Source organism: Miniopterus schreibersii, assembly GCF_964146895.1.
Source record: "Miniopterus schreibersii genome assembly, chromosome: 11".
In the NCBI taxonomy this organism is placed as follows: Eukaryota; Metazoa; Chordata; class Mammalia; order Chiroptera; family Miniopteridae; genus Miniopterus; species Miniopterus schreibersii.
The window spans coordinates 19,320,384-19,608,741 of NC_138111.1; the positions used below are offsets into that span (position 1 = coordinate 19,320,384).

At 43.0% G+C, this 288,358-nt stretch overlaps 2 protein-coding genes across 13 annotated transcripts; one reads left to right on the forward strand and one right to left on the reverse strand.

The window, feature by feature from the left end:
- Nucleotides 1–24,766: 24,766 nt before the first annotated feature.
- On the reverse strand, nt 24,767–156,921 carry ZNF462 (zinc finger protein 462). Of its 12 annotated transcripts, none has more exons than XR_013999838.1 (14): nt 153,661–153,880; nt 101,726–101,975; nt 95,569–101,174; nt 94,661–94,813; nt 92,817–93,103; nt 90,453–90,571; nt 86,437–86,628; nt 56,305–56,572; nt 54,046–54,182; nt 46,379–46,602; nt 33,336–33,468; nt 28,709–28,832; nt 26,556–27,576; nt 24,767–25,464 (listed from the first exon to the last, which is right to left on the reverse strand). XR_013999838.1 is itself a non-coding variant. In XM_081151106.1 (14 exons), the coding sequence occupies exons 3-14, from the start codon at nt 101,943–101,945 to the stop codon at nt 27,375–27,377; spliced, it is 7,665 nt and encodes a 2,554-aa protein (XP_081007232.1). In that variant the 5' UTR covers nt 101,946–101,975; nt 153,661–153,857; nt 156,766–156,921; the 3' UTR covers nt 26,266–27,374. The 12 variants fall into 12 exon arrangements, 10 of the variants coding, with proteins under 10 accessions (XP_081007232.1, XP_081007235.1, XP_081007236.1 ...); XR_013999839.1 differs by lacking the exon at nt 24,767–25,464 and adding an exon at nt 28,247–28,390 and having other exon boundaries at nt 26,266–27,576; XM_081151106.1 differs by lacking the exon at nt 24,767–25,464 and adding an exon at nt 156,766–156,921 and having other exon boundaries at nt 26,266–27,576; nt 153,661–153,857.
- A 44,362-nt stretch (nt 156,922–201,283) lies between these two features.
- Nucleotides 201,284–206,679, forward strand: LOC308564057 (ferritin light chain-like; the record flags this gene model as incomplete). The annotated part of the gene is made up of 2 exons (XM_081151764.1): nt 201,284–201,411; nt 206,244–206,679. 2 exons carry the CDS (start codon nt 201,284–201,286, stop codon nt 206,677–206,679), a joined length of 564 nt encoding a protein of 187 aa, XP_081007890.1.
- Between the last annotated feature and the right edge of the window lie 81,679 nt (nt 206,680–288,358).

The window sequence follows — 288,358 nt, forward strand, 5'->3', positions numbered from 1 at the left end:
GTAGCCCCTCGACTTTGTGATCTCCTGCTCATCCTACGAACCAGCTCAAATCTCATCTCTTCTATCAGGCTTCTTTGACTTCTACGGGATGAGTTCATTGCTCTTTCCTGTGATCTAATTGGCAGCTAGGATTAAGGACCGCAGTTTTAGACCCCTGAATTTACAAGTATTTATTGGCCACATACTACGCGGCAGGCCCTGAGATAGGTCCAGGGCAGGGATAGGAATGTATATGTGAATTCATACGTTCATACACGTATATGCACATGTATATATGAATAAGACAAAGCCCCTGCTCTTGAAAAAGTCACCACCTACTAGGGGAGAAATCACGTGAATGGATACATTTCATGGATGGTCATGTCTGCTATAATAGAGGTAGCTTGGGCCCCAAAGCAGGAGGATGGTAAACTTACTGGGGAAGTCAGACAGGGCTCCAGAAGGAGGAAATATTTGAGCTGGGCCTTAAAGGATGATGAGCCTTTCCTGGGGCATTTCAGACAAAGGGAACAGCATGTGCAAAGGCACTGGGGCATAGGACAGGGCCACATGGAATTGCACAGGCAGGAAGCTGTAAGAAGTTTGATCTGGTTGAGTCATCAGAAAAGGGGCAGTGGGTGTGGAATCTGGATCTGGAAAGGCAGCCCAAGATGCTCCCTGTTGCATGGGAAACGCCCAATCAGTTTAAACAGTGTTGGGCTGCCAAGCCTTTGTGCGGAGGTTGGTGGGCATCTAGGCCCATCTCGGTGCCCAGTGGAGAGTGGCCATGTGTGGGGAAGGTTGGGGGCAAACAAAATGTTCTGGTGGCAGAAGGAGAACCAGATGCTGGAGCTCCCAGGGGGTCCCACAGATGCTTGCAGGTGCCCATGTCTTGGCAGGGAAGGATCTGCACCCACATACATATACCCACAGGCACCCCTGGGCCGAGGGGAGATGGCCCGACTCCCTAGGAGTAACCACGGCTGTCGGGCCCCACGCAGGCTTCCTCCTCGGCCCACGGGAGCCAGGTGAGGCTGGGGGCCGCCCTCGGCTTGCAGCCCGGCGCCGACGTGCCAACACACAGCTGCCACCTTTCCTCCCCCCTCACGTTAAGCTGGAACATTTTGCACTTTTCTCCTCCAGCCCTTTCAAAGCAAGTCATTTTCCTCCTCTGGAAGGGTGCCCATTGTTCGGCTGACATTAAAGATAGGTCTTCACTGTTTTCTCTTAAGGCGGCAATTGGGGAAGTTAAGCTGCATTATGCGGACTTGTCAGAAGGCTACAACATTATACAAAGGAGTGATGTGAAGCAGAAATTGCTCTCCAGCCGTCCCGGCCGCTCCCGCTCGCAGACTTCGAGCCATTTTCTGCCCTCGCGTGTTCCTGGCGTCTTGGAGTTGGGGGGCCACCGGGGAAGCGGCGGGGTTTGTGGGTCTCTGCCCGCAGCCCTTCGGCTGCCAGGGAAGCAGCGAGGTGCTGGGAACCGCTCCGCAGGCAGCAAAGTGACCGGGACCGAGGGCAGGCAGGGGACAGGTGGCTGGTGGGGTAAAATTTTCTCTCCTTTTTTTTCTCGGGAATATGGTGGCTTCAGGGCCTCAGAGTTACGGGGTGGCTGGTTAGCTCTACAGAGCTAACGGTCTTCTCTTTCCCGTGTGCACTCGGGGCTCATGTCCCGGTGACTTTTCCTCCGGACCACATGGTCAACACTATGACCCGAACGTGGCCCTGCCGACACTCTGAGCGAAGCTCTAGTCACTGCGCCGCCTAAAGTCACAATGTCCTCATTCATTCGACTGGGCTGTGAGTTCTGGCCTCCACTTTGTCACTGACTAAGCGTGTGACCTTGGGCAGCTTACTTAACAGCCCCATGCCTCAGTTTCCTCATCTGTAAAACAGGAATAAGAATTAGTTACCTTCTAGGGTGGTTGGATGGGTTAACCGATACAACGCATGTACTTAGCATGGTGCCTGGCTGAGTCCTCGCCAAATGTTTGGAGCTTGTTATTTTTATTGTTATTAGTCCAGAGATATTTATTAAATGCCTCTGCTATCGTCCCGGGCCCTGGAGAGAGGAGGGTGAAGGTGATTGGAGGTTCCTTGTGACTGGTGGGAAAGGCTGCGATAGTTCAGGGCTGGTGGCAAGGGCTTGGAAAGAGGTAGCTGTGGGGTTCCATGCAGGCGAGGGGGGACACCCACCCAAAGCAGGAGGTAAGGGAGGGCTTCTGGAGGGGGCGCCTCCCTAGGGAGACTTGAAGGATATGCCAGAGGGAACAGCATGTGCAGAGATATCAAAACACCCACAGTTTCCCAGAAGTGTGCACAGGCCTAAGTGTCCGAGCCCAGCAGGGCTGTTTGGTGAGGAGCTGCAGGGACGTGCCTGGAAAGGAAACTCTGGCCCCTTGGGAAGCGCTTTGGGCAGGAGATAAAAGGCTTGGATCTTATGCTGGGAGGCAATAGGGAAATGCCTAATGGTTTTCAGTAAGGAAGTAGCATGGCCTGATTGATTGGCTTCTGGGCGGAGAGGGGCTTGGGTGGATGAAAGCCTGGCCAGGAAGGCACAAGAATAATGCGGCGGGGCCCAGAGGGAGGAAGAACCAGGACAGTGGGCACGGGGATGGAGAGCCGGGTGCTCTGAGAGGGTTGGAAGCTGAAATCCCTACAGCTTGGTAATAACAGGACACAGGAGGAGCTGAGGACACACCCTGCCCCACACACCCCGTTTTCTGCCTTCAGTGACCATGATGGTTCTTTGCAGAGATGAGGTGCCAGGGGAGCAGGTGGAGATGTTGTGCTCCATCGAGGCCATGCTGCCATGTTTGAGGTGCCCAAGGGACAGTTAGGTGCACGTGGTGAAGAGGCACAGCAACGGGGGCCGTAGGGGAGCCCTGGGCAGGTGATGTGAGTCATCAACACAGAGGTGGTAACGGGCAATGCGGTGGATGAGCTCAGCCAGGGCGAGGAACACGGTGAAAGCAGATGACTGAGCAGAGGCCTGAGAACAGCCAGGTAGAGGGACAGAAGTCAATTCGATGCCAGGAAGCAGAGGCCAGCGTGGTGGAAGGAAAACCGTGAGAGAGGGGATATTTCGTGAAGGAAAAGGGTTCACCAGCACTGGTCGCCACTGGGGGGGCGATCTAAAAGGGGCCCCGAGTTTACAGTGAAGGGAGCTGTCGGTGACAGAGCAAGGACAGCGCCAGTGGTGGTGAGGGCAGAAGCTGAGGATGAAGGATGGAGACCAGCAAGGTCCCGCCGCTTAGAGACCTTGACAGTTACGGAGGCAGAAGTGGGAAGCACGTAGTGTGCTATAAACACAGCCATGCAGGCCCTGCCCAGATCTGCTGCAGCAGAACCTTCAGGGGTGGAGGCTGAGAACCCAACTGGAAAAATCCCCTGGGTGGTGCCGTGGGGAGAACTCCCCCTGCGAGGTGCTGGGATTGGCACCAGGAGCCTAAATCAGTCGCAGCCAGGCAGCCTGTGTGAGCGGAGACAACACATAGGCTCTGGGTTTGACTCTAGAGCTACCACCAGTTATCTGTGGGACTGCCCCGGGCATTTATTGCTTCCATGCCAGCCTTCTCATCTGCAGGATGGGAGGGTAATAACCACCCAGGGTTACTGTGAGGTCCTGGTGAGCATAGGCACATAAAACGTTTGGCTTATTAAAAGCACTCACTGTTGTCTGGCAGGCGTGGCTCAGTGGTTGAGTGTTGACCTATGAACCAGGAGGTCACAGTTGGATTCTGGTCAGGGCACATGCCCAGGTTGCGGGATCAATCCCCTGCAGGAGGCAGCCAATCAATGACTCTTTCATCATTGATGTCTCCCTCTCTCTCTCTCCCTCTCCCTTCCTCTCTCTGAAATCAATAAGAACATATTTTCAAAAAATAAAATAAAGGCACTCATTGTCACTGTTATTAATGCTGCTGTTGGCTGCATGACCTTGGGCAAATTTCACGACCTTTTTGGACTCTGGTTTCCTCAATTATAAAACAGGAACAATTATTTCTCACTCAGCAGGTATTGGAGGACCAGTCTATTGTGAGTGGGGAAGTCCCTAACACACAGTAGGTGCTCAGTGAATATTAATTTTGTGCTTAGTGCTGGTCACTGGTTAGGAAGGCTATCTGGGGCCATCCCAGTCTGGGGCCCTCCAGGGTGGCTTGGGTCGCTGTTACTCCTTCCAGAATCCAGGGTAAGTTCTCATTTTGGGGAGAGAGGTAGCCTAAGACAGGGTCTTCTGTATGTTCTAACCCCCTTGGAAAGGCTGAGTCAAGATGTTCACTCTGGCTGGAAAAAGCTGGTCAGATGCCCAGGATCTGCTTAGAGCTGAAGTCAGAAGCTTGGGCTCATTTGGGGCCTGAGCCATAAATGAGCAAATATGACAGAAAGCAGTATTCAGTCAGCACTTTACAGTTTACAAAGCACTTTCCCTCAGGCTCGATCATTTGATCCTCATAACAGCACAATGCAGGGGGCCCAGCAGGCGTGATCGTGCCCTTTACAGAGGAAACGGCGGCCTGGAGAGATGTGCCCAAGCCTGTGGCAGGGTCTAGATTCAAATCTAAGAATAGCTGGCTCCAGGGCCAGCGCTCCTTCCACTGGCCCAGGAGTTGCTTTAAAAATGGTAGCCCTGGACCAAGACGCAGAGAGCTGGCTCCTTTTCAGGACGTGGCTACTGCCTCGCTCTGTGGCCCGAGACAAGTCGCTTAACTGCTCTGGGCTTGAGCAAGCAACTCTGACAAACACAGAGGTTGGAATAGAAAACCTGGAAGATCCCTTTCAATTGGACCAACATGCTGTCTTCATGCTGGAGGGACTCTAAGCCACCAGACGTGCCAGGGTTAACTCAGGAGGGCTCAGTTATAGCCCCGGACCCTCGACTCCACCCAGAACCCCAGGGGACTACACCTGGCCAGAGACCCCCTTACACTTACCTGATGAACCTTCCGTGAAGAAAGGAGTCTGATTTAGAGAGGGGGAAGCCCACAGACATCACTGGTTACCAGCAGGGCGGCGCCACCCCTCACCAGTTCTCTGCCTCCAGGCCCACACTCCTTCCAGGCATTATTCCCCGGGCCCTTCTTCTGTAGTATTTACAGAAGGTTTTCGATTGAATAGATCTCCCTTCTGCCTCTGATTTGCTGTATGTCCCCAGGGACTGCACCAAAGTGGGCACTCGGCAGGAGCGTGGCTCTGTTTGCCGGCTGAACCAGAAACAGAATTACTCATCTCTCCGTGGCTTTTATGTCCACCGGGGCTCTGCTGAGTGGGGTCATCACTTCCCAGAGGGACCCATTCTTTTGCTCCCAGGCATCCTTTTTCCCTTGGAAAGCTAACTTTGGTTTCTGCAGTTTATAATCACAAAATACTCAAAAGAACTTTTTTTTTTTTAAGAAAAGAAAAAAAGCCCTCTTGTCTTAGAGGTCACCCCTGTATGTCAGGCTCTTGGCTGGGTGGAAGGACAGAGGGAGGCTCGGGCTAACACTTTGCCCTCAGGGAGCGCATGTCTGACTTTCGGGGGGCCTGGTGGTTTTCCCAGCTCTGCTGAGCAGGAGGCTGGACTCCCCCGGGCTTCATACCTTGACCTAGAGGTCACGTGCTTTAGTTTCTTTGGGTTCCTTTGACCTTTTGCCTCAATAGGCAGATAAGGAGAGGGGCCTCTGGAACACAGTGTCTTCAGCTGCCACATGGATTATTCTAGAATTAGGCCGCTACTGTCAATTTTATTTGGTGATCCCAGTTGGATCTCCAAGTTATACCTGTAATTTGGTGCACTCCATGTACTATAGCCTGTCAGAGAAATCCTATAATTATTTTTTAAGTGACAAATTTTAAGGAATAGCTAAATAAATGCAGCTAATTTTAGAGCACTGCTTCTTTACAATGAAATGTGGCAGGAGGTAGAGATATGAGCAGTGGCTGGTAGAAAGAGAATTTTGTTACTATCCAAAAGGTGGCAGCAAAAATTACCTCAATTAACTTAACAAGAAGCCCGTTCTCCGCTGCCAGGCGGCCCAGGAGCCCTGGCACACACCTCTTCCCTCTCCTGCCAGAATTCCCGGCCTTCCTCTCCGCGCTGTCCCCAGTCCATCTGCTGCGCCCGTCTGAGGCCGCTGCGGAGCTGCTGCGACGTCCTGCCTCCCCCGAGAGCCTGCGGCTCAGCATTCCAGAAGGAGCCGGGTCAGGAGTTCACCCCTCAGAGGAACCTCAGCGCAGATCCCTGCCCCACAGGGACGCCAGCGAGAAAAGCAAGGGCCTGCTCTGCCCTGTACAGAGCCCCGGGAACGTGGGGGAGGCTTCCTACAAGGCCCTGAACGTAAGACCTGGAGAGACACTCGAGACGTACCCCACCTCTGTCCATCCAAGCTCTTTCTGTGGGAGAATCTCCTCTGTGCTGGGTGTCTGTGAATGACTTAGATGCATGAATGGGTTGACTATTTGTCTGGCCCTACAAACAAATTTATTCGTGCGCTACATACCCTCCTAGGTTCTGGGTTTACAGCAGTGAGCAAAGCAGAAGTCCCTGTCTGCATGTAGATAAATGGGGACAGAGATGTGCTGGGTTAGTGGTGATGCGTGCTAAGGGGAAAGACAAGCGGAGTAAGGGGGACAGGGGTGACAGAGGCGGCGATGCTGTTTGCTGCCGTGGGGAGTGGGAGAGGTTGCGGGGCCAGGGGAGTGAGGGTGCAGCGGGGATCGGGAATTCGGCGTTGCTGACGTTGACTTGGAGCTGCTGCGTGAAAAGCCAGGCGGGGTGGAGGCTGTCTTGGAGCAGTTGCTTCTCTCATTCTGAAGTTCATGAGAGAGACGGGGCCGGAGTGAGAAATCGGGGAGTCATTAATAAGTGGATGGCGACTGAGGGGCGCCTTGCCATGCTGAGATCCCGGGGGGGGCGTCTGTCCGCGTGCTGCCCCCCATCTGGTGGAATCGCACCCAGCCTGGGGATTAAACACCGTGTAATATGCTGCCTTTTGAAAACAAACACACACACAAACAAACAAACAAACACTTGAGTTGCTGATGACTCAAGTGGCATGTGTCTGGCCCTGATTGTGCAGACAGTTTTACAGGAAGTTGCCAGCACAATGAACCATCTGAAGCCTCTAATGAAGCAATTATAGGATGGAGAATGAACAGTCAGTCAACCGGAAACCCGGCGGTGAGGATTTTACAGAGATCCAGGGCGGGAAAGGGGCTCGCTGCGGTTGCCTTATGGGAGGTAATGTGGGAACCTCCCCCCGCCCCCCAACACACAGGAAGGAAGAAGTTCCTGTGGAAAGACTCCCACCCCCCCACCAATCAGTGCTGCTCTCAAAAGTGCTGTCCTGGCCTCCCCAAGAAAATTGTTCGCATTTTGGGGAGTTGCGGTTAAAAAAGATCTTTTACCCCAGTGGGACCTCTCCAGGTAGCAGCACATTTCCCATTTGGTTCTTGAATGTGTGAGAGCCATGCTAAGGGAGAAGACACGCTATGGCAATGATTGTGGTATTAGTTTTCCCGTGGCTCTGTGGCGGTTCTGAACATGGATGACCTCTAATTCTTATCCTAAGCCTGCAGAATAGGTTTTATCAGGCTTAATTTGTAATGAGGAAAGAGAGACTCGAAGTTGAAGTCGTCTGTCCTGTGTCTCAGGACTCAGAGCCGGCACAGCCGGATCCACCCAGGTCTGTCCGAGACCGGAGTGCCTCCGCTCCCCCAGGCCACCGCCTCCCACCTGTGTCTGAACACCTTGAGTGATCACCATTCTCCTGAGTGTGGGGTTAGAAGATTCTCACGGAAATCTCCACCGTTGTCCAAGGTTGACTTTCGAAAGCCGCTCATATGAGAGACTTAGGCTGTTTGGAGAAAGGAACCATGCCCTCTTTTTATTAGTCTCCCTTCTGGAGGAATGGCTCCCAGTTTCTGCAACTTTGTCCCACATGACACAGAGGGGCAGCTGCCGCTGGCCACCTTCCTTACAGCCATCCCCTCCGTTCCCCGATGTCTTTGCTGAAAGCTCACCTCCCAGTGGGGAAGCTGAAAGGGTCAGAGACTCGCTCCCCTAGAAGTGAGCACTGAGAGTGGATTTGGGAGCAGGGGAACAAGGGAATTGGAGAGGCGGAGATGTAAGGGTGGTGGATAGGGATCCAGCTCTTTCTTCCACTAGCTGCAGGCAAATTATTTAGTCTCTGGGGCCTCAGTTTCTTCTTCTCTAAAATGGGGATGACCATACTTATCACAGGGGTGTTCTGCAAACAAAACTGGATCGAGCATACAAGCACCCAGCATAGAGCTGGACACAGAGAAGTCACATAATAAGTGGATGTTCTTATTTTCATTACTACTACTGAAACAGGGTTGCTATTCCTCACTGAGTTTTATTTACTTTTAAGGCGTGAGGTTCATGCATGGTGTAGGCAAAAGGGCATTCTTCATCATCATCATCATCATCATCATGAAAGTATATAATGCCACCCTCAAAAAACAAACCCAAGCAGTAATACTGGTGTATGCAGATTTATTATTCACCAACTTCATTTGTTGGGGTTGGGGAAAAAACATCATCCTAACCACAGATGCCAGCATTTGTCTCAGGAAAGGAAGTCCCTTAACTTAGTGACAATTATTAGATACATTAATTGTTTAGCTCTTCTTTCAAGAAGCTTACAGTCACTGTGAAAGCCAAATATTTAGGGTTACATTCTTAAATAGAACAGGGTCAGTGTGATGGGTAATAGGCATGAAGGTTTTGCAATGTCTGCTTTAATGAAGGAACAAAGTTGGGAGACTCTTGTGATGTGACTACTTGGGTATATTTAAATTTTTTTTAAATTTATTTTTCAATTACAGTTGCCATACAATATTATATTAGTTTCAGGTTTACAAATTAATGATTAGACATTTCTATACCTTATGAAGTGATCCCCCCATAAGTCTGGAATCCATCTGACAAGTCCGGTGTTCTTCAAAGCAGAAGATCTCAGACTTGGGCGTGTTTAGAACCATCTGGACTATGTGATAAAAAGGCAGTTGTATCAAACATCTCAACACTTCCAAGGCAGGCCTGTTCTTTCACCCTGTTGCATGTGCCATTTTCGGTCTGCAGCACCCAGCCCTCCTTTAGGTGAGAAACCGAAACTCAGATGTGGCTCCATCTGAATGACCTTGTGTGACTCCTGGAGGGACTCAGGGAGTCGTATATGCCTGAAACCAAAAGCAAAACTAGCTTAGACCAAAGCGAACTGCTGGACCTGGACGATGGGGGAGAGAAACATTACAGAGTGAAGGAAGAAGGGACAGAAAACACAACAGACAGGGGCTGCGATCCCTGGGCATAGCCGCAGGGTCTCTCCCCACCCTCTAATTTCTCCAGAATCCCTTGTATATCCTACTGTATTTTCGGTACATTACGCTGCACTTTGTTTCCATGTTCCCCTCCCAACCTCCCATCGAAGGCCTTGGATTTCCTGAGCTCGGAAACAATGTCATATCTTCCTTGGTGTCCCCAGGACGCAGTTGGCCCCTTCGTGGGAACTCAGTCATTGCAGCACGAATGAACAAACAAAAGAGGGTGTTTAGGACAAGACAGGGCCAGAACAAAGAAGTACGTTTCATTTCTCTGCCACTGGAGATCAAACATCAAATAGCGTGGAGTGTATCGACATAAAACCTTCCAGGATAGGGGGGAAAAAAAGAAAAAGGTTTACCTCTCATTCTCCCCAGAATTCCCTTCAACAAATGCAACCAAACACCTGGGAGCTGGAGACCTGCCGCTGTGTCATCCATTTGATTTCAAACTGGAAACCCTCGACCGATTCCCTCACCTGCAATTATCCAGGCGGAGCACAGGCAAGCTAATATCAACAGCTCATCTGGATGCCGACGCTGTCCCCAGAACCCAGGGAGAGGTGTTCCTCCCTTTAATCCTCGGTGGCAGGACAGATGGCACTTACAACCCAGCCTAGCGCCTGGGAGATGTTTTTCATGCTACCAATTAAGACGCGTTTCCTCCACTGTGTCCGTCACTCGCACCTGCAGGACAGCCAGGAGCCTGGCCAGGGGCGTGTTCCACCTGATGGCTCCCTCGTCCTCTGGGGCATCTTGCCACAGCTCAAGAAGGGCTGCACAGGCCGAGAGGGGCCTTACGCCTGAGCTGGAGACCCCCTGCTCCACTCATGGGGGTCCCAGCAAATTTTTTATTTTTATTGTTTCATGCAATTGACAATTATGTGAACCTACTAAGTACCATCAGAGGGAAAATAAAAGATCAATCAGACTCTACCCTGGAGGAACTCATCGTCGAGTGGGATCGACAGATTAGTAAACACCTAATTAAAATTCATTGTGGAAGTGCTTGAAGTAGAGACATGCTGAGGCACTGATGAGCGGAGAGAAGGAAAGGCTCGCTAAGTTTTGGAAAAGGGCCTCAGTTATAGAGAAGCCCCGTGTCCGTCCACATTTATATAAAAATAGAAACTCACAATTGTATAGGGCGATGTGGTTTTCAAAGCATTTTCACAGAGTTATCTGATTTTATTCCCCCACTAGCTTTATGTAGAAATGATTCTTCTTTTTCCCTTTTACAGTTTAAGGAATTAAGGCTCAGGCAGGCTAAGAGATTTGCTCAAAATGACCCGAAAATGGAAGAGCAGAACTCCAAACTAGGTTTTTGGATTTCAGAGTTTATTTTGAACTTATTCTCAATTGACCAGGGTTCTTAGCCGTGAGCAAAACTTAATAAAATAACAAAAACAAAAAACTGAAAACACCCGTCTGGCACCAGACTTGGAGGCAGAAATACCCCCGCCCGCCCAGGCCCAGCGCCGGCCGTGAAGGCACCGTGCAGCCTTCCCGGGCGTCACGTACCAGAGCTTGCGCACCTGCGACCACCAACGTGCCTGGTGATGTCCCTTGGACTGCTGTCCCGGATGCTTCCAGAAACTCAGTGGAATTGCCCCACCATGACCCTTAGGTCCTGACCTTCTGGTGGAGTCTGAAGCTACTGCACTGATGGATGGAGTCTCCATCAGGTCCCCTAAATACAGGGAAGGCCGGGAGAGGCAAGTGCCCGGCATTTTTAGTTTCTTTCAAGGCAATTGGACTCCACAAGTTTGGTAATTACCAAGTAGGAGAAGGAGGTTTGGGAGCCAGGCGGCAACACTTTACATTCCCTCTACCCTTACCTGTCAGTAGGGCTGATGTCCCTGCTTTAAAAATAATACTTATTCTGATTGCTTCTGTTTCTAGCTCCCCAAAGCCCTTTTGAATGCAGCCTGAACAAGAAAACCGCTCCTAACCGCCTCCTATATTGAATAGCAGAACCATGGCTTCATGATCACAGTCATTCCAGAAACAGCCCCCGTGATTATTGATCCTCCCCGTCCACTTAGGTGTGTGGTCAAACCTTCTTCCCTGGACAACCGGCCAGGCCATCGCTCGGGTCTAATCACTGAGGGCCAGTGACTGTCACTTCTGACCACTGACTAGGAAAGAAGGCACGGGGTCCTTACTCATCTGTGAAATGAAGTGTCTTCCTCGCCCACAGGAAGTAGAGCTGACTCCTCTGTGACGAGGGGCCACGCGAGGAGCAGGGTGCTGGTCAGGCCTGAAGTTCTTCTAGGTCAGTGACTCTCAAAGGGTGGGCTCCTGGGCAGCGGCAGGACCCAGGACTTGCTAGACGTGGAAATACTTGCGCTCCACCCTGAACTGCTGATTCAGAAACTCTGGGTTTGGACTGCAGCCACTGATGCTCAAACAAGCCTTCTGGGTGATTCTGGGGCTTGGAACCAGAAGCTGTTCTAGACCCAGGAGCTGCTTCTGACATGGGTACCCAGCTTTTGTCCCTTCCTGGACTCAAGCGTCTTTCTGTTTTCCTCATAGATCTGGATGGGAACGGAAGGAACCTCATTTGAAGCAGTAGGCCTATCCCAGATCGCCCTTTTAGGCAAGTCTGCTCTTAAAAAGATCAACCTCAAAGAAACCTATGATAGCTGGGCCCCTCAACAGTAATTATGACTCACCCTCACACTACTTCATATCCATGATCTCATTCTGCCCACACCGTAGTCCTGGAAGGAAAGTTGTTTTCAAGGTGAGGAAAAAGATTCAGGAAAGTTAACTCACTTGCCCAAGGTCACATTTCTAGGAGTGGCAGCGCTGGTGGCCTCAAAACCATGCCAGGGATGTGGGCACGATTGGGAACATCTAGGAAGACTCCTCCCACCACTGGCCTGTAATTATTACATCACGAACACCTCAGCTTATCACTTCTCTCTGCTAAAGAAATGTGTCTCTTGGACTTGGTGAAATTCTTAAGAATTGCTCTTCCTTAAGGAGCCTCTCTTTATAAATATGATTTCATACAAATCTCCCATTAGCTGTATGGCTTTGTAACAGAAACGATGCAAGGGATGAGTACATGAGCCAAGGAGTCCACACCCCAGGGGAGAAAAGGCACAAAGCATAAAAGCAGAATCCCTGAATTAGCTACCAAAGCAGCCTCATCAGGTTCAGACAAATGAGTTAACCTTCACGAGTTCTTGTGAAATGAGCAGCTCTTTTTAAGGCACTCCTAAGCCCTCTCTTTACTTTTATTCCAATACTTCTGATCCCATCTCAATTTCCCCTCCCATGAAATCCCATCTCATTTTTGCTCTCTCGCTAACCTCGCTTGGATCCATGGACTGTATTTCAACTACATTCAACCCCCTCATCCGCTCCCCTCCCCAACACACACACACACACACACACACACACACACACACACACACACACGCACCCCTCTCCTACCTGGGATAAATTTACTGCTCTTTTGTTTGTTCCTGCTCCTGAACTATTGATGGCTCCTGAACCACTGATGGCTCCCACATTAAAGTGCTAAACGATGCTCTGGAGTAGCTTCATTCAGCTCTGTGCATTCTCCTGCAAACGGCTCTCTAGCCCTCCCGTGAAGGCTTCCACTGCCTCCTCCGTCCCTTGCTCTGTTCCAATACTTTGCTCTTTTCTTCTGGCCTCCACCTCTCCAGATGCCACTCTGATCATCCATAGATGGTCTTGCATCCCAGGTCACAGAAAATAATGGCCATAAAACAGGAACTTCCTCATCTTCCTCCCCCTCTCCTACCTAAGGGGTCTAAATCTCTACCATCGTTACGGACTGAATGGATCTCCCCAGCACTCGTATGTCGAAGCCCTAGCCCCGGTGTGGTTGTATTTAGAGATAGGCATACAAGGAAGTGATTGAAGTTAAATGAGGTCGTGGGGTAGGGCACGGATCCATCAGGATTTGCACACCCTTGGCCTGCCTCTGGGCTGGACACACTGAGAAAAGGGCATGTGAGGACAGTGAGAGATGAGCCTCTGCCAGCCAGGAAGAAAGCTCTCCACAGTCTTCTACTAGTGCCTTCTTTCTTAAATCGGGACTGGATGGATGGCAGGCTGGGGCTGGGGAATTGGGATGGGTTGGAAGGATGAGGTGAGCCTGGAATTAGCATAGAGGGAGTAAGGTGAATCGAATATTTAAGGGCATTAAGATGTCTGATGAATTCATTTAATAATTCAGAGGGCCTGCCCTGAAGACTGTAAGCTACAACTTCCTTTTAGTTAACTACAGTTGTGTGGCAAACTACCACCAAACTTAGCGGGTTAAAACAGGAAAGATATTGATTCATATAATTCTTCATAATGGTCTGGGCTCGGCTGGGCAGTTCTACTGGTCTCACTGGAGGCCACTCAGGTGTTTGTGTCGGTGGGCCAGAGGAGCTGGGCTCAGGTGGGATTCTGAGATGGCTGTGCCCCCTCTTTTCCATATAATCTCAGGACCTCTCTTTCCACATGGCTTGCACCTATGGCATTTCCAGGAATGTTGCCAGACTTCTAACATGGGACTCGGGGCTCCTAAAAGTTGAAGCTGATAAGTCTTCTCAAGGCTTATGCCCAGAACTGGCCCAGCACCACTTCCTCTATCATCTGTTGGTTAAGGCATGTCACAGGACCAGCCCACATTGAAAGGAAGGGACTAACCAGAGTGTGGTTCCCTGAGGGCTACCACAGGCACAGAATACTACAGATGTTGGGCATCTGTCAACCGACACAGTGGGGAAGGACTTTCCAATAGAACTGTCTGTCTGCTTCTGACATTCTCCCTCTTGCTATTGCTTAACATCTCTAACTCCATCTTCTGGACCAAATATCTACTGAGATATAATAGGGTCTGGGCACCTCCTGTTTGTCAGGCCCCAGCTGGGACAATCCTAGCTCAATGCCTCAAGGAAGGCAGGCCACAGCCAGACAAAAGAGAACATGGGCATCCATTCTCAATCTTAAATTTCAAAAGAGCCTCTTCAAAGTCCTGGCAAAAAAAACCCAGGTTGATAGAAAAGGTTTTTGAGTTTCAAAAGCATGATTTTGTGTGTGTTGGAAGTCAGGTGCCATGCTATTTACAATAAATTTGAGGAGATTGCGTGATGATATATTAAAAATATATCAAGTACAAAGAAATATATAAAAATTTAAAAATATATTAAGAGAGTTTAAAAGTGAATGGTCTAGTTCTGTTGGGCCTGTGGAGATTCCAGCAGCTGAGCTGAGGGACTGGCGGGAGAGGTTCAAGGGGAAGCAAGAGTTGCACCAAGTGTTGCTCCGAAGGGACCCTGAGCATGGCTCAGCTTCACAAACATTGCAGGCTGGGTGCTCTGCTAGTAAACTATGAGATAAAGTTCGGGTGCTAAATGCTGATGAGGAATGAACACCAAAGAAAGGAAGGGAAAGAAAGCAGAATTGGGCAGAGGGAGGAGTTGGGTTGGGATGCAAGCCTGACAAAACCTTGGCCAGGAGGAAACGCCAGAGCAAATATCACTCAACAGAGTTGTTCTGTGGTGGGCAGGATGGCTGGCCCTTTATACCCACCGAACTCAGTCACCAGACACACGCTGCCCGGGGAAGGGCAAGGTGGCTTCCTGCACCTGGGAGGAGCAGGCAGCTGGAGACCGTCTGCTGGCTGCACTCCCCCTGGCAGCTGGGCGGCGAGGCCCTCTGTGCAGAGGGGTCTGCGCGGCTCCGAGGCTCTGTGTCCGCCCCACTAACCCTCTCCTCCCGGATGAGCTTAATCCCAGGCCTGGAGCGGAAACAGACTTGGGTAGGTTTGGAAAGCCTGCAGATAGGCCTGTGCAGAACTTCCCAAGGGCAACCCAAGAGAGGCAGCACAGTGGACTAGAGGGAGAGAGGAAAAGGCAGCCGGGTCCACAGAGACCAAGATAGACCTTTCCGTCTTGTGTGGCTCCAGGCTGTCATGGAGGAGTGTCTGGAACCTTCCCGTGGCCCCCGCAGAGGGTCCAGCAATGGTTAACAGAGGGTCAGACCTGGATCACTTGGACCAATTGACACCTGGAACTGATGGTGGGCAGGGTCCACCTCACCTAATAAAAGTAGGATTAACCAAAGACTAGAAAAAAACAAAGTTCTTTTTAGTAGATTTTAGCAAGGACAGACAACAGCTGTAAACCGGATCCTATAGAGCACTTCCCCACCCAACTGTCTCCAGCGGTTTAGATAAATCCCAGGTCACGAGCAGAAGGAAGGCACAGAGAAATTCCACATTGGCTGAGTTTAAACTTGAGGAGACAGAAAAAACCCCTAAATGACTGAGTATATCAAGAATTTAATAGATTGAATTTTCTGCCACCAGACAACATGGGGGTTCCAGAAAAATACAAAGTTTAATTATGGGAAAAATTATTCTAAAAGTTATATTTTTGATTCACTTGCATCATAGATTGAATCACACTGCTATATAGATATAAAATGATCAAAGAAGTAATCATTGCTTCATTCAGTAGCAAAGACGGAAGGTAAATGAAGAGATCCAAGCTTGCTCTTGATCAAGTACACGGTCCAGACGGGGTGCTATCTTAAAACCCTACACTCAGACACTGCTGGTTTAGTCAATAATAGCAGCTGATTTCTGAAATTCTACTTGAATATATATACATAGATAATCAATGCTGGAAATTATGTTTTTGCAATCCTACTTTCAGGTATAAATCCTAAGAAAACAACTAGATATCATTCTGACTCCCGTACAAAGAACAGAGAAAGCAGGGACGTGAGCTAAGGGACTGGTCTTGCAAAATTCCAGGCAACGAATACTGGCCTCTTGCACTTGGGTGATGGCGATAGAGAGGGAAGACGTGTAGGAAATTGGGATGTCTTTTGAGGGTAGAGTTAAGATTTGCTGATGAACAAAGTGTGTGTGAAGGTTAGGGAATGACTTCTAGTTTCTGGCTTAAGCGACTGGGTGTTGTGGTGACATTTAATAAAAAGGGGAAGATCAGAGGAGAAAACAGTTTTGCGCGGAGAGGGTGGAAAGCAAGAGATTTATTGTGGCCAAATTGAGTTTCTGATGCTATTAAGTATCCACAAGGCTCTGTCTCTTGACATCTAGTCTGGAGCCTGGTGGAGAGGATGGGACTGGAGATATTAATGTGAGAATCATGAGCATAAAGACAGCATTTAAAGCCACGGGTCTGGGTGAGGTCATCTAGCCAGTGAGTTACTGAATGCAGGAGGAGTGAACCCAATGGGCGGCAGGACCAAGTGTATGATAAGATTATTACAGATTCTTCTTTTCTTCTATGTTTTCCAAGGTGTTCACAATGAAAATATATTAGTGTTATCATCAGAAAACAAGTCAAATCATCCTAAATCTGCCGCTGCCACTCAGAAACACATCTACACAATTTCCCTGCTCCTTTCCTGAGAAAAAGCATTTCGCCTTGGTTGGGCCTTAAAGATATTAACATGTTTATTTAATCGGGGATCTTCGAGACAACATTTGCATGGAAATCAACATCCCTCTTCCGCAGTGCAAATGAGCCACTCGTACGTGGCGCTCCAGCCCAGCCTGCCTCTCTCTCCTGATTGAACCTGTGCCTAATTACGTGCTGCTCCTTGAGGCCTGGAGTGGGTAATAGTGATGTTTATTTGCCCAAGTCGACAGTGATGACTAAGTCATTTTTTTCTTCTTTTACTTTCTTTTTTTTTCCTTTTTAAAGTGCAGGAGAGAGTCCCTCTGCTGTCAGCCGCCGGCCGGCGAGCGGATGGGGTTGTCTCTGGTTAGTGAGAGCTGGGCCAGAAATCCACACATCTCGGGCTATTTTGTCAGAAGTCCTAGTGAGGGAGAGTTGCCGGAAGCCATGTGGAGTGACTTTCGGGCAGTGGTACATGGGCCCCTTGGCCTGAACATTTAGTCACTCAACTACCATTCGCTCTGTCCTAGTCTGAGCGGAGACAGAGGTGAACGGGACCCTGTAGGCTCTCCCGGGATGCAAAGTCTAGTGACTCTGCTTGAGGTCAGCCTGCCAAGTGTCAGGGTGGGGGGTGTGGGGCAATGTGAGGAGTATGGTTCGGGGTGAAGGCTCCCTGGAAGGGGTAATAATAGCTAACATTGATCAAACTGCCAGGCACAGTTCATGCTTTACATGGATGACCTGGTTTAGTCCTTCCAACAACCTATGAGGTGAGTACCATGATGGTGCTCATTTCACGGGGTAAAAAAACCGGGGCACAGAGTGGTGAAATCTGAGCTGAGTATTTAAGGGCACAGAGGAGCTGGCCAGGTTGGGGGTGGGGGGAAAGGTTCCCAGCACTTGGAGCAGCCTGTGGAAAGGCATGGGGACTCGATGGAGCAAGAAGAGTCATCGGGGGGCTGCAGGGTGTGTGTGCTTTATGGCGGGAGGGAATTTGGGGCAGGAGCTGGGACGACGGAGCTAGAGGGCCTGAGAGGTTTTAAGAGAGGGAGCGACAGAATCAGATCTGCCGCCATCCTGGCTGCCTCGTGCAGCCTGGTTGGACGGGAGGAAACCAGACAGGAGGTGGTTGTAGGGGTCTTGATAAGTAATGAAAGCTGAGCTACAGCCCTGGGTGAGGTGGAGTCATGGGTTGCCGTGAAGTGGCTAAGGGGACCCGGGGGCCTGTTGAAGGTGAGGGGCTGGCGTGAGGAAGGAGTCCGGGCAGTGCCCAGGTGTCCCCTTGCTGACTGGGGAAGAGGCAGGGTTTCCCCGAGGCAGGGAGCCCCAGGGGAGGGGCAGGCCTGGCACAGACAGATGGTGTATGGGGCTTGTTCTTTGAGGTGCCTAGAGCCTGGGTCTCCGGGGAACAGGAGAAAACAGTGCCCAAGCAAACCAACAGAGAGACAGTGACAGTGTGGATGGAGGCCTGAACCTGGGAGCAAACCAGCCCCCCCACAAACTCCTCTGCGTCTCGCTCTTCCCGACAGTCTGGATTTTCAGCATCTTCCTCTGAACTGAAGAGGAGAGAGATGTTGAAACGCTCTTATGAGCCAGGGATGGCAAATAGAAATTAGTTGGATAGCACTTGTTATTAGTGTTTTAATATGTGTTAAATGGCACTGACATTTTGTGTCTTTTTTTTTTTTTTTACTCTATTTTAGGAAAAATTGAAAATATATATTCATGAGACCTTTCATAGGGTTACTACTGACGTTGCCTCTTCTTTCTCCCCAGTTCTCTGCAAGGTCTTAATTTCCCCCAATTCTCCTGCTCTGGCCTTTTCCAAAGCCCATTCTTTGAGGTGGGGAAGGCAGTGCTGTATGTATGAACAGCCTGTTCCACAGATAAAGAAAACTCAGAGGGTAAGCGGCTTTCCCACGGTCCTCCTGAGGGTCAGCAGAGGAGCTGGTGTGTAAGGCAGATGCACCAGATCCCGAAGGCCCACATTACCACCTGCCCTCACCACCTCCCCGGGAAGTGAGCTGGCTTCATTAGAGGACACAGGCTTGGGAATAAGGGCTGTCATTCTCTAACTGTCTCCAAGGAGAGACTCCGGTTCTTGAAAATGAACGGGCACTGAAGGGACAGGGTCATAAGGCAGACAAGAGAAGTGGCATGTCTCTAGAGGCAAGGAAACGGTCTGAGATGGGGAGACACCGACACTGCCTGCAAAACTCTTGACACACTTGCACATGGCTGGAGAAGTTTACTAGAGGACTGCTGAGGAGGAGAAGCATTATATTGGGAAGGATCCCGTTGTGCCTGGATCCGTGAGAGGTTCCTGAAGCTGAGGACCTTCCAGTGCCAGGAGAGCCACCACGAGAGCCCCAGCCCTCCTACTTTATTGGTGGACTTCCCCACTGGGAACAACTCCTCGGAGCGCTAGGCCACACACTCATTTTTATGATATCACTCACCAAATAAATACATTCAGCACCTACGTCAGGGGCACTGCTGGCTGTGGAGCCAACATCTAGCCTCCATTTCCTCCTTCCTAATTGGACCCAGATTTCTCCCCATCTTATTCCTATTCCAGATGGAAATCATGATTAGCCTGAGACAATCAGATGACGGTGGTGATCAGCTGGCAGAGGCCCAGGGCCGTATGTGTGGGCCAACGCAAGCTGACCCAATCAGATCACAAGGCAGGTTTTACAGACTGTGCTTAGGGCAGAGTTTCTTGTGCTTCTCTTCTAGATGCGAGCAATAAAGCTTGGAGCGCCGAGGCGCCAGAACAAGAGAGCATCTACCCAGTGCCTCTCCCGTGGTCTGTGCCCAACTGACAATAACTGGCATCAGCATCACTGCACTTTTTTAATTCTTTAAATCACTGTTGTAGTTTCTTTAATGCCTTGCCAACTTGGTTTCAAGGGTTCTCAAAGTGTGATGTAGAAGCCGATTAGGATCTTCCAGCATCTTTGCCAATCATAAGCAAGAGTCCTGTGGCGCTTATGTTTAAACCAGGGCAGCGACTATATTTCTGTTTCTGGCCAGATTTAAGTTAATAGAATGATCAATGGAAACCAGGTATCTACCCATGCTGCTTCCCCCAAAGCGTGGCTGTCTACTACGTGGGGAAGCCTCTTTCCTGGCAGTCACAATTAGGAGGGGGGCGGGATGCAGGGTGGCTGGCTGGCACTGAGAGTGCCCCCTGAACACCCGCAGAGAAGCCTTTTGCAGAGCAGTATGTTTGTATCTAACAAAATAAAGACTCACCTACCAGTGATACCTGCTCACCTGATACTGAAGGCTTTGAAGATGTGCACCAGCTGGACCCAGCTGAGCTACTGATGAAATCGTGAGATCCCCTTGGGCCAGGCCTCCTTTCAGAAACTGATGACGCCGTGCTCCTGGCTCACCTCTCAGTCCTGCCCACTGAGTATCCTACAGTGGGCCAGGTGTGCTCATAGGTGTAGAATATCACTGGGAGCCCCTGTCCTCAAGAGGCATGCATTTCACACTCTGCAGCTGTCCTCTGGTCCAGATTCTGCCTTATCTTGTTTCGTTTTCACAGTAGATACTACTATTCTCCATTTTAATAAGAGACCAAGGCAGAGAAAGAATAGCCTGTCCAAGGTTTTAAAGCAAATAGGAAGGGGACTGGACACTCAAACTGAGTTCTCTTTGAGCCCAGAGCCCGTACAGTGAGCTAAATATCTTCTGTTGCTACATATTTTGTCTGAAGAAATCAAGCACTTTATGTTTTTGCAGGGCCCAGCAGAGAAAAATCAGTAGGTGTAGATTCAGGGGCCACATATCAAGTGCCTACCATAGGCCAAACTTGTCCCATCCTCTCTAAACTATTTTTATCTGAAGACTCCACTGTCCCTTCTCTACACATGGAGAAACAAAGGTTCCAGGTCCTCAAAGAGTTAACTGCAGTGAGAGGACTAGGATGGACTGCATCAGTCGAGCTCGGACTATGGACAGCACTGTGCTGAGTGCTTTACATATTTAATCCTCACGACATGCATGGCCAGGGACTTCTATCCTCAATTACACAGGTGGGGAAACTGAGATGTAGGGAGGTCATGTTAATTGCCCAAGGAGGAGTCAGGATTGGAACTGAGGCAGCCTGGCTGCAGGCTCTATCGTCACCAGCTGTGCTATATCTTTGCACCATCTACGCTCACAAAATGGAATGAAAATGCAGTCCTGCTATTCAAGTTCCAAGTTCCTTGACCTTCCTCCCGCCTCAAACATTTTGGCATCAGAAAGCCCATTGGGATAGTCTCTTCCCTGACCCAAATCTGAGAAGGCAGTGGGTGACCATAGACTGGGACCCACATGATCTCCATAAGGTTTTCCTCTATTCCCCCTTTCATGCCCCCTCCTCCCTTCTTTGGTCTCCAGGACCATTCCTTAAGAAGTATCTATCTCCCCTTCCAAAATGCCCAGCAGCCTTTAGGCTGGTGCCCCGTCAAGGACAGAAAGACACACAGAGGCAGGCTTCAGGGGATGGGCCTCCCAGTGCCACAGTCCTGGGGAGCCATCCCGGGGAATCGTGGATGCGCCCAGGCCTGTAGCCGAGGTCTTCCAAACGGCCCCCCGGAGCAAGCTCTTTCAGCTGCAGGGAAAGGTCAGCATCGCAATCTGATGTTTTCACACATCTTAAATGGATTTCAGAGGCACTGGGCCGCCCTGCTCCTCTGTTTAAACAATGCGGTTAGCTGCTGCAGCGTAGCTAGAGGCTGCGTTCTGGCCGCATTGTGCTGTGGTTTCTGGAAGCCACGCATGCAGTTAGCTAAACCGAACTAAGCTGCTTCATTAATGGAGCAAGCTCCGGAGAGAAATGGGAATAGAAACTGGGAAGTTTGCTTTCCACCCCTAATTCAGAAAGCCAGATAATTAAGTGGGCGGAGAAAGGAAGTGTCCCTTCTGATTCCAAGAGCTGTCTCTCTCTTTCCATTTTTTTTTCTTTATTGGGTGGTGGAGCGTGTGTGGAGGGTGGGGGGAGTGTTGTGAGGGAAGTCCTAGCAAAAGATTATTGCCCCGAGCCCTTTGAATAAGCTACTCGTGTCATATGGAGACCACAGTGATAACTAATTGTTTTCAGTTGTGCTGCTCAGTCCCAGGCCCCTCCACCGAGCTCCCTTCTCCAGGGCCCTGGCGGCGGCTGCAGACCTTACCCTCTGCTGACTCACCCCCCCCTCTCACTTTGGATCCCACCTCCCGGGCAAAGTTCATCAGCATGGACTCCACAGTGACCCCAGGCATCTGCCACCTGCCAGTACACACGGGGAGCAGGTCCCTTTCCTCTTGCCCCCTGGGGGTGGGGCGGAGGGGAAGGGGCCCTCCAGCTGCACGGCCACTGCTCAGTGGCGCCCTGGATCCAGTGTGAGTTCGCCCGGCAGTCACCCTGCCGCTGCCAGGGCTCCTTCCCTCCCGTGTAACCAGCGTGTCCAAATGGCTGGCACTCTGCAAGTCTTCCCTCCACCTGCCCTCGGGCTGCCATCCCCCAACCCTGGCCTCCTTGTTTCCGCATCTTGACACAGTCATCTTACCCCACTTGTCACAGCCACACATCTCCAGTGTCATCAGGGCCAATTCTGGCTCCTGCGCCCCCTGCCCTGCAGCTGGTCACCACCGATGTCCGGTCTACTCCCTACTCACCGCCAGGCAAGAGAGAGGAGGGTGGCCAACGTGAGCTCCTGAGGGAGAGCGGTGACATCCCGTTCTCTCTGACATTTCTTCAGAGAGAGAGAGCCTAGAGTTTCAAAGACACCTTTCATCTACCAAACTGCATATTTTTACTTAGATATTTAAAAAAGCAATCTCAAGCTCCGAAAGAAAATGCAGCATCGATGCCAAATCAGATCACTAACACTCGGTATCAACAGGAATATATTTGAATTTAAAAGGCTGGCTGGCTGCATCTGACAGCGCTGTGTCTCGGCTGCTTGAAGTCTGAGTAGGAGCAGGGCTGGGGAGAGGAGTCTTCAATAAACGTTTATGAAGACGGGACGGGTGGTAAGTAGGGTGACCATCCCCATCATGTGAGATGTAGGAAGTCAGGGAAGGCACCACATCAAAAGTTATATTTAGGCTGAGTCTTAAAGGGCAGGGCGTCTGGAAAGGAACAGACATTTGCAGGAAACGATAAGCCCGACACTTCGAAGCGTCTCTGTGATTGAGTGCTGTCCCCATTCCATTACACCCCTGGCCCTGAAGTATGTACAGCTGCAAGGAAAGGAGCATATCGTAATTTTTGTTAAGCTCAGGGCTAAAAGCTCACCCTGTGTATGAGGAACCGGTTTCTCAAATGCCTCCCAAAATCAAATGTGTGCTTTTAGACAGAGAAAATGCATTCGCAGTCAAGGTCATCTTTCCCCAGGGTTGTCAGCATCGGCACGGAGGTGGGGCAAAGCCTCACGATGGGAAGCTAAGGGCCCAGCAAGCCCCAGCATCTTCACTGGTAGTCGTTTTTCCCCGATGCATCTCTGTCCTCACTGTCCGTCAGCCGTCGGAAGACAGGTGCCATCTCGTTTGTCGTTATACCAAATACTTGCTCAAAAATATTGGTTAAGTACACAGGTAATGAGACCAGCATCCTGTGCTTTCTAAAGAAGAAGGGTTTCTACCTCCCCTACTGTTTGCAGAGGAAAACTGCTCTAAGTTCCTGACCATGGTAGAGGTTGCCAGTTCATGTCCTTCCTGGGCACGTGGCTAGACGAGACCACACTTTCCAGCCCTCTCGTGGGTGGGTGGGGCTGTGTGACCAGGTCTAGCCCATGACCAAGACATGAAGGGTTGGGTGCTACTTCCCAGATGAGGCATTTGAGCGGGTTAGACCACCTCCAAGCTCTTGCCATGACCCTGGGGTTCATTTGTTGAGAAGGTAGCATCTTTGGATAGATGGAGGAGCTTGGATCCCTGAAACACCAGTGAAAGGGCACCCCGCCCCCACAACTGACCCTCACTGGGAATTAGTAAGAATTAAACCTCTCTTGTGCTTTGTGGTAGCCCTACCATGACTAATGTATCAGTAAATTCCACTTCCTCTCCAGAAGACAGAGAGGGAGTATGGATTAGACATGAACTCAATAAAACATTGCTCATTAACTATCTGATGGAGGTAATGAGAACAGCTATGCTTTACAACAGACAAGTCCATCATGTTACTTTCTCTTCAGAAAAATACACTTCTCAACCTACAGTTCCAGAAAAGGGAGTATCTTGTGAGCATTTAATAATATTGTTACTAAGATTGTGATTCTTGATTGATCTTTCCCCCCCCTTGCTAACCAGGAAGCTCCGAGCCCAATATTTGGCTTACAGATGGCCTCACTGTGCCAGTTCCCTACTATTATCAATCACTTCGCTACTCAGTCCTTTGTCCCTTGGGTTCCGATTTATCTAACTTTGTTTTCTCTCATTGTGTTTTATGTACTCTTGTAAAACTTTCCTTTGTGAAGGGAATAAAGACAACGAGGAAGGCTGAGAACCAAATATTCAGAATGAGCTCAGAACAAACGATCCATGAGCCTTTGGTCTCCTGACAGCGAGGGCCGGCAGTGTTCATCAGCTCCGAGTCTAACAACCAGTGCTGTTGATTCCGATCAACTCTTCTTCTAGGTTTCAGGGCTATTAATTTTCCTTTGCTTTATAACAGGGTAGCTCACAGAGTAAGTTGATGATAATTACTGGTGCGGGATGCACAGCAAGATAGTTTGTGGCAGTGGTTGTAACTTACAGTTAGTTTAAAATAGCTCATGGATTCCGGGTCCCCAGATGACATTAATCACGGCACTTTCTCCTTCTGAACCACTTTGATTCACATTTTTGATGGAAAACATTCCCTCCATAAAATTCCCCAGTGGGTGATAAATACTGTACCTGAAGCAGAAATATGAACATTTAAAAATCCTCACCTTAGTTTTACCTTTGCTTTCCATACCTGTGTAGATTCAGCAGCGTGGGGTCTCTCTCAGGTCCATGCTTCGAAAGGCAATGCTCCCTCATTTCTACATTTATCTGTAGTTATAGCTATTATTGATCTACAACAGACGCACATAGACGCATGTGAAAAAAATTCTTTATTAATTTCTCACATTTTATTACAAAATGTATGTTGCAAACAACTTGAATAACCTACTTGTGTGTTTTTTTTGTTTTTTTTTTTAAACCCTTGGCTTCAAGAACTCAGGATCTCCCTATCTTTTATCAAGTATTGGGAAACACCGATTATTGCAGTCAATAGGTTATCATTTTGCTATTTATTTTCTTCTCTCAAGCTCTGAAAAAAAAATGTCCTCTGTATAAATTAAACAAAAAAATGTTGTAAATTCTATGTCATTACAGTCAACAGAATTATAATAATGCATCCAAAATGTGCGGCCACAAAATATCAGGTATATGTCTGAAAAAAGAAAAAAATGACATTCTAGCCTTGTTAAAAGGATAGTGGTCCCATACTTTTTATTAACAGGTTAGCAAAACAAAATCCAATGGATTACAATATTTACATGTCATTTGAAAAATAAAGTAGTGATAAAAGCATGTCACAATTATTTTCTTTTTCTTTCTTTCCTCTTTTTCTTTTTTTTCCTCTTTTTTGTTTGTTTTTTGGTAACCATTACAAACACCCAATCCAGGTATGGAACTGTTTAATACATTTGAAATGAGGCCAATTAAAAACAAATATGGACACGAAATGAATCTCTGTTTAGATAGTTCACACTTTCCCCATTTTCTGGTTTCCACATGATGGCCCTTATCCCTAAAAGAAAAAAAATTAAATTAAAATAAATGCCCTACAAATAAAAATTCTTAACAGCAAGAAAATAAAAGAAGAACATGCTTTTCAAGTAAGCACTTATTCCACAAATGCAATATCTTTCCATGGATTTTATTTGAAGCTATGTGGGACACTGTCATCTCAGCAATTCCCTTCCCTTTCTTCCCTCCCCCTCCCCCAACCCTTCCAAGTAAAAAAACAACAAAACAAAACAAAACATGAAAACCAAAGGATTCACACACACACACGCACACACGCACACATGCACGCACGCCCACACACGCCCACAAGAATGCACACATCCAAGCGCGCAAGCACACCGGCTTCTAAAACCTAGGCTTCAAGGAAAACTCTTTTCTACTTTTTTGGAACGAAAACTCTCTGTTCACAATCAGAACATATTATAAATGTAGACTCAGATTTAGCCTAAGCTGCTCCCTCCTGAAAAAACTAAGATGGGGAAACAGAGCAGCTGGCAGCTAGATTTAAACAAACAAACAAAAAAGTAGTTCTCCAGGCTCCTTGTAGGATATAAGTATTTCTTGTCCATTCTCACCAAAGGGGTGGGATCCCTTTATCCCTCAAATTAAATGAGAACCCCTCCCAAACACAATGCAAACAAGAACAAAACACAGATTTTAAATCACACACAAAAGCCAGCCCATCCTAACACAAAGTATTTGTGTGAGACGGATAATGTGTTCATCTGACAAGCAATGAAAGGTGAAGAGGACTTCCTCGTCTGGCCCACAAGCTGCATAGCTGTGCCGAAAAGTTTGGTTCTTTAGTTAAATTAAAAAAAAAAAAAAGTTAACGTCTTTGTTATTTCCATGTTTGAAATAAAAAACGTTCCTATTCACAAAAAACTAAATCTCCCTTGCCCCAAATTAAAACAGTAACAACACACCCACAAAAAAACAATTTATATGAAAAACTGAATTGTGCTGTGTTTGTAACACTCGAACTGATAGAAAATGAACATGTGGGAAACAAAACTCCACAGTCACCTTAAAATTAGCTCATATGAATCTACCAAATTCTAAATTATAGTTGAACACTAATAAACAGCTTACCTGGAATACAGGATGACAATTCACAAACAGTTATCTAATCATTAAAGTCTGTTTCTTTTTTTTTGTTTTGTTTTTTACTAAAATAATTAAAAAAATCACAGTATTTTAAGAAATAAAACCCACGAGGGGATTTTAAGCACAATTTGTGTTCCTTTCTTTAAAACTCTTTTTTTTTTTTTTCTCCATTCACCATCTTGCCCAGCAGTTCTCTCTACATTTAACCACGACGACGACAGGTAGTACTGACAAATGCAGAGAATTCCCTTGGTTAAGTTTGAGGTACTAGGAAACAGGTGACTGTTTTATGCAAAGCAGTTTGTTTTCTGTTTTTGTTTTTTTGTTTTTTGTGGTTTTTTTTGTTTTGTTTTTTCCCAAAGCGGCTGCAGTTAGGTCTTGAAAAAGCTTAAGGTATTAAAACTAGAAAAACGCACTGAAAGCTGTGCGTCAAAAAAGTTGTTCCCCTAAGAAGTCTTCTACCGTCGCGGCGCTTCCGTTGCCGCACACTGTCCGAGGCCGCCACAGGCCACGCCGTGCCTGGGGGGCGCCTCCGAATTCGCGAGCAGCGAAACTTCCACGGTGAAGGTCCGGAAGAAAAGGTGTAGTGATGGAAAAGGAGCCACATATTCCAACCATTTAAATAACTTTAATTTACATACTCACTCACACAGGTACCAGTGCTTTGAAAATAGATTGTTCAGTCCTAAAAAGCAGCTTTGTTCTATCTTCTCTTTTTCTGTCCCCCACGTCTCAGCCCAAGCTGGCCCTCCCACTTTTTCATCACGGTTCAAGTAAGGTGTGATTCAGAGTTTCACCCAACGCTTATTCCTTTTTGGCCTCTGCATTCTCCAGGAGAGATCTGTCCGCAGCTACTACACAGATGGCTACTGTCTCGTTCTTTAGGGAAAAGTCTATCCCGATTGAGTCTTCCTTTTCCTCTATAGAGGGCATCTTAAGACTGTCCTGCACGCTCTCTTTTAGGTGGATTTCTTCTCTGCTCACCTGCTTGGTGTCATTCAACGCCCTGGAAAGACATGGATGGTAGAGACAGATGAGTGGGTATTTTTTTCCTAACTGAATGAAAAATAAACAAGACTCACATCCTTATTTCCCTGGTCCTAAAGAGGCCTTGGGGTTTCCTTGGAAAATATGCCTCGAACAGAGAGTAATTTGTGACTTATCCTTGCTACATGCTGTGCTTAGGTCAAATAATTCTGGTATTTGAACCTACAAAAATATCCATTATTATACTATGTTTTGAGTATATTGTGCTTTGTTCTGGATTGACCCGACTGTTTTACGTTCCCTCCTCTACTGGGAACAGTGTGAAGTCGTAAGTGTGTAATAGCAAGTACTGTCTTATGCTCAAACTCATCAGTGGAACCTGGAAGCTAGGAGGATTGGCTCTGTTTATTAAGACTAAAAGAGCAGCTCAGGTATTGAAGATTTAATGGACAGGTTCAGAAACAAATCATAGAGATAAACAAAAAGCAAAGACCTGAGATGGAACCCCATGCCTTGGGAAGCTGAGCTATAGTCTCTCTGAAGTTTAGATGCTTCAGGTCTCAGGGGTATTTTGTGCTAAAAGGACCAACTTGTAGGTTCTGCGTCTGATGGACTAAGCGTGTCTTGCGCTGAGGACAATTTTAAGTTCAAGGATCTTACAAGTGTTTTGCAGGTACGCTCCCACCTACCTGGGAGGCAGGCAGAAGCTGGCCCTGGCCCCGAGGCAGAGCACTGAAGGCACCGAGAGGTGCGTGGGAATGTTCAAGGCCACTCAGGGAGTGAGTCATCAGAGGCAGGAACAGAAGCCAGATCTTTTGACCCCGGTCCGAGCTCTATCAGAGAATGTCATGCTAATGAATGCGGAAGGGACGCTGGCTGGAGAAAGCTCGAAACTTGTACGTGAGGGCCTGAGTGGGATTTGCCATTCGTATCAAGGGTGATTTTTCAATTGACTTGTGTCTGGGTGACCATTTTAAAAACCAACAGAAAAGGAGAAACCTAGTTCCTGACTCTGTCTCTCCTCCCACGCCCGGAAATGTGACACAGAGGGATCTGGGTGTCAGCAGGGGAACAACAGAAAACCCCGAAGAACCTGGCCTAGCCGCCACCTCACACTAGGGCAAAGGCGTTCTGGGGATGGCTTCACTTACATGCCGTGTCTCAGCACGTGCCTCTCCCACTCAGAGCCCTGGGAAAACGCCCGTCCGCAAAATTCACACGGAAAACGCTTCTGAGTGTTCATAGCAGCCCCTCGGTCAGAAAACCGCATCAGATCTGTAAGGAGAAAGGGGAACAAGTGTGACCTGGGAGCCGTGGGAGGCAGCAGAAGACACAAGCAACGTCTATGAGGAATCCTCCTCTCCTTCCTTCTTTCCTTCCCTTGCAAAACCATTCGTGAGAGCAAGTTCCAGATTCCCTGTTCTTTCTCCCACCTGGCTCTTCACCTGAGGACACTTCTGGAATGAATGGCTCTCAAGGACTGTTCCTGGTCCCCAGGCCCTGCGTGCCCCTGCCTCATCCCTCCAGCGGCTCTGTCACAGGCAACCTGGGTCATTCCAGTGGCGTCTCAGCACTTTTCTCTGTGGAACCCCCCGTCTGTGATGGTCTGGCAGCGCCTCACCGTTTAGCACCTATTCATTTTCTATCCGACACAAGTTTATCTTTGCTCACTAAATAGGCTCCTGAAAGCACCGGACCAAGGTACGGGGAACCTCAGGGTTCCGACCCCTTCCGGTGAGAACGCCTTCCCGACTCTCGACCTGCGGTCACCTGTCATGGATGTCATAATCAACACCTCACAGGTGGCTCCGAGCACTGAGCAAACGGCAAGCTAAGAACCTAGCGTCACACGAGTGCTGGACAACGGGAGCCAGCGTGAGGAAGCGCGTCGTTGGCTAACGAGGGATCCTGGCCAGCTGCCCGGCACCCACTCCTCAATCGCTGAAACCCGGGAAGGTGGGGACACACAGGCGTTTCAGGACAGGCCTGTCACAGACATCAAGCACTGTCATCGTTTTTGTCTCCTCCGTGGCGCCGGGCACATTAGAGGTCTGATAAACATAGGCTGGGTGGCTAATTGTTTACGGGCCGTTCCTCCTGGCAAACTCATAGACCGGAGCTTATGCCCGGAGTCCCAGGCCCGTCTTTCATTACGCCGCAGCGGGCCAAACCTTCCCCCCGCTCATACGCCGCAGGCCCAGGACAGTTCTGCAGCCACGTGGCAGGGAGACGGCAGTGCGCAGGGCGAGGGTGGTCGTCCTCACCGATTTGACCACTCAGCCCCTGTACATACAAGACGTTACTGGAAGATGTCTTCTGCTTGCAATACCCCAGCTCATAAACTCCACAGGATGACGCTAACAGGGTAGGTATCTCCGTCCTGCCTTCATCTTCAGCACAAAAAAGCTATGTGAATGGCGCCAGTTTTAACAAAAGATGAAACATTTTCTCACAAATTAAGATGATCACCACACCAGCCATTAAAAATAATTGCACAGACTATCTTCCTTGATTCTTTCCATTGGAAATGAGACAGCACCATCTGCTCAGCGCATTAATTTCTTAGCAGGGATTATCTTGGGCAAGAAATCAACAGAATGCCTTCCTGACTCCTCCCCACTGCATAATGAGAGGGGGCGGGGAGGAGCCCGCTCGGGTTAATTCTGCTTTCTTCACGCCTGGTTTCCTCTCTTTCAAATTCCCTCCGAGCTTTCTAGGCGGCACCTGCAGGGTGGCCAGCCAGTCCTCTCTCCAGTGCTGGCGTTGGAAAAGGTTGCCGGGAATGGGGTACCGACAAGGATGCGAGCCCCCTGAACTGAGTGCCCGATGACTCTGCCCTGCCAACGAGGGGCATGCTCCTGGCACACGTGGGCCTTTACCCTTAGGAAACATGAAACTACTCATCTATTCTTCCCAACGGCTCATGCTGGTTCAGCCTCAGAGGCGGTGGCCAATCATTACCTGTCACACACCAAATAGCTCCCCATCAGCCCCAAGCAGCTAGAGCCCTGCCCACTCTCTACTCCGGGAAGACGGGGCTGCTGGCAGGAACACCCCCAGGCTATTGTGTGTCCTTTCTTCTTGCTGGCAAGGATCTACATCCTTGGTGGAAAACTGATTCAAAGGAGACGAGACAAAGGGGGCTGTGCTTTCAAGGATCAGGAGGGGACAGAAAGGTTTAGGCTCATGATTTCCATGAACATTACTAGAAGTTACTCATGTAAATCCCCCACCTGGTGAGAGAGAAATACAAGCTCCTCCACCCTAAGACATTTCCCCCTCCATGTGGTTAAGGCTCATGAATGTGAGGCTACCCTCCAGTGAGACGCAATCAGACGCGATGAAGCTCTTTCTAGTTCAACCAAGCTGGTCCGAGGCCACAGTGTTCATGTGAGGGGGCAGCCAGGCCGGGCAAGCAGGGAAAAATCTGCCTGGTGCCCCACGCATCTAACTGCCATCTTTTTTCTTCCAATTTTCTGTGCTTTTATTTTGGAGGAGTCACAGGGGACGAAAAGGGGTTCTTGCCTCTGCAGTGCTTATCCCCTCTAAAATCGTGTGTGCTCAGCTGGAAAGACTCAAAAGTCACAGGACCTGATGAGGAGCGATTTATTTCTGGGAGAGGAAGGGCAGGGCGCGGGCATCAGGAAGCAAAAGGAGCCTCTCTACTCGCCTCTTTACCCTCTGCCCAAAGGACCCCTTTCCAGAGAAGTCTGGTAGCAGTGCACAGATGCTAAAGAATCCCTCACCAAGAACATATTTGTGCAATGTTAAAAAAGAGAGAGAAAACGAAAAACCATGCTCCTCCGATCACAGCCACTGTCCCTGTAAGAAATGGATGAGAACAGCAGATGCTGTACTAACAGATGCTGAAACTTGACAAGGGCAACCAACCTACACGGTGAGGACGTTTCCCTTGTCCATTTATTTTTCAGGTTAGCAGGGGCACCCTGGCACACCTTGGCTGGCAGTCCCTGCTCTCGTCTTAGCTGGGGGTTCAGGGGTCAAAGTGGACCCCCACTTTGCAAACCTGTGGTCTCCTGCCACACATCATGGAGGGCGATGGGGTGGGGGTGGGAGCTGCTTAGGAAAAAAACAGGGAGAACCTCGGAGGGAAATGGCCACCAAATACTCTTAGGCTTGCGGACTGATCGAGGAGGAAAAACAAAGCTATTTTGTGAAAGTTTACCTTAGAGCGAGACCCTAAGAGCACAGAATTGACAGAATTCAGGGTCAAGTTCCCTTCAAGGAGCAGTCCACTGTCCACAGGGCAGGGGACACGGTGCGTAGTGTGAAAGGGATCTTGATTTTGGAGCCAAAAAGACCAAATTCAACCTCTAGTGTTTTTTGTCTTTTGTTTTTTAAACACTCTGAATGAGCTCTTAAATTTTCTGAACCTTTATTTCCCTATTTGTAAAAAGACAGTAATACCACCTACACTGCAGGGTTATCATGTACGAGGTGGTTACTGTGTTTTGGGAACTGGTTATGTCTTGTGTGATATCTCAATGAAACTTTACACAACCCTAGGAGGTAAGCGATATATTATTATTGATGGTGAATGCACAGGGAGCTAAAATAATTTACCCAGTCATATAGCTAGCAGCAGAACCGAGAGCCAAATCCAGGCAGGTCAACTGCAGAAACCTCTCTGCTGCTAGAGTTAAAGAAGAAGAGCTTATCTGGAGACCAACACTGGGCCTGGCCCATGATGATGCTCAACAATGGCAACTACGCCCGGTTGGGCGTGGCCCAATGGTTGAGCGTCGACCTAGGATCCCGGCGATCGGGGTTCGATTCCCGGTCAGGGCACATGCCCGGGTTGCGGGCTTGGTACCCAAACGTCATTGATGTTTCTATCTCTCTCTCTCCCTTCCTGTCTCTGAAATCAATAAAGATATATTTAAAAAAAACACAAAACAAAAAACAATGGCAACTAACACCATTCCTCTCATCACTGCAATGACATCTATAGTGTTTATTTCTTATACCTACGTTATCCGTGTGCTTTTGATAAGTCTGCAGTAACTACAGTAACATATTTCAACCCATATGCTCACATGCACCATCTTGGGATTTCCACAATATTCTATGTTGAACAATCTAGAAAAACCACTCTAGGTCACATTAATGTGTATCTGTAACTACATATACATTTGAAAAACTTCATTTTGAAGATAATTATAGACTAAGAGGAAGTTGAAAAAAATAGTACAAAAATCCCATGAGACCTTCCCCTGTGTACCCTGTAAACACACGACTAAATGAAAACTACTGTTTTAGTCAAAACCAGCAACAAGGAGGTTAAAGGAGGGACACGCTGAGGACAGAGGGAGGGCTCAGGACTCCAGTCTTGGCGCCTCCCCCACAACCTCAGCAGCGTAAGCCAAGCAGCAGCAATTTCAAATAGGCGTCCACTGGAAGTTCATTTACATTCCTTGACAGCTCCACAGTGTCATCCCTCTTGCCTCCTGCCAGTCCTGGTTGTTAAGATTCCCAAGACACCCGTTTTCCTTATTAAAAACAAGTTCACCACTATATATTTTTAATAAACAAATACACTATAGTGAGAGAGAAAATGCCTGTTTCCCTTGGAGTTTCTATAGCTGGGAGGTTTTACAAGACATGGCCCCTGACATGTTTTCTCGAGTCAGTCGGTTCTGCTACTTAACTAAGAAGGATGCTTCCTTCTGTTATTCCTACAACAACCCCTGCCTCCCTCTGTCTCCCCGCGGACGTGCTGGCTGCCATCTGGGACTCGAGGGCAGGGATGAGACTAACCTCTGTCATCAGCCTTGCTGTTCATCTCTTCCTCCTTGTCTTCGTCATCGCTGCTGGAGCTCTCCAGCTTTTCCTTCATCTGTTCCAGCTGGTCCAAGTTAACCCGTCCAACCAGCTCAAAGTTACGGCTCACCTGAAAGAGGCCCAGACAGACAATGGGAGAATGAAACGCAGACTGAACGGGGCCTGCTTGCCTGGGGGAGAGAGCTCTCCTGAGTCATCTTGCTGGGACTGTTTTTGGAACCAAGACCAACAATCCCAATGCCTAAGAGGCCCTCTTCTTCACTGGGACACTGTTTCAGAGATGGATGCTCTCACATCCCACCATTTTCAATGGGACTGTCAACACTGGACCTTTCTTACCGAACTTAGTGAGACGTGGGAGCTACCGTTAGCCAGAAATCAAAAGTACCATGGAGCTTGGGAAGGAGAGGAGGTTGGCTGGTCAACAGGTTTTGAGTTAAATTCAAAGAAGTAACTTTTGTAAACTACCCAAGTTTCAGATACTTCTGGAGGTGAAGAGGCTCTATAATAAGAATCCCGACAACCAGCAGTGAGAGTCGCAACCTTTTCACCACGGGCTGCGGGCTGTCCCAGAGCAGGCCAGACGACAGCCATTTGATTCCTAGCTCCAGTTCAAACGGAAGACAGTGTTGTCACTGTTAGGCTGGAATTAACATGAGAAAAATCTAGGCTAATCAACCCTAACAACCTTTTAAAAGTGCTGACTGGGGCTCTTTGTTTATATAAAATGTGGTTAGAATAATGTGGAAATCCAAAGTTTCTTCAAAGTATCATCCCAAGGGAGATAAAAGTCCACATTAAGAAAGCTCTGTAATGATGTTCTGTTTGGGGTTCTCCTATCAAACGGAAGCACAAAGTTTACCTTCTTCGTGAATCTATTTTCAGAACCTCACCAGTGGCACGCATACAATCACATCAGGAATGACAGGTTAGCGCAGGACTCAAGTCAACAAAGTGACTTGAGCCAACACACTGCCCTGGGCTCCCCCTCTGTGGCAGGCACTCTGCTCCCCCCGTTGGAGGGAGGGACAGGGGAGGGAGCCACAAGGATGAAGGAGACCCAGGCCTGGCCTCCACAGGCTCACAGCCTAGTTGGGGAGGAAAGACAGACATCCTTCATTAGAGTCCACGGCAGACTCCCATAGCTGCTACACAGAGAGCAGGGAATGAGGGCACAGGAGAGGAGAGGGAGAATTTACAAGACAATGACAAAACATTTCCCGGGACCAGACTGGGACAAAGATTTGCTGAGCACCGCCAGCTCCATATGCCTGGCAGATGGGAACATCACCATCAACGGTGACAAACGTGAGAGAGACTCGGAGTATCAGGGCCAACACAGTCCTCTGAAAGGCTTCATATTGTCCCGACCACGTCATGTAAGAGGTAGGTAGCATTTAAAAGGAGGAAGAACACCCAGGATAAAAGCCCTTTTAAAACCAGAGAAACAATCCATTGATCTAACTATAATGATGGAATCCAGGAAACCAGTTACTTTGAAAACAATTCAACACGAAGGAGGAAGAACATGTCCGTCGGCTGTCGATCTCAATGCTAAACACTCGGGGACAGCAAGTTCTTCTTTTGCACGTTAAAAAAAAGTTGTAAAAATTAACAGACTAAAGTGAGGAAGAGGAGGGGGAGGAAAGCGGGTTCAGAATCTTTATTTCTCCTTTCTCCCTGCTCAGAGTTCACAGTCAGTCTCCAGAGCACTTTTGCTCGTAGCACCTTCCTAACTAGGGGTTTATTGACTAGGCCTCACTCCCACAGACCTATATAAATTTTCACTAATTCATTTTTATAACATTAAAAGGGAACAGAGCACAAGGAGAGAGCTCCGAAGGCAGACAGACTTCAATTCAAGAGCAGGGTCTGCTGTTCTTCAGACTCTGGGCAAGTTATTCATCATAAATGTCCTCACTTATAAAGGGGGGGGGGGCGGTCAGCAAGGTACCCGAGATGCAATAGTTCCCCCTAATGCTGTTTCCTTCCCCTTCCTGGGAATGTGGCTTTTTTTCCAGTTTTGGTTTTTGGAAAGGCGTATAAAAATCACTGTAAATGCATATTTATGAAGTTATATTTAGCCACAAAGTCTATATTTTAACCCAATAGCACTTATGACAAATATTTGAATAAAAGTTTTCTGGGTTGCCAGTTTTTAAGGAAAAGGGGGCAAGATCCCAATTTGCCTGATTTTGAACTATGTGTCAAGAAACATCTTTTAAAGGACCAGTACTTAAAAGGCAGCCTTTTCTGGCCACCTGCTCCCACATCCTACCTTCAGCCAGGCCACCTGCAGGTATGTTTAAGGGGCATGAGGGACGGGCAGATGCCAGGAAACAAAAATAATGAAACGGAAAATGGCCAAAAGGAATTCCCCGTATTCTTTAATCCAAGGTTAAGTTTTTGTTGATTCATTCATTCACTGGACAAGGACTTCCTGAAGGCCTGCTGTGTGCCAGGCTCCACACCAGGAATCAGAGCCCCTGCTTCTCCAGGATCTCGCGGTGACAGAAGACCTGTCACCAAACTGAGTGTTATTTTTTTCTTTCCCTCCTCCCTCTTTTCCTCTCACTGGAAAAATTACCGTCTTGGATTCTGTACAATTTTAAGAATACATTTGTATGGTCTGATATTCACCTGAGGCTGACCCCAGGATTCAGTTGTCCTGAATCTTTGTTTTAAAATCTTTGCTAGGCAATTAAAAGGTTTAAAAGGAAAAACTAACATTTTTGCTATGTAATTAGAAGATTTTCAAATAAAAACTCTTTATGGTGTTGGGTTCTTACTCTACTTTAAATCCCCCGATCAGCAATCCAGTATTAACCTTAACAGGAGACTTCTCGCTGCATTTCTGAGCTACCATCTCTCACCTGGATTACTGCCAGGTCCCCTCCCTCCCTCCGCGCTGGTTTCCCACCATCCATTCTTACTCCTCTTGCATCTATCTGGTGCCGTCTGAGTGATTTTTAAAAATTTAAATCTGTTCATGTCAGTCTCTGCTTGCCCTGAGGATAAAGCCCTCATTTTTCACTGAGATTTACACAGCCGGTGATCATCGTATGTATCCTGGCCCACTTCTCCAGGCTGACTCCCCTTTGCTCCCACCGCCCTGAACTTGCTGAGCTTCCTGGGATCTGCCAGGCTCTTGACTTTGTGCCTCTCTCTCTGAGCACATGCCATTTCCTCTGTGTGAAATTCTCTCCAGCCTGCCTCCTTCATGTGGAGACTTCTGTCTTCCAGCCTCGCTTCTATGTAAACTCCTCCTCGGTTAAACATCCTTGCTCAGTAATTAATTGTTTATGGCCTGTACACACACCCCGTCTGCCCTCCACCCAAGCTGCAAACTCCCCGAGGAACCTTCACATCCGACTCCCAGCTGGAACTCACTGGCCAGTGTGGAGTCTAGATCAGCGTGGGAGCTGTTTTCACCTCCTGGCTACTGGATGTCTTCATTTTAACTTAATATATTTCCCTTTCCTAAAAATTTTCACATGGAAAATAGAAAAAACTCATTTAAAATCCAACTATTTATACATAGTAACTGTTAACAAGTTACTGTATTTCTGTGTGCCTGTTTTCTATGCATAAATTACTTACATTACTGTAATTATATTAAGACATATGTGAGTGTATCCTGGTTTTATACGCCTGGCATGGCAAAATTTTCTCTGTATCAGTGGCATTTTTAATCACTATATAATGTTTCATTAAGGGGATGTATTATAGTCTACTGTTCCCATGTGAGTTTACCTTTGGCTATTTCTGGCTTTTCGCTATTAGCAATGCAATAATATACCTTATTGTATATACTCCTTTCCTACATGCTTAGTTTTAATTTTATATGCTAACTTTGCAGGTGTGAAATTACAGGGTCAAAATCAAAGAGTTTGGACTTCATTGAAATTCAAACATATTCCTAAGTTGGCTTCTGGAATTCATACAAGGCACTTTCTGGACCTATAGATTGGTGGGTATCTGACCAACGTTTTAATGGTACCGAGGATAAATTGAGGAGAAGTCACCTTTTCCTCTGGATATGAGAAGTAATTTATTACCTTGTTTCCCAAAAGGCCCACAACAGAAGGAGAAAAAAATGAGCGTAAGAGTTTGGAGGCAATCGATCGATATCTCTTTCTCTCATCAATGAAAGGCATATCCTCGAGTGAGGGTTAAAAAAAAACAAACTATGTGCAGATACTTATAGCCAGTGACAGTTATGAATGCCCCAAAGCCCAAGGTCCCCTGTGAAGACCACTAACCCAGAGGTGTGGTGAAGTCTGCTGTCCAACAGGAATGAGATAAAGCGCCGGGGCCCAGCAAATGCTTCACCCTACAAGCCAACCGCGAATCGCCAACCCTGCAGAGCCTTCCATGCCCGTGCTTAACGCTCAGGCTTCACAACTACATTTGTGTCTGTCTGTCGGTTTTTAACCATCAGCAGATGGTTCACATCTGTCCCTAGCATAGGAAAGAAGTTCTGTCCTTGAGGCTCACGTCTTAGGGAGAAGCGCTGTATGATTTACAGATGTTCCCAAGTTGAACATGCATTTTCATATTGTCCTGGGCTGGCAAACCCAGTCTTACAGCAACGTTGCTTGTTAATGACAAAACACAATTGGACACCCCCATATTCAGATTACTCAGCAGACATGAAATGGGGGAGACAGGGATAACGAAAAAGCCACCTAACATTTTCAGAGTCCCCTCCTACTGACGTAACCTTTGTACCTTCAGAAAGGGACACCGGCCAGGATGTCCACATTACACCTAACACTCCATGTCCATGTTAAGAAGAAAGGCCAAAGTGAACTTTTTATTTCCAGAGAAAGTGACACCGGAGAACACGGAAAAACTGCCTCTGACATCTGAAATGCCATCTCAGTCACAGGCTGAGAGTGGGTCGTGCGGCGCAGATTTTGAAGGTTTCACAGAACAGGCTGGCCAAGTTTCCAGGAGGGGGCCAGGGGAGCCCAGATTTTAGGCCGCCAGGACCCGCCGTCTCTGTCACAGAGAAACTGCTGCGAGAAATCCTGAAATTCACATTTTATGGAACTTCACATGTCATGAAAATTATTTTTTTTTTTTCCAGCCATTTAAAATGTCAAAACCACTCTCAGTTGGCAGGCCACATAAAAACAGGTGGTGGGAAAGATTTGGTCCAGGGGCCGGAGTTTGCGACCCCTGACTTGTAACACCCAGTGGTGGTTTGCCCAGCAGATGTCTGCTCATCCTTGGAAGTCAGAATGGGAACGAGAGAGAGAAAGCAGGGGAGGAAGCTTCAGCAAGGCCGTGTCTCTACAGTTTCGTACAAGAAGGCGGCCAAAGGTGCAGGTCCAAATCTTAAATTCTCACCTGAGAGCATTTCCATCAGCGCTCTCGTGAAAGCCTCTAGAAAGGATATTCAGCTCTGCGTGTTAAAGTTCTATGGAAGGGGGGCCGGGACGCCGTATATGCTCCGTTCTGTTCTGCCCCCATTCTGCGGATGCCTTTATCAAGCACCTACCATGCTGGGCTGTGATGCTTTAGTTAGCTGCTCATGCTCAGCGCAGGGCAGAAGGTCAGGCGTGTGGCTGACACTCCATAAATGTTACTTCAATTTACCAGTAACACAAACACTCATGGTAGATCATAAAATATAAAGAAATTCATAATATTGCCTTAAGATGTACATCCCATAATGTAATTGTGCTTGCTAATGAGAGAATAAAATTGGACAGTTTCTAAAAGATTTTGATTCAGTTCCTACCCAGTATCTATTATGTGCTAAAAATTAATCCAGTTATTTTTCTATGTATCATTTAACTCTTATAACCACTCTGCAAGATATGTGTTATCTTCCAGAAACAAGTGAGCACTAAGCCAGGTTAGAACCTACATCTTCAGGAGATTATAATGCCAATCATCTGTAGAAATATAAAATTATTCACCAAACAGTAAACACAACCCATGCTACTAGCTGAATACAAGGAAGAAGTACAGTGACCATGATGTTCTGCTGCAAAACTGGACCGGATGGAGAAGAATTATCTTTGGGGAATTTTTCTTCAGAAGAAAAAACTTTCTAAGAACAGTAATAGTAAAAGATAGTAAAGTACCCAGAAGGGTATGGAATACAGAAGTCAGGAAGGGCAACTGCTTTCTTTTGCAATCTCACTTGGTCAGAATCAGAAAACATGTTTTTCTGCCAGACCTATCTTAGCAAAACAGACCACATCAACTCACTTTCCGAGGGGAAGGATCATTCAGAAAGTCAGAGCTTTGCTGGTGGCCAACTGAGCTGTCGCCAGTCTCCCAGACTAGACATCAGAGGCAAAGATGCTGTTGCTATGTTTTGCTTATTTGAACAAACAGGATACTTAAAATTTCCTACTTGAAGAGTGATTTCACTGACTGATTTATTTAACAAACAGGCACTGGAGGCTTTATTGAATGCGGGGCACTAGGTCAGATTTTGGAAGGAAAGAGAGGTAAGTAACGTCGTTTCCGATTTAAGAATGTGCATCCAATGGCAAGACAGGGCCTTGCTAAGAGTGAAGTACAAGTTCAGGCGGCGTGAACTAAAAGCCTTTATGGAGGAAGACGGAAAGTCCTACGCAAGCCTGGAAGCAGGAGAAATTCATTTTGAGGGGAGAGTTTAGTGGAGAGTTTCAAAGGTTACAGGCACCCGAGCACTTTCAGAGGTCATACTAGAGAAATATCATCTCAGGGTCTGCCAGGCAGGTCCCTCTGAAACATGGTCACACCTCTCGCTCATCTACTTCTGATTTCTGTCTTCCAGAATACATGAAGAAATGGGTCTACGGTTGCTAAGTCAAGAAGCAAGACTAACATGCGGGAAAACAGAGGTGAAATGACACAGTCTTCTAGGGAAACCTTTGGTTTACAGAAATCCTTGGGGTTGATAAAGCTAAAGATGTTAGTCATCCAAAAAAGGTGGCCACACATGCTCTGGCATGGGGGAAGGTTCTTCTTGTTTCGTTTCTTCTCATTTCCTTTGCTGGACACAAATACTCTCTGTGACTGTTTGCGGGGTTTTTAGCCACTGTGGATTTCACTGGTCCAGAAAGCTGAACAATTGTATTGGAATAACTAAAATGCTGGTGATTCCTCCTGAACTTAATGTTCTGCTGCTTTTTCCCCAAACTGGCGAAAAGAAAGAGATACAAGTTCCTTAGAGTTCAGCCGCCTGAGGCTCCATTTGTATAAAAAAATTAAAAACATTTCAAAGTAAATTAAATTAGCGAATGTGTATTGCCTGAATAGACTATCCTTCTAAATTTAATATACCGAACATGACAATTTTACGAGCAAACTAAGTTAGAGATAATATATTTTTATGTTCCTTAAACTAGCAAAGAGACTTCAGAGCCATAAAGAATACTAACAAGGTATTGAATATACTTAACTTTCTTTTAAAAATGTGTACTTTTTGCCGGGCCAGTGTGGCTCAGTAGTTGAGCATTAACCCATGAACCTGGAGGTCATGGTTCGATTCCTGGTCAGGACACATGCCTGGGTTGTGGGCTCGATCCCCAGTCGGGGGAGGGCAGGAGGCAGCCATCAATGACTCTCTCATCATTGATATTTCTCTCTCTCTCTCTTCCTCTCCCTTCCTCTCTCTCTGAAAGCAATTATATATATATATCTTTTTTTTTAAAGTGTTCTTTTTTAATGTGAGTGCAAGATTTTTTTTTTTTAATGACTTCAAGGTTCCCTAGAAATGTTAAGTCTTAACTTTCACCAGCATTGTTAATAAATGGCACTATGGACATATGATTTCACTGGTATGCGTGACTGTGCCTATATGTGTGTGTGTGTGGTAGGGGCGGGGGGAGAGTGGAAGGAGGGACTGAAATAAAATGGTCTGTCTTTTAGAAAAGTCTAGTGAGATAAAAAAATGACAGGAAGTTGAAAGATGGAAAAACAAATTTAAAGAAGCTGCACTGTTTACTTTAGATTCCAAGACATTACAAGTGCTTCCTTGTTCACCAGCACAAAGACCAAGGTCTAGGACAACAAGGTTTTACATCACCTGAAAAATGAGAGCCCTGGTTGCCATCCCTTTGCTACCTCACCCGGCTTCTGGGATAAACATGGCAGCGTAAGTCTAGCCCACTCGAGAACTGTGCTCTTAAAAGGAACGCTGTATTTGACGACCCCCTTCCTGCTGCCACCAGAATTTGGTCCCATGAATGATACAGTCTTGACATCTTTAGAGACATTCCTGAGGTTTATCAGCGTTCCAGGCAGAATTGAGAACTCGTTTTCAGTGTCCAGTTCTGTTTAACAAAACCCTTTAACTGAAAATGCATCCTATAGTGTCTTTTACTTTCTTCTTTAGATTCTTTCCATCACACAAAAATCACCTAAAGCTATTTGTGGAAGAATGCAATGAGCAGTGCACTCAACAGAGTCTTAACTGGAGGGCAGGGGGGAAGAAGTAAACCTTAGCTTAGAACCTATTGCTAAGTCCACTGCACATTCTACTTTTGGCAGTTCACGTTAATCTGGATCTTGGGCATCTCGTAGACCAGTGTGTCTCGGGATCAACTTTGCAAAAGCCTGCAGGGAATTAACATTTACTGAGGGCCTATTATGTGTCAGGTCCCGGGAAACATGCATCTTTTAGGTACTGAGGTCTAGTTTCTTCACTATAAAATTCATCTATTTTATTTTTATTTTTTAAAAAATTCACCTATTTTAAATGAACAGTTCAATGAGTTTTAATAAGTCTATGCATTGGTGCAACCTCCATCACAATCCAGTTTAAGACCTTCTTTCACTCATCCCTCCAATGCTCTGCAATCAATCTCTGCTCCCAATTCTCCAGCCCCAGCCAATCTCTGATCCGCTTCATCTCCACAGTTTTGCCTTTTCTAGGAATTTCATATAAATGGAACCATACAATCTGTAGTCTTTTGTGTCTGGCTTCTGTCCACTTAACATGACGTTTTAAAGATTTATCCATGTTGTTACATGTATCAGTCACTCATTTCTTTTTATTGATAATCAGTATAATTCCACTGCATGGATACATATAGCACATTTTGTTTATCGGTCAACTTTATGTGGGAGGAGACTTGCTGGTTCAGATGGTAAGTGTATGCTTAACTTTTAAACAAATGACCAAAAGGCTCCAAAGTGGATGTGCTATTTTATATTCCAACCAGTACTGTGAGAGGTTACCTTTGCCATCTGTATAGGCATGAGTAAAGAGTAAAGTGTCCATTCAAGTCTTTTTTATCATTTTTAATTGAATTGTTTATCTTATTATTGACTTGTAAAGGTTCTTTATATATTTTAGTTAAAGCCCTTTGTTCAGTAATTACTTTGGAAATATTTGCTTTCCATCTGTTGCCTGCCTTTTCATTTTCTTAATGTTGTCTTCTGAAGAGCAAAAATTTGATTTTGATGACGTCTAATTTATTCATTTTTTTTTCTCCTACTGTCCATAATAGCTCTTGTATTGTATCTAAGAAAATGTTCCCTAACCCAAGGGAAATTTTCTAGCATTTTTTCAGAAGTTTTATACTTGCAGCTCATTTTTTAATATTTACGATCTATTTTTTATTTAATGTTTGTGTTGGAACTGAGGTTGGGGGTCGTTGCTCAGTATTTTGCATATGGAAGTCCAATTGTTCCAGCACTTTTTGTTGAAAAGTTATCCTTCCCTTATCGCCTTAGCACCTGGGATGCGAATCAACTGACCACAAACCTGAGGGTTTACTCCTGGACTTTTTCTTCTGCACCACCGATGCAGGCATTTCTCCTTATGCCAATACCACACACTCTTGATTGCTGTAGCTTTATGCTAAGTTTTGACATCAGGAAGAGTGAGCCCTCCAATTTTTTTCATTTCTCACACTGTTTAGGCTGTGCCAGGTCCTCTGCATTTCCATATACATTTTATTATCAGTTTGTCCATTTCTACCAAAGGACAAAGCCTACTGGGATTTTGACAGATTACACTGAACATGGGAAGAATTACTAATAGTGAGTCTAATCCACAAATATGATATATATTGCATTAACTTAGTTCTTTATTTCTCTCCACAATATCTTGTAGTTTTCAGTGTACAGCTTTCACAGTTCTTGTGTTAAAATTTATTCGTATTTTATTCTTTTTGATGTATTATAAATGAAACTGACTCGTTTAAAGTTTTATTTTCAGATTTTACATTAGCATATAGAAATATCAGAGTTTTTTTATATTGATTTTTATATCTTGCAACTTTGCTAAATTCAGTAATATTCTAGTAACTTTTTTAGTAGATTACTTAGGATTTTCTACCTACAAAGATCATGCTGTCAACAAAAATTGTTTTACTTTCCTTTCCAATTTCTTAGCCTTTAATTTTTTATTCTTGTCTTATGGTCCTTGACATTTGTATTTGAATTATTAGCAAACTTCTCTTCAGTACATTGTGTGTTGAGACTCCTCCACCCGTCATGAATGCTTAAGTCAGGTTTTTGTATATGCTTCACCCTAATCAATGTCCATTTTTAACAGTGCATAATAATGTCCCTACCTATCAGTAAAAAATTCAGTTTCGGTAGCCCTGCTAACTTTGTTTATAAAATAGGGTTTGGGTAATTGTTTCGAAAATTTGAACTGCATTTTGCAGTCATCATTTAGAACAAAAAGGAACAGAAATGGGGAAAAGATAGCGCTGCCTTAGTAATAAGCATGAGTCTCATAAACTTAACAGCGATTGAGACAAAGATGAAAATCATTAGCCGGGTGAAAGCAGCAATTCTGTCACCTCAATTAGGTGCTCATTGGACTTAATAAGCTGGTCAACCACAAGAAAGAATAAAACTAAAGCACACAACTTGGCATGGTGAAAATATAACATCAAAGACATGTCTGAAACACAAGGTATAATTAGTGATTTTATAATATGTGTTAGGTCTTCAGGAACACAACTACCTCTATGATAAGTTCAACCGTTGCCATACTTGAGCACAAATCAATTCACAAATAGACTGAAGAACACAGTGAACTCAAAATGTGGGAAATACCAAGACTTCATTTAATCTCACAAAACTTCTGAGAAATGTATGACGATTCCCATTTAGAGATCAGAAAACAGACACAGAAGTTTAAGTCCTCTGCTGAAGTTGTACAGTCAATAGTGGAGACAAAATTCAACCCCAAGTCTGTTTGGCTCCAAAAGCTCTAAATTGGGCTTCGTTTTCTGAGCAACCCAGTTCCCTGATGCGGACCCTCAAGCCCTGGCCTTGTGCCTGCTCAGGAAGCCTCTGGTTCCACACCTGCATGGCTCTAACCTCTGGACTTCCCCAGTGCCTCACAAGCTACCCTGCAACAGCTGGGGAAGAAGGTCTTCCTGGTTTACAATGTCCCAAAAATACCAGCCTCAAGGTGATTTTCCTTTAAGTTTGGGGGCAGAAATGCTCAGGAAGTTGGAATAAATATTAATGTTTTTAAGTGAGGTAATTCAGGTTTTTCTTCTCTGCTTCCATTTTGGGGCAGATGCATTAGAAAATGAATGCAGAAAAGTTACTCTAAGATCATTACATTGTGGACGGGTGATAAAATTCAGCCTTCTCTTTCAACACCCTGTCAGAAAAATTCTAACCCTTGGGTGCAGATGACTCAAACAAAAATCTTTATTATAATATGGTTTTGTAGGGGCTGGAGAGAGGGCCTGGGCTGTATTTCCATTGTGAGGACACAGACCAGAGGAAAGGAAGCAATACCCAAGCACTTCTCATTGTGCCCTAAGTAAACACTCACTCGATCACTAGAGGTGGTGTATTTCTAGGTTAATTAGAAAGCCTTTCAACAGGCTCTTTTCATGAAACAAATACAAATCTTAGCGCCCCCTGCACTTGGCAACACACAAAAGCCAGAAACAATCGTCTCAGTTCCTGATGTGACAAAAATAAGCCCTATGAGAAATGAGGAAGCCGACTTGCATAATTTTACCCTCTGATCAGCAGCCCTTTTGAAAGAGATTTTTACCCCCACAAACCTTTTATTTTACTTTCTGTACGAATCTGGTCATCAATCTCACTCCCCAAATAAAACACATATTTTACAGTCCGTCTACTGTTTATACATGAACAGCGATGGCTTGGAAAAGCATCGTAGTTGGCACAGTATTAGAAACAGCCTACACAACCAATGGACACAGTGGCATGGCCACCAGGCAGAACAGGAGCCAGGAACTACAGGTCCACAACCTGTTGCCTGTTTGTAAATAAAGTTTTATTAGAATACAACCATGCCCATTTATTGATGTCTATGGTCGCTTTCTTGCCATAAGGCAGGGGTGAGGAGCTGCCATTGCCACTGAGACTATCTGGCCCACAAAGTCCAAACTAACTGCTATCTGGCCCTTTACAGAAAATGCTGGTCAACCTTTGGGATAATACATTTAAAATAATATAAAAAAATACCCTTGGTAAAATGTTAATTAAAAAAAGAGAGGAGATACACTATGTCATGTATAGTGTCATCACAATTACGTAAATCAGCAATTTTCAAAGAATGTGCCGCAAGAATTTTTAAAACATGCAATATCTGACTATTTAGCCAGGGGCACTGACCTCTTTTTCCCTTTGATTGTCAAATAAAAAATGACAACAGCCAACACAATAGCCACCCAGTGTGAATGAATCAAAATCATACCTATTTTTTTTGGTCAGATCAGCAAAAGAACATATTTTTGGGTGTGTCACAGAACTTTAGTAATTAGGTTTATATGTTCCATGAGATGAAGATGGTTGAAAACCACTGATGAAGATTCAAAGGAAAGTGGGCATAAAAGGGACCAAACGTGTTAAACAGTTGGATTATGGGTGGTTTTTCTTACCCCATCTGTAATGGCCTTACATTTCCTTTATCATAGAAAAAACTGAGCCTTAACGTAAACGCTCTTTTAGTTCATGCCTGCCTTGCACGCGTGGGTGTGACTAAATCCGCCGGCCGGCTCGGCCGGGGCCCCGTGCGCGGGCACGCCGAGGGCGGGAGGGGGCAGCCAGGCCGGTACCTTATGCTCGTCTCGAAGGTGGCTGTCCAGCTCCTCCGTGTGCTTGGCCTCGTAGTAGCAGAGCTGGCATTTGTAAGGTTTCAGTTCATTGTGCTTTTCTATGTGTTGCTGGAGGCTCTCGTCACTGGAGCAGGTGAAGGTACACTTATCACAGCGGAACACCACTCCCTGCAAGTACTTGGACAGCTTGGAACGGCACACTTCAATGGGGACCACGCGCTCCTCTGCGGAGACAAAGTGAGCGGGAAGAGGGGGCTGTTACTGATGGCGAGCAGACACTCTTCCTCCGGAATATGAGGGGAAACTCACCCAATTTGGCTACTTCTTATGATTTTGGGTCCGTGAACTGCACACACAGACAACACCCTCCTCCCCTCCAGCCTCCAACATAACATACTCCTGGATACAAGTAGGTGTTTTTACATCCAAAAGCTCTTTGTGTACTTAATACCCAGCATGACCTATAAATAGGGGTCGGCAGGCTGGAAGGTGCTTGTTAGCTTCTGAAACCTAACAAACTATTTTTGTTAGGTGATGAAAGGAGGGGCAAGGAACGGGCCTTTCTTACCAACATTAATGATGACCGACAGCAACCGATTCCTACTTTCTGGTCAAGTGTTACTTAGGTGGACTTACCGATGTCTTTAAGGGGGCAGGAAACTGACATTCCCCAAGCACCTATATGCCACACTGTGTGCCTTTCCTTGTCACTCTACTAGGCTGGAGTTATTCCCATGTTTTACAAATGAGTAAAAGTTTTTTTTTTAAAATGTTTTTTATTGATTTTAAGAGGGAGAGAGGGAGAAATAGAGAGAAACATCAATTAGCTGCCTCCTGCATGCCCCCTACTGGGGATCGAGCCAGAAACCTAGGCATGTGCCCTGACCGGGATTGAATCTGTGCCACATCAGCCAGGCAGGAACAGAACTCTTAAGTAACTCTTTGAAACTCATAGACATTGACATTGGCCAAGCTGAGATCTGTATCCCCACATCCGCCAAACTGCAAATCCGGGATATCCCATCATTTCCAAACTCCATACCTGTCCCCTTCCAAGATGTTCTCAAGGGGACAGTTTTCCATTCTTGAAACCCAGGGAATCTCTTGTCAAACATCAAATCTGGAAACAAAGAAACCCGTACACTTTCATTCACTAAAACTCCAACTCTAGCTGTGAGGAGCTCGCAAATGAAAAGGCTGCGGGCAACCTTCGGGGGTGATGGGGGGGTGTGGGAGATGTGGAGGACTGGTGCCTTTTCAATCCCTAATCTGATTGTTACGAGGGGAAAAAGAGCAGAGGAGGATTTGGGCGCTTTCCCTGCGAACATACCCAGCGCCGCAGGGCTGGAAGTGAGTGCATGCCTGTTTACGTTGCACTCTCTCGCCCTCATGTTTAACTGCTCAAATTAAATTTCACACCAGTCTGCCCAGAGTATCGGCGCACGCGCCAGATACCCATAACTGGGATAAAATTAAAATCTGTGCTATTTCTGCAAGGATCAAATATAGTGAGTGTTTTCACGCTGTCTGGATTTCAGAAGACGCCTGTAAGTTTACAAATGGACTCACACAACATGTACTTATATTATTTAGGAACAGCGATGTATTATTAAGTCAAGAAAGCGTGATTTATGCTCAGAGCCACTGAACAGTGAGGCTTCCCGGGCATCGGTACTTTGTGCGCGGGCGGGACTCACCAGGCCAGCCCTCCCTTTGTCGTTGGCCTGTGTCGGGCCCCTGGGGGATTTTCCCCATCCAGTGCCATGCTTTAGTCTCAACCACCACACTCTCCCTGCAGGGCAGTCACTGCCTTGGGAGCCTGTGAATGCAGCGACTAATTGGCCAGCAAAAGAGCTGGGCAGAGGGAGCGTGGAAGGAGGTGTCTGCAACCTACTCCCTGGAGCTCTAATGCATATGTTATTTCCCTATACAAAGAGCCAGTTGCTTATTTAGAAATATAAATATTTTTAAACCAAAGGATAGCAGACAGTTAAGAAACACATGATTCAAATGTAATCCACACATTTTCTTAGAACAGCAAATGTTTAACAGTCTTCTAACCATTCAGTTCCATGGTTGGTGTAGACAAAGGAGAAAATGCTTTGGTGTAAACCAGTGAGCCTTAAGAGAGAGCACATTGCACAATGCTTTGCTCTTCTAACCCGAGGTTTCGCAAGAGTAGCACAACAGGCATGTTGGGGCCAGGTAATTCTTTCTTTATTGTAGGGGGCTGTCCTACGCATCATAGGATGCTGATCAGCATCTGCTCTTTCCCAGTTGTAACAACCAAAAATGCCTCCAGGCAAATGCTCCCCAAAGAGGCAAGATGGACCCTGGTTGAGAACCACCACTCTATGCACCGTGCCAACAAATAGCTCTAGCTGCTCTGGGCAGGACACGTGTGGCCACGCACCATGAACAAGCTGACGCCAACAGCAGGAGACAGGGTGCAGGCTGAACCAGGGGGACACCACACACTCGGGTCCTGGGAAGTATTGACATGGACTTTTCTGGCACTTCCCTCTAGACTGCATCCACCTTGCTCTCTCTGTGTTTGTCCCTAACTTGTATTTTGTCATCTCTTCCACTTTCATGCTTTGGCTCTGGCCTGTGCCGTGTGTCCTGGGTCTGTCCACCTCAGTGGACAGTTACATTTTCCATATGACGATGTCTCAGACACCTTGAAGACACCCTCCCGTCTTCACTTCTCCTCTGTAAATAATCAGTTCTTTCAAACTTGTTTTTCATAGGTCTCCTTTTCAACTCGTCTACCACTCTGGTTAGTTTCCTTTACAGTTGCTAGTTTCTCTACATGTCTAAATGAATTTTACACAGTCCTGAGCACTCAGAATAATGCCTTGGAGTTTAAATGAGTGATTAACGTGAGCAGCTGCTACGATTTATTAAGTGCTCACCACGTTTCGAACGCCGTTAGGTGCTCTACCCTCACAGCTATGTCTTATTCTCCTAACACTCTGCAAACTCAGTTTTATCATCTTCAGTGTATTGACGTGGAACCTGAGAACCGATCTGTTCAGCTACTTCCTCAAAGTCCCTTCTCTAGTTTGGTACAAAGCTGTAACCTGGGAGCACTTGTCTCCTGACCTTGGCCAGCACCCCCCCCTTCACCCCTGAAAAGAACAGGGAACATCCTATCTGCATGTAGCAAACTGATAAGCCTCTCATTCATAATCATTTACAAAGGCAAAAGCACCCTGGCCAGTGTGGCTCCATGGTTAGAGCATCCACACATGCACCTAAAGGTCAAGGGTTCGATTCCTGGTCAAGGGCGTGTGCCTGGGTTGCAAGCTCGTACCTTGGCCCCAGTTGGGGCTGGTATAGGCGAGGCAACCAATTAATGTGTCTCTCTCACATCAATGTTTCTCTCTCTCTCTCTCCCCCCTTACCTTCCACTCTAAAAATCAATGGGGGGAAAATCCTCGGGTGAAGATTAACAACAACAAAAAAAGGCAAAAGCTATATATGTCTAAGGCAATCAAATCTATCTGAATTTCTTTCAGTATCTTCTGGATTTGATAGAAGGTGATTTCCCTGCTTACTTACTCTGAAATGTAGGACTTCCTATTTCCAAACTAAGACATTACCAATATCCCAGGTTTCTTAGTTATATGGATTTTCACCAACATTAATTTTAGGAAAATGTTAACTTTTTCTTTCTAAAAACATAGCTAACATGACCAAGATTAAAAATAAGAAACAAGACAGATTTGAAAGGTGGGCAAATGACGGACAGCGTTTTCTGAATGAGGTTATTCATGACTGAGGAAAGTGAAGGACATAAAGTTAGAGACTGGACCATTTCCAGGTATGGATGGAGCCTGGTCTTGGCAGCAGAAGCTCAGCACTCAGGACTTGTTTCTGTGGGGGCAGCGACAACTGTGGGTCTTTCTTGACTTCACACCTCTCCAAATTACCTTGGGTAAGAAATCAGGGCCTGAATCACACTCATTGTGACTCAGCTTCCAGAGCTGGCTGCAAAAATATTATGACTTCAGCGGTCCAACTACAAGACAGATTGTGTCTCGCATCTCCTACTCAAAGATGCTGGGTGCTGCAGCTGGACACAGAGCCCAAGAGGCTGGACCTCCGAGCGATGTACAAGGAAGCACGTGGGTGCTGAGGTGCCACAAGGGCTGAGAAGTGTGTGCTGTCAGGCTCCCAGGGTGCTCCATGGAAAAACCTGCAGAATTGCAGCTACAAAGTGGGGTCACTTCTGCTCAACACAGCGAAAACCACATCCCTGTGGAGTCCGGCATCACCAAGTAAAAATTCTTCCTGAAAGGCAGACCGCAACGTGCCTGGGTTTCCTCCCACAATGTGCCAAGACCAAGTGAAGCAGAGAGAGACTTGGAAGTCATTCGCTCCAACAAACTTCATATGCAAACGATCCCATCAGAGCACCCAGACCCTCTCTGTGCCAAACCAAAGACGCACCCATTACTGCCTCTCAACCAAACAAGCAAGGGTGAGTGCTAGAAAGCCGTTCAAAATATAACAACAGTTTCTTTTAAAAAAAATCACCCCTAACATAACTATAACAAGACACATAAACATAAGCACAACTACTCCTGGTGAGAAGTTATTAAGTTTTGATGTGAGCCAGGTCATCCTCCTCAAGCCAGAGACCTGGGAACCGCACCTCTAATCCGAACAGGCAAACGTATTTGATGGGGATGGAAGGGAACATGTAATTCCGCTGAATAAAATGAAAGACTGGCATTCTCACTGTAGACTTTTTTCTCAAGAAAAGTGACACTAATTGGGTAAGTGAAGGGAGATTAGTTCTGGTCCAAAAAGACACCCACCTGCAAGTTTCAGTTACATTTGGTATTTATCTGAGTATTGGGGTTACAGGTTGGGAAACAGAAACTTTATGTTCATATGCCAACTGGAGAGCAGTGTCAGTGAATTACGCAGCTCCATGATTATAATGTAAATATTTGGCAAAACTGTTTCATCCTGTAACTCGACCTGTGCCCAAGTTTTCAGGTTCACTGCAGGTGCCCAAGGTACATACAGGCAAAGCTACCCGTGAGACATCCTGCTTCCAATGGCAATAAGTTCAATGGAAATCAACTTGGGAAACTATGCCTTTGTTCACCGTCACTCTTCTTGCTGAAGTTCAGGTTCCTCCAGCGCACAGGCCTTGCCTCTCTTCATGGCTGTATCCCAACCAATGTTTGCTGCGTGGATAAAACCCACCTAAAGTCCTACCACCAACTTTCTCCTTGAAACAGAAGCCTCAGGGCTTGATGTTTCCCTCAGGGCTGACCTCACCAAGTGTTGATCGACCCAAGTTCTAGTGCTTCGAAGAGATGGGTTTACCAATCCTTGGTTCCAATCTTTGCTAAATTAGCATTCATCAGGGGTCTCATCAGCCCCCTGGCTTCCCATCTGTCTGCTGAGCGAAGCTCACTCCCACACTGGTAGCCAAACCCTCCATCACTTGGCTGGAACATCCTTTTTCCAGTCTTGCCTCCTAGTCCCTCCAGGAACCCCTCAGAGCAGCTGAATACCCCTCCTCTTCTGTAAACCCAGCCTGCTGTCACTCACCTGAGTGGTTTGTTAAATTTTTCCTTCCCCCTGTGTAGTAAGTTGTGTCTCACAAAAATGTGTGCCCACCAGGAACCTACAGTTCTGTAAGAATTATCTTTAAGGTACCTTGAATCCTTTGTGAAATGACCACAAATAACTACACGGAATTCAAGAACGAGTCATTTTCCTCAGCCTCAGGTTTCCCGTATGTGAAACAGGACTGTAATTAACAGGATTATCCTTCACGTGCTGTTGGAGATGAAGCGACGCTGTGCGTGTCAGGCAGTTTGCCAAGTGCGATGCTGTAAGGGTGAGTTTGTGGCCACTGGTCTTTCATCTCACTCTGCCTCCCCCTTCCTTGAGTTCTCAGCTCAGGGAAGGAAAGTCATGGAGCTCATTAGGCATCAAGGCTCTGATCCTGCCAGGCGGCAATATGGGATAAGAGAAGGAATCAACCACAGACGTGAGGTCTCACTGTTTCTGTTTGCTCGGCAGCAACACTGCTCATGGCCCCTCCCCCAAGCTTGAGGGGGCACAGAGCCACTGCGACACATGGGCCTGGGGACCTGAAGCCAGGTGACTGAGGCGGAACACCAGGCGGGACCACTCGGGCCAAGAATTTCTGCCTAATTGTTCCTGCGCTGCTTTTCCTAGCCTGCAGGTGGGCGTCCTGACCTCAACGATCTCACGTCCCATTCGAGTGCCATGGAGAGGAGGGAAGTCTGAGGATGCTAATGGTGAGCCTTCTCTGGGGTTTGCTGCAGGGATGGGTGAAACGTCACAAAAAGCATGGGCCAGAGGCAGTGGCTCTGGGGAAATGTTGGAAACGTTGAAGGTACCCTGAAATACCTAGTGTTTCAGAGTGAGGAGCATCTCGGCAGGAGAGCGGGACATCACCATTGCTTTTGAGGCGCATGTGGCAAAGACTGAGAGGCTTCCCAAGGTTAGAGACAAAGGAAGGAAGATGGGAAAGAAGAGGAAGAAAAAGGCAGGAGAGAAGGAACAAAGGACAGACGGAAAGATCAGTAGATGGCAAGAGAGATTGGCAATGCGTGTTCTAGTCACCTCCAGCCTGCATCTGCTCAGGACAGAGTCGTTTCATATAAACATATTTGTCCTTCCCATGCAGAAGCAGCCTGTTACTACACAGTGTTTAAACTGGCCGAGAGTAAACTCGACTCAAAGGAAAACCCAAGAGAACTTAAAAGAAGGATCCCTGTTTATAAACAGGAACCGACATTCAGGGACACCCCGTGATGCCTCCCTTAGGGAGCACGCTTACATTTCACACGTGATCTCACAGGCATGACCGTCATCTCCTTTTGCAGATGAGAGGTTCAACGCAGGAGGCTTTAAAACCGGAATTTAAATCCAAAGCTTATGGGTTTTCTAGTATATAGTGGCCCACTTGGATTCTTAAGATTTGTCTCTAGCCATTTCAAGGGAAATTCCACGGTCTGCCTTGGAAATCATTTTGGTCTTCCTCCAAAGAACTGCTTACAACATGCCGCTCTTCCCGTTTCAGACCGAGTCCTCAGCCGCCCATGCTCTTCCGCACTCACTCCTTCCTGAGCAAGGCTGTGAGAGCTGAGGACTGGGAATATAAAACTCCCGGATGCGCCCGGCAGGCATGGCTCAGTGGGTAGCGTTGACCCATGAACCAAGAGGTCAAGGTTCAACTCTCAGTCAGGGCACATGCCCGGGTTGGAGGCTCGATCCCCAGCAGGGGGCGTGCAGGAGGCAGCCAATCAGTGACCCTCTCTCCTTATCGCTGTTTCTCTCTCTCTCTCTCTCTGAAATCAATAAAAGCATATTTAAAAACAACAACAAACAAAACAAACTCCCGCATGCTGGGGAGCCCTGCAGAAGGGGTCACTACAGAGTCCATCACCTCCACCGCCCTCCAGGTAGAGGAAATCCTCTGGGCAGGCAGGTTTCTCTCTATCCTGTTGACTGTCACTGTGGTTATCACCGTGGTTTCTTGCCCGGGGATAAGGTGGGGAACAAGAGACCAGGGCCAAGGTGCCCCTGCCACCTTGAGAGCACATCTTAGAATGGCACCTGTGCCACCCTCCCCCTGCACCCCAAGAAAGCCGAGTTAGGCAGGTTACCTCGGTGCAGCACGATGTGGTCAATCATGTTGCGTTTGTATTTGGTGTGATAGAGACAGAGGGGACAGCGAAGGTCTTTGGGGCCCTCCTCCGGAACAGCCGAATGCCCAGCTTCCACGTGCATAGTAAAAGCAGATCTGGCAGAGAGGCGGGGAGACGGGTGATGAGCGTGACAGGGATCACTTCACTTACACCCCGCTGCTGGCAACCTCACTACAGGGCTTCCCGGTGTGACGCCCTCGCTCAAGGGGCCAAAGCCGCAGACGTTAATCATGTTTGCTGACCACGAGTCCCCGGGTCACTCATCCAGTAACTGAACATGATCCTACGGTAGTCACTCCTTTTTGGAAATTTTGCCACGTGGCTGGGTTCAGACTTAGTATAAAAAGAAATAAGATTCCCCCGCATACTTTATTCTTTTCTTTAAAAAGTATAGTTAGCATAACATACAGTAGTCTTAAGTCTACAATATAGTGATTCAACACTTTAATCCCTTACAGTGTGATCGCCCCACTACCTCCAGTAATCATCTGCCCCGTGCACTTACCACAATATTGACTATACTCCCCTTCCCCTTGTCACCCATCCCCCCACCCCTCTGGTTTCTGTTTCGATGAGTCTACCTAACACTTTATTCTTGAAAATGAGAAATTGCCTACTGAAAATATGACAACAAAATCCCCATGAGAACGTATTTCTCATCATGCTTGGAAGGAGAGGCACCACTTTAAAGCCGGATGATCTGCCACCTGCCTCGTGACTTCACAGGTAAGGGGGGGCAGGCGAGTCGGTTAGGAAGCCATGACCTCGACAACCAGGTAAACTAAACTCAGAGCCTGGTACAGTTCGAAGGCGAAAGAGTACGCTGCCTCCTACCTTCATTCTTTTCAAAAGTTCACAATTTACAAAGCCTTAACTGTCTCTAAAAATGGATGAAACCAAAAGCTGAGGGCGAGGTCCTCTTCGTACTAACCCAGGTGCTTCTAGCGGGGGAAACTTGTACGCCTGTCATGGGCCCTTGTTACCTGGGCCCTCGTGACCTTCTCTCAGTCCTAAGGTCACATACATATTTATTTGGAAAACAACTGAACCGAGTGAAGAGTCAGAGATACAAACGTTTTCCATCAAGTCTAAGCAACTACGAGTTACTGGGGAAGGGACTTGATGTTCTCACAGTTCACGCTTTTCTTTGGGCATGAAGCCTACTTTCCCCAGCCTCTCTGTGTGAAGTCTGTGGTCAAGGACCGGAGTGGCCTAAGGCTTAGTCCTGACTGCAACAGATGCAGATAATAATAGCTTTATATCTGTGAAAGGGCATCTAATGTGGTTATTTTTAGCATTTTATCTATGATAGAACATTTATTAGCATTTACTTTGTGCCAGGCACTATTCTAAGCACCTCAGGTACACTGGTTCATTTACTCCTCACAAGAGCTCTGTGAGGTAGGTACTATTAAATTGTTATCATCTTTATTTTATAGGTAAGGAATCAGAGACACAGAGAGGCTTAGTGACTTGTCCAAAGTCACACAGCCAAGTAAGGAGCAAAGCTAGGATTCAAACCCAGGCACTCAGGCTCCATTCTACATTTGTAACTATTCACCTAAACGGTATCTCTGTTTAGGGTGAGATTAAATCACAGGAGTTTAGATTAAGCAATAGGAAGCACTCCATTCTTTGAGCTCACCGATGTTGTCACACACAGGAACAGAGGTGGCTTTGATGATCTTTTTCTGGACTGAAACTATCTCCCTGTGACACTTAAGTTTAGACATCATAGTGCTGGAGTCTTGATTCTCTGCATTTTCTAAATAACATGGTCATAAGAAATAAGACTTTTCTACAAGGGTAGCAGGGAAGCCACTACTGCCAAACGTTCTCCCTTGACTTCGACTTTCAAGAACATATTTTTTCCCAAAGACAAACAAAAGGAAAGAGGGACAGTGATAGTGCCACAAAGGGGAAACACTCATTGCTTCAGGCATTGGGTCAGGGAAATCTTTTGCGGCCATCTCACAATGCTTGGGTGCCTATTTGCTTTGACTTTTAACCTCACTTGGTTTCTGATACAGCTCTTCATTCCTCCCACAAACCCCAAAGCTGTCTTCTGGAACTAGCCTTTTCTGGTAAAGACTGGAACCAACCCCTATGGGAGGAGCCTTCCTTGAGCTCCAGGTAGAAGAGTGTAGGAAGGATGTGGTGAGGGGTGGAGCAGCTGCAGCCACCTTGTTTTTCGAGGCTATTCTTCATGCCACTTACTTAAAGCCTGTGTAAAAAGAGCAGTCTTTGCACTTGAAGAGCTTCTTCCCACCATGCTTGTCCCTGTAATGGCGCCGGATGCTCTGGATGTAGCCAGAGGAGAATTCACAGAATTCGCAGTGAAGAACGGCTTCGGTTTTCTGCTCGGCGCCCCCGGCAGCTCCGGAGAGAGGCACAGGGCTGACACGGCTGTTGTTTCTCGCCAGAGCAGCGGATTGATAGTGGTTCAACTGCTGTTGCACATCTGGAGGCTCTGAGTAGGACGAGTCTGTGGACAGACGGGGAAATGACACCAGACACAAAGAACACAGTGGAGGTGACGCTTGAAACCCCTGACATTTGTTTGAAGTACTTTTTTAAGGGGGTGGCTATGAGCCCACCTTTCATCTTCACTTACACTCTGCGACACTTCTCTGGGAAAAGGCAGGTAGGGAGGAAGCGCCACTTCCTTTAATCTGACTTGGAAGGCTCAGGTCATTTAAAAATAAAATTTTGAGGTTAAAGGTTTCAAAGTGAAGGAAGAAAGTAAACTTTTTTCCAAAGGAAATTGCAACGTGGCCGCAGGCTGCCACAAAACACCCATCCTTTAGGTGAGATAAATAAACCCACCTAATGTGCACAGGACCGTTCATGAGAAAGGCAGGTTAGGATATGATGCAACATCTCCCCCTCTGCAGCCTGGAATTATTCAAGCCCCCACCCCCAAAAAAGTCTTTAGCAGAGGTGCTCTGGCGCACGGCACTCACAAATATAAAAATGTCTTATGCCTGCACAGTCAAGCGATTTAAATTTTAAAATATAAAAATCCAATCGTGTTCCCCTGGAATGGATGTTTAGAGCTTAGTCAGCATTAAGATGGAGATTTATTCATAAATCCCATTAAAATGAAATTCCAAACAAGTTTCCCTGAAAGGCATTTTAAAGTTTGCCATTTTGGGCAAAAATGTCGGAAATGACAGGCACAAACCTCAGCCCTGAGGAACCTCAGCAGCAAGGGGTGGAGATGGGATCTAAATGCTAGGGAAAATCGGAGTTTCCTCATTACATTTAAAAATAAATAAATATTTTTATTTTTTTTTTTAAAAAAGAAAGGAAAGGAAAGGCCTTGAACTTTCTGCAGCACGCTGCTCTGCGCGGAGGCCGGCATCGGGCAGCTCGGTCCTGTGTAGCCTTCGGCTGCCCCTGAAGGGCAGGGAGAAGCCCGACTACACTCAGGTGCATTTCAGCGGACTCTCCCTGCAAAGGGCTTTTTTCTTAAGCCTTTCAAGAAGCGGGGGGACCGGGAAAAGGAACTGTACCAGCCTCCTCCCCATTGGATGGACACTTTGTTTTCCAAAGCGTGATCCCCGCAGGCAGACACGAATAATTCTGTAAAACCTGCCTCTGATGAAACCGGCACCATCCATCCCATTGGCCTCTTCGTTTCGAGAAATAAAATCAGAGCAGCCTCCCGTACTGGGAGGGCACCTCCAGCCTTCAAAATACTAAACTACCTCCCTTCTAGCCCTCCTCTCCCCTCCTCCATTCGTATTCCTCACGATGGAGGAAAAACCCCTTTGGAAGTTGTAAACAAACCTGCCAGACACGCAAAAATAAAACAAAAGGAAACTTGAACAATGCCTCAGAGCCTCCTGGGTTCATTACCAGGTGTAAAGGGAAGACAAAGGAAGGACTGAACTCATCCTACCCTACTCTTTTCTCTCCCTTTCCTTTATCCCTCGACCTCCCCGATGCACCCACTCAGGATCACAACAATGCAATTGTCAACTTCCCATTCTCTCTCTCAATAGCAGGTTTGTTTACCACTTCATGGATTGTTCGAGATATTTTCTATTTCAACCCTCAAGACTAGTTTCTGCTTAAAACACACACACAATGAAACACAAAATGCACCCGGCCTTTCCCGTTAACACGGCTCGAGCTGCGGGCTCGGGCACTGTCGCACCAGCATCCCCCAGAAGCCCGCGTCCTCTCTCAGCTGTGCTTGTCCTGGTTCCCTCTTAGCTCTTCAGAAGAGAAATTCTGTGACCAGCGAGGCCAAAGCCAGGTCCCACTGCCTGTGAGCTGTCCACTATCCATAAACCTACCCAGGAGATCCCTCCGAGGGAAGGAGTCTCCTTTGACTTAACCTGTTACTCCTTCCTCTAGGGTCAGTGGCATATTATTCCATTCATCTCAAAAACATGAATTCTACGTTTTAACTCCGGTATTTATATATGATAGGAAACCTGAAGGAATTAAACTGCATGAAGTGGTGGGGAAAGCATTCCAAGAAAGGGAGGCCCCTCACCCTTCTGAACTGGCAACAGTCTGAAATGGTCACAGTGCCCGCAGGCGTGGCTCTGGAACTTACTGCACAGCCAGTAATGAATTTGCACAACTGTGATGTGGCAGTGGAGGCTCCCACCACAGTTTTACCAATGGGGGAGCCTGGGCTGAGAATGATGGGTCACAAAGCTACTAAGAGGCAGGGGTAGGATTTGAACAAAGATCTGTCCAATTCTAAAGTTTGAGTCTTGTCTGTTAAGCATCTGTACCCAGTGGTGACCCTGGGGTCCCATGATGCAGGTCAGAAGAACGTGAAAGAACATCCAAGTGCTCCACCATCAATAAACACGCCGCGGAGAGGAGAGAGAGGTGGCAGAAAGGCTGCAATAGCTGAGCAAATAACATCAGAATAGATAGAAATGATAACAGATAAAAAATAACATTAAGCTGAACATGAAAGAAAATACTAAAAAAGCATTTCGTAGCACATGGGAAAAAATACAGTAAGATTCGTGGGAGAGAAAAACATTCCCAATTTCAAGAAAGGTGTTGTTGGTAGTGGGGAGCACACAGGAGGCATTTCTACCAGCATGCATCCTAGGTGAGCGCCAGAAGTACCCAGAATTGGAACTCTGCCTGTCCAGCTGGCATGCTGTAGTGAGATGCTGGATAAACTTTCCTAGAAAAACAATGCTCTAAAATCCCTCAGGTGGGCCCAGCCAGTGTGGCTCAGTGGCTGAGTGTCAACCCATGAACCAGGAGGTCGTGGTTCGATTCTAGGTCAGGGCACATGCCCAGGTTGCAGGGGGCATGCAAGAGGCAGCCAATCAACGATTCTCTCTCATCACTGATGTTTCTATCCCTCTCTCCCTCTCCCTTCCACTCTCTGAAACCATAAAAACATTTAAAACATTAAAATTCCTCAGGTGGGATCTGGCTGGGAAAAGAAAGGTACACGAATGCAGATGGGCTATGGGTGCCTTTAGGTGGCTCTTGGACAACCCAGGACTTCAAACCAGGGAAAGGGCGGGGTTCCAGACGAGGCCTCCTACCTCTCACTTAGTCATGCTCCTGGAGAAATGGGAAAACTCTTGCTCTAATTCCAGCTCCCCAGAATATCAGCCAAACCCAGTTTGAAGGTTTTATTTTTTTAATTTTTTTCCAGAAATTAGCCAGCACAAAGACAATCATAGGAAATTAGATTTTATAAAGGCAAGTGACAAACAAGGGAACACTGGAAGAAAAGAAGTGTGACAGAATGAAGCTTTCTTCAGTATTCTGATTCTACAAACATTTAGTCAGCACCCTCTGGAGCCAGGCCATGTGCTGGCTCTACGAGTTCAAAGTCAGAGGAGACATGAGGGGCGCCTTCTAGGAACTCAGATCTACCAGGGGAGAGCGCGGAGTGGTCGGATATTACGCAAATACAGGCCCACTCCACGTCTAGCAAACTTACTTCACTGACCGAAGGAATGCAAGAGGCACAGAGAACAAATGAGCCATAGTAACAAGACAGTCTAACTACTCCAAGACTAAGGGAGACCCGAGGAAGAGTAAAAATCAACCGGGCAGTAACTGTGGGAGTGCAGAGGACGGCCTCCTTATGCACAGAGTGATCCAGAAAGAGAGCCATACAGGAGAATCGATTCTCAATTTTCTGCAGCCGCAGGGAGGGTGACATGAAGGTGGAAGAGTAGCAGAGGGGCCCCGGTGCCAGCAACCACACTGAATTATATCCTGTGCAGACCTGGGGGAGAGGCTCTTTGGTCAGTGTGAATCAAGTATCAGGGGAAAAAGAAAAGACAAAGGATTTTAGGCAGCACATTTTAGAGGTGGCCAGGGGGCGAATGATTGACTTAAATCACACGCATTTGCTCACCAAAAATTTACTGAGCATCGAAGTCAATGGGAGACCCTGTTCTGGGACAGTTAGACTTGGTCCCTGACTTCAAGTAACTCCATGTGTCTCCACGGATGTGTTAAGTCTTAATAGAGACAACTGTAAAGAGCTACCAGAGGAGAAAGAGCAGCGGCACCTGGTGACCTGATGGACTGTGGGCACGAGGGAGATAGATGGAGGGGCGAGGTCAGGGGAGCCCTGACGGTCCAGTAATAAATTAACTAGTATCAGTCAGTGTGCTAATTAATGAATCAACACTAGACATGATACCTAAAAGTGCAACTCTCCATATAGACCAGAGAATGAACAAAAAATGTGTACATGAGAGGGTGCAAACAGATGGCAGAAGGGAGAATCTGAAGTCTTCAAGTTCTACAATAGCGCGGGAAGTTCCAAATAATGCACAGATTTTATGATTTTCTTCAGAAAAGCTGGTGATTTGGCGACTAAAGGTTGGCGGTATAAGGAATCAGAAATAGAATATTACCTGTGGATAATTTAACCACAAATGCTGTGTAGAGCCAAAATATGGCAGGGGGTGGTGGTAGTAGAAAGATGCAAATACAGCCCACTGTTTCTAGTTGAGAAATTACAGAAAACCTGAGAACAGCACACTAACAATGGCAAGAACAACTAAAGACCCACTTCAGCTATTAGCCACGAGAATTTTGGAGTGCCACGTAACTTCCGTCCTACAGCTGCTAATGAACTTAGGCAGAGGACAGAGATTTGTGTCCTCTGCCTAAGCATTTTCATGTGTGTGACAGTGACCCAGGTGTCTGCAGTGACAAGACAGAGAATCCTTCTGCAGTGGGAAACCCAGTGGACGATCCGAGTCTGCACCTGAAGCTGAAGCTCTTTCCAGCTTTATGTCTGTGGGCTCCTTAAACTCGACATGCTGAAAACTGACATCGTCTTTGCCCACACACTGCCTTGTGCCTTCTGAATGCCAGCGAATGGCTCATCGCTTCATTTAGGCTCCAATTGTGTGATTCCTCCTTCAGTTGTCACACATTTCCTGCAGCAGCATACTTAACCAGGTACCTCGTTCCAAAGACATATGTCATGGTCCATCTCCAATCATTTCTTCTCCAGTCCCCTGCCTTCCCTGCCCATGGCTCATTCAGGTCGTCACATCCTGGGCAACTCTAACAGCTTCCTATCTGGCCTTCCTTCCTCTGAGATCTATTCTAGTTTGGCCCACATACACATCATAGACATCTAACTCATATCACTTATATGATTAGGATATGATTATGTCCCAAAAGATTAAAGTATCTTTTCCTGGTCTCCGTACGTACGTAACAGCTCTTCAGGCTGGTCCCAGGCCACCTTTCCAGCCTCACACTTCTACATATGTCACCACTGGGAATCCTTGATCAGGGCTACCTGGTGCTCTTCCTCTTCTTTTTTTCTGGCAAATTCCTACCCACCCTTCGAAACTCAGCTGAAATGACACCTATTCTCTGAAGACTTTCTCCAACAATCCAGATGGAACTCTGCTCCCCTATGTGCTGGCCAACACACACACCTCGTGATTCTTGCCCTGATCTCACTGAACCTCACAGGACACTGGCATGTTCTCTTAAGCAACGCCCACCACCATGGCCAGATCAATGTCTTTCACCCTCAAACGTCCTGACCAAAGAAGACCATGGCGACAGTGTCCAGGCTAGCTTGTGGGTCACTCTGCAGCAGGTCCATACACTTCTGCTTCCAGCTGTTAACGCTATCAAGAATCAGTTTTATTTGCTCCCAAACCTCTTTGTACCAGTTATATCTATTACCAAGCATCTTCAACTTAATATCATCTACAGTGATGAAATGTAGGTAGAAAAAGTGTCTATGAGAACTACGTTGAAAAGTCAAGTTGCTAAAAAAAATTACTGTCAAACGATGTTTTGGCAAGACCAACTCTAAGAGACTGAGAACATGAAAGTCTAGAAGGATTCTGCTTTAGGACTGTTTCACAAATATCTAGATTATCAGTCCACTTTTAAAAAAAGGAGACTGGAAGCAGCATACAAAGCAATGTGGACGACTGGTATATGCAAGAGAGTAAAGGGGAAATCAACCCAAGGACCCGGACTCCAGTACACAGACGTGGCCCTAGGTCACAATATTACCCAATAAACATATTTACATTTTCAATGAAAATAAAATGCTTAAAGGCATTTTAAAAAGGATTCCCTGAATTGAGAGACTTTCAAATATAACTGAGAAACTCTAGGTTTCTTCAAATAAGACAAGTTTCTACTGTATCTATCTGTATGTTTGTCTCCCATTTTATAGTAATTCAAAATGTTTATTGCTAGCCTTCTATATGCCAGACACTTGATATATCAGTGAAAAAAAAACAACACTCCAGCAAAGGTCCTTACCCTTGTGGAGCTTACATTTGAGACCAACAGAAGGGTACCTTATGTGCTTCTATAGCCACAGAGACTCATGGTGCTTTCATGAAGAATGTTTTCTGGATTGAATTTGTGGACAACTTTCTCACCTCCAGGCCCATCTGTCTGTCTGTCTGTCTGTCTGTCTATCTACCTACCTACCTACCTACCTACCTAGGTTATGAAAACAGCATGTAGCACAGAGCTGTCAAGATGATTCAAACTCAAGCAGTTTAAAGAGATTTCTTAGGTTCTATCTGAATTCCTTTCAAATGACTGAACTTCCCTTCTTAAGATACCCGTTGTTCACATTGTACTATTAACACAGAGCAGAGTTTGGCATGCAGAAGAAAACCACCAAGTCCAAATCACCAATACAACTTTCCAAGTATTTCCTCCAAAGAGTCTCAAAATGTTCTCTATCTATGGGACATTCCAAAAGAAAATTTATATTAGAAACGAAGCTGTGGAACACAAGCCTTTTCAACTCCTTCTGGACAGCGTCTAAAGGGAACATAAATCTCTAGAGGCAGCCACGTTATTTTATTTCCTTCTTTTGATTATGCCTTGAAATTCTCCAGGCCAAAGACTCCGGCACCTCGCCTTCTATCATCAGTGGAGTTCTCTGGCCTGGATGCACAAGATTATGATACAATGGCCAGGGGGACAATGGACACTGGATGACTATATATAGGAATTCTGGGCTTGGTTGTCATGGAAGCAAATGGGAAAACAAACGCCTAATCCTGAAAATAAGGCTGAGGCCAAGCTTGAAGGAAACACACACTAAAAACTTCCTGTCATTATGATGAGTAAAAACAAAACCTTGAAATATGATCAGGGAATATGAGGAAAAAACCAAAACTAAGCAAAAAATTAGTCTTCAAAATGACGAAAACACAGCAAAAAAAGGGCAAGCTTCTCTTTTTGAGATTAGTGTCCTATCATATTTTAAGTTCATTGAAGGGGTCTCTCAAAGGTCTGTGTCGTGAAGCTTCATGTCCTCACTCTCTCTGTATTTTAGGGGCATCCAGGCAAGTCTGACCTAAGACAAGGAGGATTCCTGGACCTGCAATTCATTAGGTCCTGTATTTGGGGACAAGCCCCTTTGTCTCTCTCTCTATTTTTCCAATAGCATCACCATTCACCAGTTAACGGAATCAGAACAAATCCTTCTCTTTTCTCATTTTGCAAGGTCGATGGGTGAAAAAGCCGGGTTGGTTAAACATCCTGAAAAGCTCAGTCTAATCTATACACTGTTCTGTGGCCACTGCTTTTGCTCAGGCCCTTGTGGTTGCTTCCATGAACTTCCACTGCACAACGTTCCTGGCTTTCTATTTTGACATTCCTTCTCCCCTGAGATTCCTTTCTTTTCTAAAAGCGACTGTGATTGTGGTACCTACCCATTCTTACAGGAGAGAGTCCAAGCTGAACCCTGGTGCTCTGGCTCTCCATCTTCCCAGAGCCATCCCCACTCCACATCCACTCTTCCCATGCCGGGCTGACTGCCAGCCACACAGAAAGTTCCCCACAGTCACTCTGGATGCTGCTTTTCATGGCATCTTTGCATATTCTTGCGATGGCTTTCTTCTACGTCTCAGCCGGGCAAACTCTTACCATCTTTCAAAAGTGAAGTCAGTTCAAATTTACCACCACTATGAAGATCTTCCTTGATCTTTCCAGATACACATTCAGTCCCAGCTCTGATCTCTCCCACTAGTTCTCACTGTGTTGCACTGGGGCTCATTTGGTTTACCTCCACCAGACTATGATCTCTTTGCAAGCAGGATATCCATCCATCCATCCAATCCATCCATCCATCCATCCATCCATCCATCCATCCATCCAATTTCACTTTTTAAGTTCATACCCCCAGAACTTAGCTCAGGGCCTAGGCCCAAACATGGGCTCAATAAACATGATCCACAGGTCCAAAAAGAGTTCAACTTGATTAAAGTGCTCTGGAAAATCCAGATTTCAAAGGAAAACCCAACTAATCAAGCGTCCCTCTCTTTGGACTCTGAGGTTGTGATGGAGTCTTCCGACTGAAACAATGACCCACTTTTAAAATTACCCAGAGAATGGCGTCTGGAACATTTGAGAATCTGAATGGAACAAAAGTCATAATTCCTGGCCATCCACATAAGCCAAAAGCATAACTTCTGGTTTTGACTCTAAATCAGCGGTAAGTATAAACTCTGAAACAAATGGCCTTAGGTGTCTGGGAACGACGTTAGATTTTCTACATGCAACTGTGTCTCCCTCCTTCTTGTACCAATTGCCAGGCACAGGTGCTATGGTACGCACAGGTTTAACAGGTACCATGCATCTGAATGCACCGTCACTGCCTACGGTCAACAGCTCCCAAGGCCATGAACAGAGCCCTCCGCAATCCATGAACAGGTCCTTGTGGACTCCTTTCAGATATTCGGCACTACATTCTCACCGTATAAAATGTTTTACCAACTTCCCTCCATCAGGAATGCGCTCTCATCCCAGATATGGAGTGTATGGACCATCCAATCTGCAGAACGACATGTGGTGGCGCAGGAAAGCAGAGGTGGCTTCACGTCACCCAGCCAGTCAACGGAGAAACAGGAACAGAACCCGGCGCCTGCGTGCCCCAGTTTCAAAAACACGTACTTTTTCTGCCATAGTCATTAGCAAACACTGTAGGTATTCCTTTAGCACTGAACAGTGTTTGGACCTCAAAGTGCATGTTCTTAAAAATCCTCCGTGATACAGGCTAGAGGTTTGTAGGGAAACCAATGTGTGGGGAAGGAGCATTTTCTAACGCTTTTCGGTGGAAGCTCTGGGTGGCACCTGCCATTGTTAATTGAGACGCTCTTACAATCCCAAATGCTTGATTCACTTGTGGCTCCTTTGAACTGTGTGATGAGGAAGTAAGGTTTCCTGCTGTTCGTTTAGATCGTATAGATGCCTTTACCACACTGAAAATCCAGTGAAAAAGTACAAAATCCAGTACAAAAGTCTCTTTATATCAGTGACTTGACCTCAACCATAGAGAGCGTGCTAGCAACTTCGGGTGATATTTGGAGCTCAGAGGCCATGGGCAAGGCCAGTGATTCCTCCTCAAGACCCGACAGGAGGGGGGAGATGCCTACGGATTTCAAGGTGTTGGTCACTGCTCGCTATGAACAGTGTGGTGAGGGCCCAGATAGGGAGCCACGGTAGAGATTTCTTAAAGGAATCAGGAGGAAAGAACACATATGAACGTAAGCACATACATTTAGATCCATGGAGAGCTCTGAGTGACAGCATAAAAATCAGGTGTGAAAGGTGATGGCCCATCAGGAACGGGAATGGACAGCCACACTTCAAAGCAGAGTTATTCTAAAACTTGCCCAGCAGCAGGAGCTGTGAACCAATAAAGTGGGTTTGGGACCCTCTTTCCTTTTTACCTGTTCCCATGCAGTATAAGAAAATCCTGTCTTTGGTTTAGGCTATATTTTTAATCACTATTAAAGTACTAAGTCTACGACTTTCAACCTTTTTCATCTTATGGCACACATAAACTAATTACTAAAATTCTGTGGAACACCAAAAAATACATTATACTTTTTGCCAATCTGACAAAAAACAAAAACGTATAATTCATTCATACTGGATGGCTATTGTGTTGTCTGTTGTCATTTTTTATTTGACAATCTAAGGGAAAAGAGGTCAGTGCCCCTGACTAAATGGTATCGCATGTTTTAAAAATTCTTGCGGTGCACTGGTGGAAAATTGCTGCACTAGGTTCTTCCTTGCGGGCAGCTCTTACTTCAAACACTCACAGGAATACTGCCCAGCGGTGCGGGACTCAGGTGTAGGGTGTGAGCCTCCACGAAGCCAGAGGGATGCAGAGCGAGATCCAGGTTCACCTTCTAGTGTCTCAGCCAGGTCTATGCCTAGCAATTGTCAGGTGCTTTTGCAAGGTCATTCACTGATCCTCACCATGACCTTATGAAAAGGGAAGTATTAACTGTACAGATGGGGAAACAGGCAATTGCTCAGCGACAGGAGCAGGCACACGAGCCTCCTCCTGACCCCGTGGAGACTCTCAGTGAAGCAGACCTCTGGTTCCTCATCTGTAGAATGGAGATGATAACACTAGCAACTTCATGGTGCTATGGCAAGTCCAGGAGACCAGGCTGTGAAGTACAGTGTCTGGCACATGGGCAGTGCTTTAAGGGTCTCAGTTCCACAGCTGCTAAAGCTACGTCGTATAATTTTGCACTGAGTTGTCAATTGCCTTTTAGTGTCTGCATTTCCTATAGGTGAAAGAATTTGGTCCCTTAGCTGGGCAGCAGGGTAGAGAGGCTTGGGCATCTCTTATGCTGCTCTGAACAGATGTAGCAAACGTTCCTCCTGCTCCAGGCACGCGGCAGGTGCTCGGCAGCTAGCGTTTGACTGACTGATTCTGGGCAAAGCCAACTGCACTGCTACTTCTGGCAACAACTCATCAGCTTATTCCATGAGTGGAGGTGGCTACAAAGGGGAGGGGACTGACTGCGGGACCTGGATTCAGCTCAAAGGCAGGGTCGACCTGAATGACACCATGGATTCAGTGATTCACCCACCCCATTTTGTCGGGTAACAATGCACACAGAATGGTCACAAGTCAACCTGCTACAAAAGAGCTGGTCAGAGCAAATTCAATTCCCAAACTTTATAGGCTTTCTTGGCAACCATTCTGAGGTCTACAGTATTTCCCTTTACATTTTTTTCAAGATCACCTCCAGCTCTGGGCAAGGTCCTTGGGTATCCAACTGGTAGGTGTGTCAGTCATCCCATCGCCAATGATCCTCTCCCACCCTACCTGACACTGCAGCCCTGTTCTTTCCACCCCCTTCCCCCTTTTCTTTCTGTTGATAGCACGTCTTGCCCCCTGATCTGATTGGCCGACTGTCTCAAACTTCGCAGCCTGCATGGATTTTTGGATTTTAGTTCATGACTCATGAGGGCATTTAAACTCAGTTGAGCATGAAGCATTTTCCCAACACTCAGTATGAGAAACCTAAGGGTATATGCTTCAGACCCACCACTGTTAAGTCTATATGTATGTCGGCCTTTTGAGTGTCACGGCCAGTGTGTGACAACATAAACATCAACATTTAAAAGACTAGATTCATTCACTCAAATAATTTGTTTGACCACCTGTGATGTGCAAGGTAACTCAAAAGCTAAATGATGGCCTCTGCTTTCAACACTGATGGTCTTGGGGAGATGGAAAGACAGCCAGTTAAAACAGAGTATAATCGGTGCTTTGATCCTAAAAGGAGCTCAAAGACCTATAGGAGCAAAAGGGGGGTCCCCTTAGCAAGCAGGAAGATCAGGTGGAGAAGGGTGATCCAAGAAGAAGGAATAGCAGGCCTGGAGTGTGAGACAGCAGAGACAGGGCATTGGCCTGGCTGCTACATGGTACATAGGAGGAAAGGAGGGTGTGATCCCAGAGAGAAACGTGGGGCCAAGATACCAGCTTTCCACGCTGAGCTCGGAATTTATTCTGACAGAAAGTAGACAGCCACTGGAGGTATGACAGAGGCCTCACATTTCTACCTTTTCTATGTCTATAAACTGCACCCATAGCCTTGACCAGCTCTCTCAGGTGGGGAAGGCAGCTCAGTGTAAATGAATTTCGACCATGAAAAAACCAACCAGCAGCACATCCCCATTGATGATGGAATGTCAGCAGACCATGATTCTATACTTTGTTTTGTTAAGTAGAAAACACCAATGTAGTATATTTTTCCTCTAGATTTTACTAGCAGGTTAGGACTGTCCATTTGAAATTCAGTTCTTACAGTTTCTACTGAACGCACTACTCTTACATCTGGAATAGATTCTGGCCACACCTAGGGGAAGGAAAGACGGAAACTCAGTAGGTTACCTTGTCTGCTCCCTACCAACCCTCCATGTGCAAAAAGAATTACAAGGAAGCACAGGAAATCAAGTAGTATGTCCGAGTGTGGCAAACACCAAAACCATGTAGGCACCAGCCAAGATCTTGTGGTCTGTTTTCCAAATACAGGGCCTCAGCAACATCCAAAATGTTTCTAGATCTGTATTTTACTCCTTAGCTTTTAAAACCATGTGTCAACCTAAGGACACTTAATATTATTTCTTGGGCTCATTTAGACTCAACTCAATAATCAAAATTTTATTTTGTCAAGCGATTCAATATCCCTCTGGATTCATTAGCTTTTTTATGAAGGATTTGTTTAATCATCACCAATGTTCTATCGTCTGTGTGTTAGGTAGCTGACAGATACAAAGATCACCAGATCCTGTATTTCAAGAGCTCTCAGGTTGTCAGGGGACAGGACTATAACACACACTAAAATGAGCGATCCAAGAAAAGAGCAAGAACCCACAGGCATCTCTATCTGTTGTTAGTAGAGTGGCCACAAGACAATGGGGCTCTGGAGCTAGAAGAGAAAAATTAAAATCTTGATTTACTGCTTTAAACTGCTGTAATGACTATTTACAAGGCACAACTAACTTTCATTTACATTTATAGAAACATCTACTCTAGGAAGGAAGGGGCCCTGTGCCAGATGTTTAGAACAGAGAGATGAGCAGGACAAAAACCTTAAACCCAACGAGCTTCCTTTCTGGTAACAATATGGAGTTGGCAGAATGGACCACATGTCCCCAGGAGAGGAAGGGCACAGCACTGTGGCATTTCAGAGGGAGAGCACAGAGGGAGAGCTGACTCACATTGGGACATTATAAGAAACATCGTGGACGTGAAGGAATCTGCACACGGCTTTAAGGACCAGTAGGGTCTGGACAGTGGGAACAGAGGAAAGGAGGGGAAGCTGGGGGATGGGCATGGGGAATACTGAGTGGGAATTTTCTTAACAGGCATGGAGAGCTGTTAAAGGTTCTTGAACCTTGCTTAGAGAATGAAGGGAGGCACCTGCAGGTGGTGATATGGTAATGGCTCAGGTAAGATATGGGAATGGGAACGAGGGGGGCAAATCTGAGAGGAAATGAGATGGGAACAACACGGCTGAGTAGGCAACCGACTGGCTGATGGAAGGGGGGTCCAAGGACACTCGAAGACACAGAGGATTCCAGCTGGGCACCATGAGCCCTGGCACAGGCTATCTGGGAGGAAGTCAATGAGTGAGACCTCCAGGTGGAGAAAGTGCGAAGCAGATGGAACAAAGGGTCTGGGGGTTAAGCTGAGATGAGGGCTGGAGGGTGAGATTCTGGCATCGTTAGGCGAGAATGGATTCCTGGTCTATGTGAAGGGGAGAGCAGAGGAGAGGACTGAGGCTCTCACTATAGTCTACATGACAGCAGCTGAAAACAAGGTAAAGAGAAGGTATTACCAGAGGCCAGAGGAGAGCCCGAAACACACAGCAGGCCCCAAACCAAGCGAGGAGAATTTCCCTGGGAGGAAGGTCAGCAGTTTTAAATGCCATGGACAAAAAAAGATGAGGCAGGAGCAAAGGCCATGGATTTGTTTGTCTGAAGTTGCTGTCAACCCTCGTGAAAGTCATTTAATTAAAGTGGTGGGGCCAGAGTCACACTGAAAGGATTCCAGAGAAGGAGAGGGAGCAAAAGGAGGTGGCAGCCGGTGTCAACAGGCAAAGAGTGACTCCCTTCCAGAGAAAATGCCCCTAGGATCCGCCGATGGGAGGCCACTTCATCTGAGTGGCTTCAGCCCAATGCTGAAGGCAGGACACAGATTCTAGCAGTCTAAGAAAAGAATGAATGGCAAGGGAATATAAGCAGGGATTCTGGTCCCTTTCAAGAGATTTGGAGGCTAAGGCTGCAACTGCAGGAATAAAACTACAGAAGGTCGTATCCAAGAATGGTTCTAATACTTAAAACACAGATCATCTTTCCTGCAACGCAGACAGCTTCTTTTTTAAGACTTTCCAAGCAGAAAATAACACCTCTAAGAACTAAGGTTTAGGGAAACTGCGATGTAGGACACAGAGCTTTGGAGTCAGGTTATGTGCGTCTTAACCCAACTTGGCCAGGTGGTAATTTACCCTTCTTAAGCCCATTTTCCTCTTGCTCCTTGCAGAACATTTGGTCCTGTCCAAAACATCCACTGAGACACTGGTCCATGCCAAAAGGTCCTTGGTATTTGAGCCTGCCCAAAATGTCCATGGACACATTTGGTCCACGTCAAAATGTTCTTGACATGTAAATCCTTGTCTTCTGTAAGGTTCAAACCCTGACCCATCTACCCAACCCCATGGGCCATGGCCAGCGAGGCTGCCAAAGCAAGAAGGGTTCTTGGTAATACAATACAACACAATTACTGGACCAATAAAACATGACTGTATATTTTACTTATTAACCCTATAAATCAAAAGCAGAAATAAACTTTATGGGCTATTTGAACCCAGAGATGTTTTCTAAGCATGGACATCTTGGACAGGACTGGATTTCAGAGAATTTTTGGCAGGCACCAAATGAATCAGTGGATGTTCTGGACAGAACCAAATGTCCACAAATCATTTCTCCACTTCTGAAATAGTAGGAAGCTAGTTATAGCAGTCCCTGTCTCATAGGATTTTTTTATCATTAGAGATTTTTACTTAACTCAATTAATGAGGGAGCCAGTAAGATGTCACAACTGGTTAAAGGAGATTTAAAACAACCACATGTTGATATGAGGTAGAAGAAGGCTTAAATGTATTTATATACAAATAGATACAAAAATATATCTACCCACAGGCAATAATTGCAGTCTAACGAACACAACGAATTTGTAAGAATCACTTGCATTACTATCAGTTTCACATAAGTTAAAGAGCTGTCAAATAGCTAGAAGAGAATGACAGGGAAAGACAATCTTGATGGGTGAGCAAGTTAAATATCCATTTAAAAGTTGTTGTTTTTTACAACTTTTCCTAACAGGACTGTTAAAAACAAGACAACAGGCTGAAAAATGGAGCCACTTATTCTAAGCCCACATCACCAAACTGAGACTTAATTTCATTACAGTTTTAATTCCCAGAAATGGAATCTTCAACCAGTCAATCAGGAATGTCCTCATCAGCACTAGTTAGGAAATCTGCCTAAGAGACCCCTGCCACCTCTCAAAGGAAGTAACTTTGCAACGATCAACCCATTTTTTGGCCTAGTATATAGTGGTAAGGTTCCTTGTTCCTGCTCCTTCTGCCTACAAGTCTTTCATTTTGTACAGCTCCTCAGAGCTCCTTCTGATAGATCGAATGCTGCCTAATTCATCAATCACTGAATAAAGCCAGTAAGATCTTTAAAATTAGTGAGTTGGATTTTGTTTTTCTTAACTAGGTTAAGCCAATAACTAATTAGTTACTAGATCAATGCTAAGTACATTCTATGTGTTTACAGGACAGACTGGGATAGGAAAAGCGGAGGATACCACTTACACATCTGAACAAGGGTATAGAGCTATGCAAAGTGAACAAGTAACAAAATTCTGCCTTCCCTTTCCCCTACCTTCAATCATTTCCCCCCCGCCCTAAGAATGCTCTCGTCCACCAATTCAGACCTACTTAATGCCCTTACTTAAGGAAGGCTGTCTGTAGTAATCAAACAGGAATAGCAAGCAGCCTGCAGGAGTCCTGGCAATTTCCAAAGAGAGTTTTTGAAGCTCCTCTGAAAGAATCTCTGTGAATGGCCCTGTAGTTGTTTGTAAGGCGTTTCAATGCCATGGGAGGTCACAACAACAGACCAGGAACACAGGATCCCCTTGAGCAGCTCAAAGACAGAGGTTTTGTACGAACAGGAGAGTGGCAGGGAGGGAAGAGGTTATTAGCCCTTAGTTTTCAATGAGAAAAAAAATCTGGATCATCACCACCATCATCATCACCAGCAGCAAATTCGCAGACTGAAAACCTGTACAAAGCCCGACGCAACTATAAAATCAGTGGGATAGTTTTGAATAGATCTGCTTACTTCAGACATTATATGGGGAGTAAAAGAAATCAGCCAAAACATTTAAAAATGTATTTTGCTGGACCGTCTCCAGTCATCTTCAGAGAAGTTTTTAAAGTTCTAATAAAGTAAACAAAATGACCATACACTTTATAAAAATGTGAGTCTCTGTAGCGTTATTTTGAATCCATTTAGTAAGATTAAAAACATACCTTGGCTGTTTCCAATGATTTTACTCATTTGTTGTTATTGTATGATGTCTTATAATACATGTGGTCAATCATTAGCTCTGATCTAAAGCCCAGTATTGGGTCAGGAATGTAATCTCCTAAATTACAACATTGTTCCAAGAGAAAACAGGGACATGCTTTACATTACTGCATTTTATTACAAGATGTCCCAGAAGGCGCTGTGTAAAAAGTGGAGTATTCATACAAAATCCCTAATTCTTAGATCAGGAAATAATTAGGTGACTTTTGAGGTTGAAAAGTCACTTTTCAAGATTATAAAATATTCATTATGTTATTCTGCCAGCATTGGGTTTTATACAAGTTGTCGACTGGCTGCAAGGGATTGCTGTATTAAATGAAATGAGACAATGTTTGTAATTCAGCCAGAAGATAAGCAATAAATGACAGTTAATTTAAAATGCATATTGATTAATGCCAATAATAACACCACCAATGACGTCTGACACTGGGACCTATCCATGCCTTACACCCACCAGGACATCAAGTGCTAAGGAGTTTCTTATGTGGGTGGTTTCAAATTAGCTCCAAAGATCAAAATAATTTAGATGACCAGGGCTCCAGGTAAAGTAACACTTTCCAAATACTAAATTATTTTAGACTCCTAAGAAACAGCTCATGATGTAAAGAGATTTCATCCAGCTTCCAACACAAGATTGAAATTGTCCTCCTTTTTCATTAAAAAAAAAAAATTTAAAAATCTTCACCAACCTCTGGTTGATGACAAATTATCATTAACAAGAAATTTGCTTCTACTAAACTTCTTTAATATCTAGTATTTCTGCAGTCATTTAGAGCATGAAAGCATTTCTGTGTCATTTCATCTGATCCTGCAAACAACCCCATAAAGTAGGCATTATTTTACACGTTAGAAATTGAGGCTCAGAGACGGTAAGTGATTTATCTCAGCACACTCACATGCCATACCTCGTCAGGACCTCTGCCCAAGCCTGCACAGGCCGGCGGTTCATCGCCTGCAACGTGGGTGGTATTTCCTGGACTTGGGCCTGCAGCGCGCTCAAGCCAAACCTCAAACTCAGGGGTCCAACATCCCCTGTGCGGACTATTCAGGAAAGATGATCTATACAGAGACTGGTTTTGAAAAGATCACTTGCCCCTAATTTTCATAGCCTCACTTGGATGAAACGGTTCTTCCTGGCGTCTGCTCAATCAAAATGAACCCAACGGTACACAGGAAGCCACGCTCGGTGCCAGTACTACAGGGCGACTCCAAAATTCCACTGGGGGAAAAAAGGGTTCGAGCTGAGGAAGTGGTTCCATGGAACTCTTGGATGCTTCCCGAGTGGGAGTGCCCGAGGGAAGCCACAGCCTCCAGAATCCCTGCAGCAAAACCCGGAGGGCTCGCTGTGCCATCAGATGCGGCAGCCCTGCCGCTGCTGTCAGTTACCCGCACTCCCCACCTCCCCTCCGGCTACGGGAGCCCAGGGGCGCAGGAGCTTCACCTGCGAGGAGGCTGGTGCTGCGGCGCTGGGGGGGTCCCAGCACTTAGCTCCCTACACCTGGACGGCCAGCTCAAGTAGGGTCACCTCCTTTCACCGGGATGAACCACCACCAATCTGCTCAGTACATTACAGTCTGCAAACTTCTTATATATTGTTTGTGCCATCCCTCAATGTTGGAAATGGTAAATAAATAATGTCCATACAGAAACACACCTTAAACCTGCACTGGACTTACACAGGACTACCCATCACTCCACCCTCCAGTTCTCAAACTCTTTCCTTCTCTGGCAACACACGATGGGTGATCATCTGTGTACTCAAAATTCTTCCCTCAGTGTGCTATGATTCAGATTATAGCCCAGAAGGTTAGGCGAGAAATATACTGAAAAGTACTATAAACTTTTTTTATTTAAAAAAGCTACAGGGAGAGCCTTGGCCGGGTGGCTCAGTGGGTTGGCGTGCCATCCTGTACACAAAAAGGCTGCAGGTTTGATCCCTGGTCAGGGCCTGTACAGGTGTCAACCAATTGATGTTTCTCTCTTTATGTCTAAAAAAAAAATAAAAATCAATAAACATATCCTCAGGTGAGGATAGAAATATTTTTTAAAAGCTAGAGGCACATAATAATGAAACCATTGGGAAAAATATAACTTAAAGAGAAAAAAATAAACATCTTTAAGCATTGGACTTTATTTTTAAAGAGTTCTCTTTTTTCCAGTTTTCCAACATGCAGATAACATAACCAAGATGCAACAGTATACTGTGGATATATTAGCGGAAATGATCTTATTTTATTGCTAACATAATACACAGAATTTACCAATTTTAATGCGTTAGCTGGGAATTTTACTTACACTTTACTATCTGCCTTCGACTTAGTTTTAGCGATTGTTTTTTCTGACAGACATGTTGGTGGCTTATTCCTGCTTGCCTGCAAGGTGGATGTGGATTTCTTCATCTTTCCTTCCCTATCACCTTAATTAAAAACTTACCCATGGGCAAAATTTTAAAATACTGTCAAACTGGAGTAACGGTGAAATCACAGCTCACAAGTACAGTAATTTGAGACCGCCACGGCCCTTACCCATCTGGCTCCTCACTCCACGTCTTCACGACCAGCTCTGGGGCCGGCAGGACAGGCTGAAGCAACCTGCCAATTCCAGCACATCCACGGCGACTCCATTTCTGTCTCCTTCACTCAACAAGGTACCTTGGAATACTTACAAGGAAACTGACATTCTAGGGGGGCACATCTGAATAAGCTCAAATTTATTTTTAAATCAGATTCGTGGTCAACAAAGATAACCCTGAAAACAGATCAGAAAAGCTTAACACTGAGCCAGGGAGATGGCTAAAATCAGGAGTGCGGAGTGAGGGCTGTTCAGGGGTCTGGCAAGTTGGAGAGCAGAGCACAGGGAGTTAGAGACAAAGTTTGCTGGAGAAAGCTCCTATGACCTGCTGCCTCCAGGGTCGGGCTGGAAGAGGAGGGTTGGGTAGAGGTTAGAGAGAACTGAAGAGTCTTGAGAGGTAAGAGGTGGAGTGGTTATGGAGAATTTGGCCACAGATGAATGCCAGTTGGTGCAGGGTTATGAAGGAGGTAAATGAAGGAAGAGACCAAGTACAGTCATCCCTCAGTATCTGCAGGCATTTGTTCCAGGGCTGTGGCAGATGCCAAAATCCACGGATGCTCAAGTCCCTTATATACAGTGGCATAGAACAATGTTTATGGCCAACCCTCTGCATTCACAGATTCCCAACTATGGGTGAAAATATGGTTTTCGAGCCCTCGCCAACTAGCCCAGTTGGTTAGAGAACATTCTGATACCCCAAAGCTGTGGATTCAAGTCCTAGTCAAGGCACAAACAAGAATCAACCAGTGAATACATAAGTGGAACAACAAATCAATGTTTCTCTCTAAAATCAATGAATAAAATTTATTTTTAAAAACAGAAAGAAAATAGGGTTTTCTATCCACAGTTGGTTGAATCCATGGGTGCGACATCTGGGGTACAGAGAGCCAACTGTACATTTATTGAAAAAAATAAAATCCACATAAAAATGGACCCACCCAGTCCAAACCTGTATTGCTCAAGGGTCAACTGTATTTGCTGGGTCACTATCACTGATTCTAGTACTGGAATTCCAGAGCATGATGATCACAGTTGGAGTAAAAAGGCCGGCTAGGAGCCTGGCACTGAGTTCACTGAGAAAAGTAAAAGAACATTCCAGAAGGTAAGAAGGAAATAAGCAGAGAATAAGTCTCTGAAAAGGGACTGCTCAATGAAAGAAGCGGAAATATTCTCACAAGGTGACAGAAAGTAAGCAATGTGCACCCTCCTCTTGGCTCCTTGGAAGAAAGGGATTAGTAGTCACTTTGTTTACAGAAAGTTGAAAGGGATATGGTGTTGCCTTTGGGGGGGGGGGGGGGTGAGGGTCAAAGATAACTGGAGAAGGTTGGTGTGCTCAAGGAAATATGCTATAGTGATGGACAGCAGGTCGTGGTATCCACGCAGCCCCATTCCACTGGCTTTCTCCAAACATTGTGCGACACACCTGAGCTCACAGTCACTGAAATTTCCAGGCTTTTTCACCCATAAACTATTGTTTTGTAGGTTCTCCTTGGTTGTGGTTCATTTTGCTGCCCTAATTCAGATCAAGGAATATTTATTAAATGGCCTGCCAAGTACTAGGGCTCTGAGACAGCCCTTGACCTCAGAGAGCACACAGTTTAGCTGGGGAGACAGATATGAGAACTGCCAATTATAAGACTATTTGGCAAGTCCAGTAATGGAAGTGAATGCAAGGGTCAGAAGCCACCCAACCTATTTCATATTTATCCCCTTGCAAAACCTCATTTTCAGCTCATTACTCTGAACAGTCTAGACAGTCGGTAATCTTGATTTTGTCATTTAACTTATGGAACATTTGCCAATATTTCAAATGTATTAAGTCTGAAGCAGTAGGAAAAGACATTTTACTTAAGTAATTTTTAAGGAGATCAATGAGCCTTAAAATGAAATAAATTAGTGAATTTTCACCTTAAAGACACATATCACATACACAAAAATACTCAAGGCTTTTAAGGAGTCAATATTTATTATTCGAAGGGGAATTGTTTTTTGTTTTGAGATGTGAACCCTCATGTGTTTCAATCTACAGTGAGTCAAATAGTGAGAGAACTTTTCAAGTGAGAGCAAAAGCAGGAAAAAATTAGTCTGTATAGTATAGTCCTACTTTCAGAAAAAAATAAAACAACAAAACAGAACCTGTTTGTATATGCATAAAATCTCCATCTAGGTGACTCTAGAGCACATTGTTAATAGAGATTATTTTGGGTGCTCAGAGAGCAGCTGGCATTATGGGTGACCCTCACACTTTATTATGTATTGCTGTACAGCTATTCTTTAATCATGAGCAGTGTTACTTTTCTAATCAGAAGGAAAATCTAAGCAGGCATCTTAAAAGGGGCAACTACCACCCATGACTATTTTTAACACACATTCATTCTTGAAGACCTATGGATACTAGCTCCATGTACCTATAGCTCAAAAGCACCCCCCAGTTTCATAAAGGGATAGGGACATTGCTGCTGGTCTTCCTGTTCGGCCTGCTTCCTAACAAATCTAAAGACCTCTCCCTAGTACCAAGTACCCCTTTAGTCTGGCTTGACCTCTCCTCACCTCCCACTGCCCTTCCACTAACTTCCCTACATACCCACCACTCTAGCCACACTGGTCTCCTTGCTGTCCCAAGATCCCTTCTTCTGTAAGTGTGTTCACTTCTGATACTCCTTCCACCTGAAATGGACTTCCTTCTACCCCCTGTAAAAATCCTACTCACCCACCAAGGCCCAGCCTGAGTTATACCTCTTCTAAGAAGCTCTCCAGGACTCATCAATTCCTTCTCCTCGCCAAGGTTATAGCTATTAAAATCCAAACATGCACAATTTCTCACTTCATTCTATTCTGCTCTTTCAACTTAACATCATCTGTACATCTATTAACTTAAGCTCTAAATATCAATCCATAATAAAAACTTGGCTTTAGTTTCTTATGGAAAAGTCCAGGATCCCCAAACACAAAAGATGAGGTTGTGCCTTAGTCACTGTGGATCATTTATGGGTGTGTATTTCTGCTGAGAGTCTTCAATGAGATGGCACAAAAATTAACAACAAGGGCTTTGGATTCAGACTGGCTCCACCACATACACATTTTGTGACTTTCGGACTCATCATTTCATTCCTCAGTTTCCTTCTCTGTTAAATGAAACTAATAATTTGTACCTCCGACTTATAAAACATACTGATTCAGATGACAAATTTAAGGCAGTCCACAGAATTAAAAAAAAAAAAGTGATTAATTTTATCACTTAAGAATTCAAGACATGCAGCATCCTTATAATAAACCAGAATGGATGAGTTTCACACTGGTCAAGGGGGAAAAAATAGCTAGCAATGCCAAAAATATCAAGGGCTAGATTAAGGGTTTAGAAGGTTCTGCATTGCTTGATGTGGCCAACACTGCAGCTCTGGAGGGCTCACAGCACATGAAAATAAAGATGACATAAGGAGCATGGCTTGCACAAGTCATCTAAGAATATTCTGTGTTCCTGAGGAAGCTGAGGAACCTAGCCCTAGATGACTTCTCAAAGAGCAATGTACTGGTAAATAAAACCTTAGCTGTGCCCTGCACTCCCAGCCAAACATGCCCTCTGGGTTGAGCCCGATGATTCTGAAACTGCTTGCAAAGTAGAAAAGCAGGAACATCTCTCTTCCTGGGCATAAACAGCAAGAGACTGAATCCAGCAAAATGCAAGCAGATCCTCCTACCTGAACTTTGGCCATTCTTTTATCTCACTGTTTTTATTTAGCCACCACCAGTGGGGTTTTTCCACAGGTTATCATTATGAATGAGTTAACAAGAATAGGTGTACATCATTTGGACATGCTTTCCTGAGCCAAACCATCAACTCTCATGTAACTTATTTAAAAAAGAAATAATTGATATTTCTAAAAGGTTATTTCTGGCATCACCTTCTCATCTCAGCACTTTAAAAAAAAAAAAAATTCTTTTTCACAGAGTCATCTTACCCAAGACATGGCCTCTCTGTAGCAAAGCTGTCCCAGGATCTGTGCCTCTCAATTACAGCTCACTCATGCTAGCTCTCCAGAATCCAACACTCTCCTTTCTGCCAGGTAAAACCCCCTAATGAAGAAACAGTATTTGAAAGCGTGGAGAGGACCAGGGAGTCATAAGGAGTCTCAAGAGTTTAAGGAATTTTATAGCAAGTATAACCGGGCTAAAATATCTAGTTCCAGTTCCAGAGAAAGACAATTCAAGGGGAGCAATGAGAAGACAAGGGAATACTCTTGCTTTCAAAAAAGAACCGAGATTAGGCATTATAGATGATGTGACTAACAAGTGAATATATTTTCTGCTAAATAGATTTCCTCTCCCTTTTAGCTACTTCCTATAACTGAGGTTCCGGAGGACTTAAAGGTAACCTCCAACCGTGAGATGCAAAAAGTCAGACATGGAATTAGGACGCAAACTCTGGTATTGCTAGAAACTAGCTCTGAATGAGTTGGGTAGTATATGTTTCTTTTTCTGATGAACAAATGTTTTTCTTGGCACGGGAGAGGGAGATGGTTAGTTGACGAATTTCCCAGGACATGGAAAGCTTACACTTGAAATGTTTTTTAATCCTTGGCACACAAAACTGTGGCTAATTCAAAAAGCCCCAGAAATCTCAGGCAGGTGGGTTTCTTGGGAAGGAGAGACAACGTGATATTCAACTTCAGGATGGTTACCATTTTGGAGGCTTCCTACTTGCCATTGAGGACAAGTTCTAATATTTAACCTCTGAAGGTGTCTGGGTGTCCGATAGAGGGTGCAGAACCACCTGTACAACTCTGCGTTCCCTGGAGTCACAGACCTCTAAGTCTTTTATAGTAGAAATGTCATTCTTCACAGCAAGCATTAAAATAAACTCCAGATCACATTTTAATGTCCAAATTCTGGTATCAAAAAGGGAAGGTTAGTATCCTCCAGTCAGATAATTTTGAGACCAGGAGAACCTATTAAATGTTATGGTCAAGCCATTAAAATTATGCCTTGTATGCCAGGTGCTATAAACGATGTACACCTTTGTACTTTACACAACTATCCACCTGAGAGTTTCCATTTCATTATTGTCATTTTTAAAGAAACTACCTCTTCTTTCTTTCACCCCAAGAGAAATCTGTGATGGGAACCTGTGTGGAAGGTCTGGTGCCCTAGCAACTAATTGGATCCCCTTCAAGGCGGAATTTTATGTCTGACCTATTTAGAAATCTGCAAAGCTTCTCTGTGAAAAGCAGGCATCTCAGATCTTAATTTTTAAGTGTCAAGTATTGCTGTCGTCAAGGTTAAATGAGCTGATAGTTTGGCACTAGACGCAACATAATTCTTAGAGAACATTTTCTCTTAAGTTTAAATGCAATTCACATGCTAGTGCTTTTAAAGCTCTATCAATACCCTAAAATAAAGAATATATTAGGTCGAGTTTCATTTTAAGTGACATCTAGGAGTATCCACATGTTAAATGTAAAGGTCTACAATGACAGATATTAAAGACGGGACTAATTTCATTTATTGTAACTTTTCCCCTCCAATCATCTATGGCAAAGGTCAGTGACACATTGCTCATGGGCCAAATCTGGCCTTCCCTCTGTTTCCGTAAAGTTTCAATGGGACGCCGCCATACCCATTTGTTTACATGTTGTTTACAGCAGCTTTCACATTTCAGTCCCGGCTGAGTTGTCGTAACACAGACTGTAATGGCTCAGAGCTGAAAATATTTTCTATCTGACCCTTTACAGAAAAAGGTTTCCAATCTCTGATTCATGGTTTGCAGAAATGACCAGTACAAATCTCATAAACAGGTCTCTTCTAACCAATATAATTATGTTAAAAGGGGCACTGCTACCTGGTGACCACTGGCAATGCCTACTCTCTCGCCTCACTACACCTTTTGTCTCCTTTTGAGAGCTGGAAAGACTGACGCCCGTCTCCACCTTCAGTTTCCCACCTCCACAGAAGGCTTTGGTTATGCAGGAAACAATGACAATGTCTAAAATGTTCTTTGTCAAGAAAGATCTCCTTCCTGGCAGAATAACACGTCAGAAGACGTCTGTTCAAACAGTCTATGAGGTTTCATCGTCAGATTGGTTATCTCAGAACCTGCCTCTTAAATGGAAATGAAAATAAGCTTACTCTTTGCAGTTGGGTTCTGTGGATTCAGAAATGTGAGGCTCCTAAAATGAACTGCATTAAAAACTGTGACGTCTCCAAGAAGTCACTGGCCAGTCAAAACAAGTCAGTATTGAGTAAGTACCTACCTAACCGACCCCATCGGGAAATGAGGGGACAGAAACAATAGCATATCCACAAGCACAAAGAGGGCCCAGAGATCAGCGATAAAAAGTAATCAGAGGAGGCAGTAAACGTTTTTCAGAGAAAGTGAAAGTCAGAGTCTCAGAGAGAGAAGCAGACAGGGAGGAAATTCTTCCACACTCTCAGCAGGGCTCTTTCAAAAGTACAGGAATACAAACCAAGAAGTTGATGCTGGCGGTAGCAAGTAGAGGGACGGCTGGGGACATGGGTATTTGTTAGCGAGGCCACTCTGAAACAGGGGAAGCCTGAGCAAACGGTAACCTCAAATGCAATGAAGAGGACTTTGACTTTGATACAATGATTAGAAGTCCCCGTGGTTCTTTGATGAGAGGTGTCTTGATAAAAATCGTGTTTGTAGCAAATATTATGCTAGAGTTTAGAATAGAAAAGCCAACTGAGAAGTAGTAACAGAAAATCACACAGATACACAAAATCACAAAGCTCTTTAGAACATTTTTCTATTAATTCGTAGTAGCAAAGACTTCCCTGCTAGGTGGACAATACTGAGACCAATAACATAAAGGGAACAGCATCACAGCCAAGAGTTCTGTGTCTTCCCTGGGTTGCTAACCAGAATATGGCTGAAAATACTATGTTGTCCTCATTTACATTACTTATTTTGCATCTGGTCTTGAGGTCTCATTTTTGTTTTAAACACATCACGGCTGCTATTTCCTAAAGCAGACAATTCCATACAGCATAGCTGGGTAGAATAAAATAAAATAATCTGTTCTTTGGGGGGAAATTTGAGGGAGTAAAAAGATGGCACGTCACCACGGGCCTGACTTCTTATAAATGATATAGGTGGATATTCAATTATTTATCTATTGCCCATGCTTTGTGCAGCTTCTCAGACCTCAACAAATCTCCTAAGCTATGCTGTTCTGGTTTCTTTGATATTTTATAGATGTGTGTGTGTGTGTGTTTCTGTACTGAAAGTAGAGGCGTGGAAAAACCTGATAGAACCCAGTCCTGATTTATATGGCAGGAGGAGGAACCCCGTAAACACAAACAGAGCAGAGCACTTCCTTTTGCTGACAACCTTATGGTTTCCCCTGAACGCACTGTTTAGAATAGCAATTGCGTGTCACTTCCCATTATCCTATACACAGAACCAACACCGCACAGCTGAGGCTTTTCCTCCCAACAGCCCATCAGGAAGAATCTATAGGACATTCACGTGCTGCTGAAACCTGTCAAGACTGACAGCCCAGAGCCCAAGAGCTCGGTTTACGCACAGAACAGGTGTGTGGCCAGGCAGCTGGGCCGAAACCTCCCCTCCACCTCCGCGGCCCTTCTCGGCGGCCGCCCTTGCAGGCCTCCCTCTGGACTGGGAGGGAGAGCAGCTTCAGAGAACCTTCTTTCTCAGGCTGTTTCCTTCTGCCAGAGAAGACTGGCTCGCTCTCAAGACTGCAAGCATTTGACAACTGCAAATAGCAGCGAGCATGTCAACTCGTTTTATTCACATCCCTCACCGAGGAATCAGAAAGCCAAGGACTCACTGGTGATTTCCCTGGTTTTATGGATCTCCGCTCCCCCCAGGCCTGCAACACATTTTTGGTTCTTGTGTTCAACAGTGTCCTGGCATCTGCAGTGTGGGAAACCTTAACTGAGAGCCAATAGCCCCACGGCTTCTCCCTATTAAAATGTGCAAGTGGATTTCACATGCGTGTTTCAAACACCGTTCAAGGCGTGATTTACAGGCTACTGTCTAGCCCCACAGCTGTTTATTCATCCCCCAGACTTAGCCACTTAAAGGAATCCACTATTCAGCGCCCTAGTACACGGTCATCTCATTTTCGACATCCTCCATCACTCTTGAGAATCCAGGACTATGAAAGACCAATAGTAAGGGTTCGAGAAAATATTTATCGAATGAATAAACTATCAATTATTCTTTCCACGAAATTATTCATTCACGAGAAGAGCCCATTCAATGCCTTCTCTCTGTTTACCCCACCCTCTAATCAAGTTTTTTTGATTAAGTTAAATGAATCACTTCTGGCCCATTGACATTGGCTATTTATATGTTAAAAACAGCACAGGCCTCACTACATAGTTGCCATCCAGGGCTTTCACACTCACTGTGTTCTTTCTTTAGAAAGAAAAAAAAAACCCACTTCTATATATTGCAAATTATCTTCCTGTGGCTGAATAAAGACAGACTGTGTTATGCAGAGAGTTGCTCAATATCGTATCATCATGACTCTGTGACCACCTTCCCCAAGGTCCCAACCTAGTCTCGCTTCCAAGAACCTGAAATCCACCCCCACCCGCCAAGGTTAGGTCTCTGGCTTAGGGTTGTGATTACTTCAGCTACAGGTACTGATACATCTTCTAAATATCTGATTTTAAGTTGTTGGGGGAACAGAATGGTTCTGGTACTCTACCCATGTCTTATTCTTCTATGTACAGTATAGCTCTTGGTACAGAGTATGGACTCAGGGTTGACTGAACTTAACGCTTCCTAGCCTACTCGGAGAAAGATAACCCACGCAGTGAAAGGTCTGTGGGATTCCCTTGTCCTGTGACTGAGACCCACCTTTCAAGTGAGAAAGACAAAGGAAAAGGAAAGTATGACATTGAGAGAAATGTCCCAGGTAAGGTCTTTGCTGGAAATGGTGTTTGGATAGATCAGTTTCACCCAAATGGCTCCAGAGGCTTAGCTTCCTTTTCAGATGAAAGCAATTCATTAAAAATCATATTAGTGAAGATCTTAAATTCACATGAAACTGTATTTTGCCTTTTGCTGCAACATACCAATCTTTTCCAACACACAGGACCTCAAGATGCACAGGGAACATTTTCTGTACCTTTTCACATGTACTCTCCCCCACTTCAGCTATGGAACCGGAAAACAACCACACAGACTTCCTTCTATATTTTCAACTACTACACAACAGTTGAGGAGATAGTATGCTAACCTCATCACAAGCCACAGCCACCATAACAAACCTCCTTTGTTAAACAGAAATCCTTTAAGACAGGAATACCAGGTAGAAGCCATTGAGTGTAATATAGTGTTTAATGACTTGAAAAGAAAGGAAAGGCCACCAAGTTCTACGCCTCAATACAGGTAGCTGTTAGTCTCAGGACTTACCGTTCCTCTCCCTCCTACAGTTGTCTTCTTATAGACTTCATGAATAAAAACCACTCATTTACTCCCTCGATAATCTGATAATTAGACCATGTTGACATGTTGGGCTGTCAGATCTTCAGGTTACTTGAAAAGTCAATATTTTTAAAACCCTTACATTAAAAATAACCCAAAATTCATGCTTCTTATCAAAGGTCCCAAAGGCCAGAATTTCAATCAAAGGGTGAGAATCACAGGAACAAAATGACCACTTGTGACACACCACGTGTCAGATGTCGTATTAGGCATTTCACCTAATTCGCATTAGTGCACCTTTTCTCATTTATCTTTCAAGATAAACAGTTATCTGTACCCAATTTTATATGTGGGTATAGAAAGCTAAGATTGCCCAGGAAAACATAATTGGCATTGAGAGAAGTAAGATTCAAAGCCAAGCCTTTGTTCCCAAGAGCCCATGAACTTTCTTTGAGTCCACTGAGCTCCTCCCAAGAACGTAACAGCAGACCTTGGGAAAGAGCCTGTTCCCTGACCTGGGACGTATTCAAGCTAGTGGGAAATAACTGGTTATTAGAGATGCTGGGGAAGGGACTGGGCATTAGAGGGACAAGGGAGAGAACAGCTCTAAGGTCTTCTGCACCTCTCAGAATCTGCAGACTTCCTCCTCTCCGACATACCTGATTCTGTACTCACCTGAGGTGAGCTGAGTAACCAAAACACCTCAGTTTCTTGGTCTGATCAAAACCATAAATGACCCCTTTCCTCTCTATGCCACACCTATAATGATCTCTCTTCCTCCCCCCTCCAGCTTTGGTTACCCTGCCAGTGAGGAGCCTCCCTCCATGGCTTCCTGTATTTCTTCTGAGCCTCCAAAACTGGGCAGTTAAACCTTCCTCCCAACTGATGCTTTCTCAACATCCTTTAGCTATGGAAAAACTCACGGCATTACCCCTAAATCACCTTGTGACCCAATCAGACACATTTGCCCCACCCATTCACCCTTTCCATTCCCACTCTGAATTCTGTGTAGTTAACTTACGTATCTCACACCCCAGTGTGTGTGTGTGTGTGTGTATACACACACACATATATATGTAGAACAAGACAGGCTATAAATAAGTAAACAAAGAAACAAATCTGTCTGGTATCCCACCCTCTTTCTTGCTCACAACCACAGTGGAAGAACCCAACACTAGCCCATCCCTCACCTCCTGCTCTTTCCCCAGGCAATGCTCACGTGTGCTGGCACCCACCCCGCACCCCGAGTTCCCAACACCTTCCAACTCCAACTCCTATACCATTTCAACCCTTTCATGATTCTTCCTTCACTTGAACCGTCATGTTTTTGGGTCAGATACGCTTCTAGAAAGAATGATTGGCAATTAGTCCCAGCCCACCTCAACCCGAAGTGGTTAGCTCTGGCTGGCAGCCCATTTTACCATTGGAGTCTTCCACTTCTTCGGCCGGGGCAGCTTTTTGGGAGGAGTGGTGGTTGTGTGAGGAGAGGAGACTGACAATTCGTGGCCTGGGGAGGGTCAGGGCTTTTCCGTGGACCTTGAGGGAGTGTTCCTTCAACTGGCTGATTGTCATGGTGGAAAACGAGCACCAGGAACATTTGTAGGCATGTTCACCTGGAGGATGGGGGGGACAGACAAGAGGAAAAGAGGAAAGGAGGGCATCAGGCGGGGCGGGAAACAGAACAGCATGGTTAATTCACTCGATGGAAGAGCTTCGCCAGCTTCAGGGCCTAAGAGCCCGCACGGACCACCCCCCGCCCATTCCCGCAGCCGCAGCACTCCTTCGGGATGGAAACTCTTCGAGGAGCTCCATAATCAGGTGACCTGGTTCCTTTTCCTTCCACGCTCTACTTACGTGGAGGAGCCGATGGGCTGTTCCTCCACTGGGATGGAAACCAGGTGTCTGTACTACGTCCTCTGCGGTACCTCCCATCAGAAGGCCTCCCAATCCGCCTCCTCCCTCTCCATACTAGAGACGGCCGGGTCGGTGTTCACCCACGGCTGCCCTAACATCATCATCAGGAAATAACGCGCCGAATTCTTCTTCCAGGGCCTATCGGTGGCCTTCCAGGACAGTCACTCGGTGCGAGCCTACTGTGCTAAGTCTCCTCCACGTCCCTGCTGACTACACACCACCTCCTCGATTCTACACATCCTACAGTGGGGTTTGTTTTTTCTGGAACAGTTCATAAACCTCAGCATAAAACTCCATTTTCCTATATAATCAATAATAAAGAAATGAGTAAAGATGAGTCATTTTTTTAAAATAAGAGAGGTGTATATGTATAGATGTGTGTGTACGTGTGTGTGTATCTCCACTTTCTTCAATAAACAGGATATTTCAGTTAGAATAAGTATTTTTCTTTTAAGTATTTTTATACCACTGAAACACAGCACAAATCACTATGACTAAATTGAATTAGAGCATGATTTAACTTTGCCCTAAGTCAGTTTTTCAATTAGTTGCATTTTCAGAAGTGAGGGTGTGAAATGGGCATGCTTATGTTGTTATGTTACCCTGGCACAATCGACTCAGAAAGTAATTTTACTTTTTCTAACAATAGGCTTCGGATAGTCATGCCTGTAGTGCGTAACTCCACTTCTGAGAGTTTATATTAAGGAAATATCCTTTATTATGTACAAAGCTTTATTTGGAAATAAACATTTATTTATGCTTGAAAAGATATGAAACAACCTAAATTTCCAACAATAGGGAAATGATTAAGTAAGTATGGGTCTATGTTCTTGATGAATTATCATTTTCTTAAAGAGTTTATAATAACCCAGAAAAATAAAATACACAGAAAAATACACAGGAACACATAATATATTTTAGATTAAATTATAATCACAATTGTTAAAAATAATTATAGAGGAAATGGTTGAAAGGAAAGACTATCAAATGTTAACAACAGTGGTCTTATCTAAATAAGATTCTGGACGACTGCTTATATTTCTTTCCTTTTCAAATTTTCTCTAATCAACATGTACTTTTAAAATACATTTATTTATTTTTTAAATATGTTTTTATTGATTTTAGAGAGAGAGGAAAGGAGAAGGGAAGACAGAGAGAAACATCGACTGGCTGCCTCCTGCACGCCCCCTACTGGGGATCGAGCCCTCAACCCAGGCATGTGCCCGGAGGAGCAGGAACCGAACCAGTGACCTCTCCACACACAGGACAATGCTCGACCAACTGAACCATACCGGCCAGGGTTTTAAAATTTATTTTGAAGGTGAAATTTAAAAGCCAGAAGAGATGAAAGAGGAGGAAGTAGAGGAATAAGAGAAGAAGAAAGGCTCTATGGTTATGAAAGTTCTCTGGGCCAGTGAACACCTGAGGGCGGTGCTGAGGGCAGAGCTGACGTCTCCAGTTTACTAAGTGAAGCAGGAACTGGAAGGTAAACCTCTGCCCTTGCTTCACCCAGCTGAGAGGGCTACCCCCCTGCCACTCAATGGTTTCACATGTGAGGTGACGCCAGCATCCCAAGTTCTGCATTAAGCTTCCTTTTCACTACTGATGACCCCCAGAGCTTGCATTTCCAAGAAAGTCTTGAAACAAACCTTGATTTATGCAACATGCTACAGCCCAAGGCAGAACAGACATTCAAAGAAGTCAGAGGATCCAAAAAGGACACCCATCAGTTGCCCACCCAACAATTACCTAGGAGTTACAGGACAATGCTGGGCCACGAACAATGGGATTTAATAATATTATATATGAGTACTATGTATATACACATTATGTACATATTCTACATATCTAGGGTGGGCCAAAAGTAGGTTTACAGTTGTGAGTATGCAAAATAGAGTTTATTCTAGTATTATTTATTGGCTATTGTATTACTTTCCATACAAACAACTGTAAACCTACTTTTGTCCAACCTTGTATAATATATAATATTATATATAATACCGCTACTCTCCTGATTCCATTTTTCAATTTTTTTAATCCAAACCTGGCTATATGAACTTTGTTCAGTGGTTCTAAGTAGCGCAACTTGAGAGAGAATCTATATCCAGGTTATGTGGTTCGTCTACATGATTCTTTATCCTTTAAAATAAAACAGAATAATCCATCTACAACAGGCAAGATGAGTCAAGAGTCCTTTGCAAAATGCATTGGCTTTCTTTAAGCCACGGTCAGTGGCTAAGGGCCATTCGTGGATCTCAGGGTTCCCAGGTGCATAGAAAGCTGAATTACGTTGCCCCCACTCCCTCTCTCTGGATGCTTCCTTCTCTCCAACCAGGGAGCACAGAAGGCCAGTCTGCTCGGCCAGCTCCAAGAACATACACTTCAGCTCTGCCCTGGAGCCAGTGTGCAGCCTCTGGCACTCCTTCAAAGCCCTTCCTACAGGCCGAATCATTTACCCAGCTCTCACTGCGAAAGTGCTTCTGACAAGGCTGAGGCCTATGGGAAAAACACCAGGACGGTGTCCCAGCTGAGTAATTTACAATATACAGTTAGCAAAGAATGGCTTGAACCCCAAAGCCTCTCACTCCATGAACTTTAGTGGAATTTTCCTGGAGATATAAAAATACTAACAGATAGAGAAAAAGCCCATTTGGCTAATCTCCCTGTCCCATCCCTCCAACCCCCGTGGGGCCCAGGGCATCTGGAAGACTTCAGTAGTTTTACTGCATTAAGCCAGTTCAACAGGACCCAACACTCGGGAGACAGCAGAGAGACAAGACCTTATTTCCACAGGAAATGAGGAGATGGCCAAAGTGAAGGAAGGACTCAGGTTCTGGGTGGGTTTTATAACCACACAAGGGAAGCTAATAAATGAGGATTCTAGCTGCAAATTTTCAAACTAGGATCTAAATACCTCAGCTGAGGAAACTCAGGGAGGAGATTCGACTTTTAAAAGAATCAGAGTATCACCTACCCTTTAAGTGTCATGAGGATTAAATCAGATGATGAACGTTAGCAGGTAAGGGGTGCCTGAGAGAAGCACAATGAGATGGAACGATAGAGGGATGGAGACCAGTGTAGCTCCAGGACACTCATGACCCAAAGTCACTTATCTTTTATCTAAGGCATCTCATAAAAATCTAACTACACATCTTGAGTTCTCTTTGTTCCCTTTGAACTTCCTCAAGATTACGACATTATTTTAGTTGGGGATTATCTTTAGTGGGTGTAACAATTCTTGCATTTCCATTAGAAAGGCTCGGGAATTTAGAAATTTCTCTTAACAAACAGAAGCTGTTAGTAGCATGAATCAACCATGACATGGGTGATGTGGGCTTGGCATTATTTTGACTTCGGGAGATTCTTTCATTTTTTTTTATTCAATTAAAACAAAACTAAACATGCAACCTTCTCAAGAATAACTTATTCTCATGTGTAGGACAACAGACTTTTAAAATTTCACTCAGTGAAGACCACTGGATTTCAAACTCAGAAGACTCGTGCATCACGAATGCAAACTCACCAGCATGAGCTTTGAGTATGTGTGTTTTCAGCCGGCTGTTGTAGGAGGACTTGAAAGAGCAGAGTTTGCATCGGAATGGTTTATGGTGTCCGTGGTGGGTTTGCATATGGCGATCCAAACTTGATGAAGAAAAACAAACAAACAAAAAGAAAAGAACAGGATTAAAAACTTTGTGTAACATTTTCTCATTGCCCTAATTTGTATCACTACCCCAGAGAACTAGAGTCCACTGTAAAGGACTCATTGGGAGTGGTGCTGCTTACCAACTAAACAAACAGTTCTCCTGCGCTCCAAGGCAGCCCTTTCAATGGCCTCTGGACATCTCCCTCCGGGTGTCCTTTAGCTATCTTAAACTCAACCCGCCCCAACCAAAACCACCTGTTTTCTTTTCTCCAAAACAAATTCTCTTTTTCATTTCCTAGTTTCAATAAAGGGCACTACCATTCTCTCAGCCAACCAGACTGACAATCTGTGTGCTATCTATACTCTACTCTGCCCCTCATCCTTTACATTAAGTCCATTTTTGCAAGTCAGGCAGATCCCAGTTCCCTCAACCATTCCTCAAATTCAGTCCTCACTCCCTGGATCAGCTACTATCACTGCCTCCTCATTGGTCTCCCCTATCATTTTTTTCCCAACTCAAGAGGATGCGCTAAGAAGTCAGACTGCGTGGGATCAAATCCCAGCTATGGCTGATAAGCGGTGTGGCCTTGGGCAAGTTATGTAAACTCTCTATACTAAAAGGCCTTGACTTTTCTTATATAAAATGGAGATAATAATAGGACCATACCTCATAGGGCTGTTCTGAGAATGAAACGAGATCACACATCAAAGTTCTTAGTACATAGTGAGGCTCCATAAATGTTAGCCCTTACGGGGACTGCACTCCTCTGAGTCTTCCTTTACTAGTCATGTAAATTATAAAGTACTAATCGAGCAAAGACTCCAAATATGGTCTCTGCTCCTAGCCTTTACCTTCTAGTTTTCCTTTCTTATATAACTTACAGATTAGTCAAAATGGACAACCAACTGGGTCCCCGGGGGCTTCACTCTCATCCCCAGGCTTGTGTTCTTGTCTTTTCCTCCATATCACGTGTCCTTTCCAAAGGATTCAAGTCTTATCTTCCTGCTTTAAGACTTGACTCAAATGCTCCTCACTCCATAAAACCTTCCTGATTCTTCCAAAGTGATGTAACATTTCCCCTCTTTGAAACTTCATAGCATTTTATTGACATACATTTTTTTAAAGACATGTGCCTTCTCATGCAGAGTCTGCTCGCTCACCTGGCTAGACCCTACCTTCCCTTAGAACACTGACCACGTCCTACTCATCTTTACTTTCCCCCAAAGCCTCCCGCACCCTGCCTAGCATGAGGCCATATTCACTTATTCACAATGATTTACTGAGGTGCTGCTGTGTGCCAGAGAATGTGATAGATGCTGCTAAAAAAATACTTATGGAATTGATGAGAACTACACAAGTTTCATGCCAGTGCCTGGATCTGATGACAAAGATTAGATATTCGGCTCAGAATAATAATAATGGTTTATAACCCGTCCTAACCTCTGCAGAAGCACTGCCTCCCCTTGCCTTTCCACATCCACTAACTAGCACTTTGTCTTTTTAGAGAAGCAAACAGCCCATCATTTATTTCCAATTATCATAAAAATAAACAGCATGTCAGTCTCACAATTAGTCACCTTCATCCAAGACTGCAGAACACGGGATAGAACATTTCTCTCTCTTGTACACACTCGGCAGAGAAAGGCAACAAAAAGTTGTTTCTTCTTAGAACTATCCCTCTTCTCATCCCCCTGAAAAGCCTTACACAAAACGCCCAAATTTACAATTTCCAAGCCGTGGCGAGCAACGGGAAGCTCCCCCTCCTCAACCACCCTGAACTTCAAGCATCTCTTTGGCACCCATCAACTTACCTACCTTTCAAGGTCTTTTTAAAAATATCAAGGACTGTTAGGTTAATGGTCCTAATTTTACCTCCTAGTCACTCAATTTCCCAAACGGAACTTACCCCTCAAATGATGACTTAGGTTCTGGGTGAATTCTGACAGATGTACCAGTAAACTTATCTACTCTCTGATCTTTCTTTGTGTAAATCATAGCCATACCTCCAAAACTATCATAAAAAAAAAGCCTGCATTAGTCAAATCTAATATCAACCAAGCCATCTCCTGTTCTTAGCCCCATTTAACAGATGAAGTTCAAGGTAACAGCCAACTAGACAGCAGCCGTGAACCATAAGCAGCACCTGCTTACTCCTCCAAGCTTCTCCCACCCTCACTTAGCTGTCTTCCGCTAGGACACCTCCTCCCAGGTACCACTTGCGACCCCTCGATAGCACTTACTTGTGCCTGAAAGCAGAGACAAAGGAGCAATACTGGCAGCTGTACTTGTCCTCGCGGGTAAACATGGCCAGGGCCAGATGGCTCCTCTCATGAGAACGCAGCCCCTGCATGGACATCAGGACTCGGTCACATTGACTACAATGGTATCCCCCCGGCCGGGTCTCATCCTCCAACATTCCATCAAGCAAGCAGTGTTCACCATCCACCCGGTCCACCAGGCCGCCACTTGCATCTTTGGCTGCTTCCAATCCATCCAGGAATAAGTGGGAAGGATCTTCAGCCTCCTGCTAAGAGAACCACACACACACACATGCCCCACCAACAAAATAAATATCCATCATCATCTGCCCCAGCATTCCTCCTCTCCCTTCACTCTCCCACACTCATCAGCTGCCTTCCCTGCCTCTCCGGCGCCCCCCAGAGGCATGGCAAAACCGACGGCCGTTCGTCATGCAGTGGTGGCGGTTTTGGGGCATCATATCCGGACACAGGGTGCTACTGCCTGGGAAATATGGAGAGAAGGGTTCTCCCACTTGGAAGACGGTTCGCTCACTTATCTCCCATCTTAAAAAAAAATTCAAATTGCGATCTCACCTGAACTGACATAAAGCAGGGTTAGGGTTCAGCTCAGAGAAAGAAAAAGGAAAGGAGGAAGGGACCCAAGCTGGGTAGTTTGGGCATCCTTGGGAAATAAAGGAAAGTGAAAGATCCTGCCCTCTGGCCCTCATGCTCATCCCTACCCCACAGACGGCGACTTCAGCCCTTGCCTGAAGGTTGCTATGCAATCAATTCAAAAAATTACACTGCAGCCTGGTTTTAAGTCACTCCTGCTTTGAGGTGGCTCCTTGGATTACTGATTAGAGGAAGAGCCACTCTGTCTCCCCTGAATGAGTCCAAGGCTGGGACACAGCACAGTGGCAGGGAAAACGCCGACCACTGCTGCCCCCGGGTGCCACTGCTCTGCCAACGGCCAGGTGGCTTCAGTCTTCAGAGGAGAAAAGCAGAAGCTTTGCCTCCACACCATGTTGGAGAACAGGACACAAACAGGGCTGGATGGCGAAAATATATTCACATATCCAGAGAGGACGAGCAGAGCCCTGAACTAACTTTTCCGCTCAGAAATGACAAGCGCTTTGACATGTCCTGGAAGGCAGGGGAGGCAGCGTGCTTATCGGAACAGTGGCCGCTACTAGGCTTAAGGTGTTCAAAACAGGCGGCCTATGAAAATGAAAGGTCGGGGGAGAGGGACAGCACTTGTCAGTAACAGCAGGGAGAGGAGATGGGAGACAAGTCAGGTCAACAGGTTCTCAGGGCCAACTGTGACTTAAGGCTTTTAGTTTTAGGTTTAGTGTCTCTCCCGCTCCTCAGAGGACCCAGGATAAGTAAAAGACGGATGGATTCTCCTGGACTCTGCATCGCCAGGCTGATGAGAAAGAACAGTAAGAAGTCAGGCAGTGGGAGGAGCCGAAGATGATGGGAACAGAACCCACTTGATTCCTCTCAAGAGCTTGGGCCGCTCGGAAGAGCAAACACCTAACGGCACTAAATGCAGAAGAGAAGGGCGACCCAAAGCCTCCTCCTGCACCAAGAGGCCCAGATCTTCTGTTTCCACCAAACTATCCACGTGGAAGGGAACCAGATCGTAACGCGACCGGGTTGAGACACGCGAGATGAGGGAGATCCAACCTGCAAAGAAATCAAAACAAGCCAGACCGATCTGAGCATAACTCAGGAATGCGCACACTCCGGACGCCCTCTCCTGAGCTGCTCTGAGCAACGGGATTAATGAGTAACTCGAATGGCTCACGCACAGGAATGCTCATCCAGACCTTCCCAGTTCTCACCTTCACGGCGGGGACGCTGCCGTACTGGACGTGCTTTCGCAGGTGATTGCAGATGGCTCGGAGCGTCGGGTGCACTTCCACACAGAATTTACACTTGTAGCCCACCACCTTCCTCTCCTTGATCTTTGGCACCTCTTCTAAGTGACCAAAAGGCTGGTAAAATACAGTGGTAGCCATCAGTAGTACTCCGAGCCCTCCCTCAACGGCTGGCATTCATTCTTGTAGCTTACTAGCAGGTTTTATTTTAAAGCAGGTTAAAAACCAAGGGAGACAATACGTGAGTTATTTTTTACATAACACATTCGTCAGAGTCGTGGCACACTGCCTACTATGCAAAGTCTCTGGAACCCGAGTACGTTACGACTTGTGAGAAGATTTCTGTGCAGAAGCCTCGGCGTCACGGCCACCAAGTGATCTGGCTTGCAACCCATTTCAACTACGCAGGCGAGACGTTGCATAGCTACGCCATTAGTGAGCTTCTTGACACGCACACAAAACTCTACTCCTTGAGATGTTAGGTTCGCGTGGCAACGCTGCAGACCGAGACATGGCTGAGAAGCGCTAATGAGACCAAGAGACAGCCCACAACTGCCTTAGGAAAGAGAGCGAGCGTCGTCCTGGACCTAGGCTTCGGATAAGGCTACTGGCAGAGAGAGATACGGAGAAACCAACCCAACCCTCCCCGGGGGAGCCTCGGGAGGAGTGAGTGGGAGGGGCACAGGACCGTGGAGAAGAGTGAGCATAGAATGGGGATAATCAAGCTCGAAATGTTTAATTGACTTATGGAGCTCTCTGGCAAGCTAAGTCGCTAGGAAGCCTGTAGCAGTTTGGCTGGCAGCGAAGAAGTGCATGTGGGCACCAGTGCTGAGAGGCCTCCTGGGGGAAGGGAAATCAAAACATATCCTTACCCTCTCTTGTTTGAAATCTGCAAAAGCACCATCTGCATATTTCTGCTTGCTCAAAAGCTGTTTCCTCCTCTCCTGACGTTTGGCACGCTTCTGGAATTCCTCATTGTGAACGTTCAAGTGTGAGGTCAGCTCCGCCGTGCTCTGCAGTTTGCTATCACAGTGCTTACACTGGTAGGTGGAGTTCTGCAGGCGGGGGCCATTGCTCAGGATGACGAAGTCCCTCTTCAGGTCCCGGCTGTGGTGGTCAGTATAATGCATGCACAGCAGCTCGGCCGTGCTGAAGGAGAGCTTGAAGCACTTGATGCAGCGGAACGGGAGCCACTCCATCTCCTGGGCTTCACCTCCCTCCACCTCGGCTTTCTCGAAGCTGCCTCTCTCCTCCTCCTCCAGCAGCACCGGCTTCTCGTGCTCGTCGGCGTAGACGGCGGTGAAGTAGCCCCCCAGCTTGCTGGCGTGCTGCTTCTTGGGGAACACCCCTGGGTGGCGCTTCATGTAATGGGACACGATGCCCTTCTTGCTGAAGGACTGGAAGGAGCACAGGGAGCACTTTTTCTTCTCCACCGCCCGCCTGAGCTCCTCGCTGAGCTGCGGGGAGTCGTCCTTGGGCGGGGACGGGATGATGACCTTGTTGGGCTTGTCGCTGATGGTCCTGGAGGCCGCCAGGCAGTGGGTGTAATAGGCATCAATGTCGTGGCGCTTCTGGTAGTGGGCCGCCAGCCCTTTGCGGATGGGGTTGGTGTAGGAACACAGGGCACACTTGAAGAGGTTGTTCTTGCCCTCGGGCTGGGCGCGGACATTGTTGTGCTTGATGCGGTAGTGCCTGGCGATGCCCTTCCTGGTGGAGCAGAAGTACTTGCAGAGCTGGCACCGGAATACCGTGTGGGAGACCAAGTGCGAGGTAGAGAAGTGAGAAGTGGACATGGGCTCCTCTCCCACCTCCTCCTCGGTGACGGAGACTTGGGAGGGGCTCACTTCAGTGGTTATCTCGGGCTCGAGGGACACTGGCAGCTTCGGGGGCGACTGGGAAAAGACATCAAATTCAGGCTGATTGTGATACTTCTCGTAGTGGATTCGGAGCTTTTCTAACGTGCCGTGCGTGTACGGGCACAGTTTGCAGCGGTAGGCGCCAAACCCTTGCTTGAAGATCCTGCTCGTCTCTTCCACGTCGTTCTGGGCGATGTCGGCGGACTGTTCCACATCGTGCACAAAGTCCTCGGCGGTCACCTTGACAGACGGGTGTCGCTTCTGGTAGTGGGTCAGGACGCCGTGGATGCGGGTGTTGATGTAGGGGCAGTGCCTGCACTTGTAGACGGCGCCGGGGTTGATGTCGATGTCCTGGGCAAAGTCGGCAGCCTTCACCTTCATGCCAGGGTGCTTCTTCCCATAGTGGGTAAGGAGGCCGTGCAGGTTGTTGTACTCGGACTGGCACACCGTGCACTGGTACGGGGTGGAGGAGATGGCAGGGTTGGCTGACGAGAGCTGGATGCTTTTTTCTGGGGAAAGCCTGGCGTCCTCCGGGCACTCAGCTTCCTGCTCGGGGAGTGGCACGGGCATACTGCTTTCACAATTCACAGGGCCCACTAACTCTTCGGATGAAGGGAGAGGGTCCTCGAGAACATCTTTCTCCTTGATGATGTCCAGCAGCACCGACTCATCACCATTCATGGCCCAGGGGTGGAACGCTTGGTAGTGATTGGTGATGTCCCAGATGGAGACAGCTTCAAAAACACAGTCTCGGCATCGGTAGGTTTTGGCTTCAGCTGGCATCATGAGAGAGGGAGGGGATGGGTCTGGCCCGGCCCAGAGTTTGGTGGCCATGTAGGTGTAGTCCACGTAGTGCTCGGGGTGCCTCCTCTGGTAATGCAGGAGCAAACCACTGGGCTCCCTGTGGGAATAGATGCACCACTCACAGTGGTAGCCAGCTTCTATCGAGCCATCTAGAAATGCCCACCGCATGATGGACGTGACTGTGGCCTTCAGGGCGGGGTGGTCTTTCTTGGTATGCTTCCTCAGTGCATAGAAGTAGGGGGAGGTGTACGAGCACTGCCTGCATTTGAGCGCTCGCAGCTTCGTTCTGTCCCGCTCCACACTGGATGGGGCAACGAGCACACAACTGGCGGACTTCTGGTTCCGGTCACAGAGGCTTCGGATGGTGGCCGTGTGCTGCCGGATCACATCCGCGTTGGCCTTGAAATCTCGGTGCTTCTTTTGATAATGAATGAGTACCCCTTTGACCGTCCGGTTCCCATAATCACAGTGCTGGCAAAAGAACATCTCATTCTCCACAGGGGGCACATCCCTCTCGGAGCTGCTGCGGCTCAGCTGTTGCATGGGGGCTGGCGGCCGAGGGGAGCCTTGGGGCCCCTCGGCCCCTCTCATCACAGCAGCTGTGGGAGGAGCCTGTCTGATATATTTGGCAGTGACCTTTATTTCTGGGTGTCTTTTCTGGTAGTGGACAAGCACTCCCACAACTGACCGATTGCTGTAGGAACAGTGTTTGCAGTAGTAAAGCTCAGTACTGAGGTCTGGTGGTGGGGGTGGTGGGGGGGGTGGGGAACCCATGTTGGACATTTTGGGAGACATTGGAGCACCCACCTCAAATGATAATTGAGAAAGGGCAGAGCCCCTGTCCACAGACACCATTCGCATGGTTTTCTGGATCCTAAAGTAGGAAGCCTTTTCTTCTGGGTGTTTCTTCTGATAATGCACCAAGACAGAGTGCATGTTGGGGCTCGCGAACGAGCAAACGTCACAGTCGTAAACGACCACGGTGTTAACGGAGGGGTCCTTCTGGTTTTCACATTCTGGAGGAAAGGTCTTTGAAGGAGTGTTCTTATTAAACGCAGCTGGCATGCCGCCACCACGAGCCACGGGCGTGGACGTCGCCAAGTTCTTGGGCGCTGAATTCAGAATCTCCCTCAGCGTCTGGGACTCCGCGTTCAGCCCTTCCTGCTGCTCCACGACGTAGCTCGAGAATATCATCGCGTTGTTAATCTTCACCGTGGGATGCATTCTTTGGTAGTGTGGCATCAGGCTTCTAACATTCGGGCTTGTGTAGGAACAAAACCGACACCGGTAGATCAGGTCCGAATGGTCAAAGTTGAGGACGTTCATGGCTTCGGGGTGGTGCTCGCCGTAGTGCTGCTGAAGATCTTCGAAGTTGGTGTAGTCGATGTAGCACTCCAGGCACCTGTACACCGCGCTGTGGTCGTTGGGGTCCAAGATGTACCTGAAGCTGAATTTAATGTAGGGGTGCATTCGCTGATAGTGGGTGCTGACACTCCGGGCAGATTTGTTGTTAAAGTCACAGTGTTTGCAATAGTAAAGCCTTCCAGAGTCACTAAAGTCTGTACTTTCATTATTGTGCTCGGCTCCATACATAGGAGCCTGGGCGTTCAGCAGAGCGGTATTGGAAACCTGGTGATCTTTCAAATTTGCTGAGGAGCCGTAATAATCCTCTTCATCTTCAGAAAGCGTGAGCTCGATCTCAGCCCCATTGGTGGCATTGTAATCGTGGGTGACGTTTCTGAAGTTGGGCTCCTTCGGGGGCTCACCGGCATCTCTCATCCAAATCTGTTGGGCTGAAAAGGGAGTGGGCACCTCCATGACTGGCTCTGTTGGCTCTTCTTCCCGGTCCAACTCCACCTCGATCTCCACTTCATTGTCTTCCTCCTCCTCTTCGTCATCCTCGACATTGATCACGGCGTCTTCCTGCTGTTTGGTCTGGTTGATTTTGCTCTGCAGGTTGCTTGCGATCTCGTCAATCCGAGTCCTCTTCTTCACGGGGGATAAATCTAGAGGAAAGTCATTAGCGAGCTTCCTAGAGGCCTTAGCTACAAAATTGTTCTTGGAGGACAACCCAAGAATTGAGGTCTGACTTTTCTTCACAGTGTTGCTGGAAGAGGGGTGGCTGTCTGTCTCACTTTCCAATGGGAGGTTGGAGGGCTGCCCCTCGAATTTTGGCAAGTTGTCGCAGAACGAGTGTTTGTGCTGCTGATGGACTCTTAGCCCTTTCAGGGTGGTGGTGGAGTAACTACACATCGTGCATTTGTAAGGGTGCAGAGGTGGGGCTTGCACGGGGGGCGGTGGCTGCTGCGTCGGTGGGGGCTGGGGCTGGGGTGGCAACTGATGTGGCGGCTGTAGCTGGGGTGGCTGAGGCTGTGACGGAGGTGGTGGTGGTGGTGGTGGTGGCGGTGGCGGCTGTTGCTGCTGCAAGGGATCCAACATGACCCCTGACTTCCTACCATTGATGCTTGAACTCTCGTAAGACACTACACCTTCATTCAGTGAGGAAGAAATGCTTTCACTCTGCGAATTCACAGCATCCCAATCTGACGTTGTACCCGTGTGACACTGTTTGTGAGCCCCCAGTTTTAACGAGCTCTTACAAGTAAACGGACATTCGTCACATTTGTAGACAGCTGTCTTTCCAGATAAGTGAATGTTTTCTATGTGGCGGGAGATGCTGCGCCGATGCATGGTGAGGAAAGGACAAAAGGGGCACTGGAACCTATTCATAAATCTTCTAAACGGAATCCCCTTGGTCTCCAATAGTTTGTTGCCATCCGAGCCCATCAGCTGCTCTGCAGACATGCCCGATGTCTGGTGATCCATAGCATTTAAACCATTCTCGCTGTCTATCTCATTGAGTTCTTCATCGGAACTAGAGTCATTCAGCATGCTGTTCGTTTCCAGGTCAGCAGGAGAATTGGTCATGTCGGCCATCCCGTAACGAGATCTCTCTGCCAAGTTAACAAGGCCAGAATTGTGAGGTGACTTGGGCTTCATCTGAGGGTAAGACATGGGCGAATACTTGGAAGTAGAAGAAGAATTGGGTCTCATGATGGAGTTGCTGATGGAGCCCCTAAAGCTGGAGACATTGGCGTTGGGTATCTCTCGGCTTGAAGCATTCATGGACAGATAGGTGGAGTTGGAAGGGGGACTGGGGTCGCTCTTGTTCTGCACGTCGGGTAGATTTGTCCCTTCCTGCTGCTGTCTGAGGCTGGAAAGGATCTTGACCATACTACGGTGTTTCTTCATCATGTGGTCACACCAGCGTTCTCGGCGCGGGGTCTGGTAGCTGCACCACTCACAGCAAAAGTTGCCTCGAGACTTGGTCAAAGGCTTGACCATAGATTCTAAGATGCTGCGCTCCACAACCTCTGCAGGCAGTTCCTTGCAGGGATCCTGCAGGGACACAGGCGGGACCACAGGGTCTGGCATGGGAGCAGGGGCGGGAGGGGGAGCAGTGATCTCCTTCAAATTGTTTTTGTGATACATTTTCTGATGCTTCATTATTCTCGCCCTCCTTGGTGACTTGTATGTGCAAAACTGGCAAGAGAAGACCTTTCCAAATCCCTCATGCATCATGATATTATAATTTAAGGATCCTGGAACAGGGGGTCCCACTGAACTCCCTTCAGCTTGAGCCCCATGGACCTTTCTGGTGTGTTCAATGAGGAGGTTTTTTGACCTGAAGTAGCGTACGCAGAACTTGCATTGAAAAAACTTGTTTGTTGGCTTGGGATTAGGGGCAACATGCTGACCGTAATATCCTGTACTGTGGCCATAGTAACTTCCGGTCCCCAATGCAGTAGCACTTTGACCTAAAGAGAAAACATAAGGTTAAGTGGGACAAGCAAAGCAAAGCAAAAAAGATTTAAGAAATGCAATCATGTAAATCAATTTTTCTTTTCAATTATTCTTCATTAATAAACATCATACTAAAAAGGCCTAACAGCTCAAGATGAGGCCCTGAAGAATATTAATGAAGCATTAATGAACATACACATATTGCTTCTCACGGACTTAAGATGCAGGTGTTCAACTCTAGGTACAATTCTCATCTCATCTCTATTAATGTGCCATACAGCTATGAAAGCATGAGTTTCACCAACTGCCATCTCCATTCTAGAACTTTCAGAGAAGATACCTTGTTTTCCAAATGGAAAGAAAACTAAGAGGCACAAGGAAGCTGACAGGACAATAACCTAGGAACTTAAGAAGAGAAACATGATGCCCAAACCACAAAAATGGCTCAAAAGAGCGAGAAACTCTGTAGAATAGAAGCCATGTATATTAAGAAGCAAGGCCACCGACACAAAATAGATGAGAACACTAAAATATATCAGATACGCTGAGCTGAGTCTAGATTTACCTGATAAATCCTCTGCAATCGCAAATTCATCCTTTATAGAAGAAAACTCCACCTCGGTCTGATTACTGGCATTCATGGACCCGGATCGTGGCTCATTCGCATTGTCTTCGGCAACATCAGTTGGCTGCAGAAATGCCGTGTGGACATCCTGAATGTGTGCCTTGAGATCTTCATAGGACGGGGCTCTGAAGTCACAGCCATCACACTGAAGCACCTCCATGATCGAGGTCTACCCTCTCACATCAGGGACCTGTGGCACAAGTCACAACGAAACATCTTAAGAAAGGCAGGGAATGCAACCCCCAAGTTGATGGGGCTGGAAGTCATTAATGGAATAACTTCAAATATCGGCAGATTTTGCTTACTAAAGTCTACCAGTTGGAACGCTGGCCAAAGGAAGGCAATCAGACATAACAGGGATGTTGTCCTTGACTTCATAACTTCAAAGAAGGGGAAAAAAAAACAGATAAGCTTTTAATGGCTTGATATAAATGTATCTTCAAATGCCATTTGTCAAGGAAACTTCCAAAGTTTTAGGAGTTTCTGAATTTCTTGACCGAATTCAAATTCCTTGGTAAGTTAATTCTGACTCTGGTTCTGGCCTGGACCCATTTTCTTTTTTGAACTAGAACCTTCTCAGAAGTACAGAGGGTGTCCATCCAGAAGAAAGAAGAAGTTTCAAACTTTATTTGCTACTTAAATATTTTAACACTGATGCTTCACCACTAAATCGTGAAACAGTATTGAATCTCAGAGTGGTGGTAGAGAGAGCTTTTATTGTACCTTTTATTATTTTAATCTTAATCATTTGAAAAAATAAAAATTTAAAAAGTAATTTTATTATTTAAATTTAACATCTTAACCAATATCGGGATACACCTCTTTCCTCCCTTCCCCAAACACTTTAGTTGGCACTTTTTCTTTTATGAGCTAAATGGTTATTTGCTTTTTACTACCCACCAATTATAACCTAACAGCTTCTCCAATCTAATTAGGTCATAAAATATTTCTCATGAGGTTCTCAAACAACCAACTTTCAGATGGCAATCCAGTTTCTTGTTTAAAGTTGCACCTCGGTGCCTCAATTTATATGAAGGCAACAGACAGAAACTTGGGGCTTCTAAGTCATGACTATCTTTTCCGATCTCTCACCTTTATAAATGTGAAGTGTATACTTGGACACAGAAAAAAAAAAAAAAAGAAGCTGCGAACCTGATGTAGAATAAAAAAAATAATTTGCCCAGCTACCTTAACTCTGCTATTTATTATGGGACAGAAATATATAGATAGCTTCACACTAGCTCAGTGGAGAGTCCCACCATTAAGAAGTTTAAAAGGTAGAAGGTATAGGCCGCCTTACTATTTTAACATATATTCTGAGTCGAGATATCCAGTTGTTATCTTTATGAGTGAGCTACTTCATGGAGCTCAGTCTTGCAAACTCTACTCAGTCACTGCAATCTAGAACCAGATGCCCAAGAGCTAATAAATCTTCCCATACTTCCATTGTGCGACAATTTTCTCAGCTTTCATTGGAAAAGATACATTATTTCTGCAGGAGAGCAAAGTATAGTGAGATGTCCATGGAGTAAAAGAAGCCATTGCAGGAGGATTTTCTATGCAAGAACGCTCCTGCTGATCGCCTTCTAAAATAACTTCTGGCAAGTCCAGCTCTGGACAGACGGAGCTTGCAGAGTGAGACGCAGATATTCACCTCCTCTTCTTTCCCTGGGCAATTTCTCCTTTTTCAATAAACACTGAACTGTGCACCAGGGCCTTTCCAGCTATCTAAGTCTCAATATTCCAGATACACAAGCTTTTACGTCTAAGCACCAACCCAAATTGTGTGGAAGAGGGTTGCTATCAGCTCTGGATCAAATTACAGCAGTCACCCAGGCCCCACCCCACTTCTTTCGCACAGTCCATTAGACCTGAAAACAAATTTTTCCATGGTGCAGACGACTCCTGCATTTAGAACACTTCACAGGGAAGAAAAAAAAAAAAAAAGAGCAGATCATCCAGTGTGCACTCCCCATCCCCCAAGCTTAGTCCTTTCATCTCAGCCAAACAAGCCACAGCTCTGCTGAATGTGTTTATCACACTTTCAAGAGATAGGAGCTCCTGCGTCACTGGAGCTCTAAGACTCGCTGAGCTGCCCTCGTCCTGAGCTTCGGAGGAGCCATTTTAGCTCCAAGCACGACATGGCTTCTCTGGATTCGGCTGGGCTCACAATCCGCAAGGAGCCTCCAAGAGCAGCCTGGGCTCCTCCTAGGCTCTTCTCCTCCCAACAAAGAACGGACTGTTTTCATTCCTTTCCGAAAAAGCTGCACCTCTCTCTTCCTCAAATGTCATGCACCAAGATCTCCAAAGGTTCTATTATCCATCCCATGATTGATATGCTTGTCCCTTAGTCCCAGCAGAGCTCTGGTTATTACAGGACGACCCTGGACCAGACCCTGCTCTCCGGCAGGATTTGGGGGTGGGGTGGGGGAACCTCCAGAATGCTTTGGCTTCTTGGGAGTCGTCCTTCCACACACGCAGAAGACATACCATCCGACGCTGCTTGCCAGATTCCAAAGTCTAATGACCTTTGTTAATCACCAGCCAGTCTGTCTGCATCAGCAGACCCTGCCAACAGACACACCCTTCCACACAAAGGCTGTAGCTATTCCTTTTAAAAGAGGTTCTCTGAAAGCTCCATTGTATAGCCGGGAGGAAAACAAAATCTCTTCCCTTCGAAACTTCAAGCCTTTAGAAATAATGCAACAAAAGCCTTTCTGCTGTGTCTCTTGGAAAAGTTGGAGCCTGGTTTGCACAACATCAACACAAATGACGGTTCTGCACAAGGAAAGCAGGGCACCTTCAGCATTAAGTCATCCACCCAGAGATGAAATTCATCTCTCTGTGCAGTGCTCCGACACCTTGGTGTCTTTGGAAGCTGTTAAGGATTCTAACTTCGCTGGATGCAAACAAACCAACAGTCTCCTTGTTATGCTACAAAGGAGATTAAAGGGTTATGAGATCAGAAAAAGAAGAGAAAAAAAAGCCGCTGATTTGGAAAAAGAAGAGATGATGACAGTGATTTCCTAATGGGTTCTAGCTTTAATGTTGTTGCAGCCTCTACCTCAAAAATAGCTCAGAGCCTTAGAAGAGGTTAATCTCCAAGCTGCAGAGAGAACCAGCGTCGGGTACAGCTGAGTGGCCTTCAATTTGATGTCTGCACCAAGTACAGAAATAAGAATGTCGCCTCCTTTGAAAGCCATTTTGTCTTTGTGTACACATTTCTCCTGAAGACGCCGACGGGAGAAGAAAACAGAAATTGCCAGCGTGGCCCAAACAATCAAAGAAACAGAAACATGGTGTGCCTGAGACTGAGGAGGTGCCCATGTGCAAGAAGGCAGAGGCAGAGGAGGGGACGGGAAGAGGGGTGGCGAGAGACAAGGAAAACTGGACCCGAGGACGACCCATCCATCAACCGGAGGATGTTTCTGCAGCAGATGGTAATCCTCTGAGAAACCAACAACGAGGAAAAAGATGAGAAATATGCTCTGCGTAATTGACTGCTCCATCTACCCAGGAGGAGCAGCAACCCTAAGAGGCTAAACTAGACCGATCCGCTACAAAACGAGCACTTAAAATCAAAAGCCTTCATCTCATATCTACTTACTTCACTTAAAAATACTGATAATGAGGTTAGCAACAGTTTTTTTTCCCCCCTCACTGACCAAATCAGCAAAATCAAAGGCAGAAGAAGCTTCTACATTAACTAAAAAGAAACGCTACCTCAAAAGGTCACGAGGTGAATCTACACATCAAACAAGCACCCCCCCATCTCCCCATCCCCAATACAATATTTCCATCGGGCGACTAGACTCTGACTGCCACCCATGATGACCCCGGCTAGGTGACTATGAAGTCATTGTCAAATAACCTCACCCCTAATGTGCCCAGTCCTCCTAACGTGAAACCACTAGACCACCTGATTACTCACTACTCTTCAGTTCTACTTATTATCTGCTGTTGATTAATTCAATTTACATTTATAGTTTTGGGATTTCAAAATGTGAGGTTTTGATGGGAAACCCCAAATCCAAATTTCCGTATCTGACAAACTCTTGAAGTCATATTTAAAGAAAATCCAAAGGTTTTGTTAAAGGTTTAGAATACACGCATGAGAATGGGGAAAGGGAAGTTATGGAAACAGGTAGCTCTTTCTCCACCTTAAGAAGACCAATTTGAATATGTACCATCTGCCCACACACTTTCTGTACTCAGGATTCCTGGGGTCCATTAGGCCTTTGTTTTCCTCCTGGGAAGGTGAAAAGAGACAATCCACAGCTCCTCGGTGACTCTTTCCAACTCACTGTCTAGAAGTAACTGGAGATGGGGGAGGCACCCTTGATGTTTTACAGCTATCCAAGCTCGCCCCGGTCAGCTTGGTGGGCACTGTTCTTTACGTCTGCATGGCCCAGGAGCAGAAACCTGGTCTTCAAGTCAAAATCCCAACTGTCTCCAGGAAGAGCCCAAATTAAACACACAGGCCTTGCCTGGATCTAACCTGTCCTCTGACTTCCAGACTGCAGACCAGAAATAAAGCTGTGAAGCACCCCAGCCACAGGGACTCAGCAGCAACTAATTATAACCTTCAAAGCCTTTGAGAAACAACCAGAAACACCATCAGGTGCTTTTCCTCTGTCCACTCCAGAAACCTAGTTTGGTTTATACGACACTGAACTCCCCAGTTCTCCTGAATCACAATTCTAATAAAGGGCTTTATTTAACACCTGTTGTTTGTGCCTATTACTTTCCTACCAGTAGAAAAAACAATTAGCCAAGGACAGGTAGTGGAATGCATAAACTTTGAAATAGTTCATCTAGAAAAACAAAAATCAGGAGCTTCAAGATCACTCTACAAATGTATTTGCAGATGGGAAACTGTTGATGTGATGAAGTCAACAAGCTGTGGGGTGTGTAGGGAGGTTAACATTTCTATTTGTAAGCCCCAAGACCATGGTTTAGGAGGAATTTTCATGCTTAGGATGAAAAACGTGGGAGGGGGAGAATCATTAATTAATCCACTCTTGAATGTTAGGTTGCTACTCTTAGCAACAAGGGATGTTCTATACCACTACTTATCATTTCGTCTCATCATGGTCAAAGTGGGAGTCCTAATAATTTAAAATGCAAATATAGTATGTCACTATGTCTGTCTGTCTCTCTATATATAAAGTCTCCCCCAAAAATGTACACACATACATTGTGTGTACAACTGATAGCTCAATTGATGTTTCTTCTTTTCAGATTTAGCTCACTGGAATTAATAATTATTCAAAGTGCGTATACATTTTTTGGGACACCCTCATTTGTTAATATATATGTTATATAATTTTAAAAATTTACTCTGAACTCAGATATGAGCATGTGCACTCCAAATTAATAGGAGATCTGTTGGCAAAATAAACCAACAAAGAACATCCGAAAACAAGCTACCTCTATCGATCCCACAGCATTTGGTACAACTATAGATCCTGGCTCGCCATGTGGTGTCTTCAGACGTTCTATCAAATGTTTGCACTGTTTGCTACATGATCTAAGCAGTTCTGTGTACTCTTGGCAATCACCACACTAATGAAAGGTTTAACCTATCGGGGGGATAAATAATTAAGAAATTCAGAAGGGAGGCACAGCTGTTCTTCAAAACCAAATTTTCAGAAGAGAAAGAATTAATTTGCAATCACATACGTAACCCCCAATATGAGACTGAATTTAAACAGTAGCAGAGAAATACCATGAGACCTTGCATCCTGCCAATGCACGTGGCCTCGGTTCTACGTGGTTGGCCTGGCCCATCTGTGGAACCATGTACGTAAGTGCTGAGTCTGAAGCAGGCAATCTGCAGATTAATAACCCAGTCACCTTCTGGCCAAGAATGCTTGCTAGTCTTCAGGTTATCTGTTTTAGCTTTGTTTTCCTGCCTAAAGTTTTCAAGTATTACAGAGCATGTTGGAGGAATATTTCATAACAGATACCTTTGGGATCATCATTAAAATGAGATGAGCATCTAGGGATGTAATCCAAGTGACTACAAAAATGCCAGGTATGTAAATAAGCAGCGATTTGGGCTGAGTGACCTGTTATGAAAGCAGGTAGTGAGTGTCTAATACAGAAAGAGATAGTACATACCTTCTGGAGAATTCATGCATTCCTTTGCAATGATATAACGCTAACTGAGGCCAACAAGCCAACAGGCAGTCTGCCAGCTCCCCTGTCCTTAGAAAAGGAAGCTTGTGATTTGAACAAGGAGATAAAAGAGGAGAGAAGGGACTAGAAAAGAAAGGGAGGAAGCAGGGTGGTATCTCAGTAGCTTCAGACTTCATTGTCTACAAAGGGGAACCTTCAGTTGAGTAGATAACTCTAATTCTGAGAAATGTCCCGACAATATTCTCCTTGAGAAACAAAACAAAACAAAACAAAACTCCTCCTTACACTAAAATTCTCAAAATATGACCATGACAAATGAGATCCCAGCTCATCCTGTTCTTTCAAATGACAGAAAACCATTCTTCGTGTTGACCGAATTCTCTGAAATGTCATGGTCCCATCAGGAAGTTCCTTGGAAACACTGGAACCATTCTTGCCCTAGCATTTAGAAAGAGAGATAACTGATATCTTTCCTCCTGAGCCAACCTTCACCCAAACAGCAGAGACAGAAAATCACGGTGTTCCTTTAGAGACTCTTCAGCATGCTGGCTGGGTTTCTACAGACACTTTTCACACTACGAGAACTCTCATTATAAAAATTGTAAAATTAAAGGGAACTTGCAGATATGCTGCTGGGTCTTCATTACAGAACTGATTGAGACGCAGACTAAGCAGAAGCCGCAGTACAAGTCATTTTCCACATCATGAAAGACCAAATGGCGCACAGGTCCCTCCTCTGTGGGTTTGAAAGCTTGACTGACCTCAAGCCTTGGCCATAGCTGTTCCTGGCACAGAAAGTGCCACCCAAGTAAATTCTACATTTTCACTGAATGAATCCAGGGACCAGTTTCACAACATACCTTGCTCTCAGTTACTATTCAGTGGGGGGAAAAAGACCCCAACATGATGTATAAGAAAGTTTTGTTACGTCTTTTATTTGGGGAAAAGCCCCCAAGTATCCCAGTTTGATTCCTCTGAGACTTCCTCATCACCTTGTAAGCTCTTGGTTTGCTCAGGAAATTCACACAAGTCACTCCCTTTAGATGAGAACTGTCCCACATCTGCCTGTATCAGTGACACACAAGGCACTGACACAAGTAATGTAATGACCTTTCCAGACTGAATTTTTATATCTGATAAAAGTGATTATACAAGCCTGGCACCTGGGTCTGTCAGTCCCTCTCCAAACCATGGTTCCTGATCTAACTACCCTGTCAGGATAAAGCCCTAAGCAGAATGGAATGGCTGGGATTGTGCAGACCACGACCACTTTCAATTCTCCCTACTCAAGGAGATCAGGATTTTCTTCCCCCCTCCTCTTAGCCTCCACCTATAGCAGAAGCCATTAGGCTATCCTTCCTCCTAATTAAGCAACTGGCCCATTCAGATCCAATAGTTTTCCCACCTGTTCCAACAAATTAATAAGAATCTTACAACACAAAAAACACAGTATGTGTTTATGTATGGGACTGGCAGATACCCAAGAATTAAGATTTTTTTTCTAAAGATAGCTAAGGAATTTCTTTCCCCTTCACAATCCCCAATCTACTCTCAGCAAGTAAGTTCACTCCTAAAAACCATTGCACCCCAAAAACTTCTAAGCAGAAAGTTAAGACATTTGTGTGTCAACACAACAGTAGAATTTATTACAAAGTGAAAACACTACAGTGTTCAGATGCTTGGTCAAGCCCACATTCCACAAATCCGTAATGATAAATCTCACTTTTGCCCAACAAACTTCGGTTTTTCAGTTTACTCACTATTCGCCAGTTCTAAAAATGAATGACAAGCCTGGCCGGTGTGGCTCAGTGGTTACATGTAGGCCCATGAACCTGGAGGTGCCCTGACCCGGTTGTGGGCTCGATCCCCAGTAGGGGGTGTGCAGGAGGCAGCTGACTGATGATTCTCTTTCATCGTTGATGTTTCTATCTCTCCCTCTCCCTTCTTCTGAAATCAGTAATAAAAAAGAAAAATAACAAAACTAAATGACAAGGCCCTGGCCTGGTTGGCTAAGTGGTTAGAGTGTCCGCCCACAGACTGAAGGGCTGCAGGTTCGATTCTGGTCAAGGGCACATACCTCAGTTGCAGGCTCGATCCCCAGCCCGGGTTGGGGTACGTGTGGGAGGCAGCCAATTGGTGTGTCTCTCGCATGGATGTTTCTCTCTGTCTCTCCCCCTCCCTTCCACTCTCTCTAAAAAAATAAAAATAAATTTAAAAATAAATAAATAAATAAACGGGAAAAGTATCCTCGGGTAAGGATTAACAAAAAATTTTTAAAATGAATGACAAGGATACAGCAATGCCTATCTAGAAAGTAAAAGAATTTGTTCCCTGCAGGTGTGATGACACTGCCTGCCCCCTTCACCTGGGGCAAGGTCTTTTGAAGCCTTTACTTGGATCATTTTGTTAAATGAAGAGATTAGATTATGATGTCCAACTTTTTTGTACAAAGAGTGTGCTTTAGAAGATTTCCTCAGATTCTGAAAGATTTCTTTCCCCTGACTTAATTCATTCCTTTACTTTTTATTATTATTCAGAGAAAAATGCCCAGTTTTACACAGCTGATTCCTCAGCATTCTAGTTTGGGCTAGAAGGTTCTGTCTACGGAGCTTTCCCTGAGGATTGCTTATCACCTTGTAGGCTCTTGGTTTGCTCAGAAAATTCACACAAGTCACTCCCTTTAGATGAGAATTGTCCCACATCTGCCTGTACCAGTGGCACACAAGGCCCTGACCCAAGCATTGTAATGACAACTCCCTGCCCGCATGAAATCCAGTCCGTCCCTCTGCCATCCACAACCCTGACCACACTTGCTTTTTATCACCTTATGCTGCTTCACTGTTGACATGTGTTGATGTGATACCTGTCTTCCTCCCCTTGAACATAAGCACTCTGAGAGCAGGTCCATGTCTGTCTATTTACATTGGCATCTTTAGCACTGGGGACACTTCACACCAATAGATACTCAACAAATGTGTGGAATGGATGAACAAATGAATGAATGAATGAATCAGAGCTTCTGAATTATAGGAGTCTAATCAAACACAAAAAGATTTATCATGAGAATTAGGTTCTTCTACTAACCTTATGTTAACATAGAGCAGTCATCCCAACCAGTGGCGATTTTGCATCCTGTCTGTCATCATCCCCCTCCCCGCCCCCGCCACACACACACACACACACACACACACACACACACACACGGATATCTGGCAATATCTGGAGACATTTTTGGTTCTCACAACTGAAGGAGGGTGCTACTGGCATCTAGTCGGTGGAGGCCAGGGATTCTGCTAAATATTCTACAATGCACAGGACAGCCCCATTCTAGTGCAGAGGTTGGAAACCCTGTCACAAGCAGTCTCTAGGTATTTTCAGTCTCTGCATATAACCCACCTGGCCCTTACAAGCCTTTCATGGGGTCCTGGCTGGGGAATCTCTGGACTAGACAGTCCACAAGCTCTCTCCTAAGTCAAAGGTTTTAGGATTCTATGTTTCTAAATAATCTTAGTGGCCTTCATGTCATATGATACCACCAGCTTTTAGTTTATTTTTCTGATTTGGATCTTTTACTTAAAATTTTTCAAGAAGATTTTTCTAGCGATAAGGCCCTTGCACTGTTAATGATCCTGTGGGCTTTGTGGGTAAAAGGGGTCAATGTCATTAAAAATGGTCAAGTTCCACACTTGGCATGTGGCTTTCAACTACAATTTCTGTGAAAAACACAGCGCACATTTTTTTCCTGTTGAACACGTAAAATTACCTTCTCTCAAACCGATGGGGCCCCAGGCTACTCAGGATCACTCTTGGTTCTTATATCCCCAGGGGCCAGCACAGGTCTGGCCCTGATGAGATCTGCGGTGTGAACCAGTGTCCGCATGCCTGCTTTCCAGGAGAAAATTAACCAAAAGTACCAACTCAAAGTAAACCTTTAGGAACCTAAGTAATTCCAGAGAGCCTCCATGACCAGAAAAACAAAGCGGAAACTTCGTGCTAGGCGACACTTTCCTCACCGCACCTAATGAAGCCACATCACAATGATAAATGAGCTGACTACTGGGATCCTAAGAATTCTAATTCTAAGTCCCCACTTGTCCTTGATATTTGAGTAAGTGGCCATCTTCCTTTTCCTAGTCATCATCCATGGGGAAGGTGCTCTGGCCGCTTCATCCCGTTCACATATTTATAACTCTGCTAAGCTCCCTGAACTGATGTGCCACTTGGAATCATCACCTGCGGCCACACTGGATACCATTTGGTTGCCTTCCCTACACAAAAACCTTTCGATTCTTGTCTGCGAGGGTTCCGGAAAGCCTGAGGAACAATTCTCCCTTACAGCTCAACATTCTTCACACATTCTCAGTGAGGGAACTATAATGAAATTAGGCAGGAGCAGAGTTTCTCTCCTTTGCTTCCCTGAAAAGTACTGAAAAAATATGTGACTTGTGCTTTCCTTAAACCAAATACAAGAATTTATTCTAAAAGTTAATTGTCTTATAGACTCACAATGTCCATTTGAGAGGAGATATTCAAGACCATGTGGTCCAACCTGATCCAGTCTCTTCGTGTTTCAGATCATGAAACTGAGGTCTTAGGAAAAATAACCTGCCCAAGGCTTCTAGAACACAAACTCTCTGAGGCCAGAAGCAAACAAACCCTTTTGAATTTCATAACTTGAGAATGGAAATCAGCAGTAGAGCAGTGACTCTATAAATGTTATTCAGTTCATTAGTAACTCTTCCCACTTAATGCTCATGACCATATATTCTCACTAACACTAGTCTTTCTTCCCTGGGGAGGAAAGTTCCAGAATAACCCCCAATGTCCCCTCTGCTCTGAAATCTACACTCAGGAGAGTCACTGAAAAGGTGCAAAACCCATCATCTGCCGTTTGACTGTTCAGAGAGCTCCTTAGGCATGCAAGCAGTGTGCTTATACTTTGGAAAGACATTTGGAAGACTGAAAGTTGCTGACAAAGGTATCCACAGAACAAGAGCTATAACACTGAATTATCTCTTTTCAGAATACAGCCTCACGGAATCAGAGCAAGGTTACGTGGTAGCTTTATGTCTGCCAAATCTACCCCATGAGGAACATCGCCTTGTTGCTTATGGAAAATGTGTTCTGCCAACAAAGTCACTGAAGGGGCTGGCTCAATGAGCCTTAGGGGTCTCTGGAAATATAGGGTCAGTTCATTTAAAACAGAAAAGAGAAGAGCAGTCAGTCCCTCAAATGCCTGGCAAGGAAGTCAGTCTCCTCGTGGGCATAACGAGTGAGCGGCTCAGACCAGTAATTCGAGAGTATTGTTGATACTAGATTCCACCTCAAGTTATATACTGTGTTCTGAAACGAACCACAAGTTGGAGTATTTTACCACATTTACGAATATATGTATTTATTTATCCTTTATTTTTCTACATTTCTAATAGATATCTATATCTTGTTGAATATAGAAAAGCGAAATGTATCAGAAATACTTTCCATAAGAGTCTCTTACAAAGGAGTCCCTTATCGTAATGAAGAGAATGGCTTACAAATCGAGAAGGTGCTGAGATCTGCATGTTTGGTCATGTTTTTCCTCCCTGTAGAAAGAATACTTTTGCTTACATTTTAAAGGTCCAAGGAATTCCCATACTTTAAGACGATGGCTCTCAAAGAGGGGTCCCTAAACCAGCAGCATCAGCGTGGCCCAAGAACTCATTACAAATGTAAATTCTCACTTCCACTCTAGACTTAATGAATCAGACTCGGTGTAGGGCCCAGCAATCCACAGTTTAACAAACCCTCAGAGTGGTTCTGATGCCCAATCAAGTTTTAAGATCAAGTTCAAACGTTCTTCCTGTATGAAACGGTCCTTGCGACCACCAGCAAGAAAGGTAAGTCCCTTTCTCCATCAAATTAGGTATACCCTACTTACACCAAGTTGCAGAATCTAGCCTCAGAAGCTAGTAAGAGCACACTCACCAAAGACAGAGTACAGACTGAAAAGTGTGCACGATGCAATGCTGCTACTGACACTCATCTCCCTTAAAAACTTCAGGACAGCTCATGACATGGTGTCCTTGACATTTCTAGTGTGGGATGTGGCAATCCACAAGGAAAGAATCAGGATATTTTATCCAGAAAATACTGAGTTTGGGTAAATCCTCAGCACCCTAGACTCTCCTGTGCCTAGAGGCTCTCATGATAAACAAAATCCTATTAGAAAACACCTCTGACCTTGGAGTGGTTATCTGATTATCGCACTGAAGGTACAGAGCAGAGCAGAATCCACAGGGGGAATCAACATCTGAAAATAGAGATGTGTTTGGAAATCCCTAAAAAAAGAAGGACACGTGCTTTAAGCTTACCCAGGGACTTCTGGGGGGAAATGGTGGCTAAGAGTCTCAAAATGCAAACAAAGGCTTGGCTGAAGGAAAAGAAAGAGGCAAACAGAAACAAAGGAAAAAGTCTGGCCACTCCAAACCAACAGACCGATGGGCCCCTCAAATCAAAAGCAGGACTTAAAACTTAGAATCACAGAGTTCAGAGATAAAATTCATCAGCTGTATCCTGCCCAGGAGCCTAACCATGACTTTATAGACTACTGAAGGGGCTACAGAAGAAACACAAACTATCAAGACCCAAACTCAGGCTCTGAAAGCAGAATTAAGCAGGGGTTAAGGAGGAAATTTAGAGATATTACCCTCATTGTCTGGGGGCCAAGAGAAAGTTCTGGTAATTTTGTCCCAATCGAAGATAAATAACTTAGGAAAAAAAGTGAACCGAGGGAGGAAAAAAGGGTGACAGAAAGAAACAGGGCAAAAAGGAGACCAATGAATTATCTGTTTTGAAAGAACAGGACACAGAAGAAAATTATATACAACAATTAACAGAGGTACTAGGAAAGAATAGATCAGAGATACGAAGATAAGACATTAGAATGAGATGAAAGGGGAGCTGGCAGTTGAAGAAAGAAACTGACAACAAAAATAATACCGCAGAACCAATAAATATATTAAAGTAATAAGAGGCAAAATCCACAAAACAAAAGCAAAGTTGATGATGTGGAAAACAGTCTTCAGAAAACTGACAAAATGCAGAGAAGGACAAGTAAATGAAAGCAAGTAGAGACGATGACAGAGAAGGTTTGAAAATAGAGATCCAACATACAGATAAAAGGTAGTCTAGAAGGACACAGCAAAACAAAAGACGCCCAAACCCATGAGAGAAAATAAGTTCGTTGAAATAAAGGAATATCTGATGTTCCAGGAAAGTTACAGAGAATCATCAGAATTGCGACATCTCGGTAAAGCAATAGAATTTTAAGGATAAACACTGAATTCTATAAAATCAAGATATTTAAAAATTAGTCAATGACAGGGGAAAAGGTCAGGCAGCCTCTGACTTTTTCACAGTAACAGTCAGTGACAGAAAGCAGTGAAGGCTTGAGAAACAGAGCAAGAGATCCGAATATTCAGTGCCTGGCTAAGTTGGTAGCCATGTATAAAAGTAATAATAACGCATTTTCCATTAGTCAGGGAATGCAGCACTTACTAACTCTCCTTCCAAATCTACTCAGTGATGTAATACCATCCAACCAACAGAAGATTCCGAATCAATCAGGATCTCAAGAACAGGAAATTTAGAGGAAAGCAGAGGATGTGAGCACTGACTCCACTCACAGTTAGAAATGAGATCGAATAATTGATAATAACTGCAAAACAAAATTATAATCCCTTAAATGTAATAAATACAATACCAATAAAGTATCTCATATAGTAACAACAATAAAATTATGTAGAACTGGGGAAAATCCTCAAGTATAGTAACGGAAATAAAGAGGTGGGGTAAAGAGGCCTCAGAGGATAAACATAAGTTGAAACATTGTCTCAACTTTCACAGCAGGACATAAATAAATACTTGGTGTTATTTCTTTCTGAAGTACACAACAACAACAGAACCACCCCAAAGAGAGGTATAGAGCACATAAATTAAAGTAAAATTTAATTAGTAATCAAAATAAAAACAGACTATATAGCTTCTAATATTTTTAATCAAAGAAAATAGACCATGTAGTAAAAGACAGAGGACAAAGGAAATTGCACAGAAATATGCGGGTGCAAAAAATTAATTAGAATCAAGTATATATAGTATCTGGATAAATGTGAATTAGAAAACTCCTCCTGCGGAAGACATCTCCAGAGTAGATTAAAAAATAAACTCTAATTGCATTTGTCTGCAAAAGAGCCATATATACAAAATGACACAAAAAAGTTTGAAAGTAATAATTTGATCAAAGATATATCAAGAAAACATAAATCGGGATTATGATAAATATCATTCATGGTTAAATTCAAGATAAAAATGCTTTTAAGTTTATCCTTAACTTATACAAAAACCTTAAGGATACGCAGCAGAAAATATCCACAGATGTAAAGCAAGCCATCATTCTAAAAGTTCAAAGACAAATACTTAATAATGTAAAAACGTACAATCCACGATGAAGATTTATCATGATATTCTGGCCCCCCTACCAATAAAGGGAAAAAAAAGGCAACAGATACAAGAAGAAACAGACATAAGTACTTAATAGATTAAATGGAGAAAGACGGCTAAGGATAGAATTAATAGAATTGGCTTAAGAGACACATTTCAAATTTCATATCCTGGAAATAGAAAACACATTTTCATTTCAAGCAACTGTGGGACATTTACAAAGGTTTTCAAGTGCCCACGCAGGTTTACAAGAGTCTGTAATGCCAGAATTAAGAGATAATAAACTACAAACAGAAAAAACAGTCCATCATTTCTACTTATAAGTCAACAAAACTTTGGGGGAAAAGGAAACAAAACATTCCAAACACTTAGAAAATTCTTTAAACATTTTCCTAAACAATTTATTGGATAACTGGAAATAAAACCTCACCGGCAGAGTGTGACTTTTAAAATGTTATGTATATAAAGTGTGAAATTTGCTAAAAACTGTACTTAGAGGAAATTTCGCAGCTTTATAAAAATTGCAAATCAAAAAATAATAATAGTAATTGAACTAAACATCTTACTCAAGAAAAAGAGAAATAAAAAGGAAGGTGGAAGAAAAGATTTAATTAAGATAAACACAGAAAACCAGAAGTCAAAAAATCAAGAAGCAATAAAACTAACCAAGTGACCACTTACTTTCTCAAAAAACATAATACTGTATAAAATTAAACAAAATCCTTGCCCGGCCAGCGTGGCTCAGCGGTTGAGCGTCACCCACAACCCTGGAGCTCACCAGTTCGACTGCAGGTCAGGGCACATGCCCAAGTTGCAGGCTCTGTCCCCAGGAGGGGGCGTGCCGGAGGCGGCTGAGCAATGACTCTCTCATCATTGATGTTTCTCTCTCTCCCCCTCCCTTCCTCTCTCTGAAATATCAAGAAAACCCTTTTTTTTTTTTTTTTTTAATTAAACAAAAACTATTATCTAGCCTAATAAGGGAAATGGGGGGAGGTCAAAACACAAATAGAGAAAATTAAGGATAAGAGGCAGACAATATTCACAAATGTACAGGAAAATAAGGTGTAACTTTAAAATGACTACGTACAACTCATAGTAATATTTGCAAACCTAAATACAATAGGCGAATGTCTAGAAATCATCTAGAAAAATCTCAGCCTTCTATCTGTCTAATCAGCGTGTCTTCCCACCTTCCCTCGGCCTTCCCTTGGAGTGCTGCTTCTGCAAACTCACCGCTCCAAGTCCAATGTCCCCCGGCCTGCCGCCTCCCCGCCTCTGGCTCTTCTGCGCCTGGGCAGGGCAGAGGCTTCCCCCTTCGGCCTGCCTCCCCCTTCCCCTTCCCCGCTCCCTCCGGCCCCGTTACCCGGTGCCTCAGCTTGGGCTCCTGCCTCACTCGGGAGCCCACCTGCTCTGCATTTTCAGTTCTCTCTCTGACTACCAGCTAAGCCCTTCCCATTGTAAACTCTCACCCATCCAGGAGGCGCCTTCCCCCTCTCCCCACCACACACACACACACACACACACACACACACACACACACACACACACACGCACCTACTCACCCCAGGGCCCTCTGGCCTATTCCCTGGGGAACTGGGGAAACTGAAGATACAGTTAAAGCCTCCTGGGGTTGAATCCCAACTCCATGAATCCTTAACAAACTCAATTCCCCAAACCTCTACTTCCTCATCCGTGCAAAAGAATCCTTACTTCCCAGGGCTGCTGTGTGCAATAACCTGATAACGAACACTAAGCATTTGGCAGAGTGTCCGGCAGAGGAAGACTTCATCATAATTGCCATTATTGCCATGAATCTCTTCCCAGACAAACTGCCTTCACGCTCCTTACTTCAATCCTCTACATCTGGCTTTTGCAACCACCATGCTGCCGGAACAGGTCCCCCGGGGTCAGGAACGACCTTCTTGGGGCCAATGGAAGGCTACCTCCACTAACTTACTTCGGCACCATTCCCCCCACAGCCCACACTCCCTGAACACCTATGACCCTCTCCAACTTGACCCCCTCCCCAACACCGCCAATTTCCATCCATCCTTCAGTCTCAGTTTAGACCAGCTTTCCCAACCTTAGCACCACCAACATTAGGGTCCCGATCATTGTTCGTTGTGGGGGAAGCTGTTCTAGACACGGTAGGGCGCTTAGCAGTACCCCAGGCTGTACCCACTAGATTCCAGTAGCATCTCTCCCACTCCCACTCACCCCAGCAGTGACAACCAAAGTGTTTCCATTGGTCTCACTGAAGACCCTGGGGGGGCTGGTGAGGGGTAGGGGGGAATCATTCCCCAGTGGAGAAACACTTCCTCTAGAAAGCCCTGCCTGGCACCCCAGGGCTGGGCTGAGGCCCTTCCTAGGTGTTCCTGAATCTCCCAAGCACTTTTCACACAGCACCATCGGCCTGACTGTCCATCTCCCCACACTGGCCAGTGTCTGGAACCTACTCACTCTTCTTCTACCACTTGGAAACATATTTACATAAGACATACCTTAACACAGATTTTCAAGGGAAGAAAACTAAAAGTAAATTTTAATTTTATATATATATATATAAAATATATATATATGTCTTAGTATCCAGGAAATAAGGAAGCAGGTTAATGAACGGGCTGTGTGTGGGGGGGGGGGAAGTGGGGGGAAGAGGGGTGTTAGAAGAGCTGAGGATGGGAATTAGAGGAAGGGGACTGGCTTGTGGCTGGAGGCTATTCCAAGGTAGAGAGATCAGCAGGACCCTGCTGCTGGCCTCTTCCCCACTGTATTCTCAAGCATAAGTCATCTCCTTCCCTAATGTCAACACTGCCCTTGTCCTAACACTCCCTACCTGATTTGAGATTTTTCAATTTAATGATACACTTCTACCTTCATTTCCCTTTCTCATATCCTTGTACATATTACTATGCTCCATACACTTCCTGCCTCTGGCGATGAAATTTCAGACAGGGAAGACTGTCCTTACAAAAGGCCGCCTTCACTCCTAAAGCAGTACCGCATTCCAGAAGGCTGGTGTATTGGGGAGATGAGAAATGTCAAGATTGAAAAGAACTAACTGGTCTCCGAGTGGAATTACTCGAGAAAAGTAAGTCTTTAAAGATCCACGTCCTGAAGCAGGATGAGGTCACTGATAGCCAAGGTTCAGCACAGCATAGGCACAAAGCTCTGCTCACCAAAGCTAAGGGGTCCACACATTCAGGTCCTCTGCCTGAGAATTCCTTAATATTTACAGATAGTGAAAAAATAAGCTGTAAAACAGAATGCATAGTCTGTTGCTATCTAAATAATGATGGCAATAATAGTGTTAGTATAGAGGTATAGGAAAACAATCAGAAGGTAATTCCCCAAACCCTTAACAGTGAAGTTTTCTCTGGGAGTGGAGTTAAAAAGGACTTTCACTTTTACTGAATTCCAACTTCTATCATGTTTGTATATTTTTTTTATTAGTATGTTGGTTTCACAAGCTGGAAATTATTTTTAAAGTTGAAGTGTTTTTAAAGAAATAAGTAAACAAGCAAAACAGTTTCCCCTTTTGAAAAAAATCCCCAGGTCCAACAAGTCAGCCCGCATTTTAGGGAATGTGTGGGTGTGTGATCACTTTGGTATTTAAATATTTAATATGTGTCCACACAATACTGCGGCCACGTGAACAAAACAGGCACGGCCAAGACTGACCATGACTGGAAGCTGCCTATTAGCAAATGGATGAACTGTCAGTGTTTTGCGGACTCTCTTCATAAACTTCAGACAGGAGCAGGTGTGGCCCATACCACTGGAGAAAGCAAGGTTTAGCAGGAAAACATATTGGAACAAATTAACTAATCAGTAGACCCCACTGACTGACCATTCAATCCAATGATCAGTTTTGTTCCATGAAGCCCTATGGAAGACAAAGCTCTGACCTCAAGGGACTGTCCACTTTACCTTATACACCCAAACACGTAAAAACATCTTAAATGTCTCTCCAGGAAATATTAGAAGCAATATAATCCATGACCCCCTAGAGATACATGGACGCCAGTCATGACCACCTCCACCCCGCAACTGAGATAAGGTAGGAAATCTGAGACTCAATGAGGTAAAGTCTGGCTTAGAAGTGTCTTGTCATTGCCAAGGTCCATTTCATCACACATCTAGACGGGTAAAGAGGGAGTCATTGACCCAGCGCTCTCTGCCTTCATTTAAAAGAAAAATCATTTTCAACTGAGCCAAAAGCACATACTTATTGATCCGCTACCATGTGCCAACACCATCCATTTATTGAACATCTGAGTGCCCACTAGGTAACTGGTATGGTTCTGGACATGGGAGAGAAACAAGAAACACAAGATGGCAAAAGGCATATTCTTTCTCATGAAAGTTAAAATGAGAGTTGGGACAAAACTAACATAAAAAATTAGAGAATGAAGAATTCTAAATACTCTGTAATGAAGTGTGGATTGTTATGGTACAGTTTTCAAGTACCAAGATAATTGGACAGCTGGGAAAGCAAAGGACATGGTAGGTTCCTGGGTCTGATAATGAATGATCTTGAAAGCTAGGCGGCCAGCCTGGGTCAATAGAGCTAGCAGAGGTGTTTAGCAAAGAAAGGTACTAGGATCTTACCCTAGAGGTGAAAATGTAGCTTTATCACCTACCACCTGACCTCAGGAAACATGCAAAACTGCTTTCTGATCTGTATAATGGGACTAAAAATATCCACTTCACTGGGATTAAATAAGATAACATCTCCGGAGCCTCAAATGGCAGATCCTTCCCTCCCTCCCTCCCTTGGAAACTCTCACCATCCTTAATCAGAGGAATGAGGCAGAATGACAGCAGTGTCCTTTCAAGATTATTTTGACATCACTATGAAGAACTTATGGGGGCTGGGGGGGAGGGGTAGCATTGAGACACAACTGCTAAATGGCTCAGTTGGTTGTGTCGTCTTATGCATCAAAAGGTTGCCAACTCAATTCCCAGTCAGGGCACATGCCCAGGTTTCGGGCTTGATCCCCAGTAGTGGGCATGCAGGAGGCAGCCAATCAATGTCTCACATGGATGTTTCTTTCCCTGTCTCTCTCTCTCTCTCTAAAAAAATAAATAAATAAAAATAAAAAATCAATTAAAAACCTTTTTAAGAAATTACTAAAGCAGCTGCTGAGATGGTCCAGGGCACAGGACGATGCACTGGGGGTGAAGAGAAGGTAGGTAAACCTAAACAATACTGAGAAGAAACAACAAAGGCTAACTGCTTCTGTGAGCTCCACCTAATAGCCAGGTCACCACTTTCTGACCCATCAAGAGTAACTAATGAGATGTTACTCTCCGAGCTCAGGTTTGTTTTTTAAAACATATGTAAAGAACAGTTCTTTCGTGATAGATAAAAATAATTACACATTTAACTGCATTTTTACAAGATCAGCACCAGTGAAGGTGTAGAATATCACCCAAGAACTTTCAGAAGCAACAGTCCTTAGGTTTGGATACTTGAACCAGATGGCTCCCCAGAGACAGTGCATCCGCCCATGATAATGGCATTCTTATATATTTTCTATCGAACTAGATAGCAAGGAAATTACCTGGAGCAGCACTGTCAGGAAGAAATATAATGCAAGCTATGTATGTATTTTTAAATTTTCTAGCAGCCAGAATCAGGTGTAATTAATTTTAATAAAAATAGTCCATTTTAACCTAATTTACCCAAAATATTATTTCAACATGTAATCAATATAAACACATATTAATGAGATATTTTACATTTTCCCCCTTACTAAGTCTCAAAATTCAGTATATTTCAGACTACAGCAACATCTCCATTCTGACTAGGCATATTTCAAAGGCCCAACAGCCACACGTGGCTCAGGGCTACTGTCTTGGACCCTGTAGACACAGGCAACCTTCAAGGATCCCCTTGAACAAAGTCCTCACTCAATAGAGTTTTTCATTGGGACTCACCTTGAGGTAGTCACCTACTGTAGCTGAACATCTGGAGTGAGAGATAAAATGCTAAATCACATCTGTTCCCAGGCTTACAGCCCTGCAATATCTTTCCTTTTCCTTAAGATAAAGACTAACCAGTTAGAGATCCCTCCCACTCAAAAACAAGAGTCTGTCACACAAAGTTTAATGGAATCTTGAAATAATATATTGATATCTTATCTCTGTAATAATAGAGATACGAAGACCTTCCTCAAAGCGTACACTACCTACACTGTCAAGCTTGTCGTTTCTGTAATGCACCAACCCTAGAGCTGATCCAGCTGAAAAACACCTTTGACCAACAAGGGCTTTTTGAACTTGGCAGTTGGCCTACTTAGCAGCGCCCAGCATGATAGTTAAGATCATGGGCTTGGAGCCCACTTGCCTGAGTTTGAATCCAGTTACTAATTAATTGAGCTTGGTAAATTGTATGGCCTCTCTGTGCCTCTATTTCCTCACTTGTAAAAAAGTGGTTAAAAAAAATGGCGGTACTAGTTCACAGGATTATAGTAAGAATTAAATGAAGTGATACATAAAAATTATTTGGGCACATCGTCTGTCACCAATAATTCTCAGCCATGATTTTCATGGACTTCCCTAGTCCTCCAGAAACACAAGTATCATGTTTCTCAACAACCTCAGAGAAGTTTGCAGGCAGTATTGCACAATAGAAAGAGCACAGCTGACCTATATTCACGTCACCTCTTTGACACCTAACACTGATGTGACCGCATGCAAGTTACTTAGCCTGTCTGAGCCTGTTTTTATATGCTAAATAGGAATAACAATAAAATTGCATCCATTGTACAGTAACACAGTGAAGATTAAGTTAGAAAACTAGTACATAATCTGGCCTTAGAAAATATAGTGCCTGCCTTCTCTTGAGTACCACTGGCATCTCCCCCTTCCCTTCTCCATCACAGCCTTGTTGCTCTGAACACATGAGTTGGGGTATTTATCTTCTACTATTATGAAAGGACCGTTTACTATTTCAGTGGGCATGTTACCTTACCAAATCTTTACCATGTCCTTAATTACCACTAAAATCCACCCTACATAACAAGCCCTCTTGGCCACTGGCTCTGAGGACTACTCTATAAAGAGCATGGTGATTTCCTTCCATGATGATACATCCTCACAAGGTTAGAGGATGTCTCCTGAATATCCTCAACTTCCTTTAAAAGGCTACAAAGCATTTGTCATTCATGGGTGAGTCATCTATGGAGTACTGGAAAGGGCTGGTCAGAAGACAAGTTTTTGGGACTTAGTCCTGGCTTTCAACCAACTGTGACTTGGGGAAGTCACTTGACCTCTAAGAGTTGCAGAGAGCAAATCTGCTTCAAGAAGTTATGGAGAACTCATTTACCCAATGTACACTGAAGGAACTTGGCCTAATTTATAAAGAGCTTTGCACATCAATGTAAGGCAGGGATTAGTTGCCTAAACCTGACTTCCACACTTTTGTGTGTTAGTAGTATATTTGGGGAATTTGCTCTGAAATATAGAAGGGAACTCTCACTTTATATAACCTGTGACATCTCCTACCTTCTTTCGCTGTTCCAAAGTCAGAACTGGAGATCCAGACCTCTGACTTTGAGAGCAAGAATAGAATGAGGCAACAGCGAGGAGCCTGGGGCCAGGGCGACTCATGGCTGTGGAATTCATTAACCGATGAAATGCTCTCTGCGTTTCTCTTCCACGTCAAGTCTCTGGGTTAGCAAGGCACACAGGACAGATGGAAGAAAAAGTGGTATTTCTTTGCAGACCAAATATTATTTTTATATGCATACATACATACATACATATGTCTGTGTATGCCTCCATATACAAATGCAAAGATCTAAGCAAATCATTCCTCTCTTAGGTTGTATAAAAACCAGGAACCAGCTTAATGTTTCGAGAAAAAGGTGTTTTAGACAGTGTGGCATCTCTTCCAGTTGTCTTTTTCTCCACTGCCTCAAAGTTTGGCAAAATAAACCCCATAAATTCTTTGGTATGATTAAAATTTTTCATAGAAAAACCTAAGTGAAGACCAAGAGAACTCCTTAGATAAACCATCAAAATTCTCTAACATTGTAAGACTCTGAAGTTGTGATGTTATTGAGTGAGACATGGAGTTATGCGGGTTGTATGAGAAGCTTAATGATTTCAGAATTTTGAAAAAATTAAAAAGATGGTAAAAAAGAAAACCTGAAACAAATAAAGCCTGTATTACATGCTCATGTATAGAGCTACCTAATCTTCTAAGTTGCACATTTGTTAAATGGGTGCCAGGATTATTCTAGAACAACAAAGGACCTCAAAGGGAACGTTCCAAATACTGTGTGCTTGGATTTTCTCACACAGCTATAGTTATACAACTCCATTACACCAGCTGCTAATAATTTTCAAGTGGTCTGTTCGTTCTACCAATGACCTTGGGCCACCACCAATTTCACACCTCATCTTCATGTCTTAATCAACAGCCTCAAATGGAATCCCTTCTTCTTTCAATAGAGAAATGCTTTCAAGAAAGATTGTTGATCATGTAACTTCTTTGTCATTAGGGAATTTGTATAACGTGGAATTTAACCTACAAACCCCAATCTTCCTGAAAGGCAAATGATCCCTCTGAGACTTCCTTCTCGAAAGCAAGGTGAAAAAATAAATTTTTCATTTTTTTTTTTATCTTGTTGAACAGAACAGAATGCATGGATGGGTCTCTCTGGAAAACTCTCTCGAATGTGCTTGATCAACAATGGGAACTCATCCAGGGCAAAAAATGCCAGAAAAATATATCCTAAGCTACTTCAGATAAATCTAAGAAGACGTCACTTTCTCTACAATCAAGGGTGTGGAGGGGAAAAGAGCTTATAAAAGTGATTTCATTTTCAGATGTGATTTGTTAATGGAACTGAAGATGATTCTGAGAGAAATCAGAACCACCAAAATGAGAGTGCCGGGACTGAAAGGAATGTCCTTTTCTTAGGCTTGGAACTGAAAATATTTTTCTCTCTCGTGACCATCTTAACTTCAAAAGCAGAAGCCAGGAATGTCAATCCGTATGGAGCTGCGCTGGCTGCTTACTAAGTTTCCATTCTTTCCACAGAGAAGGGGAAGGCAGCCCATTGTGCGTCTCCGCCAACAGAGATGAGAAAAAAAAAATCGCTTGTTTTTAAACTTTTGGAGGACACAGATAACTGAGGGAGAATGAAAACACAGACTGGAATAAAGACTATTCTGGAAATATATGTTAGATTTTTAAAACCAAAAAAGTTGGAGATTCCACAAATGTCAGAACTTCCAGTAACAAAAAGCCCAGCTTCATCTGTGTGCTAGGGAAATGTACAATGTTTTTTGTTTGGGGTTTGGTTTTGGGTTGTTGGGTTTTTTTTGCCTCTTTTTGTTATTTCTTCAGTACTTTTTTTTTCCAGGAAGACCTTTTCTCCATTACTGTAAAAATATCCAACAGTCCCCCATTTCCTAGAAATTGATCATCTCCTTTTCCAGGAGGTGTAGTCTCTGGGCTACGTTTGACTTTTCACTAATTCTCATCAAATTAGCTCAAAACCTTGATTTCCTGTACAAGCTGAATTCTTTGTCCAAAAAAAAAAAAGCTCACCTTATCCTTTACTCCCCAGAAGATGTGAAGAATGCCATTTAGTTTTCAAGAATAAAGGTGAGAAAGTAGCTTGGGGCAGCATCTCTTTGTTCACGGTTGCTGGCAAGTTTCCAAGCAAAGATATTTGGTAATCTCATGATAATTGGACAACACACTCCATTATGCACTCCTCATGATGCAATATGTTTCATGTCACAGCATGATGCAAGTGACATGAGCTTTGGAGGATTACAGACAGGGAATGACCTCTGGAATTCCATATCAAAGCATATGCCCTCTGACCTAGACGTATTTGGCTAACCTGAGCCATTCACCCATACTGGTGAGTGGGGACAGCTCTCAAATGTTTCTCATCACAAATGGTATAGCCATGCTTACAGACTTAGAGAAAGAACTACAGAAGGTAATGACGGTATCTGGTTGACTGGTTTCATGTGCCATTTAGTGTGGTAGCTTTTTTATGTTTGAAAAGGGACTAGAAATGGATGAAAGTCACCCTGGATGGTGTTGCTCAGTGGTTAGAGTGTCTGCCTGCACAACAAAGGGTTTGATTCCTGGTTGAGGGCATGTGCCTGGGTTGCAGGTTTGATCCCCTGCCCTGGTAGGGGCTCGTGTAGGAGGCAACCAATAGATGTGTCTCTCTCACATCAATGTTTCTCTCTCTCTTCCCCTCCCCCTCCTTCCCTCCCTTCCACTGTCTCTAAAAAAAAAAAAAAAAAAAATCAATGGAAAAAATATCCTTCGGTGAGGATTAACAAAACAAAAAAAAAGAAATGGATGAGAGGATTTCCCTAAAGATGTTTGGGAAACTTCCAAACCACAAGACTAGAAGATTAGTATTCCTGGAAGAGGTACTTTCGTTGCTGCCGAGTTGATAACTGGAATTGCTAAAGAACATACATGCAAATGATGTTGACAACAGATTTGAAGAGTTAGGACATCCATAGCCTGGTCAAAGCCAGCAAAGCCTTGTAGTATATAGTTATTGCCTAAAGAGCCAAATGTATCACCAGATTTTATTAACTTTTAGCAGAATAACATCCAATGACTCAAAGGTCGACCAGTGCAGAAAAAGCCTAATCTAAGAATCTTGAAGGCATTTTGGAAGGATGGCAGCTGGAATGAGATCAGTGTGCAATCTGGTCTAGAGCATAAGGCCTTCAAAGAGACAGTCATGACCATTTGTCGGTCTGGAGATACATATACATGAATGGTACTTGCAGCTTCTTAAGGGAGTAATCCTGCATCCTGGTCACCTGGGTACCCCAACATGTCGGAAAGAATGGATGACCAGCTTTATTTGGGGGAGCTGATCTTTGGCAATTAGCTGATCCTTGGCACAGAAGCCAAGGAAAATGCATTACAGTACACCACTGAAGTGTGGCAATGGGTAAGTGAACACTACATTATGAGCTTCTAGAAGGTAGGGTCTGAGTCTCTCATTTCTGAAATCTCCAACATTTAGCACAAAGCCTACCAAGTAGTCAAATGCTCAATAAATGAATGAATGATCAAATGAAGGAAGAAGAGCGAAAGGCCAGTAAGGCCAGTGTTCAGCACTCAAAGTCAGGGAAACGGGCAGTCTCTTCTCAACTTACCAAGGAGCGTCTGAGCAGCGAAGGGCTGTGCCGCAGCACCGACAGCAGCAAATCAAAGAGAAGGGCAGGGGACGCACAGTCTGACAGAGAGTTCGCCAGCCCCGGTCCCTTTTAACCACACTCCCCCCGACATATACCACATCCCATCAGTGGCAAGGCTTTCAAATCCAAAAGACAGCAGCGGCGACAGCAACAACCTGAGCTCGTTAACGATCACAACAGGGGAGCAAAGAGACAGGAAAGTTTTACAAGATAAATGGAGAGGCAGCAATTTCTGAGGCCTCCCTTTTAAAAGGGGTGGGGAGGAAGGGTGTGTTCACCGGGAGTGGAAGTACTGACTTCCACCTAGGTGCCCCATTAGGCCAATATTTTGCAAAACCAGGTGTGTGCAATTTGCTTATTAAAGTTCTCACCCTGGGGCAACTGACAAGACTCATCAGTCCTGGAAGACATGTGCTATGACCCCAAGGCAAGTTAAAGCATATCCGGAATATTTTAAGCGAGAAAGAGAATCTTTGTGTTAAAGTGAAAGGGGATCATTTTGCTGAAACGACTGGGAGGAAAAGGAATTGAGAGTGGTCTGTTCCCAGTTTTATGCAAAAATTATACCATTATCTTCCGAAAACAAAGGCTCAAGGTTAGAGTGAGTTTCCAAGAACAAGGGAGATATTTTTATTGATGTTTCTATTCTATGTGATGGCACTTCAAAGGAAATGGTCTAGCAAAGGGCAAAAGCTCCAAGGTGGGCTGCCTTGCCTTCTTGCTAAGAGGTCCAAGTCAACACTCTTGAACACCAAGATCTCTTAGAAATCTAGACAACTTTCTCTCATGGGCTAATGTGGTGGGGACAGGAATGGATGTGGGGTGGCCAATGGGAACAGATGGCAGTGACATTGCTTAAGAAGGGCTGTCTGCTGCTGAAGATGCTAAAAAAACAGGAGAGCCTCCATTCTGTTTTCCAGACCAGCCAAGGGGGGCAAGTGAATGCACCTGCATGGGAAATGACAGGGCCTTCTCTATGTAGATATTGATGACATTCATCTCAAATTAGATGTTAGCAGATTGCTCTTCCTGTGAAACATATCTCCCTCCCAGCCAAACACTGACTTTATTCAGGGCAAAGTATGATCATACATTCTTTGTTAATAACCATGGTAGAGTTTTAGGGGTAGATGCCCCATATCCTGCAGGTAAAGTCACATTTATGTAACAACCCTCAAGTGCCTTGCACCATGCGAGACAATCACAAATCTGTGGTAGGCAGTTAGATAGACGTGAACAGAGCAAGGACAGTGGGCCAGGTACAGAAGGTCACCAGATGCTTAGCAAAGCCTCGGATGCTTAGCAAACAGACAGCTGTAAGGTAGGGTGGGGTGGGACCTCACCCCCAGGGTGGTGATGTGTTTTGGACTCCCTGACCTTTCCTCCCTAGAGATAACGTTTAGGCCTCAGTAGTACTTCAGCTCCAGGCCCAGAAAAGCCTCAGGACCAGCTGCCTTTGATAATGTCACTCCTCCCTGATGACAGATCAATCAATCAGTGGAGACCACAACCCTAAAAGGATATTATAATAAGATCTTTCCCTGGGACCTCCCCTAAGACCTCCATACTTAAAACCACTAGGATGGACGACCCAATCTGGAGCACTCCCAGGCCTTTCCCTCTCCCTTTTCCCTCCTCCCCTCCCCCAAGGCACATTAGCATTAGCTTTCTCACTCCCAAGCTCCAAGGGCCCTTCCTTTGCCTTTATAACTCATTTCCCAAGCCCATTTCTTCTAGAACTTACTTTTTCTACCTCTGTGGTTAATGAAATAAATGTTCTCTTATGGTTTGGGTCTTGGCTCTGAATTCTTTCCTAGCCAGAACCCAAGTACCGAGTTTGCTGAACCCAAGTCCCCTCTGACCCCACCAGGCTAACACCCAGTGAGGTTCCCACCTCCTACAAACAAATCCACAGCACTGTTCAGACTGCCAGGCACATCTATACTACACATGGGTCCTCACAACCCTTTGGAACCAGAAAGGGTTCCAAAATTATTCTTATAACCTGTGAGGACCATGTTATAAGAAAACTTATAACCTACATAAGTTTTTCCTTCTAAATGTACTACATAAACTTCATAAGAATATTCCAAAAAGTCCTTTTTAATCAGTTTCAAACTATACAGTGTCTATAGATCCTAATAGGTTACTAGGCAATCATGCCCCCTGTTCATTTTTCTCATTAAAAAAGAAAAGGTACGGGGGGGGGGGGGGAGTACACTGTGGGTTTGGCTTTGTTTCTCAAGACGTAGAGGGTTTTTGTGCTACTTAACAACATAGTTACCTTGAGCAAGTCCTTTAAATGTTCTTGGATTCCATTTCTCCGGCCATAAAATGAGATTAAATAACCTCCAAGGTTCCTTCCTTATAGTTTCAAAGTCACATGTATTGTAACATGCAGGAAATCTTTAAGGAAATATCTTGGAGCAGTGATGGTCAGAGTGCCAGGGGACTAGCGTGGCTCTCTTCTACAACTTATTTGTGTCACCCTGGGCAAACATTAGGACCTTTTTGAACCATCTACAAAAGGAAGGGATTTAGTAGATAGATGCTAACCCAGGAGGTCACACAAAGCATGCAGACAACGAACGGAAAACTGTGGACAACACGTAGAACAGGTAAGAAAGTGATAGAGAGCTGAGTGACCCCTTACCAACATCATGGTTAGACTACATGAACAACGCAGAAAGAGCGCTTTTCAGGCTAGTTGGTAAAAATCATGGCGAAAACCCTACCGTTGGTTCAAATGGCCGCTTAACAACGTAGTTACCTTGGGTAAGTCACCTGGATAGCTGTTCTGAATGAGAGCTTCCTCCTGACTAAATATCCTCTTTGGTTTAAAACATTTGGAAATAGGAAGTCTTCATGGACACCAAGTGAGAAAGTGTTCTGGCAGGGAGGAAGGCTGTGATTTTAAAACATAATTGTAAGGGACAGCAACTATGGGGAAGTGCCACCGCCTATCATTCACCCTCTCCCGCCCACTGCAGCCCTCTCTGCCTGATCTCCACGCTCTTTTCCAACAAGCCTAGACAAGGCACAGAATCCTCAAAGCCGAGCTCCAGGCAGTCTCCACCAATCAATCAAAATTGGCACAAGAAATAGAAGCTATTTGCCAACTCTGCTGCAGTGGAATAAGCAGAGATGGCCAAGGCAGGAAACTGAAATTCCATTTCAGGCCTCCCTGACTAACCTCTTACACATTGTGGACTCTGCACATACCATCTTAGCCTCTCCGGAGCTGCAAGATGCAGGGGTTGGGCAGGATGATTTCACAGGTCCATTCCAGCCTGGGATTTCATTTCTTTGAATATAGCTAGTGACTTGGCATGCCCTCCCTTTTGGACCCTATCTCCTTCAGGTCTTCATAGTTGACACTGCGTTGTTCCCATGCACCAAGGTTCAGAATGTGCTCACCGACTTGATCCCCAAGGCAGCACCCTGGCACATTCTTTATAAAACCGGGATCCAGTCTTATTGCCAACATGCAGCGGCTTGAATTCTGAGAGCTGGGTACCCCTGAGTCATTATCAACTTTCCAAACAGGCAGCACATTTGCTCAGCTGAACAGAAAGACATTTCAAGCTTTAAAGTAATTTTAGATTTACATAAACATGCTGGAGTCATGAAAAGTCAGGCAACGCTTAAAGAGTGGTCCAGTGAGGTGGCAACAATCTCAAGCCCTTCTTACCACTCCACTTCCATCTTGCTTTTGTACTAAATCAGTGATGTTCAATGACTCGCCCTACAGCTACCTCCTCTCATGCGAAGGCCAAAAACCAGCTTCTTGGATATGAGTTACCTCTTCATTATGATTTAGTAAAACAGAAACTATTCAAGTCTGTTACTTTGTTTAAAACAGGCATCACACATCTTTTAAGCTACCCTGAGCATACTTTACCTTTTCCTGGGGAAAACAAAAGCCTCCATCTATCTAGATGAGTAAACATCCAAAGAGCAAATTATCATGAGCACTCATGACTCTCTCTGGTATTCTCCCCTTCTCTTCAAGTGGGTTAGGTGCAAGTAGGGTTAGGGGTGGAGGGAGGAAATGGAAACGCTTATGAAATCAGATGGGTCCAAAACACCAAGCAGTCCTCAACATCAGTCCCATGGGCAGGCTGGCCAGTTCAAGTTGTCCTTGTTCTAAAGTCTTGATGGTAGTAGCATGAGCTCCGTGCCACATGCCTAAAGGGCAGCTGGGGCAGCCGGAGCAGGACAGGATCGTGTGCCACAGTGATCTGAGTCGCTTCTCAGCGACATCTCAGGGTTAACAAGATCACATGTTCAGCTGCTACTTAAAGCCTTGGAGGCACTTCAACCTCTTAACTTGGGTAAGCATTAGAAGCCTACTAGGTAGTGTCCAACTCCTCAAAATAACTTGAAGAGACTATCTTCCATTCTTGGAGCTTCTAAGCATGCCAAGGACATAACCATGAGTTCTTAGGCCATGACCACTGTTTTGTTACTAACAAATAACTTTCAATAAGAAATTTCCTCAACATCCTTTCTACTCTATTGTTTCTTCTTGTCTACTTCTAAAACAACATTCTTCTCACTCCCTGAGACTTTTAAAATTTGAAGACTACAGAAAGAACATCAAATATCCTTAACAATACTTGTTCTGCAGCCACTCTCTTTAATGCATGCAGGATATTTTGGGGGTACTAGTGGTGATAGTTGTTTTGGGGACAGACAATACATAAAGAAAAGAAATAGCATCCCTGCTTTTTCTTAGGAAGCCAAAGCGTCCAATATGTCCAATTTTGAAACAGGGTCATTTTCCTTTTTGTTGTGATTAACACAGAAAGCATCCTAAAAAGGTTATGTTGACCACACACATTGCGTTGAAGCAACATCTTCTTTCTAAGCTACTTCTATCTCAAAGCAATGTTTACTTAGCTGGTTCAGCCATTCACTCATCCACTAACTGCACCCTGAAGATCAACTACTTATCAGGAACACTAGTAGAACTCAGATCAGGGTGATTCTGTTGTCAAGGTCATTCTGATTCACAAATGGGTCAGTTTAGCTGTGGCCCAATATCAGAGGCAACAGCTTCAAACCAGGCCAGGCAAGCAGCCATATGGAGAAAGTCCTTGGTCAACAAGTGCATCTCTTTATTGTTCACAGAAAAAATAGAAACAAAAAACACCCAGAAGCAAGTTGGATGGATCAGCAGCAATTTCTTTGTATACAGAAATCCACATAAATATAACATCCCTTTGTTTCTGCTAAAAGTATTAATATGAAAACCTACTTCCAATTTAATTGATGAGAGACAGATATTCTGCTAACATTGTCTCCGCAGCGGGAGGGAGGTGATGGGGTAGTGGGGGATGGCGATGGTGGCAGAGCATAGTAAGTAGCCTGCCACTAAGATGGCATTTCCCAAACCTAAATCATTTCGTATACAGTACCCTTAAGGTGCCCTGGAGGTACTGAATTCCTGGGGAAGAAAAGACGAAAGCCTACTCCATAGCTCAAATTATTAGCAGCTACAAATATCTAGTTCTGACAGCATCTCTTTTCCTTTTCCTACCTCCTGCATGTGAGACATCAGAGCACAGTGGCTGCTTCTTCCTCTCTTGCCTAATGATACTGAATTCCCAAGAACCGTGGTTCCTAAATCTGGCTTCTTAGGGTCCCACCCTAGACCTACTGAATCCCTCTCCTGTGGTAGAACCTAAATACCTATTTTTAATAACCTCCTTTTTGTTTCCAAGTTCTCAGAATGATTCTGAAGATCAGCCTGGTTTAGGAATCACTGCCCCACTCCACAGTTACGGTGATTAAAAAAAAAAAATTTAAAAGGAACTGTCCACCTCATCCTACCCCACCCCACCCCCCACACTTGTGGTTCCTCCAACACTTTCTTTATAAGCAGTGGAGAGAACAGGAACAGCTTCCTCCACTACACCCAAATATCCAGCAATTAGAAGACTAGACCCACAGATTCTTCACATTCTGAAGCTGTTAAAACAAACACTGTGTGTGTGATGTAGAGTTTGCTCAGCAGCCCCCATAACTGTGTGGGCTCACCTATCCATCTAAATGAACAAGCCAAGGCTGCTGATTCCAGGTAAAATGACAAGTAAGGAGCCTCAGTCTTCCACTCTGGACTCCATCCAAACTCCAGACAAAAAGATTTACTAATCCCGTGTTGGCAATACAAAATTAATAATAAAAAAACAAAGTCACCTGCCATTAACCAAATCTAATCTAATCATTCCTGCAAGTAGTAATTTTACTCGGGGCACTTCAACCTCCAACTTGGCCCAGCATGCACAAGAAATGAACTAATGATGCAGGCCTCATGTACAAGGGTCTTTGATAGAAATGCAACTCCTTAGAATGGGCTGGGATGACATGTGAGGATTAAAATCAGAATTAGTTAACAGGACAGTAAAGAGAAGAAGTCTTTCATTTTCCATACACATACGATTCTGCCTCACTGGGCCTGCATTAACATGGTCTCGGCTTCAGAAAGGCTTTGACTTTCCTGCTATTCTCCTAGTCTTGCTTTAACACATACTCTATATTAGAATGCGTTCCAGGAAGCATATGGCAATAGAACTAGGTCAACCATTAACCAAATAACAGGAAACTGCTCTGCAGCGTACACCCTTCAAAAGCTTGCTTACTGAGCTGGCTCTTCAGAATATGTCCTTCAGGGAGGTTGGAACTAGCAGGACCCATGGGTTTCTTTAATGCTGCAAGGTCACCTCATACCTGCAAGGCTTCTGCACACACTAGATTTTCAATGGTCTAAATCATTCCATTGAAACATTCAAGAACTAAAGTCAAAGGTGAAGAAGCATGTTTTCAGAACCTGCTTGACCATCTTCAAAGGACATGACTGTGACTATGGTCTGGTTCCATTGCTTCATTCTTTCAATTCTGTTAAATTGGTAGGAAACACTATATACTCATCTTTTCTACCATTTTCCCCCTATATTCCTTGAGGCGCCCATGCCACCAATTTACCCCATGAAATACATGCCACAATCCATTTAGGCTTAATAAGTCAAATAAAGCCTTGGAAAAAGATCTGTCTTCCTTTTTCACATAAAATTACAATGAGTTTCCTCCGGAGCCATCAGTCTTGAATCGTTGAGTATTCCGGAGTTTGAAATTTTCGTCTTCCAGGAGGAAGTTTCAGCCTCAGTTCTACAAAAAATAACTTTACAATGCCCCGAAGAGTCGTTCATTCAGGATCATGCTAGTAACTACCAACAATCACACTCTCCTTGGCTTCCATAACCTAGATTACAAATCCAACATTCTTACTTTCAAAATATATTTCATATGGATACTGGAGTTGGGCAGTTTCCCTTGATGAGGAGCTTACATTAACTCTCATTTTTAAATTAAAATGTCAGTGCCAAATCTCCACTTATGGAAGCTGAATGATGAACGTCTAGTGATATTTGGAGTAGCAATCATTGTTTAGAAGACACTAAAAGATATAATGTTCAGTTTCAGAAATCCAGGTCTATTAAAGGAAGATATTTAGGAGCAATATGACCTTTCAAAAAGTGCTGGATCTGGTTACTGACTCAACAGACTGACTATGTACAGCTGCCCCAGGCACTGTGCAAGGCACTGCCGACACAGGCAAACACGGGAAACTCTGGGACTGCCTTTCTGTAGCTTCTAGTCTAGGCCCATTCAGTAATTAATCATGAGACAAGCCAGTGGTTGCCTTTCAAAGTTGATTTAAATTTTAACTAAGGTCTTTTTCCCTAAAAACAGTCAACAGGGCTTCATGGAGCACCAATATAAAGAATGGCACAAGAGGCTTGCAAGAGTTGTTAAGACTGTGCAGTCTTTGGGATTCTGGACACCTAAATATCTCCCATCTATGCTATTCTTGGGAACTGTCAAGTTTTTCTTTTAAAGGAGTTGGCTGTATAACCACAGTCAAAACAAAACAAAAACCCAGAACGTCATCTAAGGAATTTAATAAATAATCTATTACAGAATGTTCAAGATAGTGCAAACAGAGGTTAAGGTACTTTTCTTCCCCTTTACAAGATTTTGGAGTCATGTTTCATAGAGGAGCATACTAGCTTTTAAAAGTCACCATACAAAGTCACTGTTCAGCCCCTAAGGACAAGAAGTTAAATGTTTATCGGTCCCACCAGTACAAGCTTCAAGGAGCCCCTCACAGGGATTTCATGTGGACTCCAGTGGACTCTGACTTGTAATCAGATAGTCACTGTTTAATAGTGCCCTGTCTATAATAAGTGTTTTAGAAAAACTTAAGAATGGGAGAAAAGGAAATTAGCATTATTTTTTTTTTTAATCCTCACACGAGGCTATGTTGACTGATTTTTTTAGAGAGAAGGGGAGGGGGGAGAGAGAGAGAGGGAGGAAAAGAGAGAAATATCAATTGGTTGCCTCCCCTGTGCACCCTGACTGAGAACCAAACCCAAAACCTTTTTGGAGTACAGGACGCTGCTCCAACCATCTGCACCACCCGGCTGGGTCAGGAATTAGTATTTTTATCTGCCCACTGCCTGTCTGCACAAGATTTACATTCATGATCTAATTCCCCACAAGAAGCTTACAAAGTGGATTTTTTTTCCAGATAAGGAAAGTGAGGATCAGAGATTATTCACCTGAAGTCACACAGCAACTCTCTGGCTCTGAGGTCTTTCTTTCCACTACATGCCATGGCCCTCACTGCCAAGGTCTTCATGGGCCTCCAAACACTGATAGCAACAAGGGTTCCCTTCTCTGTGGTCTCTGTGCCAGTCAAGTGTTCCTTCCAAGGATGAGAGCACACTGCTCCCCACACAATCTCCAGGCCCCTCGAGAGATGGTCCTGTGTTTCTCAGAGTGCCCAAACACTGATGATGGAACAAGGTCAGGCCAGTTTCTGAGATACAAAGCAAGATGAACTCAGCGGGTCCTCCTGCCAATTGCCCTTGTCCTTACTCATCTGCAGGAGCATGCCAAGGCCTGCCTGGAATGACGCAGGCAAGGGTCACCATGGGTGATCCTATACCCCTCCAGACTGCTACAAAATAAAAGCTTGGTGCTGAGACAGGCTGGCTCCTTGCAAACCCACCACCATTGTTTCGTAGGAATCAAACTTAAAGAAACTATTTGCATCTGTCAATCTCTGAGGTAAACCCAGGAGACAGGAAGTAAAGCAGAGCCTAAAGGTAAAAGGTCTGGGAATCTGTGGACCCAATCCAGCTTGGAAGTCAAAGTCCTTATATTTTTGGCTTGCCATTCATTCACAAAGAAGCCAAAATGTTTTATTTTCCCTTTTACTGAAGTTCTGACTACAAACACATTTAAATAGAGAAGTACAGATGAACATCATAGTTATGAAAGGCCTAGCTTATGCCATTAATAAAAATGTACCCCCACAAGCACTCTTTCTACTCTTAGCCGCTCCACCAGACCAAGCCCAGAAAGGCAGGATTGCTGAAATGTAGAGCTACTTAACATAAACAAACATAAAGGCCACACTTGAGTTAGGAGATGTGGCTAATTTTAGATGACTGTTTTGTATGTGATGAAATGGAGCCTGGACTTCTCACTGGTTTAATGCAACCCTCGCGCCTACATTTAACCAACTCCACCTCAACTTCTTCTCTACTGTGGAAAACAAGTGGTAAGGCAGCTGAAAGACGGAATTCATTCCTGCGCTGTGAGGTCTTCACAGGCTGTCCGGTCTGCTCCATGGCTTGACGCTGAGAGGAATTCAGCTTTTGGGAACATTTGATGCTAGCCGGGCCTAGGAGTGTTTCTGCTGATCGGCATCTGAGAGCATTCACTCAAGAGAAGCTGTGAAAATCCTCCTGAGCAGGCAGCAGAAATAGAGAGAACTGCTGGTGATCAAGTGCCACTCGGTTGCTCCCATTCCTGAGAAAGCTCAGGAATACTCCTTGCCTTGAATGCATACAGAACAGTCAGATATTAAAAACAAGTCAGACATCATGTTCAATGGATACAAGAATCCGCTTTTCCAAGAGTCAGTGACTTGCTCCCTTGCTCTCCCTTTAACACAGCTGTGAAGTCCACTGAATGTCCAGCCAAGTGTACTTGTGAATTTCCTCCCCTCTCATGCCAATGAGAGGACCCGGTTCCAGCCTGGTGGCTTGATGTACTTGCTCATCAGTTTTCAGGTTTCACAAGGGAAAACAATCTACCCCTCAAATTGGAGAAGCTTTCTTTCTAGAACTAGACAATCCTGATGGCTCTCTCCAGTAACATAGCAATTATGTAATTGCATAGCTTCTGTAGAATCACTGGAACCATTCTGCAGCCTTCTACTGACTACAGCTGCAGCACAGTGCTCCGAGATGATTGCAGCCTTTGAACGGATGACCGGTCTCAAATCTGAGCACAAAGGGGTGTACAATGGGATTCCATCTCAAACACAAAGACGCTCCTGCCTCGCGAAGCCCCTTCTCCTCCTCCCAGGCTGTGCAGCTAACTCTCGCCTTTGCCCGCCCTCCATGTGTGCAGAATGTGGCTCGTTCCGTTTATGCAGACAGGTTCCAAGAGAGGCAGAAAATCAGCTGAAGTTTTGCCACGGACCATGCACAAGGTAATCATTTAACACATAACATGGGAGCTCCAGAAGAGGACAAGATGCAGGGGGGCGGGAAGCATCTCTCTAGGCTTCCTGCACTGGCATGAAATGAGTGCTTCCCTTCCTTCTGCCAGCTCCAATCCTTCATGTTGACATTACACATCCTGCACTGGAGATCCACCCCCATGCTGCCGCTTGCCCAGCTGAATTATCTCCTGCGTCACAGCGGTGGTAACAGAACTGCTGGCTCGGCAGACCTGAGAGCACCATTTCAACGCTTAATGCACTCAGCAACTGGACATATTACCAGTGCGTTGGGGTTGGTCTGTGGCCTTCTCAGCAGCCAGGCAATACTCGACCTAACCTTCTGCTAACCAGATGGTTGGTTTGCCTCTTGAGACCAAACCATTAAACTTTACTTTTATTAAATTCTATGAAAATGTGGGGACAGTTTACAGCAGTGTGTCTGGTTCATCTCCAACAGGGTTGCTAAGAGGAAAATGACCTAAAAATAACTGGAAACTCTACTACTTCACACCAACAGAGAACAAGATATTTCGAAGTAAATATTTAAATGAATGATCTGCCAGATTATGTACCCCAGCAGCACTGACTTACATGCTTAGCAAATTATATTATAAATATATACAAACAAGACAGAGAAATGCATGCATCTAAAGAGGGATCCATTTCCCACTGCCATCACCCAGTTCACCATCATCCCGCTCCAAGCTATTTAAATGTGGCTAAGGACACCATCTCCATCATAATCACCTTGATTACCAAAACAAAGAGCCTAACCCAACTGACAGACAGCTCCCACATCCCAAGGGTTCGACCACCTAGGCACACTGCAGGCCTGCTAGGTACACAAAAGGCGCTCAATAAATGTTTGGATGACTAGATGAGTGGGCACTTGCTTCTTAAATATAACAATCCTATAAAACACGTTCTTTCCAACTCTGTCGTCATCCCACAACTGCTAACTAGGCGTGCAAAGCCAGGCAGCAGAGGAATGGCCAGGAGCAAGCCATCTGCCCCAGAGGCACTGGACGGCCACCACCAGAGCACTGCAAATGAACTGCAGAAGTGGCCCTTTATTGGCTACCTGGCGTAGGGTGCTTTACATGCACTATGCTCCTTGGCCTTCACCAGAGAGAATTCCATCTTAAGGATAAACTGGAGACTAGGAGAAAATCAGGAGCTTGACCCAAATTAAGCCCATCATTTTTTTACTACTTTGCAGTGACAAGTAAGGAAGGATCCCACCATTTGTAAAGAACTGCATCCTTGGGAAGGTGGCCCTCTCAAATATATCCTTAAGTCCCAGGAAAACTGGAAAAAAAATCTTCCCAGTCCCAGAGCTTTGCAGATATCCTAGGAAGTTCTAGTTTCAGTTCCTACTGTGTTTCCCTACATTTCTTACTCCACTGAGACCATTCTATATTATTATAACCACTACCACACCCAAAGTTACTCCTCCTCTCCTTTAGTTTTGGGGTCTATCCTTTGAGGCCAAAAATCTCTCATTTGAAATCATCCCAGAGAGCTGAACTCTGGTAAATAAATGCATTGCCTCTGTCTGTCTCCTCCTCAAATACTTCTGGACACAGTTTTAAAGTGGTGACTACAAAGTTTCTTATAATTAAAAAAAATTCCACAGACACCTTTGTCTCTGGAAATTTTCAAAATGTAAAAATATATAAATACAAAACTCTTCTTGGGTAATCTGCTTTTATAGGTGAAAAAAAGCACTAGGTTATTTTACCAAAAAATCGCATACATGTCCTTTCTCTATGCCACTAACATCACCACCACCACCACACACCACCACCATGGAGGCCACCGATGTTCTTCTGACTTGGAGCACACCAGGTTAGGGAAGTCCTGTTAGGTCCTATCAACACCACTTCACATTTTGAAATATCATCTACCCTGAAGGCACTCTAAAATTAGCCTCCTTACCCTGAGATCTCAAAGCATCTGATATTACAGTACACTGGTAAGACCAAGTGGACATGGACTATTAAAATAAACATTTGCACAGAGAAGACCAGAGCAATTCTCAGCAAGGCCACAGGACAGTCCTCAACTAGCTCAGAGCTATTTAAATGAGGGAAGCCACAAAGAGGCACCCAACCTTTTTACGTGACAAGATAGCCAGTATTTTCATTGCAGTAAGTACAATTTTCTTAGACATTTTTGCCAGAATGACGCCAAACAATAGAACAGTAATGATATCTTTCTTCCCAAAAGCTCCCAGAAGTTCACATTGATTAAAAAATTGTTCCCTCACAAGACTCCAGGGAACCATTCTGCAAGGTTGGCTTAGGCTTTGTTACCACATAAATGTACTTGTCCAACAGGACATGGCATCACCCTCAGGTTGTTCACAAATCCCTACTGAACACACACACGTGAGATATGGAGTGCTAGGGGTCTACAGTCAGGCAGGCAATCTGGAAGAGTCTACGTGTGAATGGGCAACAGCAATGAGCACTGCTCATCAGTTAAGGCAGATACAGCACAAAATTAATCAGGCAGGATTCAAAACATTGGGTTTAAGACCAAGGATGAAATAATTCACATCTGGCAAAGCCCTGGGAGAAGATCTTGACCTCAGTTTCTCCATCAGTGAGGAAGGAAGAAATGAGCACTTTTTGAGTACCCATTATGAACCAGGATGCTTATACACATAATATTTTTTAGTTCTCTGTCAATTCTACAGACTCCTATTATTATCCCCATTTTATTGGGTAGGAAATCATGGGAGAAGAGAAGTTAAGTGACTTATTCCACGTCACACAGCTAAGAAGGGACAGAGCCAAATTTCACCCTGTGCTTGTGTAGTGCCAAAGAATGCGCTCCACCCTTTACATGTTACTTTCTTAATGAAGATCTCTGCACGAAGAATGGCACATTTACCCAGGAATACTGAGAGCTTTGCACTCCCATGGTTTCAGCAAAAAAAAAACAAAGCATCTCTCCCAGAGAGAATATATGTATATACAGCTGACCCTTGGGGGGAGGGGGGGGCAACTGCCTTCACAGTCGAAAGTCTGCATATAATTTAAGTCAACCCTCAGCTTACAGATTCCCAACCACAGATGAAAAAAATATACAAAAACACATTTACATATTTATACACACACATCTACATCCATCTATATTCATACACATATACACCCATATATACGGTAGCCATCTACCTATCTATACTCATTCATACACATGTACCCCCATATATATGGTAGCCAAGTTCCTCGTAGTTCTCCAGATAGCTCAATTGCATTGAAGTTTAGCCATGGTATGCAAATTTTCACTGAATTATTTTTCCATAGAACTTGTATGTCAGAAAGGGAAGGCTGCCAAGTGACAATCTGGCCCAGTGATTCACTGTGTCACACTACCATGCCCACTTCTGATACAGGTTGTTGTTTGTATTTCCTAGAAATCATTGTCTTCATTTGGGAGATAAACAGCAAACAGTGTCCCCAGCAATGACATGTTGTTTCTGCAACAATACACTGTCTGCAAATGTCATGAGTTTGGGGGGGAAGGGGTAATATAAAGTGGCAAGCTCTCACTCTTCATGCGCAGACCTTAATGATCTTGTGACAAGGCAGTATCTTAAACACAGATGACTCTCTTGTTCGTTTTAAGACTATGCCTTATAAAGTAAAAGATCTATTCAAATGAATCACATTAAATCTACTGAGAAGGCTTCATGTGCTGAGGAAAAACACAATCTAGCCAATTTGGGATTTTAATGAAGGTTCCTATTTGCTGGTTGACTGATGTTTTCCAGTCATATATGACTCTCAGAACTTTTTTTTCTGTAGACAACAAGCTATACAATATGCGTATGGTCATAGACAAAATAATATTGCCACCCTCCTTTCCACTGAAGTGGGGAAAAGATGATGAAGGTGTCCAGAAGGGAAAGGGGACAGCAGGAGCACACTGGGAACATTGGAAATTCACCTCCCTTCAGAAGCTGTTTCAAAAACGATCGCTCGCTAACACTTACCTGTGCTGGGGTCAATTCTGGTAATTGTAGTTGACGTCTAGAAACAGGGTTATGAATATAATTATCACGAAGCAGCAACTGGGCAATCATAACCTAATTAAACCCACTGACTAGATTATCGTTTCTCCCCTAATAATCACATAACATTTAACACTTGCTAATTTCAGGACCTATGGGTGATGCTCATTCATATTAACAAGCTACAGCGACTGGTCAAAGGAAGAATGGGTGAGGTACTCAGACACCAAGGGAAGGGGCAGGGATGAATTTCAGGAGCAGCAAATATCTATTCAATACCACTTCACTTCTCTGCCCCCCAAAATTTCTAATTGGAGGCAAAGCCATGGGAGAAGAATGAGTGATGAGAACTTCCACCTAAGTTCTGGATACAATTCTGCTTTCTTAAGCATTCCCTATTTTATGTGATCTATACAATGTGCTTTTTCACATTACAATGGAGTCTGTCTTTCAAGACGTGATTTTCCTTTCTTTTCAGTAGAATGGAGGACTCCTCCCCTGGACCTAAGAACATAAACTTTCTACATTTACCTCGGGGACATGCTCTGAGACTTCCTCTCCTACCCCACCTCTCACAATGAGTGTATTCTCAAATTCAATGTCCTATTCCCAACTGGGTGTCTCTGCAGGCACACAGATAAAAGACCCAATTTACCTTCACTTTATGCAAAGCCGGAGAGTAGCTTGGGTAGATGTCTCTTTGAAGAAGTGGAAAGTTGAAGAAGCAGGTTTAAGGACTGGTCTTTGCGACGGGCTGCTGAGGGAGTATCTCAGATGACTAGGCACCACTGGCTGGGGTGATGCTACCCAAGACTGAGTGGAATGCTTACTGCTCTTAAAACAGAAATTCCACCTGGAGAACTGCATGCTTCCATATAGTTCAATTTTACCTCTCTTCACCTATGGAGTTATTTTTTATGAGCCTTTTCCCATACCTTAAGAAAACAATGGTTTTGCTAAGTTTGGTAGATAATATGAATGACGTGTAAACATGGGTGACTCTGTGGCCTTCTCTTGTACACTGTACATACAGGACACATGCTCACCCTTACAAAGACCTGGGTATGAGTCTGGGGACAGGAGATCACCTAAACAGCTCTGTAACAAAATTTAAGATTTTATAAAACCACCACTAGTTGCTTTGAGGTTAAAGAGTCTAGTCAGCAATTAATGCCCAATTCCCTGTCTTACAGAAAAGCTACTGTCCTGAATATCACAGGGATAGCTGGACCCGTTCCATCTCCCTTAGTACAGCTTGTTACTCTATTAAGGGCATCTGTGGTCATCCATGAACAGCGGCTTCCTTACTGTACTGTGATGTTTCAGGGAGAGGCAAATAAAACCAAAACATTCATCATGTCTCCATGGTCTAAATAGAGCACATGGTGATCACTGAAGGGCGTGGGGAACACTAGCACCCAGCCTTTGAAGAGTATCTGCACTGTTTTCCCAAAATGACCATTAGACAGTGGAACTAATTTTCAAATATGTCTGCGTGGCTTCTGAAAACCTCTCGTGCTTATAGTCACCAGAGCCAATACAGGGCACTGAGACTTTCAAAAGGAGCCCTAAGAAGGCAAAAAGCCAGACTCTTCTCTACTTCAAAAACAGTCATACAGCATATCTGTCTGCCACAAGACAGGTGCTCTTTTTAAATATCCATGTGTAGAACTACTTTCCACCCCTGAGCTTGATACAGTACAATTAAAAAATATTTATTCTCTAAATGTCCTCCTACATGGTCTCTTGCTCCCACCCCACACCATCTTCTCTATGACTCAGAAGAACACAAAGACGATACTCTTCAGTTAAACACACTTTGTCAAGCTATTACAGTAAGTTATACCTCTCATATTAACTAATATATTACAATTAATTTTCCATTATGGTCAGATTTCCTTCCAGAACACCAGGATATATTCCTGGCATAAGCAACTGGAAGAGATAAACCATCAGGAACATAGCTATTAGCATACTAAGTAATAACCAAGGCCAGTTCCCACCAGCCAAGAGCCAGGAGGTAATTCCCCCACCCCCACCCACCCCGTGTGAATCCTGGCTCCCCCATTTCGTAGCTCCATGACCTTGGGTGAATTACCTCCCCAAACCTCTGTTTTTCTCTATCATATGAACAGTGTCTGGCTCATATTAAATGTTAAACAAGCATCATTTAGTACGATACGAACTATGAGGCACTCCAGGAGGGGAAATAGGGTTTGTCAAAGGTCTCCGCGGTCTTCCCATTTTAGAGAGGAGCTGGCAGCGCTGTCTGATGAAGCAGTCACATTCTCCCTAAAGATGGTACTCTTAGCCAGTATCAGAAGGGACAATATTTAGTTGACAGCAGAAAGGTGGAGAGGTTCTTGAAGCTGAACTCTGACATGCAAATGAAAATGGTCTCTTCCACACAGATCCCCTTCCCATTTATCATTACTAAATAATAACTAACAGTCTTCTGAGAAGATCCTTGAAGATAGTAACCACTGAAGTGGCTTCTGGGTGGTAAGTACTTGTAATTGAAATATTTGCATTACGTATAGCTGGTATCTATTTTTGGCCAACTTCAGTTTATAATACAGTGTTCAAACATTTTTACCCTGCATGAGGGACCCCTAGATCAGGTCTAATCTGGGCTGAGTGGTTGACGCTCGATTGCTCACTAATTGGTCCCAACACAGAGGGATGATGTAATTAGGGGTTAGGATGGCTAAGCATTCTTAGCCACAGTGGCCTTATTTTGGATTTTAGAATGGCAGGAGTGGATTGACAGACCAGCCTGTGACACCTGGCTGAAGCAAATGGCTTAATCCCAAACTAGACACCAGGTTAGTTGTCACAGTCCATTCCTTTCCCCTCTGAAATAAGTACATCTTGGTTCCTCATTTCTTCTAACACCCAGAGCGTAGGTCAAGAAGCTCTATGGATAACTCTAGAGAGGACTATCACATTTTCTGCTCATTAATAATGCAGGTATTTACTGCTGTGCTCTAGTCTCTACTTCGTTCATTTTCCAGGAAAATCTCCACCTATGCCTACTTACCCAGTTCTTCAAGTTTCTGTCTGTCCTTTATCAGAAAAGCTGTATTTGTAAACCTAAAGTCACATAAATTGTCTTCCAAGCCCAATTCTGTTTTTCACAATAAGAACAGACCACAGAATGTGGGTCTGAGCACTGGTCTTCATATTTCACATGCAATAGGTACCAAATTACAAGGTCTTTTTCCACTAGCTTTATTGTTTTCTTAAAAGCAATGGCTTTTCTTCCTCCTGGAGGCTCTACCCAGTGGACAGGCCTCTTCTATTTTCACTTGTCAATCATTCCCCTGCCTCTCTTCTTTTCCTTCTCCCATCCAGGCAGTCTCTCCTTCCCAGCAAATTTCCACCACGTAATTATGGCAATGCTTTAGCCTACTTTTCTGTTAGCTTTACAACCCTGTCTATTTTCTACTTGTGCTGATGCTACTGTTTGCTTTTCTGACGGGCTAATCCGTGTATCCTTTCAAGGCCTAACTTCCCCTACCATGATAGCAGCTGGAGCTCTAATTCACAGGTGCCTTCCAAAGCTTTTCATTAACAATAGAAATGAGATGGCTTATAAGCCCATTTCTTAATCTGCAGGTGAGTATTGGAACCTTTGTGCAGCAAACATCTTTCAAGTATCCCACATTGTGCCACTGCACAATTATTTTCTGAGTAATAAGTACAATGTTATAGGCACATTTGGAGTGTTAAAGGGAGACTGTTCCCTAAGAAGGAATCAGCTCCCCCACCCCTGGCATTTCCCAGCTTAAGAGAGAAGCACTCGACTGACATGAGCAAAACTGAAAAATAATGACTTTACTCTCTTAAATCTGAACAGGGAAGAGAAGAATTCCAAAATTTGAAGTCCTTAGCTCATGTTCTGGTTCAACTGGCCAGACGAGGGCTTAGGGAGTGAGTGTGGCCTCCCCCAGCTGGGCTCTGTGGCAGCTAAGCCTCTCCACAAATCCTGGGCTTAATTACTTCTGACACAGTTGTCTGGCCTGGGCCTCCAGCTCCTTTTGTGCTCAAACCAATCTGAATGCAACAGTAAGTCCTTGCTTACTCATCTTGGTCAAATGCTTAATTTCCTACTAAGTGATCCTAAAACATTTAAATCAGGATCCATTGATTCCTAATAGAATTTTCCTAATAGAATCTTCCCTTGCATGGTCTTTGTGAAAAGTCTACTCGAAAGCCTGGCAAATAACTTTCTGAATTAAGTGGTCTTCATCTCAAGAATTTATTTTTGAATAAACAAGTACCTACCAACCTTTCCTTCACCCCCAAGTGCAGGCTTTGCTCTCTGAATGAAGTTTGGGGTTAAGATGTGGACAGGCAGAGCAGATGTATTTTATTAATATCCAGAAGCAACATGCAACGAACTACACAAGCAAACACATGAAAGCAAGGAAATCAATACCGAAATACCCATGACCTGGCACAAAAAGAACCCTTCCATCCAAGAATAACTCAGGAAAAAAAAGTCTCCAGCTAGGAATTAGGCAGGAATGCTTTGAAGACACCAAGTAATCTGCTCACCAGAATTAAAAGACAATGCATCTGCAGGTGACCACACTGGTACCTTTTTGCACCACACCCACTCTACCTACCTCTTGTCTCTCCAAACCCTGAAAAAAACCAACTTTGTGTTGGAGTCACACATCCAAAGACTAAAAATCTTATGGATGCTTCAACTGCTGAGGACAAGAGCCCTTAGAAAGTAGATACATTTTATGATAGTATGTCCAAGCAGAAAATGTAAATCCAAAGCACTTCCAACTGACTTCCTATTTATCAGTGTGTGCAGTTCTCAAGATACAAAGTTCAAGGGGACAAAAGATTCAAAAGAGCTTCCTAGTCACCTGCAAACACAATCTCAAGTCATAAAAATCCATTTTCCCTCATGTGGAAACTTCTCCTCCTGGGTCTTATAAATCCAGGAGACAGTTCAATTTAGGATTATCTTCTCTCCAATGATCCCCCCCACCAAACTTTTTTTCTTCCCTTCAGTACTGGCATGCAGACCATACTGTTTTAACTTCTTTCCTGTTCTCCCAGTTCTTCTGGAACATTTTATTTTTGACAGTCAACTCATTTGGAGGAGTGCCACACTGAGGTTCAACTGTTTATAGCGTTAACTGTGTTCCTGCCAGAAGTCCATATCCAGCACTACCTTCTCCAGACTGCCTCCCTGGATTGAGAATTTATGCTTTGGTTTGGAAGAAGCTTAGAAAATGTGGAAACTTCCAAACATCACTCTTCTGTACAAAATTACTTTCACCCGTCCAAGAGGAATCAGAAGTGGAAACCCATCTCACCCTTCCTAAAGTATTGACCCATGTCTCTCTCATGGTTAAATATTGCTCATGTTGCTGAAATGTCATTTTAAAGGTGTCTTCATGTATATTGGGAATGGGAAATTGCTAGCCATTGGTCTGCAAGAGAGAACTGGGCTCCTGGAAGACACATGGAGGGCACGTTTTTGGATGAGTACAGAACACTGGAAAATCACCAGTAATTGTCTGAGACTGGATTTCACTCCCTTGGACATTCATCAGTATTACAAAATGGCCTCTGAAAGGAGTCAATTTAAGTTTGTACCATGTTGCAAAATAGATCCTCAGAGTCCAATTGTGGGCACTTTTGTAAGCTGCAATTGACCCAGACAAACTTCCAAAGAAGGGTTTTGAAAAGGATTCCCAAGCCCTGGGTGACAGAATCACAGAGAAGAAGACAGTGCAAAGCACAGCTACAAACCCAAGAGCTAAAACTTGACCAAAAGTCATATGCATGAAATAGGCCTCTGGTGTGTCACTTCTACAAACGAAACCATGATCAGCCCAGGGTTCCCCAACATGTTAAATCAACTGCCCCACTAGTGTATGATGAGTGTCTTGAGATGGTGTTTCACAAACCGCTACAATCACATGCACTGGGGCAGCAGAAAGGGTACTGGGTTGGGAGTCAGTCAACCTGAGTTCTAGGCCTGGCTTTGTTACAGCTGAACCTTCTGACCTTGGGCAAGTCACTTCAAGTCTCAGTGCCAGTTTCCTCTTCAGTAAAATGCTGGGGGAGGGGGAGATTTGCAGTTGATGATCTCTCTAAGGCACAAACAACCGGCTTATCAATGAGAAGCTCTTGCTGGTGAAGAGTAAATACTCAATACTCATCATTTATGGTGCACCTCTTCATCAGCTTTTAAACGATTTTCTGTTAATTTCTACTTGGGAAATAATATTTTTGTCCGTCACCCCAAAACCTCAGCTTCATCTCCGTGCTCCCTGGAGTTCTTTCATATTATAATAAATGCCTCTCTTCTTTTCCTTTCTTATTTTTTTAAGCAACCTTCCCCAAACTAAGAATTGTGACTTGTGCTATTAAAAGAGCTCAGAACTTCCCATTTCCTTGCTAGGGCTAAAATTAAACTGTCCATTCCTTGGGGCCCAACATAACATCTGCCAGATGTCTTGGCATATCACACAAGAAGAGGAATTTTGTTCTAGCACTATCTCTTCTTCTTCTCCATTTTCTCATAATCAATTAATAGGTCACTAGCTAATGTTTCTCTCAAGGCCACCAACTTCCTAAGTATGTGAATCTCACCAAAGATACTTGCTTTCACACATACACACACACTGACAGTGATTTTCCCCTCCAGTTGACCAGATTTTAGCGACAGACCCTGCTAATATTCCCCTCCTAGCCACCCCCTTCTGAATTTCCTTAGTTCCCATGTACCAATCATCCACTTATACACTCCTGTCAGGTCCTCTGCAATCTGAGTTCATTATTTATATATTTCCTAACTTGTGAGTGTGGCATTGTGAAACAGCACCTCTGTTCTCCAGTCATCAACCTGAAACATTCAATACGGCTTTGTCAATGCTCTGTCCCATGAGGCCGTGAACTATTAAGTCTGATAATGGCACACACCACAAAGAAGGTAAGTAAGGTTACCTTAACCAAAAAAATACACACACGAAACTACAACTCAACACCAGGAAAGAATTCAAGATAGACTAGACCTTATTAAACTCCATCACACAGAAAATAGAACTCTTACCCAAGGCAACTTGACCATCCTTTGCTTTCAGGAAAACTGACCACAAGTACTCTAAAGTCCATTAGTAGAGGTGGATTTCTTTTCTCCTACTGTCTTCTAGAAGACTCATTAGAAAGATTTTATATATTTATATATAAAAAGTTTATTTATTTAGTGTCTAAAAGTTGTCTCTCACTCCAAAGGGGGAGGGGGGACAAGTCCTCAGGGAATGTGATCAATGAATCAGATGGACATAAATCTAATGAGATATTATGGACTACGAAGTTCCAACAAGAATCTTTTTTTAATGACAGCATCATAGCTCCCATATATTTCTCCAGAATGATTTCTCCTGATGACATATTAGAGCTATGGCAAAAATTTACATAACGAGCCTCATCAACTTGATGTCTCAAAAACAAAAAGGGTCTCTGAGCTTTGACACCGAATGAGAATGTTCAATTTGATACTCTTTTTACTTTTCATAATGGTTTTTCCAAGATACTTGTCCCATTTCAAGTGTATACTCTAGACAAACACAAGAAACCATGAGTTTAATATTATGGTGCTTCCCATATTGATGAAGGGGATCAGAGGTGGGACGGGTCTATTAGGTAACCAGTTATAGAACATATTCTCAAACTCCAAAATGCCTCATAGATTCTTAATTCTTTCCCTCCAGAAAGCTCAACTCTATAAAGACACCAAAACGTTTGGTTGCAAAGTAAAAAATGCGGTGAATCAAACCGCTAGACTGGCAACCAGTTTGTCAGATTGTCCCCCCACTGAAATAAGTAATTAAGGAGTTGTCCTGGTACCAACAACAAGATACTGTGGAAGTCTGTTTCAAGATCAACGCATAATATATGTATGTTATACATATCTGGTAAATTAGATGCAAAATTACCTGGTAATTACTTTCCCAAATAACTCCCTTATTCCATTGCATTTGAACTTCTGAGTTTGCACATGTAGCATCCTTATATGCACTAGCAAATTTCAATAAAACATTGATGACATTCCACTTAACAGCAGAGTAATGGGGATCAAAAGATAATACTGAAAAATGAATAATAAAAGGTATGATTCCAAGTAAGATTTTTAAAGTGCTCTTGGAGAGGCCTAGGTTTCGAATAAAGCAGCAGAGATCTTAAGAGAAGTATTTTTAAATGAGCATACACATCAACTGAAAAATCTTGAAAACCATACATCTTCATCTGCAAAAACAGGGTTTTACTTCGTTGACCAGGGACAATTATCAGCTAAAGACCCATGTGTTTCCCCCTCTCCTTTCACACCCCTCAGAAGAACAATAACCCTCAATTAATGACACAACAGTTTGGTTTGAAAGATGTGAGGTTGTCATATACAGCATTGTGCATTCACTGAATGACACTGCTACCAGCTACTCAACAGGAATATAATTGCATCTGGAATCTAAAACCACTTCAATATGCACAAAAATACTGTAGACATAGGGAACTACACACACATACACACACACACAAATCTGACACAGAATGAGAAAGCAAAGCATGAAAAAGGCTGGTATAAGTCGCTCACCAATGTGTTCCTTGTCTCTGTTGAAGCTGGTACCTTTCTGTATTCCTCCTTAGTTGAAAACAAGGTCTAATCAGCTTCCTTACAATACATTAATTGGTTCTGAATCTCCTCCAAGTTTTCATTCCACCGTGGAGCCCCTCCTCACCTATCTTCAACAGTCCATCTAAAATTCTTCCAACATCTCCCCTCATCCTCAAGATGGCTACCTTCCCTAATGGAAAAGCAACGTCTTCATGGTTGGCTTTTATAACACCCTCAAGCATTGCAGGATTTAGTTCTGTACTTGGATCGATTGCATGCATTCTCTAGAACTAATCTGTGAAGAACTCCAATCAATGTGCGTGGGCCGAGGTAGGACTGGGTCCTTTCTTCAAACCCTCCTCACAAAATGTCCTCCCCTAAGACTAATGAATTCCTCCCAAATAAAAAGGTGAAGGGACCTGGACGTAGGTTTTCTCCACCGACATAATCTTTTTAAAAATTAGTTTCCATAGTGACATTGTTAAGAAGACATCTGATATTTGTGAAGACTTGCAGTACTTGAGAACACAGGAAAAAAACAGCAGAATGGAAGGCAAGGGGAGAAACAAAGGAACTGAAAAGAAGGCCTCAGACACAAATGGAACAACCTGAAGAGAAACGTAGACCCTGGAGGAACCGGTGTCAGTCAGGCTTCCTGAGATCTGGAAGGGTTTGTTGTTGGTTTTTTTTATTTTGTTTTTCCCCCCCAGACATCCACCCAAACCAGACAATAAAGTCTTGCAATGCATCAAAACATGATGAGAGCCAAGCCCAGAACTCCAGAATCTCAGCTGAGGGCCACCACCACCAAGATCACAATGAGGAAATAACATTTCCTGGTGACTTTTCAGGAGACCTGCAGCAGCCTGAAGTTGTGTGAAGACCTCAGTGGAAAACGTGTTAAGGTTTTGCCTTTCCTTTCCTGAAGGAGGTCAAAACCCTCCAGGTCCACTCAAAAGGAAAAAAACACAGAACAAAAAAACAACCAAAAAAACCAACAACACACCCAAAAGTTTACTTTAAAATGGAAACAAACATCTCAATAACTTGAGAAAGCACTCCTTTGGTGGGAGAAAAATCTGAGCAGCCCTTAAAAGCCCCTCATTTCCTTGCATAATGATCAGACAGTGAGGAACCACCACAAGATTCCCCCCAGGAAAGGCAGAGAGGAGGCAGGCAAGCCTCCTCTCCTCCAGCCACCACCAACAGAGCTTCAAAATGGAGACATCCATAATTTTATAAACACTTCTCATCTCAGCTTTGTCTCCTGGAAACCCGCTCTCCTCCATTTTCTGGTGGAGTTACAACATGACACGGCTTACCTGACTCAGTTCCCAGCTCTCCACCAAACTAGTCACTTCCTCCACAACCTGCGAGCCCACCTCCAGAAACAAAACCAAAGCGCACCCAACAGCCAACACACGCTCAGAAACAGCCCCCCCGGACCCAGGGAGAAAGCCCCAACTGGTTGGTCTTTTCCCATCCCAGGCGCGTGCTTAAAAATGAAACTTTTTTTTTTTTTTTTGGGTAGGGGAGGAATATAAAAGGAGCTCCAGGCAGCCTGCCTCCCTCCCTCTCTGGAGGTTAGAAGCTACAATGAAAAGAAAATGAGGGTTCCTTCAGGAATGGTGAAAAGCCTGGAGAATGAACGTGAGAAGGAGCTTTGTGTTTTGGAGTCTGGACTGGAACCAAAGCAGACAGCTTGCAAATGGAGGACAGGGAGATAAAGAAAGGGAAAGAGAGGGGCTGCTCCAATGGGGGGCGGCTGCGGCTTCCCCTCGCGCCTGGAACGAGGGCAGACCCCTGGGAACCGCACCAGGAGGGAGGCGACCCCCAGGCCCCTGCCGTCTTGGCTCCTTTCCTCAGGAGAGCCAAGCGTGTGTAATGGCTTCTCCTCTCCAGAAACCGTTGTCCTCCACCAGACGCTTCTGAACCCCCAGCCTGGAGACAGCTCCTCAGCTGCTCCTGGACCTGCGCCCCCCGCCCGGCCCGGGCCCCCCGCTCTTCGCCTCTGTCCTCACCACCAGCAGCAGCAGCACCAGCAGCAGCAGCGGCAGCCGCCACCCCCGACACATCCCGACCCCGCATCCCAACTTCGGAGACAGAGAGAGAGAGAGCCAAATACCTGAGGAAGAGGGGGGTGCCAATCCGCACGGGTTTGCCATCGGGCTGGGGACAGGCAGACACAGGGGGGGAAAGGAAGGAGAGGGACAGAGAAAGAAAGAGGTCAACCGGCTCGGGTCGGGGCGGCTCGGAGCGCTCCCTCCTCTGCCCCTCGCTCGCTCCCTCTGGCTCTCGGCTGAGGTCTCCTCGCCTCCCGCCCTGCGCCCCCCTCTCTGTCCCTACTCCGGTCCCCGCGCTCAGAGCATCCGTCCTAAGCCTCCAGCTCTCTTCTCACTCATCTTTCATTTTCTCTTCTCTCCATAGAACTACACGAAATTAATTAAGCCACCGCGCTCCGCTCCCCCCGGCAGAAGGAGCAGCCAGCAGGAAAAGCACAGCCACCTCGCTGCCACGGCCACCGCCACCTTCCCCACCTCTTCCTCCTCCTCTTCCTCCCTCGCTTCTCCTCCTCCTCTTCCTCCTCCCCCTCTCGCTCTCCCTCCTCCCCCTCCTCCGCTCCCTCGCTTCTCCTCTCCCCGCAGCCAGTCCACGCAGGGGACTTCCTCTCCTCCCGCTCCACCCGCTCCGCCAGCCCTCGTCGGCCGAATGAATGAGCGCGTTGGTGCGTCCGCCGCCCCGCGCTCCGCTCCCGGGGCGCTCGGACCACCCCGAGGTGCCTGCTCATTGCAGGAACTTACAGCAGCCGCGGCCCGGCGCCGGGAGGTGTTTCGGCTCCTCCAGCCCCGCCGCCTCCTCAGCCTCTTTCTCTTTCTCCTCTTCCTGCTCGGGTTATTGTTGTGGAAGTTGTTTGGGAGTCTCATGTGCTTCTGCCGGGTCTCAGCAATGGAGGATCGCCATCTTCCCTGCCTTCCTCGGCTCCTCAGACTCGCTGCAGCTGCAGATGACCTGAGATATCCGTCTCTCTCCCTCTCCCTCCCTCCCTCCCTCCCTCTCACTCTCTCTCCCCTCTCTCCTCTTCTCTCCTCTCCTCCCTCTCCCTCGCGCGCGCTCTCTCTCTCCCTCCCTCTGTGTCTCTCTCTGAATAATGAGCAACCAGAGGGAGAGAGAAAGCGAGACAGAAAGAGAGAAGGAAGACAATCTTCTCCTGCCACACAAAACGCCGGAGCACCAGGGGGTGCGCGAAGCCTTTCTAATAACAACAACAACGTGCGGGAGAGAGGAAGAAAAAAGAAAGAAAGAAACGGGCAGAGGGCTGGGGGCAGGAAAGGGAAGAATTCTCCAAGAGCCGGAGAAGAGCAGAAGCTGGAGGAGATGCTGAGGCTGCGGCTGCTGTCCCCCCCCTCCGCCCCCCCCACCGGTGAACCCCAGAAGGAGGCAAGGTGGTTGCAAAGTTAAGACCGGGACATTGTCTTTGTCACTCAGAGCAACGCAGAGCCAGGCCAGTGAGATACAAGAGGAGGAGGTGGCGGCGGCGAAGGAGGTGGTGGCAGAGGAGGAGGAGGAAGAGGAGGAGAAGGAGGCAGAGGAGGAGGAGAAGGGGAAGAGGGAGATGAGATGAATAAAGACCTGCGGGGAAGGCGGTGCGAGGAGCGCGGCGGCCCGGCGGAGACGTGCGCGCTCGCGCCCCGCAGGCGCCCGGCCGCCCCGGCCGGCGGAGGAAGCCCCCGTGAGGACCCTGTCCCGCGGCGCATCGCGCGCCCACCCTCAGCCCTGCCCCGGGGGCCGAGCCCCGGCCCCGGAGAGTGCCTCGCGCGCATCCATCTAGAGGCCAATCTTTGCAGAGAACAGACCTGGGGAACTCGAGGTTGCAAGTCTAAATCCAGATCAACCACGTGGGGCTTTTTAATCCCTTTCCAGTTTGCGGCATATCTCCAATGAAAAGCTAAAATTGTCCATTACTGGCACGTATTTTGAGGTCTTCTCCCCCGAAATAAAGGCTCATTGTGCATTTTATTTCTTTTTCTGATATGGAAAGGGGGTGGAGGAGGGAGAGAACCCATCATCCCGAGCCTCGGAACCACCACTTTCTTTTCCTAACTTGTGAAATGTTTTGACGGCGCACCAAAAGAAAAAAAAAAAAAAAAAGCCTACTTAAATAACTTTACACCCTCCTGCCCGGCGTTGTTTGCACTTTCTGGCTGATCATCTAAAGGCTCGGAAAGTAACAATCAGCGCTCCTAATGATAAGGTGTCATGGTGTTGAAGACAAGAGAGCCAAGATGAAGCTTTCACACCTTGAATTTTTATTTGGTGTAATTTTCCCCCAATCGTTCTGACCTATCCCTATTGCAAAGGAGTGCCCCCCCACACCAGGTGGAGCATCTCCTAAGGCTTTAATCTGATGAGGGGCGCCCGGGAAGGGGGGGGGGCGCTAGGCTACAGTATTAAAATCAATACAGCAAGTCAGGAGCAACTGAAGTTCAAGGGCATGGGCTGGTTGTACCATTTCTATTTCTCGCATCCTCGAGTTGGACATCAACAGCCTCGGGAGAGAGAAACACGCAGCGCGCGGGGCAGAGACCTTAATTAAAGTTTCTTTTGTCCGTGTCTGAATTGGGGGATGTCGCCGGATTCCTTTGCATTGGGGAGCGCGCATCCGGTGGAGAAGGCGCGGTGTGGAGGATCCAGGGCGAGATTGCCCTCTTTCAATACTCCCTCCCTCCCCCTTCCAAACAACAGTCCAGGAAGATGTATCCATAAACCCGTACAATAAAGGGGGAGGAGGAGGAGACGCGCGCGGAGTTGGTTCCTACCGGATAGCGGGGCTTCAGAAACAGACCTGACTCCTCAATTTCCTAGATATTCCCCAACCGTTTATTCTGGGGCAGAATCTCTCACCCAGAGGCACGATTTCACCCCCCTCCGAGTCAACACTTCCTGCCCTTTTCTCCTCCCACTCGCATTGAAAAGCCTGGAAGCCCTAAAAGGGTGTTGATGGCGCGGGTGATAAATAAATAAATAAATGACACTCTACGCGTGCGGTGGAGAAGAAAGGAGGGGGAGGGAGAGGCGAGGCGAGGCGGAGAGGGGAGAGAAAAAGTAGGGAGAGGAGCACGGGGAGGAGGAAGCGCAGAGGCGAGAGGCGGACGGGATCCAAAGAAAGAGACGGGAAAGAAGAAAGGAGAGGGGAGGACGGTAAGGCCGTTCAGGACTGAGACGATCCCGGCTTTGTGCAGAACGGGGAGGGCTCTCCCTTCCAGGTGCCTGGAGGGACTTGGGGAAGTCCTTCTGTCCCGAGCTCCTCCCCCACGGGACCCCAGGGGTGTCTGAGCGCTGGCCGCCGCTCCCCCATAAATTCCTCGTGGCAGCGAGAAGAAACGCGCCAGGTCTCCGCCGTCCCTTCCAGCGCCCCGGCTGATCATTTACCTCTTTGTCTTTAATAAAAAGCTGACTTTTTTTCCTGTCAAGCTCTGCACCGGGAAAATAACAATCGTATTTCAGGTTGAAAGCTCCTATTACTGCTGGGGTTTTTGGAGGTTGTGATCAAATCTTCTTCGACGTGGAGGTACCTTCTTTGGGTTGGCTTGGGTCGGAAATCCTAAGATGGGGGCCGCCCTTCCCCCGGGGGGCAGGGGCGCGGGGAGCCGGGCGGTGGGAGAGGAGGAAGAAGCGACGAGGTCAGAGGAAGCCCGAGGCTCCTGGGGCACCGTAGGGCTTCCCGCAGTCGGGGAATGAGCCCCGGGGAGGAGCCTTTCGCGAAAACGTGAGCGCGCCCCAGCACGCCTCCGACCTCGTCAACCCTCTTGGCAGGGGCCCGGGCGGCGGCGGGCGGGCCGACCGCGGTGAACTCCAGAAATTAACCTGCGCCGCAAGGAAACGGGCTGCCGCCCTTTCGCACTCACCTCGAGCGACCGAAATAGCGAGCTCCCGAGCGGGCCGCGGGGGACCTGGCTCCTCCTCCCGTCCCAGGAGGAGAGCACAAAAAGGGGAGATGGACTTGGAGATGGCCCCGCCCTTCAAACGCTCCAATCCTTGGAAACCAAGCCTCCTCTCCAGGCTTCCACGTCTAGAAGGGACAAAGGCAGCGAGGAGATCCAGAGACCGATGGGGGAGATAGGTGGCTTTCGGGCTTCTCTTGCGGGTGCATTGGGGTGGGGGTGGGGGTGGGGGTACAACGGCTGAGTTTCCATCCCAAATACAGGATGGTCTTTAGAAGACCACCTTCAGGTTTAGGAACAAATTGATTTCCCAAAGCCATGAAGCAAACTCCTGCAAAACTCGCGCATAGCCCAGCTTTTTGAATGTGGGAAGGCTAAAATTTCAATGACTGATCCCATACTTTTTTTTTTTCCCTTCGACTTTTTTTGGAGTCCCACTGTATTGACTGCCCAACGAAAATAATGGAAAGCAATGAAGCATGGTTGGGCAGGGTGGGTTTTCTGTTTGCTTGTTTTTATTGGGGGCAGTTGTCTTTCCAATGATAGCAAAGCCATTGGAGAAATAAAAGTCAGTCAAGGAAAGCGCTGTGGCTGAAGGTTTTAGTGAATATCTTGATAAACTTGGCACTTAAGTAACTGTAATTATGCTTTGCCATTAGCGGACCATTAAGATAAACAGAAGAAAGTTCACACCTCCTGCTAGTTCATTCCCTAAGAATATTCACAAAGATAATACAAGCCTAGTCGGTGGGTTATCTTCTCCACCAGGACGGTTAATTTCTCAATTTTAAAATAGAAATGGAAAAGATTTTGCACACAGCCAACAGTGTGAGGGAAGTCTGTGGGGACAAGTTGACTCCGTGAAATTTGCCTTTTGTTACTGTACCCTATGCCATTATCCCCTGGAGTCATATGGGATTTCAAGACTTTATTAATGATCCAGGAAATATGAATATGTTGGAAGTCTGGACTTTCTTCTCCATGGGTGAGTGGCATACAGACTCCTCATAAAGGGAAATTATGGCTCATCAAAAGAGTGACTTTATGAGCATTAATAGAATAATAAATCTTGCAATTTTAGTTCAAGAAACAGTGGAATCCTATAATCAGAGTGACCCATGCAAGTATAATCCTCTTACTTGCCCAGCTCTAGCAGGATAGGAACAGTCTATCAATCATTTTGATTTTTAGAGGTTTAGGAAGGGAAGGCACCCAAATCTCTTAAAGAAAAGTGTTTATGAGGGGACAGGGGGTTTCGGTCACCTTCAGGAAGGAATCACGGAAAGAAGGAAGAGTTGGTCCAGAGGCTACATTAAGAAGATAGAATTTCAACTGAAATAAAGTGTATAGGTGTTCCAATGCCATTGTTTCAATTTTCACATTCTATCATATAGAAAAGGAAAAGTCTTCCTGCTTCCTGAAAACAGTACCAAAAAAAAAATTTCAGTTTATAACCCCACTTTCTAAATCCCAGCTGGAAAACTGTTCAAGCTGATGATTTTAGCAAAATAAAGAGTAGATGAATAGAAAGTATGGCTTTTTCAGAAGTCTTAATTATTTCATCCTTAAACATTGGACTATATTGTGATATGCCTCTTGAACTTGGTATTTTCCTGCCCATATAAAACTCCTTTTTTTTTTGGCAATTTAATATGGTCTTTTTACAATTTGAGTTTGTTATTACATTGTGGGGGGGGGGTAAATATTTTTTTATTGATTTTAGAGAGAGGGGAAAGGAGAGGGGGAGAGAGAGAGAAACATCAGTCCATTGTCTCCCACACACACTCTGACCAGGGACTGAACCTGAAACCTTGGCATGTGCCCTGACTGGGAATTGAACCTCTGACCCTTTGATGCACAGGATGAGGCTCAACCTCAGCAGCCAGGGCTGTCGCTACATTTTTTTTAAACTTTTAATTCTTGAGATCTTTTACTTTTGTTGGAAGTTACTCAGTCCTTGAATTTTTTCTGAAAACTCCAAGTTAGATCAATTGTGGACCCTCCAAACATCAAGAAAGTGAAGTCACTGGCACACTTTCTTTCTGATCCCTTACAGAAAAATCAATATATTCTCATAAACCCATTTCAAACCTATGTAACTAGTGGACCAGTGTCCATGCTTAGGGAGAAGTAACTAAAAGAAGACAAAGGTGGATTATTCATAATTCTGAACAGCCCTCAAAGGAAGAGAAATTGCAGTAATTTATACTAAACTTACTCTGTATGAATCTTTGTCTATATACCTTTGGATACCAAAGATGTTTCAATAGCAATGTTCTATAATTTTTGTAAAGCCTGCCACAGATAGGAGTTAAATTTACAGTTCTATTAAACTAGTTGTTATAATATGGAGTATTCTTCTTGTGGAATATTATCCAACTATCGCATATTTGTTTAGCATCCACAGTGTGCCATACTCGGAACTGAATGCTAAGGACACAAAGAGGAATCACTAGCTTGAAAATCTCATTACTTGGTTATAGTACTTTACATTTTTGACTTAACTCAAAAGCAACACAGGAATTTGGCCAATAAGGAGGCTGATTAATTTAAAAATTTCTGTTTTGCCAGTGAAGTTATTGAGAAGTAATATTTTAAGATAAAATTTTGGGATTTCATTTTAAAGCCAATGTCTTCCCCTAACTCATAATTTAACATGAAATTCTTACTAGATGTGATTTTTTTTTTTTTAGGAAAAAGAGCAAGCTAAAATCAACTATGATTAGATCAACCAAAACTTAGAAGAAAAATGCTCAACTGGACGATTGCTCATTTGTTGAGGCATCCCTTATAGCAGAAAGACTGGTATTTCCAGATACCTACTGCTTGCACTCAAATTGAAGCCCAGAGTGGGGATGTGACTTGGTCAAGAACTCAGAGCTGATGGTGAGGCAGTCAGCTCTGGAAGCTATGCCTCCATGGCAGTTTCCTAAAGTTATCATTTTCATATTTCCTTCAAAATGTTTTGGTTTTTTTTTTACATATTTCCATACTACTTGTACTTTTATTTACTTAATATATATTATTTTTAAACCAATTTAAATTTTTTGAGCTTCATCAGAAGCAATAATACTTCGTTTAATGGTCTATTTACATATACATTTTCAATATACATCAAAATAAATATACTATTGTTAAAATTTAAGTAATATAAATATTTTTTGGATTAAAAATAGTCTGACAGTATACTTCCCAAACTGTTAATAGTAAGGAATTGAGAAAGGTGGGGGAGAAAAGAGTGTTTTTACTGTTGTGTGTACAAACATAAATCACTTTTATAATTTAAAAAAATAAGAAAAAAATTATGTGGTCCAGTGATGGCCTGCATAACCTCCAAATTAAGCCCTCTCATTCTATATTCTTAATAGAAATTAAAAATCAGTAGTCCTTTTAGCACAATTTAATAATATATATTTAAAGTCTTAAAATGCTCTCATTTTTTGTCCCCTTAATTGCTCCTCTTAGAATCTACCCTAAGGAAACAGAAATGTGGAAAAGATTTATCCTAAAAATGATACAGATAAAGTAAGTAATTGAAAATAATATGATTAAGATAAGAGGAATGGTTAAGTAAATAATAATATGCCCCCATGATGACACATTAGGCAGTTTAAAATTGTTTATGAAGATTTTGTAATTAAATAGAAAAATGGCCTCATGCTAAGTAAAAGACCTAGATGCAAAATTATAATCACTGATTCTTTTTTATAATGCGCACACACACACACAAATTACCTTGAAAGGAAATACTCCATGTCAACAGTAAGTTGACTTACTATAAAAAATTTAGAAAATGTGGAACTTATGTATAATCCATATGTTATATAATTATATACATATACCATATACACATACATACACACATACACACACATATGTACACTATGGAGTCTACTGCTTTGTTTGAATGAATTGTCAGTTATCTGTTTAATAATTTAAAGACATTTAAAGTTAAATGATAGAACCTACTTTTATGTGTCTCGTAATTATGAGTGTGTCTCAAAGAACTTAACTACTCCTCCTAATAAAATCGTGGTACAGTAACTGTTTACACAAAAACAAGTTAATTTGCTTTTCAAAGGAACAATAGGAAGATTTGAGTGGATATTTTGAGTACATTTTATATACAAAAGGAAACTTAAGACCAAAGAGAGTGAATGATTTAATCCAAGGTATTCCAACAATAATGGTATAAAGAAGACTAAAATCCAGGTCTCCTAAATTCTACTTTTATGTTTTCAAATCTAGAATTCCACTACAGTCTCAAAAATATTACTAGATATTAGCAAAAGAAAATTACTGCCCTGGCCAGTATGGCTCAGTTGGTTGAGCGTCATCTGGTACACTGAAAGGTCTTGGGTTATATTCCCAGTTAGAGCACATACGCAGTTTGCGGGTTCAATCCCCACTTGGGGGGTGAGTATGGGAGGCAACCGACTGATGTTTCTCTCTCTCATTCCCTTCCTCTCTCTCTAAAATCAATAAATAAACATATCCTCAGGTGAAGATTAAAAAAAAGGGTGATTAAAGAAAAAGAAAATTATTAATGGCCAATACCAAAAAAGTTCAACTTCACAGTTATGCAGATGAAAGCTATGATACTCTTTTACATTGAAAAGCTCGCAGAAATATATATTATATGTGTGTATATACATATACGTGTATACATATATATGTTTATATTTCCCAGTTGTTAAGAGGATATAATTCCCAGTTGTTGAAGAAATGGAAAAATAAACTATCTAGTTCTCTCTTGGTGGGACTATGAAAAGTTTCAGTTATTCTCGATGCATTAAAAGTCTTTAACCCAGGGATTTAACTTTTAGAAATTGTCTTAAGGAAATATTCATGACTGTTATCAAAATTTAACGAACATGAAAGTTCATCGTGGCATTAATATCTAACAACAAGTAAAGAACTTATGTCCATCTATGCAATAGAAAGCTATATAGCTATCAAATTCTATAGAAAATACTAAATTATATTAAAATATTTGCATGATTTTTTATAAAAGAAAAATTCAAAACAATATATATAGCATTATCTCATATTTACAAATATGTGTGTATGTATCTAGGCATTGAAAATGATTAGAAAAGCATAATCAAAGTGTTAATAGTTTTTTCTAGGTGATCTAATTTTTCTTAGGTGATGTAATTATGGGTATGTTATATATTTTTTTCACTGTTCTGCTCAGATTTTAAAACAGTTCTACAGTGAATATATCTCTTTTGCAATTAGAAAGTTTTAAATTTTGCAAATAAGTTTTGCCAGCACAAAATTTCTTGTATCATAAAGCCTGACCAAACCAAGTGTTTGTCCAGTTTATAAAACAAATTTATTAATCATTATTTTAAGACACATACACCTTGATCCTTGCATATATTCATTTGATTTCCCAAGCGAGCCTTTACTCAGAGTTCAGTGCGCCTAGTAGGGATTTTGAGTAATAACCGCCAGCACCAAGCTACCTGGCTTCCACCCAGTAATCAGCAGCCCTTGTAGATTTCATGTTAGTTGCCCTTTCACCCACACATGCTCCCACCTGGCTCCTAAATTGGGGGTTGATTTCCCACAAGTTGCTAAGAAAGGTGTTTCACAAAAGTTACTCATTGATTACCTGTTTTTTCAAGTGTCTGCAATGCACACGTTTATTCTTTAGTATCTTTCTAGTGTTTATCCTGAAAATCTGCCCATTCCAAGGATCTGGTGTTGAGTACTTAATGATTTAATGTTTCAAATAAAGACAAAACCGAATCCAGCAATCAGCATCTACTTACTAGTTTACAGCTCCTGCTGTTGCTAGCGACAAGGTTAGGCTTCATGCATCAGTTTCCACATCTATGAAAGAAGAATAATTAAATACTTAAAGGGTTGTTGTGAGGATTTTAAAAAATACGTGGAGACAACATGGGGGTTTATACCTGTAAGCTTTACTGTGAAGCGGCATAGATGAACAAGCTCTAAATCTGGGGTCAAGACAGATTTCTAGGTCATAAAATCAAAACCAAAGTATGTACCCATGACAAAACACACTCTATTACTATTTAAACAGTTTTTTAAAGTTAATAACAATAATTAAAAATTAAAAATCTAAGGATGATTTCTCCTATTACTATTTATTTGTTGCTTGTTAGTTCCCTTTGTCATGTGCTAGAACTCAGTTACCAGAAATGTGGCAGTAGGGCCAAAGGTTCTTTAAAAGTGGAAGAGAAAAACCTTAAAAAAAAAAAAATGTTTATTGATATCTCAACTCGAAGAAACCGTTATATATGCTCAGAAAAATCCGTCCAGTGCAGGAATTGTTATAATAAATATAAATAACTAAGCTATAGGAAAGGAGGAACATTTTACTTCAGTCCATTTTTCTGTGAATTGTATAGAGACCACCATTGTTCATCAATCTAGCTTCTGGAGCAGCAGTGTTCTGTGGAAACACAATTTGAAAACCACTGATGTATTCCACGTGAGAAAATGGTCTCAAGGAAAAGTGACTTGCCCAGGATTACATACCAAGTTATTGAAGATCCAGAACCTACTCAATCAATCCTTCTGCGTGGCAATTTCTACTACATCCCATTTGCCTATCCTAGTAAGAGGTTTCTTTGAGATGGGATTAAACCAAAAACTCAGTTATCTTCTTTTCTTTCTCCTTCCTTCTCTCCATTCCTTCCTAAGGTTTCCCAGAAATGAGATCCTATATTTTACATGAACAGCTTAGTACACCAGTAAATAATTTTATGCTTTTTCTAAATTATTTTAATGACTTTCAGTTCACTTCATCTTTTTTTCTAATCTCAGAGGATTAGCAGAAGAGCTAATTGTGTTCTCCATGTATCAACATCTTCTGTTTCTTTGGAATGTTTAGGGTTTTCCTCCACCTTTTTCTTCATGTTTTTCAATCTAAAATGGTTTTTATAGGCTTAGGATCAGGAGAAAGAAAGAAAAAGACAGAGGGAGCATAAGGCTTTTCACCTGGAAAATTATAATTCTGCTTTTATTTCACATGAAGGTATAAATGGAGACACGTAGCACTACTCTGGGTATCAAGGATCATATGCGAAGTTGATCATTCTGATCCTTTCGCATTCACTCTATATCATGCAGCATCTGTAATGGAATCGTTCCTATTATTGAAAAAGGAGATTGGCCAGTGCTCTCATTTGACTTAAGACAGAGCACTGAATTTGAAATTAGTAGGGACTTTTTAAATGTCATGAATATGGAATTATAGTATCAACTTGGGAATCAAATTAACTCCATGGATAGCAGAACTGAATGCTAAAGTATATAACATAGGAAAAGAAAAGCAATAGTGATTTTTATTACAGTTTTATTTGACTATAGCCCATAGCCAAGATCTAGTAGATGACTCCTCTCCCATTCACTGAGGAGACTGCAGAATCCAATACAGCTCCAACTGTCACCTGAAAAACACCTCAGGAACAGAAACCCTCATCAGACAAAGAGATACTGTGTGTGTGAGAGAAGATGCACAGACTTTGTCTGGAAGCTGGGAAAAGCTCTAATGCTCTGGATCAGCAATAGGAATCTCTGACATCTGTAAATGATCCCACAAAGCAGTTCCCACATTCATTTTTAAAATCCACTCTTCACAACAATTTATGACATGAATATTATTTTTTCAATTTTTATATTTGGAGAAACTAAGGCTCAAAATAGGTCAGTGGCTTGCCCAAGATCATTCAACAAGGACTGGGACTTGAACTCAGAGCTTCTGATTCCAGACAGCACTAACTTTCTTCATTGTGAATTATTAAACTCCCTGTATATAATATGTTTTTTCATCTCTCTCCATATATATTTCTTTCTCTATATATGTATATTTTCTGATTACTAAAGTAATATGTGTTGTAGCATATTTAGCAAATACATAAAAGCTTAAAAAAGAAAAAAATAATATCTAGTTTCAAAACACAGAGAGAACTATGGTTCTCTATATTTCTCCCTTTGTGATTTGATGGCTTATGTTCTTCACTTATTTTTTTATTGGTCTGATTGTGTGTGTCTACATTGATTTATGATGTCACTTTATAGATTAAAGATATTGATCCCTTATAATATGTAATAAAATATTTTTCTTAGTTGTTTATTTGCTTTGCTTTTAACTTTAATAATAATACTTTTTGATATATAGAAGTTAACATTTTTGTTTACATTTATCAGTCATTTTCTTTGTGCTTTCTACCATTGATATAATATCAGAAATGCCTTCAAGACCCCCAATAGGACACCTATTCTTTGAAATGGTGTGTTTTCTTACTAATTCCAAGATTTTTATTTTTATATGTATCTCCACCATCTTTGTAGAATTTATTTTAATATGTGATAGGAGGTAGGGATCAAACAGAATTGTTTTCCAAATCATTAACTAATTGTCACAGCATTGTTTATATTTTAAAAAGCATCCTTCTTTAACCACTTAATTGAAATGCCACCTTTATTACACAGTACAATTTTGTATGTGGTAAGAGAAGTTTCTAAACTATCCATTTGTTTCCATTTATCTGTCTACGTTAGTAAGCATATATGTTGTTTTATTCTTGGTTCCTATTTACTCTTTTATTATCAGGTTTATCCCTTTAAACTGAAAAAGATCACAATATTGTTTAGATGTTACTAAATATTTGAGCAATCTTTTCATACGTATGTAAATATATATTAACTCAGTCTATATTCCCTCAACAAGTACACAGGTTATTGTTTAGCGCACATTCCCAAATGGTGGCTTTATCATTTCACAAAATTACAACATGTTAGTTGGTTACAAATCCATTCAAAACTTTACATCAGCTTCTTTCTTAATACAGTTAGATTCAGGATTCTGAGTCTAAGATATTAGACTCAGTAAAACTAATAAATAGAGCAATGACTTCAACATTTATAAGGGAAAAGAGGAACAAGAGAATTCAATTGATGCAGTAAAAGGAAAGGAAAGAAAAAACGTATAAACAAACAGGAGAATGTAGTAACAGAAAACACAATATTAGAAATAAGAATAAGAAATCAGAGATAAAATTGTTCGGTTAATATATGCATGTCAATTTTCAGGATAAATGTTAATAGGTGAAATTTCTCTATTGAAATATAGAAACTCCCATACAGTTAAACCAAATAAATAACCATAAGCTTTAATCAAATTTATTAAATGGGGTTGTACAGTTCTCTATATAATATCCTTTCTTTATCTGAGGGTCCTAGAATCTGTCAGTTTCTAGGAGGTGTGCTAAACAACGTGATAGTTAAGAAACAGAAAATGCCAACAGCTATTTAAATAGGTTATGAATAAAAGTAAATGACCAGAAGAATTTGGAAATAAAAGAGAGCAACCAGAAATTAGGTAAGTACTATAAAAGAAAGCAGAAGAAATATAGTAATGTTAGACAAAGTAAAATTCAAGGTTAAAAACACTATAATGAAAAATAAAAAATTTTAGTTGATGAAAGGAATAATTTGCCATTTTTGTACTTAATAATATAACTTTTAAATATGTGAAGTATAATCTGTTCTATCTATAAGAAGTTCATAAAACTATAATGATAATTGCAGATTTTTGACATGCCTCACCAAAAAAAAAAAAAAAGACAAATTAAGTGGTCTTCAAATACAAAAGGATATAAAAGAATTTAACATTCATTAAACTGGAATATGGAGGAATGTATAAACTGTGTGCCTAATATTCCTTCCAATACCCATGGAACATTTATAAAAATTGGCCATTCAGCCACAAAAATAAAAGTGCTATAAACTCAATAAGTATCAAAAGCAGAATGCAGATCAGAGTGCAATAAAACTATAAATTAACTGCCAAAGGACAGAAACACACACAATTATATATTTAAAAAAACTTTAAAATACTTTTCATAATAACATTTGGTTAAAAAGAAAACCAAGCTCAAATTGCAAACTATTTAAATATAAATAACGGTGAGATACTACATATCAAAACTTGTGTGACGTGACCCAGTGTAGTCAAAAAAAAATTAATATCATCAAATGTATTAGTTAGGGAACAGAAACTATTTAAAATACACAAACACTTTTAACTGAAGGAACTAAATGTTTTTTTAAAGTAGAAACTATTAAGTGTTTTAAACAGAATTCTATGAAAATTAACAAGTAAATGTTATTAATTTATCAATAGAAAAAATCAGGTAAGTCTGATTTAAAAAAGAAAACAAAAAGAGGGTTGTGTAAAACTAGGTTTACAGTTGTTCATATGGAACATAATACAATAATTAATAAATAATAATACAAGAATAAAGTTTCATATACTCACAACTGTAAACCTACTTTTGCCCACTCCCGTATATAACATTAAAATAAGGAAAGAGATATAACTATAGACACAAGAGACTAAAAAGTTATGAGAACATTATATCAGTAAAATTGAAATACATAAGTGAAAAGGATAATTTTCCAAAAAGCTATATAATAATAAAAATTGACTCAAGAGGAAGAAAAAAAGAAAAATAAATCAATTACTACATGAAAAGAGAAAACAGCTAAATCCCTAACCTTCACACCAGAAGTACTAGGTAAATTCTAGTACATCTTACACAAACTGGTAAGTCCTGTTTATAAAATACATCTATGTATTTATCTTTAAACTTATAAAGTAACAGGTGTTCATGGAAATATTGAAAGAATACAGGATGTTTTAGACAAAAATGTAAAAGTTTTATGCTATTTAAATATTTTATACTCATTCTTTGTGTTTAGTCATCCCACAATCCAACAAAGAAAACTAAATAGATAAATTAAACTTCATAAAAAAATTTATTATAAATATATGTGCAAAACTCCTATATAAGGTATTTCATATAAAAATCCAACAGTGTATGAAAGAAATGATTCACCATGTGTAAAGAAGGTTATCCCAGAAAAGCAAGGATGCTCAAAACTAGGAAATCTATTCATGTAGCTCATTACATTAACTGAACACAGTAGACTTACCATGTGATCATCTTGATAGTTGCCAAACAAGTAGTTGATATATTTTAATATCCATTCTGATTAAAATAAAACAAAATTTAACTCTTAGTAATCCACAGCTACAAGGGCATTTTATTTTCATTATCAGTATAGTTACCAGAAAATTATAGTAAAATCTTACTACTGAAATATTACAAGCTTCCATTTAAGGTCATAACTTCAAAGGAATACTTGAAATCCACCGATACAATGCAATATTTCACTTAGGTCTCAGCCTTTGAGGTAACTCAAGAAATAGTAAGAATTAATATTAGAAAAATTCAGACCAAACTGTCATTATTTTTTAATGCAAATTAGAAAATCTCAAACAATCCTCTTAAAAATTAATAGAGCTCAGAGTTCAATAAGGGAACTGAGGACAAGGGAAACATACGAAATTCAATAATTTCCCCATGTGCCAGTAATATCTAAATAGGCCTGGAATCATTTAGCTTCAGTTAGAGAATGCTGAATTAATCAAGGTCTAAACCTTGTTTACCGAGAAGGGAATCTGGAGGAAGGACCTGTTATTTGTATTATATTTTTGTGCCAATACCACACTTTTTGTCACTGTATCTGGATAATAACTGCTCTATGATGAGGAGTTAGGCATCATACTAGTCTTATTTTTGTAAATCATAATATTTATGTTCATTGGTATGTTCTGTGGCTCAGTAACATCTTTAAGGACCGAGGCACTTTCCACCTTGCTGACCTATTATCTCAATTTGTTGCCCTTTTGTCTTCACATCTGTGGCCTTGTGGCCACATTATAGCTAACCCAACCAGATGTTAGGTCTGCCCATCAACACTGAAAGTTGGAAGAGAGCATGGGGGCAGGAGCAAAGGGGTTTTATCTTTATCAAGGAGTAAAAATGATCAGAATTTCCCTTATCACGCACTGTGTAATGCTAGGTAATGTGGCCAGCCTTGGTGGCAAGGAAACCAGGGAAAGTGAGCGTGTAGCAAAAGGCAAAATGCCTTGGACCAATCATGACTCATCTTCTGGAAAGGGGCACACTGCTGCCCCCTAAATAATAGGATTCTGTGAGCAAGGGAGAGGTGGTCATAGGGTTATGTGGTAGATGACTCGCAGTGTATGTCACTATACTAGTCAGAAAATACAATGGGGTTAGAGGACCCCAATCGCTCAGTGACATTTTTAAAAAGTCCACAAGAATACATAAACAATGAAATGTGCAAAACCTATATGATGATATTTAGAAATTTCACTGAAATACACTGGAAGGCACTTTAAAAATGGAGAGACAAATCATGTTCTTCTATGAAAAGCCTTCGTATGGTAAAATGTTGATTCTCTATATAATAACCCACAAATGTATAGCAGTCCTAATCAAAATGGCCTTTTCTTTTTTACCCGGATAATTGATTCTAAAGTTTATGAATAAGGGACAATTATGATTTACAAAAATAAGACTAGTATGATGCCTAACTGCTCATCAAAGAACAGTTATTATCCAGATACAGTGACAAAAAGTGTGGTATTGGCACAAAAATATAATACAAATAACAGAATACAGAACGGAGCATAGTAAAGAATACAAAGTCCAAAGACGGCTCATGTCCACGTGAGGATCAGTGTATAACAAATACAGATTTCAAGTCAGTTAGAAATAATTGACTATGTCTCCACTTGGGACATACTCCTTTCTCACACCATGTACAAAAATCAATTCTAGATGGATTAAAATTATATACATAGAAAAACAAAACTTTTGTTTTTAATCCCCCTCTGAGGATATTTTTTCTATTGCTTTTTCAGAAAGAGAGTGGAAGGGAAAGAGAGAGAAACATCGATGTGAGAGAGACACAGCGACTGGTCGCCTCCCGCATGCACCCCGCCTGGGGATTGAGCTTGTAACCAAGGTACGTGCCCTTGGCCAGAATCAAACCCAGGACCCTTCTGCCCGGCCGGGCGGGGCTCAGCGGTTGAGCGTAGACTTAGGATCCAGGCGATTGGGGTTCGATTCCCGGTCAGGGCACATACCCGGGTTGTGGGCTCGATCCCCAGTCGGGGGCGTGCAGGAGGCAGCCGATCAGTGACTCTCTCATCATTGATGTCTCTCTCTCTCTCTCTCCCTCTCCTTTCCTCTCTCTGAAATCAATAAAAAGATATATTTAAAAAACAAAAACAAACAAACAAAACACCCAGGACCCTTCAGTCCTCAGGCTGATGCTCTAACCACTGATCCAAGCTGGCTAGGGCAGAAAACAAAACTTAAACATACTGGGAGTCATAAGTGTGAAAATATATATATTTTTTATTATCTTGGGTGTGAAAAGATTTTCTAAAATGACATAGATTGACCAGCTAATCTACATAATATATTCTATAGGTAAAGAAAGATAAAAGATAATGAAAGACCTGGAGAAGATGTTTGCAACATATGCAACAAAGGCTAAATATTATTTTCAAAGAGTTCCAATGATTCAATAAGAAAAAGACAATCCACATTTTTTAAATGGATACAGGATATCATCAAGCAAATCACAGAATGCATACAAAATGGGCAAAATATATTAAAAAGACATCATATCTCTAATAATCATGGAAGTGAAAATTATAATACCTAAAATAATATTACTCATCAGATTGTGAAATATTTTTAAAAAATTGACACTATTCAGTGTTGGTGTAAATGTACAAGTACTGAATTTGTGGAAATGTAAACCTGTACAGTGGTTTGGTGAACAATGGAGTGAATCTATCCAAATTTAAAATATTCAGAGTTTTCTAACCCCAAAACTATACTTATGCGAATACTGCCTATAGAAATATTTGCATATGTGCACAAAGGTGTTTATTCTAGTATTGTTTCTAATAGGAGAAAATCTGAAGCTACTAAAATGCCTAACAACGGTAGCATTATTTTATAAATTACAGCATATAAATTTACACTATTACAAATTTTTATGTTTTCATTACAATTAAGATAGATGTATTTGAATTGACATGACAAGATCCTCCTATCATTAAATTTTAAAAGTCATACCTATTTTCTAAATGTTTCATTTTTTATTGCATTATATATTTACATTATAAATATTTTACTTATATGTTATACCAAATAAGTATATAAATGCATAGAACAGTATCTAAAAAGATGCTTTTACAGATGATTTATAGATTGGAGGACATTAATCGGGAGATGGGGAAAAAACATAGCTATGAGGGGCTTTAATATTTTAGTCTATTTGTAACTCTTCAAATTTTTCCAATAAATATGTATGATGTTGCTTTTGCACTTTAAAATATTGAAAAAGAGACAGCTTAGTGTTTGGATTAAACAGACTGAGGCTCAAATCCTGAATATATCACCTAATACATATTACACCTAACTGTGTGACTTGAATATTTTTAAGTTCTCAATTTCTTTATCTAAAAATTAGGTAAACTAGTACTTACTTCATAGATGCATTAAGAGATCAAATGAGATTATGTTTGAAAAGTTCCTGGCCCATAGTAGGTGCTCAATAAATAAATGTTGGTTTCTTAAATGGTTGAGGTGAGAGATAAGTAAATTATAATCTTTATCATTTGCTTTTATTATTTGGGCTTAAAGGAAGTATGGTTTGATCAAGCAGATTTGATCAAGTATTTATACTTGAAATTTTCATTGAAAGATGGTAGATATGCAGCATAGGGAATATAGTCAATAATATTGTAATAACTATGTATGATACAAGGTGGGTACTGGAAATATCGGGGAAAGCACAATGTGAAGTATATGTTTGTCTGACCACTATGCTGAACACCTGAAACTAATACAAAATAATATTGAATGTAAACTGTAATTGAAAACTAATTTAAAATTAGAAAGATGATAGATGTGGTCTACATTCTGAGATGAAATATTTAACTGTGTGATTTTTCACTTATTAATTAGTGAATATAGAACTATTTACTATATGTCAACCAGTGTGCTAGGCATTTGGAGGTGTCAAGATGAACAAGAACCTGTCTTTTCTGTTGAGGAGCTTGAGGGTTGCTTTAATTTAATGCTTTCCGTTTTGTGAAATAAATGCAATTCTAGAGACATCTGTATAATACTGAGGATATAGAAAAGAAGAGTGCTGAGAAATCACGGAACCAGAGAATCTTTGAATTGAGCAAGAACAAGAGATCATTTATTCAACTTCCCATCCAATGCAAGAATCCCTTCCACAACATTCTTGGAAGAATGTAAAATAGTTTCTGCCAGAAAAATAATTATGATTTATTGAATCTTTACTATTGTCCTGCACACTGTCCTCACTCTTCACAAACATTGTCTCAACTTAAACATTACAACAAAACTGAAAGCTAGTTACTTACCATCATGCATAATTTCCAGACAGTAACTGAGACCCAGAGAGGTTAAGTAATTTGTCTGCAGTCACACAGCTTATTCACACAGCTGAAATTGAAACCCAGGCCAGCCTCATCCCAGAGTCCATGTTCTCAATTTAAGCCAATATGCCCTACTCTTTAAAAAAATATTTTAACTTATTGGGGGTGACATTGGTTAATAAAATTATACAGGTTTCAAGTGTACAATTCTATAATATATCATCTGTATGTTGCATTACGTGTTCCCCACCCAAGTCAAGTCTCCTTCTGCCACCATATTAATACATCATATTCTTTTTGCAGCTGGGACATTTCCAATGATAAGAAACTCAATATACTAAAAGGCTATTGTTACACTTCTTTTACAGTTTTTCTCTCTATAGGGTTGGAATCTGTCTTCTTATAACATCAGTCCTATACCTCCACGAGCATCACATAATCCCTCCAGTGTAATTGGACTTGCCAGGAATATAAAAATGCTTCAGACATGGTTTGTACCTTCAAACAGTTCATAATCTTGCCTTTTCTGTTTGGATGTTTGGAGGATTACGGAATGTCTGCACTCTTCTACCGGAGAACCCTCCAAAGGTCTGAAAACAAACCCATCCCCTACCCCTTCCAAATAAAAAACACTCTACCTCTGACTGAGATTTTGGTTGTTGTTCCACTGTAACTATCTAGACTTCCAGAGCCTCTCCGATTCAACTTTCTTTCGCCAGATGTGCACATGATACTGTTCGTAAAAGACAGGGTTTTGAACTAAAAAAAAATGTAATGCCATGGTAGTACAGAGGAAGTTTAACTGACTTTTATTTCAATATCAACTTCAATTGATATTTGCAATCATGGTTCTAGCTGTTGATAAAAGTAATGTTATTTACTTCTATTAAGTCTACTTAATACCACTCATCCCCCCCCCCCCTTTTCCCTTTTAACAAATATTGGACTATCCAGGTCTTGGTTTTCTTCTTCACTTTGAACTTATGAAATAGAATTTTAAATTCTTAAATCAAGACTTCATTTCTATCCCTGTTAAATACAATTTTTTTTTTTAATTGGGGTCTATCATTTCAGACAGCCAAAGTACGTTTTCAAGTCTTGATATTGTTTCCCATTTTATTGTCTATCTCTCCTGGCTTCATTCATTCCTCAATCCTCAGAGCCTAGTGTTTTTGTGATATCTTTGAAGGATTCTGGCAAAAGAGGGAGTTTTGAATTGTGTTGCAAATCACCTCTTCCCATTTGCAATGGGTTCAGTAATCAATTCTCCTTTTTATCATCGCCCAATCAGGGGTGACTTCACTTAGCTAAATTAGTATCCGACCAACTATATTGTGAGCAACAGATTGTTATGTAAGCTCAGGTTAGCATACAGAAATGCACGGCATAGACACCTACAGGTATCTTGGGGTCGGTCAAAACAGGTAAGTCACATCATGAGTGACGTAACATTCAGAAGATAAAAGGCAAACCAAGATTAGTTTGTCCATTTTTATTTTTAAAAGACTTCAGAAAGCCATCACTTCTGTGGATTCATCTGTAGCCCCTCAGAAGGCCAGTGGGATAACATGAAACCTTGATTGTTTGAGAGTCATTCTAGAAAGGCCAAAGTAATTCCGTCTTTGTGGGCATGTGTCTCACCGTCTAACCTCGCCCAGGACACCCCAGAGAACCTGGAGGAAAGGATACACAGCCTGTGCCTCAGGCACTCCCCTATTAATGTCACTGCTTGCAACCATGTTTTTTATTTGTTTGGAATAGCTGAGCTCTCTAATGAGAACCTGGAGTTCAGATGGCCTGTGTTGCCAATTAAAGGCATATCTGTGTGCATAATTTCCCTGTAGAAAGTTAAGAAACCTTACTAAGACATATATCTATCATATATTTAATAAAGACCCATTGGTTATTAGGAGAGAAGTATAACTTCTTGACATAATGGCAGTAGTTCACTGGGCGCACTTATGAATAATTTCATTTTAATGAGATATTCACGTAGACATGTGCACCACTAAAACTCATAAAAAGGTATTAGTATTTATTTTAGCCAGAGGAAATCCTTTTTGGTACTACATAAATCTAAATAATAAATTTTAAAGTCAAAAGAAGCAAAGTATGCTCTTTATCATAATATTTCAAAAATTTTCTTTCTGTTTTTCTCTGCACAGTGGGACTTGAAGATTTTCCAGATATTTCTAGATTTAAAAATGTGGGCAGAGTGTTATACCTTCTTATATTAATCAAGTCATACTTTATTACTTAAAAGACATGACAAATATTGTTGAAAAATAATCTCTCACCCAGAATATATTTTTCCCCAATCTAGCAAATCCCTAAAAAATACCACTTGATCATTTGCTAAAAGGCTTAGTTCACAGTCCAAGAGGAAACGAAGTCCAGACAGTCTGCTACCCCGTGGTGAGAGCCAACGCTGCCACCGTCAGATTGGCACTGTTCTCAACGGCAGATGCCCGGATTCGCTAACCCCACCTCTGCACTCCTGCACCTGCGAGGGGCATTTCTTGAGCGTGCAGACAGCTTCCCACCTTAAGCACCCATGTCTCTCTGTCTACCTGTCTAGGGACCTGCACAAAGCAACCTGGAAAATGCTAAGTGGGCAACTCTCCCTGTGGGCAACTCTCAACCAATGAGTCTATGGATATCTACCCCAGCTTGACCCTCCTGACAATGCTGAAACATGCTCTCTGCACGCTTCCTCAGAGGGTCCCCATGAAACTGAGCAGTCGCCCATCGCAGTGACCTGGTCATCAATACACCTTCTAGTGGCCTCTCTCAATTCCTTGTCTCAGGGTCTACTTTTGGAAAAACACAAACTAAGGTGTCCTCCTTTACCCTTTCAACTGAAATGTCAGTGAACTTGATTATACCTTAGGAGCTCCTAAGAGTACAGTCCTATCTGTAGCTCAGGCAAGGTAACAAAGGAGTTGAGGGAAGATGGTGTTGTGGAAAAAGCATGGAAGTTAGAACCAGAAAACCTAATTTATGGCCTCTAGTCAAATCCCAGTCCTCGTCAGACTTGATCTCTGTCTCAGTAGATTGTTTCCTCCTCGAACATGCTCTTCAGTTGACCTCTGAGACTGCTCTCGATTCTCCTCCCATCTCAAAACCCATATACTCTCAGGTCTCCTTTGCTGGGCTCTCCTTATTTTTCCACCTCTATTTGCTGCAGAGATCGAAACTCAGTCCCCAGGCTCCCTCCCTTGGCTATCTAAACCCATTCCCAATGTGATTTCATCCAGTCATGTGTTTTAAGTACCATAAATATACTCCAAAATTTATATTTTCAACCTGAACCTCTCCCTTGCCCTCCAGAACCCTATGTTGAAGTGCATGCTCAACATCTCTGCCTAGATGTCTAATGGACACCGAACTTCCCACACCCAGAACTGAATCCTTAATTTCCACTTTCCCGTCTTCTCTGACAGCATAGGGCAGTTCCATTTTTCCAAAATCCTCAGAGTCTTCTTGAACTCACCACGGTCTCAAATTCAATATTGAATCCAGCATCAAATCCTACCCTCCACGTCAAAATATATCCTGCAGGAACCACTCCCTATCCCCTCTCCTGCTAATTTGGGCCAAGGCACCGTCATCTCTTACCTGGATGATTTTAGTAGCCTTCTGCCTGACCTCTCTGCCTCTGCCCTTGACCTTTTAATGTTTACTCTGAGTGGCCTTTTAAAAGCAATCAGATCAAGTGGCTGATTGTTATGGGATTCCAACCACATACAGAATAAAATCCAAAGTGTATTGGATTATCTCGGACCTGATAGGACTTCGTCTCCACTCCCCTTTGGTCTGTAATTTTGTCTTCCTACTCTCCTTGCTTAGGCCACTTCAGCCACACTGGCCTCCTTTCTCTTACTTGATTCTTTGCACTTGCTGTTCTCTGTCCCCGGAATTCTCTACAATCGGATATCCTCAGGGTCATGCTCTCTTCACCAAGATCTCTACTCTAACATAACCTTATTGTGATGCTTTCCCTCACCACCCTATTGCACCTATCTCACAAATACACACATACACATGCAAGGCCACACACACACACACACACACACATACACACTGTTTACCTCTGTTAGCACCATCTGACATATTACACGTTTCTTTATTTGTATATTATCTTTCTCTCCCAACTAGAATCTGAGTTCTTTGAGATCAAGGATTTCGTGTGTTCCCTGCTGTATTCCTAGCACCTGCCATAGTTTCTGGCACAAATCAGGCACCCAACACATTAAGTATTGTGAATGATGTAATAAACCAGTTGTAAATCAGGGGAGGTTGGCTTACAAGATCTCTAATCTCCTTTTCACTCAAATACGACATGATCTTCGTTGACTATAAAAGTATAAAAGATGTGTTGTAACTTGTTTAATCAGACAAAATTCATGTTTTTCATTATCATTATTAATCTCCAAAAGTTGCCTCTCAACTCACAGTTCTTTCATTGGTGAAATATCAATTAGAATGTTTGCATTAAATAGATTCAATAAGTTTATATACACATTTAAAAGCACTTCAGGGCAACACAGTGGGGCTTTTCACCCCATTTTTTTCTACCTACCTTTTTTCTATAAGCTTTCCAAGTTTCCCTAGGTACATTGTATTTCCAGTAGAATTTAGATTTAGGAGCAAAAAGAAGTCAGAATTCCCCTTCCACTCATGAACAGACCCTTCTTCTTAAACATTTTTACCCACCCATATTGTACTTTTAGGAAATCAAGAGAAAAAGGAAAGGGCAGTAATGCCAATTTTGCATTCTCTCTAGCAATATAGGGATACTTTTTCCTCCATACTTGCACCAACATTGTATGTTTTTCTTAAGAAATTAAGTTTTGTCAATCTTGTAGGTGAAATAGATTCTTCTTATTATTTTTATTTCTCTATAAAATATGTAATTTTTTTCAAAATTAGTAATTATTTGTATGTTTGCCAAAGTTTCTATTGAGATACATCTATTTTGCTTATTGATTTTTAAAGATTCTTTACATAGTAAAGCTCCTTTCACTTTTTTAAAAAATATATATCTTTATTGATTTCAGAGAGAGGAAAGGAGAAGGAGAGAGAGAGACAGAAACATCAATGATGAGAGAGTCATTGATCGAGCCCGCAACCCGGGCATGTGCCCTGACGGGGAATTGAACCCGGATTGCCTGGATCCTAGGCCGACTCTCAACCTCTGAGCCACGCCTGGCCGGGCTCCTTTCACTTTTTAAAAAATGAGATTTAAAACATTCTGTCATTTCAGCATGTAATACTCTTCTGTTTACTTTTAATGAGAAATTTTTTGTTCTAAAATCTTAGAAAATGATTACTAAAAATAATTAAAATCAGATTGTGTTTTTGCAACTTCAGGCATGAGTGAGACTTACAGACTTTGGCTATTTACTTTTTCTCTATTTCTAGAATTAGAAATTAATAGGTAATTGGAAATTATATTTATAATAATAACCTAGAAGCTGGTGGTGTGCTGGTAAATGTTTAACAACTGGGTCTCCTTGTAGAATTTACTGTTTTCTGTTGTATAAATATTCCTATCATGGCTGATTTCAAGCTGCCGATGTGGAGTTGCACAATGGACTCTTGATAACTGGTATTGAAGCAGTGTAGGATTCTAAAATACCATCTGAATTGTCAGAGTGGTTAAACTGTGTAGCGCACAGTTTTATTGTTAGATATATTTCAAACTTTTTGAATATTAATATATACAGAATGTGTGAATAATCAGAAAACTCCATTCACCAAATTTGTCAGCCAAATGAAATTTACTTGCATTTTTCCCCATTTAAATCAACACATTGTAGGAAATTCTAGGAGTCTCTGAATTAATTAGTACATAACAAAATAATTTAATTCAAAATTATTGTCTCACATACCCAGTAAAACCATTGCAGAGCTGGGGAGAGGGGGAATCAAGACCTTAGATGAATTCATCCAAAACACAAGAGTCAAGGGCTGTATTAACAATTATCTTCAAATGCCTGAATGGTGAGGGTTAAATAAGAACAAAAACCACCACCACCACCACCATCCCTTCTTTTCTCTCTTTTCCCTGTTTCCATAGAGTTAGTAAGAAGAGGGGGGAACAAAAAACCAAAACAAACCACTAAAAGGGATGGGATTTAGCTTGAAGAAAGATTTACCTGGTTGCAAAGATTATTAAAGATGACTTAGTTTTGCAATCTCCTTTTTCTATATATCTATAGAAGTAATACAGTTCTTTCTGAGATCATCTTGGTTTATTTTATAGGAGATCTAATGAATTTCATACACTGAATACACTAGTTTATAGTTCTTCAGTACAGAGACAGAGAATGTATTAAGCAAAAGCAACTTAAAATATTGAGCAACATGGAGTTCTTGAAATTCAAAAGTTGAGAGTGGCACTGAGTGTATGAGTGATTGCCCTTGGAAGGAAGAAAACCCAGTGATTCAGGAAGGCAAGCCTCAAGATGGGGGGACAGTGGCTGGAAAATTCATTCAGTTGCTTTAAAAGATCAGCTTAGCTCTGGCTCAAGATTCACATTTCCCACTTGTGTCTTGTCTTCAAAAATAAAAAAGAGGAAACCACCAATGAGAACATGTGGTGTTATAAATCATCCTGACTGTTGTTAGAAAAATGACTAAGGGTTCCAAACAGCTTCCAAAAGGTCCTGACTAGCCCTTTTCACTCACCTTGAGAAGAACCATAAAAGTAAGAAAATAAAAAGAATTCTTTTTCTTTCCATACACCAGTCATCAGCAGTGTTCTCTTTGGGCTCCTGGCATCTGGGCCCAGTTGCTGGGTTACAGGCAAATATAATCAAAACAAACACTAAAAGGTACTCTTCTGGCTCCTAACATGTTGGAAAGGTCTTCTGCCTTCCATCCCCTATGCTGGCCAATTCTCAATGCAGAAGCGACTTTCCCATTTGCTGTCCTTTCCTTTTCTTCCTGCAAGACAATTCCTGATTATAAACTTGCAGAGTAGAAGAAGCCTTTAATTAGGAGGCCATTAGACCCTGAGACCTTTCCTCCAACCTCCTGCTGAAAGGCACCGGGAATCTAATCTGTCCCCAGTCACCATCACCTTCCCTGGCCTCTGCGAGCCGGTGGTGTGCAGAGCTGCTCCACAGCAGCCTTAACCCTGCGCCCCACGCTCTGTCCAGTTTCCAAGGGTAGATTGTCAAGGAAACAAATGGTATTTTCCACTCAGGACTGTGGTGCCAGATTCGGTGATGGACTTCCTGCTTCTCAGCACTTGTGATGTGTTAGACTATATTTGAACTTGGACAGGAAAGCTCCAGGCATGTTTAGAAGTTTGGGAAATAAGATCTATGGCAAAAGTCAACTCATTAGCGTATTTTATTAAGGTCCGTGGGGTGCTTAGCACTTTACTAGACTAAGGGTATTCCAGCATGCTCTGCAGAGGTGAAAGGCACTAGGATGATTTGTCCTAGAGAAGAGAAGAGTGAGAGGAAGCTGCTAGAAATCCTTCAGTATTTAAAGAGGTTTTATTCAGAAGGTGGCAATCAATTGTCCTTCAACTCTGCTAAGATGGGAACATAGGTAATATACTTGAAACACAGACATTCTGTTTCTTTCTAAGGAAGAATCTCCCAACAGTGTAAATTGCTAAATGCCTTGCTGGGCTCCCTAGAAAGATGACCACATTTCCTTACTGAAAACCTAGACCAAAAGTCTTGCCTCTTCTCTGCCCGGAATGGTTGGGTTTTGCACGCAGGATTATGAGTGGGGTTATGTGTCTCTCTGGAGACAAGAGCCAGGCTGACTTGTGACACAGAGAACTTCTAACCGTGACTGATCTTCAAAAAGCAGAGATTCACTATGTTTCTGGAAAGGTCAGAGGTGTTTTGCAAAATCTGAGCTAAAGAAGATAAGGGGTCTTTCCCAGGGTTACCCAAAATATGAGTGTTAGAACCAAACATATATTTTGCAAGTATATACATTGTGTTTTATTAAAAGACTGAAATCTCCAGAAAGAACTTTTCCTTAGTGACCTAAAAAAGAAAAATGACCTCATCTTTCCAGTGCTGGTATATAGTGTTACTTTTTTCTTCCTTCATTTTCATCACCATGGCTGTTGTTCATTGAACTTCTGCTATGTCAGGCATTGAACCCAGAGCTTTACATGCATTTTCATCTTTTTCAGTCCTTACATCTATTATGTAAGGTGGGTATTGTTATTGTTATTTACCAGATGATGAAATAGAGGCTCAGATAAATTCTGCTGCAACTTGTCCAATTGCAGTCACCAAACTGGAAGGTGGTAGAACCAGAATTAAAATCCTGGCCTCTTTGAATCCAAAGTTCTTTTCCACAGCACTCGTCTACCAGGGAAAATCTGACCTAATTGTTCTATGTCTAAAGGATTAAAATAATTGTTAATAAAAACGTAATTCATACATACTAACCTTACGGAAACTGCTAAACTGAATATGATTTATGTCAATTAACACGCTTAAAAATGGTTGAAGCCCCTTTTTTCTGCCTAAGAAAATATAACAGAGTGGTCAAAGCATAAAACATTTTAATTCCCTTACTATCCTTTCCTGAAACGATTTTTCTGGGTGGTTGTAAAGCCGTAAGATTGATTTCATTGGGGCTGTATTTCATAACGTAACTAGCATCAAAGCATGGAAATATTTTCTAATGGCCTGGATTTTACGTTCGATAATTTTATTCTATCTTCCTAGTGGGGTAAGACACGCCGTTTAGTCCTGGCCTCTGAAATATTCCACATTCCTTTCAGGGATGACTCTTCCACTTGGGCCTCTTCACCTGGCGCTTTCCTCTCTCTTCTTATGATCACATTTACAGGCTCCCTGTTTAATAAGAGGGGCTGCAGGGTAGAACAGGCAGTGATAAGAAGTGCCAGAACGAAATGTGGTTTCGGGCAAGCCTCTGAAAATCTCTGTGTCCGGGCTTTTCATCTGCAAACTGGAAGCAACGAGCCCTGGAAGTATCTCCCGGTTGTTGTGAGGTTTGTTATGAGAAGATAAATGTCCACAAGAAAATGTGGTCGGATGTATAGGTGTTGTGATTTGCCATTTGCCATGTGAAATATACCTTAGCTCACTCTAAATCCAGAAATTTGTAATAATAGGTTGATTTATCATTTGGCTCAACTGTCCCTCTTATTCTGCCTTCCTCCATGAGAAATAGGAACACTTGAAGAAGAATATAATACCTTTGTCCCTTTGAATTTTCTCTGATATGGACCTCTACTAAAATACAGCTCATTATTTTCTCCATAAAACCTGTTGCTCTTTCTGTATTTCTCTCCTTGTTGATGATGTCAGAGTACACCCAGTTTCAATCCCGATCTCCCAAATTGAAAATCTTGGAGCTGTTCTCCACCACCTTCCCCCCTCTCTTTCTGTCATTTCTCCCCTGCCCAACCCAACAAGGCTTCAAATCCAGCTGATTTCATCACAGACATGTTTATTAAACTATCTCCCCCTTGTCATCCCCCGGATTATCTCTTACTAGGACTACTGAATCCTGTTCTATCAGGATAGACGGAAGCACAGCTTCCGTCCACAGTCACTGCCTACGAATTTGTGTCCAAAGGAAAGTTATACCAAGAGCAGCCTGCCAATTTACCATATTTTTCTGTTGGCTTGGGCTTTTGTTCCAAATGCCTATATTAGGAATGAGGCTGGATGACATGCCTGTTGAAAGGATTGCTTATGTCCGGGGTAGGTGCTCATCTGCTTCAGGCTCCTTTCTTCTGGGCTAACCTTTGTTTTCTGTTGGCTTTCCGTGGGTGGAGCAGGCTGGCAGAGGGTGAGAACAAGGCTGGAGCCTACATATCTCACTGGCTACATGGGAGGCGATTTACAGGACGGAGAAGCATTCCAAGGAGGAAGGGAGGCCGAGAAGGCGAGATCCCTCTCCCCCTCCCACCCCCCCAGATATTTCTCCACATGGGGTCAAAAGCTATTTCCCCCTTTGCCCCTTCTGCAGAAAGCCCCAGCACCTAGTGTCATGGCCCAGCTCTAGGTTTTTGGTTTAACCCATTATTGGAGCTCAGCCTGCTTCTCAGGAGTGGAGCTGGGGCAAGGAGAGGGAGGCTTGGATTTCCCCCAGGGTAGCGTTGTCATATTGTGAGTCATGGAAATCATTTTTGTGGGTTGTAACCAGCCTTTAAAAAAAAAAAGATGTTATAGTGTGGAAAGTAATAGGACACAATAGAATAGAAAGTATAAGAGTAGGTTTCATAAGGCAAGGGTATGACTTTTTCATGAAACCTTTGTTTCAGTCACGTGCAGGTGAGTGTGCGAGTGCGTGTGTGGTGTGTATTAGGTCACAGTACAGAACATATCTTGCTGCTGTGTGGCATGATCTAAAAAGTTTGGAAGCCACTGCTAGGTTATGGTGCGTTGACAGCAATCTCTCCGCTTCTAGTTTTCCCCCTTTGACCGGTCCTCCATTCTCCCAACTGTCATTTGAATAGTCTCCCTACAAACCAGTGCGACCACACGGTCGCCTTATTGAGGATCTCCACTACTTACAGGACTAATTCGTGAGCATGACATTCAATGTCTTTAATAATCCGATTTCAACTATTTTTCCAGTCGCGTTGACTGCTACATTCCTTCTTATTGGTCTACTCTACTTCCTCCAAAATGCCTTTTACATTTGTCTTTTTGTCTGTACTCGTATTGTCCTTTGGCCTAAAATGTCATTTCCACTTGTCACTTATTTCAATCCAATTCATTAAAACACTGTTTTGAAACAACATTTATTTTCCTGATGAAAACAGAGTATTACAGAGGTTACTAAGTATAAAATAAAATGACATAACCCCAGAAATAGTATTATATCTTCTATATATTTTCTAGCCTTTACTTCAAAGCACATATACATATTATATGTAAATATAAATATATATGACTTAGAACCCTTCATTTTTACTTAATGTAAATGAAAAATGTCCAATGTCATTAGTCTTCTAAAATACATGTAACGCATGCTTCATATTTTATTATATAGATGTTGTTGAGCATTTAAGTAGTTTCTAGTACTTTATTTTTATAAATAATGCCTTGATACATGTCTTTATGATTCTCTCTGATTTTTTCCCCTTTGACTAGAATATTATATTTGGATTTACTGAATAAAATTGTATTAACATTTTTAAGGGCCTTGATATATATTGTGTAATCTTTCATAAGAACTGTATAAAATATCCCTGTTTGTGTCAGTATTGAATATTATCATTCACAAAATGTTTGCCACTCTGATAGGTGGAAAATAAATAAATTTGCTTTGTTTTATTTTTTTGAGTATTAGTAAGATTAATCTTTTATTTTGCATGTTTATTGGTCACTTAGGTTGCATTTTGGCGCACACTGCTTGTCCATAGGTGGTTGCTTTCTTCTGGGTTTTCCGGCCTTTATTATAAATTCTGCCTATTCTTCAGAGATCCATTTAAAACACATTTCTCCACAGACCGGTCTTTTAGTTTCTTAATTTGACTCTGTTTTCCCACAGCACAGTATTCGTACCTCTATTTAGCGATCAGTTTACTCTGCCCCTATGAGTGCATCTTCTCCACTGAATTACGTGATATTTGGGAGTAGAAATCTCTTCATATTTGTTTTTGTAATTCCCTCCAGTAAAAGGCACAGGTGAGGCATTTAGTATATTGTTGGTGTTTTTTTGCCAAGCTAGAGAGCAGAGCCTTCTCTTTTCAATTGGAAACGTGATAGGTTATTTTTTTTTCCTGGATGCTTTTAGAATATTAGAATATTCTGTCTGAGGCTGCACTCACACATGTTTCGGAAGAGGCAATGATCACAGACTGAATCCTCCTTGGGGCGCTGGGGTCAGGCAGAGAGCAGTCCCCTCTCGGAAGTCAGCTTGGCTCTGCTTCCTAGTCCCATTTAAAAGAATTTCCCCAGCATTTAGAGGTTTTCCACTCTGGGCCATGTGAAGTTTCTTTTTTCCCCCCTTTCCCTCAACCCTGTGGTGTTCTGCCTTGATGCACTTACAGGCCATCTGAGATTACTTCAATTACTTTAGCAAATTGGTCAGAAGTTAGAATCATAACATGCATTGGCTGGATTGAACCTCAGAGATCACCTCGTCCCAGACGTTAGACACTCTACCAGCTTCTGCTCTAGAGACTTCCCTACTTGAGATGGCATTGGACTCTGCAAACAAGCAAAACTCAGGCCTAGTGTCAGGAGGCCACTCTCCCTTTCCACGCTTCCTCCGGAGGGGCCTTCCCTCTGAGCACCTTTCCTGGGGAAAGCATGTAAACCCCGCCAGCAGCAGGTGCCACGCCAGAGCCCCCAGGCCACCGGGCTGCCTGCCTCCTTGGTTTTCTTCTCCAGCTGTGGCGTAACCACCACACAACTGTGTCCTCTGTCTGCTTCTGGTTGATCCAGTTGTTTACATCTTTTGAGCGTGATCTCTGAAGGAATCTGGTATTTATTGAGTCTCTAATATGCCACATTGTTTTAGGAACTTGGCAGAAATTAAACCACTATTTCTTCCCATTGTTCCCATTTTATACTGGAAGAACTGAGGCTCACAGTAAACTGGTGAAGGCCTGTTTACCTTACCTGAGCGCCAGTTGCTTTCACTCCCCCAGGGTTCAGAGCCGAGAAGAACGGTTTGAGTTACTGAAACCATATGTGCATCCCCGAGAGGCTCTCTTCCTTCAGAGATGTAAACATTGAATTTTGGGTGTGGAGGCAAGAAGATTTGCTTTAAGATACACTTATTTTGAAAGTGAATTATAGGTGTTCCAAATAAAGTCTGAATTAGTATTTATATGGGGATAGCATGAAAAATAAGAAACTAGCAGGTGATCAAAACTATCAAATGCAAGAGAATCATGCTTATCTTAACCTGGAATAGGTTCAATTGAATGGGGGAGGGAGACCTGGGACCCACAATACCAGGAGACACTGCTGCAGAGTAGTTATACCCACAGACCTTGGAGCTGATCAGAACTGGATCTCAGTCCTAGCTCTGCCATGAACACTTCATCTCTCTGTACCTAAGTTTACTCATCTGTACAGATCGGTAATAATACCAATCTCTTAGGCATTGAATGAGATAACAGATTCATTTATTCATCTATTTGCTCCTTTGGCAACATTCGTTTTTGAATATTTACAATTTGCACGACGCTGGCGATGTCGCAACGAATAAGACACCCGTGGTTCCTGCTCTGAGAACTGCTAGTCTGGTGGTTAAATGCAAAGTGTTCGTGTGGTGTCAAGCGTATGCTAAGCACTAATAAGTGGTAGATGTTACTGTTATTATTCTATTACTATTATCATTATTATGAGTGTGCCTTTCCACAACTGCTTGTAATTTTGACATATCTTACGTCTGATAGTAGGCGCGAGCCCCAGTTAACACCCTTCCTGTATTGGCATTTCTAATTAAAGGATAGTGTCGTAAGGTAACAAGCAATTATCGTTAACAAAGGAAATACTGTATAATCAGGGCCTTGCTTCAAGAATGTAGCATTTCTTCTCTCCTTACCTGACTGGGATCCTCTCTTTAGCCACATGAAACACCCGGAGCAGTGCCTGGCACGGGGACTAACTATTAGCTGAGAAGAGAACGGGGGATGCGCGAACTCTAAACAGTACCTGGCCGGTGCCTACGCAGGAGGATGCTGCCTGGCGATAAAAGGCGCAGTGAGAGTCTCCGTGTAATAAGCACCCTAGGGCTTTTGTTTTTTCATAAACTCAGGCACTTTGGGGGGAAATCCACGGTGGGAGACTCCAAGCAAGGAAGTTATTTTTAATGTCACTCGCCTACAATGGGGGGAAGACAAAGTGAAAAGGCTGAATATGAAATAATCACCTGCAAGTGGAGGGTTGCATTCTGAGAGAACTGAATGTTGACACAGTTGTACAAGTGTTTTTCCATGCACCCACGTATTTTACGATGAGTATCTTTAAATGGAACAGTTTGAGTTAGTATTTTATGATAATTTACTACATTTTGAGATTCAGAGAGGATTTAATGCCTTATTCAATGGAAATAACTTTTACATGCACTTAGAACATATCCTTGAAAGTGGGTAGTAATGGAAAGAACATGTGGCATAGAAATTTGAAAGGGTTTCTGCCATATCAGATTCACGTCCATAACGATAAATTTGTTTATGTGGGTCAGATTCCATTTCAACAAATACCTGTTTGCAAAAGATAAAAAAGCCCCAGGTAATAATCTCTTCATTTTCATAATCAGATCTGCTTATTTAACATTATATTCATCTACTCATGGAATATCATAAAAAGTAATATAACAAAAAATATACTTTTATTGAATTTAAGATCATGGAATTTGACCCATACATTATTTAACTATTACTTTACTGGCATAATTCCTAGATCATCTAGAGAAATCTTCCTAATAACCTTCTCAAGAGCGTTAATGGTTATTTAGTTTCAGTGTTTTTACATTGTAATTCAGACTCGTCACCACCATAAGGAAATTAATGTGATCAGCCTGAGCATATTTTTACCTTTAAAGAGATAATCATAATAATTTTAATAGGTAGGCCAAGTGATGTTGATAATGAAGTCTGAAGGAAGTTATAGCTTTCTCTCCCCGCCGGCTTCTTTCCCCCAGCACACACTATCATTTTTGATAAACACTGCAAGTTACAAGTATAATACTCATTTACTGAAATATTCAGAGAATTAATATTTGACCCATAAATTCCAAACTACATCAGCTACTGTCTTTTTTCCTTTCCCTTCTAAAAGAAATATGCTTTCATTCTCCACGTACTGAATGTAAATCAGAGACCCAATGCATCAGGGATGAACATTACCTTTCAAAATCTATCTATACACAAATGCTCATGTATCTCAAGCCATAATTGCATGCATGTGTGCGCGATGATTGTGCATAGTGTGGGAAAGCACTGTTATGGTGGGTGAGCACTTAGGAAAATAGAAATCAGTCAACACTAGTTTAAGCCAGACATAGTGTGGGTAGGTAACATAAAAGCTCCTTTCTGCAGACCTCCTAAGTTGGCTATGGCATCCCAATTCTGAGCTAAAAACCTTCATTGCTATTCTAGTCATAGAATTCAGGGATGGAAAACTCCTATTAGGTTACTTAGTTTATCCCTCTAGGGCCAGCACTGGAGATTACTCTGATAGCATATTTTATTCTATCTTGTACCTCAGTATTTGGTCCACCCTCATTCTAAAATGCGTGTGCTGACAGGCTTTCAGTTTGTTTCCTTGGGTAAGTATGTTCTCTTGGATTTCCTTACATTTCTTCAACATTTAGATCCATTTTCTAGTTTGCAAATTCTATTGTGTGTTTGTAATCAGATCTAGGTAAATGATGTTCCTCCCTTCATAGCATTAATCATCTGCTCACGGATTATAGCCTTAAAGCAATGTGGGGGCAATAACAATAGGTTTGATGCGGTTTTTTGGTGTTTTTTTCTTCTTCTCTGTATATATGTGTATATGTACCACTGATTTCTTTCTCATTGCTCATCAACAGAGGCTGAAGAAAAGACAAGCCGATCATCTGAGTTATGTAAAACTGTGAATGCTGAACGAGCCACAAAATAGGATTGCTCTAAATCTCATTATTGGAGCAAATAGGGTATGCAAGGAGACCTTGGTTCCGTTCAACTGAAGATATCTGGACCTTGAGAACATATTTAAGTTGCTGGTACTTCTCAAGCCCAGGAATCCCAGTTGGATACACCAAAGGGAATGGTGAGGAGCTTGAGATGTATCAGGAATTTTTCTAAGCACATTCCATATTTAAACTCACTTAATCCTTCTAACAGCTTTTGGGAATGGGTCCTAAATGACTCTCATTTTCCTGAGGCACAGGTTCACTTGCCCTCTGTCATAGGATGGAGCTAGGTAAGAATCCAGTAATCTGGTATCAGAGCCCATGTCCATAACCACTAGGCTGGTTAGAGTGTGTGAGGGAAATGAGTGAGCGTGGACTTTGGAGTCAGATGGATCCTATTTTGAATATTGGCTCTATTGCAACTTTTGTAACTTTGTACAAGATAGTTGTCCTCACTGAGTCTCAGTTCCTTTGTCTGGATAGTGAGGTTAACAATAGCCTCCTCATAGGATTTATGAGAATTAAATAAGAAAATGCATGTCTAGTCTTTGTTACAGTTTCTGGCATATGACTGATATTCAACAAAGATTAGTTTCCTTCTTTTGAAGCTCTCCCTTAGGTCATGGAGGAAGGCTGGTCATCTTACCATTTTCTCAGCCACTCATCCATCGTTCTAAAAGTAAATTCTTTTCTGAGTGATTGGTCTTTGTTGTCTACATGAAAGCACAGGTTGGTGCTCAAGAGTGTTAGAGATTTTGTGGCATAAAGGAATGTCCTTGTGGAATCAAGTTGAGACACAGTCTGACTAATGCCTTTATTTCACATGTCATGTTTAGTTGATAGACATTGTACGGAGATAGAACCCAACTTAAAAATAGGTTTTGTTCCAAGTTTGTTGCAATTTGGAACTTGAAGTATTTTTTTGTTCTAATGTTATATTATAAATGATAGAGTATTAGGTTAGTTCACACTATCTTTTTGAATTTTTATTTTAATTATTATTATTTTTTCTTTTTTCCACCACTGGCTCTCCTGGTTCTCAGCTTTCAGACCTGGACTGAAACCACACCATTGACTCTTCTGTCTCCAGGCAGATCTTGGGATTTCTCAGCTTCCATATCGTATGAGCCTATTCCTTGTAATAAATCTTTCTCTATATAGATATATTGGTTTTGTTTCTCTGAAAAACCCTGACAAATACAGATGCCAAATGAATATAAGGTACTCTTAAAGTTTGTGGGGTTTTTGTTTGTTTGTTTGTTTTAATGGAGGACAGGGGAAAGCAGGCATCTGTGGAAATAGAGCCTGAACACAGATGCTACTTTATGTTTTATAGAACCAGTTTTAAGCAGATGTCTTGAGTGGCCTACATTAAATGGGACTATATAGTAGATATATTTCATTATTTTTTCTCTCTTTTTTCATGTTTTTTAAAAATTTATCTTTATTGTTGAAAGTATTACAGATGTCTCCGCTTTTATCCTCCCATTGATCCCCTCCATCCCACATCTGTCCCACCCCCAGGCTTTCCCCACTCTATTGTCTGTGTCCACAGATTATTCACTTATGCATATAGGTTCTTTGATTAATTTCCCCCCACTCACTCTTCCACCCCCGCCTTCCCTCTGAGATTCGTCAGTCTGTTCCATGCTTCTATGTCTCTGGATCTATTTTGTTCATTGGTTTATTTTGTTCATTATATTACACACTACCTTTTTTTTAATCCGTTAGTGGTCTAAGCTATACGAGAAGTTGGTAGCAAAGACAGTAGTTGGTTTTCTTGCCATTGCTAAATTCTCCTTTAGCTCAATCTATTCCACTCAAAGCCTTGGAAGAGCCAAAATCAGGTACTACAAGCTCTATTTGCCTCAGATAATTTGAGGAATTTTAGAGAACTTATAAATCTATTAGCTGACCAGTGGTCAATTAGATGCTCTTCCTAGAATTTTAAATGAGTCACAAAAGCCGTAAAAGCTATCTATGTTGGACATTGAGACGCTATACTCATGAAGAGTTAGAGAAACAATTCATCAATGGCCACATTATAGATGGAGCAAAAATGACCAAGCTGGTGTGCAGGAAGAGAAAAAGGTGAAGATGCATCACAGAGTATGAAACCATATGGCTCAGATAGCAAGATGGAGTGAGTGGGTACCTGCTGGCCTTCTAGATCATGTGGGGCCTAGTTGTTATATTCTTCAATTGGAATGAATACAATCCTCCTATATTACTTCAATAAAGCCTTCACTACTTCAGCGAGTTTGAATGGGCTTCTCTTATAAACAACAAAATGATTCCTGGCAAAGTTAAAATTCTCAGACCAGAGCCCTTCTGAACTCTAGTTTTTGGCCACCTGAATGACTATCTAGATGTGGCTGGGTAAGGGTTCTGGTAATATTCAGACAGGACTCTGGGTTGGGAGAAGAGAGCAAATGGGAGCCCTGTCATCGGAAATAGTCTATTTTTGTTAAATCTCAATCCAGAAGGCATTGCTGTCATCGCCTTAGGGTTTTCCTGGCTATACACAATTCATTGTTCCCCTGATTAACATTGTTCATATCTTGAATGCCCCTTTGTTCCTCTCTACTTATACAAAGTTTATTCCACATTCGTTGTACCTCAAGATGAGTCATGGAGAGTTATAGAGTTTTGTGGCAGGAAGAAGACAAAGCCATCCAGTTCAAAGGCCCAAAGAGGTGGCTCAAGGTCACTCAACTAGAAAGTGCTGCTACCAGGACTTGAACTTAGGTTCTGACTTCAGATATTTTCTACTGGATAACTCTGCTTGTAGCCCATAAGGTCTTATCATCTTCTAGTACATCAGAGTGTCCTCCTCACCATGCAGTATTTAATTATATCTTTGTGTTATTCATGCTTATTTGAACAGGTTGCAATTTTGTTGAAAGCAGAAAGAGTAAACTTTCTTTTAATTAGTACTTCCTCCTAGCATTTCACACAAAACTTCGCATATAAGTGACCAACATATTTCTGCATATTCCTTAAGTGATTGAAAATATCATTCAGGAATGAATAAAGAACCTCAGAGGTTTTCAGAGCTGACATCTACAAAAGATGAACATTCTCAACATAGAAAAGTTCCATGAAAAGAGTTTTATTTTGCAACATCTGGTGCCAGGGAATTTTAGCTGTGAAGTATAGGGATTGGACCCTCTACTTATTATGAGTGGGAGCCAGATCTTGAGGCCAGAAGCTTCAGTAACTGCAGAAATTAGGTGAAGATTCATGGTGGCACAGACACAGAGAGGGTGCAGTTATTTCCATTCAGGTGGGATGGAGGGTGTGGTATTTCCAGTTGGGGTAGATGAGATGATTCATGGATTAACTTGTTTATTTCACGTGATGATCATGTGCTTTTCAGTAAAACATCTTGGGTGGTCCCATTCTTAGAATTTTTTCTGATCCTAAGTATGTCTTCCTGGTTTCTGAATTCCCTACTGCCCACTGTCTTAGTGCTGACATCCAGATTTATGGTCCCAGATTTCATTGTTCATGTGTTTCTTAACACATTATGACCATAAGCTTTTGACAATGTAGACATAACATTCAGACTTACAACACGGGGACCAGCAAGTGTTAGTTATGCCTTTGGGTCTTAGATTCTTGAAGTGAGTCCATCCTTACTGGGACCACAAAGCTGCAACTTCCTATTAGACCATGTGTTAAAGTGACCTCCTTACCATTCACTTTGATATATCCATTGGGATTCCTAGGTTTGAGAAGGACAAGTAACTTAGATATGCTCTCAATGTTCGGATATCTTCAGTTGAACTAGGTCAAGGTCTCCTTGGTATACTTTATTTGCTCCCATAGTGAGACGTCATTCCTTTAGCATGCAGTGCTTTAGATAATTCAGATAGTATGCTTGCCTCTATTCTACCTCTGCGTATGAGCAATCTGAGAAAGAAATTGGTGGCCCATGAGGTACATACACACAAACATACAAACATACTTATATTCATATACGCTTAGAAAAAGGCATCAAAATATTAACAGGTGATTAAATTAAAGTAAGCTTTTTTTTGCCCCCTCCCCCAATCTTCCTTCCTTCCCTCCCTCCTTCCTTCCTTCCCTCCTTCCTCCCCCCTCCCTTCTTTCTTCCCTCCCTTCTTTCTTCCCTCTCTCCTTCCTCCCTCCCTCCCTCTCTCCCTCCCTCCCTCCCTCCCTCCCTCCCTCCCTCCCTCCCTCCCTTCCTCTTTCTTTTCTTCTTCACCTGAGGATATTTTTTCCGTTGATTTTTTTTTAGAGAGGGCAAAGGGGGGTGGAGAAACGCCGATGTGAGAGAGAGACATCGATTGGTTGCTTCCTCCACACACTCCAATTTGGCTGGGGACTGAGCCTGCAACAGAGGTACGTGCCCTTGACTGGGAATAGAACTCAAGACCCTTTGGTAACAGGCTGATGCTCTAACCACTGAGCCAAACTGGCCAGGGCTTTGCCTCCAAATTTGACTATAAATCACTTTATAGTCAAGAATGCAACACTCTTAAATATAAAATAAAAAGCAATTTTAAGATTTAGAGAAATATCATTTACATCTTAAATGCACTAAAAATGTTTCTAATTTTTTGTTTTTAAATGAGAAGAACCCAGTTTTGGAGAAAATAAGCCAGAAGGAATAAAAAAGTACTATCTTTCCCAACTCCTAGATTTAGTCAGTAAGTGTCCTGTGTTCATTGGCATCAATGTAAATATGCACATTAATTTCCCCATGACCTTTAGTTATGAGAAGCCCAAGGGGAGATGCTGGGTCTCTGATATAAAGAGCATTTTACTCAAAGTTTAAATATTTCCTGTGATTATCACCAACCTTTCTGAAATTCGGTTTCCTCATCAGTGTAGTGTAAATAGTAATAATAGCTGCTGTAAATGCCAACCTAGATAATATATGTATTTCCTCTAAAGTGTGGGGTGTTTTATATGTTTCAGGATAATGTTAATTATTATTTCTACCTTAAAGTTTATAGCCTTATAAAGCTCTCTTCTCCTCATTGCGAGGCATAGACTGGCTGAGACTCTGTCCTAGTTCGAGCGGTGCCCACCTCACGTCCTCTCTTCCACGACTTTATCCACATTGTTCCCTCCTCCTGGCATCCTCTCCGCCTGATTCTTCCCAATTTGCCTTCCCAGGTAGACATAATTCTACTCATCTTTCAAGGTCCAGCTAAAACATTCCCAGCTCTGTGAAGCCTTTGCTGGTAACCCTACAGGAAGAGTCAATTGTTTCATGCTCTGTGTTGATCTTCCTTTCTAGAATCCCCTTACACTGTATTGTAATTAGTTGTTTACAACTCTGTCTCTTTAACCAATTGGTGCTTCTTGACTGTCGTGTCAAGGTTGATAGATATATCATGGACCTTTCCCTGGTGTACTACCAACGTTTGATTCAAGTGTAAGGTTTATTTTTGCTACAACCAAGTACACACATTTATAACAATGACTTCTGTCAGAAGGTGCGATGAGGTGAGCAAGTTGTACAATGTGGCATAAGGCAGGGTGTTATTTGCTGCAAGGAAAGGTAAGAATTGTCAGCAGCAGGCCAGGAATGAATAAAGTCCAGAAATTTATGTCAAGCCAGTTTGCAATTCTGACCCAACAGTGAGACAGTGCTTTGTGATTGATGGAGGAAACTTAATCCCTCCAAAAGCACACCCACATTTCTAGTATTTGAAAATATATCACAAACACAAAAGGAACAGGGAACTACTGTATTCAGTGCAGAGTTCCTTGAGGGTGTGCATCTATACTTGAATGACAAAGAGTAATACATAAGTATTAGGGCTGGTAGATCAAAAAAGGTAACTGGTCAAGTAATTTTTTTAGTATCGATTAAGTCTGGCACTTTTCTAATGTAAGGTAAAGAGATTTTCGGTAAAGCGATTGTGAGTGGCCAAAAGTTTTTGGAAACTTAACAAAATGCATCTAGTTCATTTTGTGCTTAAGATCTTGGGCATTGAAATCAAATGAATCTGTGCTTAAATTCCAGCTTTGCTACTTCCTACCTGTGTAGTTTGGTTGCTTAACATTTCCAAGAGTCATTTTTTGGTGTGTCTTTAAATGAGGTTAATAAAATATATCAATTGGGGTGATTCTGGCCATAAGTAACAGACATTCTGATAATAAGATAATTGGTTATTTCACATTGCAAGTTCAAAGACAGCAGATACCAGAGTTGTGAGAGTCAATGATTCATTGATGTTCTTTTCACCTTTTAGCAGTTTCATTGTCAGGGTTCACTACTTTTAGAGGGAAAATAGAGGCCACACTTTCCAGTGTCTCTTGCTTGGGAACGAAGAAAATTTTACTTGAAGACCACTGGATGAGCAGCTTATTCCCAAAGCAGTGACTGGTCACAAGGATGAAATCAGCATGGCTGGCACAGACCAACCATCTCAGGATAAACAAATGCTGGCAAGTCAACCACGGCCTAGCTCATTGTCTGGAACATGGCAAATATAGGGTAGCTCTTTTTATCAATCAATCACTAATTCAGACCTACAACGCCCATCTTAAATTTCTGATCTGTTGCACCTTTCTTCTTTCTTTTACATAAAAATCGTTTTTTGCCTAAATCCTTCCTTTCACTTCTGCTCGACTTGCCAGGTCTGTATCTCATGTACAGTGGACCTAACAGTATCTTAATGTGTTGATGCCTCTTTGCTTACGTGCCAGTGATTTTTAGGTATTGTAGTGTGGAAAATCTCTTTTGGCCCCAGGATTATGGATTTTGTTGTATGTGTGCTCTTGAGGAAGGAAGAAAGCAATTCCCAGGACCAAGAGTCAGGTCCTGGGTTAGGTGCTTTCCTATAGGATTTGGTTGAAGGAACGCTGGGCTACCCTCTCTCTCCCATTCACCAGCTGGGAAACTTTGTGCAAACTACCCTCTTTTGTGGGGCTCAGTTGTCTTTTCTGGTGATCAAGATGATAGGGGTTAGAAAGGTTTCCTAGACAATTAAGTTCTATGAAGATACTAGTAATTTTTCTCCACTGGGTAGCTTTTTTGTATAACACATAAACATGATAGTCAGATGGGCAGAGCCTACTCCAGGGGAAGGTGCCAAGCAAACAGAACAAATGGCTTGATCAGGGAGCAACTTCCTATGTTTATAGAAAAAGAGAGCATGTTTCTTCTTGCTCTCCTTCTGCAGGAACTTCCTGCTCTTGACATTTCTGGGGACTCAGTGAAGTCTCCCAGTGTTCAGAAAATGTCTGGTTCAACAGAACACGGTGGATTGGTTCGTTTGGTACATGCATCTGCATGAAGAGTTCCCCATTTCACCACTGAAAAATGACATCATCTGCTTCTCTGTGGGATGAGGGACAAAGTGCTACAAACATCTACAACGTTTGGCAAATCAATGAAATGCTTTCAAGGATGAGTGTCACTTCCTGTGGTGTTCTTTTCTGGGGTTCAAGACTCAACCAATCAGAATTATCTTTCAAAGACTGATAACTACCATTCCTTGGGAAATAGCATCAAATTAAGTGACTTATAGGGATATTCTTGGCCTAATCTAAAACTGAAACAGACACCGCACATGGCTTTATTTAGGAGCTTGGAAGTTGAACATGGAAGGGGTTCTTAGCTCAGCATTCTTCCAAATTGTCAAAACTGGTTGATATTTCCTGACAAGGCCTCTTGCCAGTCTAACCTCTCCTAGCTAAGCTACTTTAACTCTGGTCTTAGGCTGATATATCTCCTAGCAACACATCTTCTCCTAAATAAAAACAGATCTCCCAGATGGTCTTGTTCACTCTTTCCTTCTACTGACCAACTTTGGGACCGATTCTCATCACTTTCTCAAGCCTAGTCTTTTTTTTTTTTTCTCTTCCTTCAACTTCATTATTTTTCTCTCTTCATTCTTCTATGATGATCTAGTTTAGCACTGTCCAATGTGAAAGCCATTAGCTACATGTGCCTATTTTAATTTAAATTAATTACAATTGGATAAAATAAAACATTCAGTTTTATTAGTTGCATTAATTGGTTGCATTAGCCGCACTTCAAGTGCTTAATAACTCCATGTGGCTGGTGGCCACCATATGGATTGGATAGTGCAGCCATAGATGGTTTCCATCATCACAGAAAGTCCTATAGACTGTGCTGACTTAGGTGTTCAATTTTCCTGCTGCTTTAAGTGCTTCCCCCACCCCCTTCAGCTAATTTCTACTAAATTTTTATCCTTAGTTTTGTAAAAATGTCAAAGATACTCATTAGAAACAAAAAAAATGTCTTAAATTGTTCACATACTTGGAGCACATGTTCTTTCCCTTGGGCATAGACATTTCATATTTTCTGTAATCTTTTCAGCAGATTAAGTTGAAGAACAGAAAGTTCTTTAAATTTTTTATTTTCAAAAATGTAATTTCATATATGCTATGAAGACATGTAATTCCCCATCCTTTGAGGTAGCCATCAACACAATTCAACAGTGATTATTGACTGAGGGGAGACTTTGTCATCAAAAGAGGCTGATCACTTACTTCATACCTATTAGGATGCCTTTTATCAAAGAAACAAAATGTAACAAATGTTGGCAAGAATGTGGAAAAAAGAGAACTGTTGTACACTGTTGATCTGGATGTAAATTGGTGCAGCCGCTGAAGAAAACAGTATGGAGGTGCCTCAAAAAACTAAAAACAGAACTACCATATGATCCAGCAATCCCACTTCTGAGCATATATCCAAAGGAATTGAAATCAAGATCCCAAAGAGATATCTGCACTTTCATGTTTATTATAGCGTTATTCACAATGTTCAAGGCATGGAAGCAACTTAAATATCCATCGATGGATGAATGAATAAAGAAAATGGCACACGATGGAATATTATTCAGCCTTAAAGAAGGAAAATCTGCCATTTGCAATAACTTGGATGAACCTGTGGGATATTATGCTAAGTAAAATAAGGCAGACACACAAGAATAAATACTACATGATACCACTTATATGGTAAATCTAAAATAGTCAGACTTACAGAGAGTGGAATATGATTGCCAGGAGCGTGGGATGGAGGCTTGGAGGAAACAAGGAGGTGTTAGTCACCGGGTGCGAAGTTTGGTTATACAACATGAGTTAGCCCTAGAGATCTATTGTACAGCATAGCATTAACAATACTGTGTTGTACATGTAAAGACTTGCTAACAGTGTAGATCTTATGTTAAGTGTTCTTATCACAAAACAATGATAATAACAAAAAATAATAATAGTAAGAGGGAAGAAGGAAACTTGGAGGTAAAGGATGGGTTTATGCCATAGACTGGTGACGGTTTCACCAAAATAATCTCATCTACAAACACATCAAGCTGTATATATTATGCACAGCTTTTGGTATGTCAAAAAAATTAATTTTTTAAGGCCAATCTCAGTAGAGAGCTGTCAGTACAATGTGGCCTTTTGCTTTTTGTCAACTCTTTAATTAGGGTTGTCAACTTTTTCACTGGAGTAAGATCCTGATCTCAGACCATTCTCTGTTTCGGTTCCGCGCTATTCTTGCTAAGTCTGATGACTCATCTGCATTGTTGCCAATACCTAATCTCTCCCTGAACCCACATTTTGCTTTGTCCTTCAGCATTTGAGGGCGCACTTGGAGCTTGAGGACTCTCTGCCTGTCCCTCCATTAGCAAGCATGAGATTGACTTTTTCCATTGACCTTGAACTCAGCTTGGGGAGCTTGACAAGAATAATAATTTTTTACCTTCAAGGAGTTTACATATTTGTTGGGGGTAGAAGAGACAGTTAAGAAATAGGACCAGATGATTTGCTAAGAGCTCAATGAATGCTGTAGACACAAGAACTATTAGAATTAAGAGAAGGGTTTAGGATATTTCTGGGGCAGTTTGGGCAAGAGTTGGACTGGCCAGGGGAGGGCATCACAGCTGGTGGGCTGGGGCAGATGGCATGAGGCAAGAATCACTTAAGACTTATTTTTCCTCCACCTTATTTGCTCTCCTTCATTTTCTATTGACAGTCACGTCCACAGCTGGGCCCTGGGTGTCATCGTCTTTCATTCTGACTCTTTCTTACTTGTGGTTTTACTTGGCTGCCTGTGGTAGGGACTATCACAGGGAGTTTAAGTTTCATTTACTTTTTAGTTTTATTTTTTGGCCACATATTAAGACATTTTAGATAGTTTACTGGGGCTACTACTCATCCACTCTAAATGCTGAGTTTAAGTCTATGGCCAACTGAGCCCACGTCTTCCACAAAGATGAGAAAAGAAAAATTGCTTGTTTTTTTTTCCCCCCTAGAGGCTTCTGAGATCTTAATTATTTGAAGCACTTCCATTGAGCTCATATTTTTCATGTATTATTCTTGGGTATAAACAGGTATCAAGAATTTATAAACCTTTATTTTTCAAATGGAAAATCTGAATTTCACAATGGGAAATGATGAGCTCCGGAGGTGAGCTCCTCTTGGGGTTGGAGCTGTGCTTTTTCTGTCTCCCCAGTGCCCATTGTTGTTCCTGGAACATATCAGGTTCTCAGTAAATGTTTTCTGGGTGAATATTCAATGAATATCTCAGAAAAAACAACAGCAATGATTCAGGGTGTGAGCAGGGCGCAGCTAAGCTGAGTGTGCAGAACTTCATCCTTACGCAATGCTTTCGAGTTCATGTTCAGAAGTGTCTGATGTTTAAGATTATGTCCTTTCTGAAGTTTTGTATGACATCTTCTTCTGGCTGTTATGCACTTATTCATTGTGATTTCATAGCACTTTTATCCTTGTAAGCACCAAACACATTATATTTAGTGGCACATGGTAGGCACTAAATGATTATTTATAACCATATGATCATAGTGGATGCTGTTGGTGCTCTACATGGATCCCTTCACATACCCTCCCTTGGCTCTTGGACGTTTTGCACTTAACAGCTCAGACCATCAACCTTCTTGAGAGAACTATTCTTGGGCCATTGGGCATTCTTTGCCCAGACCGTCCAAGAGCAAAAAGTGCTTGGTAGTTTTACATTCCTCAGGGGCATTCTGGAGCTAGTTGTTTACTGGTTCAGGAGTATGAAATTCCAGCTCCCAGGCCTCAGAGTGGAACACCCTCTGCAGCATTATTTATCCTGCAGAGCTCCCACAGGTTCAGACTGAGGTTGGAACTTCACCTGAGCTGACACCAAGCTTAGCTTCTTTCCCTTTGCTGTCCTTATTTCTCCACTCTTACAGATTTCTCCTGTGAACACTTCCTCAATACATCTCTCCTGCAAGAGTCCCCATCTCAGGTTCTGCTTCTGGGAAACCCAAACTAAAACCTATGTTGATCCTGAATGTTGGAATTATACATGTAAGTTTCTTTGCAATTCATACTGAAATAATAAACATGTTTCAAATACCAGGTAACTCCAACAAGTATTAGAGATAGAGCTCCTGTAATGGTTTTTCAATCCCATACCTTTTATGGGGAAGCACATCCATTGATAAATACATTTATCAGGAAATCATTTCCTGTTCACAAAGCAGTGTGTGTTTCTAAGGAAAAACCAGGAAGCCAGCACCGATGTTAAATCCGACCACTCATGTGTTAGAGCTGAAGAGATGGGACCCTAATGTATGAGTCACAGAGAAAACACAGCTGGAATGAAGCAAGACATTCCAGCACATTCAGGAATGTCACTAATTCATTTCTGAATACTTGGGAAAATGTAGTCAACTGAGTAACACATACCTCTGTGTTTGCTATTTCCCATTTCACCTCTTACTTTCTCCATTGCTAAAGCTCTCCAGACCTGTTTCTCTCACTGTCCAAAAATAGCTGGTCAAATTTCCTTTCATCTTCTGGTGACTGTAGCCACAGTAGGACCTGAGGTGCCAATGGAAAGAGCAATGACTGCAAAATGTGGCTTTCTTATGGTTGTGTATATTTTCCAAGAAGAGTAGATCACTGGCATTTTAAAGGGATCATAAACATAGCATTAATGAAACTGGAAGCCATCATTTCAGCAGCCAGATTAGTGTCAGGAGTTGACATTGTTTCCTAGAAGGAGGGGAAAGCACTAAAATAAAATTACCCAAGTCCAAATATTTCCACACTGCACAGGCGCTGGGTGAGTGACACTTGGGAAAACATGTGCATCAATACCTTTTAAGTGCAAACTGTCCTTTCTTAAACCCTTGGGCTAGTGACAAGCTGACATACAGAAGACATAGCTCTGCATAGGCTATTTAACCAAGGAAAGATGATTGTCAGTTTTCTCCCACATTCTTTTGTTAATAGTCTATAAACACGGATGTCCCTATCAGGTGCAACTCCATTTCTTTATTTGAAATCACCATTAAATTACTCTTCCAAAATACTGCAGGAAGGCCTCAGCCCTCACTGAACAGAAACTTTATAAGCTCTTTCTCCCTCCCCTGGGCTTTGCCCTGCCCCTCCCCTGACTCCGAGTGTGTAATCAGCCCGGGCTCCTGCTGAGCGCCGGCAGGAAAGTGGCAGCTCTCACTGAGACAGCAGAGCCCCTCACAGTCGTGGAGCTATTGAAACATTGACAGATATGACAGACATTTCCAAGGCTGTGCGGAGCATTAATTTTAATGTATGTTGTGTGTCCTTACTTAGTAAATATTTATTTGACTGTGAAAGATAGGAGAGGTAATAGCTGCTTTTCTTCAAATACAGTTCCTCTGTGTGCTCCATCTCCCTTTCTGGAGGGAGCTTGAGACTCAGTTGCGGAGTTTGGAAACAGAGCTCGGGAAAAGAAAAGATGCAAGAGGCAAGATCTTTATTCTACAGTCAAACTTTAACAGTCTTCTGTGTTTTGTCCAAAGCGTTTGCTTTGGTTACATGGACACAGCATAACCCTGTTGGTTCAGCAACCAACAAGAATCATGCTTAGCTAGACGGTCGGAGTTGCTAGTGAGAGCTTATCGGGCACTATCCTCCACTGCGCTCTGCCCACCTGACTCTCCTCGCTGGTCTTCTCAGTTAACCTCTAGTCACTGGCTGTCCAACCTCTTCAGAGGGTCTGTCCAGGGTTACCGTGTCTTCAGATGTATAGCAGACCACTTTGCTCTTTAAACTAATTGGATGCAGAAGTTGGAAGGCAGTCGATTGGATCACAACAATAATCATTGCTTGAACACTTGCAAAGGTGTAGTTATTTTTACACATACTATCTCAGTTATCTAAACATCTCCCATGCAGGCATTTCACAGAGGAGAGAAAACTGAGACATAATGAGGACTGAATACTTTTCCCAATGTCACATAATGACAGAATTGGGATTTAGACTTCAGACTATCCAATTCAAGTCTGGTGCTCTGTCTACTACACGGCAACAGAGAGCATTGCATACATAAAAGCATTCCAAAAACCTTAAATCTTTATGGAAATGTTAGTAACTGCTATTGTGGATGGTTAGAAAAATGTGCTTGTTAGTTTTGTCCGCCTGGTCAGCCATCCAGGGCTTTTCTAATGAGGCAATGAACCCAACAGGGGTGAGGGGATGAGCTGCCAAGCCTTTCGCATCAACTTTGTGTGCGCTAATTAAACATCATGCCTCGATAAATGGCCCAGGATGACAAAGTCCACAGCTTCTCACAGATGGTTCCAGGAAGTCGCATGGTTGGCTGGAGAGGATTTGGTCATGAAGAAGACGTGACCTCAAACCTCCTCCACTGGCTCTGTGTGACCAGGTACATTAATCTTTCTCTGCATCAGCAGCAAGCTGTGAGGTGAATGGCAGGTGGGCTCTAGAAATCAATTTCCCATTGGTGCGTATCTGCTAAGTATGTGCTTATTTCATTATAATATATAAAGAGGGTGACATATACTGGGCTATGAGATCAAGCTCTAAAATATTAATTCATTGTAAGGTGTGTTGTTTTTTTCATTGAACCTATGCTGTTTATCTTGGCAAGCTCCCGTAAATATCCTTTGACCTTTTACAAGCTGGTTTATTTGCTCAGTTTGCTCTCCTCAGTCCTTTGTATTGAGTAGAACTTCTTTGGAATTTTCCCCTGACAGACTTTTACACTGAAGAGGAAAATATTCAGAGTCAAGTTCCCCAGAGGATAGAAATAGGTTTGCAAATTATGCAAGATATTGGTCATACGTGCTATGTTATAGTATTAAGGCAGCTCTAGAGTCTTAGAAGCAGCAAGTTTTCTACACAACACTTTGCTAAATCTGGGGGATACTCTCCCTTTTCTGTCTCAAGTTCTACAGGTGTAGCAAAACCAATTTTTTTTTTTTTTCACTTCAGCAGTCCTGTGGCCAGCTGATTATAGATTTTTCATGTTGTGGTAAAGATGTGTTCTCTTGTGGTGTATCTGAAAAATCACAATCAGAAGAGCAACAACTTCTTAAAAGTCTTCAGTTTTCTAGTCATCCAGATAGGAATGTGTTCACTGATGGTTACTATAAAGAAGAGTCATTTACACTCTCCAACTAATGTGACCCAAGATCTGTGACCCCAATAGTTTCATCTCATCAAGTATTGGAGCCAAGACTCAACCCCTAGTATAAATAGACAATGATCTTATTTAGATTTCAAGCTCCTGTTCAGATCCAGTATAGATATTTGGTGAGTCTTTTTTTACTTGGCAGCTTGCTGAGCGTTTTCACATATATTATCCTGTTAATGCTTTAAAAAACTATAAGGGTGGTACTATTTTCAGTGTTTTACATATAGAAACACTACCCCCCCCCTTAAAAATTTAATTTATCTGTTCAAGGTAGGAGGTTGGGTGGAAACCTGGGGTTTCAAATGTTCAATTTTATGTTCTTTCATTGGTGATTTGGTATAACTGACTTCTATTGTTAATAAGGCATGGATGCTGAGCAATGAAGAAACCACTAAGTCATTCTGATTAATCTTGTCCATTCATTAGTCAGCTTGTGGGCATCCTTGGTAGTCTGTACCCTTTTTTGCCCAACATTTAGCTTGAGGGTGATGAGGCACAGGGTTCTCTAATAATACTCTTGCCCATAAATTCTTTACAGTCAACCGAAGTAAATGGTGAACTATTTTAAAAAATATTAGTGGTTGATCATTCATTTGCTTCAGATAACTTGCGTAGGGCTGATGTCTAAGCTGGAATTAGGATCATCACAAGCCCTTTGAGAGACATCTTCTACAATAAAAATTTCTTGTCCCAAAGTAGTCATACAAAGTCATTATGGATCTGGGAAACAACAAAGAATTTAGACTTATCTGTCAAGAAGAATCCCTTCTCCCCTCAAAGACTTGAGAGGAAGACAAATGGTAAGAGGGTAGAAGCGCCTTTGAACCTTGATTTCTGTAATAAAAAGATGGGCTTCTTGGTCAGTGTGTATACACTTACTTTCTGAAGATGAATTTATTCTTGCCTTATAAAAAACGAGCAATTTAGTTCTCCAACATTTTGTGGCTGAGCTAAGTGGAGGCGAATTATGTGTAATAAGAGGCCATGGTTTCTGTCCATCATCTAGAGTTAATAAAGGTCCCAAAGTCCAAGAAACATGTTTCTTTTGATTAATTCAATGCCACAGGATACTTCCTCTGCATCAGAAAGTGAGGTGACTTAACCATAGTTGCATTTAGTAGAATAAAAATGTGGTGAAAGTTGAATAGCTCTAGGATGGCTTGAGGACCTATTTTTGGAGACCATGTGACATGGATTACTCTTCACTTTATTTCAGAAGAGTGAATGCCAGGGAAACTAATGCAATAGACTAAGAAGATAGCATGTTGAACTCCTCTTCCTGGAATCATTCCCAGAACTTTCACTGTTCACTATTCTCTGATGACTCCCAAATTTATATCTTTAGCTCAGAGCTTTGCAATGAACTCCAGACCCAACTTTCAGCTGCCTGTTCAACACTTCCACTAGCATGTTAAGCATACACATACTACTTATCTGACCCACAAAATCTACTGTGCCACTGCCTTCTTGTCTTTCTGATTCTAGCTAGAATTATTCTAGACTCTTCCTTCTTTCTTGTTCTCCACATTTGATCAATCATTATGCCATGTTAATCCTACCTTAGAAATATCTCTCAAATCTAATTCTTTCACTTTATTTCCCACTGATTCCTACTATCTTGGATTTTTCTTGTTAGAGTTATTGCATACATTTCCCACTGATATCCCTGCCTCTGATTCTCTTCTCTCCAATCTCTCATATACTCTGCTCCCAGAATTTTCTTCCTAAAAAATAAAAAGTGCCATAATGTAGCTTTCCTATTTAAAGACCTCCACCATCTCCTCCTTGACAGTGGGATAAAGTTCAAACTCATTTGTTCATATGGTTTATAAGGTCTTGCACAATCTGGACCCAATTTATCTTTCCAGTCTCATCACTTGTCACTCCCCCTCTACCACACACTCTACACAATCACCGAACTGAACTGTCTTGTTTCCTTAACACATGGTATGCTTTCTTCATTCTGTCTGTTTGCATAAACTTTTCCCTCTGCTTAAAAACCCCTCTTCCCCCCCCCCAAAAGCTCCTAGTCATCTTTAAAAACAGCACAGTGACTGATAACAGGTATACTTATTGACAGTATATAATATATAATAAGTATATATATATAATATATAAAAGTATGTAATATATAAGTATATAATACTTATATAATATATAAGTATATATAATAATATATAAGTACTTAATATATAATAAGTATATAATATTTATTATATACTTATTCTGTTTCATTTCAATTAATTTTTTAAAATTCCAAGATGTGAGTACTATCACATTTTAAAGAGGAGTTAATTGAGATTTAGAGAGCTTGAGTAATTACCAAATTTACACAGGGAATCCAGGCTGAGGGACTCCAGAGCTCAGACTCATTTCTACAGCATAGATCTTGAAAAATTAAGTGACTGACTGAATAAAGACTGAATGAATAGTACCAGGAAGATTGTGAGCTTTGCTTTTGGAGAAACCACAGCATGAAGTTTATATTTCTTGCCTTTAGAGTGGGAACGACCAGCGCCCTTTTTGTACTGAGAATTGTAAATTTATCAGCAGTGAACCTCTTCTCTGAGAATTCTGTGATCACCACCATAACCCATCCCAGGCAAGGTTAATAAGGCCTCCCACTGTGTTTCCATAAACTCGTGCCTACACTTCTGTTGGTGGATTGAATTATCAATATTGGTTCAAGTGTCTCTCTCTCCCTCACCAGAGAATCAGAAACATTTCTTGTTCCTCTGTGTAACTGCTGCAGTACCCAACATGATATTTGGTACACCGTAATCATACGGTGTGTATTTCTGAATAAATGAATGAATACTCTAAACATCCTGTCTTTGGTCTAGGAGTAGATGTGTCATAGATACTACAATGCATAGATATTTCTGTTCCTATTTCCACTCAATGGACTTATACCTCAGAGTGAATGGGAATTGGAAGCTATGATTCTGGGGTTCCTATGTCTCTCCATGTTGCTGTGTGCATCTTCTAGTGGGAGTATCTTGCCATGCTGATTCTATGTCAAGCTTTAAGACACAATTAAAAAAAATAAATAAATGTATGGCCTCTAAACACAAGCTAATAATTTTCTCTGGTGCTCAAAGTATTGGTGATCCATTCTAATCCTCCAGGAAAAACTTGTTTTTATGTGGGGGTGGGGGGCTTCTAGAATTATTGAAGAATTATAGTATATAAAACTTTATGGGTAATTTAGGGATTTGAGAAGTAATTTTTTTCAATATAGTGTATTTTCTTATACTTAAAACTGACACTGTATACTAACTTTCACATAAGATGTGACTTTATTCCTATTGAGTGATGGGTAGAGTATTGACGTAATAGCTTAAGAAGATGATACTGAAGTTCCAACTTGACTTCTACATTTCTCCCTCTGATTTATAATTTGTCAAGATGATATATAGCAACCAAAAGTGTTTCCATGAGTTTGTCTTCTCTTAGTTGTGTGACTGATATGCTATCTCTGTTGCACAGACAGATGCTGTCTGCCTGGGCCAAGCTAAAACTACTGAGCCAAATACCAGCCATCAGGGAGGGCTGGAGATGCTATGGGAGAGTGTGTAGGGTAGATAGGATCGCAAAGCTCATGCTAGGGAAAGTGGCAAAAATGGGGGTGATAGTTTGGAGCAGTGGTCAGAGCTTAAGTCAATATCAGGATAGCAAAAGAAAGATTCTAGATTTCCCGAGTGACAGTCATAATCTTGGGGTTGGCATTGAAAAGAGAGAGGTAAGCAGTACCATCAGAAGTCCCCAGATCTGTCTCTTGCTTCAACAATGTTTGGACCAAACAGACCCAGGGACAGCCCTTCCTCCAGCCTCCGACCCTCCAACCTCTTTTCTAGTCACCACCTTCAGAACCGCCTCAGCCATCCTCAGCCTCCACAAGCAGCCAACACAGGTTTTTTACCTTAACCCCTTATTGCCGAACAACCATGAGCTCCCAAATTCATCAGAATTATTTCACCGAGGTGGAGGCTGCCGTCAAGCGCCTGGCCAGCCCGCGTCTGCAGGCCTCCCACACCTACCTCTCGCTGGGCTTCCTGCAGCCGCTGCGACGTGGCGGGGGGGCGTGGGGCGTGGGGCGTGGGCCATCTCAGCGAGTTGGCAGAGAGGCAGGGGGACGCTGAGCATGTCTTGAAGAGGCCAAGCCAGCGAGGCAGCCACACTGTCTTCCAGCGCGTGCTAAAGGCTTCCCAAGATGAGTGGGGCAAAACTCAGGATGCCATGGAAACTGCCATGACCTTGGACAAGAGCCTGACCCAGGCCCTTTCGGATCGGCAGGCCCTGGGTCCTGCCCGCACAGGCCCGATCTCTGCGACTCCCGGAGAGCCACTTCCTGGGCGAGCCGGTGAAGCTCATCAGGAAGATGGGCGACACCTTCCTCCGGAGGCTGGCGGCCCCCAGGTGGGGCTGGGCGAGTATCGCTTTGAAAGGCTCACCCTCAAGCACAACCAGGAGGCTTTGGCGCCCAGAGGCCTTTGAGGGGCTCCTCTGCATTTCCCTGGGGTCTGGCTTTTTCCTGAGCCTCTCCCCAAGCCACTAGCCATTCTTTTAACCACCCTGGAGCCCTCTCCTGTGCATTGGACAAAATGGAAATAATAAAAACAAACAAACAAACAAACAAATAAACAAAATGAGAGATAAAAGTTGAGAGGAGTGTATCAGCATATAAAGTATAAAAGCTTTGGTGAAGGTCCAGTCAGTTCAGAGTGGTTTTCTTGGAAAATAGTTACATAACTTAATTATAAATGAATCACCTTAGACCTGCTCCTTCCAGGTGACATAAAACAACTCAATAAGTACAATTCATTGCCACTGCATCCCCCCTCCCCCCAAACCACTACAAATTTAACTCTAACAGACTAGAAAACAATGTGGATCTTTTTTCTTTTTTAAATATATCTTTATTGATTTCAGAGAGAGGAAGGGACAGGGAGAGAGAGAGAAACATCAATGATGAGAGTCATTAATGGGTTGCCTCCCGCACCCCCCCCCCCCCCCCCCGGGGATCGAGCCCGCAACCCCCGCATGTGCCCTGACCGGGAATCGAACCCCAGTCTCCTGGATCCTAGGTCGATGCTCAACTGCTGAGCCATGCCTGGCCAGGCACAATGTGGATCTTCACTATCTCTTCTTGAAGGGCAACTCCATAAGTTTACACATTATATCATCGGCAAAATATATTAAATTTTTCTTCACTCATCATTCTGTCCAAAGACATGAAAAAAATGTCTCCTCTTTCTGTTTCTGTTTCAATCTCTGCTTCTCTCTCAAGCTCTGACCCTTTCTTTTCCTGGGTCCCTTGCCCCTCCATTTTCCTTTCCCAGTCATGAGGACGCTCTTCCTATTTAGGAAACATTTCTCCTGCTTCCTGGCCCACAGCAGGATTCTGATGAATACAATTTTCTATTTCCCTGCAGATACCTATATCGGTATTCCTTTGTGAAGACTCAGTGAAGCCCTAACTTCATCTCTTTTAAGATCTATTTCTTCAAAGCTATCCAGAACTGGAAAATTTGATGGGGAAATGAATTTCCAAAGGGAAAGCATGTAACCTGAAATGGCCTTTCCCAAGTGACAATTGCTTCATCAAAGATCAGCTGTTGACCAACTTGGACAAGGTTAGGCTTTGCAAAGCCCTCACCACTGGCAAGAACATCCAGAATGAGTTTGTCCAAAGATACTGCGTAGGGTGCTACTGAAGAGTTTGTGGTTACAGCCGCATTTCCACAGGGCCCAGTTACTAGGCAATAGTGAAGTGAAGGGCATGGCTAAAGGGCAGTGCTGACTTGAGGACATTGATGGTCTGTCTACTGAAAGTCATCAACCTTTTTTCTTTGAAGCCAAAGATTATTTCTAGCATGCAAATGAACTGATGCAAAGGCAAAATTCAGAATGAATGACACAGGCTCATATAGGTTTTCGGGGAATACTTTGGGAAGTTTTCTGTCAGTGTGTTGAAGTTGGGATATTCAAATGATGTTAATGATATTACAAGTGAGAACTAAATACATCTATAAAATTAATTTGAAAGTATCTACTAAAAGTCTTAAAAATGATCATCAATTTTATTTCTGAGTGTCTACCCAATGAAATAAGCCTGAATATTTTGAAAATAAAAACTATGCATGAAGATGTCCATTGTTCTTCATAACAGAGATCAATTGGAAAAAGTTTAAAGAACTATTCTGTTGAGAAAAACATTATACAAATCATGCTTAATAGATAATTAAGCAGCCATTAACCTGGCACCGGTTAGGCCCATGCTGTAATGTTCAGTGTAAGAGATACATTGAAAAGTAAGACTTAAAGTTATATATCCAGTGTGGTGAAAGCTTTATAAAATATATATAAAACTATACATATATATATCTACCTACATATATATGTGTGTGTATATATATGTGTGTGTATATATATATACATATATATGTATACATGAGCAAAAAAATGAAAACAAATTGTTAGCTGTAGTTGACTTGGGATGCTGCTGGAACTATGAGTTTTCCCTCATGTTTTTTCTACTTTTTAATATTTTTTCCCTAATGACTATGCACTTCTTTAATAACAACAGCAATAATAATAATAATAATTGTAAAATATTTAAATACAATCCCAAATGGAAAAGCAGCCTTGTGCACTGAAGTCTATTGCTATCAATTAAATCTTTTTGGTTTGCTTTGTTTTTTGTTTCATTCCCCTTGTAATGACACCTCACAATGCAATTTCCAGCATTATCAACTGTGAGATTGTTGTAATCTCAAGGAATGCATGCTTGTCTTAACAACCACGGCAATAGACTTGGAAAAACGTTAAATGGAATGTGTCTGATTAAGGATCTACCATAACTCAGGGCAATTTGAGTGTTACTCTCACGGTTCATGGTGGAGTTCTAGTGCTAATTCTCAGGCAGATGCATGGTGGCACCACCAGAAGAGAATGGCCGCTTACTCCCTGGATGGCCTTTAGCTGTTACCTATTTTCTTGAACCTCAGTTTCCCTCTCTTTATAACAAAGATACAATACCTACACTAGATAGCTGTTGACTAGAGCCAACGAGTCAATTAATATACAGAAAAGCACTGTGCAAACACTGGGGAGGTAGTTCAGTATGCAGGGAAATCACCTGACTTGGCCCTTGAGCAAAACTAACTTTCCCTGGCTCAGCCTGTCACCATGTCCTGGGCCATCAGAAGATGACCTAACACTTGATCTTTCCTTGTTTCATTTGTAAAATGAGGACAATAGTACTCACCTTGAAAGTTAGTATAAGGGTTGAAAATAATACGGGTTTAAAAATGCCTCATGAAGCCTTTAGAATTAGGAACCACTATTTTTAAGTATTTATCAAAAGCAACTTGACCTATATTCCCTTGGAATTCATTATACTTGAATAATCAAGAACTCTTGATGATGGGCTGTGGGCACTGCTAACAGTGTTTCTGGATCCCAGTCTAATGGATTCCAAAGTGCATGCTTGGCTTTCTTTTGGAGAACTTGCACTTCACTTTGTTAAATTTGTGAGTGGAGTTTTAATGTGAGTCTGTGTGGCTTGATAGGGTTTCCTGAACATGACATTAACTATAGAGATTCTGGGATGGACACTTTTCTTGCTCTGGTAAATTAGTTACTTAATGATTTTTGTTCATGCTTTGTAGAAAGTACTTCCCATGGAAGCTCTTGCCTTGGTTTCTGAGAGACTTAATCATGCAGCTTTGTTGATAGTATAGAGATTATTCCTGGGCTGTTAAAAATGACCATACTGTTTCAGTTCTGTGAGACCTCACATGAGTTGGTTCACTGTGGTCTTTCCAAACAGGATAATCTTGAATTATGAATATCAGTAAATTCCCAAATCTGCAGTCTCAAGGCAGAAGGGAGACCTCTGTGATTCAAACAGCTATGCCCTAAGCAGGATGTTGATTTTATTTGTAAAATGCCAACCTCTAAGCAATGACTAATGGTTAGAAGAGAGGTGCCTCTTTTAATAATTTGGCCTCACCTTAGGTAAAGCAGACTCTATGAGAATTCTTACCGTCTGGAAGTTGTCCGTCTGGTGGCGGAGTGAATGAAAGCATCCCAGCCCATGAGATAGATCTGTGAAGATGGGTGACTGACAAAGACTCTTCAGTATAGTCTAGGTAACCATTTAAGCACAGACTGTATACTGTTTCAGGGTGATGTTGGGATTAATTTGCTTACTGGGAGAATCTTAAAATGGATTTGCAATGCATCTTGTTCAGTTCTCTCCATTTTAACAGGAACTTGTCTAGTTATTAAAGTGACAGGATTTGAAATCATAGAAAGAAGCTCTGACCACATTCCAACACTGAAATATATTGTTTTTGAGAACTGCATAACTACATGATTGCACCCCTGCCTATATCGTGCATAAAGAAACCTCCAAACAGCAACAAGAGCAGAACATTTTAAACATTTTCCTCTAGGGTTTCCCCCCTTATCTAGCATACACCAGATAGTCAATGAATCCTGGATGCCTTGTTGGATCCCAAACAAGGATTTTCATCCAACTAGAAGTGAATGTTCTATTTTGAAATTTGGATGGAAAGTTATTGGTATGAAAGTGTGTGTGAAGGAAGAGTGACATCAACCTCCTTGATGAGCAACGCAGGGCTTCTCAAGTGTTTTTCAGGTGGCAGAGAACACAGCAGTCATGGAGCTCATCTCACAACTCTATGAAATAATTCTTTCCACTGTACACATCAGGAATAACTCTACCATCAGGAACACTGTTGATGAAATACTAATAATTTAAAAAATAATAATAGTGAGAGCTAACATTTACTGATAATTTAATTCTCACGTCAACCCTGTGAAGTGGTGTTATAATGCCCCAATTTTATAAGTGAGGAAACTGAGGTTAAACAACTCTCGGAAGAACAAAGGAGAACATGCGGTTCTTAAGTGGTGAGGCAGGGAGGGGAACTGAGGCAGGAAGGGGAACCGAGGCAGGGAAGGGAACCTAGGCAGGGAGGGGAACTGAGGCAGGGAGGGGAACCGAGGCAGGGAAGGGAACCTAGGCAGGGAGGGGAACTGAGGCAGGGAGGGGAACTGAGGCAGGAAGGGGAACCGAGGCAGGGAGGGGAACTGAGGCAGGGAGGGGAACTGAGGCAGGAAGGGGAACCGAGGCAGGGAGGGGAACTGAGGCAGGGAGGGGAACTGAGGCAGGGAGGGGAACCTAGGCAGGGAGGGGAACTGAGGCAGGGAGGGGGACCGAGGCAGGGAGGGGGACCGAGGCAGGGAGGGGGACCGAGGCAGGGAGGCTCCAAAGCCAGCGCTCCTACCTCCACGAGTACCTGTCTGTGAAAGAACAAACGAGCAAACAGGCAAAGAAAAGCTGGGTATAGACTGTCGTTCACTTTCCTCATTAATGCAACTTGTTACTGTTTGGTTGTCGGTGAGCGAACATTTGAGTAAAAGGATTTTAAAGATTTCGAGAAGATTCAAAATTGAACCAAGCATGTGCCTTTCATATTTTCCCTCAACACCTGAGAAAGACCAGCCTCTAGCTGCGGAGGCCAGCGCCCGGCTCAGAAGCCCTGCCCTCCGGCCTGAGGGCGCCTGGGGGCTGGAGGCAGAAGCCCTGGCCCCGCACCTGAGCTCTCCGCGGGCTGCGGGCTCTCGGCGGGGACCCGAGGGCTGGGGCGCGGGTGAGGTGCTGCTAGCGCACCGAGGCGTCTGCCACAAGCCTGTGCTGACATGTTTATCACTCACACATCCTGCTGTTTATCAAGCCTGGCCCATCTATGTAGTTCGTTCTCAAGTCCCAGCTTCTCCAGGAGATCCCGCCTGACCCCATTAGCTCCTCACCGAATTCACGTTGCCTTCACTTCGCAAGTGTTCCCGTGCAGATAAGAAGCTGAGCGGTTTCCAAGATGTTTTATGTATCACACTCATGGATCTTCGGCTCCGAGGTAAACGTCTTGAGGTCGGAGACTGGATCTTTTTCATCTATTACTTTGCTTGGCCCGGGTCTCCAGACATGTCTCAGGGAGAGAAACGGATAAGCGTTGCCTTAAAGCTGGTTCTACACTCACGTCTGAAAAGGCTATACGTCGAGGAAGATGGGAGAGAAACATTTTTAAAGTTTGTATAACAGGAAAAGCACTTTGAAAGGTAGCCACAACCAGCTGTTAAAGAGGGGAGGCTTTGCCAAACGGAAGGCCGAGGCCTGGCTCAGCCTGACGATGCAGCCGGGGAGTGAGAAAGGGGGAGAGGAGCCTGGCGTTCCGGGGAAACCAAGGGCGAGGTGGGAGGAGCCAGAGGGAAACGTGCCAGGAGCAGGTGGCAGTCCGGGTATCTTGAGGGGCACAGGTCACAGAAGAAACTCCCTAGAGGTGGAGTGGCCTGAAAGGATTTTCAAAGACTAGAAATGTCTAATATGAGATTTTCAGGTATTTGGTTTTAGACATGCTGTCAGACCCCTTTACCCAGTGCTGTGTGTGTGTGTGTGTATGTGTGTGTACAGTCAGTTTTTAAAATATTGTTAGTTGGGTGTGTTTTTTTATTTAGAAATTGGCAAAGGGGCTCAGTTTAACCTCTGGTTTCACATTTTGTAATGTGGAATAATGAATCAGGATTCCAGGAAACAGACAAAGGCTTGGGCTCATAAGCCCTCTGGGAATTTGCAAAACTCTTGGAGAAGGATTTGACTTTCCATAAATCACTGAGATGGGATTCAAGTCAAACGTCTAGATCTTGAGTGTCAAGCCTCAGGTGATATCTGGGTTACATTTCGCAAGACTACATCTTGCTCTAGAAATAGTAGGAGAGGTCATGAGGCATAATGAAAGGGAGGCCAAACTTGGAATAAGAGAACCAGGTTTGCATTCTCACTCTGTAATGTACTGTTTAGAGCCTCAGTTTTATAATTTATAAAATATACCTACCCACCCAGCAGATGTGAAAATAAAGATACCCTATGTAGCACATACTAGGATACAGTGCATACCCCATACATGCATAGTTGGTAATACTTTAAAATACAGTTGATTCAACTCTTAAATTTGCAAAATATATCAGTCAGCACAGGCTAGATTGTGCCTAGTAACAACAACAACAAATCCCCAATAGTTAGTTGTTTAAAGCAACAAGGTTTGTTTCTCACTTGCTCTGTATGAGCATTGTAAAGTGCCTAAATATCTGCTTAATCTTGTCCCATTTTAGAACCAGGGTAATGAAGCAGCTGTTATCATTGTCCATCATGAGCGAAAGGAAAAGAACTTTGAAAAGCCTTTTTTTTTTTTTTTTTTAACTCTTGAAGGAAATGAAAAAAAGTCTTCTAAACCCTTGAAGGAAATGTAAGATTCCCATGTGCCTGGAAGGCAGAAAGCTGAAATTATGTGGCAAACAGCACTAAGACTAACAAAACAATATTTATTCTTTATTGTTTCTCTAATCTCTTCATGAAGGCTGGCGCATGGGGTTGTTAGCAACTTTCTGAAGGAGTGCTAGAAAGTTTCTCGAGATCAAGTAACTCTCCTGTTCACAGCAGAGGATTGCTTTCAATCTACCATAATGATTTTGAAGCAATAGATTTTAAACATCATTTAATCGAGTCAAAGATTTTGAAGTGAAAGTGCAGGGTATCCTAATGCAAGTTCTGATGTGCTCAATTTTATGGCATTTGAGGCTAATTTTTCTGTCTCAATTAGAGGTAAAGATACTTTATATTTTGCATCAAATTTGAATAACTATTGGTAAACTCAGGTCACCAAAATGTTGAACATAAAGCATCTTAGTACTGCTGTATCTCATTGTGATATGTTTAAGGCTAACATACATTCCGTCTGCATGTATGCATGTATGTACACTCTGGGAAGGGAAGCATTTACAGAGGTGAATTGTCTTGATGGTTCTCTGACTGTGCCATTAAATACAAAGGTGTGGGAATTGACAGAACTGGGTTTATGAAATGGTCATAGAAATACAGAGACAGGTTTCTGGCCAATCTGTGTTCCTTACCTTTCTCCCACCTGCCTGAAATTCTCACCGGTCATGCTGATGAGAGCATTCTTCCCCCAAATGCTCTGTACCTCTACATATAGACCAACCTCACCTTTTCTACCTAGAAGATGCTCCTTAACTGCTTAGCTTACATTTCATGTCTTCTGTGAAGCTGTCCACATTTTCTCAAAGAGACCAAACTGCTCCCCACTCTAATCCCAAAGCACTTTGAGGGTGATTCTTTGACAGCACTTAGCACATTGCATTGTAGTGATCTGTCCCTCCCCCCTCTAGTTATTTCAATATCACTAGCACCAAGCATAAGTCCTGGTCGGTAGGGGATGTCACATGAATAACCGAAATGCATGAAGCCAGGGCTTGACACCAGGTCTTTTAACCATAACTGCTGATTATGCTCCATGTTTTCCGCACTGCTCTGATTGGTTTAGCAGTAGAGATTTCTCCTTAAGATAAAGGTTAAGATCCTCATAATAATACAAATTCTTTACTAGAATGTGTGCTTGGAGGACAAGGATCTTGTCTGACTTATTCACTGCTATTTTGCTGGTGTTTGGAATAGAATCTGATGTATAATAGGGAGGCAACAAACATTTGTTGAGTGAATAAGTGAAATATCATTAGAAGACATGTCAGCCATTATTACCAGTGGGAATTTTTTAAATTATTATTGTTTCCCCCAATAGGCCAGGCAGAGGGAATAGGACACTGGGCATACATTGAGATGTTAAGGGAAAAGAGAAAAGGTTTGGAATGTGAGGCCATCAGGATGGTCAGGTCTGTTTGTGGTAATAACAAGGAACTCTATGATCCCCATGGCTTAACTGATACTTCTCTGTGTTAAAAGGAACAGGGTGACCTTGAACCACAGGCTACTTACTTTGCCACCAGACATGTGGCTATCATCCAAACCCTTGCAGACTCCAGTGTCTGGGTTATATTGTTTCTTCTTTATCAGAATCATGTAAGTGAAACTGTCATCTCTCTTAATAAACCTCAGACCCAGACCCTCCAAGTTTGGCAACAGAGGAGGAAGCCTAGGTGGGGCAACCTGGCAGAACCTGGTTGCCACGCCTCCAGCCTGGCCAAGATTTCTCTTCCCCCATAGATTTCTCTGCCACCACCCAGCCTGCCCCCTAGCAATATGTTGGCTAAAGTGGACACCCGCATTAATTCACTCCAGTGGTGTAAATGAGGTGGGTAGAGATGTGTTTCTTCCTTTGGACATCCTGGGTTCATGTCTTGGCTTTTTGCTATGACACATTAGTTCATTTCTCTAAGCCTCAGTTTCCACAAGTGTAAAGTGGGGGAGAAATAGTGTTATGGACTGAATAGTGTCCTCCCCCCAAATTCATATGCTGAAGCCTTAACCCTAACTGTATTTGGAGATAGGACCTTTAGAGATGAAATTAAGGTTAAATGACTTCATAGTTAATAATAATAAAAATATATAATGAGGGTCCCTACAAGAAGAGGAAGAGGTGCTGGAGATTCCTCTCTCTTTGCAAAAGCACAGAGGAAAGGCCATGTGAGGACACAATGGGAAGGCAGCTGTCTATAAGCCAGAAGAGAACCTTTACCAGAAACCAATTTGCCTGCACCTTGACCATGGATTTCTAGCTTCCCGAACTACAAAAAAATAGGCCTGTTGTGTAAGCCGCCCAGTCTGTGGTATTTTGTTATGGCAGCCAGAGCAAACTAATACAAATAGTGTCTAATAGAGCTCTTTGGGGAAACAATAATAAAGCTCAAGATGAAGACTCAATAAATGTAAGTTATTTGTTTGACTAGTACTCGGCCAGCTGAGAAGATGATTCACAAATAAGACTTGACTAGAGGTTCAAGGATAACCAATGGAACACAGTCACATACAAACAGGTACCTCGTTTTTACAGGGATGACTGGCTGGTGGGTGTACAGGGGGTGTCACCCGCTTAATAGCAGGCTCTCCCATCAACTTTTAAGACCTTACCTTGTGGCCCTTACCAGGCAAAGACATCAAAATAAGCCCACAAGTCATAGAAGAAATATATACGAGCTGGGCAAAAGTAGGTTTACAGTTGTGAATATGTGAGCTTATTCTTGTTTATTAATTATTGTATGCTTTATTTGTATTACAACTGTAAGCTTTTGCCCAGCACGATAAAAGAGGCTTTACTCACCAATTTAGAGTCAGCTAACATTTCCCGAATTCCACCTGTGTACTAGGTAACTTCATATACTTTCTTTTAGGAAATGTTGACAACAGACCTACGAGGTGGGATTAGTATTGTTATCTTCTTTTAACCTCTGGAGAAACAGAAAGATTAGGTGATTTGTATGGCTGCCAAGTAACAACAACTTTCTGAGTCAAACCCAAACCTCCCGACGGCAGGTTCGATGCCATTGTGTCCTTCCTAGAAAGGCGCGTGCTTCTCGGGGGCCAGGCTATGAGCAGGACATTAGAGCCGCGGGAGGCGAGCACATCGCAAGCAAGCGGTCAATAGACGTCACCTGGGTAAATGAAATGAACAAATGAACGGAATGAATGGATGAAAAAGCCCTGAAACGCTCAGTACTTGTTCCAGTAGTTTTCTAGTTCAGCTCCTCGATAACTGGTAATCTTGGGAGATTTTATTTCATTCTGATTTTCAAGGCACTCTGTTGAATTTCCTTTTTCCCCACAACTGCTCTTGGCCAGGCGAGAAAGTAAGCGGCCACATTTTCTTATGGTTTATTCTCTTGGGGACTAAATGCATCCTGGCAGTTTTCTGAATCTCGGGGTCACTGGGCTAATCTTACCTCTGGTTCCCCCAACACTCACTCGGGGGACCTTGTGCTGGGAGAGAGGACAGGATGGCACAAAAGACTCTAGATAGAGAAGGTGGGAACATTTGGTGGAAATTATGATGCCACTACTACCAGGCTGGGTAATTCAGGGGGAAAATCATCTTTCTGAGCCTTATTTTATTGCTGGCACGATGGGAGTGACCATGTCTACCTGATGGGTTTACTGTGAGGCTTAAATGCTTAAAAAGAGTTCAAAGCTTGACACAGCCCAGCACCACCCAACAAAACCCGGCCCAGTTATAAAGTTGTGTGCAACTTTACGTGGACCAGGCAATAGAAGGTGGTATCTTGTGTTTAAGAGACATTCACAGCAGCAGTATATTTATTACCAAGAACCAGAATTAAACTGTGTTGACATGACCCTTGTCCCCTTGTATAGGGCGGGGTAGGAGGGCCCTCTAAAGGTCTTGGTTTTGGTGGTAGTTGTTTTCGTTTTTATGATACACACAGGAGACACTCATCCATTTTCATGTGGGAAGCAGTAGCCTGGGGTGCCTTGTTGTGAAAAAGCCACACGATGTCCCACCTTGCTGACCTCTGGCTTTGCCTCCCAGGGCCCTGGCTTCTTTGGCTCCAGCCCTCTGATCACCATGCTAATCCCTGACCATGCTAACCACTCTCATACTTGATTCCTCTGTTTAGAATGTTCTTTTCAGTTCTCTGCTCAAATATCAACATATCGCTGACACCTTCCCTGACTACCCTGTATAAAAGCACAGCCCCTCATCTCCTGTCTCCCCACCCCCATGTTTTATCAGACATTTACTTTTTACCTTGTCTCCCTGCATCTTTGAGGGTGAGGACTTTGCCTATTTTGTTTACTGCTCTGTCTGGAACACTCAGAACAGTGTCTGCAACACTGTAGAAACTTAAGACACAAGTATTAAAAGAGTAAGTGCGTATTCTTATTGTTATCATTATTAGCATCGCTCATATTTCGATAATGAGAGCGTTTCTGGGGAGATTGGGTTATTTCGACTTCTTTTGAGCTGTCCCTGAACTTGGTCCTCTCTGGTTTTGCTAACCAGCAGTGGCCCTCAGAAGACCGAGCCGTGTCTGTACCTCCACTGGCCCTCTCCCGGCTCTTTCCAGTAGGAATCAGCTTCACAACCGAGTGATCCAGCTGCTGGATGACTTGGTTCTCCTCGTTGCAAACAGAGTGCAGCGGTGCACTGAGAAAGGTGAAGCTCAGACTTTCAGGCAGTATTTCATTCCTTTTTATTTAACACGCATTTATGAAGTGCTCAGTGTGTGCCAGGATCTGTTGCATGGAGCAGACACAAACAAAAGTGATCCTAGTCGACTGAGCTGGTGGCTGGTCTCAACACAGGCTGTGTGACACAGGAGGGGGTTGAGCTCAGGGGCCTCGAGGAGCAAAGAGGAAGCCTCCCACCTCACCTGTGTCCCAGTCTGTTTGTTAGAACTGGGCCAGTTATGTGAGGCCTGGTTACCGAGGTGAGTCATCCACGCTGTTGAAATAGGCAAACAAAATGCGGAAGGTAGTGAAATGTACTGGATTTTTCAGAAGACGTGTTGGACATAAACCACTGGGGTGGCTTCCAGTGGTTCCCAGAGGGTATTCAAGGTTTCTGTATGTGTTGTGGAATCTTTTTAGCTTTTTTTGTTGTTATGGCCACATGACTCTTTAGAACCCGCATTATCCACAGGGATCACACTTGCCTTTTGCAATTAGGCTCAGGGATGGGCTGCCTCATTGAGTAGTGGTCTTCATGCCACCTGTCCCAGAGCACGTGCTACGTCCAGAAAGATGAAGACAGATGAGTGTCCTCAGAGGCCAGGGAGTGAAACACGAATCCTGATTTTAATGCCAAAGCCTAAAAATAATCCCAGCCCAGAGTACTGCATATCACAGAGTTCTCATCAGCTGAGAAACCATCTTATTTTCTCTCACTCTCCAGTGCTCTTCGCATGCCTCCTTCATTTAAGCTCATTTGCACTTCATGGAGGCAAGATCAGATGCTAAATTTCTCGGTTTTCAAACTGCAGAAATTACTTGGCAAGCGCTTACCCTCACTTATTGAAGGACAACACATATTCTTGGAAAACTAACTTTGGGAGTTAATAAACAGGTTTTGATGGCATGCCTCCGAGGGAGACGTGAGTTTAGGTTTTACCTAATCACATTTCAGGGGCTGCTTGCGACCGAGAGATGGAAGGGGATAGCCAGGAGTTTCCTGAGACATGTTAGGCCCTCCATATGGTTCTAACTATAATCATGTTTTCGAGGGGCTACGAGATTGAGTTCTCCAAGAAAGCTGCTTATGTCCGTGTTGGGAACTGGCTGTGGCTCACTTGGCTTGAGGACACACTCATACTCGGAAAGTTTCTGCTTCTCTCTGCGCCTTCTGGCTCTCTCTTCCACCCCAGGATTCTGAGCTGGGTGTGAATTCATTTGAGGGAGGTGTCTTCATTCCTTATCGCTGCCAATGACACGTGAGGGAGGGACACATGGTGTTATGACTTGCCTACCTGTTACCAGGTTTATAAACAATCTCAAACACGGTAACTGTCTGTGGAGGCCTCAGTCCTGCCCAGCGCAGGCCCTAAGCCCAGGGGCCCGGGCTCGCCCACTCACAGAGCCAGCCCTGAGCAGACCTGGCTCTTTTGTCAGGGGCTCTTCCTCCACCCGGAGGTGGGTCTGATATGTGTCTTGCTACCATCATCATAATCTCTATTTTCAGGGGACCTGGGCCCTGTCCAAGTACCTGCAGGCCTGAGTGTTAGCTCAGAACCCCACCTGTCAAAGTTTCCTGACCATGTTCCACTTCTCCAAACCCAGGAGCTGGGATCCTGAGTCCAACCCATTGGCTGGAATATTTGTTGGCCTAAACCAGCACTGTTCGATAGAAAAGTAATGTGAGCCAAGCGTGCAAGCCACACGTGTGATTTTAAATTTTCTTGTAGCCACATTGAAAAAGGTGAAAGGAAATAGGTGAAATGAACTTGAATGATATAGTTAATTTAACCTGATATAACCAAAGTGTTACCATGTCAACGTGTAGGCAATATAAGGGAGAGTAGTAATGAGCTACTTTACCTTTTTCCTCACACTAAGCCTTTCAAATGCAGTGTGGATTTTATATTTAGGGTACATTTCACTGTGGACTAGCCACATGTCATGTGGTCAATTGCCACCCATGACTAGCTGCTACCATATTGGACGACGCAGGCCCTAACCCAACACTGGTTAATTCAGACTTTGCTGCAGCCTGGAAGGAGAACCCAGAGTTGGGAGTTGCCATTCTCTGCGAGGACACTGCTGGTGGGAGGTCACTGTCCACCAGCCAAACCCCCGTATTCCTTTGGAGACTGACATTAATTATAGTTTACTCTGCGCCATGCTGTGTGCTAAGAACTTTACAAGCGTTTTCCCATACTATCCTCAGAGCAATCTGGAGGTTCTTTTATTACCTCTGGGGCATAAGAGGTTATGTAAGTTGCCCAAGGTCAGAGAATTACTAAGTGGCAGTGCCAGGATTCAAAACCAGTTCTGTCTAACTCTGGAGCTCAAGTTCTTACCTACAATGCTACAACCCCCTCTCCTCTTGTCCCCTTGGGCAGCAGGACTTGGATGGCTGCCATCTCTTTCAGAGCCTGTCCCACAGCCAAGCCAGCCCCTCTCCCACCCATGCCTGTGTCTGCTTACTCACCTTTCCTGGCTGGCTCAGCATGGACATCCCAGCCTGCGCAGGTTGTGGTGGTAACAAGCCTCTATGGCCCTGGAGCCCAGGACAAGCAGATCTATAAGGCAAACCATGTGAAACATTTCTCTCTTTTCTGTTTGGAAAAGCTGGTGAGGCCAGAGCTTCTGGCAGGTTTGCAGCTAATGAACACAGGAATATGGAATTAGAAAACACACCGAGAGCTGGTTTCCTGGCTAATGGAGACATATTGCACGTCTCAGGAGCTTGTCTCAGGTCTCTGGGGACAAGGAGCCTCTTGTGTTAAACAGCTGGTTTAGCACATTGTCTGCCCTGTGAGCGGGTGCAGTGGAAAGCTCTTATGAAGAATCCTTGGGGACTGAAAGAATGTTTGCTATGAGATGGATTTTTCTTGGTGCAAACACTCCCAGACGATCTGGTTTTCTCCTGGGAGGAAAGAAGGAGTGGACAGAGGTGCATTGAGGATGCAAAGAGCGGTAAGTGAGCTCATGGACCGTCATAATCCCTATGGATTATGTGTGATGGGACATTCAGCCATGTCCTTACCACAGGAGTAAAATAGAGTCTCTGTTCTGAGCTGGCTCATTCAGACCTGGGGAAGCAGAAGGAGCCTAGGACTGCATGGAGACCCCACATGCAGAGAGCATGTGCACTGAAACATCTTGCATGGCCCTTGAGGCCAGAATGACAAGGAGCTAAGTGTTCTTGGATGAGTCACTTGACTCCATGTCTCAGTTTTTCCACTTCTAAAGTCGGGATTCCACTTCAGGGGAATCACTGGGTATGTGAAAGTGACTAGCACATTCCTGGTTCATAGAAGACATTCAATGAATGCTAGCTTCCATTTCTCTAAATAAGGGCAAGTGGTAAGCTGTTGTGATGCAGAGAAAAAGTGATTAATCTGGACAGAGAGGTCAGAAAAGGTTTTGTGGAGGAGGTAGTTTGGGGGCTTGGACAAATGAGTTAGAGAGATAAAAGGTATTTAGGGAGAAGTGGTTAAGTTGACCCCATACAGATAAATTATTGGCCTAAGCATTCACCAACTCACTGTCTTCTAAAATTCTGATCTTTTCTCGACTCTCTTGAGTTTGAATTAGGTCCCAATCCGTGTGCTCCCATCGCACCCTGTACTTCCCTATCTGGCACTTTTGAGTTTTATTGAATGAGGGCATACTAGATTCAGTAATGTCCCCTCAAAATTCATGGCCACTGGGATCCAGACTATGACTTTATTTGCAAATAGGCTATTACAGATGTAACTAGTTAAGGTCATACTGAGTTAGGATGGGGCCTAAATCTATGACTGTTGTTCTTATAAAAAAGCCATATGAAGGCACAGAGAGAGGAGGTGAAGACACACAAGGAAGAAGGCCAGGTAAAGACAGAGGCAGGGATTGAGGTGACACAGCTACAAGGAATGCCAAGAATTGCTGGCAGCCACCAGAAGCTAGGTAGAAGCAGGGAAGAATTCTCTCTCTGGAGACTTCAGAGAAAACATGACCTTGCCAACACCCTAATTTTGAACTTCTAGCCCTCAGAACTGTGAGAGGGTTCATTTTTGTTGTCTTAAGACGTTCTATTTGTGGTAATTTGTTATGGCAGCTCTAGGAAACTGATAACACAGTGGGAATATTTAATTCTTTCTCTATTAGACTATGAGTTTCTTCATATGGCTGTGACTTTAGTACCCAGTGCAGTTTCTAGCCCAGAGGAGATATTCAATTTCTACTTGTTCAATGAATGAATATCACTTGGCTATCTGAAGCATGACCATTTTGTGTGGCATAATTTCCACATCCCCTCGGCATATCTACAACACTGTGTATTTATTATGTGTCATTCTGCCTTTAATAGAGTCATTTATGTCTATGTTTTATTTATCCTTCTATGGCTGCAGGTTCTTGAGGGTGCATTGGGGTCCTGCTTTATGGCCTAACATAGTTGGAGTGGACCCTACATAGTCCACGCTTCCATAGCTTCAGAGAGAAGCTCTGGAGGTCATGAACAGATGAGCTTCAGTTCTCACCTTCAAAATGGACAATATAATATTCTATTCTCAGGATTCTTGTGAGTATTAAAATGAAGAAATCAGCACAAATGCATGGTTCTTGTTAAGCAGTAGATATTGTTATGACAGTTTGAACCAAATCTCCTTTCCTCCTAAGATCCAGACATAGGTGGGTTTATTTGGAAGTCTGGTGGGGTGGTTTATTTGTGTTCTCTGAAGACCCTTCAGGGAACTCATTCTAAAGTTAGACATGGTTATTCTCATATCAAAGCCTTGGAATTTACAGGTAAGGATGTGTCCACCCACCTTCACTCATGATGTCTGTCATTCAGAATTCTCCCCTGGAGCAGCCCTCTGTAGATTCATATTTGAACTCCAGGGAAAGAGAGAGCTGCAGATAAACACAAATACAACTTCACTGTAGTTGTCATAACAATACTTCCAATTATAATGGGACTTAAAGGATTTCCCCTCTACTTCTGAACAGAGATTAGTTGACTTAAGCACATTAAAGATTTATGGCAACAAAGTGCTGCTCTGGCAACTCCAGAACTATAAGACACTAGTTGCACTTTTGGTGGGTCCATGGGAGATGTTTCAGTGGTGTGCAGTAGCAAGTGTTGGGGTGTCTTTACACAGCTCTGAAGGTGATGAACATCAAAGAGTTGTTCTGAACCAGGAAGGGAAGACAAGGTATGTGGTGGGAGCAGATGGAACGAGTAAGTGCGTACATGTGGGGGAACTACTCGGAGAAATGATGAAGATCATCCCAGGGTCCTCCAAGTGTTAAAAGAACAAGTGGGGTCCGGCCTACTGAAATACTGTTTTAATGAGAATTTCCTCTTTCACACGTACAGTCTTCAACTTGACTCAGTCAAATCAGTACTCCCTGCCACTGTGGCTCAATGGAATGTCATAGAATTTGGACAACTCTATTCCTTGAGACAGTACTGAGGTAGACAGAGGGAGAGGTAATTTCAACCTCCCTTATCTAGAGTCAACCTTGATCAGGAGCAGATTTAAGAGACAATTGTCTCTAATGGAAAGAATAGCAGCTGATCAATTCTTCTAAAATAAACGTCACTATTTTAAATAGATAAATCAATTTTAAACTCATTTTTGGTGGATAACCCTATATAAAAAGTGGCATAAATCATTAGATTGTGTACATTTTGTAGCTAGTTTCTCTTGGTGGGGGGACTAGGAAGCTGAGGTATTTGAAAACTCTTTACCGATGTCCTATGTATGTGTGTATATGCATATATGTGTATATATATATACGTGGCTAATGAGAACATTACATCTGTGTTGAATTTTTTCTTACACCTAGATCTCATTATTTTGATGCCCTTCCTCCTGTCCTATGAATTTATTTTTAATCAAATTGTTTTTGGTGTAATGAAATTAGTCTGCATTGAAGGACATAGATTCTACTTGTTGCTGACTTATTTTAAGGACATTGATGAGGATATTGCTCATTACATTATGGAGTTTCTGCCTTATAATACATAGTGGGTGAAACTTCTCTCTGGTTTTATCACCAAGAATAGCTAAGAGTCAGAGTCTTTTTTTTTTTTTTTTAAATATCTGGTTTGATTTTACTTTGTGGATACAGTGAATCTTCTGACTTGTCATTCTTGTTCCTTTTTAGCACTGATTGCTAGGAAGCTCAGGACCAAATTTTAGTTTCACTTCTATTGTGATAGATAAGACTTACTGGCCTGCATTTAATAAACTAATCTTATTTTAATCTACTATCCTTATGTCTTTGATGGATTTCTCAAGTGACTTATTTTTAATTCATCTTATCTGGCAATGTTGTATTCATTTTCATAATTTTCATTAAGTACCTTTTTGGAATCAGGCATATCTGCAAATAGACACACATTATAATATTGATTTTTAACCTTTGGATGGAGGGAAGTGTGAAGGTTTAGAATCAGTAGACTTGTCAAACTCAATTTATTTCTCTGATTCTCAATTTCTTCATCTATAAAATAGGGCTAACAGTAAATTCTGTCTCAGCAGATTCTTGTTAAAACCAAATGAGACAATGAATGCAAAAGTGCTTTGTAATATTTCTAATAATAAAAACAGGAGACAGCTTCTCTTTTCTATTAAAAATTATATGTAGGATACATATAATTTGAACATAAAGTACTTACATAGTTCCTTGCCCCAACCCTTTGTATCACCAGTCCACTCTACAGTGGGACTACTTTAAAGTCTTTTAGCTGTTTCTTTTGATACTTATCTTCAAATATCTAAATAATATGCTTATTATGTTATCTTTTGATACTATGTATCAGTTTCCTATTATGGTACTTGAGGATTTAGTGCTCTCACAAACCCATTTCTTCCCTTCCCGGTCCTCCAGGTTCCCAACGTTAATTATCTAACGACTTTTGACCTAATCTATAGATAGGGTAACACTATCGCAGCAACTGAAATAGTTCACTATCTAGCCTATAGATTTTTTTTTTTTTTAATCAGATAACTTTTTCTTTTTCCTCTGGTAAATAATTACCTTGATTATTTTCATTTATTTAATATTCTATTTACTTAACAGATATTTTTCTCTAAACAGGCCAAACAGATAAGTCAAATACACAGCAATAATTTTTCCAAATGATTAAATACACAAGAAAATCTATCAAGTCGATGACATCCCCCCCCCCCCCCGCCGGGAATTCTCTCTTACATTTCTCAATACCCCTCATCTAATCTGGATGGGTTTCTCTCTAGGTCTGGTGCACATCATAAAATTCTGTTTGCCACTCTCCTTTATTCCTAAATCTTTTGACTTCCATTTTCTTGACACAGTCTTTCTTTTGCTGAAGTATATCCTTTAGTAGGTTCTGAAGAAAGGTCTAAGAGGTGAACATTTTTTGAGGCTTGGCATATATAAACATTTTACTGTTTTTCCTTCTAATCTGAATGACAATTTAGTTTGATATAAAATTCTAGGTTAAAATACTTCTCACAAATATCTAGGCCCTGCTTTACTGACCACAAATCAAGGTTGATGCTAAGCAGTCTAATCCCTTTTTATATCTGTTCCTTGTCCATAACCTTCATTTTGTTTCTGAAATCTTTTTGCATTTTCTATTTATATCTGGGATCTTGAGATTTCATGATGATTTGCATTTATATAAGTCTGTTCCAGTTTTTGTTGTAGGCATACATGAGCCCCTTTAATTTCAAGTTGGCACACATGAGCCGCTTTAATTTCAAGATTTATATCCTTAATTTCTTTAATAATTTCTTCTCTTCATTTTTCTTGGTTTTTTTTTTTTTTTTAAACTTTTATTATTGGGCTGTTGTTCCTCCTCATTGACACTCTTTCTCATCTCTGTGTCTTTTTGTTCTGCTTCTTGTGAGATTTTCATTACTTCCATACTTCTGATGAACATTTTACTTAGATTAACATGTTTTAAATATCTGAAAGCTCTCTCATTCTATGATTATTTCCTTTTTATCACATCCATTTCTTCTACGGATGTAATATAATCTCTTATCACTTTTAAGATATTAAATATAAGTTCTTTTGTTAAAGCTTTCTTAAGCTCCCTATGTTGTCTGTTTCCCCCAAGTTTCTTTTTTTAAAAAAAATATATTTATTTCAACTTAAAAAATGCCTAATGATTTTTCACTCTCTGCTCTTATTTAAAATTGAACCATTATCTGGAAGCTGTGTGTGTGTGTGTGTGTGTGTGTGTGTGTGTGTGTTGAATGTTTATGAACTGGGTGGGTTTCAGTCTAGGGAGATCAAAAACCAAGATAGCCTCACTGTTGGTGAAACCCAGGATTGTGTGTGCATGGTCTTTTCTCTGGAACTGTTTCATTTTTCCAGAGATAGATCTTTAAAACTTCTTAAATTACTTCTTAAATTACTGTGGGGGGCTGTAGTTCATAGGTCAACTTACTTGTAAATGGCCAGTTTCAATCTTGCACCCATCTCTGCTTTCCACTGGGACTGGTGTCTCTGAGTCTGGGGTCTCTCTGAAATAAACCTGTCTCACCACTGTGGGAAGTGAAAAAGGGGTATCTGGCTGCCGAGAGTGAAGGAGGGGTTGGGGGAGTTTGCTCCCATTCCTTCTCTAGGCGGACTTTTAGCTAATCTCTTTTATTTTTATGTTTCATCTCCCTCCCTCAAGTTCTAAGCTTTCCTCTTTCCCTCCAGGGTTTCTGCAGGGGAAATTGCTCACTAACTTCTCATGACTTTTTCATCCGTCTGTAGGCACTGAGTTTGTAACTTACTTTGTTTGCTCTCTGCTAAATTCTGAAATCTGTTGAATTCTCATCTTCTGAAGACTCCCCCCTACCTGTTCTTCTTGCCCTTGGACATCTTTTATCCATTCTTACTACCATTTTAGTGAGGCTACTGGAAGAGGAAAAGTAAAATAAATCCAGCTTATTGAACCAGGAGCCCTGCTTGAATTTCCTAATGAATATATTACTATTTAAAATTTTTAAATAAACTTTATTGAAGTGTAATTTATATACAGTAAAATGTCCACATTTTAAGTGTACAGGGTGATGACTTTTGACAAATGAATATAGCCTTGTAACTACCACAATCGAGACATACTTTTGTTGAAGGAAATCCTGACAGCGGAATTATGGATGAAGATTGAAGGCATTATGCTGTGTGAAGTAAGTCAAACAGAGAAACATAAAAACCATACGATCTCATACGTGGAAAAAAAATGCCCAAAGTCGTGGCAACTGAGAGCAGATTGGTGGTGTCTAGGATAGGAGGGTGGGGGAAATGGGTGAAGGTGGTCAAAGGGTACAGACTTGCAGTTATAAGATGAGTGAGTCCTAGTAATCTAATGTACAGCGTGGTGACTACCATTGATGACACTGTATGATATACTTAACAGCTGCTAAGAGAGTAGATATTGAAAGTTCTCACCATCCACAAAAAGTGGTAACTGTGTGAGTGGTGGATGTGTTAACCAACCTTATTGTGGTAATCATTTTGCATTATATATGTATACGAAATCTTCAGATTGTACACATTGTATTTACACAATGTTATATGCCAATTATATGTCAATAAGGCTGGGGAAAATGATATAGTCTTACTACTCAGAAAGTTGTTTCTTTCAGTCAATCCTCCCACTCCTCACCCCAGACAACCACTAGTCTCGTTTGTCATTATAGATTATGAATGTATAATTTTGTTTAAGAAATGATAGGAGGGGTTACGTGGCTTGTGTGATTTTGTAGAATTTTTAAAAAATTTTGTCTTTGTATTGAAAAAACTACTACACCTTAGAAAAACAAATTGTCAATCTAATAAAAATGTGCCCTGTAAACTAAAAAACACTTGCTAAATATTACTTAATTTTTAAAAAAATCAACTCATACAATACTGGACATTGATGGGAGGAGAGGTATTTTGCCAGGTGTGGGCCATTAGAGGCTGGGCCAGGGAGAAGGGCCGAGAGCAACAGTAGGATCAGCTAGATCCCAAGTAAAAATTTATCACATTTCCCTTTGGAAAAAGTAGTAAATGGAAAACAATTATTACAAAACTCTGTGACGAGAGCAGCCACAAACCCCTTCATATTTGGAGCAGAAATGAAGACCTGCGCTCTCAAGGAATATGAGGTAGAATCAACCAGGTAACTTGTTCAGAGGGTAACTCTCCCATCTGTTAGCAGCACGAACGCAGGTAACTGAATTGTTCAACAACAATAAACATAAACAACACTGTACAGAACTGAGTTAGGAAAGCTTAAATTAAGCCGATGTTTCTCATGGATATACACAGAGCAGGGGCTTGCAATGTCCCTAGAGTCAGGAGGGATTCTCAAGTCCTTCAACTTCAGTGTTTTAAAAGGGCAGAAAAGTACACACATCTTTAGGATGAAGGTGATGAATAGCTGGTTGGAATTATATGACATATAAAAGATGTTTTTTGGGTTTTTTCCCCCTTTTAAATCCCAATAAAAAATCTTGAACTGAACAAAAAATGAATCAAGGTCTTTTCCCCCACTAAAGTTTGAACTTTGATAGCATAAATGTTCTTCCTAGTTAACGTGTATTCTTTTTCTTTTTAAATATATCTTTATTGATTTTAGAGAGAGGAAGGGAGAGGGAGAGAGATAGAAGCATCAATGATGAGAGAGTTGTCATTGATCGGCTGCCTCCTGCACTCCCCCCACTAGGGATCGAGCCCACAATCGGGGCATGTGCCCTGACCAGGAATTGAACCGGGATCTCCTGGATCCTAGGTCGATGCTCAACCACTGACCCACACCCGGCCAGGCACGTGTATTTTTAATGGACCACAAGTATGAAGAGACTAAATGGAAAGGGGAAGGGAGAAAAACGTCTATCATTCCAAACACTTAAATCCAGTTTAAGAAAAATCAATAACTATATTCAGGTTGTTGTGGGAAAAAATGGAGCAATTAGAATTCATTTTACACATGAGGCTACACCCTGAGGTTTTATTTTTGTTTTTGTTTGTTCATTTGTTTGTTTGGCTGAAAGGGAAATGTATTTAGGAATTTTATGTTTACATTTATTCAAAGTATGTCATGGCTGGGATTTCTGATAACTCTGGACCTTAAATAAGGAGATAAGTCTGTGATATCAGCAAGGGTGTTGCTAAGAACACTGCTTTAGGGCATGGGCCAGAAGAATATATGTTAATTTAAAATGATCTGCTTGGAGTCAGTGATCTAGTTTTTGTTGTAATCCTACTCTACAAGTGTTTTTCTTGCTCTTGTCTTTTTCCTAAACCTTGACTAAGAGAAATAGACACTGGCCAGAGTGGTCAAACAACTATGGGAAATGACATACATAATAGTTTTATTTGCCTTTGAAAGACAGGTATTTAGCATGACCTAAATAGTTCTTCAGTCACCTCACAAGTGACAATCTGACAGTGGGAAGAAAAAAAAAGACAGGAGAAGATAAAGGATGCCAACCCAGCTGAAGCCCTGAAATTTTAAATATTTTCAGGTAGTTTTTTGATTTCCTTGTTTAAGAAAGACATTACTATAAAGGGACCTGCAGAGCAAAATGACCATTAGTTGGGAGATCAGTGGGTTTCTGATGACTTGAATTTCTACTGAGTCCCACCTTATTAAGGTGAAAATATAAACAAAGCCTAAGTTTGTTGAGTAAGAGTTATTTTTATAGTGAGAGTGTAGGGTTCAGGGAACTGAGTTAAATTCCCACTGGCCTAGGCCTGGGCACATGGAGGGTTCGTTATCACTACCATCACCATCACCACCACCACCAATTACATGTTTTGGTTGTGAGTTTTTTTTTCTTGGAGAGCTTGGGGAAAACAATAAATGAAGAGCTTGGTTCATTGTGTTCAAGCTGTTTGATGTTTAACTGTGTTCGCAAATGCTCTGTAAACTATACATACTATTTTAGTTTAAAGCAAAGATAAGAATAGCACTAGAATGGGATTCAGAAAGCTGGGCATTCTAGAGTGGGCTGTGCCCATAGTATGCTCACTGTGTGATAGTGAAGATTTTTTTCTCTATGTTTTCCTCTAGGAGTTCTATCGTTTTAGCTCTAACACTCAGGTCTTTGATCCATTCTGGGTTCATTTCTGTTTGTTGTATAAAGTAAGGACCCAATTTCATTCTTTTGTGGATATTCAGTTTTCCCAATACTATTTGTTAAAAAGACTGTCTGTTCCCCATTGGAAGGTCTTGGCATTTTGTCAAAAATCATTCAACTATATATTAGAGAGTTTATTTCTGGGCTCTCTAGTCTCTTCCATTAGTCAATATGTTTGTTTTCATGCCAGTATCACAACATTTTGATTACTGTAGATTTATAGTAAGTTTTGAAATCAGGAAGTGTTGGTCCTCCAACTTCTTTTTCATTGATTTGATTGTTTTGGCTATTTGAGGTCCCTTGAGATTCCATATTAATTTTAGGAAGGTTTTCTCTATTTCTGCAAAAAACATCTTTGGATTTTGATAGAGACTACAGTGCATCTGTAGATTGCTTTGAATAGTATTGACATTTTTAACAACATTAAATTTCAGTCTATGAACATAGATGTGTTTCTATTTACTTGTGCCCTTTAATTTTTTAATGTTTTGCAGTTTTCAATTTATAAGTTTTTCACCTCCTTGGTTAAGTTTTTGCATTGCTCATTGTTAGTATGTAGAAACACAACTGATTTTTGTGTGCTGATTTTGTATTCTGCAACTTTGCTGAATTTGTTTATTAGTTTTCAACAGTTTTGTGTGTGTGTGTGTGTGTGTGTGTGTGTGTGCGTGTGATCTTTAGGGTTTTCTACAATATTATATTATTTGTAATATAATATTGTACAAAACGTAATATTGTAGGATTATATTGTTTGCAAACAGAGATTGTTTTACTTCTTCCTTTACTACTTCGGTATCTTTTATTTCTTTTCTTGTCTAATTACTACACATGCCCATGGGACAATTAAATGAAGTGATGTATGTCAATTGCCTAAAACATACACTAGTTGTTTAATAAAGGTTAGCTCATTTATCTGTTCCATTTTGTCACGCAAGAACTGTTCATTTAACATCTACCTTTGTTAGTCTCTGGGCAAGTTGTTAGGAATACAGAGCTAACCAAGACATAGAACTTGTTCTCAAAATATTTACAGTTTATGGGTCCCTGTAATATTTTCCAGTTCCAATAATCTCTTCTCATTCATTAACTTACACAGTAAATACTTTGGAATGTCTACTTTAGACCAGACACAGAGCTAGGCACAAAACTGGGTGCTGAATAGACAACGGTAACACCCCTTCGCCACCTCCAACCAACACCCACAAAACAGATCGGCCATTGCCTTCATGAGCTTACAACCTAATGGAGGAGATAGAGGATTTAAAAAAGTAAATATATAATCTTGAATACTGCCTGGTAAGAGCTATGGAAGAAATAGGGTGCTATTGGAGAGAGTAATGGAAAGGGAGGGCTTGACCGAATGGCTGGAGAAAATCTCAGTGAGGAGGTGACATAAAGCTGAGGCTAGAAGAGGGAGGAGGAGCCAGGAATGGGAAGCGTGGGAAGGAGAGGATCCAGACAGAGAAATGGTATGGTCAAGGCCCAAGGTGGGAGGGGACAGTCTGTTAGAGGTCCTGAGACAGTGTGGACAGAGTATTCTAGGTTATGGGGGAGGGGTGGTGTTTAATGGTGGTAGTGGAAGGCAGGGATCGGTGAAAGAAGTTTGGATTTTACACTAGGTCCAACAGGGAGCCAGGGAAGGTTTTCCAGGAGGGCGTGTAACACGGTGTGATTTATAGTTCAGGAGACACACCTGCTTTTTGGAGGTAGGACGGATTAAAGAGGTCAAGTGGAAGTAGGGAGTTAAGGTGGGAGGAACTTGTGTTAGTTCAGGGCAGAGATGACAGTAGCTTGGTCCAAGATGTGGGGATAAAGGTTCTGGTTTGAAGAATTGGAGAGATGGTGGCCCATTGAGTTCTCATCTTGCAAATAAATATTTAAGTTAGATGGACATTTTGGGGGATAATCGTTCCTGGAAAAGCTACCTCTTCTCACTTTGGATTAGTTGTAGCCCACTATTGAATTTGTTCTTAGAAATGTCATGAAACTCTCCTCTTGCAAATCACGTAAGCTTCCCAAGATATTTGTTTCTCACCCCAAAGTAAGTTCAATCATTCATTCAACAGGGATCTACCAATATTGTTACAGGTGCTGGGGATACAAGAGAGAATGAAAAAGTAAAAAATCCCAGTTCACATGTTTTTTTAAGAAAAAAAGGACAATTAGTAAACTCTGTACTTATGAAGCAGAACAATTGGGGTCATATTTAAGTGCAGTCGTTTACTAGTTGTGTGACCTTGGTCAAGTCACTTATATCTCTGTGTCTCAGTTTCCCTTTTTGATGTATGGGGAAAATATTAAAAAAACCCACCCTGACTTGCAGACATTTGTGAAGGTTAAACTCATGTCTAGGGGAGGGCTTATCAAATTGTAGGTGCTCAATAGATGGTAATTATTATTAATGACATTATTATTACTGATTTATTTGTTGACATTCTGAGCTAAATCCCCACTGAGAAAGCATAGCTCAAGTTCAAACTTTCTGATCCTGCTGAGGCAACAGGCTATTGTAAAAAGAGCTTGACCCGAGGTTAACCCAGGCTCTGACATCTCTTATCCTCATGACCTGGAACAAATCACTTCATAACTCTCAGCTGTATTTTGCCCATCTGAAAATTGGGGACAGTAATATTGCATTCATAGTATCCTGTGAGGATATAAAATGAGTGTGCATGACTACACAGCACAGTGTGGGAATTATGACCAGAGGTAGTGATGAAGAACAGGGGCCCTGCAGCTACGCTTGCTGGGTTCAAACCATGACTCCTGCACTTAGAAGGTGGTGAACTCGGGCAAGTTCCTTAACCCACATGCCTCCGTTTCTCATCTGTCAAGAAGAGCTTATAGTAGGTCCTCCCTCCTAGTGTTGTTTGAGGTTTAAATGAGTTAAGATACATAAAGCGCTCAGCGCCTGGCATAGACAACCAGTACATGATGACTATTAATATTCCATTAGAACTACTATAATCATCAGGCTTCTGTCAGAGAGTCTATAGACGACCTCATAAACCCATTTATAATGCCTTCCTCCCCATCTACACTAAGTGAATGAGATCTTGAAAACAGAATCGAGAAAGAGCCCGCCCGCAGCCTGCCCCTCCCTGGGGCGAGTGCTGCCCCATGCCTGGCTTCCAGTGACACCACCTGGGGGGACCCCCCCGGCCTCCGTGGTTCCAGCAGCTGGCGGCTGGAGAGCTGAGCAGATGTTTCTGCTTTCCAGACGCAGGCATTTCCCCTCTTCCAGGAGCACATGCCAGCACAGTCGATATCTGGAAACCTGCTGCTTCACAGTAGGGCTGAAGACTAAACTGGTACTTTACTAGAAAATGGTAATAAAGCAATTGGAATTGCTTTCCATCCTTTCTGCTCCTAACGGCTTTTAGGTTCATATGAGACCAATCAATTAATCCTGCTCCAGAGCTACAGGAACGGGGTGTGTTTCAGCCTCTGAACAGGAGTCGGGCCCATACCAGAGACCTCTCCAGCGCTCCCCGACGGCGACCGCCTTGAGCCCGGTGTGCTTGGCAGTGGGGCCCGAGGGGCCCACTCGGGCGGGGCAATACCCTTGCAACCTGGCTGGCACCCCAGCTGCTAATGAGCCGCCCGTGCCTGAGAGGTGACCCAGAACGATGGCTTGGCTTTGCCCGTTTCTTCTCCGTCGTTCCCAGGTTTCTGTCTGGGAGGGTTAATAAGGTAGAGAGGATGATGCGCCTGGATGGAAACTGAAGCGCTAATAAGGAAAGGAACTGATTTTTCTTGCCCAAGTGCAAGGTGGTTTGTTTGAAAGCCCCTTCCCTTCCCTGCTCTCGCCCATCCCGGCCTTCCCAGGGCTGGGCCTGGTGCACAGGGGCCTCAGAACAAGGGATGGTGCGGGTGAAAATACAAATGACTTGAAAACTTAGGGCAGGATACCCCAGCCCCCCATCTCTTCATGACCATGTACCGAATTGTTATTCTTTTGAGAATTAATTTCTTTTTAAAAAAAAATCTTAGGACCGAAAGACAAATGATTAATCCATAAATGGAAGGTAACAGATTGAAAGTGATCAATGCAAGAAGAAGGACTCATTGGCTCTCCAGCGGACAAATCGGTGATGGGGCGAACTGACGTTTTTTCCTGGTTGTGGAGTCAGTGTGGGGTATTTCTCTATCTCAGCACCAATTTTTGCCAGAAGTTGTCTCAAGTCCTCAAGCACAACTTGTTTAGACATTTTCCAGTTGTAGTTTTTTTCTAGGCTGTTAAAAATATTGACTTTGACAGCTTTAAAATGATGGCCTCAAAATTGGAATAATTTACATTCTGGAATTAAGATAATTCAGGCATTTCTGTTGGTAACGGCAGAGTGCAGGAGCCAGCTATAGAAATCCGCAGTTGAGGGGGACTGAGCCATTAGCATAGACCCGTCTGCTCTGGGCATTCAGAGCAGTCACCTTCCCATGTAAATGGATCTTTATGTGTCTCCCAGGCAGGCCCAGTTTCTGAGCTATTTTCGGCGCTCTTTTCAGATCAGGTGATGTGGAAGAGGGTGGGTGAAGGACTTGGGCCACTCCTGTTGCTGGCCTCTTGGAGTTCTGCAGGAGACATGGAAGCCCTCAGGAAAAATTCTAGCCACTGCCTGGCTGGCGTGTTTACCCTAGACGCTCTCCCCTTCAAGTCCTGGGTCTCAGTCCCAGGGAGTCAACACAGAAGGCATTCAGACCAGCTCAGGGGTCCTGGCCCCGGCCCAGTGCGCCGTGCCAGATTCCAAACACACCTGCTAAACAGATTCCTTTCTCCCAGCACTCTGCTGACGTTTTCAGCTGGAACCAAAATCACTCTCTTGGTCCATAGCATTCCTCTGACTGCTAACTGGATCATTTGTCCACCCCACTCCTCAGGAGCTGCACCTTGGTTCTGGCTGGACGCACCTAAGTCAAAAGAAAATCTAGTCTGAGCCCCGAGGCTGGGCCTGGGAAATGACCGAGCGGCAATCATTTTCTTCAGGGAAACGTGAAAGCAGGAGCTTCCCATCTGGAGTCCCCCCTCCTCCTTCTTGGTACCAGGCACATCCACACTTGTCATATTTAGTCCTTGCCAAATTGCTTTGCGGTGTCCTCCACGTTTGGCATGTGAAAGAACTCAGAAAAACTAAAGGGTTTGCCCAAAGACACCTGATTTGTGACTGCGTCAGTGGACTGCAAGCTTGTGGTTGGATATTTCACCTGACACCTGTAGTGAAGAGGTAGATGACTGAGTCAGTCTCCTCCATGGGATTCAGCAGGTAGAAGGGACACTAGAGATGACAAAGCCCTCTCTCTCAAATACGTGCCATGTGGGTGGATTTGAGTTCAAATCACTCACAGCATCACTGGCCTTTGGGATGTTATGATAGGAAGGGATATTAAAAGCCACTTAATTCAGCTCTTTAAGTAACACCCAGCGCCTGAAACCCTTAAGTATATCCAAGTAGTTCTCAACTGGGGACAATTTTGATCCTCAGGGGGGCATTTGGCAACTTTTAGTTGTCACAACTTTGGTGGGGGTGCCAGTAGGTGGCAGAGGCCAAGGATGCTGCTAAACACCTTACAATAGCCACCCCTCCCCAGTATAACAAAGAATTATCTGGGTCGATATGTTAATTAAGAAACCTGATGTATGGGAAGGCAAGATGATAGAAACATAACTATTGGGGATAATCTGGACCATGGCCCTCACTGTTACAGAGAGGAAAAAGTGGCCCAGAATGGTGAAGTCACTTACCCTTGATTGCACAGCAAAATTTTGACAGGGCTGGATCTAGACTCCTCTTGACCTTGGACACGTGGCATATCTACATATTAATAAAGTAAAAAATTGTTTATAAATGCATTGTATTTATAGGAAAATGTGCAAAGAATATTGACAGCTATCATCACTAGGATAGTCACATTTACTCTGTATCTGTAGCTGCAACATATATGAAAGGAAGGCACTGCTCAGATATCATTCATATTTTTAAAAATGTTGAAGTAACTGAGGTACAGAGAGGAAAATTCACTCCCAAATCTCACAGCTAGTAAGTAAAAGCCTTTGGGATGATCAGTTCCAGCCCGGATTGTTCCCATGACTGAAGAGGCAGGGAAAACAGAAAGTTTATGTCCTTCTATTTGAGGGCTGTAAGACGTTCAAACATCTTTTACTGCATTAGAGTCATCTGCATTTGATATATTGGGGGAGCCCACTGCTGTGAAGGATGCTGCATGCACTCCAGCCCGCACTTCTGTTGGGTGTATAAATCGCTCTAAAATTTCTAAGAGATAATTAAGCACTGTGTGTGAAGAGCCACCCTTTGATACAGTGATTTTTACTCATTGGAATCTGTCCTAAGAAAACAATCAGAGCTGCAGATAGATTTATGTACAAAGATATTATGATAATAATAATGGCTGGGATTTATTGAGCTCACGCCATATGCCAGACTCTGTGTTAAGTGCTGTACATGCATCATCTTATTTACTTCTCATAACAGCCCTGTGAGGGGAGTATTACTCTCATTGCCATTTATACGTGGGGAGATGAGGCTTGGAGAGCCTCGGTAATTTGGCCAAGGTTACTTGGCTACTACATGATATAAGAGATTCAAAACCAGGCAGCCTGGTTCACAGGGTTTCTTCCTTTTAATGACTAAGCAAAACTGACTGGTAAGAAGATATCACAACTTTATTGGGAAAAATTGGAAGGAACCTAGATCCCAACATTAGTGTCCTTGATTAGGTGACTTATAACCTGTTTCCCTCTTTGGTATCTTGGCCTGAAGTAGCCTTGATTGTGGCTTCCTTGGGTAACAAAGACACCGGGTATAGATGTGCTTGGAGGCTTTACAGATAGTTCACGTGTGGGCATAATGTTATTTAGAGCTTAACTCTGGCTGTAGGATGGAGAATGCAGCAGACTGGAAACCAGACAGAACTCAGTTTGAATCCTGGTTTGGCACATCCTAGAAGTTTGGCCTTTGGTGACCTACTTTGCTTTCGCCAAATAGGGAAGTCACATTAAATAGGGAAGTCACCTCATGCACCTCGTGGGGCTGCTGTGTGGAATCCTTGACTTGCAGAAGTGCTTGTGGCATATAGTAGGTGCTCACTGAGAGTCAGAGGGCTGGAATGAGGCAGAGGTAGCGCCCTCTACTGGTTGGGGCACCGAGGAGCAAGGCTTGCTGTGAGGGAAGTGGCTTCCCAGCTGTGCTGGGCATGAGGAAGTAAGGGAAAGCCACCTGAGAACCCTGCATTCTTGTGGCAAGTCCTATGAGCAGCTTTAGAACAATGTAAGTAAGATAACTGGCTGTGGGAATTTGCACAAGCAGGAAAAACAGACTCTGGGAAATCCTGAGATCTGAGAGAGAGGGCTCTCTCTTCTTTGGAAGCCCTGGCAGGTCTCTTGGACCCAGCCCGGCTGCCTTTGAGGAGAAGAAACTCAGAGAGGCTTGTGTAATCAGGGAGCTGCCTCCGACATGTGCCCCAGCCTCAGGCCACACCTGCTGGGCCCCAATTCTTGAGAATGGACCTTAGGATGTTCTTGCAGTGACTGGACTCACATTTCCTGGTCAGCCCCAGAAGAATTCCTGCTTCAGAGGTGATTCAGCTTGGGAAAGGCCAGAACTGTGACCCCTTAACACAAGGGTTTGACTCATAGAGTGTGAGAGCTGGAGGAAGCCTTGGAGATAAACTCCACCAGCTCCTCCATTTGGGATGTAAGAGAGGCTCAGAGAGGTGAAGGCAATTTTCTAACGTCCAGCCTGCTACTAAGCGTCAGAGCCAGAATGCCATCCCAAGCACTGCTGGCTCAGAGTCCAGAAGAGCTGTCTTCCCCTAGCACCTTAATGTTTATTTGTAATCTTGGAGGATCTATTTATTGAATTATGTGTCTTTACTTAAGCATTTAAGGAGCTTATGGACTTTTGTAAACTCAGAATATATATGGTGAACAAAAAGAACTATATATCTATCCTGCCAACAAGGGCTGGCAATTATCATTATTTTTTAACTAACACTATTAGGGTGGCATTGGTTAAGAAAATTATATAGGTTTCAAGTGTACAATTCTATAATACATCATCTGTATACGGCATTGTGTGCTCACCACCCAAAGTCAAAACTCCTTCATCACCCTATATTTGACCCCCTTTACCCTTTACTACCTCTCCCCACCCCCTTTCCTCTGGTTACCTCCACACTGGTGTCTGTGTCTATGAGTTTTTGTTTGTCTGTCTATTTGTCTTGTTTGTTCATTTGTTGCTTTCAGTTTTATTTCCACATGTGAATGAAATCATATGGCTCTTGACTTTTTCTGTCCCATTTATTTTGGTTAGCACAATATTCTCAAGCTCCAGCCATGTTGCTGCAAATGGCAGTGTATCATCTTTTCTTATGGAAGAGCAGTATTCCATTGTATATATGTGCCACCTCTTCTTTAACCAATCTTCTATCAAAGGGCACTTCAGTTGTTTCCATGTGGGCTGGCAATTTTAATCCAAAAATATCTTCTGACTCCATTTCCTTCTCTCTAGATCAGACCACTTTTCTGGATCTTGATAAGTATCTAACTGGTTGGCTTCAAGTTGATGTGTTCAAGCTGTCCTGTCTTCACCAACCACCTCTCTACTTGAACCTTTCGTTAACCCTGCCACCAAAAGCATTGTTCAGGGAAATCTTTCCATATTTCCATTGTTTACTGGGCAAACTCAAATGTCTTTGGAGGACATGTTCAAGGCCTTCTATAATCTGAGCCCAACCTTCCTTGCCAGGTTCCTAACAGTTCCAGGCATGCAGGACACATTCCTGTCACACTGGACAATTCACAGTAGCTGCTTCAGGTCTTCATGCCCTTTTCCCCATGGTAGTTCTCTGCCTAGAAGGCCTATCTTTTGTGCCCCAGTCCAGAAAATTTGGCTCATCCTTTAAGCACCTTCTTTATGAAGCTCTCCCCCACACCTTTCCAGGCAAAACCCATGACCCTCTCTGCTCTGTTTCTCCGTGTTCTGCACACACTTGGGTTACAGCTCTCACAGTATATTGAGGCGAGTTCATTATTCTCCTGACTCTCCAAGGAAGCTATGAGTAAGCATTCTCACAGCAAGGACCCGGCCTTTCTCATCCTCTCTCAAGTTCTAACACAGGGCCTAACTGAGAACCAGCATGCAACAGCATCTCATTTAATGAATGAATGACCAAATTAAAGTAAATAAAATTATTTATTGCTCGTTGGTCATTCTGTTAAGCAAAATATCTAGTTAGATGTTCACCAGACTTGGAGGGTATATTTGGAAAGGTCTGAATTAAATTATAGCCTAAGAGAAATTTGCATGGATAGAGAAAATACCAGTGATCTTAAAGATAAGCCCCAAATAAAAGCCACAAAGGAAGATGCTTTGACATGCTGGTGTGGAATAGAAATGGAGCTGCCTCTCATGTGGGCAACTGCACACTGCATACTCAGGGTGAGTAGAGCACATGTTTATTTAGATAATGAAGATGTGATGATTTCCAAATGTAGTACCAGGGAGGCCAACTAGAAGGCAATAAAGTGTTTAAGTGAGTCTGATGAATGACAAAGTGTTGGTTATAACATAACGTGCCCTAGGCAGTCACTGTGGGAGAGCTTGCCCTTTATCAAGGACAGCTTCTTGAATGAGATAAGCCTTGAGATAGATTCACCACCTCCACCAAACATGGACCAAATATTTAATAACTCATGGTTTTCAATGTAATCTGATTTACATGTGGTGGATCAGACCACCTGTACTCTGAACTTTTATGTTTAAGACAGTAACTTTTAGGGGGATTTGCAGTTCCTGAGTCAGACTACTTTCAGAGAAGAAATGAAAGATAGAAGTTTCAACCAGCATTTTCTTAGAGCTTAACTATGACCCTCAGGTGGTTTAATCGATAATTAAGTTTTTTAAGTTCTTATCCTTGTCATCCACTAATATTTTATATTTGCCCATAAGATATGTGGAAATGGGTTTAGAAGACATAGATGAGGAATGACTCCATTGAATTTTTAAAAATTATGATATTGAGAATATTCTCATTTCTAGGATTAGACCCATTCCAAATTTCTGGAGGCTCAAACAGCCAATGGATAACATATAAATGGGTTCAAGTATGTGTGGGAAAAGATTTATATGTGATGGTAGTGGTGAGTGGTAGTGGGAAATACGGAAAAGTAAGAAAGAAGGAAACCTAACGGAATCTCCAAGAAAGATACTTGTACTCCATTTGGCTGACTTCCATCTCAGGAAGAGCTCTATATGGAAAATAAAGGGAGAGCATGGAATATATTATGAAACTAATGGTTCAATCTTTAATAAATTGAATGATAGCATTATAAATAATATATAACATAAAGCCAAAAGTGCTTGTTCTGTAGACCTGTTTATTTAGCTGCTAAGATATATGTCCTGGGCCACTTTCTCTTTTTCCCATTAAAAAATCTATTTCATTGAAAAAAAATACAACAGCCTTCCGACATAAATTCTGATGTAATTCTTCAGAAATGTGAAACTTGATGAAAACAGAGAGCTTCTTTACAAAGGCCTTACAAACCAGTTGGCTAACATTTATTTGAAAAAAAAAAGGGGGGTGCATAGTGAGACTGTGTGTGATTGGGGTGAGGTAAAATCAGGAGGTATGGATTCTAGTTCCATGTCTTTCACTAACTGGCTGTGTTACCTGGGGTAAGTTACTACTAAACCTCTCTGACCTAGACACCCCATTTGAAAACTACGCTATTTTGACTAGAAGATCAACGAACTGGTTGCTTTTCTTAGAAGACTGCCAAGGAAAGAGATTCTACAACTTGCCTTCCTAACTCAGTCCACCGTTTAGCAACCCCTCCCATCCACTGGAGTTCTTCCTTCTACACTGAATGTTGTAGAATGCTTTAAAGAAACACACACACGCGCGCGCACACACACACACACACACACACACACATACTTGACTGCGGAGGACTATTCAGATGCAACAGGTGCAATGAGTTATAGATTTTACAAAGAGCACAAAGAAACACCCAGTCAGCAGGAACAGCGGTTGCCAAGAATTTAATTCATCAGTACAAATCCAAATTTACAAAGAACTAATCCCACATAATGGATAAGGGACAAAAAGGGAAGGATTAATAGGGGAAAAGGGAGTTTCTGAAAATTCACCTCCCAAGTCCACTGAACTCCTAATTTGGCCTGCTTCATTTTCCTCCTTTTCCCAGGAGACCTGCCTTTACTTTTCTTAAGAATAAAGAAAGTAGACTGTGATGAATAGCTGCAACCTAAGAACATGGATGTGCTCATCTGCTCTGAAGTTGGTTTGAGTGTCTCTGGGTGTGGAATGACGTTTGTGTTGGGAATGTGGGAAGACAGCCGTTGAAAAGAATGAATCCCTTCCTCATGAACTTGCACTGCCCTTGCAGAGTCAGGGCAAAACCCCTGTTTCTTTCTCAAATGAAAAGAAACCTTTCTCTCAGCCATGGAAAGAATATTCTCCTGGTGACAATCCAAAATGAAAGGCTCAGTTGGCCACCCAGCAATATTCTCTTCAAGGCTCACTATCAGCTCTTCTCTGGGTAATGATTCCTGCCCAGGTTGGAAATCATCCCTGTCCTGTTGGTTTTAGAGTTTACAGTCTCCCCCTACCCCCACCCCCCAGCTGTACTTTGGGAATGACCTAGTTCAAGAGGAATGGAAGAAGAATGACTTCTCAGCAAATGCCCTTGCCTTGGCCTTGGAGACTTGGGTCTTTCTTTGCTTTCCCAATATTCTTTTTACTGGACTTTCTTACTCTCCGCTTGTCCCCAAATGCCTCTGTCCTAAGAGAGACTTCCATTCTCTACTTTTGATTTCACTCACATCCAGGACTTGAAACATTATAGCTCTGTAGATGGCCCCCAAATCCTTGTCTCTCATTTTCATTTTTCTTTTCACCTCCCAACTCCCTATACAAAATTGGGTAATTAAACATTGTTTTCTAGCTGTTTTGTGGCTACACCAAATGCAACTTGTTCACAACTGAATGCATCCTATTTCTCCTTAAATAAAAACTGTTCCTTTGTCCAGTCACCCAAGGGCAAGGACTCGGGTCTATATTCACTCGCACTGGAAAGTCAGTATACTTCTTTCTTTCTTGCTTTCTTCCTTCCCTGGTTTTCCATTACTCTCATGCATGCTAAGAGCACACTTTTACATTAATTCCTTCTCTCTTTCCTTTTGCCATCAAAGCCTTCATTTCTTTAGGAGGAAAAAACCCTGAAATATTTTAAATGTGCATTCTATTGCAATTACCTGTTAAAATGCCTATCTCTTCCACAAGAGTGTGGGATTTCTCAAGGTCAGGTTTATCTTTGCTATACCAAGCATCTAGTAAAGTATTTAGTGTTGAGTTTCAAAATGGTTCCCAAGGGCAAACTCTAACCCTTGGATGCATTTAATTGGGTCTGCACAGTGCTTTTGTCTTGTCCCCTCCCCCCCTTTTTTTGGTAAAAGGAATTATTTGTCAACTTTTAAAAAAATTAAGACATTTTATACAAAATCTGTTTTCCAAATTTCCCTTGAATAATCAGAATGCTGATAATGCTGAACTTCTATTCCAGCTCAGCAACAATGGATGGGGGTGCTGAGGAGTAAGCACTAGCTTTAAACAGAGCATGTCTGCTCCAGTGTGCCTCTCTGCCCACCGATCCCCGATACTCGGCCCACTTCCTCATGTAAGTCATCTACCTCACATGTAGGTATTTGAGCCTGTGTTTCCTATTGAAGTCCAAAGTAGGTACTCAGGAGATGTTTATTGAATGAACACTACATTACTATATGTAATCCAGAATCTTTCAGTGATACAGGATCTCAAAGATTTCCCAGCTGCACATTCCCATTAGATGTTCAAGTCTCTACAGCAAGTTTGGGAATTCATTTCAATTCCCTGACAATGACTGAGATCACATGCAAACTTTAGTGAGAATCAGTTCCCTGCCTTCACAGGCAGCTCATCTCTTCAGAGGCAGTCAGAGAGCTCTAATTGTTGGAAAGGTCTTCTTTGTATTGAATTGAAATCGATTTGAGATCACTCTAAGGCATGTATCAAAGTGCTGAATAGTATGGGGCAGATTTTTTTGGAAGAGCAAGAGATCACATCAGGTTGGAAAGGGGAAAAGATCATAGATGGTGCTTTGAAAATGGAGGCACTTAAAATGAGCATTGAAGGAAGGTTATGATTTTGCCAGAGGGAGATATGAGGAAGACTATTCTCAAGGAAGAAAACAGCAAGGACAAACACATCAGCATGATACGTTTGGGGTGCTCTGCTAACACTTCGGGTGGTCCACGTTGACGGACGTAGGGCATATGAACAGGAGACAGACGATGGAAGAGCCTACAGGGTGAAGGGTTGGAGAGTTCTAAGGAAGTGTTCAACCACACCAGGCCTTTCTTCCACCCCCGACTTACTGCTTATTTCCATTTCCAGCATTTCTCCAAACTCTCCTCTCCACTGCTCCAGTTTCGAGTTTCAGTTGCTTCCCATCTGAGGTACCAGTGCAGCTTCCTTGGCTCATCCCCCATCATGCACTTTCTTGTTCCCTTATAATGCATCTTGCTCATCAAGGCCAGGACAATCTTCCTAAAATAACATTCTGATGAGCTATTAGGTAATTCTCTCGCCAAAAGTACCTGCCTTTTTGCTTTGCTTAATTTTAAACCCTTCCCTGAGTTTCAGTGATGTAAACCCATGCTATCTGCATAGGCTTCTTTTCCGCTAGTCCCCCCACATTTCTCACTATGGCTAAAATGGACATGTACACACGTATGGTGAAGCCCAGGCATTCCAGTCATGACTGGGGTGTGAAATTTGCTTTCATCTTTTACCAGCTGAATGGCCTTATCTAAGTTCCTTAACTAAGTCTCAGTTATCAAATATATTTTTTAAAAGAGGTTAATACAGCCAATCTGATGAGATTTTCAAGAAGATTGAAGTTCAGTGGCTTCTGTTTTTTGAAGTCCTTTCTTCTCTCCCCAACAACAAAGCATTCTTCCTCTCAACTGTGCCTTATGCAGAACTTCCAGACATCTCGTAACAGACTGTGTTCCGATCATTTGATAATAATAACTAACCTTTCTGAACACTAATCTTCATGTGTCAGGCACTGTGTTGATCACTGCACATGTATTTTCCCCCATATAATCCCATCCATCTAGCCCTGTGATTTAGGAATGATTATCATCTAATTTATAACTCTTTGAGGGTAAAGAACCTGTCAAGTTCTTTTTGTATCCCTTCTGCCAAGCTCTTGCTTGGCACATGAATGATGCTCGTGGTAGGCAGAATTCTAAGATGGTCCCCAAGAATCCCGCCCCCCTGTGTCCACGCCCTATATAATCTCTTCCTCTCGTGTGTGGGCGGGAACTGTTAATACGTTGGATGTCACTTATCTGTTACTATGATGGATGTCATGCCTATGGTTAGATTACATTATATGGTAAAGGTGAAGGGATTTTAATGGTCTCATGACTTCCAAGCCTGCAGGGTAGATTTGTGAGACATCTGTCTACAGCTGATTGTTGAAATAATGGCAGGGCCAAGCTTCACGAGAGAAAGCGTGTAAAGGTAGAAGAGGAATATAGGCAGAGCGCTGACCATCACTTCTACCCTAGTGGACGAGAGGAAAAATGCCTGACCAAAAAAAACAGAGGAGCAGCTTGGGATGAAGCATTAATCCAGAGTTAACAAAATAGTGTTTTGAGTTATAAATTACCCGTCACCCAGTGGGCCCTAATTCACATTAATTCTTCATCTTTCTTTTCCTCTACGATCATTCTGGGTAATCAAAATATTTTTTAAAGAATATCATATTTTGCAAAGCATTTTTAATTTATGTGATCTTATTACAAATGAACAAGGTGGACATTACTGTTATTCCCCTTTTGTAAATGTGTTAACCAAGACATGGAGACAGGAAATAGCTTACCGGAAACTCGGCCACCTACTCTGATTAAATCAGAATTCACATCCAAGTCTCTGGCTCCTAATGCCCTATCTTTCTAACACCCACAAAGACAAGCATGAAGTGTGAAGGTCTGTACAATATGATTCAGCCATATTCTGACTCTGGCTGTCTCAGAGCCTGAGGGAGGTGCGAGGAGGGGCAGAGACAGGGGAGAGGGAGGAGGCTCTGAGGAAGAGGGTCAGAGAGGAAGGCAACACAGTCCTTCAGGGCACAACTGTTGGGAATCTGAGTTCATTAAAAGCAATTGAAATCAGAAATCAAAACACCTAGCTTGAAAGGAAAAGATGTGTATGCAAATGATAGAACACACTTCTCTGAACTGCAAAGGATTTTAAGAATTCCCTTTTTCAAAATGATCAAGGAGGATTGTAGTTGCCTAGAAAAAAAGACTGCACACAGCAATGGAGGTGGCATGAGGAGATTAAATGACCCAAGGCTGGTAAAACGGTAGAGAAGAATAGTCTAGGTCTCCCAGATTCTTTAACTAGCAAGTCAATGAACTTCTCTCCAGGTAGTTGGAGACACTATTCTTGTCTCTGGTGGCTTCAGTGTCCTATGAAAGATGTGACAGAAATAACCTTTACACAACTCTTATTGTGGAAAATTGAGTAAAAGCTTTTCCATCTCCAAATCAAGTATCAGTTATCAGCAAATGGCCTTTTCTGCTTTTGACAATTCTGTGTTTGACCCAAGAGGCTTTTGCTTTTCTTGTTAGGGACACATAAGAATAGTAATAGTAATGATAATGATGATAATAACGATGGGCATCGAATTCTCTCCAAATTCCAGGCATTGTGCTACATGGTTTCCAGATCTGATTTCATTTAATCAATACAATAATCTGAGAGATTTTAATTTTTTCTCCATTTTGCAAATGAGGAAACTGAGGCCCGGGAAGTTTACCAGAGGACACATAACTAGAGAGAGCAGAGCAAAGTTTGGGGTAAAGGTCTGACTCCACAGCCCTCTGACTCTTAACCACTGAGCTATATGCCCATAGAGCTATATGCCCACTGAGCTATATGCTAAAATGCTGCTCCACACAGGTGGCCTTGGGTATAAAAGCAAACACATCCTGGTCTAGTTGTCTTAGGTAGCATCTTTTTTCTTTCTTTTTCTTTTTTTTTAATGAGCTGACAGTAACAATAGGTATATAAAACACTATTAGGGCTTTAAAAGAACATGTGATGTAGTGTCTGCCATCTCGTCTCTGCCTTACTAGGTGCGGGAACTTGATCAGTTTAATTCAACTAACAGTTATTGAGCACATACTGTGTGCCAGGTGCTGTGCTAGGTCCCTGCATCCATGAAGCTCAGACGGGGAGACAGGCGTGAGGTAATTAGCCCTGAGGGGATGCTGAAGATAGGGTGCTCTGGAAACAGTCAGCAAGGGGTCCTACTCTAGTCACTTCATAGTTTGACCAACCATTGTTTACCTATCTCAATAATGGAGATATAGTAATACCTGCTCTTCCATTTTATAAAAAAGCAAACATAGTATTATATAGGACTGTATCATGTCAACTGTAAAAATGTAAATGTTAATTGTCCTATTACTAGGAATTGTTATTGTGAGATTTATGAGATGCCCTGTGAGTTATTAATCTTCTCATTAAATATTACGTGCCTATAGGCATCATACTCCCAACTTGTAGTTTAAGAAATAAGTTCTTAGAAGGTGTAAATGTGATGAAGTACATTTGCTAGAATGTAGACACTAGCTAGATTATGGACTTTAGAACTAATGAGTGCATTAAAAACACAAGCAACAGAAATATATTAGCATGTAGTACCTTGAATTGATATAAATGCTGAATAATTGGTTGGGTGGGAAAGATGTGACTTGTGGATTCATAACCTGGACATAGAGTCAACTGGAAGATTATGAAAAACGATGGTTGTGACTCTGTATTGATAAATTTGGTGGGAGATTTTACTCCCCCCTCTTTCTGTTTTCTTCCTGTTCTTCTAAGTGTCTGCCTCAAGAAAAGGAAATTGCTCCATTTACCCAAACACATATGCATTTCCCATAAACTCTGCTGTCATGATCTTGAAGTGAAATCTCAAAACTGAATTTCTAAGAGGATCAGTTGGAAACTGATGCTTGATGTAGGGGAAAAAAGCTTTTACTCAATTATCTACAATAACAGCAGGGGAAATGTTGAAAATTACTGACACAGTAAATGGATTTTTGCATAAATGTTCTGTTTTCAAGTTTAGCTTGGTGTGAAAGACCTTTATTATGAAAGGGTCCCTCTGTCACATATTTGTTTTTCAAAGAACAGAAGATTTTTTTTTTTTTTTTGTAGGGGCAAAGGACAAATCACCATGATAGATTGTTTAGTCTTAAACAAGGTTGTTTAAGACGAAGATTTGATTTTCCTCAGTTCCCAAAATTTGATTTTCCACAGTTAGGTGGACAGTGTTTGGTGGATCAGATGGAGGATGGCATGATCTTAAGTGTGGTGGATATCTCTTCTATTTCTTTTCCTTTCTTAAAAACTGCTTTACTAAGATATAATTTACATGCCACAGCATTCAACTGTTGCAAGTGTGCAATGCACTGGCTTTAAGTATATTTACTAAATTTAGGACATTTAGATTACTAATCTAAATTTAGGACATTTTCATCACCTCGAAACGAAACCCTGTACCCACTAGCTGCCACTCCCATTTCCTCCAATTCTGCAAGCACCTTTCAACCGCTGAACTCCTTTCCATCCCTATGGATTTGCCTATAGTGAACAATACATGTAAATGTTTTCATACAGTATGTGTGGTCTTCTGTGATTGTTTGCTTTTAGTTCACGTGATGTTTTTGAGGTTCATCTGTGTCCTAACATGTACCAAACCCAATTCCTTTTGATAGCTGAGTAATATTTTATCATATAGATATGCCAAATTTAAAAAAATTTTATTGATTGATTTGAGAGAGAGAAACATCGATCTGTTGTTCGACTTACTTATGCTTCCATTGGTTGCTTCTTGTATGTGCCCTGACCGGGGATGGAACCCACAACCTTGATGCATCAGGACAAAGCTCTAACCAACTGAGCTACCCAGCCAGGGCCTAGATATGCCACATTTTGTTTAGTCCATATCTTACACTTGACTCTGTTGGTAATTCCTTGGAAATCCTTCTTGTCTTGATTTCTGCAATACTGCTTTTGATTTTCCTCTTATTTCTCTGGTTATCCTATCTCAAACTCCTCCAGGGGATTGTCTCCTTCCAATCACTTTTGTTGATGTTCCTCAGACAATACCAACCTTTACACTCAATAATAGGAGCCCTGCCCTGAACAATATCCTTTAGAAGCCCAAACATATCACACCCTCTCAATGCATTTATTGAAGAACACAAGGAGACCTCTACCATTTGGGATCCAATGCTCAATGCAGGCATAGAGTGTCTCATAACATGAAACAATTACTCTCATGACTAACACTGTTCAAGCCCCAGGGAAATCATTCTCTACATCATTTGCCCATGACTTCTAAACAAAAGATCTCTAAGTCCAAGCCCCATAACAGTGTGTGGGTTACACTGCTGTGGAAGCCAAAGATGGTCACTGCTTCTGAGTACAGGGAGGAGCTGAGTGGCAAAAGTGCTTAGATAAGAGAAAAGACTAATTAATGTGTCAAATCTGTCCTCTCAGCATGAATGCAATACATTCTTATATAATGAAATATCATTTTTCCAAAGTACTAACTGTCCATTTTCTTGCTTCTCTTTGCTCTGACTGAGAGTTCTAGAAGTATTTATGAATTAATGTGGAATTTACAGTAGTGTCACATAGAGGCAGGGAAACATTTCATAATATTAAACAACTTGTATTGGTCTTAAATTTGTATATATGCAAGTTTAGATGTAATAAGTGTAAAGTACGATACTGAGTTTTTTAATATAGCTCTATAGATCTAGATATTACTCTAAGAGATAATGAAGTTAAAATATTTTGTAATATTTTCTACATATTCTGTATATAATACTGTTTGAACATGATATATAAAATTAACGATCATTTCTGAATTGATGTATTTCTTTAACAATTTTTTTGACATTTCCAATTTCTACTGCCTCAGTTTCCTATTTTGGCATGACTATGAAAAGAACATGAATTATGTGAGAATCTTGATTATAACAACATAATTAGAGATTTGTTGAAATAAAGGCAAGAATGTAGATTTCATTGGATAATTTTATAATAACTCATGAAGTGCATAATGACTCTTTTATGCCTTATTTGCACATTGCTGGCCAATCAACAGAACATGCAGAAATTCAAAATAATTGAACTAAGTTATCTTATTAATTTTTTGCCATATGTCATTTAAAACCACCATTTTGCACATTTAAAATTGTATCATAACAAAGATATAATTTTAAAGGTAGGAGGACTCAACATTTTATTTAGCCTATTAGCTCGATGTTCACCTTCAAATATTTAATCATATGCACGTGGACCTCCACTGGTCCTCTTGCTCAAGGCCCTGCAGACATAGACTGTCTTCAGGGACCCCTGTTAGGACTCCTCTCTTTCCACTTCACATCCTTTCTCTGGGTAAGATCCACTTCCATGTCTTCGTACCACTTGCTTGCTATGGAACCCAAATTTATGTCTCCCGCCCAGGCTTCCTCTTGAGCTTCAGACTTGTATTATCTTGATATCTAACTTGGATGCTCCACCTTGGACACAAAATGTCACTAACTAAATGCTCTCTAATTCCACTCCTCCTCGAACCAACTTCCCCTGAAACCTGGGACGCATCTGCACCCCCTCATTCTCCTTCCTCACCTCCTCCTCCAGTGGCACGTTGGTCATTACCTTCTGCTGATCAGACCAACTTGCTGTCTCTTCCCATCCTCTCTTCTCCATTCTCATTGCTACAAATTTTGTTAAGTCATTCCTCATTTTATGTTTATTTTCTATTAGCCTTCCCGAATCCAGGCTTGGCCCTTCCAGCAAAAGCCTGGTCAGTTTACTGTCCTGCTTAAAATTTTCCAGTGTCACATCTGGATGTTTAGGAAAAGGTTCAAAGTCCTTAATATGGTATAAAAGGTACTTTGTGACCTAGCCCTTGCCTCCTGCCTATGATCTAGTCACACTGGCCTTCCATTTCCTGAATGGCACTGTTCTCCTCCTGCCCCTTTGCCTAGAATGTTCTCTCGTGTCCTACTCCTCCCTTTTACCTAGTGTTTGGGTGAATATATGATAAATGTCTCTACCATAGATGGTCCTGTGGGCAAGTTCCACGTATTTTTTTTCCATCACAATTTTATCCCTAGTGCTTGGCTGGCACAAAATAGACTCTCATTACACGTTTATTGAATGAATACAGGGCTCATTCATTTTGTGTGTGTGTGTCCTCAATGCCTAGCAGAATGCATGGACTAGATAAAATGCTGAATAAATGCTGAATAAACTAAACAAATAAACTGATGCATTCTATAGGAATAACTATGTAGTTGTTTGAAGGATGGCTTTTCAGAGCTTGAAGTCATTTGCAGGTTAGGTAACTTGTCCCTTTAATTCATGAAGAGCCTAACCAAGGGCTGGCTATGCTCAGGAAATTAATAAATGGAATAGATGAGCATGGAAAAGATAGCAGAGTTTGTCTCTAGATTCCCTTTCCTGCAAGAGATGTTGGGGCTGGCTAAACAAGTGAGTGTTCTATAAATCTAAGGGAAGAGGGAATGAGGAGGTGTGTGATTTGGGCATAAAATTAAGGGGCTAAATAGATTTTACAGTTCAGTGTAGACCTGAAAATTAAATCCGTGGGTCACCCAGCTGAGGATGAAGGCCAATGGCACTGCCCACAGCAAGGATGTAGGACCAGGCACACGAAAGGAAAGTGGCCAAAACAGGTACCGGGTCTCACCTGTTTGTTATGATGTAATATGATGTGTAAGAGCTATACTCAAAACAACCCTTCAAATGTTTCAGCCAATTCAATAAATCAAATACATTAAGATTATTCTGGCCTCAAGTAACAGAAGAAACCTAATTCTAAGTGGCTTATCCAATAAAGAAACGTATTATTTCACAGGACAAAATAAATCCAGAGAGAAGGGTGCTCCGGCCATGGTTGTTCAGCAGCACAATGCTAGTATCAAGAATTCAGGGTCTTTTTACCTTTCACCTCTGCCAGCCCTGTCTTTGGCCTCAAGTTCAATTCTCTCTTGGTTGCAAGATGGCTCCTGCAGTTGTGGATATCAGGACAATATCCAGAGAGGAAAAGAGACCAGCTTTTTCGATGTGTCTTTTTTTTAAAGAAAATCTTCCCCCAAATCCTCCAGCAGATTTCCTCTCACACCTCATTGGCTTAAATTACATCCATGCCACCATCTAAACCAATTACTGTCAAGGAGAATGGGTTCATGCCCCATCCCTGGGGCTGCAGCTAAGAGCATGCATACGCAACCAACAGTATCTGCTTTCCCCAGGCTGCCTCTACCCTGAACTCCTGACTCAAAAGCTTTGCCAAAGAAAATAGGTCCTCTTTCTTCCAAGCCTCCACTGCACAGGAGGAGAAGAACTGAATTTCAAAAGAATTAATGAATTATTTTGTGTGAACTTTTTCCATTATACATTGGAAGCATCGTCAATAAGCTCATCTCTGTGGGTTGGGTCTAAGTTATGGAGCCTGGAGAGCAGTCCAGGGGTGCTGGAGATTAACCACACAATTCATAAAAGTGATTAAGTTTATTCACGGTATTTTCTCTTCCCTCTTGCAAAGAGCAGCCTAGGTGGGGTTTGCCAATCGTATCAATCTGTTCCAGCTCCTAGGCCAGTAGTATTCACAGTTATGTGGCCCTGGAGTCACATTTTCTGTCACCATTAACCAAAGGAGCCACATGAGCCTAGTATAACAGAATATTCTAATACAGAAATGAAAGGTCTTGCAGCCTTGCAGGTTGCTGCAGAAGGACCCACACTCAGCCTATTAGCTTTGCCTGAGAGTGTGATCCCCTCCTTCAACAAAGCTCCATGCCTGGCTTTGTATCCAGAGGGCAAGAAACTGGTCAATCCAGTTTATTTTTAATCCTTTGTTTTCTCTCCACCATTTTTAACTTGGGAAACATTTTTAGACCACCATGCAGAGTTATGTCAAGGAAAGGAAACTCAATCAAGCTGAATGTTTCATAGACGCTTAATTCAACTCTAAATATACTTTTTGAGCACCTAGTATGAGGGAAGCACAGGACTAGATAGTGTGGGGGATACACAAACTAGCAAATATGTCATTGCATACACATTTTCTGAGAACATACTTTTGGCCAAGTACTTGGATAAATTTGAGGATGTAGGATAAATAAGAGATTTCTCTGCTTTCAAGGTGTACATGTGCATGTGTTTGGAGTGACAGGAGACAATATAGATAAGTAAATAGTCCACTGCTATAGACTGAATATTTGCACACACACATCCCAGCCCCAATTCAAGTGTTGAAACTTAATCCTCAATATGCTGATATTTGGAGGTGGGGCCTTGGGAGGTGATTAGGTCGCAAGGGTGGAGCCCTCATCAATGGGATTAGTGCCCTTATAAAAGAGAGCTCACTCCTTCTACCTTGTGAGGACACAGCGAGAAGACAGCTATCTATGAAAGAGAAAGAGGGCTCCCACAAGTCACCAAAGTTGCCAGAACCTTGATGTCGGACTTCCCAGCTTCCAGAACTGTGAGAAATACATTTCTGTTGTTTACAAGCTACTTTGTTCACGGTACTTTGTTATAAGAGCCCGAATGGGCAAAGGTATCCACTGAATTTCATTGTGATGTATCAAGTAAATATTGGTTTATGTAGCATCAAAGAGATGGCCAAACCAAGGATGGAAAGACAGTGAGAAAAGTCATTACCCAGGAAATAATATTTAGGTGAGTATTGAAGGGTAAATAGGGGTTTATAATGATCTTGAGTCCCAATTTTCAAAAGTAGAAATTAGACATTTACACCAAAGCTAACAGATAAGACAAAAGGTACAAAGTTCTGTAAAGGGGCATTGTGGAATGCTTCTGGGAGGAAGAATCTTTTGTTCTGTGCTTTGGTGATTGAATGTTAGAAATGAGCAAAGGGCATTCATGGAGAGTGTGTATTGTCAATGTGACTGGAATAAGACAACTATATTAAATACCTTTTTAAAAACTGATTCTGGTCTCTTCCCCTTCCCCTGTTATCTAAAGAGGGAGAATGTTTTGCTTGGTGGGTCAGTTCTGGGGCTCTTACAGGAATATTCAAACAAGCCAGGGAGGCTGAAATAATATACGGTAGCTCCCTCTTATCTAAGGTTTCCATTTCTGGGGTGTTAGTTACTCATGGTCAACAGCAGTCTGAAAATATTAAATGGAAAATTCCAGAAATAAACAATTCATATGTTCTGAGTAGTGTAATGACATCTCAGGAAATTCTACCCCGTCTTGTCCAGGACATGAACCATCTTTTTGTCCAGAGTATCCAGGCTGTATGTGCTCCCTGCCTGTCACTGTCACTTAGTAGCCCTCTTGGTTAGCAGATGGACTGTCACAGTATCTCAGTGCTTGTGTTCAAGTCATGCTTATTTGCTTAATAATGGTCCCAAAGTGAAAGACTAGTGATGCTGGCAATTTGTATATGCTAAAGAGAAGCCGTGTTTCTTAAATGAAAAGGTATGTATGTGTAGGAAACAACTTAGTATATATAGGATTTGGTACCATCCTCGGTTTCAGGCACCCACTGGGTATCCCCCGCAGATAAGGGGGACTACTGTAGAAGAGCTTAGTCAGGCAGGGAGACAGAAGACTTGAGTGTGGGTTCAAACGAAACCTTAGAGGAGGAGTTGAGAGCCAGGGAGTAGACAGACAGGGTTGGCCTTGACGCATGGGGAAAAGGAGAGAAAGAAACATTTTTCTATGTGTTACAAGCATGCTCTCCCTTGCTTTTATGAAAGACAGCTATAAAGATTTAGTTAACTTAAATTCTGGGCTCTGGGTTGATGTTCCTTTGACACAGCACTGAGTCAAGATGGTGCTGCGTGGCACCTGCTCATGGTGTGCGTTACACAAGCTACAGGATGAAGGTGGAAGAGCTCAACCGGAATTGGGAAGCAAGAAGTCCGAGCGAATGACGGAAGATGAGGCTGTGTGAAGGAGGGGGCTGGACAGAGGTGAGGCTTACTGCAGGCGGCGGGGGGGCCTGGAAGGCAAGGTCAGGAAGGTGGCTGTGCTTACAGGCAGGGCAGAGCCTCTGAGGCTTCCGAACAGGATGACTCAGTGCCAGAGATGTGTTTTAGGTCAATTACATCGATAGAATCGGTGGAAAAGGGATAATGGAATAAGAGATATCAATTAAAGCGCTATGATAAAACCTGATGCCAAAATAATAGATTTAGAAGCTCTTTCATGGAATTGATTTGCTTATTTGAATCAACCAACGGTTTGATTCTTATCCAGACGCAGCCTTAACCAGGTCATCAAGATGAAACTGTGCTCACCAAACTCATTACTATTTTTTATTTCTATCATTGAGGAGTGACAGAGGACTTAGTGCTCGGGGTGGATCTGGAGTACAATGCACTGGGGCAGGTTTTTATTGAGCCCCCACCAGGTGGCTGGCACAAGTGCCTTGAGCACCGGGCTTACCATATAATTAGAGTTACCAGATCAACACACAAGCCAGCCCCCCAGTGCAGAGGGAGACAGAGGGCTGTAACTTAATGAGAGGCAGATGTCAACGGGGAGCAGATGTTTGCAGCTCTTCAGCTATATCAAATTAATCATCTCCTGACTTCAAGGTGCTTGCTGGAGTCCAGGAAATTTCCCTGTAATAAATTGCTCCTGGGATTGATTTTTAAAGTGAGAATGTATATGCCACTGTCTTGGATGCTTTAGAACAGTTCTACCCAGAAGCAGAAGACGTTTTTTAACATGGAGAAATTGAGGTGGAGGTAAAAAAACAAATTGAACCTCCCAGACCTATTTCTAAATAAACAGAGAGGCTGACTTTTTATTAATAAAATTAGCCCCTGGCACAGCCCAACCAGTCTGCCCACATTTTTTATTGATTTAGCAAATAATTGTGTAGACACACTATGTGCTGAAGGCACAACGGTGCATGGAAACACAGACGCTGACCTCAAGGAGCATACAACACAGTAATAGTACTTGTGCAAATGCATCTACAATTACAAATGTAGACATTCTAGGAAAGAGAGTTATGTGGTTCTTAAAAGGAGTCAAGGCAGGGATTTTACTTAAGTCTCAGAGATCAGAGAAATCTTTTCTGAGCAAGAGACAAAAGCAGAGCTTCATCTTCTCTCCCTTTCTTTCTCCTTCCCTCTCCCTTCCCTCCCTCCTTCCCTCCGAGTCTGCTCCTTCCTTTCTTTTCTTCTCTCTCTCTTTGCAACTCTCCCTCCCTTTCTACTTTTCTGCTATTTCTTCCCCAAATAGTTGCTGAAAGCTTGTTAGGGACCCAAGTGCTGCACTAGTTCTGGGAAGGGGCAGAGGGGTGGGTGTACATGTGGAGGCAAACAGGGGACCGTCCCTGTTCACGGCGCCCAGAGACAATGCACAGTTAGTTGAAATTCAGAATGACGGGTATTATATTGGAGGTAGGAACAGGTGCTCCTGAGAGTCCACGAGAGGGGCACCAGACTCAGGCTGGGGTATTGGGCAGTCATGGGTGTCAGGTGTGAAAACGTTTGAGGTAAGTCTTTGAGAATGCTAGGAATTAGGTGAAAAGCAGAGTGGAGGCCTTGCAGGCAAAGCTCCCAGGTTTAAAAACAAGAAAGGAAATGTGATAGGATTGTTGTATTCTGTGGAAACCAAGAAATTCAGTATGACTGGGGTAGATGGCGTGAGTTGGGAAGATCCAGAAGATGACATGGTTTGAAGGATGGGTGGGAGGCACATCGAGAACAGCAGAGTATTTTGTACGATGTCCTGTGGGAGTCACCGAAGCCCTCAAGAGAAGAATCACACAGTCCACTCTACCATGTAGGAAGGTCTTCTCAGGCAGCAGTGTGGGCCTGCCCACTCCCAGAAAAGAGGAAATCATGCGTCCTTCCATTTGGCTTTTCCAAAACATAGTTTCAGGCTGTGAGGTCCCAGAAGTGTCCAGTGAGTCTTTTGTTGGCCTCGAATACAGGAACAAAATGAAAAAAAAAAACCAAGACTCTGACAATTACAGTAGCCCCTTCCTCTTTCCCAAGCTCTCCGTCTGTAAGACCCCCTAACCGAGATGAGCAAACACCACTGCAGCGCCTTGTTGATCGCTGGGACTTGTTCACGACTGTAATGATGGTAAGGTAAACCATTTCCTTTGTCTTAAATGGGTGCTGCCTTTCAAGGTAAAAACATAAAATAAAAATTTAAAAGCCTGCAAAGCATGAAAGGTTAGAAAACATCCATTATTCTAACCCAGGGTTTCTCAACCTCAGCACTATTGACCTTGGGCTGAATAATTCTTCGTTGGGTCTTGCATTATGGGATGTTTAGCAGCACCCTTGGCATCCACCCTTTGGATGCCAGGAGAATCCATTCCCAGTTGGGATAATAAAAAATGTCTCCAGACATTGCCCAGTGCCCCCTGGGGCGCAAAGCTGCCCTCTGCTGAGAATCACGCCTCTGAACTGTATGGTTGGAAATTTGTAGATAATAGAAACTGAAATAAGATGTCGCCAAGGTATGCCCGGCAAATTCTTCCTGTGTTTAGAGTCCCATTGGGAGAGCCTGGTGGCATCTGAAGTGAGACGAATTCCAGTGTTACCTTCGGAAGCACCACCTCTCCCCACTCTCAGGCCCCTGCTAATTATGAGCCTACCTCTTCCTTACATCTCCAGATGCCTCTAACGTATTATCGTGGCACAGATCCTGCTTTCTCTCCAATTACACGATCAGATGGACCTTTTTCAATTTGGCTTTCAGAGCTGGTTACTCCTAGGAGACAGCTTTGCTAAAAGCTTTTAATGATCCTCAAGGTAGCCAAGCCATAGAGGTGCATATCTGTGGGGCTGGGCAGGCTGGGGGCGCTGTCTGGGGCTCTGTGCACCTTCCAGGCCTGCCACAGCTTCTATTTCTCCACTCGCCCAGAGTGGGGCCTGCCTGCTGGCTTTATTTAGGTTTTGCATTTCAGATTGCTGTTTGATAGGATGCCAGCAGCGACATTTCAGACGTTCCCAGGCAATGCACAGGGCTGCTTTTCCCCAGCTAGGTTTTGAGTGCTGTAGTACCAGCCTCGCATATTAAAATTATGATGTTTCGGAATCACCACTAGGCTGATGACTTTCTGCCCCTTAAGAGCAAGGATTCTGTCTTATTTCTCTTTGTTTTCCCAGCGCCTATATCTTCTCTCGCACTTTAAGGATGCTAAGAGGCACCCTCCTGGGTGCTTAAAATGGATATCTTCCAGAATACACAAGAGCCTTGGACTTGACACATTTGGCAGCAATGTGTGTGTCTCAGGACTCGAGGCTATATTATGGATGTGAACCCATATTTTACCTGGAACCTTCAACTGAAAGACTGTATGCTATTTTTAACAGTGTCCTTTTTTTCTCTCTTTCCTTTCCCAACATGGTTCTTTAACAAGGTCATGTCATTATCAGTTATTTAATATTTCTAAAATTAGAAACAGTTTCACTGCTGCGGCAGCTCAAGCTTTAGGCCAGCCTCCGTGAGCCTTCTCGCACGGGGACTATGGATACACCCTCGTGGAGGGTTTCCCTGTTCCTTTCTTTCTAGTTTGCAGTCGGTCCCCAATTCAGCCAGGCTCAACTTTTTATTCTCTCTCGGTCAGGATTTTCACTTATTGAAGGGATTGCAATGGCCACCTTTAAGCCAGAGGGCTGCGATGTAGCTGTCCAGGTGGTAGCCAAAGTTCCCAGTTGACTCAATGGTTTCATCCAACTGGCTCCAGAGAGCTCTCTGGCCAGCGCTCCCTGCTTCTTCCTAATGCAGCGACCGCGAGTTCTGGGGATATCCGAGAGGAGGTGACAAGCAAATAGAAGAAAGGGAAGGGAAGATGCACACTGTTGTTTAACAAAAACCTATTCATTGCCAGGAGCGTGTCAGCGCCCGTGCTAAGGGACAGGGAGCGTTGTCCGTGACATCCTGCCTTCACCAACTCCTCGTCCACACGCGAAGGCGAGACTGGGAGCAGAAGCTGGAGCGTGATCGAAGCCTATCTGAAAGTCTCCTACCCGCCCTTCCTGGGATACACAGAATTTTGACCATCTCCTGTAATCTCTGCGATGCCTGGGTACTACCAGTATCCTCACTCTACAGAGGGGAAAACTGAGGCTCAGACAGGTTAAGTAACTCATGCAAAGTTTCTTCACCGATAAGGGACAGAGCCAGAGCTAGCACCCAGGTCTTCTGACTCCAAGTCCAGGGAAAGGTCTGCATCCCCACCTGCGCTCAGCCTCTCTCCTCCGCCCAACAAGTCCTGAATGATGTCACTTTATTGACTTCCTGGCAGTGTCCTTTGGTCCTTGTGCCATGTCTAAATGCAATATTCACTCCTCCTTCAACAGGGGTCCATACTGGCAGAAGGATCACTCATCAGGCATGCTGGAGTCCCCAGCACACCTGCAGGGCAGCCTTAAAGCAAGGCCTTCAGAAGGGTTATTAGCCTGTTTCCATTTCCCATTGTGGAGCACCACTCTCAGTGCACCTACAACTGGATGAATTATCTTACCTAAGTTATACATAGAAAAAAAATGTGTGCACCATCAACTGGGATGCAAATGCAAGTTTGATTTGTCTATTTAGCATCATGCCTAGAACAGAGTAGATACTCAGTAAATATTGGTTTTATATGGAATGAATAAATAGATAGGGTACTACCAAGATATCCACTCAAGGTGGAAAACCTTACTGGCTCAGCTGGGCATTTTGATCACATTATGCCAAAAAACAGCCTCACTGATTTTTCCACCAGCGGAACTCACCCAGTGTGGCGTGTGTATTTGGGACAATTAGAGATTATGTGGGATTTTAGATTTGGTGCATGTACCAATTAATGCGCATGACCTCTAATTACTATGTGGGATAATGAAAATAAAAATATCCAAGGGATTCAGACCCAGAAGATTTGGGTTAAAATCTTTGTTCTGCCTCCTGCTAGCTGTGAGACCTGGGACCAACCAGAGTTGTGAGAACTCTGCCCAAAAAAAGACTATTACAGGGCAAGGTTAGAGAATGGAGACTGGCTTTTACTAAATCACCCGCCCCACCACCATTTATCATCTTTAGGAAATTGGGCATTGGAACGAAATCAGAATGTAAGCAAACATATTTCAAGCTCTAAGCCCCCTCCTTATTTCTATTTAAAAAGTTAACCTTTAATTTCCTTAGCACCTTGAATTTTCTTTTCCATAGAAGCTTTGTTTTTGCCACGATTGCAGTAATTTGTATCCCTGCTAGCTCTGCTCCACTTGATCAAACTAACCTGGATAATGCGTGAGCTATTAAGAGAAAACACCATTTCCTTGGGGAGTCATTTATTCCCACGATTACTGATAATAGAAAGTCCTTTTCTGGGCTGGATGCTAATGGTTTCTCAATCCGGACGGGGTGCATTTTCTCCAATTGTTGGTCACTCTCGAGCTCTAGTTTGCAGTCTTGTGGAACAAGGACAAATATGCGGCGTAGACCCATTTTGTGCTGTTTCAATTATTGCTGGCAATGCGGATAAGGCAATAGAAGCGAGTGGGTGTTGGATAATCAGTTTCATTGGTGATTAGACAAAGAAAACATGAAGTGGTTCTATTTTCCTTCTGGTCTGGAATTTAGAATAGATTTACAAACACGGTGTCACCAGAAGGTATCACAATTCAAGTCTAAGTTTGAAAAGGTAGATTTCTCACAGGCTCGGTGAGAAATATTTTTAAACTCCTTAAGTGTTTAAAATTCCATTACTTTCATCCCTCATACACTGGTTGTCCTTCGATGGAGCCATTTTTGTTTCTCTCATCCCAGTTTAAATTCCAGAGTCTTCCATACCTCCTTCCTCATTCCGCATATACGGTGTCTAATTCTTCCCCATCTGTTCTTGCAGTTATTAATTTTTGCATTTTAATCTCCACTAACCGAGGTGATGCCATTATTATCTTGTGTTGAATTGACTGAAAGAGCCTTATAGTGGATCACCATGGCCCCAAGCTTTCTTGACTCCAATCAGTGTTGCACCCAATTTTGAGATCAATGTTCTGAAAGCAACACTCTGCTCAAATCATTCCCTGCTCAAAATCATCACTGACCTCCCATTTCTAGTAAATAAATGCCAGACTTGTCGGTGTGAGATTTAAAGTCATTGATAACCTGCCTCCACATATTCATACCTTTCCAAGACTTTCCCCCTCCATTCCTCTAACGTTCAACCACGCTGATTCAGTCGTCCTCTAAAATAACGTTAAAAACAAAATTCAGCTAAGTTTGAAGATATAATTGGCTTTATTCAGTGATTCATGAATTGGGCAGCATCCCATCTAGCAAGTAGAAGGGCACTGGAGGGGTTGCACAGAATGCAGTTTTTATAGGAAGGGTGGGGCAAGGAAGTTATTAACAAAAGAAAATGGGGTTATTTTTAGACCAGGACATTTTTTGGGGGGGGGGGTGCGAGAGAATGGTAAGTGTTTTTATCATACGGATTGCCCCTGCTTTCTGTGGGGTTGGAGTGGGGGATGGAGAGAGCCCACATGACAGATTATTTTACTGGTGTTTGACCAGAAAATTCCAGACTGGTTGATTAAGATTCCATTTCTGGGTGAGGTTGAAACTGCAATTAGATCAGGTATTAAATCTAGGCTTGGTATCATGGGCTTTTAGCATGAGTGATGCCATTTTGGGCCTGTGGTTTTCTCTTTAACCAGAGCTTTGTACGTTTTGCAACTACATCTATGGTCATACTGCTTTCTCTTCCTGAGGTTCCATCCTTTACATCTTAATGTGTACTTTTAAATGCCTCTTCTTTAATTAATTCTCTAGTAATCAATGCAGAGTGATGTAGTATAGTGATATGTACATCTATTTTGTCTGCCCATTAGACAATGAGATCATAAAGGACAGAGCTATGCCTTAGGTATCTATACTTTCTACAATGCTTAATAGAATACCTTGTATAAAATATACTGTCAATAAGTATATTTACTAAATGAATGAATGTATGTGTAAATAGAGATAGAATCAACATATTGTTTAGATTTTTGGATTACATCATATCGTGGAATATAATGAAAGGAAACTTTGGAAAATGAACTGGTGCTTTCAGAGTATAATAGAATTGAGAATTTTAAATCTCTTAGTCTCATCAAGATCAGAACTCCCTACTGTTCTCTTGCTTCACGCTTTTCTCATTTCATTTCCTCAGACCCCTAGCTCTTCACTGTCTCATAAATATAGCATATAATATAGAAAAAAGTTTTAAAGGCTGTATTAGAAGATATGTGACAATTAAATCTCTTCTCCCTAATTCTGCCAAACTTTTTCCACCATTCAAACAATGCATGTAAATAAAGACAACGCTTTGTGATCAGATCATGGGCAAAATCATGCAGTGGGTCTCTCTAGCCAAAGCCATCGTTGAAAATAGTCAGCAGCCTCCTGGAGATTGTCCTTCTGGCTTTCAAGTTGCCATTCTCCTATTCTGGAAAACTGGCCTCCTGATGTTTTGGAAGAGTGCAGGATCCTATGGTGTAGTTCCAATAATCACTGAGATATGTATGAACATCTATACAAGTGTGTATTGTGTGAGAGAGCATGGCTATTTGCGTTTATGGGTTGGTTTTACCCCAAAGTTTCCAAGATCTTTTGAGACAGGCAGAAAGTGCAAGTCTCAATTTATTCCTGCTTAAATGAAGGGCCCAAGTCCAAGGACTTCAAGGTCTGGACAAACACCCAGAAGTTGGGATGACTATTTGAAGCTCTAGCATCTCCAAATTTGGGCTGGATCAATTGAGGACAGGCATTGTCATGACATTTCTGGTACCTCTCACTGCCACTCAGGTTGGAAAGGAGCAACCCCTTCACCACAATGCATTAAGATTTGGGGAACTGGAAGGAGAACAGTAGAGAGAGGAAAAAAAAAGGAAAATTGGTTTGATCCCTTTAGGAACTGCCATTCCTTCATTGCCTCCAAAGTTGTGATTATACTGCTAATAGCTGGGTCAGGCTATGACACACAAATGTTATGAGTTAATAATGGATAACTTTACTCATAGATCCATAGAACTTGAGATCTAAAGTGGACTTTGGGGGCCTTCTGGTCAAACTATCTTTTTAGACAGATTATAGAACTGAGGCTTGGAGAGAAGAAATGGCTTGCCTAGGACTACGAGAGTAGAACTGGGATTCATTCCAGAGTCCTGACATTTAGTCAACATGGTTATTCTAAATCATCACCCAGTCAGTTCTACCTTAGCACATCTGGGCGGATCCAATGGGCTGAGATCAGACTGAGGCTGAGTTTTATTGCAATTCTCATTTGTATTTAAAGGGACTTGCTTTTGTCAATTCATTGGTAGAAAGAGGGTTTAAAAGGTGGGATGGATTAATAAGTATGAAAGCCATCAGCAGGGAGTACTAGGATAGTTATTGCTGGCATTCATTGGCTGGCAGGGAACATTGTTGAATGTTCTGAGCCAGGAGAGGAAATGTTTTCCTTCACGGTGGAAGGTGGCTACTGAAGATTGGAGGAGAAAAGCCAATTTAACCATAATCCAATTTAGGGAACCTTATGCCACCAGCCAGGGACCCAACTAACCAGGAAATAAAGGAAATGGTTCAGGCTGCCAAGAACCTTTAACCAAGCAAGGGCAGGAAAGTTAGTTTGAGATCAGTCCAAAGGCAAGCTAGAGGGCTGGCTAGAGGGCTGGCCAGAGGGTCCCAAAAGGCAAGTTGTTTCTGCACACAGTCCTGTGGTGACCGTCATATTTTGAAGCTCCTTGCTCTTCATTTTTGGTTTCTAATGATTTTTTCTAATGGAAGAAATTTTAAGCCTTTGGGAAACTCAGTTTTCTAATTTATTGATGCAGTGTATCTTTCAAATCTTACTATCCTGAAAAATCAGATTTAAACAGGTATATTACTGAGGCTAAAGTCTATCATGATGGTATCACAGAGCAGGAGGAAAAAAATTAAAAACACCTCATGACAAGTGTTTGAACTCCACCCAAGATGAAGTCTTTTTAACTATAGACCTTGCACAAGAAGGACATTAAGATTATTTAGTTCAGTTATCTGCCTTCGGGTGAGGCATTTTTACCTCTCCCCCTATTTTTTTTCCTTTGGGAATGATATTCAATCTATTAGATGACTGATTCAGTACCCAAGAATCTCAGGTCTTAAACTATGGACAGAGAAGTTAACTTACCCAAGGACATGGAATAGTCTATTTCTTGATCAACAGTGAGTTTCTAATATACTATATGATTTAACTGTGGGAGGGCAACTTATGAATGCTTAATCCACTTATAACTTGATTAGGAAGTGGGCACATAGTTATGGAAAAAAGGGCAAATTTTACTAATTATAGGCTTAAAAGTCTGTTCCTAGGCAAAAGTCTCATATAGGTTATGAAAGAGATGGATTGTGAACCTTAGGGGCCAGATGGGTCCACTGAGAACTGGTCATGCTGGACTAACTTCCTTTTCAGTAAGGTGGCAAAACTGGTTATCAAGGGAAATACTATAGATATACAATATCAAGATTTCAGTTTTTCGGATGTAATTGTGCTTCACTAAAGATTATAGTCCTACAGGTGGAAAGAGGATAGGCATAATTTCATTCCAAACTACGTACAATCTTATGAATATGATAGTAATGGACGCTACATTTAAATAGATAAAAACTAATCAATGACCACACTCGGAAAGAACTTATTAATGGATGGATGGAAATCTAGTACTTCATATGCTTTTCTTGGTAGTTTTCAGAGTAATATTTTATATTAGAAAGACTGGTTGAGCAGTATTGTACATGGCAATTTGGGAATGGTAGTTAATATGATGATAAGAGAGACAGTATCTGAGATTCCCCAAATCTGAAACTATGGGAAGACTATTGAAAGAAATGTACCAAATGCTGGGGAAAATACTAAAGGTAGAAGGTGGGAGAGATATGGCTGATATAGCACATCACCCTCTGCAATGGTTAATTGTATGTGTCAGCTTGACTAGGCAATGGGATGCCCACATATTTGGCTAAATACTATTTCTAGGTATGCCTGCGAAGGTGCTCCTGATTGAGATTAACATTTGAATCAGTAGACAGAGTAAAGCAGATTACCTTCCCCAGTGAGGGCGGGCCTTAGTCAATCCACTGAAAGCCTGAATAGAATTAAAGGCAGAGTGAGAAATAATCTTCTCTCTCTGCTTGATTGTCTTTGAGCTGGGACATGGGTCTTCTCCTGCCTTCAGACTCAGACTCAAACTGGAACCTACACGAATGGCTCTCCTGGTTCTCGGGCCTTTGGACTTGCAACAGAACTAAGAACTATACCATCAGCTCTCCTGAGTCTGGTTTTCTCAGTCTTCATAATTGTGTGATTGTGTGAACTAATATATATATGTTATATATATATATCCCCCTCCCTCACTGAAAGAGAGGAAGGCTGCTAAACTCAATATAAGTCTAGAAAGTCAACACATCAGGATCAATCTTGGGTCCAGGACAGGCAAGGCAGGACCTTACTTAATACTCTGGTCTGATCAGATTATACCTAGAGTATCCCTCTCAGTTCTGGTAATCCCTCTAGAGGAGAAGAAAGGTCAAACAGGAGAAAGTCCAGGCGGAAACGACTAAGGTGGATGATGCATCTAAAATCATGACAATGAAAATCAGTCCAAAGATCTGAGGATGTTCTTTTAGGGTGAAAATTTCAAGGAAGGATACAGTAACTGCCTTCCGATTCTCAAACTGCTATCAGCCAGAAGAGGAATGATCTCATTCAGTGCGACTCCAAGGAGCAGGGACATAGGGTGAATGTCTTAAGGAAAAAGAGCTCAGTACAATCTAAGGAAGCACTTTCTAAGGATGGACTGAAATGAGAATGTAAGTTTTCTTCATGGAATCCATATGACACCAAGCGCTGGGTGGTTTGGATTTCCTGGTAAGAGCAAGATTGGCATCAATTATCTTAAAGATGATTTTCAATGCTTTTTGAATCTATGAAATTGCTTTTTTGTAGGGAAAGTGCTTTGTTAGCCAAACAAATAGTGTGATGTGATGGAATACTTACACTATTTAATAGAAGACACTTTTCAAAGGACTTATTCATCTATAAACAAACCGTTAATATCCATTTTCTTTGAAGTAGTTTCCCTACAACTGCACTAATACTTTTTAGTTACTTCAGCTTAAATACCTATAAGTTTTTGAAAGTAACATAATGGATTCTAAAACAAAATATGTAATTCACATTTTTCACCAATTCAAGCAGATTTTTCCTTAATTATCCTGAATGGGTCATACTGTTCTGAGCACATGAGTGACATGTACTAAAGAAAAAAATAATAACAGTAGCTTACCTTGGTTGAAAGTGCTTGCTAAGTGCTGGGCATGGTTTTAAGCATGAATTCACTCATTTACATGGATTTACTCCCTTAATTTTCATAGCAACTATATGAAGTAGCTACAGTTATTATTCCCATTTTTACAAATGAAGAAACTAAGCTACAGAGAGGTTAAGTGATTTGGCCCAGTGTATGTTTTAGTAAGAAGTAAAGCTAGGACTCGGGGCTCGAGTCTGCATTCTTATTACCACATTGTTTCTGTTTAATAACCTTTGATTTTACAGCACTCCACTTAGAAGTAGACGTAAACCTTGGAATCCCTGCACGCGGTCAGGGCTACCCAACCCTGGCATAGCTGCATGAAAAATATCTAACCTGCTTGGGAGATAAATGGTTTCATTGCCCCATCTCACTCTTTCATTCAGACAGGTAGGCAGGTTGAACATCTCTGTGATCTAGAAATTAGTTGGTGTTTCATTCTAAGTCATCCCCAAAGGACGTTGTTTCTGCAAATTGAGTTTTTTATGTGCTTTGATTCTAACATTTTACAGATTAGAACTTAGCTCAGCTGCACCTGTCTTGTGAAATTTGACTTCATTAGACCTGAACTCAGATGCTAACTCTGCCTCTTACTAGGTGTGTGTGTGGAATGGGACAAATGACTATACTATGTGACAGCTTCCTCCTTGTGAAATGGATGCTCTAATACCTATTTTGCAGAGTTTTTGTGAAGAATAAATGAGATATTATAGATAAACTCCCCTGTAAAGACCTGATGCATAAAATAAGTATTCTAGAAGTGGGAGTTCTTTTTGTTTTCATTTGATAAATACTATATACTGTTCTTCAAATTTTTCATAATGCAGGTTGAAGAACAAGTTACTCCTTATAATCTGAGTTTCTGTTTGAAGATAAAGAAAAATCACATTGAAAATGACTTCCAAGTAGTTCCTCAAGTTTAGTAGCCTCCTGTGTGCCCACAGTGATAGGTGCATTCCAATGCGATGTGTAACTAGGGATTTCTCATGCGGTGCACAAACATCTCAGTGTACTTTACATTTCCTCATTATTGGGATTAATGATATGATAGTGTTTTAGACATGGCCATCATCTTAAATGCACTTCTCACGAGCTGACCAGTCTTTCTATGAACACACTGAGCATCTATTATGTTCTTGCCTCAGTGTAATACGACACAGTGCTTATTGTCTAGGCAAAATAGCTCTGATCACAATGTAAACAAGCTTACATTTAAAAGCTCTCTGCAAACACAGAGAATAAATAAGGGCAGAGGAGGGGAAGTCTAACCACAAACTCACGTATTCAAGAAAAGACCTGCACAAATAAATAGTCTTGTGAGCTGTGGGTGGACCTTACCATATAACTTCTTTCTTTTTTGGACTGCCACAAATAGATTCTTTTTCTCCTCTGGACAGCTGGATTTATGATTAATTCTTTGTATCTCTTGACCTTTATGAAGAGAAGAGAGTATTTTAGGTCTATTGATATATATCTTTTTCCTTTTTTAAAAAAACCAAATTTATATTATTTTAAAGTAATACATTCATGATGCTGCAAATTAGAAAAAAGTAGAAAAACAAAAAAAGTGAAAATTATTTGTAACCATTTGAAAGGATTGTCCTCCATTTTTTCCCTATAAATCTATATGGTACATGATAGGTTTATATTACCATTTATTTACTTATTTATTTATTTATATTTATTTATTTATTTTATAACTTAATAGTATGTTGTGAACATTTTCCTGAGTTGTTAACAAAGGGAGAGTGGGTACAACCACTTTGGAAAAAGACCTGGTAGTTACTTATTAAACCTACCCTATGGCTTAGCAATTCCATCCTGGGTATAATATCCAAGAGGAAAGCAAACATTTGTTCACAAAATGACTTGAACAAGTATGTTCATTGCAACTTTATTTATAATAGTAAAAAACGAACTAGCTCAAATATCCATCAATATAGATGAATGAGTAAGCTATAATAATAAAAAGAACAAACTACTGATAAAAGCAGCGACATGGATGAACCTTAAAAGCATTATGCTAAATGAAAGAAAGCAGACTTAAAAGACATACACATATTAATATGATTCCATTTATACAAAGTTCTGGAACAAACAATACTAGTCTAAGATGGAACAACAACAACAGAACAAAGGCTTCCTGTGGGGAGAGCCGGGGGGAAGCGCGGAACTGGCTGGGGAAGGGCATAAGGGAACTTTCTGGGTGATGACACTATTTTATATCTTAATAAAGGTTTGTGCTACATAAATGTGTGCATTTGTCAAAATTCATCAAATGATATACTTAAGATTTGTACATTTCACTGTATATAAATTTTACCTAAAAAAGAGAAAACACATACTGAATTTTAAGCTTCGGTTGAGACCAAACTTGGAGACCTATTTGTAAAGCATAATGCCTTTTGTAGCATTTCTCCATGAATGACAATAATCCTTCACAATATGAACATTTCTTCAAAACAAAGGGTTAATAACCTTAATACATAAAAAGCCCATTGAGCTCACCAATAATAAACTATTGAAACTTCACTAGAGAAACGGGAAAAATAAATGAATTTAAAATTCTAAGAAAATATATACGTAGCCAGCAACCATGAAATAGTTCAAGCTCATCACTAAAGAAATAATTCAATAATCTCTCCTTATTGAGAACCTAGTAGGTTTATATGCATAACCTCAATTAATACAGAGTATTAATAAACTTATCAAACATATTTCACCTCACTGTTATTCTAAAACTAAAAATTAAAATAATAACTTACATTTCTAAACAAAATAATAAAGTTTAAAAAGCACAATAATGCTGGGCAAAGTGTGATTATTGAGTAAGCAGCCTCTAATATCCCAGTGGGATATAACTTGTTACCACTTCTTTGGAAGTGTTTTTCTACACAGATTAAGAATTTAAAAGGAGAATATGCTCTTGGAATTACTGATTCCATTCTGGGATCCTTTCTAGGAAACAGTCAAAAGTGTACAAAAATGCAACTATAAAAATGTTCATTTCGACGTTCTTTAAAATTGCAGAAAACTGAAAACAATCTGAGCGTCTAACATAAAAGGCTGGTAGATTATTTACTGGAGTGTCTTTACACATTGGAGTGATGGGGCCTCGCCCATTACTTCTTACTAGGACCCCTAGCTGTCATCTGACCAGGGTTCCTGGAGGGTACAAAGCGAGGGGGATGACTTTTTCCCTTGTTCTATCCTGGAGAATATGGAGACAGTCAGGACCAGATTTACACACCGTCTTCTATGGTTTTGTACATTTTTGAAGAACAGAATGTGTCCCAGGGAGAAAGGCTGATGGCCAGGCAGGCATGTTTCCACGCGCCTCTTCCAGTAACTCTCTTCTTGTCCCCTTTCCGCCCTTGTGCCCCTCCTCCCCTCCCCTCCCCTCCCCTCCCCTCCCCTCCCCTCCCCTCCCCTCCCCTCCCCTCCCCTCCCCTCCCCTCCCCTCCCCTCCCCTCCCCTCCCCTCCTCCTCCTCTGCTTCCCTCCCCTCCCCTCCCCTCCCCTCCCCTCCCCTCCCCTCCCCTCCCCTCCCCTCCCCTCCCCTCCCCTCCCCTCCCCTCCCCTCCCCTCCCCTCCCCTCCTCTCCTCTCCCCTCCCCTCCTCTCCTCTCCTGGCTCTCTCCTTCCAGGATCCCTGGGCACTGACCGAATCCCAGGACTGGGGGAAGATGCCTGGGCTATGTCCACGTGAGGTCAGCAGGTGGGTTATTGCAAATGCTGTTAGGCCCCCTAAGAGAGGGGTGGTCATTCCTGAGAGAGAGGAGAACTGGCGGAAGCAGCCTGGAGGGGAGGCATCCGTCCTGTGGGCGGTGGGACCACACAGCACACGGTGGATGGTGAGGTAGGTGGGGTCGCATTGTGGAAGACTTCCGACTCTTGACTTTTTGAAAAATTAGTAAATGCTGACTCTACAATGAATAAGTAATTAAAGTAATGCTTACTGCAAATTCTAAAAAACAGTGCCAAATGCCTGAAGTGAAATGTTAAATATCTAGTTCTGCTCTTCCAGGCTCCAAATCCCACTTCCAGAGAGAACCATGATTGACAGTTTTTTTCATGGATGATTCCATATATTTTCCATGCATATTTAACACCTACGTGTGCATGTATATGTGCATTCATAGACACATTTTTACACAAGTGGAATCAATGTTTATGTATAACTTGTTTCATTTTCCATGTAAAATTTTATTTCAGACATAATTCCATATCAGTCCACATATTTTGTTATTTGGAATGGCTGCATGGTATTCCATAGGTGGACCACAATTTGACTACAATGATTAAGGTTCTTCTCAACTTGAGAATTTCCACTGACTTTCTTAGATCCTAAGTAAAGATGGTCGTAGGATAATGTTGAAAACTATTCGAACTGTACTCTTGGTTTTAAACAGTTCTAGTCGTAGGGGAAGCTGTCCTTCCGGATCCCTGGGAGCTTCTCGTCTCCACAGGAGAACCATGCTTTTGGCCTGACCAGGAGTTCTCAGGACTCGTCTGTCACTGGGGCCCTTGCAGAGGAGTTGGCATTTGCAGCTAGATCTTGAAGCATCAGCAGAGGTTCATCTGGCAGGAGAGCCTAATACTGAGCAGAATGCTGCTGGACCGGTTTCAGATGGGAGCGGCTGTTTTCTCATTTAATCAATCAATCAATCAATCAATCAATCAACAAACAATTGTTGAATACCTGGAGTATACTCAGTTCGAAGCAGCAGGGGAAACACAATTCCTGTCTTTGAATAACTTATACTCTGGTTAGAGAAACAAGATTTCATGAAGCAGTTAGTAAGATCTACTGAACAGGATGAAAGTGTTGTTGAAAAATGCCCTCCATGAAAGTGCTGTAGGGACTGCTAAGAAAAATGAGATGAGGGTGAGCTGTGATCATCAGGGAGTTCTCTGGGTAGGGTGAGATGTGAAGGGCAGAGGTGGGAGTCCAATAAACAGGGTCCTTCAGACGACGTTCCAGCCCAAACCAGCGCACAGACATAACCACGAAACCAACGGATAGGAACATTCAATCCAGGTGTTTGGTTAAGTAACAGGAAGGAGCTACATTTTCTGCCTGCATTCTCAGGCACCAAAGCATCCTACAGTTCTCTTGCACATGAGTCACAGATTCCTCCTGGTGAATAAAGAAAATAACGATTGCTTATTATCATGAAAATAAGTTGCAGGACTTTGATATGTTGATGTTCATGCCCGGCCTCTCCTATTTTCAGGTGTATCATCACTCTCATTACTGAGGCTGATGGAGATCTTGGGTTTGCTGTCCTGGGAGTTAGGAGGCCTGATTTCCACCCCGGACCTGCCATTTAATTTGCTTTATGATCCTGGGCAAGTTACTTCACTCACTTAGAGGGACTAGTTTTGCAAAAATAAGAAATATTGTCTAATTAGAATGCTGCATCTTGCTCTAAGTCTTCTCAGATAAACAAGGTTGAACCAGCTCAGGTGTTCTTATCCTAGGGAACTATGGATGAACATGAGGTCAGTCCTAAGCTTTTCCAATTTTATGCAAAATTTGGTGCATGTGTGTATATTTCTGGGGAGAGATTTCAGTTTCATTATATTTCCAAAGAATTCATGACTCCCCAAAAGTCAATCGCCTCTGGACAATAGAAACTTTAAAAGCTTTTTACGTTTGAAAGTGTTACAGTTCTTTGATCTTCTGTGTACTTTTTTGTAGTAAGACTTAGAGTGTAAATATTTTTACAGGTAGAATCAGCACATATTCCTTTAAATCACACTGCTCTTAAATGTGAGGCTGATTCTATATTATGGAGAAACACTTTTTACTAGGGGGCCCAAAGTCTTATAATTTCTGTTCTATTAAACTGGAAGTTGTTTATATGCCAACAATATTTTTGTTGCATTATTAACACTGTCTACTTTCAATGACTTTGGGGAGAAAATTCTGTTCCTTCCATCTGATGCTGTTCAGGGTTTTCTAAGATCCATCCCTGTATGAAGAGGTTAGGAATTCTCAGGGAAGATTTGTTCACTCTATTACCTTACTCCCCTGAAAAATGTTTTTTCCTGAGTTATTTCCTCGGTGTTTACCTTTTCACTTGGCCGCCATAAGGCTGTGTGTTTGAACAAAGTTTCCGTGTCTTTCCCCGAAGCAAAGTGAAGGCACTGCTCAATGTTACCCAATGTCTCATATAAATACAGCCAATAAGATCCTCTTTAGATTTAATATTAAAAAAGCTTTTGAAAGATAAATTTGTATGCTTTCTACTAAAAATGACATGCAATTTATTTCCCTTTTTGCTTTATCTGCAAAATTTTTTTTGCATACATCTATATTTTCCTGTATTTACTTCAATGTTACAATCTATACATTTGTTTATAATTTGCTTGCATTGAAGAACGTACAGAAGAAAGTAAGAATCATAAGTAGTCTAATCAATAGGAATAACATTTGTTAACTTCCTTGCCTTCCAGTGCTTTTTATGCATAAGTGCTCTTTTCATATTGTTGTGATCAAATAATACAGTCCATTATATAACTCCCTTTTATTTAATAATATATGAACAGCATTTTCCATGTCTATTAATTTTCTTTAACAGCATGATTTTTTATGATGGTTTGCTATTCTATAATAAAGATTATTTTAAATAATGCTAAGGTTGACATCTTTATACATGGATGTTTGTACTTTTAAAATTTTACTTAGAATAAGTATCCAGAAGTGGAATTACTAAACTTATTTTAAAGATTTTTGTTAATACTGAAAATTTGCTTTCCATGAGCGTTGCAACAATTTACATTCCAAATCAGTAGTGTTTGAGGGTGGCTGTTTCCTCACACCTTGTTGACAATGAACAGCATTTTTTCTTATAATATTATTTCATTTAACAGAAATATATATAGGCCTTCGTTTGAATTTATTTTGATTTTAATATGATTTAATATTTTTTAAAAGTTTATTAACTTTTTGGAGGTTTCTACATGTGAATTATCCATCCTTGTCTTCTGCCCATTTTTCTCATGAGGCATCTGGCTTTTTTCTCTTATTGTTTTGCAAAAGTTCTTTATATATGAAGAACAATATCCCTTAGCTATCTATCTTGCATATGTTTCTTCCACTTGTCAGTTGCTTTTCCATTGCTGAGAGAGACACATAGTGCAGAAAGTATACAAATAAGGACCTCAGAGCTGGACGATCTGGGCTCATAGCACAACTCAGAAAGCACTCAACATCTTTGTTCATCTTTTTCCTTATCTATTATTGGGGACAATAGTGCTCTCTCCTGATATATACAATACTTGGAACAATGCCTGGAGTATAATGTACACTCAATTAATGCTAACTAGTTTTATTAATTAGAATTTATTTGCAAATATCCTGTTTTATATTGTGGGGAGTTGCGCTGGAGAATCAAAGGAAAGGAAAGAATGTCTGTGTCAATACCATTAGCACTTTGTGTCAGCTTGAAGAACAAATGCTACTTCTCCAGTTCCAGGTTTGATTTACAAATAAATTTGGGCGCATAGAAAAAGGTAACTCGATACACTTGGAATGTGCTGGTCATTAAACACATAGGTTACTGCATCTACTTAACTGTTCTGTTTTAAATGAGAGATGATGTTTCGGTGACCTGTTCCTATGAGGATCTCAAGATGTCCCCCGGGTCTTAAATTTAAATCTCATCTTTTCCACCCAGGGAATAACCTTTTGCCTAAAGGGGGAGGAAATGGCAGGCGTGGTGTGAGGCTTCTCCATGAAGGAGCGGCCAGTTCGCCACCCGCCGTGAGAATAATTTCACTTGAGATCCGAGACCCCACCAGCTGAAAATAAAACAAATTATGTTCCAAATCTGGCTTCGAAATGAGAAGGGAAGAGCCTCCAATTTGAAAATAATCACACCCACTGTATCTCCATTCCCCAAATGAGGACCCTCTTGCATGTTAGTTAGTCGGTCGGCAACGTTCCTTTTATTTCTGTTCTCAAAGTCTCGACATCACTAAAAAGAAATGACTCAATTACACGTGTGCAGGAGCAGCTGGGAAACAACCAAGATCTTCCCAAATCTCTAAACTGTGTAAACAGAGACACTGGAGAGGGGAAAAAAAGAGAAAAAAAGGAAACGAAAGTGAAGAGAGCGAGAGAATGTTAAAAAGCCTGACGAAAGAAGCTCCCGGGGAAGAGAGCAGGGCGTTTTCAGTCCGTGTCTGTGTCCCCGGCGGCGCGGTGCATGCCGTCCAGAAACCTCGGGGTCCAGAGAGCCAGCCAGGTGGAAAAAAAGATCACAAACTTGACAAACACCTCGTGGCCAGCCAGTCCGCATTCCAGAGCTCATCATGGGAAAACGCTGGCAGCTGCCGCTGGTCAGATGCCCGGGGATCTCGGGGGCCTCATCTAGAACTTGAGACCTAACGGGGAAAATGGAAACAGAATCCTGGCTGGCCAGCAAGGCCCGAAAGACAACCGCAAACCCCCTCCGCTTCCAAAGACTGGTCTTTTGTGGTGGCTCTTTGCTCAGAAAGCACAGTTAACAAAAAATGAAATGTTCTAAGCGTCCTCTAGGCCCTCAGCATTCTTTCTTTTATTTACTGTCTTGGGTGGGAGAACAGACTTTGTCTCCTAGTGTCCTTTTGCCAGGAAAGAAAAGCAGGTTTGGCCAGTAGAAAACCTGACCGGCCTTGTTCCTTCTTTCATGGTCCTCAGGAGATGGAGTTAAAGGTCAAGGCAGCCGGGAGGCTCAGCTGCATCCCCCATGGGGGGCTGCAGGTTATCCCCACGCTTCAAGGGGGAAAGCTTCCTTCGCTTAGGATGAAAGCGGGTCACTGGGCGGTGAAAGGGGAACGAGACTCGACTGAGGAAAATGAGAAGCCAGAGCTGGGTGAAGCCCGGGGCCTGGAGCCCTCGGTGCTCCTGAAAGGCTGCCCAGGAGGGGAAGGCACGCGTTTCTCCAAGGCCTCTCCCCTCCTCCTGCCCTCCAGGCCCCTGCTTCGCGCTCAGTTTCACCAGTGAGCGAAGGGCCTGTGGGAGCCCAGGAATCTGTGAGGGGACCCTGCGAGGGCAGCCGCCCAGCTCTGTCTCCGCGCAAAGGCGGGCCGGAGGGGAACGGTTTAAATTGCTTCCAGCAGGGTTTAGGTTGGGCGGGAGGGAAAGCTGCGCGATGGGCCCCCGGAATGCATGACCGCGGGAGGCCAAGGAATCCACCGCTGAGCCCCGGGAGGACCTGCGGAACGCTAATCTTTCCTTAATGGCTGATATTTTGGTGTAATCAGAGGCGGAGGCCTGGATGAGCTTTTAAGTCCCTTGCACTCCTGAGGCTTGAATGTGAAATCTGGCAGTAGAAGGAAATAGCAGTTGTCCCCGGACATCTGCAGCATCCGAACCCTGCTTCCTTTAGGTCACCTGAGGCCCTGTAGGTACCTGCCCTCCGCTGGGGATTAGGTTTGCGTCCTGGGGATAGAGATGTGCAGTGTGGGGGTGGGAGAAGAGGGAGAGGGGGGAGAAAAGAATCACATGGAAAACAACAGGAGTAAAAAATAAAAAGGACTGGAGAGTGAGTCTGAGCCAAAATGTTTAGGAAGTGCTGAAATTTGAGTGAGGGAAATGACAGTAATCTAACAAATATTCCAGAGGGTGGGAACCATGCCAGAATGGAAAGCAGGGCCAAGGCGCCCAACCTGGGCAGAAGGAAGAGGAAAACGGAGAATATTAAGAGCAGAATTTTTACTTCTGGGATCCTTGAGATGCGGAGTCTCGCCACAGGGGTGTCAAAGGAGTTGCGAAGGAAGTGAATGAATGAATGAAAATAATGCATTAAAAATGTGTTATTAACCAAAGGGGGCATCCATAAATTGATAAATGGACCTACAAATGGCTTCAAGGTATCTTTATAAAAATAAGATTATATCACTTTTAGGCCCTTTTGCTTCCTTTGGGGGGGGGGGGAGGATTGGAATAAACTTGTATTTGCTTTCGAAGGTGCTCCAAGTAGGTAAATGAAAGCCACACGTGTGAGGGTCACGGACTGGTACACGGTGAAGATCCCATGGATGGTCTGATCCCATGGATGGCAAGGTCCTCGTCAGGAAGTAGACAACTGGGTGAGCTGTTCAGTTGTTTGGGTCACTCAAAGGTCCTCAGAATAGTATTAAGATAGACTCATTAGTGCATCTTCATTGTGACAATTCTTGCCTGTGCAGAGTCACAGCTTCTTTCCTTCACTTCTTTTCACTAGAGCAAGTTGGTCACATAAGCATGTTCACGTCTATTGATTAGTTTGGTAGAAACAACCTGTATGGTGAGGGGCCGGGGTCCGGGCTAGTCACCATGTTGCTTTCCGGTTGGCGAGTTTTTGAGCTAACATGCACCAGAAAGTGGTTAGCCTTCCTTTCCCTTGGGCTTCATAGCAACAGCCATGGCTCATTGTCTTTCATGCCATGAACTAGGCTGTGGACTGGGGAGTCAGAGAGGAGTCAGGTAGGGTGCCTGCCGCCAAGGCCATCCGCCCAGGACGAGCCACCAGCCTGCCTCAGGCTTGTGTGTCATGGAGCCCTACAGAGAGGAGGACGGGATGGAGCTACTGTTGAGCATCATGACTCCTGACATCACCTTTTGTTTGACCGAGACACTGATTTAATGAGAAGATAGAATCTGTGGAGGTTGGTAGAAGTCATGATCCTTGAAGAGGCTTGGTTAACACACCATGCCATCTGTTTTCCTTAATCGCAGGACACAGTTTAACGGGAATACTCGAAACCTCATCTTTCTATGAGATGAAGAGCAAGGACAACGAAACTCTCATACTTAGAAACCACAGCAGCCAAGGTGCTCTAATCCTCTAGGCAAATATTTAACAACTGGGTTTCCTTCCTTGATGCCTCTCATCAGATGGCTCGAAGGCAAGTGGTTCTAAGGTTTTTCTGCTCCTTGGGGATGAGTGGAGTGACATGATGGTTGCACGGCAAGGACGATGTTAATGACCCAGGTCTGGGAGTTGTTACACTGGTGGTAATCGTCTGAATCCTGTTATTGACATTTCTAGGAAGGAATTTTGGCCCTGATTATTTTGGCTGCAAAGAGTCCGTAAGATAACCCTCCCTTCCCCCTTCCCATTTTCAGGTTCTCTGGGGAAGAGGAAAACCCCAGATACATGCTTTCTGGTAACATCAGAAGTTTCCCATAACCATGTACTATAAATTATAATAAGCTCGACCCTTCTCTTTCTCTTCCTCTCTGTTTCGCTCCCTGAGCAATATTGTAAGAGTCTACACAATCTCATGAGGGACTTGGCTGGCAATCAGTTGAAGATACTGTTCCTTTGGCAGCAGTTCCAAGAGATTAGGCTAATGTATTCCTTTTTGCCTAGTTTCTACAAAATTGCATTATGGTTCTATGCAGCTGAGGGGCTGGAAGAAGAAACCAAACACAGAGAAAGTTAAGGCATAAACTGACAAAGCCACTCAGCCAACTAGTCTTATTTCACCTACTTTGAGTCGCAGGTCTATACCTAGGCAGCAGAGTGGCTGTCTCCTCCAGCGGTGGTATCCTGGCCGTCAGGGAGGCCGAGGGGGCTCTGGCTGACCAAGAGGCAGCTGGGGCTGTGATGAATCTCTATGGCAGTTTCACATCTTCTGGGATGACTTCATTTTCAGTGTGGCTTGACTTCCTTTACCTCTGTCTTTGATCTTGTGGACTCTAGCTCTGTTTGGGATTGGAGCATACACTGTGCACAAACACCTCTGGAAACAAAGGCTGTCAACCAGCTTGCCCAAGTGAACCAGAGAAAGAAGACTATTTATTAAGACCATTTTCCCACCTATCTTGGAGTCATAAGAAATCAACTTTCTTAATTCCAACACTAGCTACCCATATGATCTAGGGTAAGTTGTAAACTTCTCTGCTCCCCAGTCCCTCATGTGTCAAAGAATGGGGGGAGGCAAATGATCTCTGAGTTCCCCTATTGCTCACTTAGGATGAGCCTATGAAACCAAGTCTTACTTTCTCTAAACTGCATTATTAGTAGATGAAAATATTTTTCCCTACCTTCTGAAAAACAAAGAAATACATACAGTCTTATCAAACTTAATTGAGGATTCCAACCATTATCTTAAATTTTATTTTGTGGAAAGTGAAACAAATTCAGAACCAAATGTATTATCAGCATGAAATCAGTCAAGCTCTAGTCTGGCTCAGCTTAATCAACTGCAGTGAGATGGAGCAGCCTGGACGAGTCCCTCTCTGAGGCTGGGTCACATCCACAGATGCTACAAGAAAGTTTAGTCCAGCAAAAAAGCAAGGCTCATAGCATATGCATGTCTAGTTCTCATGGCCTCTTGAAGGCTTCCCTGCTGCCCTGTGTACTGGATAGTTCATTAAGAGGACATCTTTCACAGGGGAACTTTCAAATTCTTTAAGTTGTAGGGTTGGATAGTTTACTAAAATTTTTTCTTGCTTTTTGAGGTAGGCCTGTAGTGCTATGAACTTCTCTCTTAGGACCGCTTTCTCTGTGTCCCATAGATTTTGGGTTGTTGTATGTTCATTTTCATTTGTTTCCTAGAAGCATGGAACAGATTGATGACTCTCAGAGGGAAGGAAGGGGTGGGTGAGTGGGTGGGGAAAGATTAATCTAAGAATTTATAGGCATATATGCATAACCCATGGACACAGACAGTAGTGTGGTGAAGGCCTGGTGGGGGGACGGATGTGGGGTGGAGGGGATCAATGGGGAAAAAAGGGAGGATATCTGTAATACTTTCAACAATAACAATAATTTTTTTTTTTTTTAAAGAGGATATCTATCGCCCATGTCCACAGTTTTAGCTCACAACCACTTCCTCTCAATTGTTCATTGATGCTGTCTTGCTGTGACTCCACCCTGCTACTAACCTTGGAGCTTATTTTTTTGTTTCTATACTTGCTTTGACCTTTGGACTTGATGGTGGCTATTATGGTCCCAGCTGAACTTCCTTCCATAAGACTTCTTTAACCCAGATACACTACTTTAGACCTCCTTGGTTGAACCTGGCCTTGACCTCTCCACCATGGGCATGACACTCATCAGTTTTAGCTGATATTCTTGAGCAGCTCTTGAACATGGTAATAGAAAATAGGTGAAATAGGAGCAAACAGTTAGAATCAAAGATCTAAGAAGATTTTAACAGATTTCTAGTGGATGAGCAGGGAACACAGAGCAAGTGATGCTCCAAAATCTAGGCGTATAGTGGGAATCAAGAATGGATAGTAGGGTCCTGCTACTGGACTAGAGTTCAGGGTTTGGGTTCTAGTTCCTGATGGTGAGGATTCTAAGAGGGTTAAGGTTCCAATGAGTCCAGGGATCCTGCAGGCCTATAATAGTAATACTGATCAGAAAACCTTGACTTGTCAGCATCTTTACCTCTAGGACAATAACAGTTATGTTCCAGTTAATGAATCCTGGCCATTGTGAGGTATTCTGCATGCAGTCTGCAATGCCTGAAGAAATGCAATCATGCCCCTTAGTCTGTGGCTTGGTACAGACTGGGGCTCTGCTGCTTCTACCTTTCCCTGGAGGTGGCAAGCCTACCTCACCTGGTCCAAATAAATCATGTTTAACCAGGTCTTGGAAATTTCGATGTTTTCAGATTTTCTGGGCCAAATCAATTACATGCAGTCAATATTTCCTCTTGTAAAATAGCCAACAAGAGGGCCGTCATTGAGGGAAGTGAGTTGGCAGTAGGTGGGTGAGGACAGCAGAGTGGCATGGGGAGAAAGAGGGAGGGGTTCCAGTGCACGAGTCAGGAATGAGTGAGGGGAGACGGCACTTCCTGAGGACTTCGTAAGTACTTAGGAATCAATGCACGAATAAACCACTCTTTCCAGTTTTTCCCCAACTCAGGATGCAGAACTAAGGCTAAAGAGAATTATCCAAACTGACGTACCAGGTTATGGTTAAACTATTAGCAGAGGTGACTCAACAGTGAGTCGTATAATGACAAGCTTTGTGCCTCTTAGCCTAGGTCAGGTGGGTTCTGGGGGACAGGGTGAGTTCTGGGGAGGAAGAGGTGTGAGGAGGCAGAGTTGTGGGCTGGATAGGGCTTTTCAGGGCAATGTTTTTCAGAGCCAGCCCGTTTCTGGCAAAAGGTACTACTCTCTAGGCAAGTGTCTATTTGCTATGTTAATCTAACACAACGCTAACTTCTGAAACAGTTGCATTTATTTTGCCAATTTTCCAAGCTCAAAACAGGAATGGAGTTAATAAAGTAACAGAGGCATTTTGGATGGTGAAGCTCTGCTTTAAAAATGCCCACATCTGTATAATTTTCCACTTTCCTCCTAAATTCCTATTCCTGGAAGGAGCCTTAGAAATCGAAACCTCTTGTTTACAGATGAGAAAACTTAGGTCATGAGAAGCAGAGGATTTAACTCACGGCCACATGGCTAGCTAGGGAAAAACCAGGATCAGAATTCAAATCTTCAGGCTTCCAGAAAGTGCCTTTTTAACCCTATCCCAATTTTTAAATTCATGACTGGATACCACGTAAGGGTTTCGAGATATTGCTTAGCAGCAGGGAGCAATCAGCCTCCCTCTTGCACTGACCGCGGCTTTGCCTCAGTGGGGACCGGCAGCCATATAGATTCATGGTCTTTTTTTTCAGGGGATTTTCAGAAAGATGTGATAAAGCACTTGAGAAGCTGTATAAGAAGCTAATATTTTATTTCATATCAACTACTTTATGCTATGCTATTATTTTTTCATAATAAGCTTGTTCATTCAAATGTTCCCTCCACTAATACCTGTGGATGTCTGTCACAGGCCAGCGGCGTTAGGGGCCAGAGGGAGGCTAGCGATGCTGAGTGAGGCATCCTCGGTCTTTGTCACTATGGAGCCTTCAGCCCAGTGAAGGTCTTGGAAGGCTGATTTTTTGTCTATGTCCCACTTTATCGTTTCCTTCCAAAGCCCCCAGTTGGACCATATTCCTGTCCAGTCCCTGTCACGCACGACACTCTATTTGATAAAAGCACAATGCAGAAGAGTGAAAAACACATGCGTTCTCCAAAGTTAGCCCTCAGTCAAATAGTTTTCAGCGAAGCAGCTCTACTAACTCAGAAAACAAAGCGAGAGGAGGTTGAAAAGCCTTTCATGTCTGGAAAGTATGGAAACTACCCTAAACTTGAGAGTGACTTTGTTCAAGGCCTCAAATACTAGTAAAGTCAGGATGAAAATCAGATCCCATAACTCTTATTTTACTACTCTTTTACAAGAATGGAATCTTCTAAAAATTCAAAAGCATTCTAAAAATTCTAAAACACTCCCGAAAACGTATTTCTTTGCACAATAGGAACATCTACCTGTGGTAGGACCATACAACTTGCACCCATTGAGTCTATTTGTTTCCTGCTGTCACCCTAGGATTTGGGAAATTGCCCTGTACAATGTAGCCACTCAGTATACTTGTTGAATGAATGAATGAATGAACGAGTGAGTGACTGTGTGGACACTGATATAAGTTACTCACTTACACTCATCACCCACAGACATGTATGAAGCACAGTTTGGAAATTTACTTGCTCATTACGTTCCTAGAAGAGCTGTGTGTAGGATTTTTGAAAATCCTGTTAAATTCCACAGGAAATGGAAATGAAGCTCTTTCTGTGTACTTCTCCCTCCACGGGTGAAATTCAAAATGGGTTTTTGACGTAGAGTGTCAGGCTTGTCGCAAAATATTACAAGACCACCTTCAAACTGATTTTCACCTTCTGAAGAGAGAGAGGGTGGGAGATGGGAGGAACACCGTTTCCTTTTAAACACTGATCAGTTTGGGAGAAACAGAAGACATCTGAAGGGAATGGAGAAATATGACAAAACATTTTCATACCCACTATCTCACTTGATGCATAAAATAATTCTGTCGATACCATGATTGTTCCCCTTTCACAGATGAAGATACTGAGGCACAGGAGCATAAGCCTGCGCTCAAAGCTCGCCCTCCCGACTTTAGAGCTGGCGTTTTTTCAAGCACCTCACTCTGTTGTAAACACGACAACATCACGCCACGTGCACTCATACAGGCTTTCCCCCGTGGATCACGACGTGGGAGATTTTGTGGGGGATCTGTCTGAAACACGATGGATTCTGTACATTGGTGCACATTCCCTATTTTAGTTGACAGCATCACCTTGTGGATGAAAATACATCTGGTGTGTGTTTTTATTTGTAAATATATGTATACTCTGTCGATTAGGGATAATGAACCAAGCTATTATGCTGTCAATCAGAATTATTTAGGGCTTGAGACTTCTTTTCCGGAGTTTATTGTTCAGTCATCAACTATTAAAGAGCCATCAAATAGTAACCCTTAACTGACGAGCGAACAGAATGAGAGCTGGGTTTTTTTTTCTGGTCATCTTAGTTAAAACTTACCGCAATTGTGTTTGCTTAATTAATATTTTTTAAAAGCAGGAATGAGAATTTATATTTGTGGCTTTGTGGTAAGAACTAAATGGGCAAAGTGAAATCATGGCAGCATAGCAGAATCTCATTGTTTAAAACAAAAGGACGCCAGGGTTTCAAGTTCAAAGATTTTGAAGTTCTACCATTTCAACTTTGGGTGATTTTAAACGCTCTTGACCTCAGTTTCTTGATCTCTAACATATGTGAAATAATGTCAAGCTTATGAGATGGTCATCAAAGGCCTAGTAACCCGGGTCCATATTTTTAATTTTTAAGAGAAAGAGTCCCTGAGCTTAATGACAAGAAATGAAAACCCGAGACAATCACGCATTCCGGCGTGGACACAATCCCCACCACCCAAGCCAATATTTAGACACATTTTAGCAGGAACCGTAGCTGATTGGAATTCTTTTGCTGCTGCAGTTTTGGGTGGACAGGTTCATAAAAATACTTTTGTTACCCACAGTGAAAAATGACAAATGCCTCAAAAATTTTTTCCCCCTGAAAGGTTTCTCCAACAAGAACATAAAACTAACCCCTCGACTTCTGGACACCAGGGAAAGGGCGACTGATCCCAATTTGATAGATTACTAATTATCAGAGATCATCATGAATTATCCCATTCAATCATTTGAAACTTGTTCATTTGAACGGCTGTTTGATGAGGACTTGGCAATCTGCATTCCATTACAGTGGAGGCCCGAGGAAATGTTTCCTCCACAAATTTATTGGAAAAAGTTTCCCCCCTCTTTTTCTCTTGTAAGAGGAAGGCTTCTTGGGCAATCTCGAGCAGTCGGGATGGATTATAAATCACGTCTCATCGTCCTGGAGACGGAGGAAAGCCGGCCTGCCCCACGCTGCCAGGCTCGCTCACTGCACGCCCGCCCCCAGCGCAGCCCTCGCAGCTGAGGGTCTTTAGGGCAAACTTTCAGTTCAAATTTCCCGGCTTTTTGTCAGTTGATGCCAGAGCCAGAGCCACCTTCCCCCACGGGCTGCGGTGGCTTTGTTTTTCCTTCCCCTCCATTTGCTACTTGTCAGCCTCCGTGTCCCGTGTCGGCACACTTACAGTAGGCAGAATGCTGATGACAGATGGTGGGGGGCTGGGGGCTGGCTGCCTGGCACGGGGCCAGGGGGTCTGCCCCGCCACCGCAGGCGCGGCCCAGGGCCCCTCCCGAAGCCTCGTCCCTGGGGGCTGGCTCTCCGGGCGTGCTTGTGTGTGCCTGCGCCCACGTGGCATGTTCTGTTGTTGTTGTGGTGGCGGTGGTTGTGGCTGTTTTTGTTGTTGTTTGGGCCAATGACAACAGAGGCCTCGCTGGCTGGCTGCTGCTTTCCACGCTTGGCAGTTTCCAGACTTCCAGACAGGAAATTCTCCCAGCTGTGAATTGGCCCATTTTTTTGGAGAGAGAATAAAGAAAAAGAGTTTTGTGGGATCTTTTGCTTTTCTCACACGAGCAGGGATGCGTTGAATACAAACAGGGATATGTAAGGGAGATGAAGGGGTGGGTGCGGGGAGGGAGGGAGTGTTCCCTAAGCACAGACGGGGGCACTGTGCCCTGGAGCCAGATGTGGGGCTGCCCAGAAGGTCCTCAGGGGCTTTCAGCAATCGGAACCCCTTTGACAGCCAAGCGAGATTCACTTTCATTCATTCCTTCAACAAATGTTTGAGAGCTTGCTCTGTGACTGCTGGTTTGCTGGAATATGAGGAAACATCAGGAAACAAAAATAGGCCAGGATCTACATCTCATGGAACTAACAGTCGGGTAGGCAAAATGCAAGCAAGCGAACACACATCACAATCACACACTCTTGGAAGTGTTTTCCATGCAATTTAATAGGCTACCAAGAGAGACACTGATGATGATGATGACGACGGCAATACTTACTTAACAAATTTTAATGAGTACTTCTGTGCCAAGCCCTGTTCTCATTTAATTCTCATAATAACCCTACGAAGTAAATACTATGAAAATGGTCATTTGGGGGTGGTCAGGGAAGGCCTCTCTAAGGAGATGAAATGTGAGTTGAAATATGAAGAATGTAAAGGAGCCAGGGAGAGGGAACAGCAAGTGCAAAGGCCCTGAGGTAGGGAAGAGCTTAATTGTATTCAAGTTGCTGAGAAAGACCTATGGGATAAGGTGTGAAATAAGTTGGTGACAGGGTCGGGAACTAGAGACTGGAATGGGGTGGGATACACTTGGATAAACAGGCAGGGCCCTTGTTGAGGACTATGTCCTGGGGACAGATATGAGAATGGGAAGGCATTGTTGGATTTAGAGTTGGGAAGAGACATGATTGGAAGGACATTTTTGAAAGATTTCTCCATCTGTATTGGGGAGAATGAAATGGATTGGATCAGATGAGTGTGGAAGTAGGAGTACGGGAGATTATTACTGGTAAGAAATGAGGAGGACATGAATTAGTGTGGCAGCCGTGAGCATGGAGAAGTGGAAGGACTGGGTATCTATGTTGGAGACCAAGACAAGAGGAAGTGCCAATCAACTGAGTTGATAAGGTGGCAAGGCAAAATAGCTGGCACCTTGGTTTCTGACCCCGGTCACTGGACGGTGGTGGATGGTACCACTCACTGGGATGGGAAGGACTGATGATGGGCCAGGGGTTCCTCCGTTAGCACACCGAGCAAGGGTTTACCCCTTTGTACACTGGAGAGGTGCTCCGAGAGGAAAGCTGAGGCCCAGGGAAGAAGAGAAAATACCTTCCACTGAGGGGAAAAAAGAACCACCAGGTAATAGCAGAAAATTTTCCTTACATTTGTGAGGGGATGTTTTACCCTCTGGCTTCTCTCTCCTTTGTCTTATTTGACCTTCACTACGGTATTGTGATGTAATCATGATTGTCTCAATTCTATAGGGAAAAGGAGACTTACTTTTCATGGTCACACAGCTAGTAATACTAGTTATTGCTAACATTAATTGAAAGTTTACTCTGTCTCAAGCACACTGTTCCATGCACTTTATATATCCTTCATCTTTTTAATCTTACAAGTTAGATATTACTTTTACCCCATTTTCAGAGGGGAAATTGAGGCAGAGAAAGTTTAAATAACTTGTTCACGGTTATACAGCTATAAGTATGTTATTTATCACTGTAAGTAACAGAACTGGGCTTCACACCTGGCCCCCTGTTTGTGTTCTTAACCACCATTCTGTCATGAAGTCTGATTGAATTAGGACTCTGACTCTCACAGCCTTTACTATTTCCCTCCTTACTATTCTGAAATGCCTCCCTCCTCAGTGCTACTTCTGATGATTTATGTATCTGGGGGCATTTTCAATTTTGCTTTAGGTAGCCAGATGCCCATTCCTCAAATATTTTCCTCCAAAGACTAGACAGCTTCATGATGTGACATCTGAAAAGAGACTATACCTTAAAGTGACATACCTTTCAATCAAAATTTAAAAAGGAAAGAAAGAACCTATGAAATAATTTGGTCTATCTTTATCTATTTATTGGAAAACATTTTTCTCTCCTAAGTTTAAAGTTAATATACACACCATGGAATGCTACTTATTTTCTTGAAAGCCTGGGCCAACAAGGAAGGCAAACATTATATCAGTTTCCTTTTTTCTATCTCTTACAAGATGTCTCTGCACATAGCAAAGATGAAAGAAGTAGGCCACAAACAATCCCCACGTATACCCTGACAAGATCCTGTAGGTGATCATCTTGGCAGCATCTTGAATGTCCTTCACATCACATTTCTTCACTGAGGGCAAGATGGGAGAGAGACTGTTTCAACTTCATTTGTTCATACGGATCCGATCGAGCTTTCTCACTGCTGGTGTGAGGGTGATTTTGAGCACGCATTCTGGCACCGCACAGCCTTCCAGAAAGCTATTCTGTTCCCGAGTTAAAGAGCCACAGGCAATTTAAAAAAAAATTTTTTTTTTTAAATTTAAATTTTTCGCTATTGCTTAGTTGGATAAATGCTCTACACTGATGTCTCATACCCAGATGATGGTGCACAGCTGCCTCCCCTGGTTGGTTCTGAAGATGAAGTGAGATGATTTCTCCATTGTGGCCACCATCCAATCAGGTAGCAAGGATAAAGGGGCAACATAATTACCCCGTATGTCTCAAAGGGCAGACTGCCCAACATTATAGTTTATGTTCCACCCAAAATGTGCTCCTCAGTTAGGTGTGGGAAATGTTGCATTTTATTCCTGCCATGTATTGGCATATTAAAGCTCTGATAAGTCCTACAGTAAAGAAACTCACTTAATTCTTCTGAACATAGTATTTTCTAAACTGTCTATTGCCATCAATGTTAATGATTCATTGTGTAACTGATGCCCTAGCCAGATAATTCCTTAGCCCATTCAAGGTGTTTCAGGACTAAGTCCCTCTTAAAATAAAGCCTTAAGAGAAAAAATATTGTCTAGAGTAAGGTGTGTCCAGTCAGGTGACCCGGGGCTCAAGTACTGCTTTAGTCCAGTAAAATTTCTGTAATTTTGGGCAAGCATAATTATACTCCTTGAGTTCCTTCAGCTATAGAGTGAGAAATGCATCCCTCCTGTGATATATTTACTCATTAGTGAATCCATGATTTGTGACTTCATCAGAGAATTGATTTAACAAATATTTACTGAACATCTTCCACCTTTTTTTCCATTCAGGCCCTCAGTAAACTGGGTGATGCCACCACACTGGGGAGTACAAACTGTTTTGCTGAGGGCAGTGATTCAAATGCAAATTTCATCCAGAAACACCTTCACAGACACCCGGAAATAATATTTAGCCAAATATCTGGGTGCCCTATTATCCAGTCAAACTGACAGCTAAAATTAACTATCCCACCAGCACCCCTGGGGATGAATTGTTTACTCATGAGAAGTCCTTGATCAGTCTTCTGTCTTATCCCATCCTGGGCACCGGTTACTTGTCCCCTTTCGGGTACAGCAGCGACAGGGATTCACCAGCAAGGCTGGTCTGTGCTGGACCAGGTCAGAGGTTTTTCAGGGCCTCCAAGCACAGAGGAATGTCATGCAAAAGCCCAGGTAGGTAACATAAAATGTGCCAAAGTGAAGACCAGTTACTTGTCAAGGCTTAGTTTTTAAAAACACTATTCTGACTTCTACACTTTGTACTTTTAAAAAGAATTCCTGGAGTTTTCAATCTTTGTTCTGTCATTTGAGAAATTTATTTTAAAAAATCAACACAGAAAGATTTTCCTTTGAAGATGAAGATGTTACGGAAGGGAAAGGGGGGAGAAGATGGCTGGTTCACTTGTGTGTGCTGTTTACTACTGGTCCCCAGGTGGCGAAGATGTTTGATCCCCTCGCTTCCTCCTTTCCTGCAGCCCTCCCAGCCCTGAAAAGGAGCCCTGCATTTTAAGAGAAGCCACCCTTATGGAAGGTACTGAATTAGCCACACAGCTAATATAAGGCCTGGGTAGCTAGACGGAGCGCTTATAGACCATCTTGCTTTTGTCTGAGACACTGACTCCTTGCTTCCCTTTCTGGTAAATTCATCAACACTTCCCAACATTGCCTTGGCTGCAGCTTCTGGCTCACAGATACCGGGCGACTTGTAATACCTGGAGTTGGAGTGGGTGCAAGAATGAAAAACAAAAACAACAAACCCACTTCATCTGAGTGATTACTCAAAGGGTGAGCAATAGGGTCGTAACAGATGAACATAAATGGTTATTTGGTGGGAAAGGAAAGACTAGCAACTTTTTGGCCTCTTGTAGTGTAGGGTTTCTCAAACTCAGAACAGTGTAGGCATAATTCTTTGTATGTAGGTGCTTTTCTGTGCGTCGTGGAAAGTTTAGCAGCATCCCTGTCCTCTACTAGCCAGTGGCAACTGTTTCCAGACATTGTCAAATGTCACCAAGGGACACAGGACAAAACTGTCCCCAACTTGAGAACCACACATGGCTCTATAAATAAGAATTCTTAAAAATTTTGTTGCAATGGACCCCTTTGGCCATCTTTAGAAAAAAGTAATGTTTCTAAATGTAAAAAGTAAAATACATAGGATAACAAAGGAAATCATTTCTATTGGAGTTATCAAAATATTTTTAAAAACAAGTTTGTGCCATAGTACTTTATGTGCTTCCATAAATCACCACCTTACATTTTTAGTGCTGAGTCAACCCA

Excerpts from the sequence above, each read along its gene's own strand:
- ZNF462 (XM_081151111.1), bottom strand. The coding sequence starts at position 101,945 with ATGGAGGTGCTTCAGTGTGATGGCTGTGACTTCAGAGCCCCGTCCTAT. Across the intron at positions 93,104-94,660 it reads GCAGCGTCCCCGCCGTGAAG|CAGGAGGCTGAAGATCCTTC; the intron begins GTGAGAACTGGG and ends TGGTTCTCTTAG. Across the intron at positions 56,573-86,436 it reads AGAAGTGGAAGACTCCAATG|ACTCGTCCTACTCAGAGCCT; the intron begins GTAAAATGGGCT and ends GTCTGTCCACAG.